At 42.9% G+C, this 288358-nt stretch overlaps 4 protein-coding genes across 6 annotated transcripts; 1 reads left to right on the forward strand and 3 right to left on the reverse strand.

Annotated features, from left to right (window-relative positions):
• Window positions 1-70985: 70985 nt before the first annotated feature.
• CASTOR2 (cytosolic arginine sensor for mTORC1 subunit 2) lies at window positions 70986-198649 on the forward strand. Its single transcript, XM_077787479.1, has 9 exons — window positions 70986-71408; window positions 132407-132477; window positions 177294-177487; window positions 178270-178402; window positions 179700-179823; window positions 180398-180508; window positions 181931-182013; window positions 184012-184106; window positions 187866-198649. The coding sequence occupies exons 1-9, from the start codon at window positions 71296-71298 to the stop codon at window positions 187929-187931; spliced, it is 990 nt and encodes a 329-aa protein (XP_077643605.1). The 5' UTR covers window positions 70986-71295; the 3' UTR covers window positions 187932-198649.
• On the reverse strand, window positions 198650-217537 carry RCC1L (RCC1 like). 3 transcript variants are annotated; one of them, XM_021541736.3, is made up of 11 exons: window positions 217253-217537; window positions 216068-216197; window positions 213499-213627; window positions 212609-212675; window positions 211457-211508; window positions 209934-210018; window positions 208723-208904; window positions 207226-207310; window positions 206037-206210; window positions 204660-204745; window positions 198650-203166 (listed from the first exon to the last, which is right to left on the reverse strand). In XM_021541736.3, exons 1-11 carry the CDS (start codon window positions 217517-217519, stop codon window positions 203089-203091), a joined length of 1335 nt encoding a protein of 444 aa, XP_021397411.2. In that variant the 5' UTR covers window positions 217520-217537; the 3' UTR covers window positions 198650-203088. The 3 variants fall into 3 exon arrangements, with proteins under 3 accessions (XP_021397411.2, XP_021397410.2, XP_021397409.2); XM_021541735.3 differs by having other exon boundaries at window positions 204648-204745; XM_021541734.3 differs by lacking the exon at window positions 198650-203166 and having other exon boundaries at window positions 203173-204745.
• A 1321-nt stretch (window positions 217538-218858) lies between these two features.
• NCF1 (neutrophil cytosolic factor 1) lies at window positions 218859-227769 on the reverse strand. Its single transcript, XM_021541728.2, has 11 exons — window positions 226917-227769; window positions 226398-226478; window positions 226007-226082; window positions 224615-224780; window positions 224427-224482; window positions 224001-224123; window positions 223519-223626; window positions 222598-222715; window positions 221884-221991; window positions 220220-220362; window positions 218859-219319 (listed from the first exon to the last, which is right to left on the reverse strand). Exons 1-11 carry the CDS (start codon window positions 226986-226988, stop codon window positions 219201-219203), a joined length of 1170 nt encoding a protein of 389 aa, XP_021397403.1. The 5' UTR covers window positions 226989-227769; the 3' UTR covers window positions 218859-219200.
• Window positions 227770-232873: 5104 nt separating this feature from the next.
• Window positions 232874-288142, reverse strand: GTF2I (general transcription factor IIi). The gene is made up of 35 exons (XM_077787638.1): window positions 288137-288142; window positions 287365-287449; window positions 285936-286058; window positions 283864-283926; window positions 282661-282765; window positions 282011-282073; window positions 280234-280419; window positions 277355-277417; window positions 275589-275693; window positions 271379-271441; window positions 270125-270229; window positions 260622-260684; window positions 258857-258961; window positions 258001-258066; window positions 256080-256263; window positions 254642-254694; window positions 252997-253080; window positions 252097-252280; window positions 251724-251782; window positions 249995-250066; window positions 249302-249491; window positions 248724-248782; window positions 247995-248078; window positions 247449-247529; window positions 245794-245859; window positions 243968-244151; window positions 243053-243105; window positions 242373-242480; window positions 241475-241558; window positions 240489-240672; window positions 239529-239557; window positions 238024-238098; window positions 236638-236676; window positions 234304-234378; window positions 232874-233393 (listed from the first exon to the last, which is right to left on the reverse strand). Exons 1-34 carry the CDS (start codon window positions 288140-288142, stop codon window positions 234320-234322), a joined length of 3132 nt encoding a protein of 1043 aa, XP_077643764.1. The 3' UTR covers window positions 232874-233393; window positions 234304-234319.
• Window positions 288143-288358: the final 216 nt, after the last annotated feature.

The following is a 288358-nucleotide window of genomic DNA, read 5'->3' on the forward strand; positions in this document are numbered from 1 at the left end:
ATTGCAACAAGTTCCAAGGCTCTTTTCCAGACTTTGTTCTTCTATAAAATAACAAAAAATATAAATTTTATGATGCAATACATTCTATTACAAAATATAAAAATATATTTTATAGTATAATATGAAGTGGGAAATTAAAGATCGTGGAACAAAAAATAAAGATTAGGTTTATTAGACTGCACTATGCAGAAAAGCAGATTAGCACAGGGAGGGAATGCAATGGAGGGAAATCCTGATCCCCCAGTACCCTGCTGTACCAGGCAGGAGGTGAGCTCAGCCCAGGTGTGCAGTTTTCAGTCCCTGTGCCACCAGCTCTGCTTTCCTCTGCAATTCCTTCCCTGTTGGAGGTGCCTCTGGGTACCACAGCAATATAAAGAATTTAGGTGAGAAACTGACGGATTTAAAGACCATTATTTCCTTTGCAAAGCATAGCAATCCATGCTAAAGTGTTCCCTGCGGGATTTATTCCTGTCTGAACACAGATTTACTCACTGTGTTCCAACTGCCCACATGACTATAGCCAATTTTATTTTTTTAGCATATTGGCACGAGCAAACTCTGAAACCTACCAAATGAAAATAATCTTCTTATGTCATAAAATAATACCCCCTTATTTTAGCAGACACTGATCTGATTATCGTCTGAGTAAAGCTAATCAGTGTAATTGCACAGTTTAAAAGTGCACACTGTGGATCCACAGATCATAGCAGACAATACTTCTCTAGATGTCAGCTGTGTTTCAGATTTGTTAAATTGAAGTTTTATGTAAAGGGTTTTTTTTTTGTTTTTTTTTTCAAAAAACCCATTGGTTTCAAATTATTCTTTCAAATTCAATTACATAAATAGAATTGGAAGAAGTTTCCTACCATTTCTTTCCAATGAGGACATTCCATTAAAAGCTAACAATTTTAAAGATGAAGCAAAGTCATTCCATGTATTGTGGTGCTCCATCAACAAAGGGCTGGATATGGAAATCTACAGTCCCACTCTATTGCCCTGACAAAGCTGATCAGCAGTTTACTTGACTATTAAACATGGACCATTATCACTTAATATGACCATTGTCATTTAATATCTTGGCATTAATATGTGAGGTTGCCAAGGGATTTTAATCACAGCAATAGCATTCAGGTTTAAAAAATTAAAAGTAACCAATGAGGTACCCAGCAGCTTTTTCTAATCAAACCAAACCATATCAGAATTTACTATTGTCACTCCTATAGAGACAAGGGTCAGTGCACATAGCCTTCTTCTTTTTATGCCCTGTAACAGACAAAATTTGATCTAAGAAAAATTTGATTTTTTTCCAGAAATTCATTGTCTATAATCTGGGAATTCCAACTTTACCCAATTGATCCAGCTCTGAGCTGAAGTATCAATGATGTTCTCTTGCATACGAGTTCAGCAGCTCTGGGTTGAAAACCACTTTGACATTCCTGGCTTGATATCCTGCCCTCAACAAATGCATTTGATGCTCATGTATTGCCTCCTGGCTGCCTGCTGCCACAGCCATCTGTCTGCATGGCACACTGCCTGTGGGCTAGGGGACGTGCCAGCTTTCCTGGGGCAGAGATGCCAGGAATAGGTGGCCTTTGATGCACAGCCAGTGCATGAATTCACTGCCACCTTGTCTTGCTGCCCCCTGACCCCCAGCTCAAGGAAGGCAAGAGTAGCCATACAAGAAGAGACAAGGAGTCCATCCAGAATTCTCTCTGATTGCAGACACAGGTCATTAACGTGTGCCTTGAAGTGAAACGAGCATCAGGAGCTGAACAATTATGAAATAACCTGCTCATCAAAAGCCTGGAAACATTTCAGCTGTAAACATGCACAAGGGCTAATCGGTAGAAAGTGCCATAAACCTTGGAGTGAACCCTGTCATCTAGAACTGAAAATGCCTCAATGCTGTTAAACATGTAAAGCAAATTAAAGCCACTCCAGTCTTAACACAGTGTCTGTGTTTAATACACAGTTGAAATTAATACCAAACTACCCTTTTCTGTGTTTTCTTATCTCTACAATGGAGACAAGCTTTAAATTCAACTATTTTATTGCCTGAATATGATTGAGAGCGATGTAAATACAACTGGTTATTTTGTACCTTAATTCCTGTGAAAGTTAAAATCCTGAAGAATGAATGCTGCGACTTAATTTTCATGCCTGTCCCTGTCTACCAGACTGTTTGCCATGGGTATCCAGCCAATTTACTGGGGAGCTCCCACAGCCTTTGGCGAGGACAGGACACTCCCCCACAATTCCCCCAGCCCATACCTTTAGGTAAGAAGCTGGGTCACTTGCAGGGGATCAGGAAGGACTGTTCACCACTTTCCACTGATGTTTAAGGAGATGGTGAGGGAAGGAGCAGTGAGGAAGAGTATAGGAATTGAAAGACTTGCCCTGGTGCCAGGTTTCATGCCTCTGCTGAAGTAGCAAGTTACCAGGTAGAGTGTGTTACCCAGTGTGTGCCCATCTGGCTTCCAGGCCAGCTGACAGCCAGGCTCTGCACTGCTGGCACAGGCAGAGCAGGGATTAAAAATTAGCCTCAAGGCTAATGGCAACCACACAGGACAGATCAAATCATGCAGCATTAAAAAGCAAAGTTGATGGAGTTCCAATACACACACGGGGTTCCTCTGAGGAGGTGAGATCGAGCCAGCACATATAAATACGACTGACCTTTTTGGCAGAGAAAAGATTTTGTAAATCCATTTGATTTCCCTAGTTACATAGCACACAAAGGTGCCAATTTTGAGATACATTTGAATGCTGAGTACAACACAACTGCTTTCCAATCCTGAATGAGGCATTACACCATATTTGGACAAAGCCCTTTTGAAAAAACACTAAAACACCACAAAAACCCCAAACATCTCATTCATATTCTGCTCAGACAGCAGAAATTACTTACCCTCTCTCTGCTCTTCCTTATGACTTAATCTTTCTCTCTCTCCATCTCTCCTCTGCTCTTCCCACCCCACACTCCTGTACAGATTTCAGATAACCAAAGATCAGTCATGCAATACAGTCACCTATATTTGTCAAGTCAGCTACATCAACAGCTGAATATGCACCAGAAAAACACTGCCCTGAGCCCAGACTTTAAAATACCAGTGAGTATAAGTTCCCTGAACTCCATGAAACTCCAAGTAGATTTACCACAAGAACAGAACAACGCTGAATTCCACCAGCTGAGCTGCGCCCCTTCTTCTGGCAAGAGGGGACAACACTTAGGTTAGAGCATTTCATGTCAAATCACAATCAATCTGGCATTTGCATTATTAGGTGTATAAGCAGACTACATGCACAAGACAAATATGTTCTTTGTGCCCCACAGCAGTTGCCATTATTTATGAATGCATCTCAGCACTTTGCTGCTTAGAACTGAGCAACACTACCTGGCACTGCTCAAATGTTTCAATAGAAAGAAACTTTCCATGATAATTTATTTGTGACAGCTACAAGAACTGTGAAAAATGTATTTGTAGTTGTAGCCCTAGTCACAAAATAGCATTTCAAGTCTTGCCACAATAGTTTACAGTTTTGGGCATGAGGCCAAGTGTAGTAACTAACACCAGGCATGTTTCCCACGCTGGAGCTCCCGCAGCATCCCTGAGGCTCTGCCTTTCATGCATTCCTCTGCAGAATCCTTTGCTACTGGCAGAAAAGGGATGTGCATGTGCCCTTACTGAGCAACTTAGCTGTTCTTTAACCGAGCAGGGGAAAGCATTGGCACAGCAGCAGCCCTCTTCACCTGCTTTTGACCAATGCATTAGCAGCCAGCAGAGGAAACACTGGGATTTTCCCAGGTAGCTAACCTGGGCTGTGAGCAGGTGAGGTTCACCTAATGTGCAGCCAGTACTAAAATGGACTCTTGGACCTGAGGATAATGAAAGCAAAGCATGGCTTTTGTCCCACAGCCTTCCTCCCAACCCTGCTCCAGGTCCCCTGAAGGGACAAAATCACTTACCTCACCCTCTGACAAACATCAGTCATGGGAGCTTCAGTGGCTTTTTATAAAGAAGTGACAAAACTCCAATGCATTCTTCCCATGCTGCCTGCACACTCTCTGGGTCAGAATATTTGTTTCATTCAGTGTATGTGTTGATCTATTTACGTAGCTTTTCTGCCAATATCTGTATTTATTCCCCATTTGGAAAACTTGATGCACATTAAGATAAATTCCCTCCATTCTTGCTATTTCTACACTGTAATTACATTACAGTTTTTATAAGTTAAAGTTTTGAAAAGCAACAATTCGCTCTATTTGCATGGGAGCAGATTACACTTGCTCAGAATTCTGTAGAATTTGCTTGTTTGCATAATTGTAAACCATTGTGGGGAAGAGGGTTACTATCACCATCATGTTTGGTTGGTTTTTAAAGGGCTTGTTTTTCTACCATGTAGCAGATATTATCTGTAGTCATCCTGCCTTGGTACTCTGAGCCTCCACCACAGATAATTATAGCAGAGACAATGAGATAAGGCTGGTTGGAAGATCACTGAGATTAGCTCTGCTGGTCAGCATGGTGTTAATAATGCCAAGGCTGTGGGTTTGATCCCTGGGTGGGCCATTCATTTAAGAGCTGGACTCGATGACCCTTGGAGGTTCCTTCCAACTCAGAGCATTCTGTAATCTCAGCTGACACATTTCTCTGCAAGCACAACAGTCTCCAGCTCTGCTCTCTATTGGTGCCCTGCTCAATTCACTTTTCTAAGTCCAAAAAAGACATTTTCCTCTAGAGCTTCTAAGTTTTCTGGAAAATTCCTCTCCCTGCCCCTCACCAAATCAAACAAAAAAAAATAAAAACCATTCACACCTTTCCTCTTTATTCCTACTCTGGGAGTAGGGATAAAGCCATATAAGAAGGAAACATCCCTACTCTGGGAGTTAATGGCATAGTCCCAGGGCATGCAGGGGCTGAGCTATGTATGCTCCTGAGTGATAATTCCACTTTCCTGCTTGCTGAACCATTCACAGTATTCCTTCCACAGGAAGGAGATGCCTTTCCCCATCACCCAGGGCACACTGATCTTTAGCTGACCATCTTTCTTTTAAATAAAAGCTTCAGAAACCTTGCCAAACATCCTCCCTTCGTGCAGCCATACCCAGACACAGAGCTTGGCAAGGTTCCCTCTGAAAAGGAAATTGTGTGCATACACATAGGAACAGAAAAACACCTCAATTCACAGTCTCAATTCACAGTAGCATAAACCCTTGAAAAAGCAACTAGTCATATTACCCAAGCTAGAAATTCAAATGGACATGAATAAAAGGAGCCCACCAAGAACAAATGCCAGAATCCTGTGTCATTTCTATGTTTTCTCATATGAAAATCAGATTCTTTCTGTCAAGTGGTGTTCTTCAGAAGGGTGTTGTACTGTGCACACAGAAACTACCAAGCCACTTTAACAAGCAGAGTTGCTGGAACAAAGTCCCATTGGTGCTGCAAATTAGGCAGAGGTAAGTGACACAGAGCTGCATGTCACAGCCTGGCATGACAGCAGGCAACTTTTTGGAGAGTAGAAGTTGCCACTACATTATTCCAAATCAGACATTAATCCAGGGTACAACAGAAGGATGAGGGGCAGAAAAAGTCCCTCAAAAGAATGCATAAAACCTCTCTGTTCAAAAAGTTTGATAAAGCAATTACTGAAGCATGAACTAAACCCACCATGTTGTAAGAAGGCCAGCAGCCACTGTAATTCAACATGAGCAATAGTTAAAAGCCATGCAAAAGCAGATGCTGTGTGCAAGGAGCTTTTATTGGATCAAGACAGGGCTCCAAACATGACACCCAACTAACAATGGAATAGCAGGAAACTAATAGGACCAGAAAGGTGTGTTTCCTCTCTTTTCCCCCACCCCAAAAAAAAAAAAAAAAAAAAACAAAAAACCAAAAAACAAAAACAAACAAACAAACAAAAAAAAAAGAGAGAGAGAGAGAGAGAGAGAGAGAAAACCTGAGAGAAAATCTGTTCCTCCTCAGAGCAGTTTGTACCAGTGCTGCAAACAGGACTGTCAAAGGGCAGCATGAGATCAGGCATTTGCTGCAGATCTGTGTTTTAAGAGACCAGAAAGGACCCCAGAGCTTTTCACTGTGGTAAAACAGAGAGCAGCAGCTCTTGTGTTATCCCTGCAATACCTGTAGGCCCATGACTGCAGCAAATTCATGCTAAAAATATCTTTACACTCAGAAGGATGTGACTTCTGTACTCTGTGCTTTTAAACACCTTTATTCTTTCTTGTACTCATTAGAAATTAGAGACAATGATTTGCACCTTCCTGGATGTAGCTAACAATATAAAAGTATAATAGAAATAAAATCTGAAGTTTCCACCTGGTATTAATGGAAGCAACCCAAGTGCCATTACTTAGCACAGTGACCTGCTCCAGCCTTTAATTCTGTTCATGTTTTACTATGATGATTTGGATTTTGCAGCTTTTTCTCCAAGGAAAATTCCTAATACGAAGAGCAGAGAGCTAGCCAAAATGAAAATTGATGGATAATACACAGAAAATGTTCATTCAAAGTGTTATCTCCAAGGACTATTTTCACTTACACACCTTATTCTTTCCTGTAGAGAATCTGGAAATTTTAACTAAACACGTCGAATCTCACTGGATACATATAGACTTGAGAATATCATTTCAGTAATCATAAAATCATTAATTTGAGAAAAACTGATATTACTACAGTTAATACTGTGCTGACATAAGTAATTGCACTTGTTAGCATAAAGCCCTGTAAGAAAGGTTACATTACTATACAAATTGCCTTTTAAAAAATAAAATTAAGCCTATATTCCTCCTTGCTATAAGAACAGCACAGGTTATTAGTGCATTTAAAATGGCTTAAAAATCAAATCAAATTTCCCAGAGTTTTAAATGGTTTCCAGCTTGACCCAGCAGTTGAGCAAGAAAGTAAAAATTTACAACTATAATCACAAGTAACTTCATTAAAACAAATTTGTGTGGCTGGAAAAACTGAGTATATAAATAAAATGTCTAGAAAATGCCATAATATAGAGGTGAAAAAATAAATTTCAGGTGCTAGCTTTCATTTTTAAACATACCTAATCTAAAACAGCATGACATTCAAGATATAAAGAAGCTTGATTTCTCCTATTCTTTCAGTAAAACAAGTTATAGAAACTGGCACAAATTTTACCAGCCTTGGTCTGAAATTATACTGCTTTGGAAAGTAAATGGTCTTCATTCTGCCACTACTTGAGTTTCTTAGTTTCATATTCTTCCTAATGTTACCTCCATTTAAAATACATTCCTCTAATAGGCTTTGTTCCAAAAATTATGGCCAAAATCTCATTAAGAATTTGGAACTAGTGTGAAGGATTAACGATGAAAATGCATTTGTTTATTCTGTGAGACAGGACACCCATTTTTGGCACACACTGACTCCTAAATTCAGTGGAAATTTTCTAATTCATATGAGAGAAGTAGAAACATGTAGCCAAACAGAAATTATCAGCTGAGTGTCTTAAACAAACAAAATCCCTTACTGTTTCTGCTATGGCCTCTCCGCAGTTGCCCATCCATTTAGTTTCTATTTTCAACCAGTCAAAAGTTGGTTTTTTGAGCTGGTTATTTTTCAATACCATGTAAACTTAATATATGCTGCCATTGAACAACAGAAATCTTTTCCAATTACTGTCTCGTTTATCTTTAGAACTCAGGGGAACTTAAAGCAGTCTAAACAGAATAAATCATTAGTATTTCATACTCTAAAGCATCTAAACAAAGCCATTCTCAGGTCAGGAAACAGGAGATACCCATAATGGGTAGGGTGGATATTCAGGAGGTTAGCAGGAATGGCCCCAAAAGTTATCAGCTCTGTGCCCTCCCAGGGGCCACATCACTGGTTGCTCTGGGGAATCAAAGTCTGTCTCATCCCAGGAAATGCTCTGTGAATTGTTCCACATAGTCATAATCTCTTCTGCATACACAGCTCCATTCTTCATCTTCCTTGGTTCTGCATCTTAGGTTCTCCTCCTTCAGGGATGCAACATTCCTCCAGGAATTCCTCCATTCTTCTCCAGGAAGAACATGGTTTAGCTCTTTTGAGGCAGGGTGAGTATTTTGTGCCCACAGACTCAAACAGAATTCTGTACAGACGAAGAAAAATCAAACTACAGAAGATATTCAGCATTTGTGATAAAAGTACTCATGCTCCATTCAGCTTAACCCATACTGGGGTGCTGGCCAGCACATAAATGGCTTTAATGTCTTTTAGTTATAAATCAAAGACTACAGTAAAGATCTTCTACTATGTTTTCAAGCCATCTGCTGAGGCTGCAGAAGTTGCAAAGAGGCAGATGAAGTAAAACAATAAAGGCTTTTAATCCAGCTGAATAACATCAGACTCAATCCCCACAGACTCTTCATATCTCGCATTTCTCATAGAAATATAAAAATCTAAACATGGATCAAGAGAGCAAAGTCGTTCTTCAAGGACTTAAAATCAGACCCTAGCTGTAAGTGATTAGGGAACAAAATGCATTTTACAGTTTTTGTAACAAGGATAGCCACACATGGCTGTGAGCAGGCCCCAAGTGTGCTCTAGCCATGCTCCAAGCTAGCTGGAAAGCATGGAACTATTAACCTAGCCCTGAGGAGCATCTGACAGCCCTTCTCTGGTGAGCATGGATTGCCAGCTCAGTTTCAGTGTGAGCATGGCCTTGCTGACTGGATGCTGCCAGCATCCAGGAATACTGCACAAATGCATTGTAACAGGGGATGCTCCTGGATGGCAAATTTCTCCTCAGCCATTCCAGTAAAACTAAACCTAAACCACACAGATGGTGTAGAAGGGAGCACGAACGGCCCACAGGTTCCAACTCTGTGGCCACACTTGTTCTCCTTGAAATCTGAACCCCTCTACCTCAGCTTATGAAGCAAAATAAAATGGCATGTTTTAGGAAAGCACAGCTCCAGACTGGGCTGCAGAGCCAGGAAAGGTCATTCCACACTTCAAAGAAAGAGCTTGGAACACATTTAGAGTCTGTAGAGCAGATAGAAATAAATGCTATTCCATTTTAACAGGGTTTTTGTTTCTATTAGCAAATCTTCTTGGCAACATTTTTCATGGGGAGTTTTACTTTCAGAAACAGATACCTGAAAGACACACAAAGGTTGCTAAGTTTAGGATATTCTTTTGTATCTACACTGCCCCTAAGGTAAGTGGTTTCCTCAGGAAAGGAATACCAGCATGGATGTCAGTGGTCCCCAAAGTGTGGACACATGGCAATGCAGTACCAGTGCCATAGTGTATTGTACTGCAGTTTAAAATCAGGCTTCTGCATTTTGGTTACAAATCTTGGGTAGTCAACAAACAGATTTTAAAAATTACACAGGATGGTACAACCCAAGAGGTTAAACTTGTCAGGGGTAGTGTAGGGCTCGCATGCAGCAGCTGAGGATGAGGGGACCACTACCACCTCTACAGACAGCAGCAAAAGGTGGGCAAAGGAAGGAAAAGAAAAAAAAACAATAGGGTTCAAAAACTTACTCCATTTTTACTCAAAAAACTGAAAGCATGAGCTTGGTTGATATATTTCTTTAACAAACAATATAAAAACAGCAATCAAAACTTCTTTCACCTAACTGCATGAGCTGCTATCCATGCTCAGTTATTTGTTTGTTCATTGGAATAAAATTCCTGTTTCTGAACCCCAATTTCTAACAGATTCATGATGTACCATGATCTTGGTATCAGGATCAAAACAGAGGTAGCCTCAGTACACACACACAAATACAGGCAAAGCATCAATAAGCCACACTTGCCACCAGCACATGGTGCAGCATGGAAATAATAAATGACACATCAAAGCACTTCCCAGCTGTAAAAGATTCTCCTTTTTAATTCATCAACTCATTCAACAGCCACTTTGTTACAGTTTATATTCAATACAAAGTAATCAGAACTCTTTTGCTGGACTAAATATGAGCTAATTTGTAGCAATTTGATCCAGAAGTCTATAATAAAGGCCTGAATATCACCTTTTCTTTTATTAGAAAGCACTTTCATGATAAAAGCAAAGTTTTTTGACTTTCAGTAATTCAACATTTGGTCCTAATGCACTTAAATGGAAAAAATACTTAGAGGTTTTGAAAAGCCTACAATAGAGAAACATCTGCTAAAATTTAGGTGCAGCTGCTTAGTGAAGAAGTCCAACTCTAGAAGAGCCAGTATTGAAAGCTCCCTCTGCAATCAATAAAAAGTCTATTTAAAAAGCCATGGAACAGGGTGAAGTATTTGTTCAGGTTCAAAGTGATTTTTTTTGTTTTGCTTTTAAAACAAAAAAAAAAAACCCTTTTGGTCATCAAAACTTGGATAAATTTCTTAATTTAGTGTCAAACAGGTGTTTTAATCAAAGGCCCAACTGGGCCAAATTCCAACCAGGCCATAACTTGTGCTCTTTCAAAGCAGACAGAATTATTTCAGTTTTAAGAATAAATATCCCCAAAATAGTCTAACTTTTGGTACGAGAGGCCTTTTTTATTTCCTGCTTAGCAACGAGTGTCATTTCAGTGATGAACACAGTCACTTTATGTTTGCCTTATTACCAGCTTTAGGCTCTTTTAAACAACTCTACACAGATTTGTGTGAAAAGCATCTTACATGGCATTACTCCATTGTTGTCCAGTTCAGGGGAAATCTGAATGGCATTTACATAAAAGCTGAATTCATGACATTTGCATAATTTTGGCCCAGGGAAGTGTGAATGTAGACTATTACAACTCTCAGCCTCAGTGAGGAAGGTAGTATCCTTCAACATTGTAGATTTAACTCTCTATTTGAAAATTAAATTAAATTAAAGGGACAGATAAATTTCATTTTTTCAGCAATAACATTAATCACTAAACATGCACCAGGCAGGTAAGATTCCTGCTGAACAGGACATAGACTTTTAAAATTAGAATGTTCCATTTGCTACTGTGCACAAGAGAAATCTGAGTCTAAAAAAAAAAACAGAAAAAGTGAAAATATGAGTCTCTACACATAAGGCTTATGTCTGCCTGCCTAATGCTATCTAGTACCTGTGAGTACAGTGCATTCAGTGCAATACCTTATATAAACTGGAGAAGAGAATTAAAGGGTTGAGTATTATAAGACACACTCTTCTGCTAATTATCCAAACCAATCACTGGAGCAAAGTCTGACTGCTGCATTTCATACACATAACATCAATATTTCTTGTACTTTTTGCATAGCTCCAAATACTTCATCAACATCATAATGTAGTAGGTTTTTTTTTTTCAATAACATGATAAAACTTATATTTCATTTCTGTTTCTGCTGGAGAGGGAACAGGCAGGATTCAAAATGTAATGCACAACCATAATGTTGGTTAACAGAACCACAAGCTACCAAAAAGATTCATGTGGGTTTTGATTCATGATAATTCTTGGGTTTGATCTATATCCTGGCTCATTGCATCACACATCACTGTGAGCTTCCCACAGTCCCATACTCACCCCAGGTGTCCCTCATTGTCCTCTCCTGGAGCACAAGCTCAAGGGACTTTTCATCACTTCTAGTACAGTCCCACATTCATGGTTATCCTCCAGGGAAATCTTTAGCAGAGAGCTAACGTTATTAAAGATAAAATATGTATTACTTTGCTGATTTTTTCAGATTAACAGCAATGGACTGAGGCAACAAGATAATTTTTATATTTTAATTAGTTGGGTCAAAAGCAAATGGCTTGTCAAAGTTAACCTTACTGCTGCACAACACATTTCTGTGAGTGCAAACACTAGCCAGAATATCCAAGTGACTTTTAAAAGACTTTTATGGATATTCCACTCTCAAAGGATCCTGGATGAGATCAATGGATGCCAATCGAGATCATTATGTATGACCTACCTTGCCCATTTCCTTCCCTTTTTGCCTTTGAGGCTCTTTTAGTGCACTGAATGTCTTTCTGGGGAATTTCATTTAATATCTTGGCAGCACACTCAATTCCTCCTGTCAGATCCTTGAGGCAGTCCTATAAATAAAGGGCAGAATGCTTTATTACTAGAGTCAGCAAAAGAATTGTGCACAGTGATGCCCTTACTCATACCATGTTATTAAAATGTGCATACAATTTCTATGGTTCAGAGGCAAAGGGGGGAAAGCAATTGCAACTTGATGGCTTGTTCTCTCTGCTCCTAGATCTGCAGGACTTAGCATTTTGAATTCTGCTACCATCTCTGCCTCCTTTACTTCTGTTCACACAGCCCCATATCTTGCTGGTCTTACATGAACACATGCTTTATTTGTGTTTAATGCTGATATGCAATTAGGATCATGTAAACCTGGCATGTCAGCTGTTAGCACGTGGCAGCCTGGTAGGTGAGACAGTGCTGCACCATGGTTGGAGCTCAGGGCTCCTAATCTACCTTTGCATTTCCAGCTGCCCAGAGCATGCCAGAGACCTGGAAGAAGTCACATAAGGTCTCCCATTCCAAGTCCACTGCAAATTCTACAGCCTGTTGCTTTGATCTAAAGTCAAACAGACAGCAGGTCGTTGCTAAATGTACTAATTTAAAAGCAGCCTACTTCAAAAAGACTTCAAAGTCCTTGCTAGTATTACAGAACAATCCAGTCAGGGATGACTTACAAAAACACATTGCAGCCAGACTCATGATTTGATCATAATGCTCATCTGTTCTGTAAGTGCTCTTCCCATGGGCTTACTTGGTAAGGAAGAATTTTACTCTTTTGAAAAAGATATTTCCAACGTGAGGAAAGCACTAAAATAGAACCCAAACCTACCATTTCATTACTCAGTAATTGAAGTCCTACAAACAATAACATCCAAGACTTATACCAGTTTAAAGAGGGCAAGGTTGCATCAGGAATTCATTTTCCCATTTTAAATTGTTATATAGTTTATTAAAAAACTTAAAACTTAGTATTGTGTAGTAACAAAGTCCAGAAAGCATTAGCAGCATCTTACTCACGTGCAGCAGCTTCAAAGCAAACACATTTACCTTAAAATTCCCCTTTCTGAGTAGCCAGAAGGTATTCATCTTCCCAGGGGGAGAAAAGCTAGAACCAAGAGTCTCCTCAACACTTCAAGATGGGACACTATATTAAGAAATTAATTTCAAAATAGTATATACTTAAGGCTTATAAAACTTCAGCAAAGCATTATGATTTTACAGTTAACTGCAAAACTGCGTTAGCAGCCTCTTCCAGGAGAGAGAGCAGGAAAGGAGTCATGCCCCACTTGAATGAGATTGTAAAGTTCCCTCGCTACACAGGAATGTGCCAGTTGTCAAATTTCATTTACTTTATAACACAGTATATATATTTTCCCCAAAATGCAGCCTTAGAATGGGCATAAATTCCATTAAGCTGCCTCCTTATGGGAACAACCAACAAAGAAATGAGCTATCCATATGTACACAAAGATAGCCAGCATGCACCACTCCCTCTCTAACACTCCAGATTCTGCTGCAAATAAACTGCACAGGCCAACTGAGTTACTCTTATCCCTACTCCCATCCCCTTGACCTCACATCCTCAACAGAATTGTTAAACTGATGCCCTTCAACAGAACTTTATGGATGAAACACAAGATTCAAGAGACAGTAAGTCCCACATTACTAACTAGAACTTTCAAGGGCTTGTGGAAGCCTATTTAACTAACTGCTGGGCTCATTTCTTGGCTCTCATTTCTCATTTCTTGCCTGTTCAGCTGCTGTTCACAGTGGCTCTCAGCCACAGAGCAGTAAGATGTTACACATGTTATTGCTGCAATACCTGATAGGTGGGGTGGGGGTTGGGAGGGAGATTTCTTTTTCAAAAAGAACATTGCAGAAGAGAGGCCTTCCAAAAGTCTTAAAAAACATCTCCTTCAAAGCTACCCTGCATTACCAGACCATCACTTCTACTTAAAAGGAAAATGAATGATCTTTCTTCTATTCACACCTGCTGCACCTCACAGGCTGAGATGACTCCAACCTACACACCTTTCACACAACAAGGCCATGAAAGACAAAATATCAGTGTGATGTCCACCTTGGGCAATTAAGCTACTAGTCAACTCATATTATAACTCCTACAAATCAAACTTTCTTCTCAAATCCAATGTTAAAATACACTTCCTTTCTTATTAAAATGCTTACATAAGGAAGAAAAAGGTTTCAAATTAAAAAATATTGCTGGTGTAGGGCTTCATCGGATGCAGAACAGTATGACTTCAGTGATCATTATTCAGTGTTTACTCAATAAAACTCATTCTGTTCAGCTCATTGACTGTCCCAATATATACCATAACAGTCAAATGCAGAATTTTTAATAGTAGCTTCCCATAAGGATTTCACTTGTACCAGAACTTCAGCAAAATACAGTAATACAGTTCAAGCAGACTTCATTTATGCACACAGGCATTTTATCACACAGACACAAAAGAAAGATTTTTTCACAGGACATCTCCTGATGGTACATAGAAACTTTCATTTATCTTGACAACAACTAAAGGTGTCTAAGGTCTCAAGAAAAAAAGGCTGTAAAATGATTTCTTTAGACTTGTCTGAAAAGACAACAAAATAATAAAATGCATCAAAATAGCATATGCATCCAAAAAAAAAGTTCAAAGGTCAGTTTACCAACACACAATGCAGTTATTAAATACAAAAGATATTTTTTTCTGATATGTACACACAGTTTTATATATATATATGGTTTTACAGTCAAGAATTAAACCAGCAGTGTGGGAAGGGGTAGGCTGACTTGCATACATACTAAGGAAAAAAGAAAACACTTTAAAATCACATACATGTGGTTTTAACCACAAACATGCAATAACATTCCTCTCTGCCTTTGGAACAGGTATCAATGTCAAACTCAGGGCTGGAATGTCATCACTGCTGGCAGGGTATTACTGCCAGGACACTCATTTATGCAGTGGTCCCACTGACACCATCAGGTGTTTTTTATGCATGATTCAAGTCTAAATGTCAAAGCAAAACAGAAGGAGCCAGCAGGAAATACACCATGGAAAACTGTAAGAAGAGAAGGATTAGCTACACAGATACCAAGAAAAATTATTTTTCCCTTGGTCTTTCAAGACGGAAGTGTAGGGGTTTTAGGAGTTCTCCTTTTGTTTGGTGGTTTTTGTTTGTTTTCTTTCTCTTAAGGAATTTTCCCTCATACATGTTAGGAGGAGCCAAGGATACTAAGGAGAGACAAAAGACGTAGTCACAGCTCAGAGGAGGAGTGCAGCTAGCTGCTCTCTCTTTACCTGGGATTTCTCATGGAGAGCAGAGATAGCAGGAGATTTTTGGACTGGGGAAACAGGATTTGGTGCAGCCCCTATCTCTCGTTTTGGCATTTGGAGGGGAGGGAGGCTGTGGTTGCTGTGGGCAGAATTCGTCACCACTGTGGGGTTCAATCCCCTGCTGCCTTTCTTCTACCCTGAGTGCAGCTCTGCTCGTAAGAGCAGCCATTGTACTTGGACCTCATCAACACCCTGCCTCACTAAAAAAGGGACTTGTCACTGGCTGTCTCGAGACCCTGGCAGGGGTCTCAGAGACCCTGGCATGAAGTCAAAAACATCTGTGGCTTCGATTTTAACCTGTGGAAAAAGCTGTCAATTTTGTATGAGGAATTACAAGTCACAAGGGTTTTAGTAGTGTGATATTTGAGCTAACACAAGGTGGAAAAGTAGAATTTTGAGTTTTTTAGAATGGGGTTCAAGGGGGTACAAGATGGAGGAATTTGGGCATGTCCTGGCCTTCTTCTCCTTTGTCTTGTCCTCCATGTCTTGCTGTGATGGTTTTCTATTGGTTTAGGATAGGCACACACTGTCCAACAAAGATGTTAGATAATGGTGCATTGTTATAAACAAACTATATGTAACTATTTATATAAAAAGTAAACACCACCCAGGAGGGCACCGCAGACTGCCATGGCTTCCTTTCTGGATGGAGCCCGGCAGGTCAGAGAAAGAATGATATAGCTAAGGAGAAATAAACAACCTTGAAAACGCAGTCGGACGCATTCCAGACTCCTTCTTTGGCTGTGTCAGGCCAGGGAAGCAAAGACTCTTTACAATCTCTTGGGGTCAGCCTGACCCTTAGGAACCCCAAGAGAAATCAACAACAAATGACTTCTCAACTAATTAAAGTTGAAAAGAAGGTATATTTATTACAGCACTGGACACATGTGGAATAGTTTCCAAAGGCATGTGTAAAAAGTCATAAAGCTCCTTCTCTCTATTTATCCAGAAGAGGTTTTACATATTCAGATGGCTTTCAGGATGGTTTCTACAATGCCTATTACATGAACATTAGTCCTTGCCTAGTATTATAATTCGCTGAATATTCATTACGATGCGCAGTTGTCCTCTTTAATTGGGTTGGTGGGCTCTGGAGAAGAAGTAAAATGTCTCCTCTATGGTAAACTCTTCACCCATGTCAAGTTGGCATGGCTCCTTGACTTGCTGGTCACAGGCCAAACCTCCTCTCATTGTTAGAACCCAGTGGTATTTATGGTTCCTGCACTCTTACAAAACTTCATATATCAACTGTAATTCCTAACCTTGTTTCAGTTATCCCCACCAAGTATCACACTATATATTCTTTTCTAACTACATTTCTAATTTAACCCCTTAATTAATTTATGCTCTTAATTAAAATATATATAGTTTTCACTATCTTAGTTGCATTCCTCGCTCAAACCCTTGACTCAGTTACACACACATATTCTAGTAAAAAACTTATTTCCTTTCCATGCCTTTGACTGAAACTCTGTAATTTCAAAGTTATAATAATTTGGAGGGAAGGAAGGTTCCTACCTTCCTTGGCAGGCACCTGCCTTTCAAACCAGCACAGGACTCAGATAGTAATGGACCATACAGATACTCTCAAAAGACTAATCATATCCCAATTTATTAGGAAATTCAATAATTGCTGCATCTGAATGAACTATAAATCCTCATTCCCTTAGACTCTAATAGCAGTCATTTTGCAAATATAAGCCCTTAACTTATCCATTCAGCCTCCTTTTATAAACAAAGCAAGAAACCATCAAAATGAAAGGCAAAGACCTAAGGAGTAAAAGGAGCAGGGATCCTGCTTTAAATTATCACTCATGTTATATATAGAACCTTTTAACAGTCAAGGTTACAGGGGAATTACAGGAAAATGAATTTAATAAGGTTATTTTGGAGAAACAAACAAGTGTTGTCTGCCTTCTTTCTGTTTTAAAACAACCCTTAAATACACATATGTGAAATTCAAGCAAATTGATTGCAGAAAATTGATTTTAAGATCTAATATAAGGCCTTTGCTTCCCATTGCACAGCTTCAGATAAATACATTCATCACATCTTCCAGATATACCCTTACAAATAAATCCAACAACACATCTTGACATTTATGCTGCATAGGGAACCAGCTAGATCTGCTTGATTCAAAATTCTCCACCTATTTCATCCTTGGTATGCAGAACACTCGAGTTTAGCAGCCCTGATTACTCTCTTCATAAATGTGAAATGGAACTGCAGAGAATCAAAGGATCAGCCCTCCAAAGACTTGTTTCTTGCACTGAGGAGCACCACAGATCCCTAAGCCATTCTCACCTGTGTCATCCATCACAGTAAAGGAGGATTTTAAGCTCATCAAATGCCTCACAGAGAAAGTCAGCATATACCAGTGGTGTTCACACAACACTCACACTAAGCTAAATGTCGTCTAAATTACCTTTTTCAGAAGGTGATTCTTACTTTTGCTGCAGGAGTGCATTTTCCTCTTTTAGAGTTCAATCATCTGAAATCTTTGTGAGTTGTCCACTTGAAAATCTTTCTACTGAAAACCAGTCAGCTATCATTCTTCTGTCTGAAATATAGCTGACATAAAATGAAGTGACAGTCCTCTCTTACGCAATGCCCCAGTGATCACAGATGTGTCCAAGATGAAGGAAGTCCAATTGTCCAATTTCAGTTTCCTCTTCTGCTTGAAGGAGAGTCAAACTTGCACCTTTTACTACTCTACCAGCCAGGAAACCTCAGAGCCTGGGAACTCACAGTCAGTCCTGGGCAGAGAATGATGCAAACTGAAGCGGGAGACAGGCAGGTGGGGGAAATAAATTCTCAATTTTCCATATGCAGGAGATTGCCCTAAAAGCTAAGCCATTAATGCAAGAATTTCACCATCATTTCACCCCTCATTTTTTTTCAGATCTGAACTGAGAGTTTTGACTGATCTTGTAGTATGCACTGCTAAGTTCAAAACATATCCCCCAAGATGTCACTAGGAAATAGAAAGGCTGCAAGCAACTTAGTGGAAGACTCATGAGGCAGAGACAAGAAGCACTGTGCTATTCTCAAGGCAGTCCAGAGCACATGCTCAGGTACAGCCTTGTGGAAACTCCCTGATGAGCACAGATGCCTGCACACTGACACCGTGGATTTTAAGGACTGCACTTTCAGGCTTAGACACCCAAATTCTACCTACATCCCAGTATCAACATCTTAAAGATTTTGGAGTTGCTTCTCCAGCATTTCTTGAGAATAGGAAAGCAAAACTCACTCTTCCAAGTCCCAATCTCATTCTTATTTTGCTTGGCAAAACTAGATATAATTGTATAATTCTGCACCCATATTATTTCCTGAGAGAAAAAAGGTTGATCAACTTCCAGCAGTTTTTGGCTGAGTTTTAGATGACCAGTTATAATTTTTATTTATATATTTATATATATATAAATTTTATATTTATATATTTATTGCTGTTCAGTAAGACTACAACAAACTTTGGACAATAATACCAGGCATGAGAATTCAACTGGTGTTCAAACAGCTGAATTTGGAAGGATGTCTTGTGGGTAAAGTGTGGCATGCAAACTTAAGTCTTTCCTAATTCTGTCTTACACTGTTTTAAAACTCAGGGAGGCCATCAGTTCCTTTTTCTCAGACCATTTCTCCAGATGATAAATGGAGATCAACATAACTCTGTTTTAGCATGCTTTGAGAACTACATAATAGAAAAATTACATTAGTACAAAAATCAACACCTCACAGTAGATGACAGTCCATCAAAGTATTGGTAAAGAATCACTGCATTTCAATTAAAAATAAAACAAAATCAGGTGATTTTCAAAGAGAGTAACCACCAGCTTGGAATCTTGTTTTCTCAGTCACAGCTTTATAACAATCATAAAATCTGTTGGTCCAACTTGTCTGTTTTCTAATTTTCAAAATGAGAACAGACTCCAGCATTTGCTCTGGGACATGCCACCCAAGAACTGATGCTGACTCCCCAGGTCCACAGCAGTACATATTACAAAGTCTGAAGCAACCCTGAGCCCTTAGACACTTTTATTTCCATAGTCGAAATACGAAAACCAAACCTACTTTACCTTACAGAAGAAAGAAGTTACTAGATGGGAAAAACACAACCCAGAAGAATGTTCTTGTTTCATAATTAGAAAGTAATATCTTAGAGAAATATGTTACAACACTGAAGGTAAGTTTTACTCTGACAGTACTCAACCATTTTAAACTAGAAATATTTTTGCTGCATTTGTATGATCCAACAGGAAGGAAACAAAATATAAACTAGAAACAACTTTGAGATTATAGTACCCATAACACTAACTGCATAATTGAATGGAAAAACTGATTTGTTTATTATAATAGTATTTCTTTCTTTGTGCCATAAATTAAGGATATTTTTTGGCAATTCTCCCTTGCTAGGAACAAATTTTTATTGATGAACCTGTTAATTTTAAGGGCTGAGCCTTTAGAGCCCGTTAGAAGAACATCATCAACACATTTTGTGTTTTAAGGCAAGGGAAAGAAACATTAAGCAATCTGCCATTCCCATTTTTCAAAGTAAATCTTTGTCTCTCTCCCACAGTTACACACCAGTACACAAAGCTGATTTCAGAAGTTATGTCTGATTTCCATGGCTCTGGAAGCAGTCACAAACCCATAGCATACGTAAAGACATTTCTGCAGCACCTCCTCATGCTGCTGAGTCTGCATGCATTTAACCTAGGACAGCAGAGGAATTTCAAGTGGGATTTCAAAGGGAAAATGTGCCTTGCTTCCCAGGCTACACATTGCTATTCATATTGCCAAAGTGCCCTGAGAACAAGACTCAGGTTGGTGTGCATATCTCTATACAAAATATTTCTTGAATATTTACCACCTAAACACATACCAGCAAAAATAGAGCTAAGGAGCTGAGAGAAACCTCCACCAGGGCTTGCTCAAGGTCTGCCAGTGCACCTGTGACAAATATAAGTGCAGCTCAGGGACACAGTTCTCTATTTCCTCTCCACTTGGACAATGTTTTTTGATACAACTTGGTATCCTTCTGAAATATAACACAGATACAGCTTTCATTTTCTTTTTTTTCATGTGTTTGTGGGGAAACAGCTTCAATGAAAAAAAAAATCTTTACCTCTGGAAGTGTATATCAATACATATCAATACTTGCATGTATTTCAGCTATCTCCTTTTAAAAACAAATGGGGAAGTGTAGTGGAAATCAAATTCTTGTCATTTGAAGGTCTGGACCAAAAAAAAAAGTGGATTTCTCCATTGTAATTTCACAATCTTTGTGTATGTAGGCAGATTTCCTGAAAACAGCAAGTATTTCTCTGCAAGTCCTTGGGTCAAAAAGGTTCAAAGAGGGATTGAAATTTATCAGATACTTTTAAAAAGCAATTTCCTAAGTATTTATAGAGCTCCTGCCTAAAAACACAAACACTCCTTTTAGTATGGCACATTATAAAAACATCTAGCTCCAGTACTTCAGTTAGTTATTGACTTAACACCAACAGAAATTTATTATCACTATTTGTTCATGACTCACATCTTTACAAAAAAAAAAAACCCAGAAACATAAATAATAGAGTTTAATGCTAATAATATAATAATTTATCCACCAATTAGTCACAGATGAAAACCAGAAGAAAAATATTCATTAGCACTTCCAGTGCCAGATTTCAACCTGAAATAAAACAGCATTCAGACACCTCAGAAATTATGTATTTTAACAGATGCCAAAATTTTTATCAGCAGCTCTAGGAAAAGGTGGCACTTCCATCCATATTATCCTTCAATGTGCCAGCCCAAACCAAGTAACACAAAAATACAACAGAGATTGCTTCCACCTCCTCCTCTTTCCCTCTTTATTGGGATCACCAGTTGTTTACACCAGATCTTTCCTCCATGTCAAGCAAATCTGCAGCATCAGGAGCCTTTTAGGCAAATTGTCTTCTACTGCACTCTTTGGGTTTTGATGCCTTGAGAGTCCCCCTAGAACAGAGGCTGGACTGTGTTAAAGGAATAAAGCAGGGATTTATTAAAAGGATTTCAAGGATACACCTTGGGCAGCACAAGAGCCTTGTACTTGTTTTGTACTTGGCTTTTCAGTCTGTGAGTACTGGGAATATATCATCTGTAAGGGAGCCTACATCCATATTTCATAAGTAATAAACAGTGAAATTAAATACAATTTTCCATACTGATACATAATAATGAACTGCTCCATTTGCAGAGCATTATTTTCAGCATACCTGAGAGAGGGTAGGAAAGAAATCAGGACCTTCATCAGCATGGTCAAAAGCCATATAAATCACTGTCTGTCCTGAAAGTCAGCTTGCATAGCATGTTCTTCAAGACATTGCTGAAACATTAGTGAGATCACCTGTGTGCTTAATGAGGCATTTTCTCATCTGGAGAAAGAGTCAGAACTGCTGAAACTACCTTACTTCCTCTGAAATCAACAAATTCCTAAGAAATGAAGAGGATTTGAGCACCTGAACACCAGGTGAGCTCTGGCTTCAGTTTCACAGTTTTGCACAGAGCTAAGATGGCAGCCTGAGCAACTGTTTCATAATAAGAGGAATCTTAAAACCTTTCTTCTTATTATTATTTTTTTTTAAAGCATATTGGGTATTTTTATCATGCAATCATTCATTTTCTGCCTGGGGACAGGAAGCAAGAAATCAGGAGCTGAACTCAATTTCCCAATCTCCAGCACAACACATATTTTCCCAGCATGTTGTGCATTTATTCTCACTGGCTCCCTAGGCCAAATGCACAGCAATTTCACCAGAAATTGGGTCAGATCCTTAATACCAAAAGTGGCCTTCTGTGAAAGGGCCACATCCCTATTGCTTAACAACATTAGGTCCTAACCCTGAGAGCCATCCTAAATCTGAGAGTCATTCTGCAAGAAAGCATATTTGCTTCTTCAGAGAAAAAGTTAAAAACACAAGAAGAAGCAGAGGAGAAGCCTCTCTCTAAATGCTCCTGGGTAAGATACAAATGTGGGAGATAGGAAATCCAAACTCACTTGCTGCTTTCACCCATCTGAAGCAGGGTTTTGCACCAGCTTTCCCAAGCATTTGAGCAAGACTGCTGACCTAGCAGCTATGGCCCTAAGCTGGACACTCTTTTTTCAATAGGGAAAAACAGATAAACCCAAAACCAAACCCTCTCACCTCCAAAGCCTTCCTTGCCCAATTTCTCATCCTAGACACTGCTTAGGTTTAAAATCACCATCACATTCTAGTAATAGTTGTGCAGCAGATATGCACTACATTCCTCCAACTGTGGCACTGCCACGTGAGTGATCCTATCAGCCTTGTAGCAGTGTACTGTCCTCTGTAACATCCATTTTCACTGCACTTCTGTCTATTGATCCATTCAAAGGCTCTATTCCTTCTATAGAAGAAAATAGCCATTTTTCTGGCTACAGAGAAGCTAGCTCATCTGGGGCACTAACAGGAAAAACTTCAAGCCACCTATTATATGCAAGTGATTTGTCTCCATAAAACAGTCCTAGTACAACAGATTGCCCCAACATTCATTTTCTCTACACTTCTTCTAATCAGTCAAGTCAGAGGATGCAAAGCACATCCAAATGTGGCAAGTAAAAACAAATGAAGGCCACATAGCAGAGGCTAAGATAAATTACATACTTACAAGAAAAATAAAGAACAAACAGCTATTTACTTCTTGTTCAATAATTGCACCTATAGTGCATTTGACTAAAAGAGGGAGCCTGCAACAACTGCCATTAACATTCCTGTAACTGCTGTTTCCCAACATAGTTTTAGCAACTTGCAGTCCTGACTCATAATCTCCTAGCTAAAGGAGACCCATAATCTTCACCTCTAGCTAAAGCAAAACTTAACCTAAATAGCACTTCAGTTCTTCCATGTGGATCCAGCTATTCCCACTCCCCCCCCATAACCAGTATTTACACTATCTTTCATAAAAAACATATAGATAAATATTTAATTGGAAAAGTTGATTAAAGAAAATAAATAGGCCAGAATATAACCTCACTGACAAGTGCTTGGATCACACATCATTACAGAATATCTCCTGATGGCCCCACAGGCACTGCTGGGCCTGGAGCCCCAGGACAGGGATGTCCCTGCTGGCTCTGACCCCCCTGGCCACTGTCTTGGTTTGGAAAGACAGGTGTATCCCCTGAAATGGAAAAATGTAAACCCCTTCCCTCCGAATTGTTATAAATTTGAAAGTAAGGAGGGCTCTCAGGCAAAAATATGGGAGCAGGAATAACAGTTCTTTATTAGGGAAGAATATAAAAAGATAAAATAAACAATGCAGTGAACCAAAACTACACTGACAGAGTCAGAGCACAACCTGACACCCTGTTGGACAGGGCGTTGGCAGCAGTCCAATTGGAATGATGGCTGCAATCCCTGGAGTGTCAGCTGTGGTTCTGTTGGAGCAGTGATCCTGTAGAAAAGGGTGTAGATTTCCTCTGAAGATACAGTGGAAGAGGTAGCTGTTCCTCTGGGAAATCCAGTGCAGGAAAAGCCATGCTGGTGTTCCAGAACATCAAGATTATATCCAGGTAGGAATGCTTGGCTCCTCCCTCTGGGCAGAGCATCTCCCAATGGGATGTTACAGTTCTTATCAGTCATGCAGTGACACTCAGTGGCCCATTATCAGCAGGTGTCTCCCAAGGGAGAATTGATTGTGGAAGAGATAGGGGAAAAAACTGCCCACTTAACAGAAGACAACTGCCATACAGATGGCAAATGGAATACATCTTGCTTTTCAGTCTGGGACAGCCACCAGCCAGGGCCCCCAGGTCCCTCTGTGTGCTGCGGCTCTCCAGCATCTCCTTCCCCAGTCTGTACACACAGCCAGGGCTGCACAGGACAGAATCCACAACTTTCCATGGCTGAACTTCATCCAGTTGGTGATTGCTCAGCCCCCTACTTCGTCAAGGTCTCTCTCTGCCTTTGAGGGAGTCAACAGCTCCTTCCAGTTTTGTATTATCTGTGAATTTACTTTGTGTCATTTCAAGTCCTGCATCCATGTCATTTATGATGATGCTGAAGAGCTCTGGACCTCAGACAGAGCCCTGAAAAACCCCACTAGTGACCAGTCCCCACCTGATGTCACCTCATCCATAAATGATTTGTAAATTATACAAATCCTAGACAGTCTTTGTAATAAAACCCATGACGAAAGCAAAACTCTCTCCTTTGGAAAGGTTCCTGAAGGCATGGAAAAAAAGTGATCAGCTCCTTGAACATCACACTTGAAGAGTCATTTTCAGTTTGCTTACATAAGATCTAAGGACTGCAAGTATTTGCAGTGTCACCACAGGGAATGGAAAGTTCACAGTGATTTCAAAAACCATCACTCAGGCAGGATGTAAGTTCCATGGCTCTGGTAAAACTTGAGTAATAAGCTCCAGGAAGATGATATGTTCAAAGGTATTAAGGTGGCAGTTTTAGGCACAGCCATTATTCACATAGATCTCTGCCACCAAGAGAAATTTATTAGAACTTTCAGTGTGATCGCAACAATATGTAAATTGGACTGCTCAAATGAGGATATATGGTGATGATGTATGGTAGGAGTCACCAACTAAAGATTGGAAGTAGGGATGAAAAAATGATGTGATTACTGTGGTCAGGCATTCTGAAGGTCTTGGTTTAACAGACTGAGCAAGATGTACTACATCAGAGAAACCCTCTAGAATACAGTTCCTCAGTAATAATAATAAAGTGACTGTCTTAAGTATTGAACTATGGAATACAATATATCAAAACCAGGTTATTATAGAAACAGAAACACAAAAAGACATGAAAAAATAGACGAGTTGTATGGTCTTGTTGACCATATCTGTTAATATAGATTCTGCAAGCAGTAAAATTTATGAAAACTATCAGATTCCTATACTAAATGGTCTATGTTTCATCTGCATTCAGGTGTGAAGAGTTCTTTCAAATAAGGAAGTGATAATACCTTTGAGGAAAAACTGGCAGACAATATTAACCAGAACTACACTAAGAGATCACTGGCCACTTTATTCTTTATTTATTATTTTAAAACACTTTATTTATTTATTTATTCTTTATTTAGTTTATTTATTCTTTTAAAACACTTTCTCCTTTAGTCTTGTATGAGGAAAAAAAAAAAAAAACAGAACTCTTTTACAAAGCAAGTCCATATTTACATTATTAAGAGTAAAGATCTACAGGGTGAGAAAGCATGTTTATTGTCCTTCAGATTTTAATGGGGATGAAATTCTCCTCTAAGGGAAAAAGCATTGCATGGACTGATCATACATTCTCCTCCAAGGGAGAAAGCCTCCAAAATTCCTTTGCTGCCCACACCAGCAGAGCATCAGAACTGAAACCTGTGAACAGGTGTTTGAATGGTCTGCCTGTGTTCCTCCTGCAGTGTTTGAATATTCAAACCTGTGAACAGGTGTTTGAATGGTCTGCCTGTGTTCCTCCTGCAGTGTTTGAATATTCAAACCTGTGAACAGGTGTTTGAATGGTCTGCCTGTGTTCCTCCTGCAGTAATTCAGTGAAGAGCTGATAACTGGAAGTGACAGTTGAGCAGTAAATAACAGGTATCTTTCTTTAAGATGAAAGGGACTGGAGAAAAGCTGGCATTGCACTTTAAACTGCTGTGTCTAAACACAGAAAGCTACTGAGTTTTGAATCACTATACCATAAAAAAAAAATCCTATGTAGCAGGAAAGTCCTCATTTCAGTCTAACTTTTTTAAGCTGGAAAATAGGGGCTCTAGCATTATATATTATAGTTATTGCATTCTTTGACCTACAACTAGCAAATTCTGAAATCTGATTTCTACTTAGCTGGCATCTAGTTCCACCCATCAATAAGAGCAGAGATTTTATTTTGGATATGTACCAGTTGTTTTGAGCAGTCTTGAAAGGCTTTACACTCATTGAAACATGAAAGAGAGGAAATAACAGTTGAACTTCATGATCTTAGTGGTCTTTTTCAACATTAATGGAATAAATATAATAAAATAAAATATATTTTACGTATAATGTAACATAACATATCATACAACATAATATAATATAATAATATGGAAGGACTCTCAGGAAAGGTGAGGCAGAACTGGGTACTGCTCAGAAAGAGAAAAAACTGCTACTTTGGGAGAAAAAACAATGTAATCAACCACAGTATCTATGGGTATTCCTACAAGATAAGACCTCCAGATGTAAATGACTACAGTTTTGCAAATGGCTTGCATCCCTGTTTTCCTGCCTCAAGGAAAAGCAACCTTTTAAGGTACGTCACACAAAGCTGACTAAAAGAAAAGAAACTGTACAATATCTACTACTGAAAACTGAAAGCAGAGTATATACCCCAGTGACTGGCATAGGTCAAAATAAATCAGTTGTAGTGGTGAATTACCAGGTCTTCTTCAGACAGACATAGAGAATTCAATCCAGACTAGGCTACTGTAAAGTTATCCCTGGATTTGGTATTTCTTAGTGATATTTGGCATAACTAACCTCAGTATGATGCAGGTTAAAAAAGTAACTTGTTCTATGCAGAGGTCCCTCTGAGGGCCATATTCACACAGCCTAAATTACACTCAAGTCCCTGTACTTTATATTTTCTAAAAGCAGACTGTGGTTTGATAACGTATTTCAGTCACATGAGTTGTCTTTTCCAGCAGTTGCTCCATCAATGGATCTGTCACCACTGACAAAACACAAGGAATTTAAGGGATTTAAAATCCATCCCTTGATAAAGCTGCATTATGAGATTTCTGAGATCATCTTTTAAACACAATGGGCAGTGACTACTACTGCACTACTGCCTATCTGCCTTTCCACAGTCTTCAAGAAATGCCTTTTTTAATGATTTCTTAGAATAACTGTCATCAAAAAGGAAGATACATAACTGCATATTCCCTTTAGAACACAATTAAGAAGAATCTGTACTCTCTTGATGCTGAGATCTCAGCAGTGAAATCTCCTATAGTATCATAGCAGGTTTATCTGTTGCATCCTAAGGCTGAATAAAGAGAAGAAAAAAAAATAATAATCAGCAGCTTCAGCTTCAATCAGCAGCATGTTCCAAGATCACAGGATCTGAAATTCAAATGATCAAGAGGCCATTAGAGACAGTATAGATTTATCAGATGTATGTTCATCCTAGTGTTATTGTGGTGGGGGACACACCAGGGGAGGGAGGAGGAAATACTGAAGTATTAATTACAAAGAAATAGAAAAAGGAAATATATTTGACCATATTCATCCTTTCACAGAATAGTTATGTGTCTCACTAAAAGCATACTTACTGTCCAATCTTTAATGTTTCATGTGGGCAAAAAATTTACCAATAAATATTCCCCACCCAGCTCTAACTTTAATGACTGTTATTTACATCAATAGTTTTGCTTATAGGATGAAAAGCTACTCCAGAGTTCTCTCCCTACAGACTAACCTTTACATGACATTCTATTCCACGTGGACTGGTCATACATTCTCCTCCAAGGGAAAATGCCTCCAAAATTCCTTTGCTGCCCATACTAGCATAGCATCAGAACTGAAAAGTGTGATCTTGCAGTACAGATTTTGCTATTTAAACTCTCCAAACCAAAAATCTATCCCTCTTCAAAGGCATTTCTAACACTTATTTCTGCAAAGACATAAAAATTACCCTTATCCATAAAGCCCTTCAACAAACACCTACATATATTTGCAAACAACTAGAAGAAAATTCTAGGGATTCCTTTAATTTCCATATGTAGGCATTGATGATCAGCATCACAAAGATTAAAAAATATACTTTTCAACTAAAATTTTCAGTCTGCAAGCTTTGGGACTGTATTGTCACAGTCACATCACATTATTTCCATCAAAACAGCTGGAGGTTTCCAGTGTAGGAAGCAATTATTATGAAAAGTGTCAATGTGTCACTTTGTGATTAACTTCACATTATAGCATTTGACAAGTAGCCAGCTCCAAGTCTCCACCAAGAAAAAGGGAAATGGAGAGAGAATACACTTGCAAGTCACAAGAGAAAATAACAGTTCATCCACTGCTATGCAAGCAGATTTTGACATTGCTGACTGATGCCACTGTTGTGATACACTTCTAGAGTTTAATTGTTTTGGTGGAAGGGTCTGTATGCATGAACAAACACAGTTTGCCTTGTCAGGCAATGCAAGGTGTCTATCTAAAACAAGATGTTCAGTAATTATATCTTCAGTGAACGGGGCAAGGAAATTAAAGGAAATTTTAGGAGGCAACAGTCACAACCCATGGCAGGGATGAGAGAAAATTTCCCACCTGTTAAATGCACAGCAAAGAAACAGAGATACCTTTCAGACCTAAAAGGCTCAGTTTAATGACAGTGCTAGGTACAAAGGACCACACACATCCCTGAAGATTCCTGGACCGGTGACTTCCCAGGATATGTCCTCACCAAGAAACAAAGGCGTGGTGATAGCCTCAGGCAGGTGTATTCTCAGTATTTTAACATCTACTACGTTAACCTGTGTCATCTGACCACCTGTGTTAGAAAACAATAAAGCAAAAGACAAGACAATAACAAGCCAACAACCTGGCTACACATTGCCTAAAGCAATCACAAGTGCCTTCCTCTACATCCTGCCCCCATTTTCTGGTTAGTAAGTGTGGGAAATGAAACCTCAGAGAGCTCCCAATGCCTCAAGCTCAGAGATAGAGATGGATACAGTGGACACCTAAGGCCTTGGAGAAGGCTTGAAACTGTAGAATAGAATAGTGAAACAGACATGAAATAAGAATAAAGATCTCATGTTTAAGCAGAAATATGTTTTAAGCAAGTAGATATGGGACTCTTTTAAGTGGACAAATATTGGAATAAATCATGTGGGACTCCATTTTATTAATGGTGGAAAAAGCCCATTCTTTATTCCCATAATTCCTTTTTATACAGTTTTACAGACCTGGTGTGTGACTCCAATTGGTCAGGAGCTTTCTTGTTAATTACTTTATTGGTCAGTAACAAGTTGTTATTCTGTATTGATTGGTCACTGAAACTCTTGGTGTGTACATGCAGGGAAAGTTTTTTGTGAGAGATAGTTTTCGTTTTTCCATCTAAGGGAAAAACAGTTTGTATAAAACTGTATAAAACCAGTTTATACAGGTGCAAGTCGTCTTTCACCCAGGAATAGATTGTTATGTTAATAAACTGCTCATACCAGGATTGCTTTCACATGGGAACTTGCAAAAGACTAGCTTGACAAGACCAGCCACTGATTCCAGGAGAGCAGGCTTGATTTTTATGAAACCTTTCTTTGTGATTTTCCTACCTTACTACAACAGACAAATACATTAAGCAAGATAGAAGATTTTAGAGTTTAACATTAGAACTTGTTGTAGAGTTGATAAAAAGTGGAAGATACAGCAATAAATTTCTGTAGAGTTCTATGACTGGATAAAAAAGATGCATTGTGGTAAATTGTGTAAAACATAGCAATTAATGATTGGTTTATGAAGATGCTAGTGAGCTTTGTGGAAGTAGCTGATTGGATAAGAAATGTATAAGAGACATTTTAACTAGAATCATAATATAATGGTTTTCTGATGCATGGCTTCTAATGTGATAACTTTGGATGTAACAACCTCATTGTCTCCCCCTCCCATGAGAGTGATTTTGCAATTAACCATCTTTTAAACTCCTCATGAGTCAACCCTGTCTTTCTGCATCCCAAACAAGTAGGCACATTCTGCTCAGGCCAGGGCACGCTGCAGTCTGGCTGCCCTTTGGAGGCACAGACAGAGCCCTGGTGCCTTTGCTCCAGAGCCTGCCCTGCATTGTCAGGGAGCCCTGGGCTCCTGCCAGAGTCAGCACACCCCAATGAACATTTATGGATGCAACAGCTTAGTCAGAGAGAGAAACAGACAACTTTCCCAGGCATCATGCTGGAGAAGTTGTGAGAAGCTCAGAGACAAGAATTAAAACAATTCTTATCTTAGTCTCTACACCTCACATTCACAAGTGTTAGTGAACACGTAGAATGTACGTGATGCTTATGGAAAGGAACTCACAAGAAGGTGTTGTTCCTAATTAACCAGTGGTGTGAGAGGTGTTGTTAAGAACCAATCATGTTCTGGGGGAAGGATGCTGTCTATTAATATCTGTAGTTTTCTAATAAAGCTCATTTTTGTGCCTACTAATCATAGGAGTCAATGTTGCTTTTCTTCAGCCTAACTCAATGGTTGACAGCTCCAAACTGCTGACTCAGACCACCCACACAGGTCCAGCTCCAAAAAACAAAGTTCTGAGGGGGGGGTCTTCTTTTCAGGAACCTGCACAAGTCAGACTGCATACCAAGAACACCATGCACAGGTAGCACAAACTGCCCCAGCAGCTTGGAGTGCCAGGATCTCCTTTTTCCATTTCACGTGGCACTAGGAGGACCATGCCATCAATTTTGAAGGTAATAATTTGTGAAAGTATTTGGAGGGGAAGCAAAAAAACAACTTCATCAAAAAGAACTTCAATACTTCTAAGCTGGAGTCAAGACAAGGAAATGATACAAAACATATGAGACCCCGAATCCTAATTTCACTTATAGCAGGCATCTCCTGTTTGTACAGTCTATTCTCCAGCTAGTCATGGTATATTAAATTAATGGAAACTCTGAGCTTTAGCATATGTTTAATAGCTACAGTGTGCTTTTTTGAGCGATGATATGACTTTCCTACTGTACAGAAAAACACACATGGATGCATTTATGTATGTCAAAAATACCCATGCAGGCTTTGATATTAATCAACAACACATATCATCCTTGGTCAAACAGTACTTTAGACTGTATTTAACAATGTAGAGGTAAGCTGGTAAAAAGTGCCCCAGTTCCTCAGAACCTAGAAGAATTCTTAAAAAAGTCAAATATAAAAACACAAAAATAAACAAAACCAAACAAAAACTCCTCACAAAACTAAACAAAAATGCAAACAAACAAACAACAACAAAAATCAGTTGCAAGGAAGATATTTTTCCACAATCAATCAGAGGCCAGATTCTTCCACATCACCCCACAACCCAGATGTCCCTCACACACAGCTGTAAAAATCTGTGGAACACAGCAGGACAAGGGGCAATTTTTCATCTGTGTTTCAGTCAAAAAACTGTCACTAACTAGACTAGGCAGGTTTGGCTAATGCCTAGTGTTAACACCCAAGACAAGAAATCCAAGTTCTAATCCTCAATATTGTGCCACCCAGAAGGATGAGGGCAACATCATTTGCACATTTGGAAGGTGCTACATATTGAAACGCATCAAGTTGTTTGCAGTGCACCAAAACAACTGCAGAAATGTAATTGCTTACTCTAAAAGCACAGGTAGAGGGAAATCACAGATGTTTTTTAACTGTGGGTTTGCATCCGAAGCAGCTATATCCCCAGTCTGTAGTGAATTAGTGTTCCCCAGTGGCAGGAATGTTGGGCAGATAGGTGTTGGATGCTCAGATTTGGGAACACCATCCCGTCTCCCTCCCATAATACATGCAGCATGTATGAAACATGAAGCAAAGCATTGTGCCAGGACACAGGACAGGCACAGAGGGCAGGGGCAGAGCAGCCGGGCAGGGAAAAGCAGTGAGGGATGATCACACAGGGCTTCTCCCGTGAGCCAAGAGTGACACCTGCGGGATCCAGGCTGGCCTCACCTCGGGGAGAAGGGAAACCCAGCCAGGAGAGCCCACACACACAGCTCCACAATGGCACACCACAGCAAAACTGTGCCGTAAAAAGAAGTCAGTGTTTGTGTAAGGAATAAAGGATAATTGAGTCCACTTCAGAGCAGTGAAGGAGACAAAAAGCAGAGATATTGAAAGGTCAAAGGCATTCACTGCAATCCTTCCCACACCTGCCCCATATGACTTTCAGGGACACTGACACCACCCTAGAAGTGAAACAGAGAATTTAGCTGCAAGGAAAATAAAACTTACTGAACTTTCATCATTGAAAATGATGTGTTTGTGGTCAAGATGGTGCCAGTCTTGAGAAAAGGTTACAAGAACTTCAATATCCATCTGTTCTGAAGACTTCTAAAAAGATCAGCAAAGAAAAATCATTTTGTGCAGTAACAGAAAATTAGCTCCATGTTGTAGTACTCCTTTTCCTTAGATCTCAACCTGTATCAGCTCTACAGTGCTACTCCTGGGGGGCTCTGTGGGCCCTGCAGTCAGCACAGGCTTTGCAGTGGTAGTGGGGTTAGTGAGCACAATGTAACCAACACTATGAACTTTCCCCTTGCCATTTTCCTACAGCACCAATCTCTAATTGATTCCATTCTCTGTGGTTTTGAAGTTGGAGACCCCAGACTGAAACTTAGGGCACAAGCATTTCCCATTCCGTTCCACCCCATCTGTGGCAAGCACATTTCTCTCCCTCTCAGGATTTTTCATAGAGGTGCACAGAGAGAAATGAAAGAGAAAACAATTTCTATTTTTGCTCCTTGTTTTTCCTATGTGGAATGTGTTTGAAGAATTGTTTTCCTGGGGTGATTGCTTGATTGGATTCTGGTGAGGATTGTTTGAGCCTGATGGCCAATCCAACCCACCTGGAGCTGTGGTCACGAGTCGTGCTAGACTTAGAGTTAGAGAAAGTAGTATGTCGTTTTAGTATCCTCCTTTTATATAGTATATTAATGTATTTTAGCATAGTTATAATAAAGAAATCATTCAGCCTTCTGAATTGAGTCAGACATCAGCATTTCTTCCCATTGGGTTCTCCTGCATTAACAATACCCATCCACTCCAGGTATCAGGGGAAAACAGGAGTTGGGGGGAAAGGGAGAGATAAAGTAACATCCAAGGAAAAAACACCTCAGCTGTGCATTCTGCTGCTTTAACTTCATCTGTTCAAAATAATAGAGCATTGCTGCCACCTTGTGCTACAGGAGATGTCTGCAATCAAGGGGGTTTTTTGGTCTATTTTAAATCATAAAACCAGAGCTGCTCCTTCCATTGGCACATTCAGCCAGAGGGTGAGCAAAGCCCCCGTGTCCCCACTTTCACCAGAGTGCCCATCCCAAAGCACTGAGCTGGCTCCCCTCCCTTGCAGTGCCTGGGGCACAGCCAGAGTCCAGAGCTCCCCAGGCAAACCTGCTGCAGACACAGCATCCCCAGGGCCAGGTGTCCCCAGCCCCCTGAACCAAAAGGCACTATGATTTTGGATCTTCCTAGATCATCACTTGTCAGTGGCACAGACTGCCCATGATTTTATTTATGGGAGGAAGCTCAGCACAAGTGCTCACAAGGTGGCATGGCTGTCATTGACCTGCTCAACCAGAGGCAAAAATCTACTCCTTCTTGACAGTCATCAGAGGGGCTAAATCTGTGTGACACATCAGTAATGGGAAGGGTGAGTCTCACAATTAAAAGACAAATATCATGTATATATGTTAAGAGAAGTTTTACAGATTTATAGTTATGTTTTACCCCCCTTGTGCTGTTATCAGGGGTGCCCTGGGTTTGGGATATTTGGGAAGGTTGGCTCGTTATCATGGCAACAGCTGACCCCAAATCAGGATGTCAGAAGTGATCCCAGCACTGGACAGGGAAGGAGGAGTCCATGGACATAAATTTGAGAGGGGCTAAAGGGTTAAAAACCTCCATTGTGTGGGTGGGAAAATCCTCTGCTCCTAGTGCTGTGATATTTTCTCTATTCAGTCTTCTGTTGCATTTTTTGATGAGGTTTTAATAAACCTTCTAAATTTTTTGGAAGTGAGTAGCAATTCTCACATTCTGGCTGAAACTTTTTTAACCTGCTAAACACCACAGCTTACATTACAAGAACTGCTGGTCTGGCAAGGTTTGTGTTTGTTTCCGTGCTCAAGCACATTTTGAATGAAGTCATATTCTTATGGAGAGATTTTTGCTACATTGGTTTCCGAGAAAGATGTTTAAAGGGAGATAAATTTTGACTAAAAATTAATTTTAAAAATATACAGGTGATTGTTCTCCCGTAGCAGTGAGTGCTAGCGTAAAAATTATACCTTTGTCCAAAAATGCAAGTATATTTTCATGTATTTAAATCTTTTTAAAGTGCTATCCCAGCGATAGAAACAAATGCAACTAGTGAACCAGACAATAAAGAAAACTTTCTCAGAGAGACAGAGACCTTTATTTCTTAACCACTCTAAAGGCCTGCAACAAGACAGTGTTCAGATTTTCTTGAGTCCAAACAGACATTGGAAAGCATATTTAAAAATCTGGCTTTATGGCTGCCCACTATGGTTCTTGCCTCAAAAAATTTTTCACTATCAGAAAAGGAAACCTGAAGGCTCCTCCACCCATTGTCACAGAAAGCTTCACAGAATTGCCCATCCCCTTATGTACAATTTGGTTTGTCTTAGCTGACCAAAAGATTGGCTATAGTCAGGTACGTTCCTTATCCAAAGAAGATTCTGGGCTGTTCTACTGCTTTTGCTTTCTTATAACTATAAAAAACACCAAACAGCCCTAAACCTAGAAACTGTTACAGAATTGTTTGATGTTTACCTCCCCTCCATTGCTCTTCCCTGTTCTGTGCTAGACATTGTCATTCAGCAAGAGTTTATGTATATTTAAAAAATCTCTACCAACCAGTAGTTAATTTACTTTGGGTTTGTTACTCCTATCTTTTTACCTGGTCTGCTAATTCACCATTATTTTTCCTATTCCTATCCACCACTCACCATCCTCCCCTCTGCTATCCTCAGTGTCATCTAAACAGTATTCAGGCAAGTGAAGTTGGGCAAAATGAATCAGGGTGTACTGACCAGGGTAATTCTCATTTTAATCCCTACTTCATCATTTGAAATTTAAAAAAAAGAAAAAGGAGGATGAAAAAAAACTCTACTCTGAATCAGTGAGAACACAAAGTAAACACCCCAGTCTCATGATGTGGCTACCCCCTATGGGGCACAAATGTGCATACCCCAGTGCAAACACATTTCCACTTCTCTGAAACAGAGTGAAAAACATAGAACTTCATTTTGCTCCAGCAAGACTGTCCCAAATGACTGAAGCACCTGAGGGCTGTTAAAATATTCCCAGACATAGAAAACTTGTAATACTTTGTTAATAAATTTAATTCCTCTCTGTTATTCCAAATTTGGTCTAGCAATAGGAAGAAGAGTTAGGGCAAGGTAAGTGCAAGGTAAATGCAGACACAGCTGTGTCTCCTCAGGACCAGGCCAGCTCTGCTGCAGGGGCAGGAAGCTTTTTGCCCTTATTTCAGTTAAAGGCACTCACCAGCTCACTGAGGAAGATCCTGCAGCTGTCTCCAGTCCAGAAGAAGTCATTCTGACAGGGCCTAGAGCCAGCCTTTGTGTCTGGAGGAAAACACAGCAGTGCTGTTCAGTCCATCCTCCAGCACACACACAAAGCATATGTGTTCTGACAGGCTCTCACCACAGGAGCCTGGCTCTCCACTGCAGCTGTCAGCACTCATTGGTTTTGTGTGGAGCCCTCCAGTTCAGTCCTGCAGGGTGAGCCAAAACCATGGCTGCAACACAGATATTGTGGAAATACCAGCAGACGGTCTGGAAAGTTAATGCTTTGCTCAGATATATCCGGGGAAGGCACAGAGGTTGAACTTCTCCAATATAGACCATGGTGCAATGTCTGAAGGAAAAAAATTATCATTTTATCCTTGACACCTGCAAAGAAGCAATGCTGACAAAATGGTGGCACCTCTGACACAGCAGTGTCCTAGCTGATACACAATTTTGCTGTGTAACAAGCTCCAGCTGACCTTTTTCATTACAGACTTAAGTTTTATGATGTAACTACATAGATCCTGCTCAGATAGATCATTCTGAGCTTAAATAAGACATTTGCCTCCTACAATGGGATAGGAGTAATGAATATTATTTTACTTCATCTAATCCTGTTTTCTAAGCAGCATGGCTACCTACAGTCTCAAAATTAACTGTGCCATGAGAGTGGTTTCATACAGCACCAGACTCCTCCTGGTTTGATGCAGATGTCAGAGATGTTGTGGTTAACATCCACCACTGATGATCTGATTAAGCCTGCCCTGAGTGGTACTGGAACACACTATGAATTAATTACCATCAAAGGGCTAAAGGGTTAAAGGTGTTTGGAATTTAAATTTGTCATGTTTATACAAATAAATCACAGATAAATGAATACATCAAAATACCTTAGTGCTTAAAATTGATTTGCATCTGTAGAAAAGAAATTAAATTCTGGATATGAACCAGTAAGCTCTGGAAGACATAATACAGATTTTCATTGCAAGAAAGGCAATTTCTCCTTTCCCATTTCCATTATTGTCACAAATTCATAAACAACTACTTGAATACAATCCTTAACTCCTATTGAGTAGTATCATGGAAGACAGGAACAAATATTTTATCAGTTGGTGTTACTGGGTACAACAGGGGAAAAATGCTCAAGTCTGCACAGCTTTTCTTTGTATGAATTGTCCCCTAAAGACATGGGTCACACTGTGATTCCTGTAACTCTAATGTACCACTCCAATCATTTCTGTCACAGAGAAATGGTGGAAAATTGTTCATCCCAAAGCATGTGGACAGTAAGATGAATAAATTGTAATGACTTATGTGATAGCAGTTGACACAGAGGTTCCAGGGCAGTCACCAGCTTCTGTCAGGCTGGGTTCCCTTGAGTTTCAGCCAGCAATGAGGAGTTAAAGCCACTCTCGGGCTGCAGGAAGGACATTTAATGTGAGGATGTAGCTTAGCCCCAGGCAGTGGAAATCTTTCTATAAGAAGCAAAGAACTGAACATAGTATTTCTCACAGAAATGCATTAAAGTACGCTGTGCTTTTATAGCAAATCTACTTCCTCACATCAAACTTGGAACTGAAAACAAAGGTTTTCTGGACCATGGTGTTGCATGCTGTAGATCAGGGAGAGGACCCACAAATACACCAGTACTTTGGGATCAGTCAATGGTCTGAAGAGTTAATGCTTTGCTCAGATATATCCAGGGAAGGCATAGTGGTTGAACCTCTCCAATATAGACCATGGCACAATATTTGAAGGAAAAAATTATCATTTTATCCTTGCCACCTGCAAAGGAGTAATGCTGACAAAGTGGCTGGCTGACAAAATGCCAGGCTGTCAGCCTCTACACAGAATAAAATACAGGAATAAAGCTGGTTGGGGCACCTGAGGAGGCTACACTTCTAACATGATTTGCTATAAAATTCAGTATTTTTCCAGCACATTCCATCTTCAGCAGATGAGCTGTCCTGGTTGCAGAGAGAAGGATGGTGCAGTTCAGCACCAGGCCAGTGTGGCCAAGTTTTTTATTCCACCACCCCCAGCACTGCTGGGAGTGTGGTTTGGGAGAAGGGGAAGTGCCCATCTTGCCTGGCTCCCTCCAGCAGAGGAGCTGCTGCCACCCAGCCCTGCAGAGCTGCTCCCTCTGCCAGCCCCTGCTCCCTTTTCTCTGCGCTGTGGCTGCAGCTGGGCTGTGCTTGTGCTGCTCACAGGGACAGCAGCAAAAGGTGTGCTCGACTGTGGGGCTGTCCAGAGGGGAATCTGCCAGCAGGGATGGACCAGCAGGGCAAACCCCACTCAGCTGAGCTCCCTGAGCCAAGCAGGAAGAAGCTCTGCCAAGCCCAGGCAAAGCAAGCCCAGGGAAGCACAGCTGAGTGGTAGAAAAGGAGCAGCAGCTACCTCCAGCACCAACCTACAGTGCACTGAAGTGGTGGAAACATCAAGACAGGCACCTGTGCAAACTGAGAACCAGCTGCCAGCCCCCTACTCTGATGGCCCAGCTTCCAAGGCCTTTGTCCTTCTATTTTTTGGGGTTTGGGCCAGGGGTGTGGGAAACATTGGCCATGGGAGCTCCCCTACCTTTGTTTCCCAGTAATCATGTGGCACAGCAGGCAGAAATGGTCCCCACATTGCCTTTGTCAGTGGAAACTATATAGGTGTGATCTATAGGATGTTTTCGTCATCTTGTATTTGTTGGCAGTGTTGAACAACTTTTTGTGGGTAAAACATCTTCCCTTTCTGTATACTTTTGCTACTATTGTTATTGTGTTGTAAATGCATGTCTTATTCCATTACCTTGAGCTTTTAGTAAATTGTTATCTCAGCCCACAGTGCCTCCTTTATTTTCTCTCCCTTGCTGGAAGGGGCAAGGGGACAGGGAGTGGCTTATTTAGAATTTAATTTCCTGCTGGTGTTAAAATTAGCACACAAGGGAACTGCTGAACTCTGAGATGCAAGAGAACCCCAAAAACCTATTCAAATGCAAATTGTTTTTAAAGCTCTGATTCCAGGCAGTCTGGGACTGGTTTAGCTCAGCTTTGATGTTAGAAGTGTGGAGGTTGTCCTGCACTGTGCACTGCAGCACTGCCTGGAAACCCCAGAGCGGGGTCTGGGCTCAGGGCAGGCATCACCAGGAACAGCTCTGCACTGGCCAGGCACAGAGAATAATGAGAGACCTTTTTAGGCAAAGGTTTTTAAGGTACTTCTAGACACCACCTTCCATCATCAGAGCAAAGAGAACCAGCTGCAGATAGGTAACAATAAGAAATTATTTACTGTACCCATTTCATATTTGGCCTAATTTAACAGCAAATATAAAAAACACAGCAGGATCATGCACTCAGGCACCACCCCTTCCGTGGGCAACTTCTTCATTTCATAACTGACTTTTGTCCCATGACCTCATTTAAACACATAGAAGCAGCCAGGAAGAGAGCTACAGTCTCAGTGCAGTCTTCCAGCCTTTCCCTGATGCTATCAAACAATCTGCTAGAAGAGGATAGAACCTGCATAAAAATAAACTACATTCCAAAAGGAGAAAAATAACTACAACACAGTCTGATTCTTGCAGGACCAGCATAATTTTGCTTCAGTCAGAGCTTAAAGGCCTCACCTCAAAAGCTACTTTCATCTTTCAGAAACTGCATTTTAAAAAAAGCCAACATAGCAGCATTGCAGCCCTTCATTCCCAACCTCTCCCAGAGATTTAAACCCTCATGGAACTTGCCAGGCAGCTCTCTCTCAGTCTTTCCACTAGGGAGATAATCCCAGCAATAGCCAAGATGGATAAAGCTGCTCCTGGACATAAACTGCAAACTGCTACTGGAGTAAAAGGACCCTGAGGGGGTGTCTGCTGTCACTACATAAATTCCTCCCATTTTTGACTCCTGTTGCAAGCACATCTCCTCACATGAAGACCCCATCCCTGACCCAACCTGCATTACTGATGGTCACACAGGTGGCATCCACAAACTAAAGCTCAAAAACTTCAATTTCTGATCTACCTTCAAGTCAGATATATACAACAGCAGAATTTCACTTAAGCTTTTCTTGTAGCTGCAGCTGAGGAGCAAAGTACAGCATTAATCTGTCGAGTCCAGACCTGCTTTCAAACACATTTTCCTTCACACTTCAGTCCATACAGCCATGGCTAATAACACTCATACATCAGCAATTTCCACTCCTCTGGGGGCAGGGAGGGAGACCACAAATTATTTGAGAGATATCCACAAAGAGTGTCTGAGAAAACCAGGTTTCTACACACAGCAAATCACTTAGGGGCCCATAAAAATTTCACACCAAGTCCCTTGAAATTGGGAGGGGAGGCTCCAAGAACCTCTACTGTCCACTGCAATATTCCAATGATAGAGAAATCTCTGATTTAAGACCTCAAAACCTCACATTATTTTACCAGCTTTGCCCCTTCAGCATGGCAATAGACAGGACTTGTCACTGTTATGGGCCTCAGTCTCTCTACTAAACTAAGGGGGGAAAAATAGCATCTTTTTTTAAAAGATCTGATATAAGATTAAGTAAATGTTATTTAAAAGGTATGTGTTGCTATCTGTTCTGCCTCTAAAGTTCACCTCTGTAAATCTCCTCAGTACAACAGATAGTTGCCTTGAATTACTCCTGTAATCAAACCCTGGAATTCAGCACATTGCCAACATATAAATAATTGTTGTGAGGTTGGTTTAGTGTTTACACACTGGAGGCAGAACACTACAATTTAGTGTAAATACTAATGTAGTTGGTGACAGTTACATGATCTATGCTTGCAAGCAATTGACACAAAATCACAGAAAACAGGATCACATAAAAACAGAGCAGGAACAAAATGCAGAAAGCATTGGTCAATGGAGCAGGGAAACCATGGCAGCATTATGACACCATTAAGGCAAAGCTTCTCAAGCAGATTTGTCCTGTCAACACAGGGGCAGAAAGAGATGGCTGCATCTAATCTCCATGTCAGCAGAAATACTTCAGTTGCTCCCAGCTGTTGGGCAGAATTTAGCAATTATATAAACCTTGCATCCTTCAAGGATGCCTTGCTAGTTCAGATCTTGAAGGATGTTGCTTCTTCAAGTAAATTTGCTAATTTATTATTAAGCACCTGTAAGATCTTGTTGAAGAACCAACAAGCCATTGTGCTAGCTTGTGTCCAAACACAGATTTTAACATTACTCCTCTTGCAGCAAGCATACAATCACTGGTTCAATAATTATATGTATATTTATCATATACAATTCTTACATGTTACATGACCTGACTTTTACATAGCTTTGCTTTAAAAGTTTTATCTGTATTTCTACTGCTTCCTGGAAGAATCTCACAGATGAGCTTTTATATATGCTTATCACTTTTAAAAATTATGGCTTCATTATAAGAAGTCTCAATTTTGGTCTGTAAAACATGACCCAAAATCAGTTAAAAATCAGCGGGAGCTTCCTATTGGGTAGTCTGAGCCTTGAAAAGCTTTTACAAGTTATCTAACCTTCATTATGCTGCTCACTAATTTCTACAACAAATGAATCCTCCTGGCACTTTCTTGTGTTTCTTCAATTTCTACCTGCCTGGAAGCTTCTTTTGCTTTTAAGTATAAAGGTAAAAATCTGGTCTGGCCTCATTCTCTCCAGAACTCAAGGAAACTGCATAGGCTATCAGCACCAATCATGACTATGTCCTTCCCCTGCCCACTGCCTTAGCTGCTGTTTCCTACAGTGCAAGCAGCTCATTCCCAGTCTTGCTCATGGTTTCAGTGCAGGAAGATCTAACTGAGCCTCTCAGGGTAAGCAGGACACAGGTCACAAGTTGCCTCAGCTATGAAGAGCACAATTCACAGGTGTCACACGCTGGGCAGAGCCCATCTACCCAAACTTCTGGGGTGTACCTGTTCACACAGGCAAACCCAGCAGGATTCCTGCAGACAGAAATATGAATCCTGAGCAAAGCTTTTAAGCTCAGTGACACTACAAGTCTCATCCTCAACCTTTAGGTTAACTTTGGCATGCTGATCAAGATCAGCAGTGGTATAGTGCCCTAACTTTCCAAGAAATACAATGCAGCTCTGCCACGCCTCCCACAGCTGCCAACAGGGCTACAAAGGTGCTTACCTGTTCTAACTACTCTCCTAAGGGAAACAAAATAGGAAAAAATTACTACTTGAAAAACAGCAAGCCTGTTATAATGCCTTCAGGGAATATTTGCTTAAATCTCACCTTTGTTCTTATCCTACAGCAGAAACAGTGCTTCAAGTTTCAAACACTTCATTCAGTATAGAAACTTGAAGCCAACCTCTTTCAAATGCACATTCGTCTGAAGGGCTTCACCTGGCCATAGCATTGTGAAACCTCGTGGGTTATGCAAAGCCCATTCTAGCTTTGGGCCAAAGGGTTTAGTGCCCAGGCAGCTTGCTGTTCATTCCAAACTGTTTCTCCAAACAGAGATGTTGCTACATACAGCTATACACACCTGTAGGTTATCAGGGTCAGCCCATATGAGTATAAGGCATTGATGTCACACCATTCTGACCATGGTGTTCCCTCTGCCTGACCCTGACCCTCAGGAAGCTATATTGATTAACATCAGGGCTTGACCTGCAAGGCTATTGCATATCTATTGTATATCTCTGATGCTGCCTAGGTAATCTTCATGTGGATCAGCTATCATTGTTTTAATTGCTAGACTGAAACACCAATCCCTAAAGCCAGACAATTGAATGTTATCTTATTTTTTTTCTGTCCCAGTACAAAATATTTGTTAGTCACTTTAACAAAATACACCTTTAAAAATACTCTCCTCCATTTCCAGGGCCATTAATTTACTTCACTGCTTTGATACTTTCTTTTTTTTCCTTCATCAATTAGCAAAGCATTCTTAGGTCCTTGTGTCCACAGACACAGAGTGGCAGTCAAGAAGCTTTAAAGTTGCACTCCTTTATTAAAAGAATTTTGCATTACATTATTTTGTTTTTGAAGTGTAAGGGATACTTGTATTAAGTTGCCATGAGTTATGTTTTGTCATCCTTAGGCAGACCAGGGCTTCTCTGTGAATAGCACTGGTGACATCAATGACATAAGTGAAATGTTGGCTACCTGGGTTAACAGTGTGGGAAATCTGACCTTAGGAATTCATTGTTCTACTCTTCATCCATATGAAGTAGTAAAATTTAAGTTCTCCTTTCCATGCATTATGTAGCCATAGAAAACAGAAAGTAGTATTTTTCAAGCCGTATACAGACTAGGAAAGAGCTTGCTGGGTCATCTCCTCTGTCATCTTCCAAAGAAGAATCATTGCTCTTTTAATCAGAAAACATGGAACATGGTCCAGGCACTGCAAATATCTTCTGCAGGTAGCCATCAGAGACAGATCTCCTCAGATGTTTGTGTCATTTCTAGTTTCGAATTCTGGTTTTCCTCAGTTTGCATTCAAATATACTATGGCAATCGCTTTGTGTTGCTTAAGATAAAAGTGTCTTGTGCTACTCTGAGCAAAGCTGAGAATCTTCTGGCAATCTGCAGGCTGGCTCCGTGAAGTAGAAGCAAGGAGACTGTGAGCAGTAGGAGTGGAGGGATTGCAGTCTGGACGTTTTACACTGTTTGACCTTCAGCTTGGGTGGTCTGACCAGTCTGCCTAACTCTCTTTTAGTGTGTGGGAGCTCTGCATTGCAGGGCTCTGCATGTGTTTATCCCTGAGATTGAGGCAGTACATTAGTGGAGCTGCATGCACAATGCTGGCTGATAATGCTCCTTCTGCTGGGGATGGAGCCAGGGACTCAAAGGGATCATGCTTGTGGACGAAGAGCACATCTGGCTGCCATATAGCCGAGCACTCCAGAGGTCTAATTCTGTCCTGATTTACTCCACATCTGGGTTGTGGCTGTAACTCTTCCAAGATGTGCCACAGGTTGGTAAATATAATTCTTTTATCAATGACTAAATTTGGACAGAACTTGGTCTTCTGTATGTGCTTGTAGATTTAATTTAATTTCAGCGATATATTTGGATTTAGGAAGCTAAGTATATGCACTTGGTCTGTGCCTAGACCTGTAACATCAGTGTTTATTGACCAGAATACACAACTATTGGAATAAGGCTGCCCAAGTCCCTTGCTTTATTTAAATCAGTGGGTTTTTTCTTAAAACATCCAGTTTCTTTGATAGAACAGTTGATATCTATGTGAGTATGTATATGAATATCTCTGTAAAGAAGAATAATAATGATAAGCTTTTGACTACATACTCATTCCCAGTGTTGAATATCAGGACTATATAGCGCTGTAGCAAGAACAGAACCAGAGTCTGGAACTTTATCTCTTTTGTAGATAGGATTTTTTGGGAAGGTTTTCTAGTATCTGTTCTTGTTTTCAGGAGTGGTGCTATCCCTTTTAGACTTTCTTGTGCATATGATAGAGTAGCAGCATAAACCATACTTCAAAAAAAAAAAAAGTTTTATTTTGATAGCTCTTGTAAGCATTTGTAAAATCCCTTTTTTTCACCTTTAGATGGCTCAGATAGGTATGGATGGTTCTGGAACTAAATTTTTAATTAATTACATATTTAATCTGTGTCATCATTAATTCTAATTTTATGTTTTATGATAACTTAAATTGTTTATTCTTTTTATGGATGCTTCTCCAAGACAAAGAAGGAAATTTATCTAGCACATACTGTAGGAGCTACAATGAAAGTTGCAAATCTATTTCTTACCATATTATGGCTGATTTCTATGTACTTCCTTAATCCATTTAGCATATTTATTATCAATAAGCTTTTGTCACATTTTGTTCTTAATGTATGAATTCACAGCTTCCATCCCACCAGTTCCTGACAGGCTAGGAAGTCAGGTGAAAACGTGATGGACTTCTTTGAGTGCTTTCAGATAGGTGCAGAGAAAGCAGAGGCTGTTGAATTTAGCAAAAATATTTTGGTAAATGTATTCTACTTGCTTATGGTATTTTGATAGAATTCCTATTTATTTTTCTTTGGTACCCACAGCGTGCATTGTGCAGTAGCTATGCAGTCAGGTAGCTTGCAGGCTCACTGCCCTTCTGTGTGTGTCCTGAATGTAAAAGAGATTCAATGGAACTGATTTAGTAAGAACGATCCAAAGGAATGAGAATACAACTTGGTGCCATATAATTCTGAGTTTATATTTAGATTATGACAATGATAAACTTTCTTACTCCTTTTCTGCCTGTAAAATTATTATTTTAATTTATACCTTTCTAACAAAAGGTTTGATCTGCTTAATTACTACACTGACAGCTGCTAACATGGATGTTGAATCACAAATTCTCTAATTGTAGTTTTCTTTAGAATTTCATAGGGATCTCAAATTTGATAAATCACCTTTTTATTTCTTTTGAGGAATATTCCGGTAAATATGCAATATTTGCTTTCTGTTTCTTGCTTTGTTTGTTTTTGTAAAATGTCATCAATTTACAAGTGTTTTGTAACTAACATCTCCACTGTAATTTCCTTCTGCTGAACAGACTCATTCCTCAAATACCAGGCTCATTAAGCTCATGAAGTAGTTTAAAATACATAGTTAGCTACTTTGAAATAATAAACACCCACTGGAAGATTCAGAGCTTTTCCATTTACCGATTCACTTTTTTCAGCGGCACTTCGCTCCTTTTGTTGGTTTTTTCCCTTTAACCTTTAAGCTTTCTGAGGCTGTGTACAGAGGACGACAATAGTGACATGCTTTATCAACTGAAGAGCACCTAATGCACCAAAGATCTTCCTCTTAAGTTCAGTAAATTGTAAGGGTACAAGTTATAGATAAGGGGCCAGATGACTGTTCAAAATGATGAAGACAGTGGGTGTAAGTTTTCTTTCTGCTACTTGGAATTCAGTTGTTTTAACTGCCCTGACGGCCGGTTCGACTCAGCACCTCTCCTCATGCGGGGTGCCAAGAAAGAAGATCTGCCCTTCTGCTGGCAGCGTGGATGGCTAAAATAGCCAAGCAAATAAATTTTATTGCGAGCCATGCTGAGATAGTAGCAGCCGCGTTTGCCCAGCTTGCTCAGTCAGTAGAGATCAGGTTCTTCATCTCAGGGTCAAGGGTTTGAGCCACTCATTGAGTGCCAAATGTAGCATGGTGGGGTTAGATGGTGTGCTGTGGTGTCCACTCAGAGTCCACCTGAGTGACCCAGCTAGACAGGCACGATGGCAGCAGAGGGCACTCCCATGGGTCCCTCAGCTTTCCGGGAGAGCCTCCGAAGGAGACACCGACAGCAATCACCAAAGGAAGGAGGCTGACTCTCCTCTGGGGTCTGTAATCCCAAAGTTTATAGGGAGCTCATATGAGCACCAGCTTCCTCCAGCGTAAACCAACAGATGAGAACCCCGGGAGGGCTTTGACAACATCTTATAAACAAGGGAGGGGAAAGGGGAGGGAATTGCCCAATGACCAATGAGGAAAACCTTGGGAGTGGCTCTCAGGAAAAGGACAGGGATACCAACTTATCAAAGAGGGTTAGAGGAGGGATCCCTGGTCCTTGCCCAATCACTCAACACCCTTGGTGGAAGCTTCTAGAGTGTTGGGATGGGACGCTGGGTGATGGACAGGCACCAGGGAGGGGACAAGGGAATGGTTCAGCACTTACGCTGAATAAAGGTGTAGACCTGAGGAGAACTGACAAGGGCAGTAGGAAGAGTGGAAAGAGGAGGTAGAGGGATAAACCTTTTGTTAAACTTAGCTATACAGAATTTGAGAATACGATAATCAAAACACAATACAACAATGGTGGCTGCTGCTACCTATATCTTATTTCCCAATAAGCATCTCCTGTGGAGAGGCTGCTTGGGTAAGCACTCAGGCAAGGCAGTCAAGTCCACACAAACCACACTGACCATGGCCAGCTCAGCAAAGAGAGGCAGAAGAACCATGTGCTCTGGACAAGGCTTTTAAAGGGGGGACTATGGGAGCAGTACCAAGGGAAGAAGGGTCTGGCCACCAGAGTTACCACAAGCAATGAGGAAAGAGGGAAAGGAGAAACCAGGAGAAGTTGAGACAGTAGGTGGCAGGAACTGGGATGGATCAGTGTTATGCAAGACTCTCTGGGGAAGTCCTTTCCATCTGCCTAGGTGGGGAGTGACTCTATGGTAATTCTCTCCGGGAGAGGACTCTGGGGAATTCTCTGAGGGGCAAAGATGCTGAGGATTCACACCAATCTCAGCCACACATCTGATATTGCCTGTGTGGGTGCTCCCCACAGCCATTAGCCACTAGCCCCTGGACCTCATGGTCTATGCCACACGGCTGCTCGTGGCACTGGGATGGCCCCTCTGGCAGCATGGCCCCGGTGGCCACGCCTGGAAAGGGCCTGGCAGTGCTTCCCACCCCTCGGAAAAAAGAGGAATTGCACACCTTTTTTTCCTTCTTAAATATGTCATCACAGAGGCATTGCTAACTTCTCTCACTGGGCCAGCCAATGTGTCCATCATCAGAGCCTTTAGGGATTGGTTCTGCTGGACATAGGAGAAGTTTCAAACAGCTTCTCTCTCAGAACCAGCCTCTGTGGCTTCCTCTGCCCCCACTAAAAGCCAGATTGTGATAAACTAACACAGAGTCTTGGAACTGAAAATTAATTTTTTAGTCTAAAATAATTTTATTATGACGGAGATCTCCTAGTTAATCTTAGTGGTTTTTTCCTGAACCCACAACCATATTTTTCTAAAATTCTTAGATTGGTCTTGCTAAATACTAATCAAGTAGTAGTACAAGACCTCTTCTGTTTTTGTTAATGCCAAACAAAATCCAATTCTAAGCTGTAGAGACTCACAGAACCACCAGTGCCTGAGCAGAGGGGCATTAGGTTTTTATCTTCTGCTCTGTACATTGCTTTAATGTCTATATAGGTGAATTGGCAAGCTTGGCAAGTGAATTTGCCATGGGAATTTCCATCTGAATTTACCTGAGGATCTCACTGATATAGAACCACAATATCCTAACAAAATCCTAACAAATGCACAGCATCTCAATTCAGCAAACAGCTTGAGTCAAACAACAATACCAGAAAACAATTTCCCCTCACCCATGAGATTATGCCTGTACTCCACCTAAAAATGGTGTTGGAGACTGCCATGGCAATCTTAATATAAAATCAGATTGGATGCAGAACAACATTCAATGGGTTTTTTTTTTTTCACTCAGGAAGGATTATGGACTAAGTTTGAATAATTTTCAGATCCCTTGAACTCTACCTTGCTTTGCCAAGAGTTTTGTTGATTCAAAAGCAAAGAGATTGTTCCATTTAATGCCTATGAAAAGTGTTCTTTCACCCAAACAGCACATTCATAGTGAAAGTTCAAATGGGTTCTTTTCAGACTAGTTTGCATGACAAACAGGGAATGGATAAAATCTGCATAGATGTTTGAAAATAATCATGAATCATGATTATTTTGTATGTAAACAAGAAAATAATGGATAATACACATAACCTTTGCATCATCAGAATCTCATTGTCAGGGTTCTAGGATGCCAGTTTGGGATTTCTTCCTGTCTACCAGGGTAATATGGCAGTAATTTACACACCCTTGAATAATTGATTTAGAAACAGAAGATACCAGCTTTCTCCATCCATTCCAACCAGCCTTGCAGCTTGAGACCACATGAAACCCATCCTGAGCATGTGGCTGTTAGACCCAGGGCAGTGGTTTTGTGCTTTGTCAAGCTCCTTTCTGCCCATGCTGGTTTGTAAGATCTGTCCTCAATTCCAAGGCTTAAGACAGGCTTAAGTGCTTAGCAAGGACATAAAAAAATACTTCTTTGATTGACAAATGTGTAAACATTGAGATAAGCTTCCAATGGAACCTTTTTTCTATGGGGAAGTATGCCTACTTTTTTTTTAATGCAAATTAACCAAAAATATTTGCATCTACAGCAAATGTTTGTGTACTCAAGGCACATGGCTAAGTAAGATTTTCTCTTCCTGCTGTTATCATGCATATGGGTAGATCTTGATCTAGACTCCACCTTTCCCCATAAAGAGAAAGTTCATTTTCTCAGGGAAACGTGTCTGTATGAAACTATTCTTTGCACACTCCTGTCTTTCTGCAGAGATTATTTTCTTAATGTTGTTTTGTCTAATTAGTCATCTGTGAGATTTTTAAATTAAACATTAAAAAAAATCTGAATTTGGTGCAAAGCTTGAGTGGCCAGCTGTTGAATAGTTTGTCTGTATTTGTTAGTTGTGCTGACCTAGAATCCATTGAGCTTGGACATACAATGTTCCTGATTAAATTAAGAACATCAATGACTGAAAGATGACTTCAGATCTTCTATAAGGAAACAGCCCTTTTAGAGTTTGTATTTGTTAGTGCATTAGCATCCCATAAAATAAATATTTTGTGTGACAGACTTTAGGATTTAAAAAAGAAAAGGAGAAAATAGTTCTTTTGAATTATTCCTATAAACTCTTCCTACCCAGGACCATTATATCCCTGTGAAGTTTTGTAGATTTTTCTTTAAAATTTCTTTACCTTTTAGAATTTAAACATGATTGACTGTGTAGGTTGACCCTGGCTGAAAGCCTGATACCAACCAAAGTCACTCTGTCACTCCCCCCAACATGGACAGGGGGAGAAAATATAACAAACATGAACTGAGGTAGGGACAGGGCGAGATCACTCATTGATCACTGTCATGGGCAAAACAGACTTGACCTGAGGAAATTAATTGAATTTAGTAGAGATCAAAATCAGAGCAGGATGATGAGAAGTAAAACAAACCTTAAAAATACCTTCCCCCACCCCTTCCTCCTTCCCAGTTTTACCTCCTCCCCCAGCAGCTCAGGGAGATGGGAATGAGAGTTATGGCCAGTTCATCACAGGTTGTTTCTGCAGCTTCTCAGGGGGCAGAGTCAGAGTCCTCCTGCTCCATGAACTTCTCCACCAGTTCTTCACCAACTACTCCAACATGGCTCTGTTGTAAAGGAGTGCATCCTTCAGGCACAGCCTGCTCCAGTCTGGGTCCCTCACAGGCTCACAAGTCCTGCCAGGAAACCTCTCTCCATGGATGCACAGACCCTGCTCCAGCACGGGCTCCCCACGGGCTCAGAGCCTCCTCCAGGCCTCTCCCTGCTCTGCTGGGGCTCCTCCAGGGCTGCAGGTGGGTCTGTGCCCCCATCCCTCCATGGATGCAGGTGGGTCTGTGCCCCCATCCCTCCATGGATGCAGGTGGGTCTGTGCCCCATCCCTCCAGGGCCTCAGGTGGGTCTGTGCCCCATCCCTTCAGGGCCTCAGGTGGGTCTGTGGCCCCATCCCTCCAGGGCTGCAGGTGGGTCTGTGCCCCATCCCTCCAGGGCCTCAGGTGGGTCTGTGCCCCATCCCTTCAGGGCCTCAGGTGGGTCTGTGCCCCCATCCCTCCAGGGCTGCAGGTGGGTCTGTGTCCCATCCCTCCAGGGCCTCAGGTGGGTCTGTGCCCCCATCCCTCCATGGCTGCAGGTGGGTCTGTGCCCCCATCCCTCCATGGATGCAGGTGGGTCTGTGTCCCCCATCCCTCCAGGGCTGCAGGGCACAGCTGCCTCTCCACGGGCTGTGCCAGGGGCTGCAGGGGAATCTCAGCTCCAGCACCTGGAGCAGCTCCTGTCCCTCCCCCTGCACTGCCCTGGGTGTGCTGTTCCTCCCACCTATTCTCACTCCTGTCCTCTCTGGCTGCAGATACAACTGCTCAATATCTTTCTCTTTTCCTTCTTAAATATGTTATCCCAGAGGTGTTACTGCTGTCACTGAGGATTTGACCTTGGCCAGGGGCAGGTCCATCTTTGAGACAGATGGCATTGGCTGTTGGACACAGGGAAACTTCCAGCAGCTTCTCACAGAAGCCACCCTGTAGCTCCCCTGCTACCCAAACCCAGCAATGCAAACCCAATACACTGACTTTCTGTGCATGTTGTTTCTGAGATTTTAGGTGGTCACACATTGAATTGTGGTTGAAGTTGCATGTGCAGATTGTGTTTTTTCAATTATCACCACTCTGGGAACCATTTTCCCTTCCTAAGTGTTGTATGAGCTCTTTTTTGACAAGTATGTTCTACAAATTAGAGAAAGGGAAGCACCATTTCATGGTTGAATATTGTTTAAAGTATATTTGTAACCTGTCCTCATTAGCTGAAAAGGTGTTGCCCTTTTTGGAGTGGGAGCTAATCAAGTCTTCTGTAGGTGTGTATTCTGGCAGGAGAACAATTTAGAAGTGAAGGTTTAGGTAAGGGTATTCCCAACTGGTACTTGATTTATTGGCCTCATACAAGCAGATGAGGACCTGGAGCTTGGCTCGGTTGAGCTGTGTCTGTACACACCCATGCTACTTTTTGCTTTCTGATGCAGCACAAGCAGCAGCTTTCCTATCATACTATTGCTGTCTGTAAGCACCTGATAAGAAGGAGGAAGCAATAGCAGATAAGAAGATGGAAGCTGACACAATTTTCAGCCTCGAGCATTTGAAAGGGCAGCTGATTCTTACACTGAAAATGGGGTGCTATTTTCTTGTAATACCCTGTTGGAGAGGGAGAGCCTTGGGAATACAATCTTTCTCTCTTTACTCTTCAGTGCAGCTCTTTGCAAAAAATACTGAAGTTAAAATCTTGAGCTTTATTTGCTGTACTTAAGCTTCAGTTTAAGAATTTAAAATAATATATTTTCATATCATTTACTAAGAGATTAGGTGGTCTGAGTATTTAGCTTGTTAAAATTTTATTTTTTTTTTTAGAATTAGAGGTTACACAGCCAAGTGGAGGGCAAACGGGCATTTTCCCAATAAAGTTTTGCTGTGCATGGCCAGGAATAGCAGATTTGGGCTATGGAACCCCATAGTCTGCTTTACTCTTGACTGTTCCTGATCACCAGAAAAAGAGTGTCAGGGCAGCCCTGGTTAAACAAGGTACAAAGCAATGGGACAGACACACAGGACATGTTCCCATGTTTTGAAAGACAAAGAGCAAAGGAAAGTCAATAAGCAATCTGTCCTCTTGCTGTTTGGCATGTTGCAGGAGAAATTGTTTATTTTCCCTCTTAATTCAGTCTGTTAAGGGATATCTAGTTAAACATGGGTGGCACTACAAGCCCCAAGGTCAGTGTAACAAAATATTTTAGTATCCCTGAGGCCCATGAACCCTTTCAGAAATGCCTGCTGATATTGTTATTTGTAAGCTTAGAAAAAAATGATTAGGTCAGCAGACATTGGCTATATAGGCTGTTCCTTTTAGTGCCAGCAGTCACTGTCAGTCTATCAATATAGGGATGATCTACTCACAGAGGTATGAGAACCTGTACTAGCTCAAGGGTAATTGCTTTCCAGGTGCCTGAAACAAACTACCAAACAACTTGTTATTCTGCATAGCATGAACACAAGAATACAAAATGTTCTTCGTGCTCCCTTCTGTTCCCTTTGTATTGCCTCCAAACCTCCAGTGGAGGAAGCAGCAGTGCAGGCACTTCTCAGCTGCCAGTGCAAGCACTACAAGCACTGCAGATGGCAAAAATAGTCTCAGGCTTCTGGAGCTATGCCTGATCTCTGAGATGGGTTCACAGGCAGTGATATGTGTGGCTGATAATTCTGGGATAGTCCCTGAATAAACCTCTTTACTCTTGTCCTGAAGAGAACATCTATCTGAGAATCTACTACCGTTTGTGTAAACCAGAACAAATTCCAGCTTTCTGTTTTAAACTAAATAAAAACAAACTGGGGACAGGCCCAGAGAATATGGTTGTGCTATTTGTGTCTAGAAGCTGAGATAGCAGTGTTCCATCACATTAGTACATTTAGGTGTGAGAACAGATCTCCTTTCCTGGGTTCCAGAGAGGAAACAGTTTCTGCCTCTTTAAAAATATGTTAATCAGTTTATTGGAGAATATGTTGCTGAAACTCTAAAGCAGTTAACTGCCTTGAAGGAGATTTCATCACCTATTTTGAGACTTTAATATGTATTTCTACGGCATGTTGGGGAAAGAATCAAAACCAAAAAGTATGCCTGAGTACCAATTAAGATGTGCTATGAATCCTCTTTGCAAAGCAGTGAGAATGCTGTAATCACATTTTAAAACAAAAAGTCAAAACTGTGATGAAGCATGAAATCTAAAATATTTTGTATTAGACACCAGAAAATATGATTTAAATTCTACTAACCATTTTGCCATATTTCCTTCACGGCACATACACCCTGATTTCTAGTGAAATATGATCCCAGTAAATCCTGTGTTTATGGAGCATTTACAGTGACCCCGAGCATCCTGGTTTTGAGGAGGTTATGTTAAGCCTTCTGGAAAATACTTGTCTTTCATGGCTACCTTCTAAAATAGCTCTTCAGTTTCTGGAGAGCGCAGTTCATCTGACAGCTTTAGGCAGGTTCTTCAATTCATGTGTTTAGCAGTCTTCAAGCACATGCTAAGTCCCTGTAAAAAATTGGGAAGGCTTTAAGAATAGTGAGCACATGCTTAAACACTCTTACAGAGGAAAGCAGATGACTGTTACTGCCACAGTTTTGGGTATCACCTCTCTTAGTTGTATCACTTCTTGGCCAGTGGCTTCTGCTAATCCTTTGGAATGGCAGGAGAGCCACTTGTGTGCAAGTCCTGAGCCACAGCTGGAAACAAAGCAGTTTGTACTGCCAGCTCAAGCCCAGGTGCTAAGAGGTGATGTGCATCTGCTCTGGGGCCAGCGAAGAGATGTCATTCCTGGCAGAGTTCAAGGACAGTGAGGACAGTCACATTGTCCCTGACCATGGGCTGAGAAATAGGGCTCACCTTGCTTCTTGATTTCTGCCTCTGGTGCCTCCTTCCTTTGATGCCTGTGGTATTGGTTTTACTGATTTTGGGAAAGCTTATCTCCTACGTGGTAAAACCTATTTGTGTAAAAGGGTCTGTAATGAAAGATGACTGCAATCATTGCAGGCTGTTACATTTGCACATTTGAAGGTTAATTCATGTACTGCACTCAGACACAGCCAAATATCCATGAGAGATGATTTTAAAAATAGACTGATTACAAAGCAAACAACTGAATAGAGATGAAACAGCAGAAGTCCACCTGATTCCAATACTACGAAATTGTCAATGACATAGGGAATCTCATGCCAACTTAACTATTCCTTTTCTTGTAGAAAGTGACAGAAACAGTCTTTGCAGCATCAGAAATAGGCTTTAACAGTGTGCTGACAACTAAAGTAGAATCCAAATAAGCTCCCTATGTTTTATCCCCCTTCATTTTTGCTTCTGGAAGGGAAACTTTTATGTCAAAGCTTCAAAAAGTAGAATATGGACAAGTCAAACAATTTCATGCATGTCTAGGATGTTGTTCCAATGCTACTTCCTTAAGGCTTGCCATCAGAAAGCAGAGGGCTGTATGTACAAAACAACATGTAGCACACCAGGGGAGGGAACAAGCTCCTTGCAAGTGCATACACACAAGTCTATATGTAGAGCATATCTGTGGAACACTGACCTTCTCGTGCCTCTGCAAAGTTCTGGCAGTACTGCTGCTGGGTTTCCTCTTTGGCTGCTGGCTGTGTCAGCTTGCAGCAGTGTGGCCTGGCTGCAACTCTGTAGTTTGTGCTCTGGGAGCTAAACACTGGTCCCAGGATTAGAACTTGGCCTTGAGAGTGCCCAGTAGATTTAGCCAGCATCATAAATACAATGCCAGAGTTCTATATTTCCATCTAAACATAGCTTTCATGAGGTTGGTGGGACATTTATTTTGTTTTTACATTTGTAGATTATATAATCTCAATGGAGGGGCTTTTAAAACCAGATATAGCATTTTCCCAGATCTTGTGTCCATCACTTACAAAAATAACATTACCTTTTGCAATCAGGTGAAAGTGGCTGCAGAGGTAGGGATGTAACCTGGCTGGCTGTGCCTGGAGCAGAGTGTTTCCCTGGGAACGTTGGCTTTGGTCAATGTTGGTTTTTTGTTGATAGGAGCATGTGTGGGATATATGCTTTCTGCAGGAAGGGAAAGGAAGGCTATTTGTTCTTCAGCTTCCCTATTAGCTGTGTTTCTTTGTGTGTGATGGTTTTACTCATATGGTCTTTTCAGCAATAGGATTCACCGCCTTGATCTTGATCTTGATCTAGATTATTGCCTTTCAGTATTTGATGAAATGAGCCTGAGGCCCCAGACAAATGGGAGGACAGGCAAAATTGGAAGCAATGGAATGAGTGATTGGTAAATGGTCTTGGATTTATTGGACTCCAGTCCTACCTTATGTTTTTGTTAACTACTTGTGAATATCCAGCAGATCTGGCTGGACTGGGAAAAAACCCACTGTGACCCTCTGCAGGCAAATGATGACATCTGTCTTGAAAGAAAGGTGTTTATGCATAAATATGAATGCAAAAAAGAGACAAAACCTGTGGTTCTTAGTCTCACAGAAGCCTTCCTCCTCTTCTATTAGAACAAGGCTGAGTGTTTGCCTTGCACAGCATCTCTGCTGATCCATCCACATCTCCACTCACACTTTTCCAAGACAGACACACATTATAGAAGTGTATGCTTGACCCACAACAATAATTTTCATTAGCAGAAAAAACCTGCATTGTTACACAGGAAAACACATGCTTTTAACTTTAGCAGGATCTTGTTAGTTTGTTGCAGAAATCACAAGCTGGTTTTCATTTAGTTTCTTGGGGTTGTTTTTGCCCAATAAAAGAGAGGAGAGAATCCGACCTGCTGCAATTTGACTGGTATTAGAAACAGTAATTTATTTTACTGTGGTTGAAGAAATTAAATAACTGATTTTCCATTGCTGCTTTACAGAAATTATAGTCTTTAAGTCCTGTCCCTTAGAAATGCTTAACATATACATTCAATAGGAGTGGGCATATAGCACTTCCTTAAGTGTATTCCTAACATGTTTTCTAAGGCAAAATACAGCAGAACATGGAAGCAACTGTATTCCTGCTGTTGTCCGTGGCTTTATGTTCCTGATCTGTTCATTTCATGAAGTCATGCATGCTTTTCTTCCCTTCTCTTTTCAATGAACAGCAGAGTGTAATCTCTAGCCCTTGTCAGTTCTGAGCTGTAGAGCTAAAAGGAACCTTGTTTATAAGGTGTCCTAGCTGTGTAAGAGGGAATGTTATCTCTTCACAGATGAATGGAAGTGATAGACATAAGGTCTGAAAGGTAACCTGGATGATATTTTACAATTTTCCAGGTCATAAGCATGGAAAATAGTATAATGCTTTATTGAATCAGTTTTAGTGGAAACTTCTCATCATGAAAATGTAATTAAGCTATTATTTTTGTGGCAGCTTAGTGCTGTAATAGTGAGCTTCTCCACTGATGAGTAGAAGCTCAAGATTCAGAATGTGCTTCCTGCTCACATGCTTGGAGGAGAGAACACAACTCCATATACAGGCACGCTCTTAGGAAAAAATTTAACTCATCAGCATGTACTGTCAGTGCTGATGCAGAACAGGATAATGTGGAAGGGGGAAAGCCACTTAATGTACTCTTCTTGTCTTCCTTGTTGAAGAGCATGCAAAAGGATATTGGAGTAACAAGTGAAAATGAAGCAACCTACTTTGTTCTGACCTGATTTGTCAAGGGCATGGATTGTTCTGATGTCATTTGGAGAGGAAAACTCTCTCTGCTTCCTTTGAGGTTTCCAGAGTGAGTCATGAAGGAGAAGCACCCAGGTGGCTCTGAGTACATACCTGTCTCCTGTTTCTAGCACTCTTCAGCACTCTTGCATAGTAATTCCAGGCTTACAGATAGTAAAAGGATTTTCCTTCTTGAGAGGTTATTAAGATGAATTAATCACAAACTTCTTATTGAAATGTCTGTGTTGTAAAATGATAATTCATTCAAATCTAACCTTTTTTCAGGAGAAGGCTTGTTCTGAGCCTATCCTATCACATTTTTTCTTTTACAATGATTTTTACAAGAAAGGTTTTGACATTGAAACATCCACTTTGAACAATTCTTTTATAATTTGTAGTATTTGAAACACATAAATGGGAGCTTAAACTAGTAAAAAAAAGACAAAATGAATAGTTGCAATGAAACAACGAAGTTTCTATTTTTGTTCTAATTTACATGGGGAAAATATTTTTGAAACATCACATTCATATAGGTTTAAAAGAGTGTTTCTCATTATACTCAAAAATAAAAGGGTTGGGGAAATACCTAGTTGAAAATAAATGAACAGAATAAAATAATAGTTAATTTCTGCTCTTTGTAGAAGGGCTTTTAATTCCTGATATCCTTGCATTAGCATATGATGTTACATTTTACCTTTCTCATGACAATGAGAGTCCCTACTCATGTTTGTCCTCACTATGTTTCTGTTCATGTATGAAATTTAAAGGCGAATTTTGCACACCTCAATCAAAATTCCATGGGAATTCCAACTTGGTAAAGATCACAGGGTCAATACTAAGGATTGCTTGCTGCTACTCTGCAGTAAATATGTTTTTGTCATCTAATTGCAGATGCAGCTTTTGCACTCAGTGGTAGACCAATAGAGCAGGAAACAGCACCTCAGTTATTTGTGATACCATAAGGCAAACTGGGGTAATAAGGAAGTCATCAGTAAACTGGGAAAGAACAGTAAAAGAAAACCTGAAATTACTACAGAAAATTATTGGTCTTTTCTTTAAATCTCTTATCATTGTTTCCACGTAGCATCCTGGTTGTTACAGAACAAGCATGAAAATCAGAGCTGCTGTAAACTCGTGCTGTCCAGTGGAGTCTGTGGAGTTGTACAGTTTCATATGCACCTGCTTTCAAAGAGGGGCTTGCACAGAAGTGACCATACCATGGAAGTGACAGTGATATTATCCTGGCTGCCTGAATTTGTTCCTCTTGCTACTGGAGCAGATAACAGCATATGTAATATACAGACTATGGGAGGCAGCCTGTGTTCTGTTTTTTCAACACTTTATCAATGCCATTCTCTCCAGACAGATTCCATATAAAGGAGAAACAAAACAAACAAACAAACAAAAACCCACAAAAACCAAACCAAAAACAAAACCCCAAAACCCCAACAAACAAACAAAAACAAACCAAACTAAACCAAACTAACAAAAAATTCCTTGTAATAATTTCTTACAGCTTACAGTAGACACTTGACTTGTTGTTCCTTTTTTCTCTTATGAGTGATAAGAAGAAAATAAAACAACACTCTAGCTTTCCAATAGTGGCCTAAACTGTTATTTCTCCTCAGTATCAAGCCATTTATGTTCACAGAATTTGAGTTCCTGGCAAGCCTGCACTGCTAGCAACACATCTTTCTCATAAAGAATATTTGCTTCTGGATTTGTCAACAACAGTGTAATAGGAATATTCTTCTTGACTACCAGATGAAGTTGTCTGTGATCAGCTAGTCAATGCATGTATTTTAATTTGTCGTGGATATTTTTGTGTATCCAAGGAAATGTTTAGACTGAAAGTTGGGAAGAAACAGATTTAAAAGGCTGTAAATCTGTGTCAAAGAGTCTAAATACAGAGATGACAAGTGTGCCAAAATCAAATTCTGAAGTCTGACTGAGTCAAGTTTTACAAGATTACATTATGGATCTTTCTCCTGCATTAGTCAAAAGCTATAACCAAAAGCCATAACTTCCTACAAAGTCTGTACATATTCAGACTGGATTATCTAAGCAATTGGAACACTTAGAATTTGCATTAAAAAGTCTTGTGAAGCAATAAAAAATAATTAAAAATCAGTGATTGGCATCAAACTGACATTCAGCATCTATATTTTAGGAAAATAATCTCTTTATGCTATTTGAGGAAATAGATTTGCTATTCCCTTTCTACATATACCTTTTTGCATCTAGGACAGTACCAAGCATGGTGTGTACACATTGCTGATGGAATCATGGTCAGCTTGTCGGTCAGAAGTGGTCATGGGGATGCTGGAAGTCACTATGCTAACAGACACTGTGACATGGGGACAATCTCTGTATTACTCTTTTGGTCACAGCAGATTTCCATTGATCTCTGCTTTAGCAAAGAGCCCCTTCCTCTCACCAAGTGGCTCTTGAATTTTTTTTGCCTTTTCTAGCACTTGAGTTTTACAGCTCAAAAACCTCATGGGAAACACCACCAGGGACCAAGTGTCTCTGCCAGCCTTTTTTTTTCTAATTGCTGAGAAGATTGGTGGCACAGCAGCATGCTCTAGCTCTTCCCAGTGCTCTCTACATGGCTAATGCATGGCTCATTGCAGCTTTCTCCCTGGGCAATTGCCTCTGGAGCAGCTTATACATCAGCAAACTCTGAAATACAAGTCATTATCACTTGTTGCTGCCACAACAGAAAATGAGGTACATAAAAATGTCAGTCACAAAATACCAATCTACAAATAAACCTTATTTTGGACCAGCAAAAGGACTTAAGGTGAGATAATGTCATGGTGTTTGAAATGGCTGTGGTTCAGCTCTTAATCCTAACTGCAGACTTGGGTCAAGGTGGCTGTGAGCTCCACAGTTTGTGGAAGCCCTCCTTTTTGTTTAGAATCTCAATTAATTTACACTCAGTTGTATTCCAGCAAGCAGTGTCTGTAAGACTTTGTCTATATACTGTTTCCATGGCTTGTGACTTCCAAAAAATCAACCAAAAACATTTTAAAATTTCATGTTCTTTGGTAGCATATATATATATATACATATACATATATATATATATATATATATATATATTCAAAAGGTAATTCTTCCATTTGTTTTTTGTCTAAGTTTGATAGGGACTTGAAGATAGACGAGGATGCTGCCTTGGAAATACAGAATCAGGGAGAGGCACAGTTGTTCTCAGACTCAGGACAGCTACAGTGAAACATGCATTATCTGCCTTGAGCAAGGCACCACAGTGCAGTACACTGAGCTCCTCAGCCCTGGGCCCCAACAGGAACAGCTCCCATGCATCCATGAGCATGGGCAAAAACACACCCAGGCTGAGCTCACTAAGAATTGCCAACCAGCTGAGCTGTGTTTTAAAAGTCCTTGGCATATACAGGGTCTGAGATCTTTCGGAAAGGATTTAAACAATGCAGTTGCTTGTGACAGCATAGAAAGATTCAAGAACCAGAAAGAACCTTTCTGTCTTCCCTCTGACTTAAAAGAAAAAAATTTCCTGCAGTTAGATTATTGGAAAGAAAATCTTACTGTAGTCACATTATTTAAAAGGAGTATCTGGTACTTTTAGGAAGACTTTTAGAGCTCTTAAACATCATCAGAAAACACTGTTTCCTTAGTCAGGAAGTCCAGCTTGCCCCTTGTTCCACTGATTTGTTGAAACAGTTCTGACAACCAAGTGTTGCATGCAAGGAGATCTAGTCTCAGGCTGGGGAGGGTAGAGAGCAATGGAGGGTCTCTCGTTTTAAGTCTTATCCTTCTAAAGACTTTAAATCTTAATCTTTCTAAATGTAGTGCTATCTCAAGGCTTACAAGGTTTTGTCCTTGTTTAGTTTTCTTGAGCCAAAATATTTATCAATCCCTAGTGCAAGTGCAATTATATAATTTGTGTTAAAACTAGAAATTGGAAGCAAAGAGCCATTTTATGAAAAGTTTGGTGATTTTGTCTTTTTGTTTGTTCTCTTCTTGAAAAAGAAGAATGAAGTGCCTAAGCCTACGTCTTGGAGAAAGAGACTGTGATAGGAACCAATTCCCTCCCATACAGCAGTAGTCCAATGGCAGGGCCAGGTTAAAATACTTCTAGATCTGGCTTTCTGCACTAAAGAGGCTGCCCTTTCTGGGTTGTGCTTGTCTGTCTGTCTGTCCATACAGTGTGTGGCTGGTGCACAAGGACCCCAGAAGGGATGCTGGATCTGCCTGGTCTTGCCAAGTAATTGCTTTGTGAACAGAGGAACATCTTCCAGCTAATATTTTATTGAAGATGACAGTTTTCCACAGAAAGCTTTGTTTTCAACAAATCAGCACTTTCCAACAGAGAAATCTTTTGCCAAAGAAATTCCCCAAGTATTTAGTTGTGGTTGTGATGGCTCCTCAGTAGGGGGAGTTCTGGTATGCTTAGTTAGAGGTTCATGCCCAAGAATTTGGAGAACAAGATAAAGTGCTTCCATGACTGTGGTTGGTTATGAGGAAGGGATAAAAACCTCTTGCACTTCAGCTCTTCCTTAGGCTTCATCATCTCCTGCTCTTCTTTCTCTTTGCACATTCCTGAGTTCAACAAATACTGTGTAGTATTTCTTCCATTATCATTTCCCCTTGGGAATTTGGGACAAATTACTCCAGTGCAGAGACCTTTCTGTTATTTAGCCTAGGCAGTGAAATATTCCTGTGACTATATTGCCTTCCCTTCAATTAATCTATTTGTTCTGCAAACATGGGAACAAATTTTGTGTTATTTCTGCCTCAGGAGTTTATCCCATTTCTAGCTCTGCCCAATAAGCACATCATAAAATCACTGCCTACTCACTCCACTTAAAGAGTAAGAAATTATTATGAGTTTTATGGGAAGAGAGGTAAAGAAGACTCTAGTTAATGTAAAAAATTGAGAAGGTTTAGTCTTCAGGTTACAAGGAGATTAGGAAGCAGGTAGCTGTCTAGAGACTCTCGGTGCAACTCTGTAAATCTTTTTTCCTTTTCTGCTTTTTGCAAGTCATGAACAGCAATGCAAAAAAAAAAAAAAAGAATTTTTTTTGCAGAGGTTTTTCTCTAGAACTACGTTTGTCCCCTAGTGAAAACAGTCCACTAGAAAAAAAAATATCAGTTGCTAATGCAGTAAATGGCTTTCATTGTCCATCCATCTGATTGCCAGATCCTCTTCTTCCCTTTCAGCCAGAGCTGATCTCCTGTTTATTTGCCAGGCCTCATGTATAGTGAGAAGCATGGGTTTTCTTCACACAGTATTTAGTGCATCTCACTTCTCCCCACCCATCCCCCTCTGCACTTTCTGCCCTCCCTCCTTGTTAGACATGATTACATGTTGTTTGGCCTCATTCCATTTAGGTTACTTTGCTGTATCATCCTGTATTTGTGTGTAGCATAACAGCTCCAAAGATCTCCTAGCTTGAACCAAATGATAGAGTAGGCAGAGTTCATTAAAATAAATAACAGCATAGTGTGAAACACAGCCTTGAAGTAATCAAAACTGAGATTTGAAAAGTGACTCTGAGTGTAAATAAGTGTGTTACATGCTGGCTGATACAGGCAGCAATGGGACCTTGAAAACAGCCAGCTTTATAAGCACTAGTCAAACATCTCAGTTCTCAAGACAAAGATATAAGTAGTTATAACAGAGGGAGAGAAAACAGTTGTAAAGGGGATATGTGTGACCATATTAAAAAATACTGTGCCTGAATTTCTCCTTTGATCCCTAAAGCTGGAATTCTTCATGTTGTTGCTGTTGGTTTTTTGTTGGGTTTTTTTTTTTTTATGGCCAGTGGCAGAGGAAAGCTTTGATTTAACCTAGCAGTGAACTGTTTCTTATAAAGCAAACATTCTACACAGATAAATGCAGTTGACTCTGCCTCCTTCCACCTGCTTCCCTGTGTGTCTTGCTGTCCCATTTCTTTAGACTGTTTTCAGTGTTTGTAAGGTTCCATTCTAAAATATTACAGTGGTTTTTTCCCCTGCTATCTAACAGACTTTGTTCTGCAATTCATCGTCAGTTCTTCAGGGCACTCAGATTATTACTACTAAAATATTGCTCTTAAAATAAAGTCTGAGTGGTTTAGAAGAATGTGAGCTTTTCTACTTGTTAGACTCTAGACTGGGTGCAGCAGGAGGGGCTACAAAAATATTCTATTCTTACATTCTGCCATGAGTTACTGTGTGAAACAGGATTCAAGGCAAGATGGTCCAGTTCTACAGCTCATTATGTTCATCTCTGCATTTGTTTCAGCAACTCCTCCCTTGCAGCATCTATGAACCTACGAATATGGTGTATTATCCAAGTAAGTATTCCTATGGCACCGTGGTGGAACACACAATATGAAGAAGTGAAAACACATTTCTAGTTCTCTGCAGAGGTATCCTGTTGATAGATACAACATTTATAGGATTCTTATATTTGCAAATTGGAACCTGAAACTATCATACATGATTCCCGAGTGTTACAGAAGCGGGTCTTGTGTAGGCAAGTATGTGTATGTTTCCTAATTATTTAGTTGTTTAAATGTATCTTTAGTATATCCTTCATTTTGGTCTTGGTCTGTGTCTACAATTAAACTTCATGAAGTGCATGAGAACAGTTGTGCATGCTGCTGTAGCTTGTTTTCAAGGGATAACAATAGGTTAAAATATTTGTGCTGGTATTACAGGCAAGAGGAGGAGAGTATTTTGAAGTACTTGCTGGAATCAAAAAGGTTGAGATATTTAAAGGAAGACCTCATGGTAGAAACTATGAGAACAACTGGGCTTTATCTAAATCACTGCAGGAGGCTCATTTGTATCAAAGCAATCATCTAAAAAATACTCTGCTGAAGAAGACAAACAGGAGGGAATGGATGTTGATAAAGTGCTGGAGGAAATGGAGGCAGTTAGACAGTCTAGGCTGCTTCCCTGTTAGCACTTCTGCCAAGAGAGATCTGAACATGCTGGCTCAGGCTTGCTGTCTTTTACAGACAAATGACCAACAGGCCCTACTTTGTCCAAGCAAAGCCACCTTGCCTAACTGTGATTCCTGCCTGCTTGCCTCAGCTTCTCCTAAAGAGGGCAGGCCATAGAGTTGATTTAAAATATCCAGTTTTGTCTTCTTTGTTGAACTTCTACCACAGGAGCTCCCTGTCAGTCCTGTGGCCAGACAAAAGCTTTGACTAGCACAGCAAATGTGTAGGAATTAGTCTCTTAGGGCAGGCTGCAATTCCAAAGCCAGCTTCAACAGCAGTAAATGCACTGCCACAGCCAAAAACTCCCTAGAGAGGAAAAAGCATGGCATTCCAGGCCCACAAAGTCAAAAGTCCACAGGATTTATCCAGAGGTTATACTGACTGACAGATTCAGGGGGTCTTCAAGTGGCAATGACAAGACCCTGTGAGCTCAGCTTGGCTACACCAGTTGTAAAAGAATTGTGGTCTAGTTAGAAGTGCACTGCCTTCTGTGCACATAAGGTTACTTTATAAATATTTGGGCAAACAAGGCCTTCTCACCATTGAGATATGGGATGCAGTTATTAAGAATGCAAGAGGCAAGGGAATTTTTCCATATAGAGGGGATTTTTCCATATGGCATTTCATGCGGAAATAAATCTTGTGAATCCCATATCCAGCAGACATAAAGAAGTCTGTCCTGTACGATCAGATCTTTCCAGTGTGTATAAACCTGTTTCTGGAAAATACTAATGGTTTACAGATTGGACTGGTCTTTAGGAGTCCCCAAGCCACTGTGTAGCCCTACCTGGTCACATAGCACATGGTGAGATATGCACTGTGTTCTTCAGTGGGAGGTACAACAAAGGCAACTGAACAAGATACTGATCTGTGCTTTCTCATGAAATCTTGTCGCCACCAGCAGATCCCTTCTTGCAGAAAATGCACTGTCCACTGCCTCCTGAGCTCTGGCCTCTCTTACAGCACGGGGTTTCTATAGAGCAGTGACAGTGTTTATTTGATTTGGTGCAAAATGGTGCAGTTAAGAGGGGAGCTGTGGATAAATTTCAAATCCTTAATTTGTGGATCATTAACTCTGCATGTAACCCTTGGGAGACGAGGTCACCTGCTTCATGGGCTGGGAGGGTGCTTTTGCAAATAAGGGTGTTTGTTCAACGCTGCTGATCCCTGCTGATCTGTTATAAAAACCATGTTAGTTATTGTATTCATATGTTATGTACAGTCATGTGATGCTTGAGGCCTGAAATACATTCAGCCAGTCAGAAGAGATAAGGCAGGCTGCAATCTGGCTTTCTTCCCTGAGGTTTGCAGAATGTATTTGCAGATGTGTTGATCTTCAGGAGGCTGGCAGTCTGGTGCTAGGAGGGGGGAAGGGAGTATTTTCTTCAACTGCTTATTTCAGTATCAGAAGTATATTAAAAGATGAGGTCATCTTTAACACCTCCTAGTAGCTGTGAAGTTGTCTTTCCCACATCCTGAGTTATGCTTTCTCAGTTTTGTATCAACAATGATTGTCAGCATTCATAAAGTAGACATGACCTTAATAATTTCATCTGGAATTGTGTAGAGATAATGAGCTGGATGGGTCTGTTTCAATACTGCTTATTGCAGCAAAAAGGTATAAGTAGCTCACCTGATCAACAAGCCAGTGAGATCAGCATCTTGGCTGGGAAACTGTCAGCTTCTATCTCGTGTGATGTTTTAGTTCAGCAACACAGGGACTACTTTTCCTCCTTCTGTTACTAATCATTTTACCTTCTAGACTTTGAATGTTTCCAGCAAAGTCAAGGTTCAACTTGCTAATGCATCTAGGTGTTAAATGAAAATGAGGGCTTCATAGGAGTGGCTGTACCCAAGTAATCTCCAAGGATGGGGACAAGCTTTGCCAGACTTTAGTTAAGAGAATGAGGGATTGAGTAAAAATACCAAGACCAGATATTTATGCTTGGCTTCTCACAGGCTAAAGTTGAGTAAATATTGCTTACCTTAGAGTACAAACCTGCCACTTTATAGTATATGAGTTTTGCCAAGGTACTTTGTGGTTAGTGAGTCTTGAATCTGGGAGTTGTTATGTCCAGCTACACATGACAGGTACATGCAATTTCATTCCTTCTATCCAGAGGCTACGTGACACTGATTAAAGTGCCAAAGCTTCCTTTCCCCAGGCCAGTACTAAGAAGTCCCATTGTTTTCTGTTCTTCTCAGGCAGTAGCTGTGAGGCATCACCAAAGCACAGAATATAGGTGGGGCAGTTGTGACATTTTGTCTTCCTTGACCAAGCTGTTTAGTTGGACAATCTCCATTTGCAAGCTGGTGTGTGAATGTTTAATGGAGCTCTCTGGTGCTGTTCAGGTAAGGGGTAATGTGGCTTTGTGCACAGGCAGAGATGCCTCTGCACATTCTTTGACTGTTCTGGCTCCCCTCAGTTCTCCCGCAGGACTTGGCCTCTCTGAGGAGCTGAAGCACAGCATAGTCTCATCTGCACCCCTGCTACCTGCTCAGCCCACTTTGTACCTCAACAGTAAAATAAAGTCTTCATTATCCTATTTGATAGTTGAATAAAATGCTTTGAAACACTGGCATATTAACTGCAATCAAGTTTTGAAAGTTCTCTGGTTGCTAGAAAGAAATTAGTCTGATAAATTGCTCTTTTTAATAAATGAGTAATTTTCCATAAGCAAGCTCAGAAACTATCATTTGGGAAACTTTCCCCCTCCCCCTTTCTACATTTTTATTTTCATTTTAATATATTACACGTGATTGTTCTTAAAGAACTGATCTTTTTGCCTTAAGAAGTATAGCAGAAGTCCCTGAAGTATAAGCAGCTTGTAAACCCATCCTGTCTGTCTGCCTCAGACAACCTTGTAGTGGTTTCAGGATCAAGCAGTGGCCTATGAATTGTACTTCCAAAATGATAATAACTGATCTTGAATCATTGCCTGCCTTTCTGTGCCTTTGTTTACGTGTTTGCCTAAAGAAGCATTACCGTTCCTGGGTCGAAAAGGCCTGTTTAACTTCAGCAAGGAGTTCCCAGATAATTATAGTTACTTAGTAACTTCCATCTCGGTGCAAACTGGTTGTGGCTGCTAAGAAATGTTGTGGCTTCCCTTTTGGTCAAAATCAGCAGCTGACCTGAAGGTACCTCCAGTTCTCAAACCTTTAAACAGAGTCTGCACTCAAAAGTACAGCTTAGGAGCTGGAACAAACTGCTGTATCCCTTATCTACTGGGTCTGACAGGGACCACAGAAATGCACACTGACCCTGGTTTCACACCAGAGCTACAGATGTGCTAAGAACTAAATATGCTCCATTTACTGAAGAAAAGCAAATGCTAGTACAAACAACTGTGACACTGGATTCATCTTGCCTTGGGCATATTTATCCAGGGTATTGCCATTACGTCATTCCCATTAGGCTTTTATTATCTACTATTCTAGGTCCTGGCAGCTGTTACAAGCTCTAGTCAGAGGTCAAGATGCTGTTGAACTTCAGATCTTTTTGAAAGAAGAGCATAATTCTACCAGCAAAATGTTAGATTTGCAGCAGTGCAATGTCATACAAATCATGAAAGATAATTTAATCTATATTATACTTATTTTTGAAAATGAGGTTTAATTGCCAAAAAGTTAGATACTGCATGTTAAGTTCCATCTGGAAAAGGCTACCATAACTTCATCTTTGATAATTAAATAGAGTAATTTTGGGCTTTTTCATTATATCAGAAAAGACTTCAAATTATTTAAGAACGATTTCCACCATCTAAATAAAATAATACTGAAATATCTGCTGTGATTTGTAGTAACTGCATAAAACATGATGGCATGATTCTCCTTTTTTTTCCCTCTGTGTGCAGTGCTGACCTTCATGAACTGTTCGTCACAGTGCGTAATTACATTCCTTTCACCTAAACTATTTCTACATATTTTCAATTTCTGTTTGCTGAAGCTGATTGTTGGTGAATGTTTCAGTGTGCAAAATGCATGCAGACACTTGGGTGGTGAACTTCTCTGTAGTTTATGAGAAATTTTGCTCTCAGACAAAATTCAGACTCAGAAGAGCAGAGTCTCTCAGAGAGCTGTTGGTGAACTGTACCTTAGTTGCCGCTGAGAGAAATGCTCAAGGCAAAAATGCAGAGCTCAAGTTTTTCATAAAATAATCCGTTCCTCCTGAGGACCTCACTCCCAGATAAACAGTGCTCCAGGGTGAGCAGGAGATGGCTCTTGCACTACTCATCAGTTAGAAGGTTGTTGTGATCATGAGCAGAAGCCAGGATATCTGAGAAGTCCCTGTTGGTCTAAGTACAGTCTCCATTTTTTTACTGGAGAAATCCCACCACCTCTGGCCTCAAGGCTTCAACCCCCAAATTCTGCTTAGTGTTATGGGCAGTATCTGACCCAGAGCACTTAGAAATCTCATCTGCTTATGACTTATGCTTGCCATCCAGGCAGGACATGACTCAGAGAGCCTGGTGAGATTTGTTTTGCTGCTATCTCCTCTGCCTGTGTTCGAGCTCCCCATTCCTGAGCTCTGCCCGCCCGGCATGTGCTGTGGACACTGCAAGCTGCGTGGGCAGGGAATGAGTTTTGGTTTTAGTAAAAATGGGCAGTTACATCATCTTGCACGACAGGTCTTTGCTCTGTGGCTGGCCTGGGCCAACTGAGTCCTCCCAAGCTGCAAAAATATGGCAAACTTGAAGCTGCAGTAATTAAAAAAATATTATAGTATGTTATGTATACTAACAACACATTCTAGGCTGCTCCCTGCGTAGAATCTCCCAGATGTACCTGGCAACAAGGGAGGGAGAGATTTGAATACTAATGTCAACTGGAGGAGTGGGGCCCTTATTAGTATTTTGGCTAATTGCCAGGTTGCCTGCTCTTTAAAAATTTGCCTGTGCTGAGCTAGACATATTTTTCATGCGTAGAAAATTTTTATTGAGTGCTGGTAGGGGTTTATATTTTCCTAATGCTTCCTACAGTCAACTGTGTGAAGGTTCACAGTAGCCATGAGGTCAGAGTTTCTACCTCAAAGAAGGCCTTCCACCTTAGGAGGCCTTCCTTGGAAAACTTTGAAAACTGTAGCAGCTGAACAGGCCCAGAAAAGACTTTGCCATTTCGGAGAGCACCAGATGTAAACTCACAAAATGAAGAAAATGAAGAAGTATTTTTTGTGTTTCTTTGGGGGGGGGGGGGAAATTTTTTTTTTTTTTTTTTTTTTTTTTTGCTTGTTTGCTTGACTATTCTTTTTTTTTTTTTTTTTTAGTAAATAGAGATGACTAACTCAGGGCCTCCTTTTCCCCTTCCCTGCAGGCAGAACAAAGTCTCTGATGAGTTGTTTGTTCAAAAGGTTCCCACTGATTTTACCTTTGAGTCTGTTCTAGCTTTCTCATTGTTTCATGTAAGCATTTTCTGTGGTAATTAGTCTGTAATAGCATAATCCCTGGTGGCCTTCCTGGAGTGTCTGGACTCTCTGGGTTGAGAAAGCTCTGCTGGGGGGCAACATATTTTTCTCTGTGTGGGAAGAGGAAGAGTTGATGTTGTGAATGGTGTCCTGACTACGATGGAAAAATCTCTTAAAAGAGGAAAGTTTTGCAGAATTTCCTATAAATGATTCAGGCTACATTTGTCTGATTTCCTCTGGAAGATCCCAGCAACCAAGATAGTGTCTGTGTATTTTGTCCCTGGCTGTTTTCTTCTGGACTCTGTGGTCTCCATTGTCCCAGAGGAGCACAGGTATCTCTGTGATTTGTAGATGAAGTTGCAGGCATTTTTTGTAGCTGGGCACAGACACATTCAGAGCTTTGAAGTGTAAGACCTTCAACTGGCAGGGAAGCAGATTAAAAATCCTCTTCAGCTTCCTAAAATGCAATGCCTAGAGTCATCTGAACTGTGAGGCCATGAAAAAAAACTCGTTTTTTAAAGGTTTCTTAAAAACAAAGTAGACATTTGATACGTTGGTTGCATTTGATATGTTGGTTGCATTTCTTCTAAATTATTTTGACAAACTATCAATATGAATGCCTTGAATTTCAAGTTTTTCCTTTTTGGATAGAGCAAAATTAAGACAGCCTTTCAGGTTTATGGCCACAGACAGAGGAAGAACAGACATGTTCAGGGCAAAAATACAGCCATCCCGTGATAATCAACAGAGCAGAAAGGGGTTGGGAATCCTAGTTTTGGAAGCCTGTCTCCAGACATGGGATTTCTGCAACATGACAGACCCTAAAAACTTAACTTACAACTGCAAAAGCTCTTCTTGCTCTGTAGGGGAGAGGAGTCACTTGGAGTATGGCTTTGCTGGCTGAGCTCTCATCTTGGGGCCTCGGACACATCCCATGACTCCGTTTCCCTGTGTAGAACAGAAAGGTCTCTCTTGATGGTCTTCATACAGCTTCTTTGAAATCTTTTGGTGAAAAGGGCCCTAGTGACTAGGTGCTGGTGGTGTGTTCTTCATACAGCTTGTTTGAAATCTTTTGGATAAAAGGGCTATAGTGACTAGGTGCTGGTGGTGTGTTCACGGCAGAATCAGTGTGATCTGAAGTCAAGGGGACCCCTGTGCACAACCTGAACCAGTTTCATTGCCTAAGCCCTGTTTTCTGAGCACCCCGAGGCTGAATTTAACTGCTGTGCTGTTTAATTTAACTGAATTTAACTGCTGTGTCAGTGGTGCAGTGCAGAGGTGCTCACACTCCCTGGGCCTGCCCAGTCCTGTGGGAATCAAGAGCTTCCCTCTGGCAGGTCTGGGACCCTGGCAGGGGTCAGGAACCCCCCTGGACAGAGCCCCCAGAGACACTGTCTGTGATCTCTGTCCATGGAAAAGAGTTTTCAATCTTACAGGATCAATTACAAGCTCTGAGGTTTGATATAAGTAATAATTAAGTGTGGCACGGGCGCAAAAGTAAAATTTTAGGATTCTTGATTAGGGGTCCAAAGGGGACAAGATGTAGGAAATTGGGTGTGCCTTGTCCTTTTTCTCCTTCTCCATGCCCTCCAGGTTTCACTGTGCTGTTGGCATTTTTCTGTTGGTTCAGGCTGGGGACACACTGTCCAACGTAGGTGACAGATATTGGCACGTTATTGTAAATCCAGCCCAGGGAGTTTCTGGTATTTAATGTTTGTAACATCCCACTGAGGGCAGAGCCCCACACGCTGCCCTGCAGGACAGAGCTGGGCAGGGCAGCAGAACATGTGAGAGATAAACAGAATAAACAACCTGGAAACCAGCACAGGCCAATTATGGCTTCTGCTTTGGCAGGGGGCTGACAGACAGAGACTTTCTACAATCTCAGAATCATCAATACCTCAGATTCCGACAAAGTCCCATTTCTGGGACTGCTTTGGAGGCCCATCCCTTCTACCTCCATGCAGCCTCCTTGTGTTTTGGAGTGGGGCAAGAATGGGGACAAACAGGACAAAAATCCCTTCCAGCTGTTCTCCCTTCCAGCATTACAACACACATTGTAATGGTTTTGTGTTCTTGACAGCGGCGATCTTACCTCTGTCACACTCATATGCAAAGTGAACGGTTTTTTCCCACATTATTTGAAATAGACAAGGATTTCCCATCTGCCACATGAAGGAATTAACAAGGCAAAGATTTGAGTATTTCCTTGCTGTTCATGAAAACTTCTAAAAGTTTGACATAAACTTCTCCTTCCTGTTAGTTTTTTGGACTCTGGAAGATTTTCCATCAAGCCGCTAGGTGCAAAGAAAAACAACCAAACCAAAACAACACCCTTAGCAGCGTTGATTCTGGCTTTAATGCTTTATTTTGTTTTAGTGACCGGTCGAGGCCGCCCCTGAGGGCGGGTGGGGTGTGGGGCCGCGCGGGCGCCCTCAGGGGCGGGGCGGCCCCGGCGGCGGCGAGGACTACAAGTCCCGGCATGCCGCGGGGCGCGGCGCATGCGCGCCGGGCCGGGCTTGAGTGGCAAGTTGTTTGTTCCAGCGAGCACCAGCTGCTCGGCACTCCGGGCTCCGCTGCTCCGCGCCCCGCCGGCCTCCCCGCCGCTCCAACTTTTGCACCCTCTGCTCCCTCACCCCCCGCTCCTGCCCCCGGAGCTGGGAAGGGACAGAGAGAAGCGAGGAGGGGAGAAAAAAAAAATTAAAAAAAAAAAAAAAAAGAAAGAAGGCACCGACAATAACAGCCCCCCCCTCCCCCTCCCCATTCAAAAACACAACATAAACCCCAGGGATAGATGAACTACAAATGAGAAAGAGGAAAAGATGGAACTGCACATCCTAGAGCACAGGCTCAGAGTGGCCAGCATAGCCAAGGAGAGCATCCAGTTGTTTACCTATGGATTAATCAAACTTGCTTTCCTGTCCTCTAAGACGAGGTAGGTGCTGGGGATGGGGCAGCGCGGGGGAGGGCGGGTGTCCTCCCTGCGAGGGGACCCGGTGTCGGGGGCGTACCCTGGGTGCTGGCAGGGCACCCTCCTGCTCCCCCAGGGGTGGAGTGGGGGCATCTGCCTTGCGAGTGAGCAGGGCAACCTCCTTGGAAAGGGGGTGGGCTGATGGGTGCTCTCCTCCTTGGGGGGAGAAAAATATCTATGTAAAGCAGGGTCCTGGGATGGAGGAATGGAGGACAGCCTCCTTGCAAGGGGACAACGTTGGGGTAGGGGTCACCCTCCTTCCTGCCGAGGGGCAGGGTGCCGGGGTGGGTGACGGCACCCTCCTTGCTGCTGCTGGGTCAGGGGGGCCGCCCTCCCCGCCAGAGGACAGGCATTTTTGGGGAGGTGAGGGGAACACCTGCCTGTTCCCTACGCACACCCCCATCCCAGGAGCGGGAGCCGGTGGCGAGGATGGCGGCTGGAGTTCGGGGTGCCCCCGTGCAGGCTCGGGGCAGCCCCCGTGCGCCTCCCGCTTGCCCGGCGGATGAATGGGAGCAGGTGGGGGCCCGGCCGCAGCCTCGGGGCGCCCGCCGGACAACAAAGGCAGCGACGGAGCCCGAGGAGCAGCACGAGTGCTGCTGGTGGGTTTTTTCCCCCTCTCTCGCTCTCCTTTTTTTTTATTGGGTTTTGGTTTGGTTTGTTGTTTTTTATCCCCCCCCTCCCCTCCCGGATTGTTGTTCCCTGCAGCACTTACAAAAAGAGCGGGTCCTCCACGCGCCGCTTGGTTTAAAAGGTGCTTTTCCAGCGCTGCCAAACTGGGGGAGGACGAGGGGCGATGCATCCTTTGCACTTTAATATTGTGGTATTGAGGCATTTGAATTGTGATAGGTTTAGGGAAAAAGAAAAACGTACTCGAAGGCACTGAAGGCACTGTTGAGAATCATATTTTTTTTATTTAGGGGGAGGAAAGAAAACACTGTGGCCAGTTTATTGGATATATATATATATATAAGGTGCTAGGCCTTTTGCACAAAACAACTTGAATTGCAATTGCAGATTCTTCTGTCTTCACTTAGTTTGTTGACTTCATGCTATTCAGAAAGAGGAATGAGAATGTAAATAACACAATTCAAACTCTTCTTGTTTTTCCTGCCTGATAATTAGTATTTCAGTTTTCTCCCCACATTCTTTCTTGTATTAAGGTGGGAAATTTTCTTTGGCACTAGGAAAATAATGAATAGATATTTAATATAAAAGCAAATTAATTTGTTTTATTTCAAACTGTAATTCTGTGCTCTCTGTTAAAATGCTTACAGATGAATGGACCCATTTGTGGTGTAATTTGATTACAGCCCTTTATCTTAAACTTCATGCCTTGAAATTTCACTCTGATTTGGCTTTCCACTAACATTGTTTGCAATGTAAACTGTATCAGCACCTTGTTTACTGCTGTCCCTGAATACTCCACAGGGCATTAAAGGGTCCTCACTCTCAAGCTTCTAGTTTTATGTGTTGTTTCATTGTAATTGAAAGTTGCTGCTGATTTTTTGAAGGTCTAGTTGCTTCCTCTCCCATGCTTAAAATGTCACTCTTACTGTCAACAATGAAGTCTTTAATCTGTCACTCTTAATGCATAGACTGGAGTTTCATGGGGCTTTTTCTGTTTGTTTGGGATTATTATTTTTTTTTTTAATATTTTTTAAACTTCAGGGACGATCATGTTGTCTTTTTGTTTCACATTACATTTCACAATTTCAATGTTAGAGAGCTGTGAAAGGGTCAGGGCAGTAAGATAACCCCTCTGGGGTTTGATACCTTGTCCAGCATTTGGATGCAGCACCTGACAGTTTTGTATTGTCTCTGATTGCTGTGTTGTCTTTTAACATAATACACCCTGAGTATCAATCTTTCCTTACCTTCCATGGAATCTCACTGATCAGGAACAACAGATGTTTGTGGAAGTATTTGTTGGCATGGGAAACTTCTCTTTATTTCCCTTTTGTTAATTTTGTTATTTTTGTAGACAGTAGAGATGCAGGGGAACCTTGTTTGTGTCATTCTTGAGACAGCACTGAAACGATTTCTCTTGAGTGCTTTTGCATGCCCTGTGGCAAACAAGGTCCCTCCTGCCCCACGGATCTTCTCTGATCAACATCATGTGTATAAGAAAGATGAGGGTCTCTGGGAGATGTAACTCTGTAGATTTACAACCTCACTGTTTCTCTTTCCTCCTCCTTTAAAAAGTAAATATGCTCAAAAGTCAACTGCTTTTTATAGGGGTGCAAGACAAATCTCCCACACACCCCATGGGCAAAGAACCCCTCAGGGGAATGAAAGAGGGAGGTGGTCCACATCCCTGCTAATCTTTTCTGAATAGATAGCAAAGACAACAGTTACTACATCACCTACATTTTCCCCAGTGAGACTTTAAACAGAGTTTAAACTCATGCTGCAAGGCTGCCAGTAAGAAATAATGATTTGTAGGACAGATGTGATCCAAAGGGGTAACAATGACATCATCATCAATATTCTTATGTTAGTCATGCAAGAAACCAGAGTTTTTACATAGCCTCCTGTGATTTGGAGGGTCTCTTTCATGTTGTCATACATCAGGGAAAAGGGCTGGAACAGTTTTTTGTTTTGTTTTTTTTTTTTTTTTTTTAATCTTGCATGTTTTTTTAAACCCCTTGGGAAGGAAAAGTAACAAATCTCCCTTTTTATCTGGCCTTTTGCCGCTCTCTCACACTCTTGCCCTTGTTCATGACACAAGTGTTTTAATTTAGCTTCTGTTACAATAGCAATATTTTCTGGTACAGAGAACAGCAGTTTTGAGGCTATTCTGATGGCCAGAAGCAAGACAGCAGCTAACATGGTGAAAAGGTGAGACAAGTAGTGAATTAAATAGTGGGCTGAACTGAGCTAGAAGAAAAATACTCTTAATTATAACTTTAAGTTAGGCATGAGATATTTTATGCACAGTTGCATTAAGAGAGGTCATCTAGGAATAAATAATAGTAGAACTGCTAAGCAGTTACACTGGGGACTGTGCTCCTGGTGTTCTGCTTTTGTCAGTGCAGGCCTACTGATTTCAGCAGGCTCTGCCAGGCACCCCAGTGGAGGAGTGATCCATGTCTTTTTTAGTGGCATGCTGAAGATTTGCATGTGTCTAATGTTTTTGCTGTTGATGTCATCACCATTCTGGTGGTTTTTTGATTGTGTTGGTTAGGGCATGGTGCTAATAGCACCAGGGTTGGGGATTCAGCCCTCATACTAGCCATGCACCTAAGAGTTGGACTCAATAATCTTTGTGAGTCCCTTCCAGCTCAGTGTCTCTGTGTCTGGCTTGAATATTCCTTGGTGCCAATGATTCTCGCCTGTTCAGAAGCTGTGCAGTGTGTTGATGCATGTAAATATAATAACTGTGTGTGGCTTCATCATTGCATTATTTTTCTTTTATATATGCCTCTGTAAGTGGTAGCTCTGTGGGGCAGAGAACTGTGCTCATCTGAAAAACTCCTGCCTTCATCTCCCTGTGTGCTGCAAAATGAGCAGCTTCCCTCACACCAAAGTGTCTCTGCTTCCTTGGTTAAACTGTCTCATGCTGCTGGGAGAGGTGCCACAAGTAACCTGCTTGAGGACTTGATACAAATACTGTTTTGCTACATTACTGTCTTGATTTTTTTTTTTTTTTCCCCTAATTTCAAAATACTTTATAACTGCATCCAACAAGGAAAAGTGCTGGATTCTGCGCCTGCCCTGGGGCAGCCCTGGCTGTGTGTACAGACTGGGGAAGGAGATGCTGGAGAGCAGCAGCACACAGAGGGACCTGGGGGTCCTGGCTGGTGGCCAGGGGGGTCAGAGCCAGCAGGGACATCCCTGTCCTGGGGCTCCAGGCCCAGCAGTGCCCCTGGGGCCATCAGGGGATTGTCCTGCTCTGCCCTGGGACGGCCTCACCTCAGAGCTGGGGCAGCTTTGGGCACCACAGTGTGAGGAGGAGATCGAGCTGCTGGAGAGAGGCCAGGGCAGGGCTTGAGGGGAAGCTGTGAGGAGCTGCTGAGGGCTCTGGCTCTGCTCAGCTGCAGAAGAGGAGGCTGAGGGGCACTCAGGGCAGTCTGCAGCTCCCTGGGGAGGGGACGAGGAGGGGCAGGCACCGATCTCTGCTTTGTGTGACAGCGATGGCACCTGAGGGAATGGCCCAAGCTGTGTCAGGGAGGTTAAGGCTGGATGTTAGAGATGGGTTCTTCTTTCCCCAGGGGGTGGCTGGGCACTGAACAGGCTCCCCAGGGCAGTGGTCACAGCACCAAGGCTGGCAGAGCTCAGGGAGTGTTTGGGCAATGCTCAGGCACATGGTGTGACTCTTAGGGATGGTCTGTGCTGGGCCAGAGGTTGGACTCAGTGATCCTTGTGGGTCTCTTCAGACTCAACATGTTCTGTGATTCCTTTTAGTGCATAGGAGTTAAACCTGAATGGAGGACAGTCTGGGATAATGCATGCATTGAGCCACCAGTGCATGCAATACATAGCAGGAACATGAGCCTAGCCTTGTCTTTGGAGAGTATATAAAAATATATGGAGAGTCCAGGAAAATAAAGTGGGATCAGGGTTATTCCAAGCATTGGGTCTATGTCATGTAGTTAGCCTGATTTCTGGGTAATGCTTTATTAGACCCCTGAACATCTGGAGTCAATGCTAACAAGTTATCTTTCCTGTCTCTTCCAGTACTAATATAAAGATTTGGTGGTAAGCAGTGAAGTGGTTGAGGGAGAAAGGTATTATTTAAATTGTAAAGCTATTAAATTATAAATAGAATAAAGTCGAGCAGTTAGTTTGCTCACAGGGCTGGGTGTTTAAATGACCTAATTGTAGGTCATGTGTCTAGCATCACTAATTTTAAAATCTCTGAGGGTTTTTTGGTGTTCTTTGGTTTGAAATGGTCATTATTTCTGAATGCTGGAAAAAATTCTGCATGTGTAAAGGATGAGACCTTAATCACCTGAAATGTTTAAATTTAGCCATTCCAAAAGTATTTGTCACTCTGGGTTCTTTCTCAAGATGCTCCAGTTTATGTATATTGATGACTTGACACAGAATTACAGACACTTTGCAAGCTTATAGGTTTGGTACCATACACAGATAGCTGTCCATGTGAATGGGATAATTCCCAGATAAGCTAGATGGGATGTAGTGATCCCACTACAGTGGGATGCTTGGAGGCAGAAGGTATTCTTAGTGTGGAGAGGTCCTTAAAAATAGTCATTCCAATAAAAATGTAGCGAGAAGTGAATTGTGATAAGATGTACAGAATAAGTTGGATTGTCTTTAGGTTTTGAGTAAAAAATAAAACTAGGTTTGTTGTCTTTAAGTTTGTGGTGGTATTTTTGGTAATTATCCATTTTGCATATTAATAATTGACACCTCTACTTATGAATTGTGTGCTATTGCTATTAATATAAGTGTTTCTCATTCCCTGACCACTTGTTTACTGTATAGGTGTCCTGAAATTGGAGATACTGTTATAAAAAGTCTATTTTGGACTTCAGAATATAATAGGACACACAAGTGCTTAAAATGTATCCATGCATCATTTGAGGACACTGAGATCAGCAGTCTGTTTCCTTTGGTATGAACTCAGACAAACACATGTTGTTTATGCCCTTATATGAGAAACAGACCGGCTTGCAACACTGGATGATTATCTGGCAAAGGCAAGTTACTCCTATCATTAAAACCTTTTTTTTTTTTTTTGTCTCTCATGGCTTCTGCCATCCTGTGCATCCTAAGAAGACCACTGAGTAAAGGCTTTTGCCTCTTATAAGATCATATCTACTCATCTAAAACATGTTGCTCATGTTTCCTTTATGTTGTGGCAAAAATTCCCAATGCCTTGAATATTTTATTTTCTGGGTGTGTGTATATGTGTGTGATATCTGAGGTGTGGGGACTTCTTTTTCAGTGTGATTTGGTGACCATCTGTTACAGAAGGAGTGAGTGCTGATGTCCAGACACCACAGGAGGCTGCAGTGATGGGAAGCCTCATGGCTAAAGCTGCCTGCCTGCCCTTCCCCAGAGCACTCTGCTGCCCTGTTTGTGTCACCATGGGCATTTATGGTGCTGAACTTGCTGGTGGATGTTCAGGATGAGTAGAATTAGTGAGAATCAGCTGAGTAGGTGGAGAGAGCAGAATTTACTTGTTTGGGCTAAGGAAGTATATAAGCTCTTTAATTGTGGGTGTCATCAGTTTGTGTTCGAGGCTGCTGGGTGTTTCAGCTGCTGCTGGGCTATGAGAGCATTGTGCAGTGTTTTAACATGTTAAACCTTGGAAGGAACAGGTTTCCTTCCTGATGGTCTCTTACTGTTTATCTACAAATGTTTTTTTCCCTTTATTTTCTGCTTCTGGCACATGACTTACCAGTGGGGCATTGCTTGATTTTCTCTTTCTTTGCCTGGCAGTTCTGTCATGCAGTCAGTCCTCAACCTACTATGTGGTCCCATCAGGCTGAGGCTGATGCCAAGTCAGAAACTGAGAGGAGTGCTTAGAAACTAAATGAGTTTCAAAAGGTGGAATGGAAGTACTAGATCAAACCTAGAGTGTAATGCTGGGCAGCATTGTGTGGTGGAGAAATGTTGATTTAGATATTGTACTTTTAAGATAAATAGATATCTGCCTATAGTTTGTCATGGGATAGTTGTTTATCCTTATTTTCCATGTTTCAGTTCATTGGGAAAGCTGTCACATAGATGCGATGCATCACCTGTGGATAAGGTACAAGATCAGTTATGTAAAAGAAACATCAATGGTGCACACTCATGTTGAGCTGAGAAATAGAAAAGTGCAAAAAATCCTCCTCTTTTGCCATGCAACTCATTAAAGATCCCCTCAGATGAATGGTTTTCTATTACTCTGAGGTGAAAGTCGGTATTTAAATTAAAAATGTGGCTTTTATCAGTTAAATAGCTCTTCCTGCAAGCTGGTACTGGTGTGCTTCAGCAGTAGAGCCAGTGCAGGTCTGTTATGGGATAGTATAAATATTGTGCATTCATCATCTAGAAGAGACAGCTGAATTGTTAATTAGCAGAATAATTTGAATCCACAGTCTACCCCTCTACTGAATTTTAACTTAAATTAATCTCTATTTGATAGCTGAATTCTTTGACAATGCCTTGGTCATTCTCTATAAACATGTCTTTCCTTTGTTTTTGTTTTTTTTTTTAATTCTATTTAGCACACCACCTCATTTATCCAACACACATTTTATTAGTCATCCTGCATGTTACAGAGTTTTAATATATTTGGATAAAGGCTCCAATTTCTCTTCTCATGAGAAACAGTTATGGGTTTGTTATTTTGTTTACTTCCAACTCAAGAGTAAACTCCAGCTCTCATCTGCTGGTAACTGAAGGCTGGTAAAGGAAGAATTAGCCAACAGGAATGTGAGGAAATATCTCCATTCATTATAGTTCAGAATCAGCAGAGTAAAGCCCCTAAGCTGCTGTTAGCATTTCAAAGTAAAAAGATCTCTTCTCCCCACCCTCAACTCAGCTGAGTTTTGTCTAGATAAGATATATTTGTTAAGAAAGAAAAAAAAACAGGCAAAAATGTTCTATTATGGCACAAAAGAAATGAAGATTGATTAAGCCAGTTCCATGACTATACAAGCCCTTGTTAGTCCCAGATGTACTACACAAAGTTTTACTGTGCTGATCATTGAAATAGAGCATCTGATTTTTGTGGTCTGATATAGAATAAGCATTATGTACTGGTTATTAATGTTTTCTTTTCACATCCAAAGAAATGCAGTGCCTAAACTTTCTCACCAACCAGAACAACCTTACTTTGGTCTGTTAAATGTGGCTTAGTAGAGATTAAACTAAAAAGCATACTTCTGATCTGTAGCCTGCTTTAGGAAGCTCCCAGCAGTAATACCAGAGGTACCAGATCTCCCAGCAGATACCAGAGCTGCTGTTTAGCACAGGGTTGGCACGTAGAAGAGAGAAGTGGCAAGTTTGCTTGGTGGCAGAAAACCATTTATTAATCCTTTGGGGAATCTCTGAGGTATGCTTTTGTGGGGATGCCTGGGTAGGCAAAGGGATTTTTTCAAAATTTTGTGGTCCAGTTATTGTTTGGTAATGTGATGGAATAAATGTTTTTAAGATACTTGTGCTACTTATTGGCCAGTAATTGTAGAGAGATGTAGGCTGTTATTGATGGTAAGCTGTCCTTGACCCAATTTTTTTCAAAACAAATTGTTTAGAAAGTAGGAACCAAATTCTCTCAGGAGTGTGAATGTATGTTTGACTGAGATGTAACTGTAAAGGAGAAGTTCATCTTCTTTTCCTGTGAAGTTTTAGTGTTCTTATTATAGAGGATACTAGAGGTGGCATAAGATCTGCCTATTTAGGAGCAAAATGCAACCTTTAAGTCTTGTGCAAAGTATTCAAATAGATGAATTTAAAAAGTTGATACCAGGGAAATTTCTGAACCTGAGAGGGGAAAATTTACATGTTTTGACATGGGTGGGACAGTTAAAAATGTATGTGTGATTCTCCCTGACTTTTTCTGTTCAGACTTTTTAAGAGAGTTACATGAAGAGAACGTGGGTAATGATATGCACTGATTTTAGCAATATCTGAATATTTATTCTAGTTCTGTGGTTAAAAGATCAGTATTCAGCCCTTTCTTATGCCATGCATGTTTTTACAGGGTGAGTTGGTGGAAGTTGATAAGTCTGAGACCTTGACTGAAATGGCCCATGTTAATCTTGTTTAACATTTGTAGTTTTTATTTCTTTTCCTAAAGTAAGACTGACTCTTTTCCCTTGATAACCTCTAAGGCACTCACTTGCAAATAAATGTAGTCTTGGCAGGAAGAAAAAAAGGTAGCTTTTAATATTGAGAAGGATATGCTCTGCATGCATCTAAGCAACTGTACACATTTACATAGATTTACTTGGTCTTTATTTTTGTGCTTTTTTGAAAATGATGGATGACTTATCATGATTAGTCTTTCAGTTGTGATCTTTTTCAAGCTGCTTTTGGGTGGAAATCAGAATTTGTAATATTGAAAGCAAACATTTTCATTTGCTCTTTTTAAACTACTACCCAGTATTATATGTATTAAGTATTTAGGGGAAAAAAAATCTCAGCTTATTTTGTATTTATAACTAAGCAGTGTAACATGACCTGTACTAAACAAATGAAGCCAGTGGTGACTTGAGACTCTGCTTGGCAGGACATCGGAGCTGGGAGGTCTCAGCCTTCCACACCTACCTCTTATTTGCAGACTGGAAGAAGAAAACAGAGTTTACTTGCCTTTTCAGTTCCTACTTTGTTTCCCAACCTGGAATTAACAAGTGATCATTTTGAACAAAACTGAGTAATTTGAAATGAGAAAAATATTCAGCCATCTTGTGGAAGATAATATGTTATCAGAATCTACTGTATTGCATAAGTGGACTGGTCACAGTGGCTTTGTCAGTGACTTCTCCTCAGCTGACTTGTTTAATTTGCTTTGGAATTTGGAGCAGCAAACATATTTTGATAAATGTTTAAATTATCTCACACCTAAGATATTGTCTCTGCAAAAATTTTTGGATTTCAGGTATATTTATATCAGATGAGCTAATGTTAAAATAAAATTATGCTCTTAATTGTTTTCATATTCAAAGTACTTAGTTGCAGAAGGGTGGTGTTAGAATTGGCCTTTCACTGCTGTGGGGATAGATTTCAGGCAATTTATGATATACTGAGATTATGTGTTTTGAGTTGCATGTTATTACCCATTTGGCATTTTTGTAAGCCAAGCAGAGTTTTGTTGTGTGCAGTTTGTTTGCATCTGCTGAGCTGGCGAGGTGTGAAACCACTCACTTGTGGCTCAGTCTCTTTGAGCTTCCTGCAGGTGAATCTAGTTAGTGAATGGTTTTCTGCTGTGAGTGGTGGGACTATGTGCTTTGCAAAATTCCATCTCGCAAATTAAGTGGTCACAAATTGACATAGATTATGTTTAAGAGATTTTTCTTCAGGTAAAATGCCAGCAATGTAGAGTGGTTATAGCATTTTTTTTTTTTCAAACAAAATCAATACTTCATTATGGAAAATAAAATGGATGAAATTACCTGCATTGCAGACAAGGTACAGATGTGCAGAACGACTGGAATCCTAAGGAACAGAGCATCATTTTTAACACAGATTTTGATTTTCAGTGATTGTTTTCTTGTCAGTCCTCCTGGCATACGGTGTAACAATATTTTGATAACTGCCAGAAGCTACTTTGCTATACCAGTTTGATGCTGGGTAAATACAGAAGAGTAAGTAAGAATTTGGTTTGACCAGAACAGGCTTTATAGTTTAATGGGGAGAAAGATGAAGGGAAGTGATAAAGGCCAGAGCTGGTCTTGTGAATGAGCATGGATGGCTCATGACTGCCTGGGAGCCTCATGTGGAACTAAGGGTTAATTTTTGTGCAGTTTCCAGTCCAAGCCTGGTACATTATCACAAACCTAGAAAATATAAAATCTTAACAGAATGGGTGAGGTCAAGAAGGATCTCTAAAGATCAGGTAGCCCAACCCCCCAGCTCAAGGAAGAGGCTGTTCAAGCAGCTTGCTCAGGATTTTGTCCATTGGGATCTTGTGCTTAAAGCCATGGATGGAGTTTTGCTCTCTGCTGTGTTAACATGTTATTGACCAAATTCACATTGTAATGCTTTGCTCCATTTGGCAATACTGTCCACACAGCATTATAATGTGGGATTGAATGTCTCATCTCAGCACGACAAAGTGGTTTTGAAACTTTAAAATGAAACTGTGCAACCTCTTGGTTATGGAGAGAACTGTAGGTGAATGAGACTGTTTACTACAATAGTTCATCGGTCCTTTGTGCTGCTTTGTGAGCATTTCAGGTGAAACTGCTTATTGCCTTTAAACTGTGAAAAACTAGCTGAAACAAAGTAGATGCCAAAAAATTCCATAGCTTAGTAAGAGCAAAGCTTGCCTTGGGAAAGGGCATGTACTTACTTCTGTGCTGGTGCAGACAACTTAATTACAGTTTGCAATGATGTTGGATAGATGCACAAGGCTAATGAGCTACTTCTACCCAAGCCCTTTACATAGGCGTTTCATTTGTGTCCTTGGCCTAAGTAAGGGAAAGTATTAGAATGACATGAAGCCCAAATGTGACTTAGTTTGACTTTAAGTGCAGTATTATGTGCTGCATGCCCTGCAGTAAGTGTTGTGCTTTGGTTATTGTGCAGTTTCTGAAATTCCACTGTAAGAGTGGTCATATGATGGAGCCTCACTGTAGGGAAGTGTTTTCTCTGTACTCCTCCTATTGGTATCAAGTTACTCCAAGCATTTCTGAGTGGTTCTTACAATTCCTGTACATACAGTCATGCTGTTGGCTTTATGCTTTCTCACATTACCCATCCCAGTGCTGTATTCCAGGGACAGCTGAGGTTTGATCCCAGGACAAGTGCTCTGTGTCTGCATATAGGGAAAGCCTCACATCTGAAGAAGGGTAAGTTTATAAGGCAAGGATTTGCATGGAATCACTGAGGTATCCCCTGGTAGCTCTTATGCTGTGACAGGCCAGAAATACTTCTTGTTTGCACAGGAGTGTGTAATCAGGCCAGAATGATTAATGTAAATGTAAATTTATGTGTTCTGTACCCATTTGAATGGCTTTGTTCATTCAGATGGTGCTTGAATTGTAATTTTAGGCAATGATTTAAATATGAAGTAGTCCTGAAACAATATAGTTGCCTATCGGCTTTTAATGATCTTGTGAAGCACTGTATTTTGAATGGACATCTCATTATAAAGGTGATAACGACCTAACTATTGTTGGCAGGAAAAAAAAAAAAAACCCAAAGTCAGAAATGCTAAATAATATGTGCATGTATAAGTTATATGCTTCATGTAAAATTTGTGTCCGAGATGTCCATGAGCATACATTTGAAATTAATTTTCTTCTATGTTTGTAGAAGCATCAAGGCTTAAAACTGGCACATAATTGGCTGTTAATCCATTTTTTATAGCCTTCTATGGCAAGTTACTGTTGTTTACCTCTTTTTGAGATTTCCTACTACCATAACCATGTGCTTTTCATAGAGATGAGTGGATGGCCACACTACATAAAATCTATCATAAAGATAGGATCTATCTTTAGATGCAGTCTCTATTGGCTGGATAACTTAGAGTGTACTTGGAGCTCATAGCAAAGCGCTTGATGAAATTCCTGTCCCTGATTCAACAGTTTCCATCTCCAGTGTTTTGGAAGTTGCTGTTAACTTGTTGTGTGTGTGTATGTTCCAAGTTCAGGAGAGGAAAAAACTCCAAAACATCAGGCCCCCTACACTTTGAAGCCACCTCATTTTGTTTATGTTTATGGTACAGACTCACAGTTGGAGTAGTGTGGCTATGGGCTGGTTAATTCACAGTTGGGGTGGAAATTACTCACTTGTTAACCTTTCTTTACTCAGGAGAATGAATGGTCAGATGATTAGATCTTGTAGGGAGAAAAACTATTTATTTATATGGGTATAAGGTGTGTGACTAGCAATGGTGTTAACCTTTCTTCAAAACTACAGGGGAGGCTTTATATGTATGTGTTACTAGTATCCCGCTTTGAATATTACATTTTCTCACTTTGTGGTTTTACAGTAATCATTTTTCCCTTTCACTTGGGCTTGAAAAAATTCAGTGACAGAACATTTCCTGGATTCAAAATAGACTGGTACTCTTACTTTTTCCTAGGCCCATTAAATCATACTCCTGTTTATATATTCCTTGCAGGATCAGCACATCAGAAAAGGACAATGACAGAATTTCATGTGTTCCCTAAATGAGCCTTACATAAAACAAAATTTAAAATTAATTAGGACTTACCTTTTAAGCACTTGTCAAATCTTCTCATTGTCAGGTTTTCTTCCCACTTAATGTTCACTGTATATCAAATCAATGTGAGGTGCATGATAATAATTTCAGAATCACCCAAGTCCCATTAAAAAAAAACAAGTGCTTGGGTACCCCAAGGCTCATTGGAAGCCAGCAGGGCTTGGACTCCAAAATAGCTCTTGCTGTTCGAGGAGGAGATGCTTAAGGGCTTTAAAAATTTTGCCTCCTGTTCATACTAGCTGGTAACATTCAGGACAGGAGTAAATTAAAAATGCACCAAAGGGAAGGAAAGGCTTAGTGTGGCTGTTCACGTGGGCAAGAGTGAAGATAGAATTCTGAGAATTACTCTAGAGGGTCAAAAATGGGGATCTCTGTTCTTCTGTCTTTTCATAGCCAGGTGGGCTGCGGGCTGGCTTCACTCCATGTCTCCAGCAGCATCTGGCCTCTGTGCTGCCTCAGCAGTGGTCCCTGCAGTCCAGCATACCCCTGGTCACAGCATGTGCTGGCTGCACCTCTGGGAGCTGGGCAGAAGCTGCTGCCTTGCTTTGCAGAGGGGGAAACTGAGGCACATAGGAAGGTGAGTGCCTTATCCATCTCACTCAGCAGGTCTGCAGTAGCGCCTTGCTCTTGTTTTCCATGTCCTGCATAGTCTTCACCACTAGGACTGCCCCTTTCTAGCAGGACTTGTTTTCAGTCCATGTGTGTATTAGCCACTTTGAAGTCCTTGTCATCCAGCTTCTGCTTTCTTTTGTATTTTTTTTTCCTGATTTTGGTGGGCTCATTAATGGAGGTGTTGTCTGTTGTCTCTCCTTGTGCCTTGAGAGAGCAATGTGAGTTGGAAGATTTCCATACGAGCTTCCAGTGGTAACAGCAGTCTTCCTTAAACTCACAAAGGAAACCACCAGGAATGTACTCATATGTATGTGTGGCTTTTAAATGCTCATAAACACACATAGATATGAACACGTGTACCATATGTCTGTAGCTGTATACATGTGTCATTCCAAAGTCAGAGTTCTCTTGAAATGGAAATTGCCTCATCTAGAAAGTAGAGGTAGCTCCTTCTGACAAATAAAACCACATGTTTTTAGGAGCTGTAATAGTTCTGCTTCAGGACAGAGAATGTCCCTCTTTCATTATCCTTCAGACAACAGCTGCCACAATGAAGCCTGAGTATGAAGAATCCATTTTTCTGTGGCTGTATCCTGGGCTCTGGGAAGACTGCAGTTCAGAACAATAGCAGAATATGGAGCTGCCAGCAGGCAGTCTGAGTGGACAAGTATAATCATGCACCACTCAGCTTTCAAGGAAATTACAGTTAGTGCACTGACTTGCTCATAATAGCGATCCATTGTTTGGCTTAATAACTTATCAGCTCTCCAGGAACCAGCTAGTGATCACTGTCATCATACACTGCTAATCATTCTGTTCTTAAATTATCCCAAGATGAACTAAGGACCCATCACATCACCTATTAACCAGCAAACTGAGTGCACTGTAATTTTTTTTTTTAAGCTAGAAGGAACAATATTGCCTATCTTTTTTCTTCTCTTGTTTTGTCATTATCTTTGTCATATGTAATTGTTCAAGTAGGTTTTTTTTTTTTAAAAAAACTTCTGGTTGAAAGGACATAGTCAAATTGTGTTGGGATATTTTTAGATAGAGAGAATTTATGTTAAATTGTGGGATTTTTTTGTGGCCATTAGTAGGGAACTGAATCTGAAACCTGCTTTTTAAGGAACATTTGTTTTTCATAAAGCATTTTTGGCAGAGGGGTGATTTTTTTTAATAGTGCTTTTCTGTAGTACCTGGATTCCTGTCAATCACTAGTAAGTGTAGCTTGGAAATGTCCCTCTTTGGTAGTGAAGAGTGATTATCCCTTTTAGACAAATGTAGAATTTAGGCACAGGAGGATAGCATTATTTACCCAGAGCCATGCAGGGAGCTGTAGAAGAACAGAAAGGAGAAGAAAGCTTGTTTGAGTCCTGATCCCAGGAGGCCTTATATCATGCTGAATGCATTCTGCCTTCTTACCAGAGGGTTATTTGTGAATTCTGAGCTGCCAGCACTGAAGGAGCTCTGGAGTACTTCTTCTGAAGGAAGAGTGGCCTTAGCTTCATCTGCAGACATTGATAGGAAGGATCCTAGAATGGTGCAAAGTACCAAACCTGTCGAGACACCTTTTTGTGGTTAGGAGTGCACAGACATGCAAGTCATGTGAGCAGATCTCCAACTTGTTCCATGCTTAGGACTGAAATGGTGAGTTTGTGAAAAGGGGAGGGGAAAAGAGATGCATGTGCCCAACTGAAATAGGCCTCCTTGCTGCTGTGAATAGTGCAGGCATCTGTGGCATAGGATCTCCTGCTCTCAGGAATTATGCAGACTGTGGGGTCAGCTGTTTTTATTGGACCAGAACAAGTACACCAGGATTTAAATGAAACCCTGAGCATTTTTGTGGTTTTCTTTAACTTTTGCTTTGTTTTCATCTCTCCTGTTTCTGTCTTGGAAAGACAATTGTATCTCTTGACCAATGATGACTAGGATTAAAATAAGGACCCTTCTACTCCAAGGTTTATTGCCTGGCACATCTGTGTCTCATGAAGTGTCATCTTTCATGTTTTGAGAAGATGCTCTCTGCCTATGACATCTCTGAACCATATGAGAAAACACACCTATTCTTGTCAATTATAGTAACAATCTAGCTCAAATTATATAGGTCTTTGTATTTTGTATTGAAAAATGTAGATCCGACCTTTGTTAATAAACAGAAATGATCAGGTTTTGTTACAAAATTATGATCTCTACAGAGATTAACCTTTGCATGTACTTCAGATACCTCACCTACTTTTGGCAGCAAGAAATGAAAAAAATGCTGAGTAGCTATGTCATGTCCCCAAGGTAAGTTCTGTAATAAGGAAATACTGAAGCTTACAGGTGTGGCTTTCTCTTTTCCATGAAAATATTTCCCACTTCTCTGGGGGTTTATCATCTTTCTTTGAAAACAATTGTTCAGGTTGCAAGTCAGTCCTGTTTTATTGGCTTTGTTTGCTGTAGGGCCAACAATTGGCATTCAGCCCAAACTCCAGGGTTGTACCAGTTCACTGTGTTTTGCACTGTACAAAGTTGAAAAGCATGCCAGACGAAAAAATAGAATTGAATTGGAAAGCCTAAAACCTCCTGTGCCAACCTGTTCTTTAATACAACACAATGGCTGTGCAATGCTTTGCTTTACTGTGTGTTTTCAAATGTCTGACTTGGTAGTTATGCCTGATCAGAGCTTTCTCTTGCAAGAAATATTTCCTTCTTTGCCCTGTCTACAGATATAAGAATGGAAATGTCAATATGATTTTTTTACAAATCTGCTTGGGATGCCCTGATAACCCAGTTCTCTGCATAGCAGAGTCAAGTTTCTCTGTGTTGATGCTGGTGAGTTAGAGCCCAGACTGAAATATTCATGTTAGAGGGAATGTTTCTGTGAAACCCTGTTCTTGCAAATTGGACATCAGTATGCTTGAGGTTTCTGGGAAAATACCCTTCTTTGCTTGGCATACCATGCATTGGGATCCTTGGATAATTCATGCTATATTAAAGCCAGGCCTTGGTTATCTGTGGTGAAATGTCTGAATGCTGAAGTCCAGTACTGAGAGTACAAAACGTCCCATTTGGACCTAGATGAGCAGACTGGAAGCAGCATGGCATTTTGTTGTTGGTTTCTCAGCCTGGGAAAATCAGCAAGTGACAGGATTACTGATGGTTCTTTCCCCACCATCACATTCCAGACTCATATGTATGGTTTCTGCTATTTAACTTTATCAAGGTTCTGCCATTCCTTTGTTCTCCTGGCTAGCTGATGCTTACACTTCTCCCATCTTTTTGCAGGTCCACCATGGTCTGAAGCCATTGTTTGTTGTGAATGTGAAGGTGCTGGTACTTAGTTTGATAGTTCCCTAAGCCTTGCTCTGTTACCTCTTCCTCTTTTATTGCTCCTCTGTGGCTGTGAGATTCTGTTCAATGCTTGTTTGTTAAAGAAAAAAAATCCATGGTGGCTCTGTGACATCATTTCAAAGAACAGCTATTCAGCAGGCTCTTGATGGAGAGGTTTAAGAAGAAATTATTTTGCTCCTTGGGCATGAAAATTCTGATTAAAAGTGTAACTGGCACAGGACCTCCTTTGCTGAGGGAGTCTGGCCAGAGAGGAGTTTTTAGTCCATTTAAGCCATGGGTCTGCACCTTCAGTAGGTTTTTTCATAGATATTTTGTTTACAGCTGCCTGTGCTGCTCAGGGGGATGCTGTGATGTCTCAGAACTGCTCTCAGGCTGCTCAGCAATACTGGACTGCCATGCTGGGAGGGTGAGGATGCAGGGCAGAAAGAGTGCAAGGAGAAAACCTGCATGCAAATTTCGGGTTTGGACTGAGTATTTTTTTTTCATTTTTTTTTCTTTTTTCTTCTTTTTTCTTTTTTTCTTTAAGGAAATATCTTCTCTAGACATCTGTTATTGAAACCCAGGTGAAGAGCTTGATTCCTTCAGTACAGGTGACAATAGGTTGACCTTTTTATACTGCCATTGTTTAGAGCAGGAGAGTCTGAACTTTGCTACTAATCAAATAATTGTGGTAAAATCATCCTGTCATTTTATCTTCACCAAATGTTTTGCCTTATTTTGGAGGCAAGGATTTGATAAAGATTAAATTATTGGATATTGACTACTTTTAGAGCCTCATTTTGTCCTTTTTTCAGGTACCTGTATGGTTGTATTACAGCTGGCAGCAATACAGGCTTAGTGTAATCTGGGCAATACTCTCAGTTGAGGAAGAAGATAACAGGAGCGTGGCCCAATAGTAGATGGTTTCTTGTAGACAGTGAGCAAGCTAAGCCCTAAAACAGGAGAAATCTTTATTCAGTTGCAAGCAGTGGCCACATTGACATTAATGTGTTTGGAAATGACAGACTTTGTACCTATCTGTTGATAGATTCTAGTGTTATTTGCTTTTTCCAGTACACTTGTGTTCAGTTCTTCAAGTAGAAGATGCTGCCCGCTGTTCACACAGCTCTAGAATGAAGCCTCAGTCAAAAATGAAGCTTATTTTACAGAAATCCAGTAAATTACTCTTTAGCTTTTCTTTGGACAGCAGTGATTTGCTTGGAAACCTTGGCGTAATTTCTGCTGTGGAGAAAGCTTGCCTATGATTTAATCTAAAAGATTCCCTTCCCCTTCCTCTCCTGCCATTTATTTACCTCAGCAGAAAATTATTACTTTGATATTGTGTGAGTTGATTCCCATGAAGGTAACGCCCTTCCCCACAGAGTGAGTGCCCTGGCACTGGAGCTTCCCAGGAAATCTGTCAGAACTGCTTCACCTTGGCCTTCATACCTTCACTATGTCTAACATTGCTATTAAACCAGTAGCAAACTTCAGTCCAGGCTTGCATACTGACAGATTTGAAGCAACAAACTGTGTAATGTTACTTTTGGTGTTTTTACCCATGTGTTTGTATGGAGCCTCCTGCTGAAGTGTTCCTGGCCTCCTCAGTCTGCAGATCATGGCTGGGAGTGTGTTTCCTGCTTGATGAATTACAGAAAATCAGTGTCAAATAGTTACATGGCACCAAGCTAGTGAATGTGAGGGCTGCATCCGAAATTGGGAAGTGTCTCTGTGGGAGACTGGCTTCAGTGGAATTATCTGATATTCCATTTAACTGGTTCATTGCTGGCTTTCTCAGAACCCCATAATATCCCTTGGTCATTTTGTTTCAAAATTACCCTGGTTTTCTTGGTTTGAGTAGTTGGTCCTTAAGTAAACTAAGTGCTTAAGGTTTTGGGGATTTTATTTGCTCATTTTCAGATTACAGTTTTGGTTCCTTCACTGGCTGTTTGTCTCTAGCTCGCTGCCTTTTGAAAGAATCTCCAGATTCTGCACTGATGGTTCCTCAATCTGTTGCCACTCATTCCTTGTCTTGTACTTGTTTCAACTTACCATAACTGTTCTGGCTCCCTCAAACCCTGCAGAGCCTTGTTAAGTCAGAGTGTGTGGGAGATGGTTTTATATATTTTTGTTGTTGAGGGAATCTCATTTTGAGTCCTTTATCTTTTATATCTCAGGCATTGGAGATACATGGTTCTTCCCAAAATGTGGTATTTTGAAGAAGTGCTCAGCTGGCTGAAGCCTTTGCTGCTGAAGCACTGAGGGTGTAGCTGAGCAGTCTTCTTGGGGCAGAGGCTGTGCAAGGAGCTGGAATGCAGGCTGAGAGTTTGCAGTATAGGTGGTAGGACTGTGGGCAAGATCAACGCCATGGGAAAACTTACTCCGAAGTCACAGTCTTGACACAGGATTGCTAAATCTGTTTCCAGAAGGTTGAACTATAGAGTGACAAAGCATTTAATATTCTCTCTTTCTCTCTCTCTCCCTCGTGTTCTTCCATGCACACAGACACACAATCATCTTTTTCATTCTTTTTTCTCTTTAGTCTGCAGAAGGCAAATTCCTGCAGCATTCCTGGCATAAGGAAGGAAGCTGATAACACTGGTGTGTAATGCTGAAGCAGGAGCTGAAGCTACAGCTGTTTAATAGTTTCCATCACAGGGCTCTTGCATTTTAGCTGAGAGAAGATTCCTGAGTGAAGCCTTGCAAGGGCACTGTGTCCTCTTGCTGCATCCAAGTCCAGTTGTGTGCTGAGTGCCCTCTTTGGGAGAAGGCAGGGGTTGTGTAGTGACTACAGCACCAGGAACCAGGATTCCTGGCTTCTATTCTTAGCTCAGCAACCAATTTGTTGTAAAGCCTTTGGCAAATCATTCAGGCCTAATCCTGCACATACAGCAGCCCCCAACAAAGTCCTTTCTGTTTTTCACTGGGGACAGAGGATCAGCTTCTTAACTTCTCCTTTTCTCGCAGTCCAGAGGACTGGTGAATTGAAAAATATGCAAGAAAGTGTGATAATTTATTCATGTTTATGAACCAGTGATGTGGGCATCACTGTGTGATGTGTGTGATCTTGCATCCATAAAGGGAGATTGACTGATTGCTGTTATCAGCTGGATCTCTGGAGCACAGGATTTTTGGCCTCTCTCATCACAATACAATTTTACATGATTATACAGGATAATGCTGGAAATGCCTCTGCACTGTCCAGATGGCAGGGTCAATGTAGCGTGGACCTTGCTCAATTGCTTTGTGTGCCAGGATAAGTGCTGCTGCTTTTCTCTCTTTACACTACTGGCACAGCTAGGAATTGAGGAATTCTACAACTGTTGATAAATTCTGTGAGATGGAAATTAATACCTGCTTTTATTGACCTTAAATTAATTTACCATCCTTTTGTAAAGGCAAATGGCAGTGCTCATTTTTCTGTGGTACTTTCGCTTCAAAATAATCTGAGCTGCAATCTGAAAATGAAATGCTGTAAAAAAAAAAATCCAGGCTAGGAGTTAATTTCAGGAGTACCTTGTAAGATAAAAGGGCATAACAAAAAGGCACTTTAATCTGCAGCCTCCTTGCCTTTACATCTGGCTGTGCTGTATTTTGTAGTATGTGTGGTTGTGGTATCTGCTGAGTGCAGCATCTTGCTCTGCTGATTTGTGTAAGGCTTTATTTGCCTGCTGCAGGGACAGAGGTGGATTAATCTATGGTGCTGTCGGCAGAAATCCGTTAGTAGGCTTTTGAGGGGAAATCAGCTTGAAGAAAACACAACTTGATTTTTGTGTCAGTTGAATTTTCAATAATATTGCAGAAAGTCTGGTCTCTTTGTAAGCTTCGTTCTGAAAACACAGAGCCTGGTAGGGGATTTTTTAGGTAAGTGATGTTTTAGTGTAGTGCTCTTGCCTGTGAAGGAATGGGGCTGTCCCAGAGCTCACAGATAATTGACGAATAGGGCTTAAAAGTAGGCATGCCTTGCTGAATAAATTATATAGTTAAAATAAGAGACAGAAGAGCAGGACTATTACCTTCTGTGCCACTTGGGCTGGGACAACATTCTCCTTTCCTCTCTCCTCAGTGAATGCAAATAATAGCCTGTCTCCCACAGAAAGTCATTTCTGGGAGCTGCAGGGACAGTGGTGTGAAGAGCACAGGTAGCCCATAGTCAGAAGCTTCCAGTTTGTTGGGAGCTACATGCCTGTGCCTTTAAATATACATATCAATTTGCTGGTGTCTCCCCAGCTTTACAGTTTTCCTATTGTCTCTGTCTGCATTTGATGCAGTAGACTGGAGCTGCCACCAGTGCTGGTGGCTTCTGGTCCTCATGGAACTTCACCCAGGGATGTACCTGCTAGTGCCCATGTCCCACCCCAGGGCTGAGCTCTCTGAGATTGATGCACTGGGGCTGGGTCTGTGCCCCCCAAATGATGATGATGATAACAACAATACCATCTATTACACTGTTTTGGGCTGTCACTGCATGGTTGTGATTTGGAGCCCTTGTTCAGCAGTCTCCTGTACTTAAAAGAGATTCTCCTCATATTGTTCTAATGCTTATCCAAATGTATTTCCTCTTCCTAAAAGTATAGGAGTCTCTTGCTTTCCTGTCTGCTCTCTCCCTCTCAGTTGCTAGAGCCCTCCTGCCTTGAAGTGGAGGGCTGTCCAAAGGAACTTTTTTGCTGCAGTTCTGCCTGAGGGCAAGACATGGGAAGTTTTGGGGTAAGTTGGCCGATTTGCTTCTCTTGGGTGGACTTGAATTAATTGTGAGCTTTCAGTTTTCATCCCACCTCCTTGGTAGAGAAGGTGACAGCCCTGTGTGCTTCTCACCACGAAAGAGCAGGAAGGCTCATCCCCAACAAAACTGGCAGGAAAGGGGCCAGGAAAAAACTTCTGCTCTGCTTCTCCAAGTACTGCACTAGACTAGCATCTCAAGATGACATCCCAGTGTTGACTAAGTTGTGCACTGGCTGCCTTTAGTACTTTATTAAAATACTGATGGAGGCTCTTTGACTCCTTTCTACACTGCTACTTTTTTTCCATTAGTTTTACTAAGGTTCCAGCCATAAAGCAATTTTTTGGTCATTTTGTGTTAATCTCCGTCTGTTGACACCTAGAGCATTGTGTGATTTAGGGCTTTGTTTTCAGCCATGATATGAAGGCTAATTACTTCCTTCTGGCATCCTCTCAGTAAGAAAGCATAGGACTTAATCTTTCAAAAAGAGAAAAGCAAGGAAAAAACTTTAAATGCCTAGAAGTGTTTGGTAAGTCCCTAGATTTGAATTTCTTCTTCATTGTGTAATGACAATAAAACATGAGGAGCTAAGTTCTAAATTCCATAGCTCTGTCTGTGTGGACACAATTTTCTATTTGGTTGCTTGTCTTCACTGGGTATAATTTTGCACTTACAATTTAACCTGTGCCTCAGGATGTTCAGTAATGAGGGGTATGGTATGGATATTTATTGTTTATATTAAAGGATGTATTTGTCTTGTTTCAGCCTTGTGACTTGCTTTGATTATCTATTATCTTCTAGATAATTAAACTGTATATTTTCTCCCTCTTTCGTCATATTCTCTCTTGCCTTAATTTGGTAAGAGAGGGAGAAACTACATCAGGAAACTTTGGAGCACTAGTAGATTTTTTCAGTGGAAAAGTGTGTGATAGTGTTTCACAGAGTTTCCAACCTAAAGGCAGGCTGCTGTGCAGTATGGGGATAAAAAGGTTATTGATCCTCATCAAGTGCCACTTTAATACAACCAATAGAACATCAGCTCTTGAGTTCACTCATGTAACAGAAGACTGACAAAGCTAAAAGGAATAATATTTCACTTCTGATTAAAGCAGTTGTTGTTAAACTTTGATATAAAATTTCTTCATGGTTTAGGCAGTAAGGATTGGAGCCCTGCATTAGAAAATGCAGTACTGCACAATGCACTGTAAATCCCAGATAGTTTGGGAATGTCTCTCTGTAACCAACAGTCTTGATGGGAAGGTATCCTTTTATAAAAACTGGCTGTTTGTTAGATGGTTGGTTTTGCTCAAAGGTCAGCATGGGATGTTCCCAACATCACCAGTTCATCAGGCTGCCTTAGGCCATGCAAAACTTCCGGCACATTAGTCACTCCATTTAAATGTTATTAGCTAGGTATATGGTTAAGTAACTTGGTAAATTGGGAGTGCAAGTTGTCAGTAGGGACTGGGGAAGTGTTCCCCAAGTCTCTCATCAGGCCATGACCCCTCTGGCAGGAGAAACGTCAGGTGATTCCTTTGAAGATGGTTATGTGGGATTCAAAGGCAATAAACCCATCAAACTTATTTTATAAGCAATTAAGCTCTGTAGAGCATCATAAAGAATAGCTTTTTGTCCCTGGGATCACCACAAAGCTGCCTCAGGCCAGTTTGTATAGTGCAGGATGTGGGAATGAAGTACTGTTTTGCTTAAATGCTCACAAATAACATAACAGAAATTCAAATGAATTTTAAATCTCTCCTACAGAGTGTGAAATTGTGGCTGTCTGAACCATTCTAAATACTTGAAATAGAGGAATTACAATTCCATAAATGTTTTAGAGAGATCTTAACTTTTTGAAAGTGCTTATGATATTCCTCAAGCCTTTTTTTGACAAGATACATAAAGAATATATTAAAAAACAATAATGCCGTGTGCCTACAAGCTTTGTACCAAGGGAGATTTTACAGCCTGCACACACCTGTGGCTATTTTTCATGCATTAAAAAAATACAAAATAAGCATTTTTCACTCAGATCAAGTATATATGTATTGTCCAAAAATTCAATTAATGATGTAGACATTAAAAAAAAAAGAGCTATTCTTATTTATGTTCCAATGTAAGCTTCTTCAACCACACAGCCATTGTGTTTATTTTGCTTTTTCTGTTCAAGTGCCTAACATACATATCCTTGGGCTTCATATGATTATTTCTGTAACCTTTAAGAAAGGATCAGTGACTGCTTTAAGAAAGGATCAGTGACTGTAAAAGAAATCAGCAGTCCTGAATTTTATTGCAAGTAGAATCACAAACAGTGTCATGACAGTCATAAGTTGGAAATGTAAAGAAAAGATACAGAAATTACTGGCTTTTAAAGCCTGATGAGTGTCGAACTGTATCTTCAGCTGAACAGTAGGATGAGATCTGACTTAGTGATTGAGCCTGTTTAGGGTTCTCAGAGACTCTCGGGCAAGGTTTTGGGTGCACAAGTGTAATTGCATAGTGTCACTTGTGTTGGAGACAGCGCTGAAGTGTGGGCTTGTGCTGAGGGATCTGTTCTGCTCTGAAGTTTATCCATGTAAAAGCTGGTTTGTACTTTTAAAAAGAAAGGTGCAATAAGAAAAAGCAGTGCAGCACAACACAGACAAGTGCTGATGGCATCTGCTCAACAGTCAGAGCCTTGCCAGATGGGGCCAGATGGAAAAAATGTGATGGAGTGGCCTGGTTGGAGTTACTTGTCCAGTGCTGCACAATGGCCAGGCACAGTCAGAGAAAACCCTGCTCAGGGACCTCTCATGGCTGGCCAGCTGTTTTAGAAGTGCTGTTACCACAACCTCTGAATAGAAATAGTTGTCAAAGGAACAGCAGCATTTCATGAAGAGTGGTTAAGCTGCAGAACACGTGCATGAGGTAGGTGTTGGCTGGACATTCCATTTTCAGCACTGACATACCCAAATAGCCAAAATCCCATGAGGCTGGGCCCTAAGAAACAGGAAGACTGGTTTTAGAAAGTAAGTTTTTCTGTGCTTAGTATCCAGGCTTTAGATTTGTCTGCAAACAAGCCTAAGCCTATTTATTTATTTCATTAGTTTTGTCTTGTGTAATCTTGTTATTTGAGATAGAGATTTGGAGAAAATATAATTGCTTTGTTAACCATGTTGCAATGAGTGATAGTTCAGAGTTATGCAGAAAGCTAAATAAGGGAGAGGTTTGCCTCAAAGCTACAGTACCTCAGAGTTCCTGATCTTTCTAGCTCTATGAAAATCACTCATTTGAATGCCATTCCATGCCTTTGCAGAAAAAAGTTCTTCCTTTTCTCAAGCTCCTTCCTATTGCTTTCTCCACTGCCCAAAAAATTTTGATTTTTGTGGTGATCCCAGGGGCTAAAAGTCCTTGGTTTTCAACATTGGATATTTAAAAAATAGGTACAGAGAGCAGTTCCCTTTTCTCAAAAATTGACAGTTGTCAACATGCCCTCTGAGGAGTCAGATCCTATGCAATGAATTGGGAGCCCTGTGACAAAGAGCTGGGCTGCTCATTTAATTACTACAGTATATAATCAACTTCCTGTTTTGAGGAGTATCTCATTGGCTTGTAAGAGATCTTTGCAGATCACTTGCACTTGTGGGGTTTTGGGGGTTCGTTAGGGGTTGTTAGTTTGTTTTTGTTTTGTTTGGTGGGGGTTTTGTGTGTCTTTCTGATTTTGGTTTTTGTTTGTTTTTGTACCACATTGAAGTGTGCTAAGGAACTTCAGGCCTGATTTGGGAGAGATGGTCCCAGCCCTAAAGTGCTTGTGCAGATCACTAAGACCTGTTCTTAGCAGTTTTGATGAGGAGACACAATGTTCGTGGAAACTGCCTTTCCAAATTACATTTATTTCCTAAAAAGTGTATTTGGAATGTTTTTATGATGTGGTGTGCTGGAATTGACTGGGATATGATTAATTTTCTTCACAGCAGCTGGTACAGGACCCTTGTTTGGATTCCTGCTGGAAACAGTGATGATAACTCAAGGATGTTTTCATTACATCTGAGCAGTGTTTGTACAGAGCCAAGGTTTTTTCTGCTTTTCACCCCACCAGTGAGGATGCTGGGGGTGCACAAGGAATTGAGGAGGACACAGGTGACCCCAGGGCCATCCCAGAGGGTATGGTGTCATGCTCAGCATACAGAGCAGGGGGAAGAAAGGAGGGATGGACATTCAGAGTGATGGCATTTGCTTTTCCAAATCACCTCTACACAAAATAGAACCCTGCTGTCCTGGGCATGCCCAAACATTTGCCTGAGATGGGAAGTGGGAATGAATTTCTTGGTTTGCTTTATTTTCTTGTCCATGTGGCTTTTGCTTTCATTATTAAACTGTCTTCATCTCAGCACACCAGTTTTGCCTTTTACCCTTCCAGTTCCCATCCCACTGTGGGGGAAGGAAGCAAGCAGCTGTATGGGGCTGAGTTGCTCTCCAGGGTTAAACCATGAAATATGGGTGGATTTTGATGAAAAAATTGTTAATCCTCAAGCTTGTTTTGAATTTTCACTTGTTAGCTTATGCAAACAGTCCAGTTCAGACAGAGGACTAAAATCATCATGTCCCTTTACATTGCTGAACTGAAATAAAAAAAAAAAAAGCTTAAAGAGCCTTTTCATGTGCAATAATTTCTTGATTGTTAGCGTCTCAAGTCAGTTAAGTCCCCAGCTCCTGACACAAGCACTTTTGACTTCTGGGTTTGTTGGAAAAGCTCCACTTTGGGTCCAGGCAGCACTGTGAGTGCAGGCAGAGACATGCACCCAGTGATTCTGGGCAGGGAAGCTCTATTCTATACTTCTGCAACTTCCCCAGGGCTGTGTTAGCTCCTGCAGCAGCACAAGTATGAAGCTGGAAAAAACTGCAGATGAACATCTAGCAGTGGTTAAATTCAACAAAACTGCAGGAAATACCCTGGCACATGAGTTTTAGCAGATTTAATTTCTTTTTTTTGTTTCCTATGAAGCGCTTCCCAGGGCGTGTTGCATACAAAGTTGTATCAGACAAATCTCTTGAGCTTTCAGCGTTTTCGTGGAACTCTGTTTTCAGCTTTCAGCAAGTTTTCTTAGTCTCTGGGGTAAGAAGTGAGGCTAACACTGGAATGTCCTTGCCCATCCTGTGGTGTGATCACTCTGCACTTGCAGCATCAGCCACCTGGCTCCATCCCAAGTGTTACTCTTGTGAGCTTATATTTGGGGATGAGGATGAGCTTTGCAAGGCCCTGAGAAGGTGAGAAGGTCCCTCAAGCATTGCTGCATCAGAAGAGGGCTGGGTGTAAGGTGCCTGCCTGCCACCTCTGCCTCCAGAAGCTCAGCTCTCTGCTGCCAAGTGATCTGCTCCAAGGGACTGCTGAGTCTGTGTGTTCAGCCTTTGCTGTGATGCCTGTGCTGTTCTGTGGCCTTGATTCTGGGGATTTGTGGAACTTGTTGGTTCTTTTATTTTTATTCACCATTTCAGATCAGAAGAGTTTTGACACCTCCAGATCTTTCACAAAAAGACAGGTTTTTACCCATAAATTAAACCAACTCTGCAAAATATTTCTCACCAAGGAATTTGGTGCCTCCTACAGTGAATCCAGTTTCTTTGATGAGGTTTTCAAAGGACTGAGATCAGTGTGAGCCCTTACTGGTCATGTCTGCAGTTAGGCAGCCTGTCCTCCCTGTCCTCTGAAAGTGGAAAACCTGGTGGGAAACTCTCTTGTTACCAAGTAGAGCTAATCATTAATTAGCAGGGGATGAAGTACACCAAACAATCTGCTATGCCAGATGGATGCTTCAATGTTAATTTATGTTCTCAAAATAACTGGACATAGGCTCTGCACCATGGCCTAAATCTTCTTTTTGTTGAATTCAGTGGTAAAAATGATGTTGGTTTTAGTGATCCAAGTGCATATTTCTTTGAGAAAAATGTATTTTGGCATCAAACTGTAACACTAGAAGTGAAATTAATAAAAGCTGTCCAGAGCAATGGCCTTTACCTCCTTACACAGGGGCACATTGGTGAGAAAATGCTTTGTTTTTATCTCCCTAGAGCATTTCTATTATATGAATGCCAAGAAATGAGTAATTTGGTTTGGTTTTGGTTTTTCTGTTTTGTTACGAGGAATAACTTCTTAGGTGTCTTCTTAAGAGAGTTGGAACTAAAGCCTAGTCTTGGAAAAGTCAAGCTGTATGTTGCTTTCTCTTTGAAAGCCTCGTGAAGGAGACCAAAAGAAAAAAGCAGTTAAGTTAAAAGAAGTCGTGAGCCACAGAGCTCACTGACAATCTGCATTCAGGCTTCAGTGGATACTGAAGGCTGTTCCTGCTGGCTGGAGGGAGAATGTGTCCCACCCTCCTTGTGTTGCAGGGAGAGCTTGCAAGTGAGAGTTTGAGGGAGCTCTGGATTCTATCAGTAGTTCATCCACATTTTGTAAAAGGCAGTGGATTTGTTCTGTCATGCTCATGCAAGGAGCCAGATATTTACTAACGGTATTATTTGTAAAGCTAGAGAAGAGACAGGCCCTGGAGGATGGAAGAAATTTGAATTTTTCTGCTTTTTCATTGAAATTCAAAATATTGATGATACATCTTACCAGTTTTTAACAAGAAGAATAAGCATTCTACAGTGACCTTTAGCTGTGTCCAGATGAATTTGATAGTTATTTACAGGCTAAATTGTATTATCAAAAAACCAATTCAAATCCCTATTAATATCCTTTAAAAATAAAGCACTATGTGGTATGCACAGTCTGACCTCACAAGCTTCAATTCTATTTTTAGGATTTAACCAAAACATTCAATTACTTCTACCTTTGTGATACTGTGAGGATTGTTTTTAATTAAATGAAGTGTTTTAACATGCTCTAATTGGTTTTTTAGCAAATGTGTCTAGCACTTGATAGAGAGGGACTGGTTCTGGAAACAAGAAAATGTTGTGTTGCCTCATTTATCTGAGAGTTGGGTAAATATTCCTTGAGGATCAGGGAGGGAGAAGTTATTGATGACTTCTGTCTTACTACAGCCATGTGCAAATCCCAGAACACTTGTGTGTGAAGTGCAGGGAGGAGATGATGTGTACAGGTCAAATGGTCTGATCCTCACTTGTGCTGTAGGAGCAGCTTATTCCCACAGTGAACAGTGCAGAAAGCAGAGGCTGAGTCTGAGCAAGGGTTGACCTTGGCTGACACAAAGTACTCATCTAGCTGCTCTATAGCTCACCTTCCCAGCTGGACAGGGGAGAGAAAATAAGGTGCAAACCAACTCATAGTTGTGATAAGGCAGTTTACTAAAGCAAAAGTTTGTACATGCACAAGCAAAGAGTAAAATCAGTTTTATTCTCTACTTTGCATCAGCAAGCACTTTCTGGCCCCTTCTGGGGAAGGAGGCCTTCAGCACACATGGTGGTAGCTTGGAAAGACAAACATCTTAAATAATGAATGCCCCCCCACTTCGTCCTCCTTTTCTTAGCTTTTGTATCTGAGCTAATGTTGTGTGGTCTGGAATATCCCTTTGGTTGATTTGGGACAGCTGGCCTGCTCGTGTCACCCCCCTGCCCCAGGATCTTGCCCAGCCACAGCCCCTTGTTGAGGGGGACTGTTGAGGAGACAGCCCTGATGCTGTGCTCAGCAGCAGCCAAAACCCTGCTGTGCCATCCACACCTGGCCACCTCCCAGTGCAGACACAGCACTGCGAGGGCTGCTGTGGGAAAATGAGCTCCATCTCAGCCAGACCTAATACAGCCAGTTCAACTCATTCTTACTCCCTGATGTACTCTCAGCCCACTTTTGAGGTTATACTGAAGCTTAAATATACATTTCCCTGAAAAAAATATGCCATAAATAACAAACTATTTCTTCAGCAAAACATCACAAAAAATTCTGTGCTTTTTAAAACAATGGATGAACTTAAGGGGTGTCAAAGCTACTGCAGAGCAGCCTGTGCTTGACTCTTGCTGCCAGGCTTGTGCAGTGTGGCATGGCCCAGGAGGGGGGCATGGGCCATAGAGTGACCGAGCTCCCTTCAAGGGATGTGTTCCAATGTAAGGGAGTCAGAGCAGAGAACAGTGCTCAGCCCTTTCCCTACCACAATACATGTGACCCAGAGTGTGGGGAAGAAACCTGGATTTTCATAGTGTGGTGTAGCTTTCAGGAGGCTTGGAAGGAGGATCCTTGGTTCTTCCAGTAGGCTTGCTGTTAGTGTAGAGGATGGAGCAATACTGTCATGGTTTAGGAATGGTATTTCCCAATTTAGTGCTCCCACTGAGACTTTCAAACCATGCTCTCAATGGATCACTCATGCCCTTCTTATTCCCTTAGATGTAATTGAGAGAAGAATTGGAGGCATGAAAGGTAAAATCACAGGTTCAAACAATTTACTGGAAACAGCAACAAGATAAGGAAATGAACAGTAACAGACACAATACTAGTGACAGAGGGTACAACAGAGGCAAATGATTCACGTGGAAAAGCCCCAACAGCAGATTCCTCTGCCACAAGACTCCCCTCCCCCTGGCCCTTGGCAATGACATGGGACGGTATAGAATAACCTCCAGAATAACCTGGAGTCCTGGCCATGCCCCCTCCTGGCTGCGGCAAAAATTGACCCTATCCTGGCCAGAACCAGGACAAACTGTCTGAAGAGAAGCTTAATCCAAGGATGTGAAGCTGTTGGAAAAAGGAGGCTACACAGCAACAGACGAAAGTGTGACAAAATCTGGGAAAATGAGACATGTTCACTTAATCTTGCAGCTGTAATGGGATTTCCTTCCCCTTCAGAGTAAGCATTAAGATTTGCAGAGAGCATGAAGGTCTGGGCCAGAGCTGAGCCATAGCTAGGCAGTTTGGTACTGAAATCAACTCCTTCAGTTATTAAAAAATTAGAGTTGGCTTTAGGTTAATCCTACCCCTCATCTCTTGCTTGCTGCAGGATTTTCCTGCTCTCCTGCTTCCTACTGGCTTTTAATCTGTCTCCCAGTCTGGTTGGTAGTAAGGTGTAGGGCTGAGATGTGACCACTGTTCTTGCATCCCATGCACCTCAACAGACTGAGAGGGAACTGCCGAAATACAGGATGAGGTTTCCAAAAGGGATGCCTTCAATTATCTGTATTACAGGCACCATTTCAGGGAAGGAGAAGAAGTTTGTGATCAAGAATTTTCTGTGGTGGCCTGCTCCTATTTTGCTTGCAAGTGGGAAATCTACCCTTATTTGACAATGCTGCATTCAAAGGCTACTGAGTATGATCCCTCTCCCTCCATATGAGCCAAAGACATTTAAGCAGCGTATATAACTAGATAGTGTCTTAAATTTATGGTTAGTAGCTCCCAAAAACTCCAAAAAAGTTGAAGGAAGCTTGTTTATGATTTGTTTTGCAGGGTAGGCTGAAGGATAGGCAAGTGTCCTGGTTTAGGGCAAATTTGGGAGGAAACTTCCAAAGGGATCCTTCTAGAAAAACAGATTCAAGCAGCCCCTCCCCCAGCTGGTTTGGAAAAATATTTCCGTGGAGAAAAGTGGAAAAAACTGTTTATTTAACAAGCAAAATATTCACAAGCATAAAAAATGAACAATATTAAACAATAAAACCTCTAGTTGTTCTGAAAAGATGGAAAATTCCGAAAGTTCTTGCTGTGGGGAGTAGCTCAGCTTGCTCAGCCTCTTATCAGTCCCTCCTGCACTGGAAAATGCCATGTCCCAGCCCCAGGTGTGAGCTCCCAGTGTTCTTCTAGATTTTCAGTCCAGAGCAGGGTTAAACAGTTCCAAGAAAAAGAAGAACCACAGTCCAGGGAACTTCACTGCCACAGCTAGCTCAAAAAAAAAAAAACTGATTAAAAAGTAAAGGAGAGCTCTGTCCTGCTGTCTGTCCATGCTGCAGACAGCACAGTCCAGGAAGAGGAATGCAGGGGAGCAAGTGCAGTTTCTGAAAACAAACTGTGTGCTTCTTGTCCCTCCCTTCCCTCTCAGAACCAGTCTTAAAGGTGCAGAACTTAATTGCCAGCATAAACAGAATAGGGGATAGAAGCATCATAAAGTCACCCTAGGACAGTGAGAGATGTTGACATTAATATTTTGAGAGGATGGTTAGAGCTGGTGTTTATAGCTACCTAGTGCCAACTTGATAAAAAATGTATAAGATTTCCAGGAGTATCAGGAAAGCCAGGGTAATGTTGGGAGAGGGAAAGGAAGCCAGCTGCTTTTTTATAGATTAATTTGCAAGAAAACTTGAGTTACTGTGCTGTTGTATTTGTTACTGGGGCCAGTGGGGTGGTGTGAAGTGTAAGCAGACAGATGCATTGCAGGTGACAGCTGGAAGTCTGACTGAGTGACATCTAGATAATATTAAGAAGTGATCCCATCCCTTTGCTGTGGTGTTATGTTATCTGTTTCCCAGACCAAGCAGTCTGTAGCAGTTATGTTTAGTGCACAGTCCTTCAAAGGAGCATGCAGCCTTCTGATCTGCTGCACTGCAGGGCCTGCAGACTGCAGGCATGGAGTCACAGAGTGGTTCATGGTGTTCCTATCAGAGTGTATTAGAGTGCAGCTTTTGGGAGTGCCCCAGTAAAAACAAATACAGTATCATTAAGTATCTATGGGTGGGGGAGTGAGAATTACATGGTTCAGTCACAACACAGGTAGGAAAAATTGCTCTCTTTATGTGTCTTCTCTGTGGCTCAGCTGGGATTTATTGTCATAACTAAATAATTTTGTACCGAAAAGTAGCCATTTTCTCCCACTGTAGCTTTAAATACTGATTTGGAGGTGGAAAGGCAGCACTGAGATGCCTGTGGCTCTGTCATGCCCATGATTTCTTTCAGCACAGGAGGCAGAGTGCCTGGCATAGTCTGGAGTGCAGCGACCCCTCTGCTCCCAGCAGCAGCCTGGGGGTGACTCCAGATTCTGCTGCTGCTCTCCACCAGCAAAAAGTGAGACACTTCCAGCATTCCCTGGGGTGGGAACTTGTACTCCTGTTTTCCCTCTTTTTAAATTTTTACTTCTACAGTAGACCATGTGGAAACAAACTTAGTGGAAACAAACCTGTGAGAGGTTGGAGGTGTCTGTGTAGCCTTCCTGGAGCGAGCAGCCGCCTTGGCACAAGGAACTTGTCTGGGCTGAATGGAGAAATGGTGGTGGCAACAGCTGGGCTTTGTCTTTGGGCTATAAACAAGGACTTGCAAGTAGATTGTAAAGGGAGGCTTGGGTTAGTCTTTGAGCCAAGCCTTGGTTTCTGCAGTTTAGTTTCAGTACTGCCACAGCTGCATCACAGACTTTAAGAGCAACAGCCCTTCTTTAGGCAATGAAAATCTTCTTGAAGCCAAGTAGTGGTATTTTTGCCTTAATTTCTCTGACTCCTTTTCCTGTCCACAAAGCAGGATAAATGTGCTTCTATCTTTACCCTTTCCTGCTGAGGCTGTCTAGGTAAGAAGTTTGCTAGTGGTACAGTCATGGCTTTGTATACATGAGGGGCACTTCTCCCAATTTGCCAGGTTGTAATCCTCCAGCCTTAGAGCCAACAGCAAGCCAAGCAGGCAGCTGCCTTCAGGACAGGGTTCTTGCAATGTTGCTGACGTCCCTGGTTGGTTATATTTATTTGTGTGTTTTCCCCTTGTTTCTAATTATGCTGATATTTACTGCTCGGCAGCTGTAGTCTGAGGAGGAGAGTGGTAAGTGCTGGCTCTGCAGCTGACACCCGCCTGGTGCCTTGGCTGAGTGTCAGCAAAGGCCTGTTGCCAGCTGGGGTAGAGCTGTGCGGCCTTGGCCTTCAGCTTCACTTGACCAAAAGCTTGTAGGTTGTTTGGAGTTACCCACTAGATAACACCCTGAAACTGCACCAAAAAAAAAAAAAAGTGGCATAGTGAAAAGCCCCCCACAAATGAATGCATGGGCAGTTCTGGGTAGGTGATACTGTCCTGACTCCTGGTCCCAAATTGCCTGTTTTGTAGTTTTCTCACATCTGTTTCTGAGGAATTCTGGATGTGCTGGTTTCATAGGAACCTGCAGGTGCCCAGTGTGAGAGAGCATCAGAAAATGGTCTTGAGAAATTTTCTTGTCCAGAATCCTTCATCCTCCATCCCCTGAGACCCAGCTCCAGTGTGATACTGGCACTAAAAAAGACCTGGACTCAGTGATGAAATTATCTTCTGGACCTTAGGCTATAAATTTCAGAAATCTTTTAAAAATTTATTACTCTTTTGATTCTGCAGTTAAGCCTGCTTTGTTTTCTAAATTAAAAAAAAAAAAAAAAAAAAAAAAAAAGAAGTGTAAAGACTGTGTTTCCACAGGTTACTTTCCCAATTCAGGAGCTCTTGAATTTACTTGATAGCTGCTTCCCATTTCCATTTGCAGTGGTGGGAGTGCAGTATCATGATTAGGAGCATTGTATTCTATGGAACAGATATGTGAGTGAAGGGGTAGGATGTCTTGAGTTGAGCTTAAATGTGGCATCTAGGATAATGTTAAACCTTTCTCTGATCTGGTCTCTGGAAGTAGGTTTTACACCTGTTTTCATGTGGGAAGATGAAAGTGATGAGGTTAAGGACCATTATCACCTGTTTGCTTCAGGGAGATGAGAAGATCTGTTGTAAAATCTGCTTGCAGACAGTGCATGTGCTGAATTGCTGAGTGCCAGGCAGCCATGGGAAGCAGGCTGCTGAAAGGCTGCACGGTGCTGCATTGTTGTTGGGGAAGGGGGTGGGAGGATGAGGTGTCTGCATTTGGAGCCCCATTTTCCCCTGGCAACAACAGACACAAATTATTTCCTGCTCTGGTGATTGCAGTGTATTTGCCAGCACAGAGCTTTGTACTGAAATCTTTGGGCTGGCATGCAGTAATTGGTCGGTTTTTAATTTCTTTCCTTTTTTAAAACGGTACTTCAAATGGTGCAGCTTTGCCATGGGGTTATTATTACATAAGCCATAGAAATGTACTTCAATAACCAGTCAAATTACTTTGTTTTTTCCAGTAGTTTAAGCTTGCCATTTTTTAAGTTGTTGAATGAATAGAATTGAAATTCATTGGGGATTTTAATTTCATCAAGCCCTCTATAGCTTCATGCTTTTGCTGTGTCTGTGTGCACTTGGGTTGCTTGTAAATGGCTCATTCACTTTCATAAAGGAATTAGCATGACTAGCTGTGTAAGGAGCCAATCCTCAATCCCTGCCCCATGCTGCTCAGCATGCCCAGGTTTATTGATATAAATATCTGCAGAAGTGGCCTCTAAGTATTTCAGTTGGTAGAAAAGTTTTATATTTGTATTAATTTTACTGCAGTCCTTTATTCTACTTTTGAACACAAACAGACTACCTGAGGTCTAGTATAGTACAGAAGGTTTTAATGACTGCTCTGGGGATGCTCCTGCCACGCTGACTGTTGCTGGGAGGTGGCTGCTGCCTTGCAGCCCTGTCAGGCTTTATGGTCAGCAAGAAACTCATTTGCTTTTTCTCGCTTCAGGAGTTTTCAGCTCTGCAGGCTTGCCTGCTGGTTCTGTAGGTGTCAGCTTGATCTGGGGTTTGCCCCCAGCTTAGTGTGGAGGGCTTAGCCAAAAAACAGTGCTTTGCAAGGCAGAGTCCTCTGCAAGCAGCACTTGGTCCCCTGCTACATCCCCCTTTCCTGCACAGCCCTGGGTTCCTCTCCATGTGTGCCACAAGACCCTGCACTGTGTCCCCCTGTCAGCCCCTGTGATTTACCTTCCTTCCTAACATGTAACTTGTGATGATGCTTTCTGGCACTCTGAAACTGAGAGGGAGGAGTCAGGGGACTTGGACTTCTTAGATGTGGCAGGCCTCCTCCACGGGGATTTCTATAACCAGCAAATCCGGGGAGGAGTTAAAGCCCTGCTTGTCTGATCTGAAGACATGAACTAGCAGGAACCTTCTCCACCAGCTCCTGCTCTGCAGAAAACGCTGCCTCGACATTACGGCCTGAACGGAGATCTGCTGGCTGTCCCCGAGTGGCTGTCCTGGATTTTGGGTGCTGGCTCTGGTGCTGTGCAGGACCTTGGGGTGCTCCCTGTGCGTGCTGCCTCGTCTGCCGCACTCACTGGCGCTCGCCGCCATCCCCATGGAAACGCAGCCACTCTTTTTTCTGTGCATGAGAGTGCCTAACCTGGATTTTCATGCTTTTGGCAGTCTTGTTCCTTAAACCAGTGACTTTAGCTGTGAAAGGTGAGCATGTGGGGAAGGACCTGGTTACAGATTGCTTTAATTCTTTCACTAATGGGCTTCAGGTACTCAGTTTTCACTCTGGTCCTTTGCAGGTGGGGAGGGCAGAAGGATGAACATGGTCAGTGGGTTCAATTCTGCTCCACAGTCTGAGCTGCAGGCTTGGGGGAAGGGTTACTGTGTTACCATGTGAGGTTTTTTGCATAAGTTGGACTCTTGAGTGATTATAACAATTATTTAGTGGTTTGGCTGAATTGGTCTTCGCTGCTTTCCTGATTGTCTGGCATCTCTGCAATTCCTCACTGGAAACGGCCAGGCTGATGGGCTGCTAGCATGGGCTGAGCCCAGCAGAACATACATGCTTCTCTGCACTGCGATCTCTCTGCCTTTTCTTTGAATTAAACTTCAGCATCTTCTGATTGTGCTCCACTTTGTTGAACCCATCCTTGCCAAGGCTCAGCCTGTTCAGTTTGCACCAGAGCTTCTGTGCTTTTTGGCAGTGTCATAGTGCCAGTCCTCCTCAGACTATTTTTCTGAGGCAGATGTGAAAGGGAGCTCACAGAGCAGAGATTGGCCTAAGATCACACAAGAAAACCTAGAATAATACTGCAGGCAGCTTTGAATTCTCAGATTTGATCTGTAAAACATGGTGAGGGAAGTCTCTTCCTTGAGTCTTGTATGGGTAAGTGTATCAAGGGCAGTTCAGAGTGTAAGGTATTTCTGTTCTGATGACCATATGAACACATTGTATTTCAGGCTTTGGGATGCTACAGATTCTCCAGATTCTTGTCACTCAAAAGATCCAACTGTTGTGTGTCTGCTGTAGCTACAATCACAGAGTAAGGTGGATTTTAGGAATGTGCTTTGTTTGAGGCTCCTGCTTTAAGCACTCTATCAACACTGTCCTCTGGGTCTGTGCAGAACAGAGAGGAAATTTTGAGGGGGGTATGCAATACCTTGAAATTTTATGCTTACTTAGTAAAGTAGGCTTGGTTTCCATGTCTGAGATGTAGGAAAAAATTGAATTAGATACTTGGAGATGATTGGGGGTGGAGGGAAGGGCTTGTTAATCAGCTTTTCCTCTGTAAAGTGAGATCTCCTTGTCAGTTACAGGGAGATCTGTTGCACTGTTTAGAATAATGCCACAGTTAAATCATGTTTATGATGAGCCCTGGGAGGCCAGGGACATGAACACAGTGAAGCTGCTCCTCTGTTCCATTCTGTGCACGGGGTTATTTGGGAATGTTGATAATCAGGGGGATCCCTGGCCACCCATGGCTGGGTTGCAGTGGCTTTGTGCTATTTGAAATCAGGAATAAAGTTCTAACTTGTTCAAATTACCACTGAGTTAGCACTGAAACAGTGAGTAGGTTGTTCTCTACAGAGGTGCTGAGCCATTGCAACTCCAGCTGCTTTCAACAGGAATTACCAGTAGCTCAGCACTTTGGAAGCTGCTGGACTTGCAAGCAGATGTAGATGACTGCCTCTCAGCAGTGAAGTTGAAAATTCTGGCCTGAATTCCTATGGCAAAAGAATATAAATAAATAGCAACAAATTAAGGAGGATGAAGAGAGGAAGAAGTTCATGATAGCCATAAATGTTATGACAAATTAACTCTTTCTTCATAGCTGTTTTGAGAGTAGCAAATCAGCCAGTGTAAACTTGCAGTGGTGTTAAATCACTCATGGTGATTTGATGCTTGGGAGGTGAGTGAGGCTGGCTGGTAGCTTGGTTTTGCATTGATCTTATTTGATGGCATTGTTCCAGCCTAGTGAATCACAAGCTCTGATTTACCCCCATGTCCCAGTTCTGGCCAGGACAGGGTTAATTTTTGCAGCAGGGAGGAGAGGGCATGGTCAGCACCTGGAGGGTCTGGCAGCAGTGCTGGGCTCTGTGTGGTGACTGAATTGCAGGTGAAGCATTCACCTCCTTTGTACCCTGTAATTAATATTGTTGCTGTTACTGTTCATTTCCTTACTTCACTATTGTTCTCAGTAAATTTTTCTTATCTTAGCCCCTGATCTTTACCTTTTGTATCTCCAATTCTTCTCTCCATCCCCCTGCTGCACTGGGGGGACTTGTGAGCAAAGCAGTGCATTGTTTGGAGTGTTTCAGTGGGAACACTAAATTGGGGAATACCATTCCTAAAATACAGCACTCCACCTCCTCAATGGCCTATTCCTCTTCTCATTTATTACAAAATTCTTCTTCTCCATATGCACAATAAAGTTACTAAGAATGTATCCTTTCTTACCTTTGTATTATCCTGCAGGAGCTGTTCTGATCGAGTTTGCAGTAGGGAACAGGGAGAGACTCCCAACTTTTGGTCCCTTGTGTCAGACAGGACTTTCCCTGTTGAATTCAACCAGAGCACAGATCTGCAGAAAACATATTGTTATCTGGGAGTGGGGCAATTCTGATCTTGCAGTGCATTGGACCTTTCTGACTGTAAAAATAATAGGGTTTTTTATCTGGATACTGCTTTGATACTGCCCTGCTGGGACTGCCATGTGTGCCAGCACAGTGTCAAATATAAGCAAGGTGGGGCTAGCAGAACACCTGGAGTTTTAGAGAGCACTGCCTGCTCCTGGCATATCTGAGGGAGAAAGTGTATAGGTGAGCACTTGATAATATAATAGATGTTGTTTTGAAGCAGCAGTGTCTTTAGAAATGCCACAATATATGCCTTATTTTCCTCTTCTTTTGAAAGCTGAGTGGTGGACAATTGGCTGTATTGGGAGATCAAGACAATGATTCTCAGTGTGGAGACGAAATCTGGCACTACACTGAGGTACAATAGAGCATTATAATTTCTATTTTAAAATGCAGTAGTTAAGTTTTAAAGCAAACTGAACATACTTGTAAATGCTTACTGCATCTACTGCCATTATCTCTTCTTCCCTTCTAGTTTGGTTTTTTGCCTATTGCTCTGCTTTTTGCACACAAGTGCATAATTCTCCCTGCAGGCTTTTTTTTTCAGCACATACAGCTGTGAGCCGGCCTGCACATCAATCTTCTCTTACCTAGGGAAATATTTCAACTCATGTAGATCTGTTCCTTCCATCAAGAGAGTCATTCTCTTCATAGACCTTCAGGTCATTTAAAAGAAAAAAATATCTTCAAGCACTTTTCCAGAATCTTCACTGTGAATTGAATACTCCCTCCAGGAATTATTTAGTAAACGATAAAAGCAGATCTGTGAACATGGAAATGCTCATGGGTGTTCAAGCACAGGAATGGGTTAATTGTTCCATGGGGACATATTACAATTTGCTCTCTCCCCTCCTTGCTCTTTCAGTAATTTTTTCTTTTTTGGTGTGATATAAGAATTAGGGCTGCTAAACCAGACTTGGTTCTAGTTGAATACAAACAAGAAGCAATTTTCTCCACATACACACAGAAATTGGCATCCTGGTTTTGATTTGTGGAGTAATGCTTCAGGACCCTTCTCCACACCTGTGAAGTCTAGCTGAGCTGCTTCATTTTAAAAGGGCTTTTTTTCTTTTTTTAAATAGCATGTGATTACATAAAAACTTAATCTGTTTTTAGATACATCAGCATCCAAGGCAGTCATTTGATAATCAGAAAACCATACAAATCTGATAGCATGGCACAACAGCAAATTGCTGTTGTTTGGTGGAAGTACAGTGGGGAGCGTTGCTTTCACTGCTGCTCCCTCAATCCTGTGCCAGCAATTTCTAAGTTGTTGGGACAGGATGGAAGCTGTCTGAACACACAAGGGAATGTGAATAAAATGCCAGCAGTCTCTGTGATTAACTGGATATCTTTGTACTTGGTTCTTGTTTAATAATACACCAAGGCTGTGCTTCTCTTGCTTTTTCTCTGCATGTTGAAATTGTCTGATGCCTAAAATATGACCCTTTATGTGTAATCTTGCTTTTGTGTTTATAACAGGAGTTAAGTTGTTGACAGTGTTTGGTCCAAACTGTGGGCTTCTGACCTATGTCTCACCTTTTATTTCTTTTTCTAGCAGCTGAGGCAATGGATATTATGTAAGTTGGTAATAATATTTGCAGCATGCCTGGAAATATCTGATAAGTGACTTAATTCTTTTGATAAAAGAATGAGGCAGAGAAAAGCAGAGCTTAGTGTAAAGTTTATTAAATGGCAGAGCACGTTTACTCTTCCCACCCCACAAATTGAAGCCAGAATCCAGCATTTGTAATCACCAGTGTCCCCGCAGCATCACTAAAAACTGATTTGTCTTTGCCACAGCAGATTGTTTTTTTCTTTCTCAGATGGACATAATGGGTTGTTTGTTCTTTCTCCTTGGACAGCTGAATAATATGTGTACAAACCCACCTACCTCTGTGCTCCAAAATCGTGGAAATCGGCAAGTTGCAGTTACCCTTTTTGACAGTACTGTAGCATGCTGTAAGTGCTAATATTCATTAATATGCACTGGCGACTGCTTGTGTTTGAACTTAAGTATTCTACAGCTTCCAGTTACATGGCAGATGAACACAAAGTTACATTTTGAGGGACAGGTATGTGAACACTTAGAGCATGTACATGAGCTCTCATATGCCCACTGTTCAGCACTTCTCTCCTTATCACTTTCCCTGTATCTTGCCTTCAGTGCACTTCATTTTATTGAACTTTAAGGATGATTGAAAACTTCATGAGAACTAAATTAAAGTCTTGAATAGATAGGTTGTCAGAAACTACTACCTGAGTTGTAGTAGTAGCAGCAGAACCAATAATGTGTTACTGCAGATGGCATGTATTTTATATTTTCTGGCTTTTCTCCACTATTTTAGTGCTTTGCCACTTCTATTGGCGATACCATCAATTACCATCTGAAAAATAAAATAAATGGCTCATTTACTGATGCTGGGTGAAAGACTTGCCTGTGAATTTGCAGTGCTTCCCCACAACTGATAAGCTCAGAGGTACCTGAGATGTTGATGTATTTTTTTTTCACTTGGATTTCTCACTGAAAAAAATGAATGGCAGACAGCAGACAGGCCAAAATACTGCATTTAATGCATGTTGAAGCCATAAGCTGCATCTAGGAATCCCAAGTCCCAGTGCTGCCATTTCCATTAGATTTCTTGCAGGTCAAGATCCAGGGTGAGCCTGGCACTGTGAATGATCATGGGCACCTACATACACACTTCTACTCCTGTGGCTGCTTTAGTTTTCACTCCAGCTTGCTTGGACATTTCATGGAAGAAATTGAACATAGTAATTTGTCTGTTCCTGTTACTTGAGAGACAAAAGCCTTTCCAGTCATAGACATAAAGCTGGGGAGAAGTGCAAGACCAAGTGCTGCATTCTTATTTTGTGAGGTGTTTTCTTAGAGTAGAGGATCTGACCTTTCCCAAGGGAACAAGGCTGCCCTTCACATTTACTCCTTGAAAACAAGAGCTCTCACACACACTAAAGCATCCTATCCTTTTCTTGACCTTTTCCCCCCTCACTAAAGTCAGAGGACTTTGTTCCAGAGAACTCAGCACCTGTATGTGCAGTTACTTTCCCATACTTGAGGTTCTGCTTTTTAAGTTTTGGACTTAATGTCAAAATCTGAGGGTGTGTAGCAAGAGATCAGTCAGGACAATATCTCCTTTTAGCCCTCAAAATCCATCTTTAGAGGACTAGTGTTGGTGAAACTGCTGTGAGATTGTATTTTTCTCTGAGGTACACAGCTTAAAAGATAAAGCTTAAGAGATAAGTGAAACCTGAAATAAATGTGCATTGTTGCGTTGGGCAGTAAAAGAGAATGCTGGCCTCTGTTGACAAAGCAGATTGGTCTTACAGCACCTGTGTGATCCAAGGGGTGAAGCACGTCCCTTACCAAGCAAAAACATTTTCTCTTTCTTCGAGGTTCCTTGTCCCTGGTGTCTCCTTTTATTGTGGTTTTTTTCTGTACAAATAAAAAGGCTTTGTATGCTGTAAGCTGTGTGAGTTCTGTCCTCTCCAAAGCCAGCAGAGTAGCAGGATAAACCAGTGAGACTGATTTGGCTGATTCCTCATGATCAACTGTACATGTAATTCCTAAAGGCTTGAGTTCACAATACTGCCCAGAAGTGGTGCAGATTCCCTTTCTTGGGAATCTGGGTTTTACTAAATGGATGACTGGATACAAAGGCTGCAAGACTAGTAACAGCAGGAAAATTCTAAATCTTGCATTAGTTTGACTGATCTTTGTAGTGGTGCAGATGTGAATTTACATAGATAGTTGTAAATACTGTTTATCTAAGACAGAAGTAAATTCTTTTCTTAGGAGGATGAGTGAAATGTTCCTTACCTGTTCTTACCTACTCTGGGGTGGAATTGGTCATGATGAACATGAGTGCTGAGGAAAAACTAACAGCGCTAAATTCAGTTATGTTAGTTTAAAAACCAAAACTGTTAGTCAGCTTCATAACTTATATTTAGCATGACCATTTAGTCCATCTTGAATATATCAGAAACCAATGAAGAGGAATGAATAAGAAACCATAGCACAAATTAGTGCAGATGACGTGTAACAAAAGCATTTGGCACCATGAGCTCATTTTGATCTCACTTGTTGTATCTTCTGCCTCCTACCAGCTTAGAGCTGGAGCTGTGCCTTAATGAGATTATCTCAACATGAATGATCTGTGGTTTACTCAGAGTTTGTCAAATGTATTTAACTTTCATGAAAGCAAGGATTGGTTAGATGAAGTTTCCCTCACCTACTGCTTCTGCTCAGTATTCACTGGGTCTAGAAATTATAACAGTTCCAATGAAGTCCCTTCTCATCTTACTGAGGAAGAGATCCCATGGTACAGTAGCACCTTGGATGGAAAGCAGAAGCTCCCTGTGCTTACAGGGTTAGACTTGGCACTCAGATGCGAAGGAGCTCAGTTCATTTTGTTTACCCACATGGGTTTTGAGAGGTAATGAAGTGCCTGACTCCTTTTCCACTTCTCTTGAAGCAGGGGATGCTTTGGTAACCTCACAGTAATCAACCCTGTCTACCTTTGAAAGTTGGGCTGCTGAATTTTAGTGTGGAAGTTGGCTGATAAGTAATAGTGGAGAAGTTCTGCCATCAGTGAGGCAGAATCAGCAGCTCTAAGTTGATTTTCCCCTTACATCAATGGCTAAGATGTACCATCCCCCAGTCTGATTTCTAGGAGGTTCTCCTCAAACCTTATTTGCTTGGTGCCTTACAGCTAATACACAGTACTGAAACCTGAAATTAGTTCAGCTATGTCAGGGCTAACAGATGGCCATTTCCTAGGAGAAGATACTGAGCATTCTGTACAGGTTTTGCAGTGTGGTGAAAATCCGGGTTAACAGAAACAGCCAGAAGTGAAGGCTGAATTATGTGAGACTCCTGAGTCATCAGCTATGGATGCAGAAGATCCTGCTACGCTTTTGTTGTGATGCTGCTAAGTAGCATTTTCAGCCCTCTGGGCAAAGACATCAAAGGAAAGTGAAGATAAAAACAGACCACTGTTGACTTTGAGAAAAATATTCTAATTATACAGGCAGATGTTGAAGTAACTAAAAACTTTAGGGCTGCTTTAGTGAAAGTTTGGTAGTCCTCAGCCTCCAAAAACTCATACCCAGGCTTGCTTTCTTTCCTACGAAATTTTAGAGCTGGCTTTGAGCGTCCCTGGTTCTTAGCAGAGGAAAGTTTTCCAGAATGAATGAGGAGCTCTGGGAGCAAAGGAAGGCCTGCTGTGACCTGCCAGGGCAGGAGGGTTGGCCAAGCCATGTCCTTTGCCAGAGATGCCCCTCAGTCATGGCAGTCTCTTTCTCACATGGACATCTGAGCTCCTGATATATGGGCTGCTGTGTTTGGGTCAGGTCTCATTCTCCTCTAGGGTGGTTCCTAACTCATGCTCTGTAAAAGCTCTCTTCCACCAGTATGGCCATTCATGTGCTCTTTCCTTAGCTGGTGACACTTGCTATTGGGTTTTCCAGCCTCCTCAGACAATTTATATAAAGTAACACCACAGCTTTATATGGGATTTCTAAACCAGACAGGATTCTGGCTCACAAAACCTGTCCAGGCTGTACTTCTCTGTTGGAAATGAACAGCCAAACTAGTAAAGCTGGTTTGCTCTTGCTTTTTCTTGTAGTGAGATTCTCTGGAATCTAGCATGATGTGAGCTCTGAGATTTCCTGTGGTTAGGACATGCCTCTTGTGGATTCTTGACAGGCTGGAGAGATGGGACGAGTCTAACAACACAAAGTTTAATAAATCCAAATGCCAAGTCTTGCACTTTGGCCGCAATAATCCCCTGCAACACTCTAGGCTGGGGACAGTGTGGCTGGACAGTGCCAGGCAGAAAGGGACCTGGGGGCACTGGCCAACAGCCGGCTGAACATGAGCCAGCAGTGTGCCCTGGTGGCCAAAAGGCCAATGGCATCTTGGCCTGGATCACGAATGGTGTGGCCAGCAGGAGCAGGGAGCTCATTCTGCCCCTGACCTTGGCACTGCTGAGGTCCCACCTCGAGTGCTGGGTCCAGCTCTGGCCCCTCAATGTGGGAAGGACGTTGAGAGGCTCGAGCGCATCCAGAGGAGTCAACGGGACTGGAGAGGGGCTGGGAACACAAACCCTGTGAGGAACGGCTGAGGGAGCTGGGGGTGCTCAGCCTGGAGAAAAGGAGACTCAGGGGTGACCTTATCACCCTCTACAGCTCCTGAAAGGTGGCTGTGGTCATGTGGGGTTGAGCTCTTCTCCCAGGCAACCACTGATAGAAGGAGAGGACACAGCCTTAAGCTACACCAGGGGAAGCTTAGGATGGACATCTGAAAAAATTCCTCACTGAAAGAGTGACTGGGTGCTGGAATTGTCTGCCCAAGGGTGGTGGAGTCACCATCCCTGGATGAGTTTAAAAAAAGACTGGACGAGGCACTCAGTGCCATGGTTTAGTTGATGAGGAGGCATTAGGTCATGGGTTGGACTTGGTGATCTCAAAGGTCTTTTCCAACCTAATTCTTCCTGTGATTCTTTGCTATCTGATAAGGTTTGTGCTCTCATTATGGCCTTTCCCCCACAGCTTTAGCAGACAGGCTTTCCTCTTTTATCTAGCACCCATTTTAGTGAACCTTACTTGAATTTAGTACCTTTGAAATCTGGAACTCTGACATTTAACAGAAATTAGGCAATAGGTCCAAAACTTACATGGAAAGAACAAGCAGCATGATGTGTTTGCATTAAAACTGCCTTCCACTTTAAAACTAGGCCCAAAATAGGGGATCTGTTAGCACTTCTCAAATCTTCCATGCCCTGTCTTCGCATGAGTGTTCATCTCTTCTCTGCTTCACTACTTGCTGGGCAATTGAATGGCAAAGAAAAAAAAAAAAAAAGCAGTATTCTCATCTTAATAATATTTTCATTTCTTCAGTAGGTCACTGCTCCTCTTCCACTCCAGGCAGCTTCAGTGACTCGTGGCTCAGCCCACCTGCCTGCAAGCAGCTCCCTGGCTCAGAGCCAGTTTGCCACTCTCAGCACTTGCCACATCACTGGAGGAACACCTTGGTCTATGACCCTGGATCATGCTTCAGCTGCTAGAGTACACTGAACAATTTCTCCAAATTCCTCCTGGGCATCCAAACCAATTGAAGTTAACCAGGGGAATATAGTTATAGGGAAGACAGAAATTAAAAATTCACATTCCCAAAACATTCCTGTCATTGTGCCAGATCAGCAGGAGACAGGAGTGCATAGACATTCCTATCACTCTTGTCTCTGCCCCATTGTGGACCAGACTCTTGACTCCACACTCACAGGGAACAGCACCTAAATCCATGGGTGAAATTGCAGCTTATGGTGCAAAATGCTCTTTGGGCAATTTGATGAGATAGGATTTGACTGCTTTGTACGTCAGAGGATCATTCTGCAATTCATGGAACTGCTTCTTCTAGCAGTGGAGCAAAAAGGCAAAGAACTTACTGGCAAACAAATGAATGCTAACTTCCCTCTCTTGAATTTATTCAGTTCTTTGAGGTACAAATGTATTCTGGATGGCCAGAGAAATCAGTCATTCTGCATTAGGAAGCCTGGTTGATGTTTTTAGCAGGCCTTTATGAAGCTCTGTGTAAGTGGTTTTAGAAACAACTTAGAGGGGAAAATAGGATGTGGTTTAACAAAGAAGCACTTAATTATGTTTTTGTGTTACTACTTAAAATTTTAATTGTAAATATATGAAAATAAGTTACTTCATCCCTCCAAAACACCCCTGGTGTGACATTCATCACTGCCATACCACTGTGACTTGTACTACACCTGAATTTTAATCATTGTATTGTTATGTTCCAGTTTGATATCTCTCTTAGTGTCACAAGATCAGATGTGTTTAGTTATGGAACAGGATCCTGCTGAGGTTTACAGGTAGTGCGTGCCCCAAGGATGTTGTGTGTGAGCTGTGTGTTGGCTCACCTTCCTCAGCAGCCTCCATCATCTGGGCAACTTCCCATCCCCACAGGGAATGTGGGGAGGAAGGAAGGGCTGTTCAGCAGAGCTGAAGCAGTAGGAGAAGCTGCATCAGAGTGGGGCCAGACAGGATTGTGTATTGAGATACTCTGCATCAACAACAATAGCAAACACTTGAGATTTGGACTAAGATGGACAATACTGGAGTCTGAGGTCTTGTCTTGTGAAAATGCATTGGAGTAACAAAGGAGACTCTCAGCTTGGCCACTGGGCACACTGTCATAGCCCAGTGGAGAAGGCTTTTTAGCTCCTAACCTTCCAGTGAGATTTGAATCTTGACACTGAGTGAAGGAGACCTTGTGCAATAACCACTGGATTTCCTAATACCTTGTCTGTTGTTCCCCCTCTTGATCTAAGAGCTGTGAAAATCAGAGGGTCATTTATGATTGTTTTCTGTTTTTTTGAGCATCTTTCACCCCCTCACTCCTTGTTCAAAACCCCCCATGTTGTTTATTCACTGATATATGCCAGCAGGAAATAAAAATGGTGACTTAGCAAATTATTTCTGCCAGAACAAAGCCTGCAGACTGTATCTCCAAACATAGCTTGACAATAAAGCCTTGGACTCAACAAAACAGAAGTTGTCTATATTGGAAAAAGAGATCCTGTCTTTCCCAGGCTGTTCTGCACTCTCTGTTCCCCCTGACAGTCAAGTCCTGTTTTCAGACAGTTTTTGTACAAATTCCTCCAGCTGCTCTCTCAAGTGCAAACAGCTCAGGCAGCAGTTGCTTGCAGAAACCTCCTGGAACTGCTGCTGGAGACTCTGTTTTCTGGAAGTGAGATCCTGCTGGAGACCTGTGCACCATGTCAGACCAAATTAGGAGTAGATCCCTAGTTATGCTTCAAAAGTCTTATTTATATTCATCCTCTCTACAGGACTGAATCTTATTATTCAGGTCATTATTTCCTTTGCCAGCTTTTCTGCTATTGCTGGATTGATCTGTGGATGAAGCTGGCAGGGTACTGTGATCCTGCTGTCCTGTGGGCCTGTGCTTTTCTCTCCTCACTGCTCTCTTTTTGCAGTGAGTGTGCAGGCAATACCTGGTGGCTTTGTTTCTGTTGTTTTGTCCTGTGAAAAAAAGCCAAATGTTTGCTTGAAAGTCTCATATATTGCTGAAGGCTGTGCCCCCTTTATACTTAGCACAGTTTAAAAATATTCTTTAACTGTTACAAACTGTTTATTCTACCAGAGAACTTATCAGAAGAGCAGTAAATGTTAAGACCTGTCTGGACTGTGTGAGGCCAGAGTGAATATCTACTTTTGTGCTCTGTTCTGTAAAGATGAGATGCAATAAAACCTGATATTGATACTGACCTTTCTTAGAAAGTGCTTTGAGGTCTTGTGAAAAGCAGCCAATAGAAGCCAGGTGGAATTGTGCCAAAGAGTTTTTTCACCAGGTCCACTCACAGCCTAGCTAAAGAATTTGTGTTCTTTAGTTCTTATTCCATTTGTTACTGTCTTAATTCAACATTTTACTTAGTGTTGTATGTTTTTCTACGGTATTCAAGTGTTTTCTGTGACATAAATATATTTTTAAGACAGAACTTTCTGAGAGTGAGACAGGGAGAGCTCACTGAGAGAAGCCCTGTGGAGAAGGACTTGGGGTGGATGAAAAGCTGGTCATGAGCCAACAATGTGCAGAGGCAGCCCAGAAAGCCAACCATATCCTAGCTGAATCAAGAAAGTGGCCAGCAGGTCAAGAATTCTCCCCTTCTCATGTGAGTACTTGGAGTGCTGGGGTATGCAGCAGACCTGGGGTATGGAGTTGTTGGAGAGGCTCCAGAGGAGGTCAGGGAGATGCTGGAGCCCCTCTGCTCTGGAGCCAGGCTGGCAGAGCTGGGGGTGCTCATCTGGAGAGGAGAAGGCTCCAGGGAGAGCTCAGAGCCACTTCCAGTGCCTAAAGTGGAATACCTCTTATAAAAAAGAAGTATTTTTTTACATGGGTAGATAGGGATAGGACAAGAGAGACTGGTTTTAAACTAAAAGAGGAAAGATTTGAAGGTATCTTCCAAGCCAAACCATTCTGTCATTCTGTGCTGCTAATCACTGATATTTGCTGGCCCTGGAGATGGGAGAATTGTACTGGGTGAGTCAGACTATGAGTTTGCACTTTGCATTGTGCCTTGCACTACCCAAAGTCCAGGACTGCATCTCACCTGAAATTTTGTCATTTCTTTTGATTGTGGTTTGTCAGAAAACAGACTTTTCACTGGAGTTTTTATGAAGCATTAAACAAAATTTAGGGTATTCACCCAGATGAATCAATAAATAAGTTTTTTTCCTATGATCATGCTTTGATAGGTTTTGAAAAAAACAATGACAGAAGGGTCTTCTACAGGCAAGGAACAGGGGCCCTGGTCTGTAGCTGTAAAGGGTGTTTCAAATCCTGACTTCAGTGGAAATGAATTGTTAACATACTTCAACTACATCCCTCAGTTCACAGGGCAGTGTTTTTCCTTAGATCTATAGATTCTTACAATTTACACAGGTCTGTTATCTGGGAATCCTATATTGGTAAAGTAATTCAGATTAAAAGTACAGAACTGAGGTGACAGAAGAATCTTTTACATTATAGGCTCAGCTCACAGAAGTTTTGCCTTGTTTTCTTTCCGGGCTGGACACTGTTGATGTTGATGTTTGAGCTCTTGGATGCCTGAGCTGGTTGCATTTTTCCAGCAGGGGAACATCCCCTTCAGAGCTTTTCATCCCAGACAGTGTGCCAGGAGCACTCAGGTGTCACAGTGCTAGAAGTATCTTATCTTCCCTTTTTTGAGTCATCTGATAATTTCAGCTTCTTTATTGATGAAAATTAAAAGCAACATCTGACAGCGCAGTTTCTGTTGTGTTCACTTGCCCCCTTGCAGGCTGGAAGGAAAAATGAAGTCAGAGCATTTCCAGCCATGGAAATGGGTGTTGGCATTGCCCAGCATTTCTCGTATTTGGTTTTGGTGGGCCTCAACATAGCTGCACACAGAGGGAGATCCAAAACCATTACTTGTTAAGTTCTCATACTTTGGAGGTGTCTTTTGATGATACAGCCTTATATTGTTCTGGGAGTATTTGTTCTTCCCCAAATGAGGAAGATTGTGTAGTTCTGTTAAGTTTTTTAATCCTAGCTGTTCATTTCACAATTTGAATTTTCTGTAAATATTTGACAGCTGTTATTTTGTTGCTTTAATTTTCTCAATCTATTTTTATACTTAGCCTGCACAGCATTTGGTGAGGACTGGGCATAAGTACATGATTACAGCCTGCTGGGCCTTCACAAGGCCTGGTCATTTTTCAATCTTTGATTGTTTCAAGATAATGTGTTTGGGGACTCTATTGGTTACTGAAGCGTCTCTTCTTCCCTTTTCTCATTCTCCCCTTCTCTATGGTAATGCAGGTAATGCAGTAAGACATAAAATTAAATGGGGATTAGAATTTCATGAGAAGTGGTATTTTAAATGCCGCTGCACTTGATTCATTTATGCTTTAAAGGAAGGAGCATAAGGCAAGGGAAAATCATGCTAGTTGAAGTATTTAAATCTGCCAGGGGCATGGCATTTCCTTTAACTTCCAAAATACCTATCCAGTCAAAGACAAGTGGAAGTAGATGTTGTCTGTTCCCTTGGGGTTTCACTTCGAAGTATCTTAGTTTCATTCTACCTCTGCTTGTGGAAATATTGTCTGAGCATTATAAATGCATTGGATTGGTTCTCATAGACTTGAAATGCCTCTTTACAACATAAACTGACCACTGCCATTTAGGTGCTTTTTCATTTGACTAAGATGACTGCTAGTACTGATTTCTGGTAGTTGGAACCATAAACTTTTACTGAAATGCTGACTTTTTTCCCTGATAAAGTTATGTCATGCCTCTATTCCACAGCAGAATTCATCTTGTGTCTTGGCTTGAAAGACAGGTGTCTGCTAAGGCGGGCAGGAGCTTCCCTTGGAATGGAGAATATGACTGGCTTTGCTCCAAATTATTATCACTTTGAAATTAAGGAGCTTTCAGGCAGAAATACAGGAAAAGGAATAAGGGTTTTTTACTAGTAGTAAAGAACTACTAGCAGTATGTGTATGTCCTGGCTTGTAAGATAAGCATGTATTCTATTTGCCATCTCTTGGAGGTGGAGTTTTCTTATCTCTTCCAAGAACAATGTCTCCCTCCGGGGAGAGATCTTCTGTTAATGGGCCATTAATGACTCACTGAATGACTGGTAAAGTTCCATCATCCCACGGTGAGATGCTCCACCCAGAGGGAGGAGCCAAGCATTCCTACCTGCATAAAATCAGCATTTTTGGGACACCAGAGCAGCCCCTTTGCTGGATTCCCAGAGGAGCAGCTTCTTCTCTGCTGGATCCCCAGAGGAAGATCAGGCCCAGCTACTCCATCCCCAGACCTTCAGAGAAAACTCCACCCTTCTACAGATCCCTGCTCCAGCAGCATTTCATCTGCCACTGCAGGAGGAGCAGCCACCATTTAACTGGACTATTCCCAACACCCTGACTCCTCAGGGTGTCAGGTTTCTGCCTCTATCACTAGTTTTGTTTGTACTAATTACATTTTTTAAAATTTTTATTTAGTTTTTTTCCGAGTAAAGAACTGTTACTCCTATTCCCCTGTCTTTGCCTGAGAGCCTTTTAATTTTGAAATTGTGGTGATTCAGAGGGAGGGGGTTTACCTTTTCCATTTCACAGGAGGAAATTTCTTGCCTTCTTTCACAGACTCCTGTCTTTTCAAACCAAGACAGTGTATAACAAGGCAAACAACAACAATGGCAGCAACAAACAAAATAAAACAAAAAAACAAAAACAGAAAAAAAAAAATCCAAAAAAAAAAACAGAAACCAAAACAAAAAAAGCAGAAAACCCAATAAAGTCTCTGCAGTCCTGGGCATGGCCAGGGCACTGCTGGTTCCCAGTGGGCAGGGCGGGTGCGGTGGGGAAAAACCCTGGAGCAGAAGTGGAGGCACAGCAGGGCTGGGCAGCAGCAGCCCAAACAGGCTCCCAAACGGCCAGGAGCGGCTCCCTGGGAGGGGAAGGGGCTTGGGGATCCCAGGGTTTCCCCGAGGCACCCCAGCAGATGGTGACAAGTCCCTTTTTTAGTGAGGCAGGGTGTTGGGAAGGTCCCAGTGCAACAGCCGCTGTACGAGCAGAGCTGCGCTGAGAACCAGAAGACAGAACCCTGCAGTGGAGGGGAGCTCTCCCCACACCAACCACAGCCTGTCTCCCCTGTGAATGCTGAAAGAACAAGAGCAGCAGCTGCCCCAGCCTCTTTTTTCCCCAGCCCAGTTCTCCCAGTATCTCTGAAGGAGAGAAACCCTCTGGTAAGAGTGCAGTCAGGTGCCCTCCTCCCCTGAGCTTGGCAACTTCATGTGTCTCTCCTAAGTACCTGGTTGTTATTGTCTCTTAGCAAGAAAAATGGGAGAAAATTTGCTAAGAGAAAGAAACTAAAGGAGAACTCTTAAACCCCAACATCTTGTTTGAAAAGATAGCTGTTTTCTGGCCACCAAGCAAACTGAACAGCCTTAGGAAACGTGTTCCTAAAGCATACTTGTGTTTTATTTGCTCTCTAGAAAGGCCTGCATTCACTGTGCTGGGTGCTGCACAGAGAGCAGAGTTCTTGTGCTCAAACTCTGAAAAGATCAAAAGCCAAATATGAAGGCACTGCAACCACTTTCATCAGCCAGCAAACATATCCCAAATGTCAGAACGTGGCCTGGGAATGGGGTAACTCCCTTAATTTCTGGAGACTTATGGAGCATTGATTTGAGGCCCTGATTTGAGCTGCTTTTGAGCTCATGTGCCATGTCTCCCAGTGGTGGTTCTGCAGGGGTCTGAGCCAGACCCAGCAAAGCTCAGTCCTGTGGAGTGACTGGTGTGTTCTTCAGAGTGAGAGAGCAACAGAAACATCTGTGGGGTGGTGCTGGCCATGACACTGATTTTGACCCAAACAGTGACCACTCTGCATTATCATTTATGACAAGCATACTTCTGCGGGAGCTTTGGCCTTTGTTTTGGGTGTTGATTTGGCAGCTGGATTTTAGGAACAATATTCCAAAAATGCAAAATTCCATCTGAGCCATGTAATGCTGACTTGCTGAATAATCTCTCATGTTTTCCTTGGGTCTGGTAGGCCTGGGAAGAAGTTTTATGCTTCTGCCTTTACTATGGACTTTTCCTTTGCAGTGTGAAGAGACCTATTTACAAAGAGTGTTTTGGAAGAGCATTGTTAAAAATAATACCATCTGACATTTTCAAGGCTGAAACTTTATGGATAGTCAGTATTGACTGACTTTAAAAACCTTAAAATTCTTAAAGTGCATTTTCCACTTTACTTATGTAGATAGGTATCTTTATCCAGAAAAAAAGAATTGGCACAAGAGGAGCTTCCTTTTACTTCATTAACAAAGGAAGCAAATGAAGCTTCCTTTTGGTGCCTCTGGGAGTTGTAGATTTGGTTAACTACGGGCTTATGGAAAGCTGGGTACAGGCACATTTACAACACTATTTTGTACATAATATGAGCTATAATGTACAGAAATATTAAACATCACTGGGCTGGTGATGTTTTTTTTATCCATCTTCAGCAGGACCCAAAATCAGAGCCCAGGAGAATAAGAACAGTCAGAGGTTGCTTTTGCTGTAAAGGTGTCCTTAGTTGTACAAAAAGCTGAAACTTCTCTCTGAACTTAAAGGAAAGTTGGTGAAACTCTGTTTTTTAATTTTTTATTCGGGTTCCTATGTCGTTAATGTGCATTAAATTTGGGGTTGACATGCAGCTTCACAGCATTCGTTCTCAGATTGATGTGGGGTGTAAGTACTTGCCAATAGAACCTCTTTGAAAATGATGAGGCCTGAAATATGCTTCTCCTGCCTCTCCATTCCTATGGAGTATGGCTTGCTGAATCTCCTCCTCCCCCTTTAATTCCCCCAGCACACATGTTCTCAATTACTGCCTGCACTGAAGCTGCAAACATTTCTTGTGCATCTAACTTCCTATACTGAGCACTGGAAATATATTTTAGCAATTTGTGGGAGAACTATTATGTCCCATGCTGGGAAAACTATGTTTATGGTTCCTGTAGGAAAACAAGTTCATTCTAGTCCACAACAGATTTTCTGTTTCTTCATCCTTCTTTTGCATCTTGGGGCAATATTGTAAGAACCTCTTACCCCCAGTGCATTGAGGATGGGTTGCTCCCATCTTAGAATAAAAAGGATATGCTCTGCAGTCTGTATTTTTCATTGCTGTCCACAAAATAATCACAGGCTTTTGGCTGATCACAATAATAGCTACTATGAACCCCAAATATATGAGTTTGGATGTACAGCAGCATTACATTTGATGAAAACTCAGTTGTATTGTGGTGTTGGTAGGATTTAAAAGTCAATATTCTGCAGCAGAGGGCAATAAAGGAGTGATAGTATAATGCCTGATTTGGAAGGGAAAAGGAAATGGGAGTTAGTCTTTTTCTCAGTGTGTGCATTGTTCTGATAGGATAATCCTTCATGATCCAGGTGGTATCATCTGTTCACAAGCCTTTGTTGTACATTGAATCATACTTTATTTTCAGCTGTAAACCTTGGGACCCACACCCACATCTGTAACGTGTTTCTCAGTTCAGATTTTGGGTTGTAGAAGAGAATTTTGTGGTTAAGGAAAATGTGGTGTTATACTCCACCTCTCTTTTGTGCTGAAAATCAGTTCAGCTCTGACAGTGATCAGGGAATATTATTACTGCTGTACAGACAAAGTTTTTAAAGCACAGTTACCTTCTGCTTAAATAAATGATGGGCTTGTTCAAATGGAAAGAATTACTTTTGCATCTCATGTGTGACTAAGTTGACTCACAATAGAGGGGCCTCTGAGAATGCTGGCAGACAGGGATAGCAGAGAAGAGGAAAAGGTGTGTCTGGATCAATCAGTTAATTGTTAGATAATAAATGAATACTCTTTGCCATTGCACACAGACTAAACCTCTTTTTCATTTACTGCTCCAACTTCCCCTTCAGAGATTTGATGACAGCATTCTCTTCCAAAGCAAAGAGCTCTTGCCATTTCAATGTAAACACTCATTGAGCCTCTGTGGAGATTTGAAAAATTGCTTTCCTGTCATTAACAATGATAAATCTGTAAACAATGTTGTTAAAGATGCTGGGGGGTGTGTGTGGGGGGGGTCATCAAACCAAGAGGAACTGATTAAAGGACTTTAAGAAGTGATGTACACTTTTACAGTTATCCTCTGAGAAGGAAATTGGTACAAGCAGCACTGTACAATGCATCAGATGTAGTTTCATGAAAATTATTTTTATAATTTTTGATGAAATTTAGGGATTTAGAGTTTTTTTCTATTCCTCTGCTGCCTGTCCTGGGGTGATGTTGCACGAACTGAGATGCTGCTGTTTCTGATATGTTGTTTAAAAAAAATGCTGGAGGTACAACAGCAATAAACATGAGCAAAGTGCCTGAGATGCTCATTTAATTCCCATTAGCACAATAAATGTGAATATGATGAGGTTTGTTTTGGTTTTATATCCCTGTGCTTCTCCACGGGGATGGTTTAGATCTGTATCAGAAATGGAAGCTGAGTCATAGGCTGGCCAGGAGGACCAGAATGGAGCAAAGCTTTTAATCTGAATTTCTGGAGCTAACAATGTAACTCTGGCAATTTTGGAGTGAGGTGTTCTTTGTTGGCAGTCTGTTGTTTTTTTTAAAGTGGATAGGAGTCTTGCCTCAGTGTCCAATCTGTAGTCCAAAACCCTTGCAATCTGTATTAGCAGACTGGAATAATTCCTGATGTAATTTATGGATTTACTTAAAAGAAAGCTTTTCTACCTGCCATGTAGGCTTGGGTCAGTAACACTGGCCATACGCTCCCCTGTGTCTCAGTTTGAAAAGACAGGATTCTGTGAAGGAAGGCAAGAGCCTCCTGTGAAATGGAAAAGGTAAACCCCCTCCCTCTGAATCACCACAATTTCAAAATTAAAAGGCTCTCAGGCAAAGGTATGGGAATGGGAATAACAGTTCTTTACTAGGAGAAAAACTAAAAAAATTTTTTAAATGTAATTAGTACAAACAAAACTAGTGATAGAGTCAGAAACCTGACACCCTGAGGAGTCAGGGTGTTGGGAATAGTCCAGTTAAATGGTGGCTGCTCCTCCTGGAGTGGCAGGTGAAATGCTGCTGGAGCAGGGATCTGGAGAAGGGTGGAGTTTTCTCTGAAGGTCTGGGGATGGAGTAGCTGGGCCTGGTCTTCCTCTGGGGATCCAGCAGGGAAGAAGCTGCTCCTCTGTGAATCCAGTGAAGGGTTGCTCTGGTGTCCCAAAAATGCTGATTTTATGCAGGTAGGAATGCTTGGCTCCTCCCTCTGGGTGGAGCATCTCACCGTGGGCTGATGGAACTTTACCAGTCATGCAGGGAGTCATTCCATGGCCCATGAACAGAAGATCTCTCCCCGGAGGGAGACATTGTTCTTGGGAGAGATAAGAAAACTGCCCAGCCTCCAACAGATGGCAAATAGAATCCATGCTGATCTTACAGGCCAGGACCCCCTGCTTGCCCAGGGCAGTGTGCCGTGGGGACTGGATCATGTAGCCCGGGGGGGTGTTGCTGCCTGCCTCAGCACTGGGACAAAGGTGCTCCCATCCCAGCAGGCACAGAGGCTGGGACAGAACCAGTTGCAGGGATCTGGCTTAGCAATGACAGCCTGTCCTGCAGCTGTCCTCACACAGCTGGCTGTAATGACTGGAGGAACGTGTTATCTAAGGTAACTTTATCATTTGGATATTTCTGTTACAGGCACCTCTCCTGTCTCTTGGGTCTGAGGGCTGTGACACTGTTCACATTTCAAGTGTCTTCATCCCCTCTCACAGTTATTTATTTGTAAATACATTTTTCTGGAGGAAAAGAAGGATGGAAAAGCTTTTAAATGCAGGGCTTATGTTCTCAGAGGAGAATGTTCTGACAGGCCTTGTGAACAGTTTTCTGTTCTCCCCCAGGTGCTCTGGGCTAAGAGGATGTGTCTTTGTCCTACCCCACTAATGGTTTTATAGTAGGTCAGTGTAGCATAGGCAGCACCTCAGCAGTGCTAAGGATGGCCGTGGCTGGTCCATGTTTAAGGCCCTTGCTATCCCTTGCTGATGGCAATGCTGTGCTGCTTTGGTTCCTGAAGAGACTCATGTCCTGCTGCAGATGATATGTGCATCTGCATTTTCTCTTGAGCTATCGTTCACCTTCTGCCTAAGCTTGCCTTAAATTCACTTTATACTAGTATTTTGAGGTTACAAGTATTTCATTTTGACATGGAGCAGCAGATGATTTTCCTACCGGTCTCCTGGCTTTGAGGAGCTGCACAGCACCATGATATAGTGTTGTGCAGCTCTGCACTGCCCTGGCAGAAGCTGCAGAAATGTCTCCTGTGGGGAAGTCCTCAGAGGCAATAGGAGGGATGATGTTGCTTCTGATCCTCTTGAAGGGACCTCCAGTTACATTTACAAGAAGTGAGCACGGGGTACTATGGCCAAAAGTAGAGGGACCCTGCCTCCAGCCAGGTGGAGGAAAGGGACCATCAGATCTACTGGACAGTGTGGATCCATGGCACATCAGAGCCACAAGCACCTAAAGCTTTAGTTGGCACTGCTGCACAGTGTCCTCCAATTCCATCAAGATACGTAGGGGAAGAATCCACCTCAATTCCTGCAGTGATAGGAGGATCCCAACAGCTGACTGTGCTGGAAGCTGAAGTGAGCCTGACTAGAAATGAATGGCAAAACCAGCCCATTGTGCCGGGCCCAGAGTCCATGTATCCTTGGCATAGATGGCCCCAGGAGAGGGTATTTCAAGAACCCAAAAGGGCATTGATGGGCTTTAGGGAGAGCTGCTGTGGAGACAGAGGAAATTGGTCTCTCAGAGGACCCTTCTGCACTAGAACTGCTGAGGGTGGAAGGGCAAGAGGTAGTGATTGCTACCACACCAGTGCCCTGACAGCAACACTGCACCAACTGGGACTGTGGGACCCCATCCATGGATGAGGAGAACTGGAGAGGCAGGGAGTGCTCAGCAGGAGTTGCCCACCCTTTAACAGTCCTCTCTGCCCTCTATGTCATTAACAGCACAGATGTCCTTTACTGCTTTCCAAATATGTCTCACAAGATGTTGCATTGAATCTTCCTCTTGTCATTATTTAAAAACTGCAAAAAGGATCACCAAGAATTAGATTATTAGCATGTGTCTTATTCTGTAATAAGCATATATATTGTCATGATACCATGCAGAGTAAAGTGTACAAATCTCTCCTCATCTTAAATGGGAACACAGCCTGAAACAAATCCCAACAAACTCTGTCTTTCATATTCACACTGATGAACTTGCTGCTGCTGCTTCTGAATTTCTATCCAGTTAAACTGCTTCTTTGCATACTTTTGTGTTACTTCCAGACTTGGCATTTGACTGCCTTGAATGGCATTTGGCCATGGTTTCCTACATGTGGGGAGACCAGCTGCCCACGTGCTTCTGGAATTAATCTTTTCCATAGGGCAAGCAGTTTTGTAACACTCCACCCTGCTGAGATAACAATTAATTAAGCAGTTTCTTTATAAATAAGGAGGTAAGACTTGTGGTCTTCCTTAAAGACCATTGTCTGTACTGAACTTCCAAATGATCCACAGCACTATTCCCAGAAACTTGTGCTCTGTGTGTGACCCAGAACAAACAGAATCACATTCATCCCAGTATTACCACTCTTGTGATCTCAGCAGACCTAGAAGAGCAAATGTCTGGAGGAGACACTTCTGGTGTGGACCTGCAAGCACAGCCAAGCACTCCACTCTCCTCCTCCCTTCTCCCATGGAGACTGGAGTACTGTTTGCAAACTGAAATGATGCTGTTGCTGCATCCCGTAGGCACTTTCATGCTCTGTGCAAGCTTGAGAATTTCTTCCATACACAGTGTAAGCTTTGCAGTTTCAAAGATCTAATCTAATAATAGACTGGTCTACATTTGTGGCATTGCCAGAAAAAGGCATATGTTGTCAGGCAGTCAAAGTCAGCAACAGTGCTTAAGTGGAAATGTGCTTAAACACTGAGAAGGCAGAAATCCAAAATAATCCTTCTAAGGTTTGGCTATTAGGAAACTAAAACTACTGTCTTCCTACATATAGGGTTTCCACATGTACTTAAGAGCAATACTGTTTGTCTGATGTCTCAAAATTATTAAGGGCATTTCTTTTCCTTTCTTGGCTTTGGTGTGATGCTGTTGGCATCAGCTTATCAAAGACTGGTTTAAGAGGAAATAGAAATTATTGAAATAACTCGAATGGAAGAGGCATGTGTAGTGTAATGTGGGAGAGAGAGATGACACCGAGTTCCTTTTTCCTATCACACAAAGTTTGTAATTCCAATTTTTCATGTTTAGATTTCCTCTGGGAAAAGAATGCATCATTGGCTTGGACTAAGTGAATGTATATTGCAAGAACTACTGGTCTTCTCTGTGCTCGGGAAAGACTTCTCTCTTAAATTCAGATGGCTCTGTGGCCCTGACCTTTTACAGAATTTAACTGACTTGGGGATTGCTCTTTGAGGTGGTATATGGAGATATGAGGTTTTGACATGAGTTCTGAGGCAGCAATTATGGGATTTCATGTGTACATATCCCTTAAATATCAGCATATTTAGATGTGTGCCCAGAAACTGGCATCTGTGACAATCATTCTTCTTCTGCTGGGGTCAGTGTGTGCACACAGACACTATTACTGTTCTAGTAAAAAATTCTTCCATAAATGCCATCACAGATCAGGAAAGGTTAGGTTTTTAATATTAATGTTTTCTCCTTTAGGACCTCTAGTTTCTCCCTACTCAGTATGCATGTGACTCAGTCAGGCAGTAGTAGCAAAGAGTTTTATTTCAGTGACTTCTCTAGGGAATTCATCCACTGTAACAAGCACTTCTGCCTCCTGGAACCCACCTGAAGCAATATCCCAGAAGTCCTTTTTGCCCGGCTTGTGTCTCATGCAGTTTAGAAGTGATGGTAAAAAAATTGAACTGTTGCTATTTCCTGCTTTTTTTGGCACTATTCCTGGAGAGAGTTGAGTTGGTAAATGTGGCTGTCACAGCAGCTATTACCAATGACACAAAATAATTAAGTTGTGGTTTCTGTTGTGGTGGGGCCACGTCTGTACTTTGTAATGATATGTCTGTGCTAGGAGGGAGTGTTATGCTTGATTGTTGTGATGGATGCTTCCAGGAAAAGGGGACAGGTCTCTAAAGGCAGGTTGTCTGATGCTTTCCATGTACACGAAATCCTGTTGGTTACATGGCAGACCACTAATTGAACTGTGTGTTGTTTCCTCTCAGTTTTCTGATGAGGTGATGAGGAGGGCAGCATCCATCTCATTTTTCTCCCTGTTGCTTTTGGAGGGGATAGCTGCTATGTTTGTTCTTTTCAGAAAGTCAAAAAATGCTGAAGCCAGGTTTTCATCTGATTTTTTATGAAGCAAATGCTTTCATTTTTTTGATGTCTTGAGCCACCAGTATGGGGGTTCCAGATTTTCAGAAGTCTTGAAGACTTTTGGACACAGATGCTCAGCGGTGCTGAGAAGCCCTGGTAGTCCCTGGTTCTTGAATCCTGCTGAACTGTGCCTCATGCAGAAATTACCCTGTGAAGATGCTGTGAAATTTGGGGGCCTGGAGAACAATCTCTCTTTTTCTAGTATTTAAATATTTTCTATAGGTTGTCTCAGATAAATTTGAGAGTATTGTAGTTTAACAGTGAAATCCTGCTCTTTGGTTCTTAGAGACACATGCTCTTCCTGCTGCACCCAATTTAGAATGAAAATTTTCTCCTGGTCTTAGGCAAGAAACACAGTCAGTCCACGTGCTCTGGCATTCTCCTGGAGGCCCAGGAGAGCTGTGGGTGTCGAGGATGCTGGTCAGCACTGTGCTGATGCTCTGCTGAAGGTGGACATGAGCTTGCAAAATGTCATGCCAACCTTCCTGCTATTGCTAGGGACCAGCTAGATAGAAGCTGGGTTTTTTTCAGTAGATGTTGATGTACATATGTTGGTGTGTCAGGGGAAAAAAAAACCTTTTCAATTATATGTGGTGTTAAGCCTTAAGGCTGAAGCTTTTTTTGTTTGTATGTCTGCAGTGGAAGAATCCCACGTCACATTTGATTTGTATCTCTTGTTAGAGGTGACATTGTGTTAAATGGTGAGCTGGGGCTGCTGCACTGCACATGGCCTGTGATGTCAGAAGATGGAGCAGAGGCCACAGGGGATCAGGCAGGGGGAAAGCTCAGCCTTGTGTCCATTGGCTTGATGGCTGCTATCACTTTCTTCACCAGGAGCACCCCAGGAGGGAGAGAGGACCAGCACAGGAATTTGGGATGCTGTCTGCTGGTGGCAAAAGCCTCTGAAGGAGCAAGAGATACTGGGGCTTGGTTGAGAGGTTAGATGTCTAACCTTGATAGGGCAAGAAACTTCAGTGGGCAAAAAGGTGCATGTGTGAACCATAGAAACACTTCTGGAGGGTTCTGGAGTGAGCAGTCAGTGAGCAAAGTTTTTTGCTCTGTGTCGGTGCAACACAGCAGGTCCTGGATGTGAAGCCTTAAGGGATACGGTAATTAATAAAAGTAACTAAGAACTAAGTAATAAAAATAATAAGAGTTTTACCAGCTTCATTGTGCATAGGCAGGCAGCAGGGAATATGGGTCACACAGTATGAGCTACCCAGAAATAAAATCCAGGTCTGTTAATACCTCAGGCCTCTCCATAAACATCGGACTGTGACTCTTTCCTTCGGCACAGCTTGGATGGGAAAGGATTTCCATTTTAGGTGGTAGACAAGGCTCTGCTCAGTGCAGGTGCTAATCATGTTCTCCTGCTGTTTGCCTTTGCCAGGTGCAAATTCTTCAGCCTCACAGAAACCCCTGAGGACTACACCATCATTGTGGATGAAGAGGGCTTCCTAGGTAAGTGTCAGCACGTGCCACTTCGGTATCCAGCATGGGGTGGATGAGGAAAACATGTCATCTCCCTGAGACTGTCAACCAGAATGTTTGTAAAACAAGTCTGTTTGTAAGTGCTGGTAGTACAGCTCTGAAAGGTGCTTTGATCACTTAAGCACACTGTGCTGCTATGCTGAGTAAGGCAATTCAGACATGGAATATGAATATATTTGGATGCTGGGAGAGGATCACACACAAGTCTTGAAGAGTAGTTTAAGCAGGTTTGAAAAAGCAAAACCCTCTGCGTACAATTGCATTAAAATGAGCTGGCCTGTGTCCCCAAACCTCCATAAGTATACATCTTGCATTTCCAGCTTCTGTCAACCTCTGTCTTTGAAAGCAGCACTTGTTTGCATCATCCCTACAGCCTGCACAATGCTGTGGAGCTGTGACTGGGCTGCTTTGGCTCATCTCTGTAAGCTCTGATTTATCCCCTTTTTCACCCAGCTCTCCCTGTACTAAGTGTGCCATCTTCACCTGGGGTGGCCGAAGGGGTCAAAGGTGGAGGTGGTCGTGTGTCACAGAAGGTGGTTGGCATGTGCTTGAGAGCTGCAGATTCTTGGCATCATGCAAGAGAATGGTTTGGATTTGTAGATGGAAATAGTTTGTAATAACCTTTGTCATGTGTGGAGGTTTTGTTTGTTACGGTGTTGTTGAGGTGAGCGAATGAGGAAGTGTTGGGCAGCTGTTATTATTATTTTTGTTCAGTTACTCTTTCTGTGTTTGGAATTCAAAGTCTAAACATTCTGAGGTCAGAGGAAATTCGTTAAAATATTAAAAAAGAGGATTTCATTCCTGAATAAGAATTGACTCTTGAGAACCTTCTTGTGACACTGTAATACTCAATGATTTTGTGATATCCAAACTACAAGGAGAAAATTTAGAACTACACCATCTTTATTTAGTACAGAATTTTATCATCAGTAACCTTGCTGAAGTTGGCCCTTTTCTGCTTCAGGAATACTCACAAACATGATAGAACAAGCCACATTTTAAACCAGTACAGTGGTACCTGAAGATTTTAGCAAATTAATCACTCGGCTGAGAATGCTGACTGGATCTTTACAGCTATATCTGTTTATAATTTGGGAGTTTTGAGGTTTGATTGTAAGTCTGTGCCATGTACTTTTGATCCCAGAAGAGATGACATAGGGTTCTGCTGTCAGTGTCTCTTGTATTTTTTTAAGGGGCATATGCACAAGAATTTTACTACTATTGGTAGTATCAGCTTTTTTGTTATCAGTGTCAGCTGAGGAAAATCAATTCTAATTTGGTTTTGCCATGACAGTAGGATGCAGAGCCTCCCTCTAACAGCTTTAAGTGAAAGCTCACTAAAGGAGGAGAAAGTTACTGGGTTATTTCCAAGGGGCATAGCACGTGGCACAGCAAGAAACCCAGAGATTCTGATTCTTAGGAGGGACTCTGTGTCACTGAAGCTGCAGGTGGGACGTGCCAGGGGGATGCTCATCTCCAGCATCGTGTCTGTGTCTGACATCCATGGCACTCGTTTCTCTGCCCAGTTGGCACGACACAGATTTTTCAACTCAGTCACTGGGGACAAGCTGAATTGCAACCACCCCTGTAGACTCTCCAGCAGCCACAGTGCTGTTCATCTCTCTGGAAATTACACTGGCTTGAAACAAAGGTGAGCTCAGGCAGTGGTGTTGCTCATCTGTACTGAGGGGCTGTTGCACTGTGCACCACTGGTTGTGCTCAGAGCAAATCCCAGGTCTGCCACAACCACTGTCCTCAAGAAGCTGTCCAGGTCACCTCTGTGAACCAGGCAGTGCTGCTGCAATTCAAAGCACCAGTCCTCTCTGGATCTTCTGTTACCTGGGCTCTGTCTGCCACCTGAGCTTGGTGCTGAAAGTCACAGTGCCCACAGTACCTTCCTGTGGCTCTGGTTTGGGCACAGAACATCCTTGTGGGAAATGAGAACCTTTCTTTTGCAGGCACCTGTATGCATTTTTGCTGCAGCAGCAATGAGAAGGTTCTGTTAGCTTCCATGTTAGCCAGGCCCTTTCTCCTGCACATCACAAATACCACTGATGGGAAAAGAGCAAGCTGAAGAAATACCAGCACTTTCATCAATCCTTGAGGTTAACACTTAAAACATACTGACATGCAGTAATTGTTCTTAACTATTTTGTCAAAAAATAATCCCTAGTCTTGTTCCACTAAGAGCAGCAAGCTGGGCTAGTAAAGCAGTTGTTCTTTCTTCTCCCCAGAAAACATCCACAGTGCAAAGCTGTATCCTGCTTAAGCATTCACTGTGCTGAAAGGGAATGGCTACAGCCTAATTCTTGGCTTTAATTCCCTGGTGGTGAGGTGGGGATTATATTTGCACAGAACCTTATTTGTTCCAGTGGCTGTTTCTTGGGTTTTGGCCTGCTAATGAGAAAGAATTTTATTCAGCAAATAACCCAGGGGCCTGTGCACAGAAAGCTCTTTTCCTGGCTGATACTGAGATGAACTAGGAGGAGAAGTTTGACCATGGGCCCTCCTGCATGAAGACAAACGTCTCAGCTAGTGGGGTGCTTGGATAACTATGTATGGTCCTGGCATTTATCCCCCTGCTGCACAGCCAGTACGTGGCAGAAAAGTGGAGTGGCTGCTGCTCTCTGAAATACAGGAATATTTGTTTAGCTGGTTTGCTTTTTTCCTCAAAGTTTGGCTGAAAGCAGGAGCTGTTTGTGCATGTGCAGATACACCGTAGCCCTGTGTTCTCTGCATAGTCTGTTCCTTTTTCAGAGAACAGCAAGGACAGACTCATTGTCTCTGGGCAGCTGCCTGAACAGAGCTTCTAGCCTGTGGTCTTGCTGGTTCCAGTAGTCTCTGTTCATCAAAAGTTTTAACTTTTACACACTGTAAGGAAACATGCCATCACACCTGGAGGTAGCCATCAGCTTGGAAACCCGGTTTATATGCACTGGGAACATCTGCATAAATGGAACCTGGGAGAGTCTGTCACCCAGGTGTCCTGAAGATGGATTATTGCAAAGCAATATATTGCTAACATTTTCAAGGTGAGATTACTGGCTTCCCCACCTTGGCACTTGGTTGGTGTCCCGTGAGTGCAATCTTTCGTGTGTGCAGTGAACTTTGAAGATATGGAAGAAGGGGAAAAGAAATCAAGTGCTAGGGTCAAGGGAGGAGTGAATCGCTGTGATTTTCAAATTGGTAAATGTGCATATTCTAGATTCAGGGAAAATTGGGGTGAGGGAAACACATCACCTTCATGTACTTTGGTCTTCTTTCTCCTAGAATGGTAAGCCCATTTCATGTAGATTATTGCAGTCAGCAATTATATTGCAGACAGACCTGAGGTCCTGGCTGATCTCTTCTGGATCAGAACCAGAGAGGAAAAGCCATTTCATTTCAGTACTGAAGCAGCAGTGAGAAACATCCTTCTGAGAGGCAGATCCACAGAGCAAGACTCTTGATCTCCTCACACTGAGGTTTATCTGCAAGATGGGCATGACAGTCCTTCCTTAAACCTTCTTTGGCTGCCTAGTATGGCTAGTAACTTCTCTAAGGCCAGAAATCCACTCATTGACACATTTTCTTGGAGGAGATTCTTAGTCTTAGCTCATACTTCACAACAAATTGTCCAGTACATTAAAAATAATGGAACTGTTTGAACTAACTCATCTAGTTATAGTGGCAGGAAAAATTTCATTCTAATAAGAAAAGGATAAAAATGAAAAAGCCATCTTGCTGGCAGTGCTTTGTTTATATAGCCATTTTCTTCAGACAGCCCTGTCTGACCTTGGATTCAGGACCATCACATACTTTAGTACCACACTGAGTTCCTATTTCAATAACACCAAAATGGTAAATTGCTTTCAGTGTCCTCTCTCTTTTCCTGTACATAAACTGGGTGAGAAAACAGCTTATAAATAAGTCCAAGCACAGAACCCACCTAGCTAGGAGCAATCTTTATTTAAAGTTACAGAGGGAAGCAAGCTAATAATTGCATCTGGTTTTCTGAATATTCCTTCAATAACTGTTTTTTATTTAATTTTTGCTTGCCCAGTGACTAGGTTTTTGTATCTGAGGCACAGTGGCATAAGTTGCTTGCTGACATTTACAGTGCTAGATTCCTCCTCTGGATGGCCAGGAGTGCCTGTGGTTGCTAGGCAGAACATGTTTTCCTCTACTAAACACTTGTACAATCAGTGTCTTCTGATCTCTGTATTGGCTAGACTATGCTTTGTGTAGAGTTTTTAGGTTTTTAAGTAATGTGGTGTTAATGACCTAAATTCAAATTAAAATGTGGGGATTTGACTATTGCCTTATTAGAAATATGTGCTCGGTTAAGGAGGCTTTTCCTGCAATGCATCTCTGCTGATACTGATCAATAAACATTTTGGGGGTCTGTGATTATGTGGGATTTCTGCCCTCTCCCAAGAGGCAGTAGGGTTTGGTGGTTAAAGCTTTTGGGGGAAGGGAGGAAAATGAGAAATGTATAATATTCCAAGGTCTGCTTTGTGTCACATGGGGAAAGGAGGAGTTCTTCTTAGAGCTTGTATGTGAGTGGGTTTGCAAATTTTGACAGCATATATTATTCCTTATGTTTGTAACCTGCCACAAAAAGTCTTTTGGTTCAGTTTCTCTGCTCACTCCTATTTAAAGAAGTACTGCATAAATAATACATATTTTTCACTGTTTCCTCCAGCAGATGGGTGTGTATTGATATCTATTTTTGTTTCACAGCCTGTGGTGAGAAAGCCAAGACTTCCCTTCCTGAACCACTTGACTGGCCATGATTTCTTCCTTTAAATTTATTACATCTTGGCTGCTTCCTAGTACTTTCCTAAGTCCAAGATAAATGAGCAGATAGATACCAGGGCTCATTTTTATCAACCCTTCTCATAAATGCAGGACCTACAAAGCTTTTCTGACTGAAACAATGGAACAATTCATTGAAATTTCAGGTTGTTCCCTAAGATCAGGATGCAACTCAACAAAAAAGTAGCAGCCCTCCTTATTTTTTTTCCACTAGAGAGCATTTGACGATCTGCTTGTTCTTCCACTGGTGCATTTCTGGTTTTTTTTGAAGGGTGGAATTAAGAGGAGAGGATGACTTGCCTTGTTTGTACTGGAGTCTCCCAGCTGTGAGGAGACACACCAGGGTGCTAAATGTGCAAGGAAGGACCAAGGCTGAACACATGCTCTAAGACCTTTTGAAGCATTTATATATTGTAAGTGCTGGTAAGACTGTGATTTCTCATCTTTCCCTACTTTTTAAGTGACTTTTATATGGAGAACTTTGTGAGAGACGGGTACGTGCTGTTGCCTCCATCAAAGGCTGAGAAGTGAAACACAAGGAAAGCTGAGAAATCAGTGGTACAAGCTGCAAAATAAGTCCCTTTTCCCATGGCTGAAAACATTCAACCATCAGTTCCCAATCTTTGCTAGCTATCAATCTACTTTACATTTAAACCATATTTTTCTTAAGTTCATGACCTGGACAAGGAAGTGGATTTCCTCCACCTTGGCATCTCATAAATGCTATGACCTCAGTCTAGAAATTGAATCTTCAATAACCCATGGAAAAAACAGTCTGTCATCATCTGCAAACAGAGAAAACATCTCTTTTGTGGTAATCATTGCAAAATTCCAGTGTGCAGCACTCCCCAGGGTTGGTCTCTGAGTAGGTTTGCCAGATGAGTGCAGGAGATGCTTCAGGTTTCCCAAGGATCAGCAGTCATTCATCAAGGTGAGAAAATTTCTGTTCCTGACAGGCTTGGAGAATCCTCTTGATCAAGTGAAATTGGAAAACCAAACAAACCTAAATCCTGTCTGTACCCAGACAGAGACTCTCAAGCAGAGGTTGCAGGTTTTGTGCCCAAAAACTTAATCAGCTTTATTTCTCCTGGTGCCAGTGATCAATCTTTCCAGCTTTCCAGGTACAAAATCTTCAGAACTAAGGATGGATCAAGAGTAACTCATAATCCCAGTGCAATATGTCTAGTTGTTTGGTTTTCAGTAGAATCAGTTTAAATCCTTCTGTCTGACTCTAGAAATGCAGATTGATGCATGTGTGTGACTGCAAACTAACAGTTCTCTTTTGAAGATAATTTGCTTGATGCTTTGAGCTAATTCTTGTGTAGTTAAGACAAAGGGGAGATGTTTTATTCTTTGCATATAGTATTAAGCTGATGGTGACACACTGGCCAATCATCACCTTCAGGCTTTTGGGCTGATACTTACAGTCATCTAGGGTTTGTGGAAGGGCTTCTCCAAGGGCAAGTAAGCCTTTCTCCAGGGAGCAGCAAGGCACAGGGAGCCAGAGCATTGTGGTGAGGTTCATAGGTCTGCTGCAGGCTTTTCTGTTTCACCTTGGACAAGTCTCTCATTGTGTCTCAGTTTCCTCATCTTAGAAACAGGGATAATCCAATTAAATCACCTCTTAGCAGGACTTGTAAAGATTAATTAGTAAACATGTGGAAATGCTTTGATAATGGTAGCAGGCAAGAGTCATTGTAAATAATAATAATTGAGGGAGTTTTTATCCCTCAGGATTCCCTTTTACAATGGGTGCACTTGCAGGCTAAGGAACAAATCAGGTCTGTAGTAGAACAGATTGGAGATTATGGTGGGAAAAAATACCCTTTATGGGAAAAGTTACATAATCTTTTAAAAATCTCATATTTTACCATTTAAGCTTGCACAGGATTAAGATTCACAACATCAAGGTTACAGTCATACAGTTAGGAATTAAGCGGCTCCTTCTTCCAGTCTTGTTTGAAATGCAATTATTTGCTCTATGCAGTGAATTCTTGTCTGAAATACTGTCTTTAAAAAAAAAAAAAATCTGCTTTGTTTGAAAATGCAGAAGGAATTGTAAATGTGAATCCAACTGCATTGGTTCTTCTTTTGATATTCTTTTATTTCTGTGGGTGTGGTTGTTGAGGGGAATGTGCTACCTGTGTCCCCTTGCTGGCAGTAACCTGAGCTGGCAGCATTGCCTTGGACTGTTGGGCTAGGTCCTCTCCACCCCTGGCTTGCAGAGTCTGTGAGCAAAGCCTTTGCCAGGAGTTTTTGAAACACAGGGAAAGTTTTGTCAGGAAGTGGGAAATGTGCTGATTTCTGCAGTTCCTGTTACTGGACTATCAGAGATAAAAATCCTCAGTTGTGCTGGGCTGTGGATCCCCTTTGCTGGTGAAGCAGGGTGAGCAGAGCTGGCCGTGGCAATGCTTTCCTGCCTGGGAGCAAAAAGCCAATTTTTGCTCCCTTCTTCATTCTCATGAGCAAATGTCAGCTTTTGGAAATTGAATCTGGTTTTAATTTTCCAGGTTTGCTCGTTATTAGTGGTGTGCTGTCCTGTGAAGAGGAAGAAAGAGAGCAGCCTGATTTCCTGAAAACTGATCAGAGCCTAACCTGGGATTGTCTTCCCAACCCAGCTCTCCAGTGAGAGTGGACATAATGATTATTTTTGGAATCTACCTTACCATGTTCCACATTTTTAGCCAAACATAATAATGATGCTTTGTTTTTGGAGTGTATTTGTACTTCCTCTCTTATGAGACCTCTGTGAGGTAAGAATTATTTTCTCCCACATATGAGGAAACTGATAAAAAGGAGACCAAATTACTTGTTTCAGGTCACACACATACTCTGTGGGACAAATCAGATTTTGCCTTAACTGGTAGCTCAAACTGACATCTACTTATCTGCACTTCAAAATCAGACTTTATTTACCACTGTATTGCTACCACCTGAATATCAGTTCTGTAAAACTGAGCAATTTTACACTGCTGTAAAACTGTCATTTCCTCATGATCCTCCAGCTCATCTGCAGTGAGTGTCATCCCTCTGTGCCCATGGCCAGGTGGGAGTTGTGTTGACACATTTTAACTGCTTTTGTTTATAGACTTGACTTTCCTGTGCAATCCCTTTTACTGCTGGGTCAGTGTCTGGCCTGACAAGAACTTTGTCTCTTTCTCTTAAACTCAGACTTTGATATTAGTCTGAGTTTTTAGTTTCTTCCAACAGCAATTACAAGTAGAAGGCTAAGAAAGGAGGCCACCAGAAACAGATTTTCCCAAGTGGGCATTTTTGTGCATTTCACAGACTGCACCAATCTCACTGGAAATACAGTTCTCCTTTTTTTTTAATTCTTAAAAATCAGTGTAAAACTATAACCAGCTTAGTTTTTAGATTGCTGACAAAGCTTCAAGTTGCAAAGGAGAAGTAATTGAAATGAGATGAAAGCAGGGATTTCTGTATAAGCATTTCCTTTTATCAGTCCTTGGTTGCTCTCTTAGTAGACTCTTGTAGTGGAGCTCTTTCCTCAGGAGGTGCTGCTGCTTTTAGTGGAGAGAAAGCAACCTTCTGATATGTGGATTTGCAAGTTCAGCATCAGCCCCTCAAGAAGGACCAGTGATTGTTATCCTGTGGCCTGATTGAAAATGATAGTTGCATGCCCTAGTTAAATGTTGAGTCCCTTGGAAAGCAGAGGGGATGCTTGTCAGAGTCAGGATTTCAGAGCTGGGCTATGTGTTTGTACAGCTTTATTTAATTCCGAGTTACCCTTGGGTTATTTAATTTCCTGACAGCTGCAAAAACAGTGTTCTCAGATAACAATGGTTTCTAATTAGGCAGTGTGCCTAAAATGGTAGAATGTTTTATTTTGACCATGACACTGATGTTTTGTATGCAGCTTGGAGATGAGAAAGTCGAGCAAGTTGGACTTGCAGCTTCCTTTGGCAGAGCTGTGTCTCTCTTGTGATCCCCAGTGAATAATGCCAAAGGCATGGCCTCTCCTCTGTCCCTGCACTTCAGACACCTCACATTGTTTTGGGCTGTGTCATCAGTAAATCTGCCTTTCACCTGGAACCACCTTCCAGAAATATGTTTTATCAGCACAGCAGGACTAACATGACTTGCATAGCTGAAGCTACAGAGCATTCCAGGGTGAAGAAAGCAGGTGAGAATTATCTGGAGCTGAGGGTTGTAGCTTCTTAGGCATTCTGTTACACTACAGGTGTAACTTTTATGGTTCATGCACTTAGTACAAAATCAGGCAGTGATAGAAATAAACACACATGTCAACTATTCTTCAAAATAATTTATTCAGTTTAGTAAGGGTGTTAGCATCAGGTTATCTTAGTTAGATCCTGACATGACTTGTGCTTGTGGAAGGTTTATGTTTTGGGCTGTACAAATTGATGATCTCTAAATTCCCTCTTGTGACAGTAAAAAGTTGGGAGTTCTGTCACCTGTTTTAATTCTTAGGCATCCCTTGAAGTCTTGAATCTAAAAGAAAATAGGTAATTTTGTTCTGCTATTTTGCTCCCTATTTCAATTCTTTTCCAGAGGTCACAGCTCTGACAATTCCCATCCCTCTTCTTACTGTTGCAGAACTTTTAAGTTCATTGTTTAAGATCTTGCTCATATAACCATGATGCAGAATTGTACCTCTGATAAATTAAATTCCTACTTAAAAGTTTTGCAACTTTAATTAGGAGTTTGCTGACCTGCAGTCAGACTTTATCCCTGCCTTTCAGCTGAGCACTATTTACATTGTGTTCTGTACCACTGACTGGGGGCTCAGGAAGGTTTCTGTTTGGATTCTCTTTAGCCATTTGCTTTTAGGTGCCTGATCCTGCTCAGATACCATAATACAATGAAAGAGAGATTACTGCATCAATTGCAGTGTAAATAACAGTGAAAAATTATTCTCTGTATGTAATAATGTGACTTTACCCACTTCTTTTGAGATGCTGGTCTCTTTGAAAGAGCTGTGGGTGTTGGCTCAGATTGGCTTGTGGCTGTGGGAGCAGTGTGTCCTCTGTCTAAAATCAGCAGGGATAGGAGATTAGCAGGAAGTTTTTATTCTTCCTTCCCCACTACAGTTTCCTACCAGTCAATAACTGAGGGATTCCTAAATTACAGGTTGAATCTGCATTACCATACTTAATAGCTGTCAATATACCAATCCACCACAGAATTGTCTAACCCCTTATGCAGCCTCTTCATTCTTTTGGTCTCCATGACATCCTCTGTCAGCACTGTGGTAATTTCAGTGGATTTCAGGTGTTGTCTTTTTGCACTGTAGCATGATGATGTCTGTGGTCTGACTCAGTTCTCCTCCCAACAGTTCTTAAGGATCTTTGAGCATCAACTTGCTGTTTCTCAAAGAACTATCCACAGTGTCTCCAAGACTCTCAGGAAAGAGGATAAACAGAGCATAACAAAACTACAGAATAACAAAGGTTGTGCCAGTTCCTCAGTTGTCTCAGTTCCTCCACTGAGAACTGACTACTTATTGTTATTTTTCTTAAATGTCCAGTGGAAGAATCTAACTTTCTAAGACAAATTCTGCCTTTTGATGAGCTGTTTCACAATATGTCTTCCCTTAAAATCCTATCTGTGATAGCTATATTACAGCTATAGTGCGCTTAACAGAAAATATCCAGTAGATTTTCTCGTGGTAAAGAATAAAATCCTGCAATAAGAACACTTTACCCCCACAAAACAAATTAAAAAGATTTGCAATGCGTTTGGGTTCATCCCTCCCTCTGTCTTTCCCCCTCCCTCTCTCTATGAATGTGCTTATGAGTTTGAGTCATATAGTATATAAATCCTAAATCCTGACTAGAATCAAAGTTAGGTGTAAGCTACAACGTGCTTCTTCAGAGCTGCAATCAGCTTCCTTCAGAGTAGCAAAAAAAATCAGGTTTATTTTCCTTCATAATCCTTGTCCAAGATTTCTGCAGACCAACTAGGCACAGTGGTAAACATGTTCCCAGTTTTGCTTGGCCATTTTGCTTTGGGGTTTGCTCTCTGGGATTTCCATCACTGCATTCTACCAAAACATTCTCATGTTTATTTTATAAGATTTACCAATCCCTCTTCAGTTCCACCTTCTCTATATATCCACATTTATTGAATTTTTACAGTTGGAAAGAACTGTATCTCCACAGTCTGCATTTATTATTTGAGTTGGTTTTGGTGTACATTAAATTGAAGAGGTTGATAAAATGTCAGAGGTGATTTCTCAAGGACTGGCAGTGTTCAGCAGCACTGGCATTGTGGCTGACAGGCCCTTGGAGGGTCCCCAGAAATCTGATTTCTTTCTCTGTGTCTTTCACATTGCTGAGCAGACTGCAAGCACTAAAGTAACTGTTAACCTCTGGAGCCCTGCTGAAGTAACTGTATCTGCGAGGTATTTATTTCACAGTTGTTTTCTTCTGCTTCCCTGGCTTGCTTAAGATGTTTATTTACTGAAAGGCTTTGGGCTGAACTTGCATACTTAGGAGTTGCCAATTTAAATATATATGTGTGTGTGTATGTGTGTGTATACATATAAAGCCTGTGTATGTTGGTTTATCTATCTATATTTGTATATATATATATATATATATTTATTTATTTATTCAAGGATAGAGAAGTTGTTCAAAAGAAATCATTTTTAGCTCTTCTTTTTCAGAAACCTGTCCTTAAACTCTAGCTTAAAACTGAAAAATATGTTGGATTTTCACTATATCTGCCAGGACCAAAACAAGTTTTTCTGTAGCTGGTGAGTTAAAAAAGCAGCTCACACGTGGGCACTGACATCCATAAGTGAGGCAAGCCCAGTGGGGCAGGGAATCCTCAGGAGCTTGATGACAGGTTGTGTCCTGACCTTTTGACTGCTATTGTTGTACTGCTGACATCCTCAGGTTTTAACTTTGGTGAATTAGGTGTTTTATTTTGTTTCTTTTATAAAGTTAGAATTGAGCTTTTGGAGAAGTGGGATGAGAATTTATCTGGATCATCATGAGGATAAACTTCTGTTGGATGCCTGTTTTTGCATTTTAGCCAGTGAACAAAAATAAAGTAGCCTCTTAAACAAGCTCCGTGCTGTTTGCAGCAGACAGCAGTGCCTGCTCTGATGGATGTTTATTTACTATGGTTTTTCATATTCTAAATAGAGCAGATAGTATTTTTTCCCCAAAATTCATTTTTAGAATTTGTATCAACAAATTCTTGACCTAGATGAGCGCTCCCAACATGCCACAATGTGCCTGGTTTTAGTGGCTTGCATGTACCTTTCTTTACAAGGAAATGTATTTATGTACCCAAGAATCAAGGACAATCCATGAAAGCTTCTCAGATTGTCTCAGATTACCACCCATTTGGATGAAAGGAAACCACAAACTGAAGCCAGTTTTCTTTCAAAAGTGCAATTTGTGTATCTCATAAAGATGAAGTTCAAAGCAACTGCAGAGTGTACTTCAGCAACTCCAAAGGAAAATGCTCTTGAGAACAGGAGGTTTAATAGCTCTTTGCAGAGTGATGGCTGCATCTTTAAGTCATTTGCACCTTCTTAATTTTAAGCATATTGAGCTGGGTTTTAGCAAGCCTCTTCTGTGCTGAACATGGCTTAAATATCCAAAAGATGAGGAGCCCTTTGTGTCCTGCCCCATAGAAGTGAGGAAGGGCTGGCCAGCTGGATGAGGCTGGCTCTTCACAGGGGAGGAGGAGGCCATGAGAGATGTCTCCTCTGTACAGGAGTCCCTTTGGGTGGCTTGGTGTCGCTTGGGTTCTGTGACAAAGGCACTGATGCTCTGTTGGCAGTGCAGAACACTGGGTTTGGAGCAGGGCTCTTCTGCACAGGACACGAGGCGTGTGCTGGGGTACTCCTTGCAGAGCACGGCAGGGTTTCAGATGGTATTTGTCACTAATGCTCAGCCCTTACCCAGCTGCTTTAAAAAGTCACTTCAGCTGAGAAGTTTCTGGAGGGAAATGTACTAGGAAAAAAGAATCCTGTTCTATAGAAATTCCTGTGCTTGAGTTCAGTAGGCTTTTGATGGACTCTTCTAGACTGGGATGCTTTTGTTGTCAGTTTTGATTAGCTGGGCTCCTGGCATAGGGTGCGGTCTGCTTCCATGTTTGAAAATGGAGAGGTGATGCTTTGAAGGCACTAAATGGAAAATTGGGTAAAGAGTTAAATACAGCTTTTCATCTGCTGCTTTATGTGGGTTTGAATTTTTCTGTTTCTTTTGTTTTTCCTGCAGTGAGTTCAAGGCAACTGGTCTCTGCTCCATGACTAGGTCTCCTAGCCTCTGCCACAGAATAAAGAATGATAGTCATGTGGTCCAGGAAGCAAAAATCTGAAAGGCTCTTGTGTATTTACCAAGTACTTTTTTTCCAAGCAGCTATTGCAGCTCAAAGGTTCTAGGTGGCAAGAAAAGTTTGAACAAAAATGCAGAAGGTTCTTAGATGGGCAGAAGGCAGAGAAGCTTAAAGTGACCAATTTCCCACTCAGAAAAGGGTTTCATTACTGACCTGTGTGTGACTAAGTTCAGTTGCTGAATAGTGCCAATAATATAATTTTTACAGTGGACAGATATGCAATAATCTATTGGTTTTCTCCCAGTTTCTTTCTTCAATTCTAACAGTTTGGCCACTCATGGATTAGAGAGTAAGACTGAATTGGCCTTTTTTCCTTTGAGGTGAGTGAAACAAGGCAGCTCCTTGTCAATATAAGTCTAATTTGACCTGATCTTCTCCAGTTGGGTGTAATAGTGGAGTAAGAGCTGGAGTCACTGATATACTTTGTGTGAGTAGTGTGACTGCTGAAAACACATCATTCTTATCAGGTTGGGAAGCACTTAATAAAGAGAAGGCACTTGTACTCAGAAATGAGAGAGTGAAATTGTGTAGAAAATTCTGTCAACTAATGGGCTGAAAAATATTTTGCAAAGGCTATTTTCTACCCTTACTTCTAATACATCTTACACTTTAATAGCCTGAACAACTGGAGAATCACACACATTAATGTCACAGTTCACTTGGGACAATTTGTTTTGCAAGATAATGAACTGTGTCAGCAAAAGTTTAACGCTTGCTCTAGGTGGGGCTGACAGTTCAGCTTTCTGGTAGCTTTGCCAGTGTTTCCCAGTAAAATGCTCATGGTCTGCCTAAATCTCTGAAATTCTGTAACCTGGGAGGAGGTTATGTCATCACTTTCTTCAAGTATTTTTAATTTTGTTTAAGGCGTTCTCAGGAATGGCTTGGAAGGAAATATTGCAAAATACTGACAATTGATTTTTTTTGAAGAGTTCTAGTTCTCTCACGCCTTGGCAGCAGAGGTGTCTTTGTGTGAGAAGGTGCCTTCACCTCATTAAAGTCACTCAGCCCGGGTGGAGGTTTGTGTACCCTAGAGTTTTTCAGGCACAGTGTCAGGAGTGCCATCCAGTCTGATGGTTTTTTTGAAGGCTGTAGTGCAGCTCACACTGGCAGAGGATGCTGTACCCCTGGTTGTGGGTGAGGCCTCAGTGGTGCAGAGATCCTTGGGGGTGTTCAGGAGCAGGGGAGGTTTCTGACCCTGCTGTTATCCTACCTCTTCAGAGGACGAAGCAGAAGGAAGGTATAAATAGTCAGTCTGAGATTGTAGGGGACAAACCTGTGAGAATGATGGACATACGGACAGGGGATAGATCCAGTCAGGGGAGACAGGCTATAGGATGTGTGGGGAAGGCAAGAAGAGACAAAAAAGAGTAAAGATGGATATAGCAACAAGGAGAATAGGAAGAGATGATGCAGTCTGAGCTGTACTAGAGGGTGACTGGGGTGGAGAGGTGGGAGGAGGGAAGAGAAGAAAGAGGAACAGGCTGGTGGGTGCTGGGTTTGTGGGTAAGCAGAAAGTAGCCACCTAGAGCACTTGCTCCTTGCACTGCCCACAGGGATGCTCAAGGCAGCAAGTACCTGCCAGACAAACAAGCAGTCTTTCATTCAGATCAGCTCAGGGCAGTGGAAAAGGCCAGCTACATTTTCAGTGCATTTCAGGTGGATGGGCTGGCTGTAAAGCAGCAGCGTGTGCAGCAGGCCATGAAGCTCTGACACAATTGCAGCTTTCAGTGCCCAAGATGGTAATTGTACTGATTTTGTTTCTGAGCATTTTGTTTAACCATTACTGAAAGTGCCTGTGGTTATTAAAAACCTCGGTGTGCCTGTGCTAATTTACCTCCTCTTGTATGTGCCTCATGAGGCATTCAGATGCATCATTGCAGGCTGCTGCTTTGAGCTCTTACAGTGCTCAGACCTCTGGCACTGGGGTGGCACCTGGCTGACTGGTGAGTGTGGCTGGGGCTGCAGACAGCCCTGTCCTTCCCACTGTGGGAAACTGGAGACTAAATAAAGCAAAAGGCAGGAATAGAAACACTGGTTTCGTGTCCCTGCCTGTGACAACCTCTGTTTGGCAGCCTCCCACCTGCAGAGCACTCAATCCTGCACCACTTTAAACATTTTCATGTGCAAAATAAATCCTCTGTTACCGTGCCAAAGTGGTTGAGTAAAGCAGGCTGCAGGATGATGATTTGTGAGTTGTTGCAAGGAGCCACCATTTTCAGCACCAGGTGCTAAATGGGTCTTTAACCTTCACTGAGGGGCTCAGTCACTTCACATGCATTAGCACTTCACTTGGTTTGCAGCGTTGTGGGATGAGCTGTTCCCACTGGGGACTGACCAGTACTGTGGAGCATGATCCCTGACTGATGATGAACGTGTTGCTTTCCAAGCATAGGTAATAGTTCCTAAATTCCAGGCTGTCAGGGGATCTGCAGTAAACTGACCCTATGGAGAAAATGTACAGGTAATGTCCAGCTATACTGAGAAGAAGGATCACCCTTTTCACCAAAGGCACATATACAGGGAAGTTATAAAAGCTTAATAAACAAATAAATTGTTTATTGATTATTAACTCAAGTGCAGATTGCTTTTATGTGTTTGAAGGACCATCTATGCCCCACTTGGGAGAGATTTGGCTGCAGCAACCCCATCTTTAGTGTTTTCTTGCTCTCTTTCATCTTTAGGATCGGTTGGGGGTTCTGGGAGTGGAGAGTCATCTCTAACTGTGTCTGGTTCAGAGGTCTAGATTTGTTTACTCTAAGGAAGAGGTCATACGAGTCCAGTACAAACACAACGGCTTTGTTCTAGGGGATGCTTCTCCTCTGTGCTTTCTTTCATACAGTGCTGTCCCATGGCTTTTCACAACAAAGTGGGGCACAGCAGAGCTGAAAAAGTTATCTATCCTTTGATTTCTAAGCCCCAAGCTTTGGAGGTCCAGTTCTAATTCTTACAAATTAAGAGATTAGTTGTGTCAAGGCAGCACTTTGGGAACAGAGCTGGGGAGGACAGCCTGAAGGCAAGAGTCTAAGCTGAAGGCATGCTGAGGTGTGAGGTTGCTGCTGGGGCTGTGTCATGATCCAGTTTTAAAGTCATTAGAAATGCCTCTGCCTGAATTAAGGTGCAAACAAGACCATATGCCAACGTCAGTAGTATTTTTATTTCATATTAAATTGAATAAAAGGTTTTATTTAGTAGTAAATACGAGAGAGAGAGGAAAAGAGAAGAAGGAAGAGAAAGAAGTAGCAGAGGTGGGGAACAGAAGGAGAGACAGAATAAAGAAGATATCACCATTCTATGGATCCCAATGATGTACCATTGATCCACTCAAGCTGGTCATCTTGGTGGTGAAGGTCCCCTGAAAAGCACAGAATCTGATGGACTGATGTATATTCAGGCCAAGTGGGAATGGCCCAGCACATCCCCCATGGCAGGGACCAGACTCTGGCAACAGACTCTGGATCTGTTGCATCATTTTGCATCACGTGCAGTCCTGTGGTGCAAACTTCAGGAATGAGTCTGGGGAGGACTTTGGGGTGTCTTTGATGGATTATGACACCCCCTCATTTGCCTCTCACTTGAATGTCCCATGGATGTGGCCTGTAGGCCTGGGTTCCACAGCTGGGCCAGTTTGTGTAAAGGAGAACGGGAGTTCAGTGCCTCTGATGAGAGGTGACACCACCCACCCTAAACCTCCCTCTTCCTTCCTCATTTCATGGGAGGCTTTATAAACCTGGCTTCTGTGGGCTCCCCAAACCCAGCCAGAGATGATTCTCAGTGCAGCTGCTGGGTTTGCCTTTCTTGTGGATGCATTCCTTTCCCTCAGCCTTGTTTGTTTTTCCCTAGACCTGAGCTGATTGAACAATAGTGTCCCCTTTATCTTATCTAGGCAGCTTAACTTACAGTCCAAAGTTCCAGCCAGCCATCTTCAAGGAGGCTTCTGTGGTTGCAGCATCTTTATACAGTTTTTTGCTGTAGTGGGCAGAACTCCTTCATAACAATGTTAAAGGCATGAAGCATTTCAGTCCCTGACAGGCTGTGTGCCTCTCTAACCATGGATTGAGCAGCTCCAAAGGAGAGGGTAAAGCTGAGGAGCAGGGTGTTAGTCTGCATCACTTAGAGCCTCCTTCTCTGGGACATCCATCATCTCTCTCAATCAGTTCTTGCAGAACTTGGATTTATTCTGAAGATGTCTGTTTTATTTCTTTACTTAAGAGCTTGTGCTGTGTTTCTGCTAAGCCCTGTCATGGGACTGGTTTTTGTCTTTGATTGCCTGCAGTGTACAGTGAAGTTCCATTTCGCACTTCTTGGATTATGTCTGCAGAAGTTAATTTAAACTATTCTGCTTTCTGCTTATCTTCTTTGCTCTCCTTTTCTTCTCCTGCTCTGAAAGCAGCCAGAATGTATTTTTGCTTATACCCATGGTCTCTCTGGATTAGATTGAAATGTAAACTCATGGAGGCAAGAAACACCTCTTGGAAACAAGTGCAGGGCCCTTTAGAGTATGGCTGTTTCTGCTCCATTTGGTGCAAGTGATCAGTAAAAACTTAGATTAAAAACTTAGGTCGTGCAAGCATTTAAAACCAAACTGCATGTTATATCAACCCACTCTCAGTTGGTGAGGCATGCTGAACATCTTGATGCTGCTTTTCTGCTTGCCTTTTTTTTTTTTTTTTTAATTTTAATAATTAGCACCTCACCTTCCTCTGCAGGGTTTTCTTTTCCCCATCTGGTACGTCCTGCAGGGTGGGCATGTAGAAGCCAAGCCCCAGTGGTGCTCCTGGCTCAAGAATTGGCCCTTCCAGCCATCCTTTAGGCTGTGCCTTGTTCTTCTTGAGGGTCTCAAGAAGCTGCAGAAGTCACTGTCAGGGAGGGAAGTGGTGACAGAACAGAGTGAGTGCTGCCTGCTCCCAGCTGAGCAGTGCTTGGTTCATGGGCTCCCACTGGGGCCAGCTCTGGCCAGCCTACTCCATCAGGGCCCCTGTCCTGGCCCCCATGCTGCAGGGCTTTTCACCTTTTAAGTGGTTACTGCTTTGGCAGAGTTTAGATGAGCACTGCTTGCCCATTTTCTTTCATACAGACTAATGTGTAAAACCTTTTAACTAGTGTTATTTTCCATTATAGAATGGTTTGTATTGGAAGGAAAAGATCATCTTGTTCCTCTGTTTCTCCCTGTTTCTAAACATTTGCATTTCTGTTGATGAGGATTTGCAGTAATGCAGATACCTCTTGATGCATTCCAGGATAAAGTAAACACTCTGTGGGAGAAGTTTTTTGCTTATAACTAATCATTTATCCCCCCTAATTTGAATGGAAAGCAATGTTTTACTTATCTTTTTAAACTGTCAGCTTAGTTCTGTGTTTGTTGCCAGTGTAAACTCTTGTCTCTGGAGCATTCTGGGCAATTTGCAAACAGAGAAGTTATTACATATTGTGCTCAGCACAAGTAGGCAGGGGCCACGAAATGTCAGTTCTCCTTACCTAGCCCAGACAGATTTTGGCATACCTGGAGTTGCAGGTGATGTTAATGCAGTCTGAGAGATGCTGCTAGCAGTTTCCATCATGGATTGTGCCATACATGTAATCAATAGGCTATTAAAGAGGCCACAGGCTCTCTGCTGCTGGGTGATTTCAGATAATGCATTAAATGCAACTGGGAATGATAGGGCTAACTACCATAGACTGGCTGTATTTTACCTGAAGATCTTTCAACTGTGGGTTTTTTTTCTCTGCATGGTGTATATTACAGATGTACACAGCTCTCATCACCAAACAGGGACAGCAGTGCACGCTGTGAGTGTAGGAAGGAGGTGGTTATACTCTGCAGATTCTGTTGTAAAAGCTAGGCAGGAATTAGGAGCAGGGCATAGTCTTTTAGATGAACTGGGATCCAGTGAGATGCTTTGCAAGATGATCTGTGGCAGACACTGGTCCCAGCCCCCAAAGCTGATATTCTGTGCCCCAAATGGAGCTCCTCTTTGCTGGAGGTTGTTTAAAAATACATGTCAGTGAAACAGAGCTGACAGGCCTCCTTGGCTGAAGGCCCATAGCTAATCACTAGAGATTTCACAGTGAAGTTTTTCAGAGTATCTGTTTGATTAATGGTTCATATTTTGTTGCTCTGAGACTTTTTATTTTATTCTTTAATACATATTACTTATATGACTTAAATATGTTTTAATTCCATCTTAAAACAGTGGAACAATCTTTACAGTGGAGTTGGCTTTTTTTTTTTTGCACAGCAGCAGCAGCAGCATGTTTGCAGAGGCTCGTGCTTGGACATGCAGCTGGTTAGTAGGATTCTTCACAAACCCGTTGTATGCACTTCCCTGGAAGTCTCTTAAAAGTAAGAAACCAAAGAGCTCAGAAACACCATGGAACTGAACCTCAGTGCATTATGCCTCAAGGCTATGAGGGATAACCCTGCTGCTCTCCCAGGAGAGAGGTTTGCTATGTCAGGCTGTCGAAAAGGTATGTGCAGAGAGGCTGGGTGGGAATGGGAATGCATGTTTGGGTCCACTGAGATGACCTTGCAAAGTCCAGCTGGTTTTTCCCTTGGCCAAAATTTGAGTATGTCAGAGTGAAACCTGCTTTTTATAAGTTCACACAGTCTGGATGCTGCTCCTTTCCTTTTAAATTAAACATCCTTTTCTTTGCCCCAGGCAGGAAGGCCCCCAGCCTTGTGTTTGCGCTGTCAGGGCTGCGGCACCGGCGCTGCAGCTGCAGCCGGCGTTGCATGAACGCTGCCCCTCCATCTGCTCAGCCGCGCATTCCTCGGGATGCCTTTCCCCCTGCTCCACATCCATGCACTGTGGGAACCCCGGCCTTACTCTGGGGTCCCATGTGGTGGTGAAATTCCTCCTCCAACCCGTGCTTCCAAAGAAAAACTGCGCAGGCTCTTGCTGTTTGGTCTCAAGGCAGTTTATTGTTGGTTATCTAAAAGATTGTCTTCTCGGGCTGTGGCTGCTTGGTCAGCAGCCTGGGCAGATGCACACACACACCCTGACATCCTCCCTGTCTGCTGTCTTCTTCTTCTCCCTCCCTGCCCAGGGCTGCTGCTATCTTTTATATGATATATTACGTATTACACATTTATAGTTTTCCCCCAATACCTGCTACCTATATTACAAAATGCTTTTCTACTCTAAACCAATCTGTGAGTGCTGACATCACCAAGAACATGGAGGTAAGGAAAAAGAAGGAGGAAAAACAGGATCAGCCCACTTTTCTCCACCTTAGAACTTCTGACCCCCATGTACAAAGTAAAAACCCCCCTGTACAATACTAAAAAAATTTCCCCCCTGTTTTGTAACTACTTTTACTATACTATCTAACCCTTTGTGACTGCTTGTTCCATCTCCAAGGTTGGTAACTCATTCCATGGCTCAAACGCAAAATCACAGCTGTTTCCAGCTGCCTGCCAGGGTCTAAAATGCTTCTGACCAAGGCCTGGAACCTCTACAAATGTCTGAGAGACATTTTTGAGTTCCCACAATGCACGAGGAAGCCGCTGCTGTCTAAGTGCAGCCCTGCTGAAGGGTTCATTAACAAGGGATTCAGCACTTGTGCCATGTTTGCCTGCAGGGCTTTGATCTTGAGAAGGGCACTCAGCAGCAGCACCACTGCTGCCATAACATGGGCCTTTATTCCAAGCACCTGGGGCTGGAGGCTCAGCAGGGAGGAGCTTTGAAATGAGCTGGGAGTTTTCCTCCTGAAAGCATGAACCTTTGTCTCAGTTAAATGTGTGCTTGCTATTTTTCAGTGCTACAAGTGATCGGTTATTGTAAAATCCATAAGTAGTTTGTATTGAGGAGAAATCTGTGAGAAATGCAAGTGGGCCTACTGCTTTTGACACTTGTTTCTCTTAGTATTTTCAGTCCTGAATGACAAATAGACTTTGTGGTTAGCATGGACTATTTGCAGAAGAAATCTCATGTATTCATGCTTCACAACTCAAAACAACTTCCCAAGCCAGCTTTTCCAGCAAATTTCCTCTTCCTAAGGTTAATGGTTGAAGATCATAATAGCTAGGTGGCAGAAGTCCACAAAACAAGGCAGTATTCTCCATGTAATAACATATCTTAGTGCATTTATTAAGTTTTTGTACGCTATTCCTTCTCCCCTGACTGCACTACTTCAGTCCAGACCTAACACTGGCACGCCAGCTAATTCATTTTCATGTCTTTGCTTCCTCTTTGTTCTGCTTTCTTGGGTTTTTGCTCACGTTCACAGGAGCAGCCCTGCTGCCTCCATACTGGGCTGCAATGGCTTTTAAAGCCAACAAGTCTCTCCCTGAGTTGACATAGCGCTCTCAAAAGCTGCATTTGTTTGTGTTTTTTCTTTCTCCACCTTCCCAGGGTTGTTTTTGTTCCTGTGTGCGACCGGTGAAGTGCACAGCACGCTGCCTTCCCATCTAGGTAGTCCAGGGTTTGGTTTATTTATAGGTCAGCAGAGTATGAGTGGCATTTCCAGGTTTAGGGAGGTGAAAAAGAGAAACAACAGAAGGGAGCAGCAAAGAAGAGATTATATGTCAGATTGTGTCTCTTGCTCTTCCTGGAATCAGCTCATTGGTTTTAGAGGACCAGCATGAGAAAGGCAGAAGTCCTGGGAGTGCTGTGTTTGTCAGGAAAACTGTGCTGGGATTACAGCAGCACAGAGGGCTCCTGCCTAAACTGGTAGGGTGACATGATACAGGAGCTGGTGGTGTGCCACTGAACTGATTTTATTTCTGCATTCAGAGGCAGTGTGCCTGCTTTGGCTCTCTTTAGGTTCAGAGATAGGAAGTGTAGGAAAGGAAATATTTCTAGCTTCTGGAAACTTTCTTCTCTTTTTCATGTAGTGCATAGTCTGGAAGCAAAACTCTTTGTTGCTCTGCCAGTATGGCTGTTAAGAAGAAAAGATAAAAATATGCCAAAGAAGATTTTAAAGGAGACCAACAGGCAATGATCTTACCAGCAGACAAAAAAAACCTTCAGTTTTTTCTCAGCATCTCTTATGTAGTGCTTCTCCCCCACTGTCTTATTTTTGTCTTCTGAACTATCACTGTGAGATAGGAAAAAAAGCAATATTGAGAAATTTAGTGTCTGCACAGAATCACAGCCTGTCCCTTTAAACTACAGAGAAGCCTTAGTGGAATTTCTATTCTGGGAATAGTTAATTCTGTTTGAGGTTGGGCAAGAGAGACGCGCTCACAGGCTTAGTAGCAATATTTTTACTCCATTTGTTTTTTCTCTTAAGGATTTGCCTGCCTCATTTGATGGAAAGTGCATTTATTGATCAATCCTTCACTAAGGAGAAGATCTTGGAGAAAAAGAGGGTGAGAGAAGGAAAGAAAAACAAACAAAAAGCCAGAAGACAGTATTTGTAGCTGTAGTGCTGTTATATAATAGCCATTATGTAATGTCTGTTGGTGCCAACTAAAAATATACTGGAAGATAACTTCCAATTCATTGAAGCATTTAACTAGCATCATCCCAGGGTTTCTGGTTCTGGATTCAGCCCCTTCTGCAGATGTTGCAAAGAGCTTACAAGTCCCCTAGGTAGCACTGCAGCTCATTCTGTCTTTTATCCTTCTTCTTGTCCACTCTTGATTTCTTTCTTACAATTGGAGTTTTAGAAATGGTAAATTCCTCTTCAGGTCACCTCTCTGCATACCCCACTGACTGTACCATTGGTCCATAGAGCCTCTCTCTTAATGCCTTGTTCAGCTAAGCTTCAAATGTCTATGGCAGACACTGGGTTTCAGGAGAAGCTGAGCGTAAAGCATAGCAGGGATTAGATTTTGCAGCAGGCATTGAAAACTTGACAGCTTCATAGGTAGTGTTTTACAGGAGGTTGTTCTGCTGTAGCTGAGCTGCAGCTAAAAGTACCTTGCCTTTTCCATCCTTAAGCCTTCCCCTGAACTGCCAGCAGGACCTGCCATTGTGCCCAAATGCTCAGTGCAGCTACAGCTGCAGAAATGGGCACCCCAGGATACCCACAGCTGGCCCTGCTGTGATGCAGACCATGGTTTGCCCTTCCTCTCTGGAGCACAGTGTCAATGTGGCTGTGCAGAACCTGGAGTACCATTCCCAGAGGCAGCCCAGCCTGAGCAGTGCTGCATGATGGAAGTGCCTTGGCCAGGGCTTGAGGGCAGTGGTAGCCTCTTTGGGGAGGGAAGTAGGCATCAGCTATGATGTGTGACAGCTGTGGTCCCCTTGACACAGGCTGCTGAAAGTGACCCAAGGAGGAGCAGCAAGGTGACCCAGACATCAGCAGCGAGCTGCATCACTGATAGGGACCCAGCAAGGTTTCTTGATTTGGACAACAGAAGTCTAAATAATGCTGCCTGAAAAATCCATGAGCAAAAAAACTCTTTATATCCAGGATTTCAGCCTGCACAGAGCCTTACAATATTGTAAATATCATGATGTGTCACAAAATTGTGTGAGTGCTTTAATTAAAGCCTCATGATAGTGCTGGGGGAGGGTAGTAGACATGTTATCACCAGGGATGAAGCTGAGCTGTGGTTGAAGCAACTTCACACAGAGGAATTCAGAAAGCAGGGTTTAGCCTCCCCTCTTGTGCTGTAATGGATGTAAAGCATTGCCATTTCTGTTCTTCATTATTGAGAAGTCATGGTACTGTTCTGTAGCTAAGCTCAAAGACTGTGCGATGGCATAAATCTGTATTCAGGTTTGTTACTGCAGTAAATATCCTGTTAATGAACAATGATCAAGGAGACTAATGGCTCCATTGCAGGCATAACAGGTGAGGAGAGAACTGTTCAAGCCCTCCAGAATCACTCTTTCAATCCCCAGATGGGATCAGCAGGGGGTTTTGTTTTTCAGAAGAGCAAAGGTTTAGTATGTCTTCAAGACTTACTTCAAGACAAGTCTTGAAACACTTGTTTAGCATGAATTTACACAAGAAGCATCTTGTGACTGAATCCACACAAGCATTATGTACATCAAGCAACACGATTTGTTCTTGAAGATGCAGAAAGTCATTAGTACCTATCATAGTTATTGTTGTTGCTATTGCTTTGTTACAGCACAGAATGAAGTGGGAGTGCATGTAATTCCTAGTTAAACTCGATTTTTCTGCAGGATGTTGACAAACTAATGAAGGGAACCAATGGTGCTTTGTGCATGCCTTGGCTATGTGTCAGCTGAAATGACAAGGGCTGTTGTGTCAAGTTTTAATAAGGGGAAAACCCTCATAAGTAGAACTAAGATTTTATCCAACAAGTATTTTTGTCTGCTCGCTTTTAACTGAAGCAGCCTACCTTCTGCCACATGAATGTGCTTCACATCCTAGCTCCTGGCCACATGCAGGAAGCCTTTCTGCTGGAGGATGCCTATGTAGGAAGGGCAGTGGGTACTGGATCCAGACATAGAAATCATATAATGTGTGATCAGAGGTTTTAACCTGGTTCTGTGTTGATGCTTGTCTCTGGTAGTTGTTGAGTGATGTGGATGCTTACTCAAAACCATAGCAAATTAGGTGAGTGATAATTGTTTAGCACTCTGGGATACAGATTAGGACTCTACAGACTCAGGCCAGCATGATTTGTTTTCTGTGGGGTAAGATACAGTGCACAGTGCTTATTCCTCTATTTGTATGAAGGCAGGGAGAGAGTCTACAAAAGCTTTTTGCTGAGGGGTGTGTGAATAGAAACTACTCTCCATTTCCTTGTGTTTTGGATCACAGGTGGCAGGCACTTGGAGAAGGAACATGTAAAAGCTGTGGAAAAAAGAGGCTCTGGATTTTACTGCTGCCTTGCTGATCCAGCCAAGCACACTTAGAGCAATACACTCACTTTAGTCCACTTCCCTTGGTGACAACAGCAGCATAATAATTGAAGACATGACCATAAATCTTTTAGTATGAGGAAAAAGCTGGATGTCTGAAACATTGAATAAGGAGCAAGATCCACTGTCCTGCACATACTTCCCTGTGGGAAATGCACTGGGGCAGCCAGCATGGAGCAGATGCTGGACCATTGGCTGTCCTTGGAAAGCTGGAAACCATTGCACTGGAGGTCCTCAGTGTGCTTTTAATGGGGCCAGTCTGGGGAGTTGGCTCTGCTGCATCATGGTTTTATATGCTTATGGACAAGAGGTATTGAGGAAAGCATTCATTACGTTCTGAATAGGCATAAATAAACCAGGGAGTACTGTATCAGTGATATTGTTGTGTGGGATTGTTATCTAAAATACTGTTTCATCTGGAAGCTCTGACCAGCTCTTTGACTGGAAATCAGCTGGGTTTGTTATTGTGCCTATGTTTAAATTGTGCTTTCCTTCAAATGTCTTTAGTCTATATCTTGCATTAAAAATACACATAATTTTATGGCCAGAAGATACTCTGGCTGTTGCTCCTGTATGGCTGTTTCACTACCTAATATGCCATAGCCATTAAATCACCCGCTGCAGTGACCTGCATATCTTTAAGCATTTAAATGACTTCTGTAAATTAAGCTTTTAGGATTAGTCATCGTAGATTTGCAGCATCATTGGTGTGTTGCCAAGGACCCCAGTTTTGTCACCATGACTACTACCACAGGGTTACTGAAAAACACAAACTGCAAGGAAGTTTGTTCACATGCCAGAATGTGAGTGATGATGTTTCACCAACCACAGCCAGAGGAGCACCTGGTTGTTTATATCCAGAACAGCTTGGAGGTAGGCCTCCAAAGGGGAGAAGATGCTGTTATCCATCCAGGGAAAATCACCATCTTATTTCTTACTTATTTCTTAAATCTTAGTTATTTCTTGTATTGTCACTTGTTTGTGTTCAATAAATAGTGTGCTTGGAGAAGACTGGGACGTGTGTGCCTGCTCTCCGAAATGCTCTTACCCTGTGGGGATTATCCCTTCCCAGGAAAGGCAATCCTTCACCATGGGGTGTGAAGCTGCAGGAGAGCTGATCCTTTGATGAAGTAATTGTAATGATCAAATCCCCTGGTACTGCCTAGTGAGATGAAGTGTCATGTTTGGGAGATTTTTTTTTTTTTTTTTTTTTTTAACCTGAGCACTGAAAAACAGAATGCCATGGTTTGTCTCCAGTGGGGAATATACAACCCAGTTCTTCTCTGCTATTGCTTCTTTAAATATCTGCCTATCTTGTGCAAGGGCAAGCTCCTGGCCCCTGTATTGATTTTCTTCAAACATCTGGGAATCAAGTCTTTAGAAATACCACCGCTGCAAACTCTTCCAGTGCCATCTCTTCCAGTTTGGTGCTCTTCCATTGTTTGAAAACACATCCCTGTAGCTCTCCTCCACCTTCTCCCACTGCATCTTCATTAATATACAACATGTATACGTGAGTTAACCTGGGAGATCTTGAAGAGAATGTGCATTTGGTAGCATGGTGTATTTTTCCCTCTAGAGTTGATATTTGTGGCTCTCTCATGTAGTTGTCTCTTGTTCCTCAGCATCACCTGATCTGTTTCGTCATGGCTCAGGCCCAAAGTTAACCTTCTGGCTGAACCTCCTGTCTCCTGCTGCATGTCCTGGACTCTCCTACTAATCCTTCAACAAAACCATACCAGAAATCATCAGTTCACTGGCATCTCTTGGAAGAAGGGTCCGAGTTTTGAAATGTCTTATACGGTCCTTGGAGGACAAAGGAAATCTAGGGAATGTTCTTGGTTCCTTACCAGCTCTGTAGGCACTTTGTCCTGCTCCAGGTAGGAGTGCTGATAAACAGGTTGCCCAACAGTGTGCTGAGTGCCAGGCAGGAGCAAAGCCCTTCTCAGAGTGTTTTTCTCATGCATGAATCTGCCTTTTCCAACTCATCCCATCCCATCCTACTCCCATCTCCTTCCACGGGAGGTCCTCACAGCTCTTGTAGCTGAGCACCTCTGTAAGGGCAGCTGCCCTGCCTGAACATGGGATCCTCCCTGTGCTGTTCCAGCTCTGGGCTGCCAGCTTGCCATCTTGGCATGAATGCCTGAGTGGGCTTTTTGTTTTTGAAAGAGATTCTTTGAATTCAAAACATAGCAAATTCCTGGCGGAGGCAGCTGATGGATTACTCTCTGCGAGTGCTCTGTGACTGGGACTTGCTCTTCTGTGATCCTTCCCTGACCTTCCAGCAGCAGTGCCAAAAACCTCTGTTGTGGGTTACAGATCAAAAATGCATAAATAGAATGAACAATTTGCTGGGGTCAGAAAGAGGACAGATGCTTCTGATGCCAACTCACATGTGTGACCTGAAGACAAAGTGTCTGTCCTAGAAGCCAGCTACTCCCTGAAAATGGGGCTGGTCAGGAGAGAGCATAGCTGTGTGCTTGTGTGTTCTCTGGAGGAGCATGCCTAGTGATGAACACAACTACATGAGATGTTTGTGTGCTAACAGACCACCACAACCCAGCTGCTTCTTCCATTTAGGAGCTTTTCCACTTCAGCCATTGTGGTTTCCTTCTTATAGTTTGGTTTTATCTCTATTTCCCACAAATAAGCTGTCGGATTCTTCACCGCTCCAGTTCCCCTGAACATAACTGCTTTTGCAGGATATTTTCACCTATGCAGTAAAGTACTTGTTCTGAGGTCTGTGTGGGTGTTGGGGTTTAGGAGTTCTCCTTTTGTTTTTTTCTCTTAAGAGAATTTTTTCCCTTTTTTTTTGTTGCTAAGAGACAATAACGACCAGGTACTTAGGAGAGACACAGTTTCCCTGGGAAGGCTGTGGCTGGCTGCCCTCTTAGCTGGAGGATTTCTCAGGGAGGTTTGTGCTGGGCTGGGTTTGTGCTGCTGCTCTGTGCTCGCCTTGTTACACACACACTCTCGAATAAGAGAACTCTTGTTTCCCATATCTCTGTCTGAAAGCCCTGTAATTTTAAAGTTATAATAATCTAGAGGAAAGGGGGTCATGTTTTCCAGTGTCAGTCCCTTTCCATATTTGTATTTACCTTGGCTGTTCTGGAGAAACAGGGGAAAAATACATTTCCACTTCAGAACCATCTTGACATAAGTGAATTTTGTGCCTGTTTCTTCCAAGACTGTTTGCACTGGTCCCAGGGTAGAAATAAAGATGTAAAATCCTGAGCTATCATAACCCTGTTTGGGTTAACTGGCTGCCTCCAAAGCACAGTGCCTGGTGTTGAAAGCATCTCATTTTTAATTACTATTAATGTTGCTATTTTGATGGCACTTAGTACTGGATTACTCAAAAGCCTGGCTGTGCCAGGAACACCAGTGTTATGTGTAGGCAATGCAGAGAGGACTCCGGTTTTGCCAAGCCTCATCCAGCTATGGAAGAAACCCTTCTGTGCCCTGTTTGCTTCATTTTCAGCTAACTCTTCTATCCTGGTTGGTTTTATCCGTGCTTTCTAGCCTGTGCTCCACCTCCATCTCTGTATCCTGACGAAGGAAGCGCTGTGATGAAATGTTAATGTTCAGATTCCAGCTGTGAGCTGCAGTGCTCACATCCTGCTGTGTAATGTTCCTTGTCGTGGGCTGCAGTGCTCGGTGGCTGGGCCAGGCTGCCTTCCCTTCCCTCCCCATGCCAGCCACTCTGCAGGCCCTGCCCCAGCTCTGGCACTGTGCTTTGGGGAGCTGTGCTGGGCACTGCTCCTGCCTTCCCCCCTCCCACCACTAAATATCTGCTCTGCTCCATCTCTCATGGTCCTTACCAGCTCCAGCATAATTCTCTCAGTCCTTACCAGGTGAGCATGATTTCAAAGTGTTTAGAGCATCACTGCCTCAAACAGTTTTGCAGTAGCTTGCCTTGGTCTCAAATTATATGTAGACATATTAATAATAATATAAAATTAAATAATAGAAAACTGTCTGGGTAGAGATGATTTTCCTCTTGGATTAATAATAGAAGCATGAAGACCTATTGGAAAGGAGCAGTAGTTGCTTTAATCCTAGCTGTATCTGATATCTGACTGTTTTGTGGGTTCATGTTTAGGAGCAGTGGAGAAAGCCCCACCTGTGCTTCCCCAGCACACGAAGAGAAGGGGATTCCTGTTTTTCCCTTTGGCTGGGTACACAAGGCCCACCTGAGCAATGTCTCTTTTCTCATGGATGTTTGGAGATGTGATTTGTGAAAAGAAGGGCTGTGAAAGAGGTTACACTGGAACCATCATCCCTGCTTCCCTCCATCCCTCCTTCTCTCAGAGCAACAGCAAGGCATGCTGCATGTATGTGAGTGCTATCTCAGCACATAGGAAAGAATGAAATCTTTCTGTTCTGAACAGTGGCAGCAATAATCAGACCAGTATCTTCAAAACATCCCAAATGACAGAGGTACGTGTGCTGCTGAAGACCATGGCTGGAGACAGCCACCCTGCCCCTGTGAGGATGCTCACTCCTCTGAAGGGAGCTGGTCCTGAGCCTGGTCACAGACCTGGACCCAGCCCTAACCAAGCTTATTTCTGCCTGAAGTCTTGAGTGGCCAGTTTGCACTTTGTGCCCTCCCACCTCACACAGAGAGGGTCTGTTTACAGAGTACTTTTGCCTTGCTCGGAGTGCTAGGTACAGCAGAAAATAGGCTTATAGCATAACTAGGGAGATAGCTTTACTTGTAGACAGAAAAAGTGTGCTCTCCTTTCCATGTTCAGGCCATATATCTATTCCCAGGATGTAGTCTCAGCCCCTCCAGCTCCCTTTGTCCCCCATTTTGCCTGGTTGCAAAAGCATCCAACAGCCAGCACTCACACTAGCTTGGGCTCAAGCAGCACCAGGCGTTCACTTTTCTATCCAGAAAAATGTATTGTTATTCCTATTTGATCTCACCCTTCCCTCACCATCTCCCTTTAAATCCCCACCCCTTGGCTTGCTGAATAATTTTAAGGTGCTAATTGCCCCGCACTGCAGCTGATCCATTGATCTGGAACACAAACAGTCTCAAGGTAATTTTCCGTCTGAGCCAGTCTGGGGCTTGCGCAAGTGCTGGTGTTTGTTTCCTTGCTTTTTAATTTCCTGCAAAGCAAAGCTTTTGTGTTGCTCTCTGTAAGATGCCAGTGGCCGCTCTCTAAGGCCGTGTGGGGCTCGAGGAAATTGAACTGACAGTGCCCGATTCTGTGTAATTGAAGTCTGTGGGTGGAAATTGATAATCCTGCTCAGTCATATTGCATCCCTCTATCCAAACTGTTAGCCTCGTCCCTGAGGTATCAGGTGGATTCTTTGCCCATCTTTAGTCCTGCATTTGGGACAGAGTGGGAGCAACTCAGACTCTTTGTTCAGTTATAAAAATACTTGTTTGGCTAGATAAATACTTGGAGGCAGTGGTTGCTGGGCTTGCACATCTCTGAAGATTCAGACATCCCTGCCTATAACAGCTGACTACAAAATCCAGCACTGGGTCATTGCTGGCCACTGGGAAATGCATCCTGCACAGCACAGAGTTAATTTTCCTGGTTATTGCTTCCAGCAGCCTCAGCAGAAGCTGTGCCTTTGCAGGGTTTGATCCGAGGGGTGGGGGTGTGGGATGATGTAATGTTGCCAGCTCCCTGCACTGGTGGGAGGAGGTGAGGTAAAAAAAAAACTCATCTGCATTCATTTCTCTCGCCAGCTTGTATGCACTGGTTTGGTTTACCTGGAAGACTTGTTTTTGTATTTTTAAATTAAATCAGTGGTTGTTTTTCTTACCCAGGGTAAGGCTGGTGTGGCAGCACTGGTGGATGAGGCTGAAGGGAGAGCAGCCCCTTGGATGCTGTCAAGGCTGCACCTGCAGGAACCCCCCAGAGTAGGGGCAGGATGAGCTTTGCAATCCCATCTCTGGAGGCAGTCTTGTCTGCAGGAGGTCTGTGCATGGAACTAGAAACGAGTAGCAGTTGTCTACCCCTGAATCATAAGGAGATTTTGAAAAATCTCCCTCTAGAAAAGCAGCCCCTTCACAGACTCATACAAGTTGCCCTTGCCTCAGACCCCTTTGGATGAAATGCTGCAGGCTGTCAGAAGGGAAGGGAAGGGCAGCTCTAAGGTGGCAGGTAACCAGGCACATGGAGTCATTGGCATTATTTGCAGTCCTTGCCTCTTTCCAGGCTGGCTGGTAGATCCTGTCCTTCTGGCAGAGCTGTTGCTTTGGCAGGAGGGGAAGGTTCCCTCCTGCAAGCATCCCTCACACCATCCTTTGAAGGGGTGCTGGCTGGGGTGACTCAGCCATTGCTCTGGGGACTTCATCTGTAGGAAAGGAGGATCTGTCTGAGTGAGTGTGTGCAGCCCTTACAGATGCACGCTTGGCTTTTCAGAAATGGCAGATTGATGACACCTCGGGAATAATTTTACATCTCCCAGCCAAGGAAAGATTTTCCCAGTTCAAACCCTACTGAATATCTCCTCTGTCCATTCACAAATTCACAGAGTGTAGGAAAAGAGTGTGGAAACTGAGCTGCTGTGAATCCTTTTCCCAGCACCACCCTAGGTCACCTGCGTGCCTGGCAGTGTCAGGGGATGGGAACACATCAGAGCTCAGCTGGAAGCTGGAAAGGGTCTTGGCTTTTTATGATGATGAGCTCAGATGACAGGAAGACAATAGGTGTAATTCTTGTGGTGGTGATGGGTTGGGTAGGCAGCACTCCCAGATTTCTCTCAGACTTGTCCATAGACATGCAAATATGTCTGCACTGTCCTGAAAGTCCCTTTTGAACTGATGTAATTATTTGGGTGTTGCTATGGATCCATTCTGTAGTCTCAGAGCAAGATGGGAACACTTGAGAAATGGACTGATGTCTGTCTTGGGACACTGCCTCTGCTCTGGCTCTGTGTGCTGAGTGAGAGTTGTGTATCCAGAACATCTCCAGGAGGGAAGTCTCCTCCACATCCTTTAACTGAAACTAGGGTAGGCAGGCATTTAGCAAAACATGATGTTTTCATGGAAAGTTAATGACTGTTAAAAATGGCATTTCTTACTCATTTCCCTGCCTGAGGCCAGCTCATGGCTCTGGACATGACCCAGGATGTTCACAGGACTGGCACTGTGGCAGAGCACAGGACTGCAGCAGCACTTCCAGGAACAATCTTGTGCACCCACCCAGGTCACAGCTTCACCTGACTTTCCTGCTTGCTGCAACCTTCATGTCAGTCCCACAGGCAGTCCAGAAGGCTTCCACAAGGCCAGGAGAAAATTGCAATAATAGCAAAACCCCTGCAAAACCCCATGCATACGCTCATTGGGTACTAAATACTTGAGCCAGGGAAGGGAAAGGAAAGGGCACATGAGTTCTCGTGGGTCTTCAGAGATTTGTACTGGGTGCCTCTGGTGGAGCAGCCTCAGCTGCAGCAGGTCTGGTAGATGTGTAGAAGAAGATGCTACTGCTTGGGTATGAGGTTAGTGCAGGACAGGCAGAGACTGTAGGTGTTGTTTCTAGCCTCTGCCTGTAGCAATGCAGCACTTGGTGGTTGTTGAGGTCAGCTCTGGGTCAACACAGGGATGCTAATTCTTTGCTTGAAGGTGGGGAAGTTGAGCTTTGGAGGAATTTATGCTGATTTTAAAGGAAATACATTGTGTTTCACATGGCTGAATATCTCTTTCCTGCAAGGGAAACTTGCATTGCAAACACATTCTTTTCCCCTTGGGAAATTCTGGCTTTTCTTTGATCCAGCTGCTGTCCAGATGAAGACCAAAGGAGTCACTTGTTTTGGGTTTAGGTTGGAGCCTAATGAAGAAAGAGGAACTGCTTGGATTTCTGCAGCCATTGCTGGTTTTCCCACTTGAGAGGGGTAGGAGAGGCATGGACACCCCTCAGCTCTGTCACAGGCACTGCTGGGGCTGGCTCTGAGCTGCCACCCTGCTGCAGACACAGGAGGCTTTGGGAAAACAGCATGAAATGGAAATACCAGCATGCAAGCAAAGCAGAGCTGCTTCCTTTAAGTACACAAGGGTGGCTGGCCAGATCACATCTCCTGAATTTTATTTTGGTTCTGTTACTGTAGCACCCAGGAGCCACAATGCTCTGTGATGCTAATATTTTACATACTTATTTAGTGCAAGAGAGAAGGACTCTGGCAACCAAATATTTAATGTGAAAGGGAAGCTCAGTTTTGGGAGAGGATGTGGTATGCCCAAGATCACCTCACAAGCTAGTGCAGAGTAAGACAGGTAAGTCAGTAGTAAGCCAAAAACCACTTATAATGAATGTTAATTAAGAAATAGTTGGTTTCTGATTGTAATAGCCTAAAGTATAACTGTATCATCTCACCCTTTACTTGAGACTGAAAACAGAATAAAAGGTTTATAAATGCCTCTCGGTTACCTCATCTCTAAGTCAAAAAAGGGCTTAATCCAACAATATCTTGTGGGGCCTCACCACCATGAGGGACTCACAGCATCCATTTGCAGCCATCACCACTGCCCCAACATTCCTGCCTGTGGATTGTCTCTGGCAGGGACAAGGCACCTGTGAAACAGTCTGCAGCTCTAGTTAAACATCAAGCTAGAATCCAGCTGGGCAAGGAATATAAAAAAGTCTGGAAGAAAGAGGAAAAAGCTGCACAGAAATGGTGCATTTATGAATGCAGCACATTTCTTGCCTCTGCTTCCTGCAGTCAGCAAGAGCAGCAGAGTATTAATCTGGCTATTGCTGCTTTTTGCTTTCACAACATGCTTCAGCAATAACATTCACTGCATTTTAGCTCTTCTCCAGAAAAGGGCTTTTCAGTTTCTTCTGCTTGCCCGTGTTCAGGCAGGAGAGAGATCCTGAACAGCTTATATTGGATAAAAGTCACTGGTTTGTCCAGTCCCAGTGGTGTGCCAGGCATATTGGATTGCTGGAACTAGCCCAAATTGATGTCTGCACCTTTAACTGAGAAACAGGGATGGGGATGAGCAGGGAACTCCAGAGGTGTAAATAGATCAGTCAGCCACATGGCGTCATCTCTGCTCTGTTCAAATATAGCTGAGGACATGCTGAGCAGAAAAAGTAATTTTAATCAGCACATGCTCCTTTGCCAGCTCTGGAACTAGCATAAATAAATTCCTACTTCTGCTGCTTTTAGCAGACTAGCTATTAAACTTTCTAGGACAGTGCCACACCTCAGGATCTACTTCATCTCATTCCTTAAAATCTATGAAGGCTGTTTGTTCATGCCAGCAGAGGTGAGGATTCTTTAGCATCTGCTGAGAGAGAATCTGTGTGTGGCAGCAGCTCTCTGGCCACAGAGAGCAGGCACAACTTTCCCAGGCATTTTCCTGGGGAAGGCTGTGAGAAGATCAGAAAAAAGAATGAGAAACAATTCTTATCTCCACTTGTTCCACCTTGTGTTGTGCATGTGTGGAATGTGTCATGGGGAATTGGTGATTTCTTAATTGGACACTGGATAGTGTTTGGATTGATTGACCAATTAAGCAAAAGCTGGATCAGGCTGGAAGGGTTACTGAGTTTCTTAATAAGTACAATATAATATAGTATGAAATGATATAATAAAACAATTGATCAGCCTTCTGCAATCATGGAGTCAATACTAATTATTACCCAAGCTGAAGGCCTGCAGCAGCACCTGTGTTCCCAGATAGGTCAAGAGAAGTAGCTCCACAGTGTCCTCCATCATCCCAGGGCATAGACATTGTGCCTGGGATGTCCTTGTGACTGTACCATTAGTGGTTAAAATACAGACTTCTCCATCTTTGAATGTGACACCTCCAGTGCTTTCATGTCAGCCTTTCCTATCTCATCCAGGTATGTGGGTAGGTGTATAACAGTGGAGCTTTACAGCAGTGTAGTCTTTCTTCCCTAATTTTTTTTATAAAGGCCTTGCTCAGGAGCTGCTGGATCATAGTGGCTGCAAAAATAGTTGTGATCTGGGGGATGGTTAAGGAAAAGCAGGTACTTTACATAAAAAGTTTCCATCTGTTTCAGAATATTCACTTGCCTCTGCAGACTGTTTACATGGACAGTGAAGCTTATACAATGTCTGCTGTAGCTGCTGAGGAGGCTGTAAATACCCAATATAAAATCCCTTGATGTGTCTAGTTAGGAGTAATTTCTCTTTGAGAACAGGGCTTGAAAAAATTACCTGAGTGACCTCAGTGCTCTTTGAAGCAGATCTTTGGGTCTACTAATTTTTATAAAATAAAGGTGGGAGGAATGTGGTTATCATTTCTCTCCAATAATGGGCTTAGAGGACTCCCTTAATATGTGACTGGTAACAGTGGTTCCCATTAAATGGACCCAGAATCACATGTGTAATTCCCTGTGTATGTAATTTGTCCTATTCACATGAATAGTTGAAAATGCAAACTGGTTATTGTACTGGGTAGAGCTTGTATTGAATTGTCGGGACAACATGAGAAAATTGCACTGGATACATTCACCTATTCTAGTGTAATCCATAAATAGCCTTTAGAGTTAATTACTCTATGAATTGAAAGAAAATCTGTAGCAGCAGACAAGGAGTAGTACAAGATAAATGTCATGCAAGAAGTGAGGGAAGATGCAGTGCTTGAAATTGCTTTGGGAACACTCCTGGGAGGTTTGGGTTTGGGGAAGGCTGCTCTGGACTGGAAACAGCTGCTCAGAGCTCACAAGCTCAGGGTGCTGGCTTTCCCCTAGAGTGCATTCTTGCTTACTTCTTCTTTGCATTTGCTTTTTTTTCCTCTTGTTTGTCTGTCTTTTATGGTTTTGATAGTGGAAATTAAGAGACCTTTGCTTTTGAAACCTACCTGATTATCCCTGGAATAGCACTAGCACAAACAGCTTCCTCCCTCAGAGACAAAGCAAAGATGCTCAGAGAGTTCAGAACAAACCTTCCCAGTCCCTCCCATTCTAACCTGCTTTTAGACATTGAGATTTTTGTGCAGGAATTTTCCATGCTGCTTTGTGTTGGCTATGTAATGCTTCATTTGTGGGATGTATATAAACCTCTGCTGAACAGGTCAGCTGGCTCTTCAGAGCAAGGTTTAGAAGAAATAGGGGGTTTGTACCCACTTTATGGGTAGGAGACTGAGGCCCAGAAACATTGAGGCCAGATATATAAAACATCAAGCTGTTACTTCCTCACTGCAGAGTGTGTGAGTTTATGAACTTAACAATGTTCTTTTGACAGTTGTGTGTGGGGGATAAAAGCTAAATAGGAAAATGAGATGACAGGTTTCACAGCTTCCCTGTTGAGGGTATTTGGAATTAAAAAAACCCTCTCAGTTTTACATGCTCTTTTAGGAGAAAGTGTCAAAAACACAGAAGCATACAGTTAGAGGTGGCAAGGTTCCCTGGCTGTGGATCCAGTCCTGCAGATATGCCCAGGCAAATGCCCAGGTGCATCAGGAGTAAATCTGAGATCCACAAAGAGCAAAAAAAGACACCAAAATAAATTAAAGTTTCAGTCTACTAATCTTTATAAAATAAAGAATGTGTTTGTCTTTCCCTCCAGCAAAGGACTTAGAGGACTCCCTTGTCTTCTGTCCCTGTTGCTGTGATCCTGGAGAAACCTGCTGTCACACTTGCTGGTAGCAGTTGTTATCTAATGAAGGTGTGGAGGTTTAAAAATCTATTGTTAATGCAGGCGAACCCAATGGGAAGAAATGCTGATGTCTGACTCAATTCAGAAGGCTGAATTATTTCTTTATTGTAACTATGCTAAAATACAGTAATATGCTATATAAAAGGAGGACACTAAAACTACATACTACTTTCTCTGACTCTAGCACAACTCGTCCAGTCCCAGGTGGGTTGGGTTGGCCATCAGCTCAAACAATCCTCACCAGAATCCAACCAAACACTCACCCCAGGTAAACAATTCTCCAAACACATTCCACATAGGAAAACAAGGAACAGAAATAGAAATTGTTTTCTCTTTCATTTCTCTCTATGCACCTCTATGAAAAATCCTGAGAGGGAAAGAAATGTGCTTGCCACAAAATCCATGCACTGGATGTCTCACTGCTGGCTCACGTGTGTGAATCTGAGCCTGAGCACACTGCAGGCAGAGATGTAGTGCTGGAGCACTGCACTCCTCATGGCTCAGGCATGTGTGCAGGGCAAATCCTGTCCCTGCCTCTGGTACAGCCTCTCTTGTTGCCCAGAGAGATGGTGGATGCCCCATCCCCGGACACATTCAAGGCTTGGTTGGATGGAGCTTGGAGCAAACTGCTCTAGCTGAAGGCATCTCTACCCATTGCAGGAGGGTTGCACTAGATGGTTTGTAAAAGTCCCTTCCCACCCAAACCATTCTCTGGTTCTCTGATCACCTCCAGTATTGTCCTCTGAGGAAGGTGACAGTGACCAAAGCATTAGCATAAATGGAAAAAATAGCAAAAGCTGCTTGGTAATGGGTGTGCTGACTTCTCCCCAGGATTATCTCAGGCTTGTTGGCATGTGAGATGATTTCAGCTGCATTGGAAATGTGGGATTTGCTTCCTCCTCCTGTGCACAAGCAATAACTTTTTAGACCTAATAATCATGTTCCCCAGCTCAAAGCTAAGTGATGAGCTTGCATGGCTTGTGCTTAGATTCCAAGTCTCTTGGTGTGGGAGGCTCTGTGGCACTCAGATCAAACTCACACCCAGAGCTTTCTGCCTGCAGCCACCTCTCTCTGCAAAGTGCCCATGGGATCTTGCTAGAACTTGTGTGGCAGCAAAAATCTTTGCTCACAGTTATTAAGTGTAAAGCTAGCAGCCTGTGTTTTGAGGCCAAAAGAGAGACTCTTTGCATCCTCTGAGAGGTCCTGATTTGCAGTGTAACATCCCCAGGATGTTTATGCTGCCCTGGTGGGCTCCTGTGGAGGAAGCACATTGCTGGATCACTGTCTTGTCCATGCAGCAGAGCAAAGCATTCTGCAGGAAGTACTTCCAGAGTAGCAAGGACCAGAACACACAGAGCTAGCCATTGGACCAGCTTTAGAGCTCTTTCTGGATTTTAGCACATTATGAAAACTGATAAATAAATATCTTTATCCTGCTTTAACCCCTTTCTCACAGCTTCCTGGAAGTGAGAAACAGAGTACTCGATTCCACAACATTAAAGGAATATTCACTTTGATTTCTCAAAAGAAACGAGATTCAGGTGTTACCTTCCACCCACTCTCCTCTCAGTATTCTGAGCTCATATGGCCTGTTTGCATAGTGCCTGATAGAATAAAAGTTTCCTGAGCAGAAATATCCAGGTCAGACGTGTGTTTTATGCAGATGTCAGGGCAAACACACCAGCTGGGTGCTGGCAGTGGGCCCTGGGCATCCCAGCTCCCTGCTGATGGCTGGGGCATGGCATGCTCTGCATGGCAGCACCCCGCAGCCTCTGCAGCTCCTGCAGCCTGGTGCTGCCAACAGAGACCTTGGAAAGATGCCTAGGCTTTGGGTCAGGCTTTACAACCTCAGATAATCCCTCACTTCCTTTGAAGATGGGATTTTAAAACTGCAGAGCAATGTGCAGAGAAGAGAACCCTTTAATGAACGTAAAGATCCTATTCAATATATATGTACATATAAACTGTGTTGCCACTTGGTGGCATTGAGCAGCAGCTCTCCCAGTTTATCATTACTTTTGCAGTTGGCAGCACTTATATTTTTAATGACTTACTATTGAGGTCCTCTTATTGCAAGAGCCTTTTTCTGTATCTTTTTAGTGCAAGCCAGACTCTCCCTGCCATTTTTGCAGAGGGAAACTATAAAAGGTGAAATAAGTACAGTGTAATGTTTCTAAAGCCAGAACACCGATCGGAAAGTCCACAATATTTTTTAATTTTATTATTTTTTAGTATTTGGAGTTAACTGTGGCTGCAAACATGAATCAAATGAGCAATTGGTTCATTCAGAGTAGCAGAAGAAACCAAGGAGCAGCACATCACTCAGAGCGCTCTGCTAGAATGTAAAAGTTCATGTACTGAGTGAAGGTAAGTGCTTAGGACGTGATCCAACATACCACACCAAAGGAGGAAACCAGCTGAGGGTCTTCATTTCTCTCCAAGCACCAGGATAAATCCATGATTTATCTGTAGTTTCACTTGGAAGCTGAGAGGTGTCTGATTGCTGTAAAGTTGGAAGAGTCCACAGAAAATGATTCACAGAGTGTCTTTGTGGGGGGAAGGGAGTTAGCAGGGTGTAGTACAGGACTCACCCAGCTATTGGTGTGGGTAGGTGAAATGCATTTCTGTTGTGCATTTTCCATTTATTTCCCCCTTAGCTGTAACATTTTAATGAGAAATATGAGCCCATTTAAACTAGGTACAGAAAATGAAAAAAAGTTCTGATGGTGTTGCCCTTTCTCAGAGCATTTTGCAGATTTTCCAGTGTTCTTTTGGAGAGGTAGTGCTCTCTCCCAGTGTTGTGCAAGGTGTTTGAAACTGAGGGGTCTTCAGGGTAGAAAATGTAGGCAGAAAGAATGTTGATTTTCTAATGGTGTGCAGACTGACACTGTCAGACTGTCTTGGTCAGGTTTGTAAACCTGGAGATCTTCCTTCCCTGCTTTCTGTGACTTCTTTGGCAGCTTGCAAAGACCCACAAGCTGGAATGTCATCATCATCCCAGCATCCTCCCAAGGATATTTTAGGAGCAGCTCACAGTATTTACAGCATTGTATAATGCTCCAGCGGCAGCAATTCAATTCTGTTTGGGATTCAGCCAATGTTTGTTGTCCTCCTTGGAAATGGTATTGATTATTGGAGCTCAGGAGCCAATTATGGCCAATATGATACTCACCACCTCACATCCCAGGGTGATGTGCTAGGGAGGCTGCTCTACTTCCACTGTGGTGTTGGAGTCAGCACATCCCTGTGGCTGCCCTGTCTGTCCCCAGACCCTGGCAGGGGGCTCAGTGACCTTGGCACAAAATCAGAAACACCTGTGGCTTCCATTTTAGCCCGTGGAAAAAACTGCTAACTTTGTATTAGGAATTACAAGCCACAAGGGTTTGAGTAGTGTGATATTTGAATTGATACAGGGTGGAAAAGTAGAATTCTGGGGCTTTTTAGAATGGGGTTCAGGGGAACAAGATGGAGGGATTTGGATGTGTCCTGACCTCCTTCTCCTTCTTCTTGCCCTCCATGTCTTGCTGTGGTGGTGACACTTTTCTATTGGTTTAAGGTAGAGACACACTCTCTAACATAAATTATAGATATTGGCACATTATTGTAAACATGGCACACGTAGTTTTTGGTATAAAATGTAAACATCACCCTGAGGGCAGACAGAATGCCATGGCTGACCTGCTAGACAGAGCTCAGCAGGTCAGATAAAGAATGTTATAGATAAGGGAAAATAAACACCCTTGAGAAGCTGACCCTATGCATTCAGACTCCTTCTTTGGCTGCACGGGCTGGGAAACGAGGACTTTTACCATCTTGGGGTCATCCCAAGACTGTGGCTGCCAGTGAGGCTCTGGACAGACTCCATGCCTTGTAAATCACCTGTGCTGGTAACAAGCAGTTACTCACATCCTAAATGTTGTTTGACATGTTGGCTGGGTTTGGTTTGCACAGAGACTGGCATTAGTTTGGTACCTATGCCAATGGAGAGCAACCCCACAGGCTTTTGGAGACCACCAGCACTTGGTATCCAGAGTTGCATTGCCAGGGAAAATCATCCTGGACTATCACAATGATCACATCTTGTTGAGGCTGGTGGTGTTCCATGCCAGAACCCATGGATGGAATGACAGCTTGAGTCTGGAAACCTGCTCTTCCAGCCTGTGGTACTTGTCATGTTGGGCAGCAAATGATGGTTATGGAGCCTGCAGACAGCTGAGCTGCTCCTGGGGCCTTCTGCTAGCAATTCTGCAAAGTCTTACACAGCAAAACCAGAAAAATCTTAAGGCTTCATCCCAATGAAAGGTCAAAATGAAAACCCTGATTATAAGAAAGCCCAAATCTGTGACCTTTTAGAGGTCTTTCTCAGCCAGAGTTGATCAGAAGTAGGAGTGACTGCACTCTGATAAACCAGTTAGAAGAGGATCTTGAGAGCCCAGCAGACAGATTTTTGTCCAATGGAAGGACAAGGGATGTGGCAGTGCTGAAGCTGTGGGGGCCTGGAACTCTGTTCTCCTATGGGGAAAGGGGTGGTGATGGTGAGTTGGTACTGGAATGTGGGCAATTCCTCATTTTGCTCTTTATTGATTACCTTATTCTGCCTGAGTCTGTGCTAATGTTACAGCTGGTGTTCTCATCTCTCTCTGGGTTTACAGCATTCAACAGCTTCCTGGGCAAAGCACCATCCCACGTCACTTATTTAATGCTATTTAGATGAATTTGTTGAGCCTTCAGCCTAGGTTTGTTTCATTAAAATTTGGGCTGTACTTTTCTATCTGGCTGCCTAGTGGAAACAAGTGTCCAAAATCGGTATTTCAATCACTTCCTATATATTTTTCCAAGTTAATTGAATCATGAGAAGCAGGTTACTTAAGCAAATGCAATGGCCCTTGTCACACTTCATAGGGCCTGTTAAACACATAAACCCAGAAATTACTAACACTTCTGAGTAATTACAAGTGCAATGAGCAAATCAGCCTTCCTTCCCCCTCAGGAAGAGCTTGATGAGGTCTTCTTGGGGCAGCTCATCCAGCACAGCTGCTGCTGGAGTGAAATGGGATAATGCCTCTGTCCACCACAAAATACTGCACCACATCACATCCCTGGCCCAAAATGTGTTTAAACTGGTATTTAATGAATTGCAATCCTTATCATCTGTGCAAAGCAGGAACATCATTACTCTGTGTACAGAGCAGGGAATGAACTGTGATCTCGCTGCCAGAAGTGAGTCAGTAGTGGCCTTGGGCACACCTGGGATGTGCCCACTGCAGGTGGGATAGTTGGTGAGAACAGGAACCTGGAACATACATAGCTCAGCAGTTGTTTTGAGCTCCAGCTTCTCTGTGCCAGGTGATGCAGAAAACGTGGATTTGGAGGGGCTTATCTGATGCAAAGGCCTGATAAGAAAATGGTATTTTGCTGCAATAATTTGCTTCAAGCACCTTGCATAGATCTCTGTGACATAACATGTTGTTGATTAATGCACAAACTTACCTCCTCTCCCTGGTGTCTACTTTTCATTCCATGTAAGCTCTGATTATTAAAAAAGAAACACTGACTTATGAAGCTAAACTCAAAATGCAGAAGCAGAACCCTCAGTGTCCCCACTGTTTGCAGTGTGTATGCTCAGTGTTGTTTCCATGCTACACACAATTGAGGTTATTGAAGAGAGCAAAATGTGTTTGTTATTCAGATCATTTTGGGTTTTCAGTGCTTGCAGTGTCTCAGGGAAGTGATGCCTGAGGATTCAGAGAGGGTGAGGTTAGGAATTCATTACACGGTGTCTGGGGCTGAACAGAAACAACTCCCAAAGGTCTCGTTGGAGGAGAAAGAAAGGATGGAGGAGCCAGGAGTGTGTGGACATGGAGACATGCAGGCACTTGCCTAAAGTGCCAGAGTGCTGACGGCAAGAGCAGCAGTGCTGGGGTCTGTGCTTTCAGACTCCTGGATGTTGGAGTCCAGCACATCCCTCTGGCTGCCCTGGCTGGCCCCAGACCCTGGCAGGGGGTTCTGAGATCTTGACACAAAGTCAAAAACATCTGTGGCTTCCATTTTAGCCCATGGAAAAACCTGCCAACTCTGTATGAGGAATTACAAGCCACAAGGGTTTGAGCAGTGTGGTAGTTGAACTAATACAGGGTGAAAAAGTAGAATTTTAGGATTTTGAAATAAAGGGTTCAGGGGGTCAAGATGGAGGGATTTGGGTGTGTCCTGGCCTTCTTCTCCTTCTTCTTGTCCTTCATGTCTTGCTGTGATGGTGACACTTTTCTGTTGGTTTAAGGTAGAGACACACTTGTCTAACATAATTGATAATATTGGCACATTATTGTAAACATAGTACACGTACGTTTTTAGTATAAAATGTAAACACCATCCTAGAGGGCAGACAGAATGCCATGGCTGACTTGCTAGACAGAGCTCAGCAGGTCAGAGAAAGAATGTTATAGATAAGGGAAAATAAACAACCTGGAGAAGCTGATCCTACACATCCTGACTCCTTCTTTGGCTGGGAAACAAGAACTTTTAGAATCTTGGGATCATCCCAACACCCAGACCCTGAGACCTGGGCTGCATCTCACCTCGGAGCTGAGTGTGTAGACCTCCCCTGGCACATCTGCTGTGTCCTTGCTGGCTGTATCTGCATCTAAGATCAGGTTCCTTACACCAAGTAGATTTAGCTGGGATTATGCATTTGTTAGTCTGGATCTGAACTGTTTGTTTCTGTAATTTGCCAAAGAAAAATCAAAAATCCAGAGAATCCTAGAGTTGTGTATGTCTTCATTCCAGAGTCTGCATCTGGTTTTCTGGGCTGTTAATACATTAAGGTTTTTTTAAAACAGTTAATAATTTGTATTAGATGGTTTAGCTGCAGATTTTGAACTATTTAACCACAACAGATTAGAAGCAAGTGGAATGGGATCATTCTTAGTGTTTTCCATTTCCAAAGTAATTTGTATTACCTTAGTATGTTCTTACTTTGTAATCCCTAGTATATGTGTTACACCATCCATCCCTTGCAGAGCTGCTTTATAGGTGGAGGCAGGAGCCCACAGATGCACAGGATGCCTGGCCTGCGTCTTCAAAGACTAGGGATAGTGCCCAGGGTGCTCTGTCAGCCTCCATCTCTAGTCCAGGAGTACAAAATTTGTATTTAGATAGAGTGGGAAAACAGAAACAAAAAAGGCCATAACAACTTGAGTAAAATGTTTGGAGAAATTGTATGATAGAGATTAAAGTCCAAGACTACTGTACTGCTTTGAAAGTGAACCATCTGGAGAATCCCCATAGAATTATCTTGAGAGAGATTTCAGGTTGGAGTTACAATTTAATAGAAAGATTGCAATAAATGCAATTATACACAGAAGACTGGCACAAAGAGTACAGCCTGACACTCTGTTGGTCAGGGTGCTCATCACAGTTTGACTGCAACAACCATCACTGTCAGATGATTGTTGCAGTCAAAAGCCATGGTCCTGTGGAAGTTCTGTTCCTCTTCTGGATCCATCCAGTGATAGTGGTGATGTTGAGATTTTATAGGCTCAGGTTCAGGCAGAAATGCTCAGTACCTCCCACAGGGGGGAGTTTCACAGTGGAATGATGTAATAATGTGAGTCAGGATATTTTGGGGAGCTCCAGCCCCTGTTCTGATGGTGCCCATTATGGCCCATTAGCAGAGATTCCCCCTTCAGGATGGGTGTGACTGTGCTGGTGCTTCCCCAAAGGGGAGTTATCACAGCTGAGTCATTGGTGTGAAGAAGAGACACTACCCTGCCTCGAAGGGTTTGCTTCTTCTGCCTTATCTAATTTAACACCCAGCTTGTAGCCTGGGGTGTCAGGTGTGGGATGGGCAGCTCCTGCAAGCGACCTGTAATGAGCAGTTTGTCAGGAATGATGTCGAGGGGAGTAGAATACACAGTTTGTTTAGACCCACACTGGCACTCTCCTTTTGTAACCACACAACCACCACTGGCTGTTTCCCCTTGGGAAGCTCAACAGAATTGTTCACTGGCATCCAAGTGAATTGCTGAGTCCCTGCAGTTCCCTGTGTTGTCCTTGATAATCTGTGTGGATGCTGCCATGGAAAGTGATGTCATCAGTACATGAAGGAGAGTCACAGTATGAACCTGTGGAGCCACATGGGAAGCCCAGGAGGTTGGAATAAGGGGACTCATCTCACTCCTTGCACTGAGGTCCGTGCTAAGCACATAATGGCACATGGTGGACCTGGCTCTCTCTGCCTCTAAATCAAACCTCTGTCCTCCCCTTCTGTCTCTGCAGAGCTTCCTTCCTCGGAACACTTGAGCGTGGCTGATGCAACATGGCTTGCCCTCAACGTGGTGTCTGGTGGGGGTGGTTTCTCCAGCTCCCAGCCCATCGGAGTGACCAAAATTGCCAAGTCAGTCATAGCACCCCTAGCTGACCAAAACATCTCAGTGTTTATGCTCTCCACCTATCAGACGGACTTCATCCTGGTAAGAGGACATGAGGGGACCAGGCAGAGTTCTTGCACCAGAGGAAAGTTCAGCTGGGCAATTCTGGGAACAAGTTGTCTGGGAGTGGCAGAAGTACCAGAGTCTGCTTTCCCCAGAGCTCTGTTCCTCTGTAGTTAGGCCCTCTGACATCTCAGGAGCTTTGGGATTAAGCATTTGTTATCACGGGTTGTCTGGTGTCTGAGTGCTGAGTCCACATAACAGTCTCTCCTGAAATGGAGATACTGGTAGCACTTCCCACCATGGCTCAGACACTGGTTTTCTGAAAGTTAGAGGAACATAGTGTCTGCTGTCAGGGTGGCTGGTGATGGCCAAGAGGCTCCAAAGATGTTTTGGTTATAGACAGCCAAACTGTCTTTCTGTCTCACACACATGTGTGTGCATGCACACAAGGCATAGCCTTATTTCCTGAGGAAACAAGACTGAAGAACAGGCAGTGCTGAGCTGTTGCAGGAATGCTGGAAAAGAAGCATTTCCCACTTAGAAATCTCCACATTCTTTTTACAGTCATGAAAGCACTCTGCTGCTTAATCCTACTGATACCCACAGTGATATCACCAAGTGTGCTTCTCTTAAGATACACCTGAATGGTAACTATCCACTGCCTCAACCAGGAGTCGTGTCCACTTTGCTGTGCACTAAAAGTGTGTGCCCTCCACTGCAGTGTTCTGTCATTTCTGGTGCATATCCAGATCATACCATAAAATAAGATATCTGGAGAATACCATAATAGCATCACCAAATAACCCTGTTGTCCCCTTCAGGTGCGTGAGCGAGACCTGCCCTTCGTGATGCACACGCTGGCTGCCGAGTTCACCATCCTCAGAGTGGTGAATGGGGAGACAGTGGCTGCCGATGACTTTGGGGTAACAAATGGATTTGTTAAACCAAAACTAGGTAAGGACCAGCACAGGCTCAGCTTGCTGGGGGTTTGGTCTCCCTGACACATGGGGTGGAAGTTCTGCCTCCTGGCTTCCTTCAACATTTGGGTGAATATTTATCATGTTGTAACATTTTAATCTTACAAGCCTCACTGAGTGTACCCAAGGATTTTAAATTTCTGAGCAATGCTAGTAATTTTGGCCTTCTAATGCTAGTTTTTCTAGAGAAGACATGCCTTTGGTAGGACAGAAGGTTAAAGTACAGTTCGTTGCAGTTACAAAAATAATGTTGTCTGTAGCCCATATTTCCATGCTTCAACATTCCAAAGGAAAATGGCTTCTCTAAAAGCTTGTTTAAGTAATGCAGTGATGCACAGAGAAGATTGTTTTTCAACTTTCACACTTCAGTGCCAGTGAGGATCAAGGCCACAATGATCCCAGGGCTGTACAGAACCTTAGGATGTTTGCAGGCTAAAGGAGCAAGTATCAAACCAAAGGGCACAATCAGGAAAAGGAAAAACTTACATACATATGCTTACCTACAGAGACATGTGTGTAATTTTTTGTCCATAACCAGACAAAGCAGGGATCAATTATTATGAAGTGCCACTCAGTTTCATCACTCAAGAGCTAACAATCACCTTGTTGAAGAAAATGAGTCTTAAAGAAAAAAAAGCATCAAGAAAGGGCACAGTGAAATACATGTTGATAATGCACTAGTGCACAGTTTGCTGTGTTGCTCTATTGGTTGCATACCCAAATGCTGTGTTGCTCTATTAGGTTGCATGCCCTAAATGCTGGCTGCTTCTCAGCCACTGGCTGCAATCTCTTAGGCAAACTGCTGCATGGCAGCTGGTTTTTAATTTTTCAAGATATTATGGCAAAATAGGTCCTCAGAAGTGAGGGAGAACTGGATGGACTGCCAGCAACCACAGCCTTCCATAGCCCTGCCTTTTAATGGTGGAAGCCTGCTTTTTTTTGCCACTTTCCAGTTTCTCTTGGCCCTCCTTTAGCTTGCCCCTCATGTCATGTGGATGCACCCAATGGCCTGAAAGCCCCTCAGAGCAGAGAGCTGGGCAGGGAATGCAGATTAACACCACTTTAGGGAGACCAGCAGAGGAGCAGATTATCCACAGGCCCCTCATTCCCTGCCTGAGAGTCAGCAAGGCTTCAGCAAGGAGGCACTGCCTTACAAATACTGTCAGCTTGCTCTGTAACCATTGCCAGGGCATGGATAACACGGCTGATGGGACAGAAACTTGCTGCAGACGTGGCTTCATAGCTCTGTGTGTGTCTGTGTGTGTCTCTTTCAGTTCAGAGGCCTGTCATTCATCCTCTTTCCAGCCCAAGTAACATGTTCTGTGTCACCAGCCTGGATCCAGATACCCTTCCCACTGTTGCTACACTCCTCATGGATGTCATGTTTTACTCCAATGGGTAGGTCCTGCAGGGAGATGGGTTTCCAGGAGAGGTGTGCCCAATGTTTGGAGGCACAGATTGCTCCTCTGGCATGCCAGGGATCTGCTGTGGCCTTGTGCTGCTCCAGCGCTCTGCACAGAGGGAGGGAGGGAGGTTTCACAGGCTCAGGAGGGTTGTCCTCACAGGTGGAAGCCAAACAGGTGTTTGAGGGTGCCCAAAGACATCTGCTGGCTTTGGAAAGCTGAGCTTTTTCTGAGTGAGGGTGAGCAGAGCCATGTGGTCAGTGTGCCAGAGCATGTACAGCTGGCTGGATTGCTGCCCCTTGGTGCCCATGGCTCCTGGCCCACAGTTTCTTGTGAGGAGACCTCGAGGCAGGGATGGAGACTTTTGTCAGTTGTGGGAACTGGATAGTTTTCCACCTGCAAAATAAAAAAAAAAAAAAAAATCAAATCAGTATAATACAACAAAACTCAGTTTCACTTCCCTAAGTCAATGTAAGAACATTTCTGGTTCCACTGGCTGTATCTGCTTTAAAACCCCTTTTTTGTGCTCTTCTAGCCACAGTTAATGTAGTTCTCTTTTGTTTCTTCAGAGTAAAAGACTCAGTGGTGGGCAACGAAGACTCGGGACACATTCGCTTTTTCTCCTTTTCTCTCATTGAGGGTTACATCTCCCTGGTCATGGATGTCCAGACACAGCAGAGGTGAGTTTTGCTCTTAGATGGTATGGTAATATGGTAACCCAGACCATAAAAAAGGGCTGTTATCAAAGGAGCAGGCAGCAGTTTAGACTCCTCCATGTTAATTATTTGGATTGTCTTGTAGGGGTGTCATGGGCCTGTACACCCTGTCACTTTACTGAGTAAAATCTGGCATTTTAGTTCCAGTGTCTAAATTTTGGACTGGTCTGTCCAAGCCCTCAGTGAAATCACAAATCAATGTGATGTAGGGTTAGCTCACTTTCAAAAGAGGAATACTGGAGCAAAGTGATTTTTGCACTTTTATTCTGTTGCTCATACAAGCTGTGCTTGTAAGAGCAAAACCTTAAAGAAAAACCTAGTGTAGGTGTTCGATGTTTTCCTTGGTTGGAAAAGGATAAAAGCCAATATCAGGGTGAGGATGTCAGTGATGCTGTCCTCCTGCTTTGCTTTTACACATGGATGGGCTTGGTTCAGAGTCTTGTTATGATGAAAATGTCCCAAGCCATCAGTGTGCAGTGGGAGCCCATGACTTGTTTGTCTAGCAGGGAAGGAGCCAGCTGGTGAGCAGTCAGCCTCTGTGTGTGTGTGTGTCTGTGCTTCTGCAGCTGTGCAGCATGGGAGGCTCTGAGGTCTGGAGGCTAGAGGGATGATTAGATCTATTAGATAGATCTAATACTCAGCAGTATTAGATTTGCTTTTGATATACAGAGCAATTTGGGTTTGGTTCTTGGGGGGGAATCCCCTGCTCCAGGGACTTGTTTTTCAAAGTAATAAATTGCCCTCCTGAAAGTTTCTTTGACCTTATTGGAGTAAACCTTTGTCTGTCTTAAGAGGAGCCAGAGGAATGGAGCTTCAGCCTGGAGGGTGAGAAATGTGGGGAGCCAAATCTTCTCTCTCACAGGCTGCCTGCTTCACTTGGCAACTCTCTTAGCCTCGAGAGAAGCTTCCCCTTACTAAGAAATAGAGACCTCTGCAGTGGTCCCAGGCACCTCCCAGGCTGGGATGGAAAAAAGCACTGGTGGTGCTCAGACACAAAACCAGTGATTACTGTTCACGTTCCTGAGAGCAGGCATGGAAACATATTCCATCCCTGGCTGTTCCCAAATGCAGCTCAAATCAAACCTTCACAGTTTCATTTGCAAAGCTGGGACACAGCCTGTTGCTTGCAAATTTTTTCCTGTGCCTCTCTGGGTACCTGTGCCCACCTCCAGGAGATGCTGATCTGCCATAGGATACCTGGAGGATCAGGCAGGTGCATCTGCCCCACCTGCCTTGAGTTTTCCCAGTTTGCCCAAGCTACTGCCCCATTATTTTTGGCTTCAAACATCTCAAGGATGCAGGAAGAGCAGATCCCCCACAGGCAGAATCTGACACACTGCTGTGTTTTAATTGCTATGTTTGGTGTTCCTTTTTTTTTTTTTACAGATTTCCTAATAATTTGTTGTTTACAAGTGCATCTGGTGAGCTCTGGAAGATGGTGCGGATTGGTGGGCAGCCTCTTGGATTTGGTGAGTAACATTTGGAGGATCAGTTGGTGTGCAGGCAGGCAGGCAGTCACCTCAGGGCCTTCAAGGAGTGTGGAAAAATCCATCTGAGGCTGATGCTTTTTAAGAGCCAGCAGCTTAACATGACTTTGTGAGCTGAGATTTTCAAATAGAAGCCTCACTCCTATTACATTTGACTCTGAATATACTCCTGGAAGTGCTCAACAGTTCAGCTATATTGCATTCCTCTGCTGGACTTTGGGTTTGGTTAAAGAGAAAATCTGGACTAAAAGGTGGCATGGGAATTCATTATAGATTGCTGAAATCAGTGGTTAAAAAGCAGTGTCATACCCCAGTGCAGTGCTTGAGTAATTCTGTGATTCTTTGCTTTTACACATGGATTCTAGTGGACTTTTTATAGATTTATGGCAGTCCAAGTGGAGGTCTTGTTCACAGACGTGTTTCACATCTAGTCCTGCACATGTTTTCTCTACTCAAAAGAATATTGGTCCTAAGTAGCACAGAGCAAATGCTTCATGTCTGCAGGAGTGTTCTTGTTATTTCTGTGTCCCCTGGAATTTTAAGGGTCTGATCTGAATGATGCAACAGAGGCCTGATCTTCAGGAAATGCAGTGGCTCCTTCCTGTGGGCTCTGAACCAATTATAAAATAAAAGCTTCAAGGACATTTTTGAAAAACATTGGGGTAAATTTGTATTTAATTGCAACTTCTACACCAGACCATCAAAAGTAGCAAGAAGGAAGTTTTCATTTTACCTTCTCTTTATACATCTTTGAGGAAAATATGTAGAAATAGCATATGTCATTGATAGCACATCAGGACATTGCCCAGGCCCCTAAATATTTGTTAATTTAAAATCAAGTTCAAATGTCAAATTTGAATCAATAAAACTCCAGGTTTCATCTGAAAACAGTGATCTGCAACAAACAAGACAGATGAGCCATTTAAATTTCATTTAAAGCTCAGAAGGCCAAGCAGATAGCCCAGATGGCTGCATCCAAAGGAGCATGGTCAGCAGGGTGAAGGAGGAATTCTGCTTTTTTTAATGTGTCTCCAGCATAAGAACATGGAACTGTTGGAGCAGGTCCAGAGGGGGCCATGAAGTCGATGGGAGGACTGGAGCACCTCCCCCATGGACGGGCTGAGAGAGCTGGGGCTGTTCAGCCTGGAGAAGAGAAGGTTGTGTGGAAACCTCCCAGCACCTCCAGGGCCTGAAGGGGCTCCAGGGAAGCCAGAGAGGGACTTTGCATCAGGAACTGGAGTGACAGGACAAGGGGGAATGGGTACCCAGTAAAAGAGGGGAAATTCAGGTCAGGTATTAGGAAGAAATTCTTCCCTGTGAGGTGGTGAGACTCTGGCACAGGTATCCCAGGGAGGCTGTGGATGTCCCAACCTGGCAGTGCTCAAAGCTAGGTTGGATGAGGCTTTGAGCAGCCTGCTCCAGTGGGAGGTGTCCCTCCCATGGCATGGGGCTTGGGATTAAAGGATCTTTAAGGTCCACTTCAGTTCTTTAACAATGACGATTCTGTGGTGAAATTGGTGTGAAATCCTGTTTCAGGGGCTATGCTGGGCTGCAGCCTAGGAACCATGTGTCCAGGCTGCCTAATGGGTCAGCATCTCCTCTTTCAGAGTTGCAGGGCCAAATGTTCAGTAACAGAGAAAAATGGATGTTAAGGATAAATGGGGCTGAGTTTTTGCTTTCTTGTTGAACATTGTTCAGCACCTTTCTTTGGACCTCTGAGTCATTCCAGTTCTGATTGTTTTGTGCCTTTAGAGAATGTGCATTTCTCTGTAGCAAAAAGAAGGTAATAACACTAAATGCTCAGTGTGTTGTTGTGGCCCAAAAGCTAGATTCTGTGAGAAAGAATATGTTTTATTACAGAGATTCCTTCTGGTTGGAGTTTGTGAAGACAAACTTCTCCATATGTGGGCATGAAACTGGTGAGCTCTGAGACTTTTGCAAGCCCCTCCAGAGCATGTTTTATTTTTTATCTCCCCACAGATGAATGTGGAATTGTCGCTCAGATTTCTGAGCCTTTGGCTGCAGCCGACATCCCAGCCTACTACATCAGTACTTTTAAGTTTGATCACGCCTTGGTGAGTATGAACACAGCTTCTTTGGAGTAGGGGAGATCTCCTGAGGAGAAAACATTATGAGAATGTCACTTCTCATCTGGATAGCTCGTTGGAGTGCCTTTGCTGCAGTGTAGCCCAGCAAACTCCTGCCTTCAGCCTCCTGGCTGTCCCTGCCCTGGCTGAGAGGCTCCTGAGCCAAGCCTGGCCCTACCCAAGGCAAAGCTGTGTTAGTGAGTGTTGTTCTCAGTCTTTAAATGCAGTGATGGACACTTCACAACCTTCTTCCACTGCATCTGCATCTTCTATTAGAAACAGCCACATTTCCATTTGCTTCCAAAAATAATTGCAGGCTCCAGGCTCTCAGGACAGTGCTGTGACAACTCACCCTTAGGGGGATGGTGCTTCCTTAGGTGCTTCCTTCCCTTAGGGTGGGTCACCACAGGTGCCTTTGTGTGTTGGGAACTTTTTGGACAGTAGCAGACCCCTGCCTTCATCTCTTGGTGTCTGCATTGTCCTAACCTTTGCTTTCTGAGACCCATCTATTAGCTCTGCTGTCCCTGCATCTTCCTGGCTTTTGAGAAACAAGCAGTAATTGCCAGCACAGCAGGAAAAGGTGATTTTGAAGGAGATAAGGTTGTTCCCATGCTTGTTCTCATGAGTGCCCATGAGCAGTTGCAGCACAGTCATCAACACGAAACTCTTGCCATCCTTGGAGAGTTCTCTCTTTCTTTTTTTTTATACTGATGGATATTTTACTTTCTAGCTCTTCCTTTGCAAAGAAGACACCCTCAAAAATGAGGGGTTTCTCTAGAAAAGGAAAATGCAATGCCTGTAGCCACAAATGGGATGGCATTTGCCTTGGAACCCATTTCCCTGATCCTGAAGGAGGGAGTCAGCTACTTTAAACTATTCTTTTTTTTTTTTCCTTAAATATGCCCTTTATTGCATTATACATCTCTTTCGATCACTTGCAAATTCACTATTCAAGTCCTGCCTTTGACCTGTAAAAGCTCTAGTGAGATCAAAGCAGGTTTGGGGGTTCTATAATTACTTTGTTTTTTCACAGTTGGTGTGAACCATTCACAGCTGATAGGTCATGTGTGTAAAGAGTAAAAGTAAATATTATTTCAGATAGTAAAGGTCAGAGTGTTATATATGTTGGTCTTATATTTTTTAATATTAACTGTGCTGATAAGATAAGCTAATAAAACACCATTTAAAAATCAATACTGTTAGCTTTGCCACACATTTCTGCCCATTGTGTGGCCCCAGGTGTGCACTTTTTGTGCAGAGCACAGGGTGCAGAGTGCTTCTACATGTCAAGCCATATCTGGAGAGCTCAGCCCTATCAGCTAAAATAGATATGTAGCTGAAAACTTACACCACACAATTGCTCTGCAGCAGCTCCACCTTCTCAGAGTGCCTCATCCTGCTGCCTACAGGCCCCACAGGTCCTGCTCCCAGCAGCTGGCAGGGTGTCAGGGGGGGCCATGCAGCTCTGCAGGTCTTCCTTACTCAAAGCAGTGTTTCAGTGTTTTTCTTTGCTTATTCCTGGGGTTTTTTTTATGTATGGTTTTAAAAGCCTTTTCACCTGGACAGTGCTGTTCTAGTTGTCCAGCCTTTGGAAGGTGCATTTTTTGCCTGACTTTGCTCTGGTTGTGCTGGCTGGGCTGGATGTTTGTTGCCTCTTAGGGTGGTTTTGTTGGCCAAGACCCTAATCTAGATTTTGTCATGTTTTCCCTAACTTTGCTACCCAGATACCTTGACTTCTAGTGACATTTCTCAAGGACTAAGTGTATGTTGAACCCTTCCTCTAAATTCTCCCTTTCTTTAATTAAGGTAGTTCTTTACCTGTTGTCAACAATTTAGAGTACTGTCTAAAAATGTGTTGTTCCCTTTGATCTGCTCTTTTTTCCTCCTGCACATCTCAAGCTGTTTTTTGTTACTTAATTTTTATTTGACCTGGGTGTAATACTCAGGTCTTCCTGCCATGCTGTAGCTGTAGATGTTTGCCCTGGTAATCAGGACTTGTGTTTGAGATGGAATCCCTTTGGGAGATGATGTTGAGATGGGAGCCCCCAGGTGTCCCCTGGGTGCTGCAGGGTCAGGCTGGAGGGAGTCTTGGTTGCCAGCTCCCTCTAGAGAGAGCAAGGAAGAAGAGTTGCCTTTCCAGGTACTCTGCTCTTGCTGCCTCATCTTCACGGGTGTCTTGCTCTCTTTCACCAGCATTTTGCTTCTGAAGAGGCTGGAGCTGTGTCTGGGATGTAATTTGGAGCTTTGCCTTCATGGTCAGTGTTTGATCTGCCTGAGCAGTGAGCACAGAGCAGCAGCTGCCCTGGGACAGGGCCCATTTCCAAGGCAGGGAGGGACAGGACTCCCCCACCGGTGGCAAACCAGGATGGGTCCTACAAATCCAAACTGTTGGCACATCTGTCCTGGAGAAAACCCTGACAAAACATTTGTGGGGTGACTGATAGAATTTCTGTGCTGTTAAGGGGGTCAGGCATTTTGCAGGGAATGAAGGAGCACTGTGTTTGCTGGAGGAGATGGGTCTGTGCAGGTCACAGCCAGCTGGCCAAAGAGGAAAAGAGTCAAACAGCTTCTTGCACTGCAGTGTTCAGTGTACTGGGAGAAATGAGGAAGGGGAGGCAGTGGAGAGTCCTGGCTCAAAGTCCTGTTCCCTATGGTGGAGGTGTCCTGGGGTTTTCCTTCTAAACCAGAAGAGTTTGCTGTATGCTTGTTTTAAGATTATTTTCTTCCTTTCCAAATGACTTCTGTTCACACATCATCAGAGTTGACTGCTGTTATTCCATCTTCCTGTTGGAAAATTGAAGATTTTTGTTGTTATTTCTCATGGGCTTTTTCCTCAGTTTTGTTAAAAGCCTCACAGAAAGACACAACCAGTTGTATTTCCACTGTCTGAGCTCTTGATAGTGTCCAGTGAATTCAGGTATTGTACTCTTGGCCTTGAATACCTTGTAGAACAGACAGTTCCTTCTTCAGTTTACTTGCTGTGAATTATATTGGCTTCTTGCAGAAACTTACAGATAATTTATCTTTCCCTCAGTCCTCTTTCAATTTTTCAAGATCTGCCAGTGTCTTGGAGTTTATGTAGAGTTCAGACACACTTTTTCTGCCAGATGTAACTTTACTTTTGATGTTCTTTTCTGCCAGTGACAGTCACTCTGAGATTTTTTTGCATCTTCTGTTACAAGAGGTTTTTCTTGCAGTAAGCATGAAAAAACACCATGAATAACACAGACTTCCATGGTTAAATCTCCTCACAAGGCTGGATGAGAAAGCACCACAAACAGACTGGTGGCTCTCTTCCTCTTTTGATGGGTGTGCTCTCCTGTCACCCACCAGGGCCTTCCCACCCACACTTACAGTCCCAAACCTGCCCTGAGAACCCCATGGAGCCCTTGGCAGCCACACAAACCCATCAGCACAGGCAGCTGGAGTGAGCTCCTGGCCTGCAAATGCTTCACCAGCAAAAAGGAAGGGAAAGGAGGGCACAGGAAGAGCAGAGAGAAAGAGAAACTCCAAAATAATTGGCTTCCCACAGCAGCAAACCCTCTGCATCCCACTTACAGCCTTTGCTCTGGGTTCCCATGGGTGAACAGGGGTGTCCTTGTCCCTGGAGCCTTTTCTCAGTGAACTTCAGGTGTAAAAAACAGCAAAGTGTCTGGCTCCGTGGGACTGGTCTGCCTTTGTCTCCTGCCTCTCTTTCCCTTGTCAACCCTTTTGCTGACCATGACCTTTCTTTTTGTTTTCTTGCAGGTACCTGAAGAAAATATAAATGGTGTGGTCAATGCACTCCAAGTCAGTCAAGCTGAAAAGCATTAGAAATCTTCTGAGCTGGTTCCAGATGCTTTTTATTATTCTAATAATAATAATAATTATTATTATTATTCTTTTTTTCTCACAGTATTTCTTGAAAAATCTGATTACAGAGAGTGACATGAAAAGAGACTGTGGAAAGTTGAGCAGAAACAGCTCCAATAAGCCTTTGTTTTAATTATTATTATTATTGTTATTATTATTATTATTATTATTATTTTATTAAATTTATGAATGAGGGGTAGGAGGAAAGGGAGTTTGTATGGTTTCCTGATGTTCAGCTCCGAGGTGAAGTGAAGCCTGGCTCAGTGTAGGAGGAGCTGCCTGGGGACACCCAGGGACACCCAGCACGGATGGCCCTGGGCACAGGCTGCTGGCTCAGAGAGCCCTGAAAAGCAGAAACCAAGTGAAATTTGGAATTAAACAGAAAAGACCTCGCATAGTTCTGCCTTGTCTCCTTGCATCAGACTGCCTGAGGACTGTCCATCATTGCCTGTGTTGAGACAGGATGCAAAGGGTTCTGTTTCTCCCGACAGAACAATTTGGTGCTGGAAAAGAGAAAAATACCCACTTGTTTGACATCTCCCCTTTTTCTTTCTCCCTGCAGTGAAAGCCTGGCTGCTCTGAGAAATCCTGGGCAGGGGGAGCTCAGCTCTGGCCAGCTCCTGGCAGGTGGTGTCACCCAGATTGTGTCTGCATTGAAACTTGGCCACTTTTGGTCAGTTTTTTCCAGTCTCTCCCTCACTGCTCCAAACATTCTCCTGCCATATCCCCTGCTCCAGGACAGTGCTGTCCCCTTATCCCACATCAGAGCCTTCCCCCAGCCCTTGTTCCTCCCCTTTTCTCCTCAGGCTTTCCCCATGCAGTGGGCACACGTGGGGAAATCAAGGGTTGCCCGGGGTCCCTGGGCTGCTGCTCTTGCCCATCCCAGGCCCCTTGGCCAAGAGCCACAGCTCGTGGCTGCCTCTGCCAGGGCCAGGAGGGTGCCTGAGTCTCGTGGGGAGCCTCCTGCAGTTTTTCATCACACAGGTGGAAATAGCAGCTGACTGGGGAAGTTAGAATGCTGCTGAAAACGCCTCAAACCTGCTAGCACCTGGTCCTGTCCCAGGAGCATGATGGGGCTTTTCCCATGGGGGAGCAGTAGGGTGTTTTCTTCTGGCTGGTACCACAGCTGAGGGCCAGCAGGAGCCTGGCATCATGGCCCATAGTGGCACAGGTGTCCAGGCTGTGCCACTGCCAGCTCTGTGGAGCACAGCAGAGACCAGTGCTGGAGAGAAGAGTTAGCCAAGGTGTGGGTGCCAGCAGTCTGCCCCAAGTGTGAGCAAGGGCTGGTGAGAGGAGAAGTTGCCTGCAGAGAACCTTGCTTTGCTGATTACCAGCCCCAGCTTATCTTGCATTTCTTAACTTCTACTTCAGGCTTGACATAAAGAATTTGCAGATCTTGCCATTTTCCTGAGGGCTTTCCAGCTGTGCTTCAGAGACAGCCTCTGGCAGGATTTTCCTGAGGCTGTGCCACATACAGCTGTGAGCCAGGGTTCTGCACTAATCTGGAGGCAGTAAGCAAACACCTGGGATCATGCCATGGGCATGGTTTTTACTGGGGTGTAGGACAAGCAAACACACACGCAGACACAGCCAGTTGATTAGTTCTGCTTTCACAGTACAGTTGGGCCAAGCAGTTGTGGTTTATGATGCTGCTGGATTCCAACTGAGTTTCAAATCTGATTTTTCGCCAGTGGGATGTTTTGTGGCATCTAGACAAAGAGTCAGAGCATCCATGGGAAAAAGCATGGATGACTTTCCTTGGTTGGCCCTACTGGAGCTGAAGCATCCCTGCTGAGGAACACTGAGGGAGACGTTCAGTGCTTTACCAGACAGGATGTTCTGCTGTCCCTTTGCATGGGTTTCCAGAATTGTCCCATGATATGTTTATATTCCCTCCAGATTTCTGGACTAAGGGTTTATTCTCGATGTGGCATCTGGATGTTTGTTTGGAAAGACACTTTGGTCTCCTGGCACAAGGCACGGGTTGCACAGTGCAGTGCTGACAGCACCTGGAGATGTTTGCTGTGGCTCTGCCCAGTGCTGGGCACTGCTGGGCTGCAGTGGGCAGCAAGGCCAGTGGCAGCTTTTCACCCAGGCATTGTCAGGGGGTGACTCCTGGGCATGGTTTGGAGGAGGGGGATGCTGAGGTGCTCTCCAGCTGCTGAGTTGCCAGCCAGGGTTTCTGTCAGCTGAGTTGAGCCTGAGTTGGTGCTGTGTGCATGGATGGTGCCACCATGCCTGAGTCATCAGGACAGGTCTTCCTTCTGCTCTGGGGTTTTGTCAGCCTTTGGGAAATGCCAGTTTTGGCATCAGAGAGTACCAAGTGTTGCTGTGCATGTGCCAGTGCTGCTTCCAAAGGACTTCAACATGGATAGGAAGGAATTAACTTGAAATAATCCACAACTTCACTGAGCCTTAAATGAAAGCAAAAAAAAAAAAAAAAAAAAACAAAACAAAAAAAAAAGGTTTAATTTTCTAATATTGCACTCAGGCTATTTTAGAGGCTGATTTTTGTAATTTATTTTTTTTTTTCCCAGTGGAATCAGCCTTATATTTGTGCAATCTGTAGAAAGCTCTGTGGTATTTCAAAACTTCCAAAGGAAGGTTGATGTCCCAACATGGGAAAGTTGGCCTGAAAAATTCATAGAATGTAAAATGCTATTGAGGCACTCTGATGCTGCCACCATCCTTGGCTTCACTTTTTTATTTCCTTTTATCTTTTTGTCCTGACATCCAGGAAAACCGTTTTGGACAACTTGATGTTTTCCTTTTAGTATCCTCTTCATATTTTTTCTGCTGGGAACTGAGATACTCCAAACATGGCCATAATTGGTGGAACCTTGTCCCTGCACCAGCCTGAAGTCAGGATCAGTGCAAGCTTGCACAGTACTGTGCATGTGAGACCTGCACTGCAGGAAGGGCTTCATTAAATATATTCATAGTAATAATAATAATACCACTATTACACCTCGGTGCTTAGTGAACCCAAAGTGGAGAGGGCTCTTAAAGCTGCTCCACAGGTCCCACTCTCTCAGCACCCAGCCTCTCTCTCCTCTCCTTGCACAAAGATTCAAACAGCAAAATGCAAAAGTGTTTCCAGCCCTGCAGAAAGGGGCAGGCAGGGGAGGAGAGCATGGCCTTCATGCATCCTCTTTCTTTCTTCAAGGCCTTTATTTTCTTAGAAGCCTCGACCTTTCCAAGTTGTGTTATTAAATAGGGTTTTGTCTTTCTCCCTCAACCCATTAGAATTTGACTACAAATTCCTTTCTACTGAGGAAGTTTGTGCATATGTATACATCTTAAGTGTCTCCATAGAAATCCACAGTGTGTCTCTATTGCACACCTATAAATACCCATGTGTGTCTGTAGGGTTGTATCTTGTACCTGGTGTGGGCACTCAAGCAATATAGGGTCAGACACATACACAGTGTATGTGTGTATACTCAGGGCACACACCCTTCTGTGTGCATCTGTGTAGTGAGTGCACACTATGTATACACGCATTTAATCACCAGTTTAATGTATACACACATTTAATCACCATCTATTTTTCATTAAAATAATGGGCAATATGAGTATTAGTCCCACTTTTGCTTTCTTGTTTAGTGAAGAGCAGCAGTGGAGTTGACCTGAAGCAAAGCTGGAGCTCCTCTGCTTGCTGGGAGCAGCACTGGATTTCCCTTCTGCTTCAGAGAAGTCTGTTCCTCTCCAGTTTGCTGCCTCAAGCACAGAGACTGTAGGAAATCCACTCCTTTTCCCCTCTGTATGTTTTAGTTGCTGCCCTAAATTGCCTCAGTCTGTAAGTAGGGCTGCTCTGTTTGCACAGTGCCTGCCCAGCCCGGGCTGGGGGTTTGCAGTGGGGCCCCAGCTCCTGCAGGCACAGAGCACTGCCTGCCTCCCCAGGCAAGGCAGGAGCTGCTCCAGGTTTCCAGCTGCAGGAAAACCTGGTCCCTGCTCCCCAGCATCTCTGCACGAGCCTGGGGCAGGTGCAGGATTTCCAGGTGGATCTGTCTGCCCCATGGCTCGTGCAGGGCTCTGGCATCTGTTGGGGAGCTGAAATCAGTGGGTTATTTTTGAATAGGTGGAAGTGGTGCAGGGTGTTTTCCTGTGAAAAGCAGAGGAGACTGCTTGAAGCCAGGCACTGGAAGTGGGTGGTCTTTGCATCTCACCCCTGGAGATTTCTGCTGACCAGGAGTGCTGTTAGGGCCCCTGTAGGGAAGCAGAATATTCTGTTTTCCTATTTCAGTTGCACTTCACCAAAGGGGAAGGGGGGGTGGGGGGTGAGGGGTGCTGCCTTGCCACTGATCTTCTGGCACTTTGAAGCTGCTGATTTTTCAGGCTGCCCCCCCAAGTACACCTTTGCACAGCTTTGTGCAGCCTTTGGTTTCTTTCCGGGCATTGTTTGGAGTTTCTGCAATGCTGTGCTATAGATGGCATGTATCAGCCTCTCACATGGGGAGGCCGTAATGGAAATACCTGGTTTTGCTGCAGCATGGAGATGGTGGCACCTGCAGTGGGGGACATAAGTATTAAGACTCACCTAATGACAATGCTATTTATAAAGCACACTAATACTGCTGCTCTGAAATTTGTTTTAAACTCCAAGTTCTCTGTTAGCATTCCCAGGGCACAGGCTGCTGGTCAGAGATGAAGCAATCCTCCTCTCTCACAAAAACCTTGTTGGTGTCAGGTCCTGCTTTGGGCTGGCACGTGACACTGAGCAGGGATTTGATTTTTAAGATGTGCCATGGAGATTTGGGTTTGGGGACTTCTAGGTTTTGCTGGGAGGTCCTGGTGGCTCCAGCCAATCAAAGGATCCAACAGAAGTGTGTCAGGTTTTATTTTTCTGAAGCATGATGTTTTGTCCTGCCAGCACTGGGAGGAACTAAGGGAGTGTGTGGCAGAGGAGCTTGTAGCGTAGCTCCCTGAGCGCCCAGTTGTTTCCCTGGTGCTCTTGGTGCTTTAAGGAATGTGCAGACCCCTGAGAGAGGCAAGGCAGGGAGCAGCTCTGCTCAGAGCTCTGCCATTGCACTGCATTTGCAGCATTTGCTGCCTTCAGGGATGAGCTCCTGACACATTCCCCCACCGGCTGCCCCACAAGTCTCACAGTGTGTCTGTGAGATGAGGGTTTAGCAGTCTGACTCTGACATCCTGTGAAGGTTGGGAAGCTGTCTGGGACATAGAAGGCTGAATTGCATGTGCTTGACCAGAGCCTGCCTCTGAGAAGCAGTTTTCTGTCTTTTCTCAGCTTTGCTGTACAAAGCTTGAATTCTTTTTTACAAAGGGGCCCCATCCCTGGTGTGAGCTGATGGCTGCAGAAGGGCCAGGGCTTCAGGCCATGCTGACCTGGAGCAGCCACGGGGTCAGCCCAGGCTCCCCTATTCCAGAAGGCACCTAGGTCTGACTTGGCATTGTCCCACACATCCATACTGTGGCCGTGCAGGGTCTGCAGAGATCCCTCTTAGTGACAGGCATGGGAGTGCTGAGTGATGCAAAAGAATTAATGTTGATTTTTAGTTGCATACATATGGAGATATCGAAGTTCTGCTTGTTGTTGTGAACACCAAAGTATTTTCCTTGTCCTTTTTGACTGAAACAGATCATCCCACCCTGCCCAGCCTCCATGCTCAGCCCAGCATCCCAGAGGATACGTTTGTCCCAGTCACACCATCCCAGCAAGGGTGGGCAGCGTGGCCCCTCTAAGCCCCCAGTACTTAGACTATCTCCTGGTACTCAGCCTCTCTGCTGGGGAAGGCTCCCAAAAATCACCCTGTGTTTTGATGTGATGATGGTATTGGGTGCTGTGGCCAGAGGGGTTCTTCCCATCCTTGTGGTTTTCCCAATCCATACACCCACACAGCTGTTCAAGAGCATCAGGTTGTTCAAACTCCTTAATTTTGAGGTCAGCAACTTGAATTGGAGTTGCTGGGTCCTGCACTGGTACATTCACTGTTCACTGAGCACAAGTGTTCCTGTCAGCACTGGATAATTGGTATTTTCTGTTAATGAAAAGGGGGAAATTCTTTGTTTGGCCTCAGGCTGAGCATTGCTGCTCATTCCTGAAAGAAGGTGTCCCCCAGCAACATTCCATTAAGGACAAGGAGTCATTTTCTGATGAGGATTTCTTCTCCCTCTGTTGCTTTGACTGTTGTGGACATTTCCAGTAAACAGATTAAGGTATCTCACTTACCTGTTCCAGTCCTGCCTGCAAACATTGGATTGGATTAAACTTTTATTATGTGCAGGAGAGTAAACCCAATAATCCTTTGCCAAATAGTATTTACACATTGTAGCATGTGCTGGGGTGTATTTACATTGGCTGAAATGTGCAAGCCTGCCTCCAGATTTCCATACCTTCTCCCCATGAGTGCATCTGTCTGTCTATCTGTGCTCTTCCATATGTCAGGGGCCAGCAAAATCCCTCAGGAATGAATCCTGGCAGCACTGAACTGGTATAGAAACCAGCAAGGCTGTGGGACCTTCCCAGGCTCCCTGGGAAGGGAAACACTTGACTGTGAAGATAATCTTGTGTTACTCTGCTGTCCTTGGCCTCCTTTGTTTAATCCGTATGAAGCACAGCTGGGCTGAACTACCAGCTCCAGTTAGCAAAGGTGAAGGAGAGAAAGGGGTTCTGCAGTGTGAGACGTGCACTGGATGCTGATCAGCAAATCCTGGCTGCAGCAGTAATAGCCTCTGCAGATGCTCTGGTGAGCACAGAGCAATGCACAGCCCCCGTTGTATGAAGGAGGAATGGATGAATTATGTGTCAAAGTACATTCTCATTTTAGGGTATGAATTTTAGGGTTCTGTACCTCTTTGGAACATGCATAACCAAGATCCTTTCTTGGTCTGTCTAGACAGCACTGGTCATTTCAGGTTCAAAGCCTGGGAATGCATTAACAAATAACCTTGTTATTGCAGATCACATGGGATAGCTTCCCCCTGCTCTGCAATTCTCTTCCAGCCATCACCTGTGCTTCTGCAAGCTCTGAGTTTGCAGAGGGCCTGGCCGCAGGGAACACAAACCCCTGGCACCTTCTCCCAGTTGAGAGTGCCCAAATTTTGTGGCCAAGGTGAAGGGAGTGGCAGAGGGGTGGCAGCCACACAGCTCCTCCCTGCCTGCCCAGCTCAGCACTGTCCCAGCTGTGTGCAGCAGGACAGTTGCAAAGCAGCTGTTTAATGCCCTGGGCTCCCTTGGGGTTTTGTTTTCATCCATTTTTAGCTTTCTGCAAATATCTGTAAATGAGCAGACATGGACAGAGATGCCCATCAGGCAGGATTGAAATTTTGAAGTGTTTGAGAGCAGAGCAGGAGCATCTCATTCCTCCTGTGTCCAGCTCTGTCCTCTGCCTGTACCATAGGAGAAATGACCAGGGGCCATGTCCCTCTCTAGGCAGACCCAGTGGTTTGACTGGGATCATCCCAACCCGAAAAGATTATGCCAAAACCAGGGCTCCTTTCATCCTTCATTTTGCAGGGCTGGCAGGTGCTTCCCTCCTTGTGTGGCTGTGGCAGACGCAGTGTCTGTTCACAGCACCTGTGGGAAGATGCCACAGGAGGCTGCAGTTTAGAGTCCCCTGCTCTGGCTGGCTTTCTGCTTCTATTTCAGCATCCTGAGGATTTAAAGCAGCTTTCTGCAGTTACAGTAATAAGCTTGAGGATTCCTACTTGCTCATTTGTTACTTGAGAAACATTTTACAGGTCCCCAGTTCCCTGGTCCTTGTGGGAATGCTGCTCAAAGCACCCACTTGCCAGGCTGGCTGCTGTGAGCATTACTGCTCCTTTGGGCCCTAGAAGAGTTCAGCCCCATTTGCCAGCTGAAAGGCTGAGGCAGCCCCAGGCTCAGGCTAGCAGGATGCTGCTCTGGGCCAGGTCACAGGGGAGAGACAGAGCTCCCTCATCCTCTGTGTCCCTGCTGCCTGCACAGAGCCATTCCCTTTAGCTGGAAGGGAATGCAAAGGGAATTTCCCTTCTGCTGAAGGAGAGCAGCAGTCTCCTCTGCAGATCTGTGGCAAAAGCAGGAGTGTTTCCCATGTGGGACATTGAAAGAAGGAGCCTGGGGTTGCTATACATAGAGTAAAAGAGAAAAAAATCTGCAGCCTTTGTTGTAGCTGTTTCTTGCAATTCTTTCTAATGCCAGCCTTGGATGGGGATGAATTTTTGAGATCACTGAAATTACCTAAGGAGCTGCTGGTGCTCTTACAGCTGTGGGACATTGCCTTTAGGCAGGACCAACTGCACAGAGAGCAGGACCTGGGCATGGGATGTTCCCCTGCAGCAGTACAGACAGACAGACAGACAGACAGGCTACTGAACCAGGCTGCTCTTGAAGAAATCCCCAAGTTTTAAGATTTCCTTCCTGGGAGCAAACCTCTGGTTTTGTGTGTTAGTTGGCTGGTGCTGATGCAGGAGGTTCAGAGTACAAAGAAGGTGGCTCTGCAGGAGGAGGAGCACCCCATTTCTCCTTCACCCATTAGGAACTGTCTGGTCCAGCTCAATGACCTCAGCCATTTTTTAGTTATATCATGGAATTAAACATGAGCCATGCCCTCGTTCTCCCCCAAACCCCACCCACCCAGATCCCTGCCAGTCCCATGTGCCAGTGCTTCCATCCTCAAGGTTTTTATTTGTTCTCCAATTGCAAACTGCTCCACTGATACCGTGGCAGATCAGCATCCCAGGGCAGTCTCTTCTAGGTTCTTCTGGTTGTGCTGGATCCAGGGCTGCCCTCTCCTCTCACCAGAATTCTCCTGGCTGCGAAAAATAATCCTACCAATCCAATGGTTGTTGATAACAGTGTGAGAACTGCATCCAAGTGCCATTAGTGCTCAGGTTAATGCCTGGAGATGCACAGGGTAGTGCCTCTTTCCAGCCCAGGACTATGGTGTCACAGCCAGGGTTGTGTCCCCTGTCCCTGCTGGCTATGGCTGGGCATTGTTATCCCTCCTGTGTGTGGGCTCCAGGCTTACTTAGGGGCTTGTGAGACAGGGAGCTGAGGAGCAGGGTGTTCATTTAGCACAGTGGCAGCCACATTTTCTGCCAGCGCATCCTCCTCCACACTGCCTCTGCAGCAGCTGGGGGTGGCAGTGACAGAGGGGGGACACTTGTCCCGCCTGCCCAAGCACCAGGACAACCATGGCTCTTGGGCAGGCAGAAGAGGAGGCTGCCAGGCAGTAACTCATAGCAGGATGCAGCTTCAGAAGCTCTGTTCCAGCCTTTGGAAGAGCCTGTCTCATTCCCTTACTGTTGCCTCCTTGCATAACCCATTCTCCCCTTGTTTCCATTACAATTAGAGGGCAGGTGATCACCTCCATTTGCTTGACACGTTCACCTGCTCCCAGCACCGAGTGATGCCAGCAGCTCCTACAGCTGCTGGGATTTGGGTTTTGATGCCCTGGGGAACACCTGCAGCCCCCCCTTGCAGTGAGGCTGGCTGTGGCTGCACAGCACAGCCCTGCCTGGCTGGCTCCTGCTGTTTTGGGCACCACGGGGCAGCCAGCCAGGGTTAGTTCTGAGGGAGAGCTGCACACAGGGAGGAGGAGCCTCGCTGTCCTCGTCGGTGCTTAGGGCAGATTTTTGGTTTGGTTCCTCCGGGCTGAGCTGCAGGGTCCCACAGGAGGGGCAGAGCCCCACTGCACTGCTCCCGTTCAGGGCTGGCTACCAGGGGCTGGCACAGAGCTACTTTATCAGTGCCTCAAGGGGCCTGAACAAGTCTGAGCATCTATCTCCTTCTCCCCTTTGCAGGGACCCCAGAGGAGCCCAGATTCCCTCCAGACACCTACTCAACACAAACCCAAATTTCTAGAACTGCCAAGAGAGCAGAGATGCTCCTGGTGCAGAAGCTGCCCAGCTTGGATCAGGATCTGTCTCTCATCCCTGGCTGCTTAGTACAGCTGTGCTGGGCAGCCCGGGGAGGAAACACAGATCTTTAGACTTTTTTATTTCATAAGTTATTCATGTATCAAGCTCTCTAAGTAAAATACCACTTTTGGCCTCAGACGAAACAGGCTGATGTGAGGCTGGGAACCACAAATGCTGGCAGCCTCTCCTCCCTGCTCACCTCTCAGAAACCCCATGCAGCCTTTCACTGGGGAGGGTGGAAAAAAAAAAGTGTATTTATTTCCTTTGAATTACCAGATCTGATGTAAACAGGCAGGGTGGGGTAATCCTGCCCATGCAGGGGCCTTTGGTACACCTCCTGCTCTGGGCTGCAGCACCTGCCCTGTGAGCAGTGCCCAGGGGCTCAGTGGGGCCAAGCCCTGCAGGTGTGGGTGGGCAGTTCCTGCAAGCTTGGGGGTACAAAGCACAGGGGAGCCTGAATGCAGCAGCTGCCTTCATCACCTCTGCACAAGGGGGATTTTACACCACCAGGCACAGGAGTGGTGCAGCAGCTTGGGATCATGCACTGGACATTGTGTGGCGTTGAGAAGTGGCTGCTTTGCTTTCCCAGCAAGTGCACACGCTGCTTTTCTTTGCTGGTCTTATGCTGAAAAGCTGAGATTTATGTACTGTATGAAAAAACAAAACAGAAAGAAAAAATCCTAATGTTCCAAAATAAATGACAGTATATTTTGTACTTTGTAAAGTAATTAAACTGAAAAAGAAAAAAAAGTGGAACTTATGCTGTCTGCTTTTGTACTGATCAAACTGATGAAAATAAAGCAGAGCTTGGCACTGTCTGCAAGATGTAACTCATTTATTTCATCTACAGCCATGTTAGGTGTCACTCACACACACACAGAGTTTAGGAAGGCCACCAGACATCCCTAAGTCTCTCTGGTGGCCAGGTCCTGTCTCTGGGTGCATTGTACCCCTAAAAATGAAACCCACCACCATCTCCATGCTCCAGCTGTTCTCTGGAAGCCACCAAACTTGCCCTATCCTCTTCTTTGAAAATAAGAGGTCAGTGAGATGCTGCTAGTGTATTTGCCAGATGCAGTTTTACCTGCTCACTGCAGAGTGCCCAGGAGTCTGGGCAGCCCCCCAGAGATGCTGGCAGGACACCCCCAGAGCCCTGCACCCCAGCAGGGGCAGGGGAACAAACTCAGCCTCCTCATGGACTATTTTAGGGCAGGCACTGTGGGTCCTGAGTCTCAGACAGCAGCGTGGTGCACAGTACCATTGTCACATGGTCTGCAAGAAAAAGCTGAATAACCTGTGTGAAGTGTGCAAGAAAAACAGTGAAATCAGACACATCATCACCCTATTACAGTTTTAACCATTTAAAGGGAAGCAGCTCATCTACATAAACTGTAGTCAAGAAAAGCATCTCCTTTTTAGTATAGTGTAATCCATTGTTTAGTCTCATGATCAAGTGTTAAAACATTCATGTAAGAAATTAACTGAGGGAGTGTTAATATGGAATACAGCCTTAATGCAGAGCACTGCCTCAGGGGTTTAAGCCAGTAAAACAAAAACCCAAATGAATAAGCACAGATACTGCCACACAACCTTAACACTGCCTGCAACTACCCACAAAAGCAAATGGCATCTTAAGGTAAATGACAGGACTGAGGACTGGTGTCCAGACCCCAAGACACTGATGCCTTCTCCTATCAGTGTTTTTCTTAGCTCACCTGCCCAGGCTCACCCCTTTGAGCAGGAGGTGCTGGGGCACTGGAGGGAGATGGGGGATATTCCAGCCCCTTGCAAAAAATGTTACAAAAATGTATTTTTATGAGTTATGATGAAGCACAGTGAAGTAATATTGTTCCAGGAGTATTCTGAATGCCTAAGGCTAATTATTAGTTCTCTGACTCATCTGTTTTCGAAGGATCCTGTAGAGAAAAGTCTGTTGTAACACAGCAAGTGCCTAAGATAATCTTTGTCTTACAGGTGTTCATGTGTTTTACTCCCAGTGGGCCCGTCTGCTGACAGATGAGACAGCTTTGCTGTGTGGGGGCTGCAGGGCAGCCCAGCAGCCGTGCTGGATTCAGCTCCCCAGCAGGGATTTGCCAGAACCCCTTGGGATGGTGGGGTGTGGAGGCCTGAGCTTGTGCAGGTACACTTGGACCTGAATCTCTCCCCCATCCTTCCTGCAGCTCCTGCAGCCCTCAGCTGCTGTGGCAACCCTGCTGGGCCACTGCAGTGCTTGGAGCTGTTCCTGCACAGGGCTCGGCACCAGGGGACCATCCCAAAGCCCTTCTGGGCTATTTTAAGCCAAACACGCCAGCACAGTGCTCATCTGAGGACAAATCACTTGTGTCATCAATGCCAAATCAAGTAGGTTATTCTAGTTCTAATTTGAGCTGCTCCCCAAGTGCCTCCTTGGCCCATACACTCCCTCACTGCAGGTATATTTAGGGTTGCTGGTATATTTTGGGCTGTCTACTTTGCCATACTTTGAAGGACAAAATGATGCAAAGTCGCTTTGCAGTTCACAATGGCAGTGACCTGAAGCTACCCCAGCACAGCCAGGCTCCTGTGTGGCCCTGATCCTGCAGGAGGAGCATAAGCCACACAGGTTGGATCTGCCCTCAACAGACAAGGGGGTGTGGCAGGGAAGAGGGCATTTTCTTTTTCTGAGCTAACACTGAGCCATCAGCAACAGCAGCTCTCAAAGAACTGTATTTTAGAAAGGAGAAAAACTGCTGCACAGCAGCAGCCAAAAGAAAGGAGTAAGAATCTGAGACAGACAACCATGTAAATACAAGGGTCAGTAGAGGAGATGAAGAAGTAGTAAAGTCAGGAGCAGAGCTGAGCCTGGGAAGAAGGGAGATGTGTGGCAAAGGCACTGTTAGACTTCTATTAAAACATACTAATTCCTCATTACCCTGCTCTATTTCATTGGCAATAATCTCTCCAGACTGAGTTTGCTGTGCCCATGATGGTAACAGGTCCCTGTTCCTGTTCCAACCCACATGTTTTCCTTCAGATTCTCTCTCCCTGTCCTGTTGATGGGGGAGGGATGACAGAGCAGGTTGGGGTCACCTGGCTAAAGTCAAAATGCTCCCCCCACACTGTAACCAAACCATGGGTAAGTGCTGGTGCTTGCTGCCCTCACTGCCACTAACCTTGCTCCCACAAGCAACATGTCTGAGAATGTCCACAACCACTGCAGTGGAGGCACAAACACCCCCATTGCATTAAGCCATACAACACTCCTACTGAGGGCTGAGGACCTCACTGGCATCTCATTAACAAAAATTTGCAATTTATTGTACAGCAAGAATGCAAGACAAGGACTCAACCCAGCTCTTCAGAAGGCCCAGCCCCAAAGTGCATTGGGAAGCAGCTGGGAATGGGAAATGGGAGCAGCTGAGAGCCCAGCACTAACCAGCCCACCTCAACAGCAACATCCATGGAGAACTGTTTGGAACACCTTTCTCACCAGTTTTTCTATGTGTTTTCCATGTTTAATAAGCCTCCTCTAGTTGAAAGGGCAAACCTACTCCCATAAGGCCAACAAGACAGGCTTGGGCACTGCAAGTCGCCCAGGTTGCATGTAGAATCAGGTGTAAATTAAAGCCAACCAAATGGGAGCTCAGAGTAGTGAAGTCTGCCAGTTTCATAGCAGCAGTTCTGCCTCCCCACCCAGCAATACCTGTTACACAGAAACTACTACTCAACAAATACTCAAGAGAGGTGTCTCTATTTCCATGTACTTTGGTTCACCTTTCCTATCTTTTATGCAAACCCTTCAGAACTTATTTAACCAAGGTAAAGTTTACACATTGAGTTTTGGTACAGAATGTCATCTAATGAAGCCAACATGGTGGCGTCCCATGGGGCCATGGATGCAATGCCTGACTACAGCACTATCAGTCCTGCAGGTGTGGAGCTGGCTCAGCTGACAGAAGTGGTTTCCCATCACATAACTGTGAACCAAAATGCTGCACTTCGAATGCAGATCCAATCAATGCATGAGCAAATCATGCTCAAGAATATTCCTATTACTACGGATAAAGATTTTATAATCACTTTATTGAAAACCTACTACCTTGGATTCCACCAAAATAGTTTGCACACTAGAAGTACCCCACACAGAGAGAAAAGGCACAACTCTGCCTGATGTTTGGACTGTTTCACAGGAGACAGTTTCCCACACCTGGGTGTGAGATTGGGTAAGTGCCTGCTACAGATACTCACAGCTACTGCATCCCATCTCTATCAACTTACTGCTAAGAAGGTACCAAGGAATGAAATTCTGCTTCTTACCCATTAAGAGTCCTTCCCCTGCTAGGCAATCCTGAAATACCCAGCTAATTGCAAATGAGAGCCATACTTCTGAAAACAGAAAGGGTGTGGGGAATAAAAAAAAAAAGGCAGTGATGTGTGATCAGCACAAGGAGACAAAGGTACCTGAGGGGCAGTGAGCACTGCTCACATCCATGCCTGAGCAGGATTTTGCAGGGTTTTGTTTCCAGCCTTCCTCAATAAGCTAGATTGGCTTCTGTCACCATCCATCTGTCCTCCTGCAGCACAGAGAGCCTGTCTTATTTAATAGTACTTACCCCTGCAAACACTCTTTGAATGTGTTCCTTTGGTGTTCAGTCTTTAGCACTAACATAGAAAGCCATCAACAGCCCAGAGACACATCACTGCCTCCAAGGGCTGTGCATCCAGTTTCTGCACAGGACAACAGCCTGGGCACAGTGCAGCTGAGGGTGGCCATGCAGGACAGCCGTGCTGGGCTTCAAGACCTAGCATGACCACTCTTCCACATAATAGTAATTAAAAACCACACAAATTTTCCCTTGAGATATAGTCTGGCTCTGCCCAATGCTGACACTCCAGAGCTAGTGACAGGAAATGTCCATGTATCAATGTTCTGTGCTGTAGATTTCATCCCATGCCAGTCTTCCTTAAGGGAGATGCTCTTCATCTTCAGGCAAAGAGGGGCTCACCAGCTTGAGGCCGGGCCTCAGATCCTCTGGGAGCTCATCACGCAGGAGCCAGAGCACTCCTTTGTGCATTTCCACACTCCTCAGGGCATGTGCTTCCTTCCTGCAGCCAGGCAGAGCATTCCACTAATGCAGGGACGATAAAGCACCCAGACACTGCTGCGGCTGTCTCTGCTCACAGTCCCTTGGTTTCATAAAGTGAGTTTTCCTTTCCAAGAAGCTTGTCACCAAGTCTCTGCACTGCCCTGGTACAGTGCTGAGACCCAGCAGCATCCTTAGGTGAAAGACCTGACCATGCTGACCATATGATCAACTCCACAGGCCACATCCACCACCTCACCGGGTACAGTCACCTGGATGAAACACAGGAGAGTGGGTTGTTTATCAAGCTCATACTTCACACCTGGCAGTTCCTATTTCTCATCCTTCCACTCAACATGTCACTAATTTCACAGGGTTTTGTACCAATGCAAGTGCCAACTAGAAAACACAGAAAGAGCAAGATTCAGCACCAAGCAGGCTTGTGCACTGAGCTGTGAAATACTCCTCTCTTTCCTTCACAGAAGCACATAAAGCTTTGGAAGGAGAAAGAAGAGCAGGCTCACCAGCAGACAGTGAGGAGATTGGAGCCTCAGCCCATCTGTTCAGCAGCAGAAGCAGCATGACTGAACAGAGCATAACCTAGACATTAGGAAGAGGATCTGCCCAAGCACCACAGGGATTTGCCCCTTCTTTCATCAGCAAGAACTGGAACAAGGCAAAGGCTCAACTCAGCCTAAGGCAGTTTGTGCTTTGATGCAAAGAGACCAGCTCCTCACTCCTGAAGCTTATTCACTTAAAACTGGCTTCAAACTTGAAGAAAGCAGAGTCTAAAAAAGCAAGTTTTTCCTCAGAGCCAAGAGAGAGGACAGCAGCTACTTCTAGGGCAGGAGGTCACAGACAAGGATCCTGGCACATTGCCACAGTAATGTCAGACAGGAGCTGGCTGTCTGAAAGAGCATAACCCCCAATGCCTACATCTGGGGAAATGAATTCAGAAATTCCACCCAGCCACAGCACTGTGATTTTAGGCAAATGTTCCAGAGCTGGTCTGGTTTTGTTCATTTTTAAACAAAGAAGAAAGCATACTACAGAAACACATTTACTGCAAGTTCAGACAGACACTCCAGGATGGTCCAACTGATTGCCTCCCTCATATCCTACTTAGCCTTCATGGAGACCAGGAGCATCTGTTAGGCTGAATGCTGAACTCCAGAACCAAAGACACTTCTACATCCGCTGAGTCTGGCTCTCAGAGGAAGCAGTAGAACTGGAAGCACTGTGAGACAGCTGAGTAAGGACCTCCTGGATAACCTGCCAGTCAGCCCACTGACCCACCACCATAGATGGGAAGGAAGCCCACCACTATGTGGACCTGTAGCCACTACGAACCAAAACGTTCACCTTATTTAGGTAATGATTTTGACAGATGACCAATACTGATGGTTTTCTTTGCAGCACATACAAATAGAAGAGCAGGTCAGAAGGGGAAGGAAGAGGCAGGAAGGGTAGCAAGCAGATGTTATGGACAGGAAGATGAAAGCTGTTCAGATGTGGTGGCACAGCACCAGATGCTGTTTCAGGATTCAAAATCATTACTGGCATAGCAGACTAAAATGTTTACTGAGTACCTCCATTCCCAGGCTCCACAAGGACCTCTGGAAAACAAAGCATTCTATATCATCTTAGCCTTCCACTCCTTTCAGAATTACTCAACAAAACTACACAGCAAGTGATAATCTTTGCCCTCAGGATAACAAAAACTAGCCAAATAATATACTCTTGGCCTTAATACCACCATCCTTACTCTCCATGGGAAATACTGGTCTTCCATTCTTCCAGTTCCCAGGCACCCTCTTAGATTCTTCCCCCACACAAACAGTTCTCCTCTGTCTACACAGGAGAAAAAAACAGAAAAGAACAGAGTCATTAAAAAGGAAGAATTCTATTTATGATGCTGTCAAATGTGGCTACAGTGTTTCTGGGAGTATACAGGGTTATACAAGCAGCATGACAGCTACCAGATTTACTTCAATGTACAATAAATGTACTTGTGTTTGGAGAAAATTATGCCTAATGAGCAGTACAAGAACCAAGTTCTGTGCATAAATCTTTGTTTCCCCTTCTTACATCAGAATTTTATTTGAAGGAAGAGTGTAGCAGCAGAAATTCCAGGGAATAATTTGTGAAGTGAATAATTTGTGCTGAAAGTTAGACAACTGCAGTTATCTGGATCAGGGATCACCAGAGCAAATCCAATAAGCAAGGCAGTGAGATCTGTCCCAAGCCATCACCTGGAGATTGCTTATTTGACTGTCTGAAAGAAGTGACCTTCTAATGACAGCTAGGGAAAGGCAAACATTTGTGTTCAACAGTTGAAGAGTTTTGAGCTTCTCAGGAAAACACACAGGTCTCAGAAGTGTTTGGATCAGCTCCACAACAGAAACAACCAAAACACAATATAATTTTTATGTATGATTAACAATTTAACCAGAACACTCTTTCTGAATACCAAGGGGAGCCCACTTACAAGCACCCTGCAACCAAACTGACAGTGTCACACATACTGTTTGTCCCAAAGGACTCAGCCCTGGCATTTTTTCCTGCTGCCAGCTGGATCTCTGAAACTGATGCCTGATGGTAAATGCCTTTCAAATTTCAAACCTTCAAAGGCTGAGAACCCACCCAGGGAGCACAGAGCACAGTATCATAACCTTTGCATATTAAATGCTTGGGTCTGCCCACCTCAGGCTGCTAACTCAATTGGCCAGGAATGCCAAGAAAATGGTATCTAGCTTCATTTAGAATCAGTTTTAGTTTGTTCATTTATCACATTAATTTTCTAAACTGCTCATTTTATACAGGAAAATGAAAAAATCTTCTGGATTTTGTGTATGAGAAAAGTTTTTTGTGTAAAGACAAATAACACTTTCTTAATTAACGCATAAATTAGCACAAACATAGGCCTGGAACCATGCTGACATCTGTAAATGTGCTGTCTGGCTCCCTGCTGCTGCATTCCAGTGTGCCTTCAATTTCAAGAAAGATGGGTACATTTTTTTGGGTGTAGGGTTTTTTTGTTTCGGGTTTGCTTTGGTTTTGGTGGGTTTTTTTGCTTTTTTTTCTCTTCTGTCAATAACACAGCAACATGACCTCTCCCATGACAGCAGGGTGAGAAACTTACTTGTAAGTGCTGCAAATTGGCTGAGTCCACAGCGAACATGAGCAACACGGGTGTCTGGATTGAAGTCTGACCAGCCAAAAAGGCTGGGTGGGATCATCTCTGGCACTGCTGTCTCTATTAGGTTTGGTCCTTTCCCAAGAATTCCATATCCCCAGACAAAAACATTTCCTTCTTCTGCATTACAATAAGAACACATTTGTAAGAAAGTCTGTGCTTGTGAAATTCATGCCACAACCAAGAGTTAATCAGAACCAAAGGGATATTCTCCTTTCTTTCAGGTCATTCTAACACTTTCTGATTATTTAAAATCTGCAAATAATGCATTCCCATCTAAATGCCTCAATCCTTTCCTAAGCTATGCAAGCAAATCAAGCCTCCTAGGCAGACCTTTCATAGGGAAATAATGCAAACACAAGAGTGAGCTGGATAAAATACTACTGACTAATGGGACAGAGGTTGAGAGTTTATTTGGTGCATGCCCAAACCAGCAACTGGATGTCACTCTGCCTGGCATTGGTGCCTGGGAAAGGCAACACTTGCACAGCATAAAAAGGAGTAAGTTTCTAAATCAGGTAGCTCTGTTCCCTTCATATTAGAAGCTCTGGTCCTCACAACACCCCTGTTATAAATATTAGCATATTCATGGAGATAATCCTTCAAGAAAGTAATACAATCCCCTCCCTCATTCCTTCATGCAGCAAGCCTCCAGCTATGCTCCCCAGACACCCACAGTCCAAAGAACAGCCACTAAGGACCTGCTGCACAGTTTCACTGTTCTCATAACTTTCTTTTTTCCATCCCAGTTCATTATTTATAAACATGTCTGATTCATATGGAGTCTGAAGGGCTCTACTTTCTCTCAAGCGTTGCCTTACTTCCTCCCTATATCCATATTCATTATAGGCCATACTCACTGTGACCAGCAAAAGAGACCAGAAGAGCAAAGAGCTGCCATGCCCCTGCTCTCCTCTGCAGAGCACTCAACAGCACACACTGCAGCAATGCTCTGCACTAGTGAAAACAACTCCTCTAGAATATTATTAAATCAGATTTCTCAGTCTCCCAGCTTTTTCCTCATAACATGCAGTATTTCCCTGTCTCCAAAAAACAAGATACTTGTTTCAAAATGTCAAAATCCACCTACTGTGTGGCCTTGCACCAAAGTGAATGATTCTAGAAGTGAACTCACCTGTTAGCACAACGTTGCCAGTCCCTCCACAGGCAGCCTCCTTTATCTTCCCAATCTTGAATGGCAAATGCCTGGGAACATTCACCTGTACACGATTGCAGAAGCGTTGTTAGAGACAAGGTAAACTGCAAAGTAGACATACATTTTAACTTGCTGTCTAGTTCTGGTTAGAGCTTACATACACTGGATTCCTGATACAACCTTTATTGCTTGAATAATAAAATGAATGCAAGTCCCAAAATTAAAAAAAAAAAACCTACAGGAAATTCATTAAGGTGAGGACAAGGTGGAAAAAGTTACCTACTAAAAAGCTTACATGCATGGCAACAAGGCTGAGAATGACTAATAACTGCTTCTTATCCCTGGCTTTTAAATTCAGACACAATGGGGACGTCAATAAGTGAGCATGTCTTCAAGTCTTCACACTGGATTAGATCACTAAAATTCAGCCTGCAGTGGCATTTTTTAACATATTAGGGAAAAAATACTTAAAATCACACTTATTTGGTACAGCCCAACACAACATACATACACAGCTTGACATATGTAAAGAGCAATCTCCCATTTCATAGCTCTGCCATTCTACACCTCGGACTGCATCTGTATTTTAGCTCAGACTCTTTATTTTTGGCAAATGTGCCATTCATCCATTTCAGATGCCACAGACCTCCTTCACACACCCAACCAGGAAAACTGCTACAGTGCATGATCATTGTCCTCAGGCCTTATGGGTCTCAGCATTTAGCTCTACATTAAGGTTACACGAGAAGAGGGACAGGAAACAAAGCTTTCTAAAATTTTGCTAAAGCTATTCTAATAAAATTGTCTGCTCTTATCCTTCTGCCACAAGTTGCTTGAGTATTGATTAATTTCTTGAGTCTATTTCCTCAAGTAGCTGTAACATGAGACCAACAGCCTAATTACCCCAGTAGTACAATGCCTAGTGTAAAGAAAGCACCTTACCAATGCCACATCTAAGTTTGCTCAAAAAATCCTTTTATCTGTGAGACACTGGAATTTCAGTTATAAATCCACTAAGGATGTCCATGAAAAATTCACCATCATACAAGTTTGACTGGAAGGAATTTCCAAGGGCCATCTGGATCAGCACTATGCTCAAAGTAGTATCACCTGAAATCCTAGATTAGCCAGCCAAAAAATTAATTCCTATCCTGAAATGAGCAAAAGCACTTGAGCTGGCTCTCAATTTGGTGCAAAGTCCATTGGCTGGAGAAAGAAAAATATGGAGTCCTTAGACTAATAAAATGGGGTGAGGTGACACAAACCTCTGCCTAAAAAAATGGGGAAACATATTGCCCCCTAAAGCTACATAAACACATCAGACAGGTTGGTTTTGTAAGCTTATGTAAAAGTAGCCTGCTAGTGGTGTTTGCATCTGCTGTCAAAAGAACTAAGAATTGGGAGAAACATGTAATTTTTAACTCCGTGCCCAGCAGCTCAACTGAAACACAAAAATACACTCTCAGGTGAACTGACCTGTGTGGTTTCTGTGACAGAAGCCAACTGCAAGTATTCTGAATTTCCCCAACCAAAGACATCTCCTTCATCTGAAACAGCCAGACAACAGTCCCCATAGGAAGAGACCTGGATAATGTTTACTCCAGCAATGTCACCATGCAGCTTAGTAGGAACACTGGTGATGTTATAGTGTCCAAGACCTGAAAGGAAAAAAAAGTAGAGATTATGAAGAATTTCTTTTCCAGACACAATTTTTTAATGCCTGCATAGGACCATTTTTGTCATGCTATAACAAAATCACCCTTTCTCTGAAACAAATCTTTCTGGTCATACTGCTTACTGTCCATCAGCTGCAACAGACAAGTAGTCACAAACACCACTGCTACTAGCCAAAGCACCTCTCTGGAGTACACAACAACTTTATACCTCACACACTCTGCAGAATCTCATATCTCTTGTCTGCATGGACCAAAGTGTTTGAAGAACAATAACCAAGCCGGGCAGATATCCCAACAGGGATGAAGTTTTACAAACTGCCTGCATCCTGTCTTCTGCAAGGAGAGCCATGAGTGATAGCACACTGCAATCAGTTAAGACAACAGCAGGGGAAATGGCAAAAGAGGCTGGGAAGCAAACACTTTACATGACAAGATGCTGCCTGGAAAAAAAAAAAACAGAATATAGATGACAGCTGGGTTACACTACATTGGCACAAAAGAATCATGGGAAGAACTCAGCTTTGGGAGCAGCAAAACAAACAGTAGGAATGATGGTGAGGAGGAAGTTCTCTGCAGCAAAAGCCACCATAAAAAGTGCCTGCCCATGGATCCCAAGCTAAAATTGCTTGCAACTGCTACCAAGCTGTTTGTCAGTTCAAAAGAACAGAACAGACCCCAAAACAAGAACCAGGAAGGCAAAGCTGCACCAAACTGAAGAGCAAAGCTGCCCATGTCACTTCCACATCCCCTCAGAAGCTTTAAACAGCAGATACACACTCCTCCAAGTGCATGCTTGGATTGCCAGGGCAGCATCCTAAAGGTCCTCAAAAATGAACTGGATTGTCTCAGTTTGGTTACACAAGAGTACTGAAAACATCTACACACAACTGGAAACATTAGCAGCCCCTTTCTGTCCACACATGCATGACAAATACACATCACAACTTCTCAATTAGGACAGCTTGCTATTTTCATCAATTCCCTCAAAAGCAAGCTGAGCTGAGTTCCTACCTGTTTGTCCATCAGCTCCCCATCCACATGCATAGACTGTACCTTTCTTGGTTCTAAACAGACTGTGGTCCTGCCCACACACCACCTGCATACAAACAAGAAGTCAGTCAGGAAAGGCTACATGCTCAGACTTGATTTAGTGAAGCATTAGTGACAGATAAATTGAGCAATGACCTCTATGCTGTCCATCAGTTCACATTTTGGCCTTTTTCTCCTGATCACATGGGAAAGGAAAGGCCAAGAACCACAAGATACAACACAGAAATCAGCAGAATTTTCTTTATGGAAAGCAATGCTGTAGTTGAATTGTTCTAAGATCCAAAATAAGGAGAGAAAGCTTGATTCAGCAGTATCACAATAAAAGCAGCAAAGAGTAAATAAGAGCTCCCCCTTCACAGGATGCTAACCACGTGATTCTTGATGCCAGCTACAAACTGCTAGGGATTCTTTGCCATGTAAGCACTCTAGGCACACAGCTGTTCTCAAATCTATATTTATGTTGAACTAGCCATCATGTCTGCCACAGGCTTGGCAGGAATCAAAGCCAAGGAAAAAGTCATTCAAAAGCAGACATTAAAAATTAAACAAAGATTAAATGGATTTAATCAACAAAGTAAGAAAGTGACTACCAACATTAAGCACATAACTGCTATTATCAAAGTACAAGCAGGTACCAAGTATTCAATCCCCCTAAAAAAATTAAAACCATGCAAAGTCCAATCAGAAGTTTTGCAAGCCTAATTCAAAACAGTTTTAGGATGAACTACAGCACAGTCTCATCAGGTGGGTGTACATGCAAGTGTTTCTGCTGCCCTGCAGTCCCTTGCTCTCCTAGGAACCTGACCTAGTGCTAATATAAGTAATGGTTTCACAGCTCATTTCTGAAAAGGCAAAGACAAAATTTAAACTCCTAAGCAATACAAAAGTGACAAAGGGGAACAAGAAATCATGACAGGAAGAGAGTAGTGGGTGGAGAGCCCAGAAGTAGACACTGCACTCTGAGTGTGGCTGAATAGAAAAGAGGAATCCTCTCCTTGACGTGCAGGTAACACTCCTCCTCATGCAGCCAAGGGTATCATTAGCCTTCTCTACAGCAAGGCACATTGCTGGGTCATGGTCAGCCTGGTGTACCCTAGGGCCTTTTCCACACAGCTGCCTCCCACACGGTCACCCCTAGCCCATGGTGGTGTCTGAAATCGTTCTTCACCAGCAATAGGACTTGGCCATTTCCACTGCTGATGAGGTTCATGTAGGCCTATTTCTGCAGCCTCTGGATGGCAGCACCACCCTCTGGTTTATCAGTAACTCCTCAGAGTTTATGTCACCTGCTGTCTGCTGAGGGAACACTCTGTGACCCAGATCACCAGTGAAAATGTAAACAGGACTGGACCCCAGACCCCTGGGGTCCCACTCTTGTTACTTGTTTCAACTCAGCTTCGAGCCAGTGACTGCCACCCTCTGAGCCTGGTTGTTCAGCTGGTTCCCAATTCATCCTCAGGACTGAGCTCTGATGATCCTCTCACCTGGACAACTCTGCTGTCAAATTCCTTCAGCTGATGAATGAGATGGCTTCCACTGGACACCAACCAACCACCAAGAAGAGAAAAGGCAACACAGAGGATTTCAGAAGACTGCAAAAAAACACAAAGGTAAACCTGCCTCTACTGAAAGCCATTTTATTACCACAAGTAGAGAAATTTGTTTGCATGTAGTTTCACTGCAAAATACCTGCACAAAGAAGGAACATCATTCTATATTCTCTTATTTAAGAAGTTTAGAACTGTCATTTTTAAATATAAACTCTTGTGACTGGGGGTAGGGGCAACCCTCAAAGTCAGTCCCTAGTCTAGAATGAGCAGACACACGACACAATACTGCAATACCCATATAAACACTACACTTAGCTAGAGATAAACCAGATATCCCAGAGCACAGTGTAGTGCTAACATCTCTGTCATTTTTTCACAGTACCAGGGATTATCAACAATCCAATGACTGACTTCCAGTATCAAGACTAACAAAAGCTACCTATTTACAGCTATTTTCTCAAACTTTACAGACCATGTGTTGTGATCACAGAGCAATTTTTGGTCCTACTAGGGAATCAGAAACTCAACATATTCCCACTATTCATTTACTCTATCATACAAAGCACTTTGAGCCTATGCTTTGGTGAGACTCACAAAAACCCAATGAAGGAAATGGGTTTTTTTGTAGAAAAAGCCCAGTGAAGGAAAAGCATCAGACTCAGAGGCAGATGCAACAGAGACTTAACAAGAAGATGCCTCTTTCATAATTAAATGGCACTTTTAACATCCTCAGGAACAGTACAGGTACTCTGAGCAGCTAAAGGGAGAAAGCCCAACTACTAACACCAATTACCTCAAGCAATTTATGAAGGCTGGGTTCTCCCACTACGCCCTAAAAGAACTGTCCCATGCTGATATTCTTTTGTCTCTTGTGAATGTTGTCAGCAGCATGCTAGTGCCCAAGCCTGGGTTCAAAGGCTGCTTGTATGACACCTGCAGCATAAAAACCTCAGTTCTCAGACTCCCTAATTTTAAATTAAATGCTTATACTACTAGACCTTTTCCACTTTCAGGTTTTTCTGCAGGGTTGTTTTCATGCAATTATGTTTCCAACAATAAGAAAGTTCCTGATCTTTGAATTCTCACCTGTAAATTTCATCTTCAACAACCTTCCGGCCACACTGTCCATAAGAATTGTTTCCCATTGTGAAAACTGAAAAACAATTATAAAACACACGAGTTTTATTACTGCGCAATACCCTGAAAGCCTCTTTTCAGGTCCTCAAAATATTTTCAGTCAGTTCTAAGTCTGAAAGGTAGAGAACAGCAATGTAAAAATAGGTATAAGCTTTTTTCAAAGGCCACTTGAATGAAAGTGACTGAATCCATTTTCACCAGCAGTATTGCTGTAGGCACAGCAGCAGTGCCTGGAGCCCGCTGTCTGTCACAGTGGGGAATTGCCAAGCTCATCCTGCCACTGTCAAAGAGACTCAGAAACAGATCAGCAATCCCACAGGAGTGGGAATCAATGAACCAACCAGCTCACTAAGAAGCTGCACTGGATCACTTGGTGCAGCACTGAAGACACTGCACCAAAGAGTTCCCAGAGATGTGGAGAGACAATTCACAAACAAGATCTTCTCGATAAACTACTAATTAATTTATTTATTTAATAAACATGTCACTCTGGGGCTTAAAGGGGAAGTAACACAGGAGTACTGGCATAGTCACCCAAATCTGTGTTCAAAAACACATCTGAGTGAAAAAATCAGGCTGCACTCAGCCAGACCTGGGGCTAGAGAAACAAAACTTGTAGTAAAAAGTCCCAACACATTTACAACTTGAGCCAAGTGAAGCTCATGGCTTTCCCTCGCAGAAGAAATCCTACAAAGGCCAACAGCTGCCTGCATCCCATATACAGTGCAAACAGCCCAGCTGGGATATAGTTCTAAAGGACAGAAGACAATTTTTTTCAAGCTTTTAGTAAAAGCATAGCCAGGTACCCATAGACATCACCAACACAAGCAACATTGTACCTCCTTCACTATCTGTCAGGACCAGGGAATGGGCTCTCCCACAGGACACTTGCAAGACTCGAGTTTGCTGTGGTTTCTCCAGTGGTAATGGAATTGGAGATGGTTCCAAGACATATTCATAGCCCTTAGCTTAAGGAAAAGAGAACAATTTTAAGTCAGTAGTTTCCACAAAGTAAATCTAACAAATATTTGCTGATCTTGTACATTCACACACTTACTTCTGCTTTGTTATAGAAGCAGATACATTTTAGAAAGCCAAGACACTAACCAAAGAGGCTGACAGAGAGAAGGAGAAGGTAAAAGCTATGGAGATTGCTGAAGTCAATCACTGCCTAAATGAAAGTCCACAATTACCAGAGGGTGAATGTTATTAAGGCTTCAGGTGGCAGAATTGTGAAACTGAGGCTTTCACCAGCATGTTCAACCACTCTGGTGAATACAGCTGCATCACTAGAGCTTAATATCACACACAAACGTTCTTTGCAACTGGGAATATTGCAAACAAGGTACAAGAGCAACAATCACAAAAAAGTAGCAGGAAAGGTGAAAAAAAATCTTAAAGAAAAGCAGATTACAGGCACTTTCAGAACTAAGGAATGCAAGAAAGACTAGCTAGGCTAGGTCCATAGTGAATAAGACATCTAACGTTTATGAAAAATGACATGCTGTACTTAAAAGAGATTTAGCAACTTGAAGAATACAGAATCAGTTACAGTCAACTGGAGCAGGGGGGAAAGAACAGCAAACCATAAATCAATACTAGGGGAAAAGTTAAAAGGAGATAAAATGCCTTGATATCAAAGTTATTGTAATTAGAGAAATTAGAGGACCCAAAGCAATATTGCATACAGGGAGCAGTACTTTACTGGCCCTTGCTGCCTTCAATAAAAATAAAAACTAAAAAAAAAAAAAACCACAAAAAAACACAGCCAAAAATAAAAAATAACAACAAAAAACCACGTAAGATTAAAAAAAAATTAAAAATCTATACAGGTCTTTCATGGTAAGACATTACTGGATGTGAGGACAGGCAGCACAACAGGCAGCTTGCCAATGGTGAGCATCTGCCATGCAATAGAGCAGGAACTTAAAGACAACTAACTCTCTGTCTAGAAACACCTGGAAGTCACCAAGCTAAATAACCTTTTCCTCTCTCTGTTCCCTCCAGCAGAAAGACACATCCTACTGGGATATGTAGTAACCATTGCTGAGGGGATTTGGAAAAAGAGACAACGAGGTGGGTAAGGAACAGGGGGTGAGTGTGAAATATGCAGTAGTTTAGATGCAACCATCTAAAAGTCAGAAGGCTGCAAATTCCCTTGGAAATGAAGTATCTACAGCAACGCAGTGCTGGAAGCACCAGGCACCAAAGTCAGCCTGTAAAACAGCAATGAGCAACACATCCCAAAGGAAAACTTGTCTGGGGGTACATTAAACATGGAGCAGTAGCAATCCCACTGATCTTCACATTTTCAACCCATCTTACCAAACACACTCGCTTACTTGACAGCCTTGAACTGCAAAACTGTTTAACCTACTAATGGATTCTCTGACAAAAATAATTTCCAGGTCAGATAATAAAAAAAAGGTAACTGCAAGACACTCCTAAGACATCAGCACATACATTAGACCCAGCAAAAGCTGAAACCTTTAAAAGCAGAAGTGAGCAGAAGCTTCTGCAGCCCCTGCATTTTACAGCTGCTGCTTGAGCACACACCTGCTGTGTGCACACACTTCCACAACCACCCAGAGCGCCCCACAAAGCAGCACCACAGCAAACCTCAACATGCTGCAATTTTCTTCTGCTTCTCCACCAAGTTTAATCTTCTGCCCATATCAGACACACCCTACCTTGACGGATTACAGTCTTATATATCAAAATGACAAAAACTGCTTCTACTGTGATTTTCCTCAACTGTTTATGACAAAATGCCTAGGCACTCGGCCATTCTATGAGGAAAGTTTGTGTTTTTCCTGTCTTCGGTGGTAGGTGGCAATGTTCTGCACAGCAATCGCCTTCTTAAAGGAGTTTGAGAGCCTGGTGTAAGACAAAATGACTGAAAACCATGTTTTTCCTTCAAAATGCAACCTGCTATTAAAATAATTTTAAACCCTACAGCTTCACAAAAGCCCCACAGACTGTATAAAAAACTCTTAACTGAGAAGGGAAGGAAAACTAAAGGGCTTTAGTTTTTAAGTGCAAAGGTAACAGAAGCGAGCAAATCATCCTGCCAAAATGATTTTATTAACTAAACTGTGCCTACTATCAAACTATAGATTCAAAGCTACAGATTAACCAGCATCACTTTGAAGAATAAACAGCTACATTCCTATCCAGATGAAACTAATTAAGTGCAGTGTACAGAACAGAGGCACGTGTTGACCAATTACAAAGCACACAAAAACACATATAAATTTCAGAGAAAGATCTGTTTAAAAAATAAAGCACAACCTGAGACAGCATCAAAGGCTCCTGATGTTTTTCACAGCTCCAAACTCATGAAGATTCCTGTACCACAGGCATACTGCAGTGTCACCCTGTAAGTCTTTAAAACACTTAAATCCTTACTTTGATCTCTTCTGCTTCTCTGAAATCCAAGCTGGGAATCCTTGTTGAGCCCCATGCCCCACACTTTGGTGATGTCTCTGGTATTAGAAGCCAGCAGTGTGAATCCATAACCACAGGCAGCAGAGGATATCTTTGAAGACAGACAAAACCCACACCTTTCAGTTAGAAGCTGTGGCTTAGAAAAGCAAGCTTCACTCCATGCTACTTGCTCATCAGCATTCATTCTTCATTAAGTTACATTCACATGCAGCCCAAATTCATGGCATGTATGGTGTCCAAAAATTACCAGTCTTCTGTGATAAGCACAGTGGTGAGAACACAGGTCCAACCATTCTGCCTTAAAAGTTTTGGTTTTGTGTGCATACACCTTTATTTCTGCATTACCTTGGCCCTATTCAACACCACAAAAAAGACCTGTCTGCTGACCTGCATCAGCAGATTTAAACACAAACAAACAAAAAACCCCAGAGATATTAAGTGAATAACATGTTTTACTCCTTTTGACAAAAGCACCCAGCATAAGAGTCACATGAGGAGCAACTGTGGTCACTTGGTGTGTTCGGCCTGGAGAAATGGAGACAGGTCAGATCCCCCTGGGGTCTGCAGCCCCGACCTTTGCTGGGGACCAGGGACAGGAGCCGAGGGCAGCTGTGCTGGGGGAGGTTTAGGCTGGATTTGAGAAGGTTCTAACCCCCGAGGGCGGCCGGGCACTGAACAGGGAAGGGCCTGGCCCCAGGGCGGGTTCGGACAATTCTCTCAGGTCTGGGGTGGGATTGCTGGGCTGTCCTGCACTGGGCCAGAGCTGCGCTCCGTCATCCTTGAGTCCCTTCCCGAATATTACAAATATTCTGTGAACGCTCTGACCTCCTCTGCACTCGAGAGCAGAGCTCGAGCGAAACACGCTGACAAAAGAGTAACATGATTTTCAACACAAGCTTCCCGTTTGCCAGGTGGGAGCCACGGGAAGAGACCCATTTTAGCTGGCAAGTACTCTTCAATGCCTCTGACAAAATTACAAATACATCTTTTGTAAACTCTACGCTGCTGCAGTTAGACAGTCCTCATCCCAAGCAATACCACTATGTCGATACAACCACTGAATCACAGCAAAGCCTTTAAACGCCGCTCTCAGCTGTGCTAAGCCCGGAGCGGGCTCGGAGGCCGGGGCAGACCCGCCGGGCGCACCTTCTCCTCCGTCTCCAGGCGGTACGGCGTGCCCTGGATGCGCCGCGGCTTCTTCCAGCCCTCGTCCGGCTTCACGAAGCTGGGGATGCCCAGGGCGCCCGAGTAGCTGAAACCCCACACGAACACACGGTCTTTGCGCTTGGCCGCCTTCCCCGCGTACTGGAACACCGGGGCGGCCTCCTCGGCCTGCCGCAGCTGGCGGGTGCCCGGCGGCACCGCCGGGGCGCAGAAGCCCCGGCAGAAGAGGCGCCGCGCCAGCCCCGCCATCAGCGCCCTCAGGCCGCCGCCATCTTGGCCGCTCCCACACGCGGCCCGCGCAGCGCCGCCCCCCGCGCATGCGCGGTGCTCTTAAAGGGACCGCGCCTCCCTCTGAGGGGAGCGCCCGCCCGCCCCGAGCCTGAGGCGCAAACTCACCCCTTGATAAATGATAAATGGGTGTGATTCCAGCTGAATAAGATCTAATTGTATCAGTAATTTGGGAGAATAATTGGAAATGTATATGGGATTAGTGTTACGAAGCAGATGGGTTTCTTCAAGAATTCATGTGGGAAGCAGGGTGCAGGAGTTGGATTCGGCCGTGGGAAAGGGAGGAAGTCAGGAGCTGACTCCCAAACCAAAACTGGCACCAACTGAAGTGAAAAGACAACTCCCAGAGCAGGATCGACCTTGAACATGAATAAAATTGGGACCATTCCGGACAGGGAGTCTAAACTAGTGTCTTATCTATGAAATAAAAAAGGTTTAATTGGAACATAGTGCTTATTTATATAACACCAAGCCCAAAGCGCATGCGCCACCTGCCAGGTTATCCACAGGACTTGTGAGGAAGACCTTTGGCCTTCCTCCAGCAAGACCCTTGTAAAGACCAGGAGACTCCATAGCAACAATGGAGCATGTGCTGTGCAGAATACTCATGTAGATTTCAATAATCGAAAATGGGAGATTTACAGGAAATATTGATGAATATGTATTAGCATACAGTATAAAAATTGTGTGTGGATTCTTTTGCCTTCTGTACGTGAAGTAGAGTGGGAAGCCCTCCGTGTACTCCAGTCGGTTTTCCTTATGCTTTATCTGAACCACTGCCAAATTTCTTTTTGTAACTACTGAATTATATTTGACTGTATTATTATTTTATACTTCAATTAAAATTGCTGCTAAATTTTAAATCTTGTGGTTTATTAAAGGACATATAGGGACCTCATTTATAACACACCTAAACCTACACCCCGACCTAGACCTGAATCTAAACACACCCCCAGACCTCAATGTGGACTTAGACCCAGCTCCAAAGATCAAAACTGAAACCCAGGTCCAAACCCAGCCCCATCCCAAACCCAGACCGAGATCACACCCAAAGCCAGCCCTGTCTGGCACAGCGATGGCAGGGCTGCCTGTGGCCGGAACCAAGTGCAGCCATCCCACCACACTCCATGTGTGAAGCAGCCCTCTCTCAACACTAAGCCCTCACTCCAGGAGGAAGCTGCTGTCCTTTCATCCCCTCAAATAAATTTCCTCACTGCCAGCATCTTTTGCAAGAGTTCCTTGCCCAATATCCACCTGGAGGAACACCTTTCCTGCCGCCATGCCCACACTGCTCCTCACAGTCTGTCAAGTGTCTCTCCTTTATTGATGAAAACCACAAAAATAATTCAAAATACAAAGAGGTATTAGAATGGCATCTAGAGATAAGGACTTGGTACTTATAAGGAGCTGGTAGAGCAGGGCTGGTCCCTCCTCAGAGTGCAATCAGGACACCTTGGGCTGGCTGTGATGGAGGATGAGGGGCACTAGGCCGGGCTGATACGGCCGCAGCCTCCCCGGCCTGTGGTGGCTGCCACAACCACCTGGATCCTTGGATCCCTGGATCCCTAGATCCAAGCCCTAGCTGCACAGGAGCTGGAGGAGATGAAGCTTTGGGTGGCTGGTGTAGGGGCTCACAGGATCCTCACAGGATCTTCCTCCACGTGCTCTCAGTGCAGCGGTTCAGGATGAGGTCTTTGCTGGGACGGGGAGGAACAGCAGGTTGAGCCTTGGGCTTGTTGTCCTCTGGTTCATTTTTCTCAACTGCAAGTAAAAAAGGTGTACAGATGGATCAGAGCTGTTCACCACACACCACCCTCATGAACATTCAGCAGCTTCCTACATCATGGCCACCAAAGCTCCTGCCTCTCCCCCTGTCCCTGCTGCATGTAGTGGTTTTCCTGTAGGTCATGGTGTCAGGACATGCCCTCCAGTGCCCACTGGGAACTGTGTTCAGGGAAAGCCTGCCTTTAGGTCTGCATGAGGTCTGCCCCTCTTTAGCTCTGGGGAGGTACTGTGTGGGGTCTAGCAGATATAAAGGGTAAACCTCAAGGACTACCTCTCTCCTTCTTCATGAAGAGACACTTTTTACAAACACTTGAACTGGTAGGACAAAAGGGAGTGGTTTCAAACTGTCAGAGGCCAGGGTTAGATTAAATATTAGGAAAAAATTCTTTTCTGTGAAGGTAGTGGGAAACAGGTTGCCCAAAGAAACTGTGGCTTCCCTTTCAAGGCTAGCTTGGATGAGGCTTGGAGCAATCCAATCAAGGGGAAGCTTTGAACTAATTGGTCTTTAAGGTCCCTTCCTACCAAAACTGAATTCTAGAATTCTATGATTCTTCATGTAACACTTCCTTCTGGGGGCTCTGCTGACAGCTAACATACATGGCAATTGCAATGGTAATGGCAGCATGGGGGAGGTTAGGTGCACGAAGGAAAGCACAGGTCCCAAATGTGGGCTGACCTCCTTCAAGGACCATATTCTGCTCTGTCTGACCTATAGCCAGGGGTGAGAAAACTCGTTGAAAGAAACACCTCCCTGCACAGACTTTCCCCATGGGAAAAGGACAGATGGGCATGGTGTGACCTCAGTGTGCCACCCTGCTCCAGCTGCCAGCACTGCTGGGGGACAAGGGTCAGGATTCCATTTCCATTGAGACTTACTGATGACATTGGCCTTGTTCTGGGAATTTCCCCTCATTTTCCGCTGGTTCTGGGTGTACTTCTTGCTGTTCCTCCTGTAGGTCTCCTGGCTGATTTGCTTCCGGCCCTGCTTGTGGATGCTCTTCACATTTCGGATGGTGGATCTGCAAGGAGTGAGAAACAAAACTTTCAGTTTTCATGCTGGCAGCTCTCACACCACACACCTCCTTTCCCCTCACTTCCTCCTCTGCTTCACCCAAACCCCAGTTTCTGCTTTTGGGTTTTGCCTGGTGGATGCCATCAGTGAGACACAATCTGCGATGTGTTCAGAGGCAGCTGGATGGGGCTTTGCAAGGAACCACTGAAGGGTGAACCCTGAGCACAAATCTGGAAAGTAATGATAGGGATTGGTGAGGAAGATTGGGTGTAAGGCTGGAAGGATAAGATGGGTATGAGGTTTGTCCAAGAAAGCCCCAGGAGTGATCTATAGCTCTTTGATGAATGAACATACAGCACCTATCCTGGCCACAAAATTGAGGTCCCTGGTGTAGGGCTTGGCATGGCTCCCTGAGGCTCCAATACAAGGGAGTGGAGTGTGGGGCATGTGTCAGTGTGCACCCGGATGTGCGGTGTTCAACCCACAGGAGAGAAACTACTGAGAGAAGTGAAAAGCTGAGCAGCCTGGGGCTGCTGCAGGGGAACCCCCAGCACTGGGGACTGTCCCCAGGCAGGCAGACAGAGGCCCCTGCTTTGTCTTCAGTACCACGGCAGGAGTGAGGTGGTTCCTGATGTCCACCCCATGGCATCGTCCTCCTGCTCTTCTCAAAGAAATGTGCTTGTCTGCCTTCAGCCCCTTCCTGGTCTGAGCACATACCCCACATCATAGCAAAGCTCTTGCCCACAACAGGTCACCACATTCACAGTGGGGCTTGGCCTGGCTGCCAGTGCCGTGGAGGCAGCAGTCACAATGGCAGGGAGACAAGCCACCGTCCTTGGAACAGGCCACTCATCTCCCCCAGGGCTACCAGCAAACATCACTGTGTTCAAATAAGTGGATCTGGACCATTTTACAGTGTCTCACACTCAATCTATGCTCCAGCAAAATTGGATTTGGAGAGATTTTATAGCAGGCCTGATGTGTCATCTTGCAGAAAAAAAGAGATAGCAGCAAATTCTGCACTTTTTAGTCATTCCCTTTGTACTGGAATTCGTGAATTATTATTGCTTTTTATCTTTTTAATCAAAATAAAATCCCTTGCATTAGCTCAAATCTTCTCATTAGATTAGGCCACTCGGCAGCTTTATTTAGCCAAATGTCTCCTTGCCTCTGAAAGATTCAGTGCACACACTTAGGAAGCAAGAAAATGGCCAATTTGAAAATTAAACAAAATTCGCCCAGAAAATAAAGTTTGCAGAAGGACAAGGAGAAATACACCTGACGGGTGGACCTGTTGGAACAAGGATCTTGGAGCCCTGCATCAGCAATGCCGGGGTGCCTGTGGTATTTGGGGAGCACAGAACTGGTGGGAGGACAGCCCTGCTTTGTCTGTGCCCTGCTTACATTTCTCCAGGCAGCTCCTCACTGACAGGGCAAGCAGGTGACACCACAACAGCCTGTCTGGTTTAATTTCATCTCCCTCAAGGAAGAGGCAGATGTTCTGCCCTTTACACAGAGCTTCTCTCACCTCCGTGGGGGAGCACCCCGGTTCCTCAGCTCACTCTTCACAGAGGTGTTCACCTCCCCAGCTTTCTGCAGGTACATGGAGGGATAATAACCTGTGGTTTCATCCTTCCTGCAGTGCAACATAAAGCAACATCACTTACAGCCATGGCTCTGCAACCACCTCCTCAGTCCAGGAGAGAGATTTGATCATCTTTGTGAGTGGTCACAGAGTCCCAGAATGGATTGGTTAGAAGGGACCTTAAAGTACCTCATTCCAACTCCCTGCCACAGGCAGGGACGCCTTCCCCTAGAATAGGTTATTCCAAGCCCCATCCAACCTGGCCTTGAACTCTTCCAACTCAGGACATTCCATAGTCATAGTTCAGGCCTGTCCCCTCCTGGTGCCATGTGGGTTACCTCTCATGTTCCTTGCAGCTGGGATGAAAGTTGAGGTTTAGCAAGGCAAAATATGCCAGAACAATTAGAGGCAAAATAACAGAGACATGTTTTCTTTCCATCTGTCTCCTTCTTGGATATTTCTGAGGCCCTCAGGAGAGGAATGTTTAGTATTTGGCAAAGAACAGACTCTGGAAAGCAGCCCTGCAAAAGGGAGTGCTGGGCAGTGGCACCAAAGATGCCGTGCCATGGCTTTCAGAGCCCTGATGTGGAGCACCATGGATGCTCCCTTCCCTCTGCCTGAGTGCTGCTGGCCTGACCTGTTTGTGGCATCTCTCACCTGATGACCCACCAGCCATCAAGAAGCTTGTGGATGACTTCAATGGTATCACCCTCCTTGAGGGTCAGCTCATCCTCTTCCACAGCAGTGTAGCTTTTCTGGACCACGTATGCTTCACCTACACATGAAATGGGGATGGGGATCATGTGCTGACACCTCAGGGATGGGGGCTCTGCCTCCCCAGCCACTGAGGAGGCACCCTACATTTTAGGCAAGACTCAGGGTGCTTCAGGTTTGGATTCAGACTTCACCCAGTTTTGTCATTGCCCATGGCTCATCCTAGCCCCTTCATCTTCTCTCCAGAAGAAAACATTTGGGTGCAAGCAGAGGAAGCACACCTATCTCTGCTTGAAAGTGTGCTCAGAATTCAAGTGATGAAGTAAGGCAGAAGGAAGTGTTGTGCTAATAGAGGCTTTTCCAGTGTTGTGAAACCCACAAAGCTGAAGCCTGTTGAGCAATTGGCACAAGTCTGCAGGATCCTTCCTCTGTTCCACATGGTAAAGCCCTGCTCTCATGGCAGGGTAATGCAGCGGGCAGGGAGCAGGGCCGGGCCCTGATAAGGACAGCACAGAGATGAAGCACTGGGAATGCCTGTGCCTGATTTGGATGCTGCACCATGCTGTTCTAGCAGAACCCAGCACCTCAGCCTTCACCCAGCCACCTCAGCATGTTCACTGGGTAAAGAGCAGCCAAAACAGAAATCTAATGCTGAGTTGGAGGTCATGGGAAGCTCCAGGGTTGACACTGATGCACCAAGCCATGAGATTTATCCCTCCTGGCACTACCTACACCAGCATCTCCCTGCCCAGTGATTCTGCTCAGTCTGAATTGCCCAGCTTTGCAGTGAGCCATCACATTGGAGAGCTGCAGCAGGCTGTGCTCTGACACACACACACACACCCTGTCACCCCAGCATTTTACCTGCATAGTTAGGCTCCTGCTCTTCAGACTCATCAGGACCATCCATTGGCTCCAGATAGGCAGCAGGTACCCAGCCTCGTTTGTTCTTCAATTGACAAAACCACCAGCCTGCAAAGAAAGCAACCATGGGCAAGAGTGTTGTGGGGAGTGGCACCAGGTCTGGCCAGGGCAGGTGCAGGTATCTCCATGTCCTGGACCAAGGGACAGTGCTGGGGCCAATCTCTGCTGACATGGTGCAACCAGAGATCTTGACCAGTTCATCCTGCTCCTGCTGGGCAGGAAGCCTCACAGGCTGAGGCATGGCAAGGGTGTTGCTCAGTTTTCTAGAACTGCCCCTCACCCTCAGCCTGCACTGCCATAACTAGCTCACATGCTGTGCTTGAACACAAGATGCAAGGGCAGTACTCACTCCTGCTGAAGTTGTGGCAGGGAGTGGGCTGGGGGCTGGCCCTCAGGGGCTCTGCAGGGGGATGGACACATACCGTTCTCACTCTTCTCCACGACATCCACCATGTCCCCAGTTTTGAGAGCCATCTCAGATGTGGAGCTCTTCTCATAGTCAGCGATGGCTCGGTACGTTTGCAGCACAATGGGGCCCGTGATGTCTGCATGAGAGAAGTGACAGATGTTCCTCCTCCAGCCCCCAACCCAGAAACACTCTATTCCAGGCTGGCCAAAAGCAGCCCCAGGACAGCCCAAAGTGCCCTCCCAGCCTCTTTCAGCCCCAAACCAGTTGGATTTTAGGACAATGACTCATTCCACACAAGGATTTGGCTTCTCCCCAGCTGCAGCTCTGGCATAGCAGCCATGTTCTTAGTGAGTGTATCTGCCATGGAATGACAACCTCTCTCCCCAGCAGACTTTGCTGCTGTTGAGGCAGCCACTTGCAGCCCTCTGAGACCTCTTACCAGTGGGGCTTTTCTTGGAATCCTTTGTCAGGAGGAAGACCTCAGGCTTCTTGATCCTAGACAGGTCAGAGCAAAGGCAGCTCAATGCCAACCAGCCCTATCCATCAGCACCCTCCCTGCAGGCTACTGCCAGCATCCAAGGCCAGGAATGCAGGATTTCCCTCCAAATAGCAGGCAGCTGGACTCACTGGCTGTCTGTGACAGGGTTCATGTCATCATGACGGACCTTGAAGAAGTTGACCACATGCAGGCACCGAGAGATCTTGTGGGGTAGGTTGACCAGTGCGTAGCAGTACTCAGCCAGTGTGCCCTGCCTGTTCTCAGTTGAGCGCTGCCCATCAAACCACTTTGGGGCTGGGGGAGAGGAAAAAGGGCTCAGAGAAAGCAGACAGAACGCCTTGTTTTTAATACTTTCCCAAGCACACTGCTCTGAATCATTAATTTTGCCCTGCAAACAAGTGGGTCTGGCCCTGAGGAGCTGCATGGCTGCATTGTGCCAATAAGGTGAAGCTTTGTGGGAGCACAGCTCCTGCAAGCCCAGAAATGATCCTGTTTCACCCTATTTCAGTTTTAGGGTAACTCCTACACGTGTGTTCAGACTAAGCCCAACTGCTGGGCCACAAATACAGCAGATGCACCAGGGCACCAAGAGGGGCTCAGGGGACCAGCCTGCAGTCAGAGGAAATATGTTTTGCCTCCCCATCCCACTGCCTATGGTATTCTTGACTCCGGAACTCTAAAATACTGCTGGCAATACCCTGAGCAGTGCTGAACCACATGATGGGAGGTGATTTTGTGTGGTCAGTGGCACGCCATGTCCCCCCAGCAGTCTGACACTTGTCTGGTCCCAGTGCTCTCAGTTCCCCAAATGGAATAAGGATGCTTTGAACAGCCCCAGCACAGTGGGAGGCAGAGTGATGGAAGAGGCCCAGCGTGGTGGCTGGTGTTAGCCCAGCTGCAGTGGAGCCCCCCAGACTGGCACCCACACTGCTGCATAGTGCAGGTCACTCTTCCTCCAGAGATGTCGACCACATCTGCAGCTCTTTTTCAGACTCCCTTTTGCTTCCTTTAAAGCAGTAAATTAAATAAAATGGGGAAGTTTTCTGACATGCACCTTGCTTGGAGACAGTCAGCTGTTTGGATCAGTTCATCCTCTGTCATTGAAGACATGTTGCATTGTTTCATCTTACACAATTTGTGTGTTGCCATACAGGCATTAAGCCAACTCCAGTGATGGTGTCACCAACAGAAGGTTCAGCTCAGCTCCACTCAGTTCAGCCTCCCCAAAGCCAGACACTTGGCACCAGCCAGGGGTCATAGGGGTCACAGCTGATTCTTCTGGACATGCCTCTGGAGTGCCTTCAGACAGGAAGGACAGGGTCTGCAGGGCAGCTGAGTGTTGGGAAGAACCACTGCCACTGCTCAGATCTTTCTGGGGTTTTGATTTCAAGCCTCATGTACAGGAAATACTGCACTACCCACTTGACTGGGAGGCAGCCAGCACAGCTCAACCCACCAGGGGATTTCCCAGCTAGCTGCAATTTCTATTCACCCCCCCAGCCACGGTGCTTGCCCCTCACCTGGCAAGTGCGGGATGATCCGGTTCTCGATGTTGATGTCCCCGGATTCAATGGGGAACATCTCCTTCAGTGCTTTCTGCAGAGCAGAGCCAGGCACAACAGTGAGGATGGCACCAGGGGAACCCCCTGTGACACCCACTCCTCTGCCCCTGGCTTGACTCCTTTCCTGGTGCTTGCCCTGCTGCCCCCAGCATGTCTGGGCTGGGTCCCTCACCTCGGCACTCTGTGCCCAGGGACACAGAGCCAATGGCTCCCACCTTCAAGGGGCAAAAGAGATCGGAGAACTGGACTCGGGAGCCTCTTTTGAGCTAGGTTTGCTTTGAGGCAGTTTCAGATGACATTCACCCTCCTTCTTCCCCACCCCAAGCCTACGTGTCCCGCGAGGACTCACATGGAACTCGTATATCTCAGTAAAGCGGCGATAGACGACCTTTTCGGAGAGGTCATTCCACTTCACCAGGAACATGTAGACCTGAGGAGCAAAGCAGAGGCTGCAGTTTTGCAGGCAAGTGGGACGCCACTCCCCATTGTGCCCACAGAGCCCTGTGGATGTTCCAGTTTCAGACAAAATTGAATGTTTTCCTTCCACCACCCCAATGCAACTAGCTCTGCCTTGCCAGTAAGTAAACTGGGCACTAGGGGAGTTGTAATGGATGGAGAGGGGACAGAAACATGCATGTGGGTGGAACACAAAGAGGAAAAAACCCTTTCCAAGACTGCAAAATACCAATGGCTTGCAAAGGAGGTGCCTGATGTCTTGTGTGTTCAGGACGGTTTAGTCTGTGGCTGCCTGCAGCTCATGTTATCAGCCATGACCCCCTTGAAATGAAGCATTTAGGCTCTCAGTCACATCTCCCTAAGGAAATTCAGTCCTCAGTCCTCACATGCCAGAACGCTGCTGAGTACTCACATAGTGCTGGCTAGGGAAAAACCTTTTCTCGTAGCCCAGCAATTCGATGTGCCGGATGAAGGCGTCCCCCATTGCTGCTCCTGCCCGCAATGCTCTGCTGCTGCTCCTGCTCCTGTTCCTGCTGCTGCTGCTTCTGCTGCTGCTCCTCCTGCTCCTGCTGCTGCTCCTGCTCCTGCTGCTGCTGCTTCTGCTGCTGCTCCTCCTGCTCCTGCTGCTGCTCCTGCTGCTCCTGCTTCTGCTCCTGCTCCTACTCCTCCTGCTCCTGCTCCTGTTCCTGCTCCTGCCTGTCTGGGCGCTCTCCCCTCCCCTCTGCCCTCGCTCAGCTCTGCCGGCTCTTAAAGCCCCGGGGAAGCGGAACTGCCGCTGCAATAGCTCCCGTAATTTTTTATTTGCTGTGGTTCGCACCGAGTCGGTGCTTCCCAGCCCAGCCCCTCCAGCGGCTCCAGGACTGGGGAGGAGCTGAGCTGGGAGGACTCGGGGATAAGCTCCGGGGACCTCTGGACTCGGAGGACAGCGAAGGGTGAGGGCCAGGCTGGCTGCCCTGATAGCCACAGGACTCCTCTGAGCGCTGCTGCTGCCCCGTGGCAGGGTACTGCAGCAGAGGGACAGGACAGGTGCCTCGGATATGGCAGCCAGAGGCGCCTTCCCCCTCTGTCAGAGCTGAACGAAGCCTGCAATGCACTCCCCGAGCCCCGGGAACGGCAGTACTGTCTGTGTGTGTGCGAGTGGCAGGTGGGGAACCTGGGGCACAGCACAGCCAGGAGGGAGCCCCTCCCCTGGCATCACCGTTTCCTTTCAGTCACTTGCTGCTTCTTCAACATCTGCCACCAAAAGGTTCCTTTGAGGAGCCCCCGAGCACCTAAGCCAGTCCCAGCCCTGCTCGCCACCTTACCTGGGCACAGGGCTGAATGGGAGGGGACCCCAGGCATAGGGAACCCCCCAAGTGGGCTGGAGACAGATCCCTGTGTCCCGCTGCGACCGCAGGAGAGTTCCCTGCTAAGCCGTTCTGGAATGCCAGGGCACCAGCTGCATTCATGTCCTCCTTCTCCATCCTCAGCCCTGAGCAGAAGGATCAGAAGGGATGTGAGAGCTGCAGGGATCAATTCCACACTACAAAGGTGTACCCAGGAGCGCTTTTGTCCCCACCAGGGCACCCTCAGTTACAGTGGGCACCAGAGGCAGGCTGTCACCCGACAGAGCCAGGCTCTGCTCTCCACAGGATCCTCGGAGGAGCCCAGCTGCAGCCAGCTGTGAACACTCAGCTCCATTCCCTCTGAAACCCAGTGTGCCCCATGCAGCCAATGTCCCCAGCTCGTCACCATGAGCTGGGTGTTAGAGCAAACCCGGCCCCACACTCAGCCAGGAGCAGAGGTGCCTCAGGCAGAGACAGCACCCCTGACCCTGGCAGGCAGCAGCCCCAGGCCAAGCAGAGCTGCCAGGGGCTCTCCTCACGACCAGCAGCAGCAAACCCTGGCACAGGATCAGCCCAATGCCCTTGTTAGCTTGTAAAGACAAAACTTGCTATGGCTGCATTAAAAACATCAGATACTAACGACAGCCCTCCCATGGAACTTGGGTGGGGTACTTGCAGCTGTGCAATACTAAATGGTCATTTACATTTGGTTTCTTATTATTTTAACAGGGGGACTTCCCGATATGCAGGGGAAGTCCCTTGCATATTACACAATCACAGATATTAAAAATAATCCATCCAGGGCTGTTTGGATTCTGCTCTGTTAGTCACCAGATAACTGCTGCTTATGCAGAGCTCCATAATTTGTCATAACAGCTAATTTCATAATTACAATTGTTTGTACTAAATTTAAGACTGCATTACAGACCGTACATTTCTGGAAAACACTTAATTCACATGTTTCTTCCTGTTTCCTCATTCTTCATCTTGTGATGTGAGAAATGAGAGGTTTTTGATGCGCTGTCCGTGAAGGATTAGTTCACAGTGCAACACCACCTCTAACTCTGTGTGATACATTACTGAGTGTTCCATCAAATATCTCATAGCTAGTATGTGTCACGCAGCAAGATTTTAGAAGAAAATTCTCAAAAGAGGAACATCCCATGTGAACAAGCCAAGTTCTGTTTGTTTTGCACAGTCTGGGTTTTGGTAGCAGGGGGGCTACAGAGGTGCCTCCTGTGAGAAGCTGCTTAAAGCTGCCAGATGTCCAGGAGAGCCAATCCCTGATGGCTCTGAAGATGGACATGCTGCTGGCCAAAGCTGGGACAACTAGAGACGGTGGTAACACCTCTGTGATAACATATTTAAGAAGAAAATCAAAACACAGTGGGGCATGCACAGTGTTTCCCAGACAGAGAAGGGAGGAGGTGAGAACATGTGAGGGAAACAACCTGGACACACCAGGGTCAGTGGGGAAGGAGGGGCAGGAGGTGCTCCAGGTGCAGGAGCTGAGATTCCTCTGCAGCCATGGTGAAGCAGCTGGGCCCCTGCAGCCCACAGGGATCCATGGGGGATGCAGATTCACCCACAGCCCCTGGGAATCCATGGGGGATGCAGAGATCCACTCGGCCCGTGGGGAGGTGCCCAGGCCGGAGCAGTAGATGCCTGGAGGAAGCTGTGATCCAGTGGAAGATTCCTGGAGGAGGCTGTGTCCAGTGGAAGATTCCTGGAGGAGGCTGTGTTCAGTGGAAGACCCAGTGGAAAGAGGGGGTCCCTGCTTCCAGGCTGGAGCAGCCTGTCCTTGGAGGATTGCACCCTGTGGAAAGAGACCCACGTCGCAGCAGCTTTGGGAGGGCTGGGTGCCCATGGGAGGGACTCCCATTGCAGCAGGTGTGGTAGGACTGCTGCTCGGGAGATGGGAACCACATTGGAGAAGTTAAAGGAGAACTGTCTCTCCCATGGGAGGGACTCCATGGTGTCACAGGGGAAGATCTTAGGTGATGAACTCACCCAAACCCCCTGTTCTGTCTCCCTGAGCTGTTGGTGGGAAGGACAGAGGGGTTGGGGGACAAAAAGGTGTTTTTAGGACTTATTCTACTTCTCATTATCCTCCTCTAATTTAGTTAGTAAAAAAAAATCACTGTATCTCTAAGCCAAGCCTGGTTTGCCTTTGGAGTGTTCTCTTCTAGGCCTTTTCTCAACTCATGAAGCCTTCATGAAATGTTCCCCTCTCCTCTGCCCAGCTGTGGCAGGAGAGGAGAAGTGAGAGACTTTTTTGGGTGCCTGGCATCCGGCCAGTGTCAAACCACAAAGTTTGTTGAGTTCATGAACTGATTCATGTTTTAGGAAACAAGGGTGGGATCTGAACACAGGATCCCATTTTGAGAGAGATGGAGAAGATCCACGTCCTCCAGACCAAGCTGGCAGCAGTGCTCTCAGCAAGGCCCCTCTGCTCTGGAGTGGGAACAGCACACACAGGACTTCAGGGAATGGCTTTCAGTCAAGGCTGTTGGAGGTTAAGAGTTTCTTAGGCGAATGGACTATCCTCTTTTTGGCACTGCTCCACCCAAAACTAGTACCAAAACCTCTCAGGATATAAGAGCAGACAGATGGAATAGATGCCACCCTAATCTTCACTCAAAATTAAATTTTTGATTTTTGGTAGTTTAAATTTCAGTTTAATTCATTCCAGAGCCAAGGAAAGCCTTATGTCACTGATAGCACAGAGCTGTTACACAATTACAGAAATGAGAGCCTGCCCCCCTCTTCCTTGGCTGTGAGCCTCTGACAGGACAGACATGAAAAGAAACAAGAAGAGATTCAAATTTTCTATGTAGAAAAATTCAACTCCCAAGAGAAAAAGACTGGCCAGCAACTGCATCACAGAGGTACTGGCTGTCAGGTGGTGGGTATGCTGTGAGAAAAGCCAGGGTGCCATATCTGAGGAATGCCCAGTTCCACCATGGACACCCTGAATGCTACCTCACTTGGATAGAAAATTCTCATTTAAGAGACAGGAGACAGTCCACTGCACAAGACCGGTTTTCAGTAAAACATGGGAATAAATACTTGTCTGCTTCTTCATCACCACAAATCTTCCCTGTTGGGACAAAAACTAGTCAGAACTCTTGTAAGTTACTGGAATTTAATTTATTCATTCATTTATTAATTTATTTATTAGTACAGCCAAGTCTTTTTAGGGCCTATCTCATGTACTACTAGTTTGAAAATGAGTGAGATTTTCATACATGGTCAACATCTTAAAGTCTGCTGTTAGGACTATAGGTAATTTCTTAATATTGAATTGATATTTGGAAGGTAAAAATATTGGTGTAATTATTTTGTCAGACTAATTTCTCTCAACTGGATATAACCCAACATGTCTGAAACCAAAAAGAGCCTTCAGCAATGAGTGCCAGCCCATCAGCATTACTGCCCACCCAGCAGCAGGCCATTCACAATGTCCACCATGTAAAGACTCCAGTCCTTTCAGCAAAACCACTGCAACCATTTCCACTTTATTTTTTTTTCAGCTCCTGCATACAAAGTTTCAGCAGAGCCACTCTGCTGTTACACACTTCACAAGGCAATAGCCTGGAATTATTTCTTTTCCCAGGCCCTTTGCTGTGATGCTGCCCTCATTTTGGGTGAGCACTAACAACTCCAGCAGCAATAGACAGCTGGGCAGGCAGCAGTGCTCCAAGTGCCTCCTAAAGAGGACTGTGACCAAAGAAGGGATGAACCCTCCTCCTTTTTCAGAAGGGAAAGTCAAGCCAGCTGAACCCTGGGGAAAGCTGCATTATGTCATTTCCTCATTCTAAACATTCAGAAGCAAATGTAAAACCTGGTCCCAAACTACTGCTGGAGGAGCTCAGGATGTCTGTTCAAGTGAGCAGCAGGTAAATGTGGTTATAAGGTGGGCAGTGCCCACATGGCTGGGTTAACAGGTAAGGTATGGCAGGTATGGGGATGGCTGTCTGCTGAGGCAGGAAGACAGCATGGCACCAGTCACCACCAGCTCCTACCTGGAGAGAAGGAAGGTAGGACCATGATGAGCTTTTTCAAAATGTCTCAGCATGGAGATAACCCTGCCCCTGCTGACATCAGCAGCACAAGGTCCCAGTGCTCAAGTGGGAGCACTTGGATCTGCATGCTGTGAAACACAAGCAGATGTCCTGTGAGGTCTCCCTCACCTCCAGAATGACAGAAATGTGCTGCACTGAATTTACCTGCTGAATCTCAGGTTGCTCCCACAGAACTGACACTGCACTCAACTGAATTTAAGGCTTCAAAAATTTTTCTTGAAGATCCAATCACCTCACCCACCCAGAGCTGGATTTCAGTCTCAACAGCATGACCGGAACTTACTTCTTTGCTGGCAGGACATAGCCATGCTGCATCATGTTCTACCTGCCTACAGAATTACTGCCAGGACTTGATTTGTTGTAGAAGACATAACTGCATGGACAGTTTTGAAAAACATCAGAAAGGTCTTTTATTTCTTCATCAGGGAACATAATTTACCATTTTTGCATAATGCAATCATCTCACATTTATGGCAGTAAATGAGAAACCTTTGCAAATAACCTGCATTTTTAGAGATTATCATATAGCCAGAACTGTACATCTCTGGTTCGTGAAATTTGAAAAAAAAATTATGTACAGGGTTTTACATGTTATGGTGCATAACCAAGACCACAGGGGGCTTCATTTAATTGTTGTACTCACAGAATATTCTGAGTTTTTGACAAAATAGAACTTAGAGCTGGTTGTAGCATGTTTCCATCACTAGTTCTAGATGAACAGAAGAGCATCCCCCACAGCCTTCAGCAGAAAAGTACTCACACAATTATTGCCTATGGTAGGACTGCAAGACCAAACCCATCATATGTAAACTGTGTGATACTCTGATACAACATGTACTTACTACTTTGAATTAACAGAACAAACTATGATGGGGTTTCATTTCAATTGGTTCCTAATCCACACACTGGAATATTGACCATTTCACAATCAATCTCATTAATGCACACTAACCATCAAGTGGATAATTTTATCTTTTATTTAGGAAAAACATATGAATTGTGATAGATATAATAGGCAAAATTAGCTCAAATTAGCTCAAATATACAGATATTATTATCCAATAAAACATTTAAAATAATAGCTGAAAATTAATGTAGAGGGTTTTTTTCTCCAAAGTAAACAAACTGAACTCTTCACAGGAATTTTTCATTACAAAAGCTAGGATGCATTCAGGTACAGTGAAATTCACCTTTACTGGAAAATGTAGACAGCCTGAGCTATGTCCCTGTTGATTTTAATCCCTGCCATCTCCCCAGCACTGCTGAATCAAATTTAATCCTTAAAATATATTCCAAAGTAAACTCAAGACATTCCAAATCTACAGTCATTATTAGATCAATTCACAGAACTGCTGAAAAAGTAGACATTTCTATATAATAGTACAAAAGGATTTGTATAGAAGATACTTCTCTTATACAGTTATATTACACAGCTCTAGACAGGCTGAGCAGGCTCTTCTCAAAACGGGAAGCTTCTGACTAGGTAAGAGAAATTAAAAAATTAAGTTAGTTTCATTGAAGCCTTGTGCCTTATTACAACTATGAGCAGTTTGTATTCCATTTTCCAGTTCTTTAGGCCTAAATTCAGCAAGCATGCAGAAGCTGAATATTACTCTCAATAAATATGAGATCAAATGTGTGCTCTAGTGGTCTCTTGTCAGACTTTAGAACAAATATTTATTTTAGTGTAAATTCAGTGGATGGCCCAAAGCATCCAAAACTCTGAACTACTGCAGCATCAAATTGTGCAGCCATTGCTCAGACAACTTTTTTGTGACCTTTAATTGACAAGTGAGGTAGTTTTTTGTATCTCACTGGCTGCAGTGCATCCCATGACATTTGGGTACTGTAAATTAGGTTTCTCATAAAAGTTTAATTTATGCAAAGAAAAGAAAGAAAACTTTTAAAGAAGGTTGGTTTGTCATCACACTTAATAGCTTTACTGAGTGTCCCAAGGTCAGACAATACTACAATCATAATGAAGAGCTTTCCTGCTCAATTACAATTTGGAAATGCATGTGCATTACCAAGAATAATAATGTTTTTTCACACAACCATGTCAGAGCTTTTAATAAACACTAATTCTCTCAGCTTTCAGTTACTCTTCTTCTGAGATATGTGATTACCATCACACATTTTAGGCCACATTCTTCTAGGACTTCCTTACAGATTTGAACACAGTGTGCTTTATATTGTATTTGGGTAAGAAAGTGCAAAATATCTGACATCTTATATGTGAGAACTGAGATACATAAAATAATTCACAATTAAGTACTGGCACCTTCTGACATTCAGTAGTATACTTCATCTCTCCTTTCCCCAGCCAAAAAAATATAAAAATATTATTCCTTGACAGGTGTTGACTTCAAGAAACACTAAATTCTTTTACCCAGTGTTGATGAGGTCTATGACGTCAGGTCTGGATCTTTCTTTATTTGAAACTTTTCTTCTGTTTCTGTATTATCTGTTAAAAAAAGTAGTCGTGCATGAAAAAAGTGGAATTTCCCCACCAATTTTATTACTGTTTTACTTAAATAAAATTTTATAAAAACATAAGAAGTATTTATTATCTTTTAAAACTAATAATCATTAATGAAAGTGTATTCACAGCAATCTGGTTGTGTGGAAATTACCATTTCCACTGCAAAGTAAAGCAGCTTAGGATCTTAGAGCACTTTAGTTCTTCATGAATGGAAATACAATTGGCATTAGTAGGACTGCTTCTCTCTCAACTAGATGCAGATTTCTGCATTATTCTATTTCAGTCTGTCCAAAACAAATTTTAACCCTACCTGATTTTTAAAATACAGTATCACACAGGAAGGCCTTATGATATGTTTAAAAAAAATCATGTTGGCTAAAGTATTCATCACCTTTTGATACAGTTTTATTCAGTGCAGGGATGCTTGGAGGTAAATCAAAGGAATCTCGTGTCTGTGTGGCACTGTCCATATGACATAGAGCCTGATTCTGTTCTTTTTACAGACAATATAACGTTGGAAGGAAATTGTTTTTTCTCTGGAGTTGTTTGGAAGGTTTGGGGTGAGAGTAATTCATCGCTACAAAACCAAGCTCTTTCACCACATGATCATTTTATACCTTCCAGTGTAGTTCTGAAGTGATTTTTGCCACTGCACGCCTTTTTACAGAAACACTTCCGTAATTACAGTGTCTGAAGCCACTTTTGGATGACAAATTCATAACTATGCTTTTCTATCTCACCCAAACCATTACACTGAAGGCCCCCAGATGATTTTCTTCCACTTGACAGTATTCAGGAACAACTGTAGTTCTTCCTGCACCATCTAGCTTCAGCAATCCCCCAGAATAAAGTTTTGGCATGATAAAGATACCTGATGTTCCAGCCTTCAAAACTGTGAGCATAAAATCTGCAGCTCAGCTCTGCTGTGACTCTTTTAACATTTGCCTTCTTTCTGTCTTGATTGCTACAACAGGGTCAGTCCAAGAAAGACTGACTTAAAACCCTTGGAGTGAACCTGTAACTCAGCTTGTAGCACTCACTCTGGCTGAGAATGTTCTCTTGGCTTAGAGTTCAATGACATGACAGGGGGAGTGAAGCAATGGAGACTGGAAAGGGAATTTCCATTGAAAAGGCTACAGAAGAACAGGAGCTCTTTTGGAGCAGTGTGAGCAGGATTAGGGAATGAACCAAAGTTGAGAGTCTCAGGATGAGAAGTGCTGATGCACAGCAGCTGCCATCCCAGGGCTCTTGGCTATGTTGCCATCAAGCTGGCACAGACACATCAGCAAACCCTTCTTGGGACCATCTGATACAAAGGCAGCACCCCAGCAAAGTACAAGAGCCCCCTGGATCACCTTGGAACCACAGCAGGGACAGCTGTGGCCATCCAGGGCCAGGCTGGGTGCAGCAAGGGCAGCATTTACAGGAGCAGAGCACACAGAGACAACAACATCCCAACTCTCAGGTCAATCCAGCATTTCTAATTCACCAAGGCCACATGCAAGAACACATGGGGGATACAAAACCTACAGCTTCCTTGATCTTACATGCATCTATATACAGAAAACACTTCAACAAAAGGGGTGTCAGGCCCTGGCAGAGGCTGCCCAGGGCAGTGGTGGAGTCTCCATGCTTGGAGACATTTAAAAACTGGGTAGATGTAGCTCTTGGAGAGATGGTTTAGTGGTGAGCTTGGCAGTACTGTGGCATCATTCTGACTTGATGCTTTCTGAAGGTTTTTCTAAACTAAATGATTCTACAATTCTATCTGAAAAGGATACAATTCAAGTGTATTCTTGGACAACAGGAAAGTTGGATGTTTTCTAGAATTTAAGTGCTAGAACAACAATACTCCAGTCCCTTGCCCCCAGTGTAGTGTATCCAAGCCAATATGGCATTCAGAGTTCCTGATGATGGCAATCACTCACTTGCATCAATTGAAACTACTGCACTGAACAACTAGATGCATCATTCAGGATATGAAGTCACTCAGAGCCTATATATAGGCATGACTCAACAACCATTAAGAATTCATAGAAGTCCTTTGTAAAATTATTTGAATAGTAAATTTTGCTGCTAAGTATTTTTCACATGATGCAGCATGTTATTACTATAAATGAAGAAATGTGCCAGGAACCAGTAAAATACCTTTTCTTGGTTTTGACTGACCTGACTTTAAAAACAGATGCAACTTTGTTCAGCATTACTTAAAAATATTTGGTTTTAACTGGAGACACTTACCTTCTATAGATACTTCTATTTGGCTTGGTTCATCTGGCTCTTAAATGAAAAAAATACAGTCAAATGAATATGAATATAGTTTCAACAAGATTAATCAGATTAGGGCAATTAGGTTTTCCTGAAAAAAGCACCTAATTTTTCTTAACCAATCTGACTCATATCTCTTTGACTGAGATAGATTTGTGTAGCTATCTATAGACTGCAACAAAATATAAAATATCCCCAAACATTTATTACAATCAACTATGTAACTCTTTATCTTCTAAGAATGGTTCACTGTGGCAGACATATCACCAAAACCCAGAACAACACAATGTGCATTTGCACAGAATACCAAATTTAGAACAGCTTAAAGAGAGTCACCACTTCTCCTAAGCTTTGTCTTTGATGGCAGGTATGTGTACTTTGGGGCAGAGTGGGAAGGTGCGTAACAGAGGACAAGAAGTATGCTTTAATTCCATGCTGAGTTTTCTACTATCTCTGCATGGATTGTAGATGAACATGTTCTGGGAAAACCATTTAACCTTTTTAACGCTGCAGATGTTAAGGACCAACAGACTACAGCCAGCTCACAAACCACCAGCAACTGATCTGCTCCCTCCCACACCTCCACATGGAAACAGAGGAACCAGCAGTTTCCTTTACAATAATTTTCATCGTACAAGTGTCCCTTACTCTTAAAATGTTTATCAGATGTTTTCTCTTAATTTCCCAGCTTCTTTGTATAATGATTTATTCAGTCAACTGCAGAAGTTTTCCCCGCACTACACCAACTTAGGATACACATTTTTAAAAGGCATATATGAACATTTAGAAGCTGAACTGGATGAAAGCAAAGTTGCCCAACCACATTTACTTTAGTTAATTCCCAGCCCAAAGCTAAGTTCTCTGTTCAGACTATAAGACAGGTGATGTGTGTGCAGTCCCAGCTGCAGTCTAGCAGGGGTTACAGAGCTTGGCAGCAGGCAGAAACTCCATCCAGACCCCACTGCCAGCTATGCAGGCAAACTTCACTTGGCTGTACATGCAGACATGCACACATTTGAACTAAGCAGACATTAATAAATGGATGCTGAATTGCCTTTACACATTGCCCCCACTAATCCTTCTTTCCAGTCACTCATCAGCTGTAAAAATCAAATCAAGGAACACAACAATGACACATCTTGAAGAAAGTAGAGGCACTTTCCACTAATGTTTAACAGCTATTGAAGTTATTTAAAGTTTAACAGTTATTAAAGTTAACAGCTATTCATTTCTCAAAATGAAATGGCTCATCATGAGCACCTCAGACCTAGGACATGACTGCTAATGATATCTGCCAATGAGATGCAGAACTCCATACCCCACCCCTCCTGCAAGGACACGTGTCACACTCTGCATCACCTGGTAGTGCTGCTGTGGTAGTGGCTGCTGCTGCTGCTGGTGATTCTGCTTCTGCTTCAGCTTCTTCTAGCAGCTCTAAGATGAGGCATAATCATTGTTTTACTTCACAATGAAAGTGGTTCACATAAACAGGTTACTAACATGAAACGTCACATGAAACTCCTCACATGAACAGGTTACTAACACTGTGACTGAGATGCAGTTCAATTTTTTTCCTGTTACAAGAAAAACATTGCCTGTCTTGCCTGCAAGCACCAAAAATTTCCTCTTAAGTTTCCACAAGTTCTTTAGATGAGAATAAAACATCATGCTTATAATGAGGCTCAGAGCCTGTCACTTGTTCACCTTGGTATCCATCAGTATAAGATCATTTTGATCACAATTAGTGGATTGATTTTGATCATCATCAGTAGAAGATCATTTTGATCATAATTAGTGTCATATTATTGGCAGATAATGCCCAACCCTCATGTGCCCCATGACCAGTCTGCTCCCCCAGTCCCAACACACATTGTTGACAACTTATGCTGAGCTGACAACAGCTCAGTGGATTCTTTAATTTCTATCTGAATTCCGTGGAAATACCATTACACATTTACTTGCCTGAAGGCTCCCCCTTGCAGAGAGACCTCTCTGCCACCTCAGAAGTGCTCCTAGGTCTGTGAGCAGGTCAGTGGGCTGCAATATCCTCTTGAGGACATACAATATCCTCTTGAGAACATCTCACACTTGCAGTGCATGAACAATATTCCAGTATTGTTACTGGAACACACTGGTGGCTGAGTGTATTTGAACAAACACTGGGTTGCTAAGGCTCCAGCTGGGTGAGGCCAGTTGTGACAGCTTATTTGGCCTCTGAATTTCTTATCGGACATTGGCTCACAAAGAACACAACACAAGGGACACTGTAGTGACAGTCTTTGTGGTTTGTTTTTTCTCCTAAATTACATCTAACAACCAGGTCACAATTATTTTAGCAACCAAAATATTATACCTTTCCCTCTCACTACCCCAAGCAATTTCATTGTGAGGGCCAAATTGGCCATGGCACTTCAGCTAACTACAGCCTGACTCTCTAAAAAGTTACAGTTTCAGCAGAATGCAGAATTTTTCACTGGAACAAGGCTGTGCAGCTATTGGAAAGCTCTTGCTTACCAACTGCCACTGTGATGGATTTAAACCTACAACATAGGACCTCTCATCTAAGTGTGTTGCTCCATCAGGATCCTAAATTTCTCTTGGACTCTGCAGCTGAAAAATCAGAGTCTTGCATTTTTGTATCAAGTCAATGCTAATCTTATGCGATTTAAATGCAAATTTATTCCCTGCCCTCAAGCTAACTGTACATATGTGTTTAGTCAGGAAATCTTAATGAGAAATACACAGGCAAGAGTTATACAGAGACCTTAACAACTTGGGGCCTCTGCCACTAAGACACGATGTAGAAAATAAATCTTAGTAGGTTACAAAAATACATTTGTCATCAGTGTCTCATAAATACTTACGATTGTTAATCACAAGTCCTGGAAATGGTCTGGAAAAAAAAAAAAAAATTACTGGTTCTAAAATGCACTGCATGGCATTTCCTCCCAATGTAACCTCCCCAGACCTTCTATAACAGAGGTCATGCTAAAAATTAAAAGAAAGGCAAGTAAAACAGAAGAAATAGTAGCTCTTAGGGACTTTGGTTCTTCCAAACTTGCATTTTGAAAAGTAACATGTATGGGAAGAGCTAAACCCTTCCCTTGGTCACTGCTACTTAGCAAGGGCTCACCTCTTCTTCAGGGTTCAATTCAAAAACACATCAAAGTCTTTCTGGTTAGAATATGTCATGATTAAGGGTTGAGAATTCAGACTCCTTAGTAAAATCTATGAAATTTCTCTCTAAAGATAAACTGAAGCTTTTAAACTCCTTTGAATTCATCTGTGATTTGAGAAGTTACAGAAATCGATCAATTTTATACTTTCAACTCCTCCTGAGAATGATTGCAAAGTTTGATCTGTTCTGCTTCAATGCATACTAATTAACATTGGGATGTGTGTGTCTGTGTATGTCTATGGAGATACACACATACAAATGAAATTCCCTTATACTATAATTGGACAATATTGTATTTTAAAATATTGAAACAAAACCAATGAGCTTTTGTTTCAAAACTTGGTATTATGACTGGGAGAGCAAGGCCCAGAAAACGATAGCACTTTTTTACATATTACGATTAGATTTAAACTCAAAAGACAGCTTGCTGTAATATGCAGTATTAGTAATATGCCTTTTGTCATACTAAATTGGACATGTCCTCCTTCATTCATGCTAGGAACATCTGGGCTTCCTTTAACCTGACATATTGTAATCCAAAAAGAGCCAACATCTTTTTAAAGATGTACTACTACAACTTCTTTTCTCTCACATTTATTCCATCTACGGGGCTGTAATCATGATCTAATTAATGGCAACTACATACCTAATGACAGTAAACTTGATAAACTCTGCTGATTCCAGAATCTTCCTCATTGAGTTGAGTTCCAGATAACTGGGTGCTTTAAATGCCACACCTGGAGGCATTCCATCCACCAACACACAGCCAGGGTTGTTAGTGATTTTTCTGTATGGAACTTTCACAGGAAAATTCATACCAGTGGCTTCACCTAAGTGGGAGAGGTTGTATTTATTTTCAAACCTACAGTATTTATGATTACAGTGAAGAAAAAGTCCTCAGATGATTAAGAAACAAAATGCTTTCTATCAGATCTGAAACTATGAAAATTCACTTGACAATAAAATTATTACAGTGTTAGAAATGAGGTTCTGGATTACACTCATGAACATTACTATGAGAGCATTAGTCACAGTTTAAACTCAGACAGTTCAGCATATGAATAACACAGGTTCTGCTCATAGAGAACAGGATATAACAGGAGATAGCTACACAAAGGAAATCAAAGCATTTCCTGCAATGCTATGAAAAGCAATTCAACACAGCACAAGTGAAGGAATTTCAGATAAGGAAACCCAGGTAAATGCTACTGCACAATGCAAAGTAAAAAGCCCAAAAGTATACACAGCAGAAGGGTTAAATTGAATTTTTAAAGTTACTCTAATCCCAAGTATTAAGAGGTCAGGATTATGAAGCCCTGAGAAGAACCATGGACTTCCAACAAAATAAATACTTCATCTGTGTTGACACAGGAAAAAGGAAAAGGGAAGGGGAACTCTGAAGCAGCAATCTAGACTCTTAGGACTTTGTTTAATACACCAAACTGTCTACATCACTTACAAAAGATTCTTTTTGGAGTCAAAGCACAACATTCACATGCAATTCTCAAATTTGTTCATTTTAACGACCATATATATAATTCACTGTGAGTGAATATTCATTCAGTAACTGCAGTATGAACAACATTAATTGCACTCACACCTATACAAAAATGGGAAGTAAGAGGCAATTACCAAATTTCTGGCTAAAAAGCTCATTTACTTGCTCTCTCAATTGTCTGGCACTTTCTGCTTTTGGCAGTGGCTCACTTTCATCATCTGGAAGAAATTGTTAGAATAGCATGAGAACTAAGCACAAATTTCCCCTCTTGAAGCTTGTTTATCCCTGCATGTTTACTCAAAGCAGGTATACCCAAAAGCTTCTAAACAGGCACTGTCAATTCCTCATTTTAGTAGTAACACCAAATTGTAGAAATACATACAAATAGATGGTTGCTAAGAAATTACAGAATCCTAGAATGGTTGATTTGGAAGAGACCTTGAAGATCATCTAGTTCCAAACCCCTGCCACGGGCAGGGACACATTCTACTAGACCAAGTTGCTCCAAGCCCCACTTAACCTGGCCCTGAACGCTTCCAGGAATGAATCTAGAAATGTCTAGAGATGATTTTGTAAAGTAATTTAAACCAATAAATTGTATTTTACTTTCTTATGGAACATAGAAAGGTATGTAAAGGTAAAAGCAAAGTGATCATTCAGTAGATTGCCATAGCATGCAACAAAAAAAGCAGTAATTGGTATTAAGACAAAGCAGTTCAGCCTGCATGGTCATTCAATTCAGTTCAACTGCCGACATCTGGAAGTTGCCAAGAACGGCAAATCAATACTTAAATTATTGCATCATAAAAATGTGGATGCTTCTTCAGGTGGTTGGACTAAGAAAATTCTAGAGATGTCACTGATGAGTGTTAGATAATATTTAACATCTCAGCAAAACCAAAAGGTATCTTATGTTCTTTCTTGACTGTACTTCAGCAAACCAGCTTGACTGTAGGAAAACATCAAACTAAGCAGATACCACGAGGAATATAAGCACAAGTATTATGATACCAAACCAGCCAGTATACACACCTTTTATGGTTACTTTAACAATGTTTAGGTCTCCAACACTTGTAGCTGTTTTCACTGAGTTTTTTGTGGTCCTTGCTACATTGGCTTTACTGGGGGAATTATTTTTTCCTAGGAGGATTAATTTAGAAAACATTTATAGAGAGCTCAAAATCTTCAGTCTCATCTATAAAGAAAATATTGCAAAACAACAAATATTGGCAAAGTTTTCAAAGAGGACCTAGTTTCAGCTTCAAAATGGGAGCTTCTCTTCCATGACCTACCTACCTGACACAATTTTCTACTGGCTATCCTGTCTCTGGTGCATGTGTCATTTAGATGATCTACATACTAGGAGTAAATAATTTATCTCTAGACCTGAATAAATCATGTGAATCCTACATTACTGGCTACATTTTGATAGCATGTAGTAAAGAATACATTAGAGGCACAATTATTTGTGAATAACTTAAAAAAATTAATACTCCCTTTTTAGAGCTATATTTAATCTGTAACTAGTAAGTGCTTACCCCATCTTAAAAATAAACAAGCCAACAAACAAAGCAACTGCAATTTAATAGATCTTTCAGGAATAAACAGAATAAATCTTCCAGGAATTTATTAACACCATGCTGCTCTTATAATTAATATTCAACCCTTGAAATAAACTGTTATCTGGAAAGCTAAGCAGTTATAAAACTCACCTTGGGGGCTTTTATCAGAACTTTCTTTGATAGCTGCCTCAAGCATCTCAGGCCTGCAAACAGATTGAACATTTTACATACAATAATAAAATTGTAGCATCAACATTAAAGAAAATCCCATTTTCTAAAAATGGTAACTAAGTGATACTCTCTCAGCCAAAGAGACAGTCAAGAAAGCAATCACTGAGAGGCTCCATAACTTCCCAGAATCGCAGAAATCTTAGATTGGTTTGGGTTGGAAGGAACCTAAAACCCATCCAGTTTCTTGCTCCTGCCGTGGGCAGGGACACCTTCTACTACATCAGGCTGCTCAAAACCCCATCTAACCTGGCCTTGGACACTTCCAGGGATGGGGCAGCCACAGCTGCTCTGGGCCTCACCACCCTCCCAGTGAAATTCCTTCCAAACATCTAATTTTACCATGCTCTCTGTCAGTTTAAAGCCATTCACCCTTGTTCTATCACTACCTGTCCTTGTAACTTCTCTTGCCACTGTTTCTGCACTGGCACAGGAATATCTAAGCCTGTTCTAGGCGAAAGAAAGAAAATTCTTACAGCTCTCATTAAAATAATCTCCACTCCTCAGCTCTCAATACACAAACCAGCAAGCTTTATGAGCAGCCCATAAGTGCTCCCTGCAGTAGGAACTAAACCAGTGATGTGATAATTGTGATGGATTAAGAAATATGGACTTGTTTTTCCTCTCAAAACAAAGTCTAAGAGTCTCTCAGAACAAAGATATTATTGTATCTTGTTCCACTGGCACAAGAGCTTTCCAACCATTTCCTCAAGTACTAAAAATACAACAGTGTGTATTTTATAGAGTAATTTAGCAACTTGGCAACACAATTTCATTTTTGGGTCTACATTTCAATTCTCATTAGAACAGATTATTAAAGACATATGGGAGCCTTACTTTTTAATAATAAATTTTATTTTGGGTTTACTTCTCAGGATCTTCTCTAGTCTTGGAATCCCAAAAGTTGTAGGCTGGCGGAAGGGCACCCCCTCAGGAAGCCCTTCCACGTAGAAATCCTCTGGGTAGGAATCAAACAGTGCATATGGCACCTTCACTGGCCCTCCGTGTCCCAGTGCCTCCCCTGAAATGCAACACAGCAAATAAGGTACCAGTTAGGCAACTGAAGTGTACAGAAATAGAATATTCCTGGCAAAAATGCAATAGATTAGTTGGCACATATATACTTGATTAGGTAGAACCAGCAGGCTTTGCTTTTTATGGTGACAGCTATGAGTCTGCAGAAGAAAATTAACAGTTTCAAACTTAACTCATTCTGTTGCAGTAAATCTCACTGTAATTTGCTGAAAATTAGTAATTTCCATCCAGCTCATGCCACTGGCTTGGTTTGCATGCATGACTATCCTATATGTATGCCACTTTTGTCTTAGGTTGGAAATGCAGGATGTGGCTGGGTGTGTTTTCTATTGCCATCTGTCAGAGCTGGGGCAGTTCTCTACTGCTCATGGGGCAGTTTTCTTTATCTCTCCCACAGCCAATCCTCCCTCCAGGAGATGTCTACTGTTCATGGGCTATTAATTATTAATTATCTTCTGTTCATGGCCACTGAGTGTCCCTGCATGGCTGAGAAAATTCCATCATCCATGGGGAGATGCTCTGCCCAGGGGAGGAGCCCAGCATTCCTACCTGGATCCAATCTGACCTGGGAACAGCACAGCAGCCTTTGCCCCCTGCATTCCCAGAGGAGCAGCTTCCTTCCCCCTGCATTCCCAGAGGAGCAGCTTCCTTCCCCTGCATTCCCAGAGGAGCAGCTTCCTTCCCCCTGCATTCCCAGGGGAGCAGCTTCCTTCCCCCTGCATTCCCAGAGGAGCCCAGGCCCATCTCCCCCAGCCCTGGAGCTCCAAGGAAAACTCCCCCCTTGTGCAGGATCCTGCTCCAGCAGAAGCACAGCTGGCACTGCAGGAGGGCTGAGCCACCCTGGGATGGGGCTGAGCCACCTCCCTGACACACAGGGGGACAGGGCATGTTCTGAGTCTGGAAGTGTTGTTTTGTATTACTGCATTTTTATTTTTCCTAATAAAGAACTGTTATTCCTAATCCCATATTTTTGCCTGAGAGACCTTTAATTTCAATATTATAGTAATTCAGAGGGAGGGGATTTATGTTTTCCATTTCAAGGGAGGCTCCTGCCTTCCTTAGAAGGCACCTGTCTTTTCAGGACACACTGCTGCAGGCAATGCATTCTGCCTCTTTCTCTTCTGGAGAACAGCAGCACCAAGGACAGGTGAGAGAAGTGCTCTTGTTCAAAAACCCACACTCAAAAGTATAAGGAGAAGCCATTACTTCCAAAAGTCACTAGTTTTCAAACAGCCTGCACTAGAAGAAGTGCTGGAATATAATGGAGCACATTTCTCTAGATACCACCCAACCTGTTTTGAATCATGCAGAGTCATACAAAGTCCCATTTATAAGCAGAGTAATGAAAGCTCAAAATGATGTGCCAGTATGTGAAATCATTCTGTCTGTGGATCACTAAAAAAAATTGTAATCCTACTACAACTTCTCCATTTTCAAACCCAAGTAAAATAAGAAATAGAAATGTGACACTGGATTGCAAGCACATGGGAATGAACTCAGATGGGAAACTGTAAGGTACACGAGGATTGCAGGACCTCTGGAATAAACATATGAACACCTCTCATACATCCACCTAACTGCATGTTCATAAGAAAGGCATTTCAGTAAGAAAGAATCAATAAACATACCACACTTTTCATTGAAAAGATTTTCAACTTTCTGCTTTAAGTCCGTGATTCTGGCATTCCACAAGTCTGCCAGGAAGAAAGTGGAAGAATTAGAACAACACGCACACAATGAATCAATCTTTGAATAACATTTTAACAAATATTTAATAACTTATTATGCTTGATAACCAATTTACTATGGCAGTAAAAATGTGCAAAATGGCTTTCATTCTGCAAAACTATATCCACATCAATCCTCATTTTCCTGCAGCTCTGAGAGATATTGCCACTAAATAAATCAAAAGTGATTAAAAGCAAAATTAATCCAAGCATATTCCAAAGTTACTACCAGACAGCAGAAAATTTACTATCGGAGAGCAGAAAATTTACTCATCTGAACCAGCATCCAAAATAGTGGCAGAAAGTTCTTCATATCTTCAATGACACAACTCTGAAACACATTCTTCTCTCCTGAGAACTTTAATCTCTAGCACAGTTCCTACTTTAGTGGTGAGATTAAATGTCCATTTAATTTAACAATTTTTTTCTCTGACAGCCATCAGAGCAATAACTAAACCAGTTTACTTGTGGCTGCACTAAGTGGGCCATGGCTGGTCTACAAAACTAAAACCTCACTCTAAAGTTTAAAAAAGTTGCAGATAAAAAAAAAACCACCTAGGTCTAACAGCAACAGGAAAGTCCAAGAAAACTGTATGCAACTCTGATTATGAATACCACCCATGCCAAGTCAGTATCCCATTCATGCTTTATTGACTTGGTAGGAGTAAATAATTCCTTTCTTATAGGTTTTTTGACCATACAGCTAAAAAGATAGCATAGGGGACAAAAAAGATAAAGCAAATAACAGCAACTTCCTACACAAACATAAGCAAATAAACTCAGAATGTAAGTATGCTGAATAAAAGGTTCACTGAGACATAGAACTATGTACAGTTACTTTGAACACAGTCACTCATCTTGCTTGACAATGAAAAAATTTTCTGGACTGCAAATTGACCCTGCTTTTAATACTGAGATTTCTGTTGCAGAGCACTGCACTAACAGGCCTGGGCCTCCATGGCCAAAAAGCTCTGGCCTACATTCATAAACACAACTACTAGACTTTCAGTCATGTCCAGCTTTTCCTTCACTGATTTTCCAGAACTAGAGAGGTCAATCATGGCAATCAAGCATAATCAGCTCTGACAGGTCATGGCTTGCTAATGTCAGTTCAAATTCTTCCTGGTCCCTACAGCCCACCTAGGCACCTCTGCACAGGAATGTCAATATTTCAAATCTGTGGAGAGCTTATGAAATTTATTCACATTTCAGCTGGGTGTATGCACTCGGTGGTACTTTGCACCAGAAAAGTCCTTCAAGGGTCTGCAGCACTGTGCAGTAACACACCAGCAAAAATCTAAAACTGGCTCTGCACCTGAATCAATAATATCTAATGGATCTGGGCTGCATTTGTACAGCACACTCCACATATAATCCAGGATTTCTCTACTGCAGATTATTCCACATAATGAAGAACTGAATTAACACAGAAGTGAGGACTTCAGTCATTCTCTAACTGTACATCAGAACACGAACTCAAAATATCTGATATGTAATCCAGGTGTTCCATACCAACATTAAAGGAATGCATCCATGCTAATTCCCCCAACACTTACCAAAAGAAAACTCTTTTCCTTGTTGCTTAGAATTTGGATTGGAGTCACTGGCATCAGAATTACTTTGTTCTTTCTGAGGACCTATGAAGAGACATTACATATATAATGCAGAGAGCAGAAACAAGAAGAACAATGCATCAAACTTGATTACCATAGAAATCTTCAATTCTGAATCAAGAGTAGAACGAAAAAAAAAAAAAAAAAACCTTTAGGAATTCTAGAGTTGTATTTAAGCATTTAATGCTACTGACCACATCTGTGCTCTTTCTGCTCAGGACTACATCAGTTCCCACATCTCTGCTTGGAATAATGAGCCAAGCAAGCTGCCAAACTACAGCATTTTACCTAAGCATCATCTACACAGTATCCAGTTTGTTTCAGAAATTAAAAAGAAAGGTATTTTTACATTGAAGTGCAGCTGGAGCCTTCAATAGTTGGCTATGTGAGGTGTATGTTACTTATGAACTATGAAAGCTTAGAAAAACAGAAAATATAGAAGACTATAATAAAAGAACATCAGAAGAATATTTATTTCTTCTTCCTTACTGTCTTCAATAGTAACTTCAATCTCTGGGACACTTGAATTTTCTGAAGAACTTCGTGACCTTCTGGGACTCTCTGGACTAATTCCTGGAAAACAAAAGAACACAAGGTGTAAAGCATAAATTTTGCACACCTAACAAAAGAACAGCTGAATTCTGAGAATTCTAACAGACTGAACTAAGTAGAGTCTGCATAGTAAAACCTGAACAATAAAGTGATGCTCACAATCTTGAGAAGTAGGTTTAGTGCTCTTGAAAAAGATACACTTAAGATTTTCCACTAATTCAGAACAAAAGACTATTTTTTCTAAGTGTGAAGGAGAGTTTTGGTACTTTTTATTATCTAAAACCCCCAAAATTACTAACATCTGAATTTTCTACAAAAGATTCTTTTATTCCCTTCTTATAAAACACCACTATTATTTACAGCAGTTCACAGCTCTTAGCTAAAAACATTTGAAGCCATTAAAAGTGAGAAAAAACTTGTCAAAATTGAGTAAATTCCATTTTCAGTACTAGAATAGCCAAGTAAAAAAGCAGATATATTTATGGTTTGAGTGTCTTTCTCAAATAATAGCAGATTCAGAGATTACTATGCTAGATCATCTGAAATAATGACTTTTATTTACAACACCTGTATTTTTCAACCAGGAAAGATATCTCAGTCTGCTGGGAAGCAGAAGAAACAAAGTATTTACAAATGGATGGCAGCAAATAATATTTAATTGTTTACCTTTCTTCTTTAGTTTACTAGCCAGTCTTAGAGGCAAATGGGACATGATAAGCTCCGGCCTAGAAGTTGAGCAGAACAAATCCAATCAATTGCAAGACAAGTCACACAGGAAAAAGCTACCAATTTCTTGGAATTCAATTGAGTTCCAATTCACATAACATCAGCCCTCTGTGAGGAAATTCTGTTAGAAGCATGGATGACTCTCCATCTACTATAACAACAAAAAATTAGAAAATATAAAGCTGTATTTTCTATTCTGCAATTTTCTTCTGGGTTTATTTCAAGCAAAGAAAAATACAGAAAATAAAAAAAAAAAAAAAAAAAGGAGCACAGCTTCCAGGTACAAGACCATTTTCCCCCCTCAATTCTTGATGCATGAAACACACAACATCTCAACATCTACAGAAATTGAATGAGAAGTGTATGTCCTTGTATGAGATAAAACATATGTGCAAAATATTCTTTGTGTTTCATGGAAGCAGAGTTTAGGTACCATTTAAAGCCTAGAGTTGCTGAGAATGAAGTCAAACAACTTCAAAATTAGAGGTAAAAATAAAATAACTAGATCACAAACTTACTTCTTAATAACAAATTTGATTTTGCTACTCCCACGGATGATTCTTTCAAGGCGTGGAATTCCAAACCATGTGGGACTCCTGAAGGGGACTCCTTCTGGCAAGCCTTCAACGACCAAGGACTCAGGGTTTGATTCAAACACAGAATAGGGAACTTTCACTGACTCTGAAACTGAAAGCCCCAGAGCTTTGGCTGCAAATGAAGATTAAATGATATATTACAAACTTAAATGGGTGGAATTTTATCTCAAGTGATTTTCAGAATCTTGTCTTACAGAAGCTCTGCTACTCAAAGCTAACAAGCCCCCTGGAAAAAAATAGAAATATTCAAATATATTTGGACAAATTCCTTATTATTTTCTGTGGAGTAACCACAAATGGGAACTTGGCCCATCTTGTTACAGATAATATCTAATATAGGCCTTCAGTGCCTAATGTTTTATTTTGAGAACTTTCTTTTCATCCAAAAGCTTTTGTGCAATCATCTTGTCACACACCTGGAAAAATTATGGCCTAGGATGCTGTTATAAAAACATTTATGTCAGTTATAGGAAGGAGTAAGTAAAACATAGGTAAGAGGATTTCCGTATCTGTCCTAGTATACTTCTGATGCTTAAGTACATACTGTAACATGTAAACAGAGAAGCTTTAAAATGCAGCAGCATTACAGAACAGTTCATTTAGCATTTAACTTACCAAACTTCTTACTAAATATATCTTCTACTTGCTTTCTTAGCTTTGTGATCTTGGAATTCCAATCTTCTCTCGCTGAAAATCAGAAATAGGTGTCAGAGAATCACCCAGCTCTAGATACAGAGGTACATTTGAGCATACTTCTTTCAACATAAGAACATGAAAATCAATAATACAAATACATCTGATTAGACAGGGACACACAATGAGTAATGATTATTAATAGCAGCTTAAATGATACACGTAATTTCCTCTACATAATGAAAAATCTATTTAAATGTAGTTATGAATTTCAAACACTGACCCTAGCAGAACAACTTGTTCTTCAGAGCCCTCAGATGCAGGAAGAAACTATTTTAGTGGTTCTTACAAAACTGGAATTAATTAAGCTAGAACATGAGGATTTAAAGAATGCTTTGCTAAACATTTTGATTAGTATTTAAAAACCATCTTCAGTTCTATTCTCTATTGTAAATAAAAGCCAATTATAGGAGTGCTAGCCAGCACAGACAATTTAGAACTCAGACAGAGAAGAAAGAAAATGATGTCCAATAAAAAGCACCTTTTTTTTCTAACAAACAGCACTGTAGGGGTTTTGCATGGCCTGGTTTTTGGTAGCAGGGGGGTTACAGGGGTGGCTTCTGTGAGAAGCTGCCAGAAGCTTCTTCCATGCCTTGGTGGCTCCAAAGATGGACGAGCCACTGATCAAGGCTGGGCCAATTAGAAATGGTGGTAATGCCTCTGTGATAGAAGATTTAAGAACAAAAAAGTGGCACAGTGGTAGCTGCTGCCAGAGAAAAGCAGGGTGAGAACATGTGAGAAGAACAACTGTGCAGACACCAAGATCAGTGGAGAACAAGGGAGAGGAACTGCTCCAGGTACTGAGGCCAAGATTCCCCTGCAGCCCCTGGCGCAGCCCATGGAGAGGCAGCTGTGCCCTGCAGCCCTGGAGGGATGGGGGCACAGACCCACGTGCAGCCCTGGAGGAGCCCCAGCAGAGAAGGTGCATGCTGCCTTTTCTTGCTCCACAAGAAAAACAGCCTTTTCTATTTAACTACCCTCTTACTGAATATGAGTTTTTTCCTAAAATAAAAAAAAAAAAAAATCCACAATACATTGTGATGATGTAAGGTGACTACCGCTTGCAGGATTTTTAAATCATATCAAATCATATCCCTTCTTTTTATTTTTTTCCTCCAGCAAGCTAAAAACATAGGAAGCCCTAAATATTGCCTTGTGTTCTTACTACATGCAGATTCAGCCTCCTAAAAAACCCAATGAGATCTGGATTGCACGTTCCTGTAGTAAGAAAGCACCAAGACACCTCAAAGAATTCAGATATATATCCCAAACTGATTCTTCTCCCTGTTAAAGGCTTTCAAGAAGTCCTTACAATTTCTTACCAACAGAGACCTGCAAGAGCTCAGGGTCACCAGTGAAATCCCAAGGGATACCAGACCTTTGATTCAGGCCAGGACAGTAACTCCAGCTCTCTGGGGCTCTGAAGGTGACCCAGCTTAGTTATTCAAAGGCAGCTTGGACTGCATCAGGATTTCACAATCCAGGAAGCCATCCACATTCACAGTGATCAGTTTATTCCTTCCAACCCTCATGAAGAGCATGTCAGCACACTCATCAAACATGGGTTACTTATTGAAAAATACTGCATTCATCTAGATGCATTTCCCCATCAAATCCTTCCATTCCCACTTGGAGACAGCACCTGTCTTACCTGTAGGGTTTGACCTGGGCTGAATAACTTCATTTGAAGAATGATTTAGCAGCTCTGGCCTGCAAACAGGACACAAATAATCCGCTTATTCTTGTTATAAATTAAATACCACTACCCATTATGACATGAATTGAAGAGTTTGAATTTTTCCATTATGTTTTTCACACATGTCAACATGCTAATAGATATGCAAAACATATTCTGAAATATTTGTCTGGATTGCAAATGCCCACTTTATGATGCAGAATATTCAATTTGCCTGTTTGACAACTAGAGTCCAAATGCTTAATGACTTAATGAAACCAAGTGCTTGATTATACAGAGAGTGTTTGTTTGGACTCTTTTTTATAAAAAGCTCCATATTTAGACTTACCTTCTGATCACAAATTTTATTCTGTCGCCCATTTGAATTATTTGTTCAAGGCAAGGGATTCCATACCGGGAGGGACTCTTAAATGAGATGTTGTCTGGCAGCCCTTCAACATAGAGGTCGGTCGGATGAGCTTCAAATTTCTTGTATGGAACAGCTTTGGGCTCATTGCTGCCCAAAGCCTTGCCTGGTGGAACAAAATACATTCAGTAACTGGACAGATTGGCCAATCATTAAAAGCTAGCTGGTACCAATTCCTCAGGCTGTAGCCTAATTTAAATTCATGTACAATTTAAAAACAATTGTGTTCTTAAAATGTGGAACAATGCAGGACATCTAAATCCAACAAAACACAAGTCTCTGCACATAAAAAATGTAAAAAATTTGCCATATTGTATGATGCTGCTGTTGGGCAGTCACAATACCAGACTGGACTGCTTACTGGGGCATAATACATTCGTTTTATCCAAAGTTGGCAATCTGTTATAGAGTATCATGAAAAAGTTTATTCTAGGTCTTACAAAGTTGACTGTTTTTTCATATTGGACAGAACATAAAAATTAACCCAAAAATGTTGTAATACTAATTATGATGATATTGCAGTGGATGTAAGTAAACTGATGTTTTATTCACCACCAAAGGGAAAAACCCAAACAGGAAGGAATCAAGAACAATCAGAAGAGCTGTATATGTAAGACCTAAAATTCTTTTTAAACTATGAATTTGCCTTGTATAAGCAGTAAACTACAACATTCTTTTTCACTGAACTTCCAGAATTTTAAATACTTGGAAAAACAATCTGAACAAAGGTCTCATTCACACAGACGTTCAAAGGAAGGAATGAAAGCAACCTTCAAGAAATATAAAGCCATTCAGAAAAGAAGATAATAATACTCTACTTACCATACAATTTACAGAAAAGTTGATCTACTGTCATTCTCAGTTTGGTGACTCTGGAATGCCAGTCCTCTTTCACTGTATATGAGACTGACACAGAACAAAACCAACATTCCTTAATTATATTAGTTACATTTTCAGTTGTTCAGTTTATACAATGCATAATCATCCTGCATTTTCAGGTAACACATAAATGCTTTGTGCAAGAAGTATGGATTCAATGTGAAACTAGAAAAAAAAATCATAAAATAATGATAGAATATTAAAACTGACAGAACTCCACTGAACCAGTGACATCACTCTTGCTACAAAATACACACAGTGTATTGGCCTGAAGAACTGCAATACTTTCATCATCCATCTCCAAACTGCAGATTCCACTCGGAGTTTTTCAATAGTTTCATTTCCTGAAGAATGTATTGATAGTCAGTGCAGAATCAGGTATGTGTATGGCATGAAAAATTTCTTTTAAAGGATTAAAGCATATATAATACAAATCCCTTTTTGCTCCTGAATATGCATGTCTTTGTGACCAACAAGTGAAGCTTCCCAGTCTCAGAGAAGCCATTGGCCAGCTGCCACAACATGGGTTTAGTCAGAGTGCAAAAGCAATGACTTGTGTTCCATACTTGCACCAGACTGGGCTATCAGCATAAGCACCAGCTGACATTTCTCCAGCCATTCCTGAGATCCAGCTGCTCTGTCCTGCAGCCAGTATCCATCTTCTCAGTGTCTCAGGACTGAGGCCATTCTACAAAACCCTCCTGGACCAGCTTGCTTCCCACAGAAATGCAAATGAAAATCAACTTTTCCTCTGCCAGCCAAAATACAAGTTCCATGCTCATCCCATTCCTTTCCTGCTGGGGACACAAGCTATCAGGGCCTATGGACAGAGCAGGAGTTGGACATGGAGCCACAAGGAGCTGAAAGAGCAGGGGCTCCATAGCTCTGTCGCCTGAGATGGCAGCAGACACAGGGAGCAGCAGAGGAGATAACAAGTTACTGGGAAAGGGGGAATCCAAACAGGAAGAAAACTGCAGGAAAGGAGGCTCAGACAGCTCCTGTCTCCTGCGTTCTCTGAGATGTTATTGACAGCTCCCAGGGATGCTCTCTTCTCTTATTAGAGACAATGCAGAGGTCACACGTATCTCTATCAAGTGATAGCAAGTGATGACAAGCCATATAAGCAACTGTTCAGAACCCTGTGCCATAGAAATTGGTTAACACTGGTTTTCTTAGCTACAGGGGTTTTATGAGTTGAGCAATGTACTTGTTTTGCCTTCATAATCAATACAACTGTATCAAAAATTATTAAAACAACAGAAAAAAGGCTAATTTTAAAAGCCACATAAGAGTCTAGTTAAAACTCTGTTACTAGCCTACCTACTATTTTTGTAGTTAAATTTTGTGCTTGAAGGTACAGTAGATTATTAAGACTCAATACACTAAGTTAACTTGTACTTCAGGAAAAGCTTCCTGCACATACGTTAAATAGACATCTTTATGGTATGCCTGCTTTATTTAATTTAGATCCTTAATATTCACTTTAATACAGTCTTTGATATACTTTTTACAACAGAAGACTATGAGTATATGGGACAAATAGGAATATCACACTGTGCTTGTACCACTCACACATTTGTAAACCTACCTGTTGAAACTGTATTGGCCTCTGGAGCCTCTGTCGAATTCAGAAGTTCAGGCCTGAAAGATTTAAGGTGCATGTTTCACCAGTGACAGCAAACAGCTGAGAAACTAGCCTCCAGCTACAGCCTCAAGTTACTACTTACTGAAGGATCAAAACCAAAACACCTCCCAGGGGACATCATGATCCCCACCACTAAATTCGAAGTAACACTGAAGTATTCTATGAGCTGACTGGAACCCTACTGACAAAACATTTTTCATGCCCAATACCCATATCTGATGACTATGGGTATCTACCCATTTCATGGTGACAAACAGCTTCCGTTAAACTTACCTCTGAGTTGTGAGATACACTTAATCAGAAATAAAGATAAAAATTCAAAATTTAATCTCTAAAAGAGTAAAGTTTCCAAAATATATCTAATTTTATCCACAGTTGAACAAACAAAAAATTAAACAATTTGGTGTTTCTCATACAGCCAAACTAGATTTTCAGCTGCTCTGGTTACATATTTAAAAATCAATGAACACCAAAAATTCATTTCTGTAGACAACTAAGAGATATTTGACAAAAGTGAATGCCAGCATTGCATAAATAATTAGGTCTATGTATGGTATCTGATTTTAAATGAGACACAAGGTAGACCTACACTTCTTCCTTTTCTAGTTATTTGCAATAATTAGGATGATAGAAACTTACCATGTTCCTCTCAAATGTAAGCAACTAGCACCCCTGGTAAAGGCAGCATGCAAAGAGGCAGGGGCTGCCACTACCCCCAGTTCTGAGCCTGACCATTGCAATCAGCAGATTCCTATCCATTCCAAAAACTCTTGGACTAGGCCCACCACTGAACACAGGAAGACATCAGCTGTTACTCACTGAAGCTTCATTTAAACTTCAATCAGTCTCCCTCTGAGATCTCCTTCATGTACACTACCTGATCCACCTCCAGACACACCAAGGACACCTGAACCACAGGAACCAGCAGCTATGTGCTGTCCTCAAGCTTACCCTGGGAAATGCTTTATACAAATACAGCCATAGATACCTTGATACAACATTCCAGCAAATTTTTAAAAAAAGCATAAACTGAAATTAGGCCAGGAATCTCAAATAGGATCAAACATCCTAAAATCAATGGCTTTCAACATGTATTGAAGTTGCAGAGAGCTGACCAGTACAAACTGGTACTGGTCTGCCCCTGGCAAGAAGTCCATAATTTTGAAGAGATCTGTCCAGAGATCTCTCCACCACCACTCTGAGTGGTCCACTGGTCTGATAATCTAAATAAATCAAAGTGAACATAACTAAAAACTACTCCTTAGTACCATAAATTTATATGCCAGTAGAAACCAGTTTGGAATTCCGCGAAGAAAAATGAAGCAAAGTGGAATCAGCAGAAAACAATGAGTGATGTAGAGACAAAAATGTAACTGCTTACTTTTTAATGACAAACTGGATCCGGTCCTTTGCCAGCAGTATCCTCTCCAGCCGGGGAATGCCGTACGTGGCTGGGCGCCGGAAGGGAATCCCATCTGGCAGCCCTTCCACGTATAAATCTTCTGGGTGTGAAAGGAAGTTTGTGTATGGAATAGACACTGGGCCCTTTGCTTTTATAGCTTCAGCTTTAATGAAAAAGGAGAATACAAACATTAGGCTAGCTTGTGGCTCTACTCAATTACCTGCTTGATATCACTCTGATGAACATTATAATTAACATACAGGCAATAACCCCTCAGCACATTTAAACATTCAAGCATTCATGTTGTGAGGAACTTTATTTAATAGCAAAATCACTTTGATTCACAGTAAACAAGCTGCAGGCCTGCAAACATATGCAGATTATCCTCTTACCACTTCATGTAAACATTTAATAACAGTGACCGCACCTGTTAGAGTGAAGATTCTCACCATTTCGGTTTTGCTTAATAGAGCATTTTGAAAGATGAAGTTACTTAGATTTTATAATAAACCAAGCATGTTTCAGTTCAGTATCTCTGTTACTATTTGTTACTCCTATTGGCTTACAAGTCATTAATGCCTTGGAGCAGGGGCAGACATCCCTGCTTTTCAGTGAATTCCTAAAGTTTCTGTGTATTTTAGAAATCCAAATAACCACTAATGAAATAAAAAATACACTTCTAACACTGTTGAAAAAAGCATGACCCTCCTAATGAAATCTTTGAAACAAATGAAAAGCAAGTAACTAGCAACTTGGGAAGGGGGGGCATACCCCACCATTCCAGATTTCCCATTGTTGCCATGGACTTCCAGACATTTAGCAATTTTGTATTTAATGATTATTTACTCTTACTTTTTGCCCATTGCTGTTATTTTTTCACTTACACCTACTTAAGTTTAGTATTGCTGGAAAAGGATTGGTTAATAACATAATGGGATGCAATTCATTCCATGGTGTCTACCTCTTAAATTGTGTTAAACCAACTTAATTTTCTTCAACCAACTTTGCTATGTGCAAACATCAAAATCAAAATTAAAGCAATTCACTAAGACTACCTCTTAAATTTTGTTAAACCAACTTAATTTTCTTCAACCAATTTTGCTATATGCAAACATCAAAATCAAAATTAAAGCAATTCACTAAGAATTATGCCCCTTTCTAGAGAAATTAAAATACAGTCAATCAGATTCTGAGCTGTACTACCTTGGTGCAAGTTGTTTTCAGTGGGCTGTTTAAATGTCAGATAGTCACATCCCAAACATGTAGTAACTAGAAATCAAAAGGTCTATACTGAAAGTACTTCCACTTTTCATGGCAGAGGCACATCAGCATTTATTTTTACATCTTTGCTGATGCTGTTGTACTTTGTGATATGTGGACACAAAACATATCTAGGTGCAGCATTTGGAGACAAATTCCAAAGTCTAATACATATGCTGCTTTTTCTTTCCAAGACCAATTAGGATATATAATTTTGCTTCACTGTAAAACAATCATCATCAGAAATGAGCAACCAGTGAGTGGCAGCCTCTCTTCAGTGTCACTCTAAAGATTCTTTCGAAGTCTCAGTGTAATTGCAGAGGAAAGGACAGCTCTCTCAAATGTGGGTGCCCAAGATACATGAGGATGCAGGTGCTCCAGGAGACTGAGCACAACTAAAAAATAAATTCAAGTTTCACACTTTGGTGCCAAACACAGATATCCTATTTTGAAATTACTCTGCTCATCAAAAAAAACTACTTTACTCAATTTCATGTCTTCTAACAGTATTTAGCCCTTTGGTGCTGTCAGCTCTGGTGTGTTCCTGAAGCCAAGAACAAGATGCATGCCAAAGAGCAGTCTGTAACTTGCTGTGACAAAGGACTACAGGCAATGGCTTGGAAAGGTGTGTGACACAAACCATATTTCTTTTCAAACAGCTCTTCAACTTCGGTTCTCAAGTCTGTAATTCGCGAATTCCATCGGTCTGCAAAGAAAACAGGAGGCCATGTCAGACTACAAACAAAGCGGAGAACATCTTGTAAAATCTGTGTTACCACTAAATGAAATATGAACTGTGGACATTTACTTGCAAACAAGTGCCTGCTGAGTACAGTACAGACTACAGTTTAAAATGTATGGATGCATTATAAAAAAAAAAACCAGAAAAGCACAGAATAAAATGTTAAAGATTACTTCTGAAAGATGTATATTAAATGAAGTTCAAAGAAACACAACAAAAACTAGGTTAAAGTAACTTCCAAAAATTATTTCTCTCTTTGATGGCTCAGTCATCAGCTCTTCCTGAGTCCAGGGATAAAGGCAGTTTATAGGTACTGTTGATAGTCATCTAGATTTGAGTGTTGAAAAGCTTGATAAAGCTTATACAAAGTAGATGAAGCTGTTTTGGTAGAAATCTGTACAACTACATGGATCCAGAAGCATCTACCATACTCTACTTTAATCCATTAGTTCTCCAAGTCCTGGTATTGCAAAATACTCACAGAAATCCTAGTTCTGAAAGAAAATATAACTGTAAAAAGTAAGTTTATCCAAATCCAAACCTGTGCGTCCAATTACATTGTCATGTCAAATAACAAAATACAATAGCGGAAGCCTACAATGCTGATTATACTGCTGCAATTCACCTACACATAACCCAGGGCTCTTCATTGAAGGCTTGCACTAACATGTCTCACTCCTACAGTACAAAATGACCCAAAACCTTTTCATAAAACAAAGCAGTGAAATAAAATAATCTCGAATTTTAATCTTACCAAAATTGAACTGTGTTCCTTTGCTTCTCCCACTATCGCCTGAGCTGTTAGCTGACTTGGGGCTCCTCTGTCTCCTCTCATGGGGTAAATAGTCATCATCATTATCTTAAACAGACAAAAAGAAAATCACAGGGTTTTGGTACAGGAAACTTGTCTGCAGCACTGGAACTGCTTTGAATTTCAAAACTAAACCAGAAATAAGCAACTCTGCTTAGCAGGGCAACACATTTTGCAATAAATTACTTACATGAGTAACTTCAGAAAGCTCCGGATTTTACCTGTGAAGGAACAACTTGTTCCTTCAAAAGGGCTTGTGCAAAGCACAAGACAGAAAAAAAAAAAAAAAAAACCTGCTTCTAGACTTTCTAAAAACAACATTGGCTTCTGCAACAGGAATGGGCATCACATGATGGGAAAACGACCATGCACAAGAGAAAGCAATTACAGAATAAATTGTGCAGATAGGGACTACCTTTGTTATCTAACTGGAAGTAATATTCTATAGTAGAGCTCAAAAGACAGTACCTATGTTTTGTCTTGAAGAGCTCAAATGTTCTAAAACCACATTTAAACCTGTGTAAAATCAATGTGTGCTAAAGAATTACATCAAACTGGTCAACTCTGACTTAAACATACACAAGTGGAGAGGCAGGAGAATAGCAAAATTAGCAAAGTGTCACAGAGCTGCTATTAAGCCTGTCAATTCCCAATCCATCCTCATCTTCCTTAACCTAACGACCTTTATAGACTGCCCAATTAAAAATACCTCCAAACTCAGAGAGAACAAATGGTTAGACCAGACAAAGAAAACTAATTTCACACTCAGAAAAGCATGTACCCATGCCACCAAGCAAGAATACCTATGTATACTTAGCAAGAAGACTATCATATATTGACAAATATTGTACCTATACAGTTCACTTACACTCTTTCACAGAAAACCTCCACAGTGCACTTTTACTTTTGTGCTGAAGGTCTTTAAGTCATTAAGCAGAACTTAATGACTCTTCTCATATACATTATTCTGTTGAGTAACATTGGAGTTATTACCATGTTGCATTCTAATATGGTGAATGTAAAGCAAAAAGTGCCCACTTTCTCCCAAATGCCCTGCCTACTTTCTAAATTGCTGATTGGCTGCTCCTAATCGAATTCCACAAGCAAGCACTGAATAAGCCAATCTCAGCAGTGTTTTAAAGCACTTACAGGACACCCATTCACAAATACAAGAAACACAGCTCACCTCCTACCAACATCCTAGCATGAGGACAGCAGGGACACTGCTCTGCAGCTTTAGAGCCATTTCAATGACAAAGGGACCTGGTCAGTGCAAAGGTTTGGGTCTCAGAGTTACCAATATTAGACAGACACCTTGAGGCTCCAATTGCCACCTGCAACTCTGCCTTTGTGTTCTGGTACCATTCTGCCCAGAAGCATTTGTTAACTACAAATGTTACATATAACTACAGCATGTTTATAAAGCAATGTGCTCTCCAGAAAGAAGGAATCTTGTAACATTTTGTCCGTTCAATGACTATTTTTCATTACCAGCACTCGAAGAAGTCACAAAAGATACAAATTGCTGTCAGGCATCATTTCAAAAGCAGCCCAGCAAGTCCAATATGCTTCAGCATATTGTGGTTTCCTAATACATTTGTACCAGTTTTGTTTACCAAGCAGTACACAATCCAAACTACACTCAACTAAATACAATTTAGATAGGAAAAAAAGCAGCCAACTGAAATCACAGATGTGGGGTACTGACCTTCACTAGAGAGCTCAGCCTCAGAAACCTCACTTGCTTCTGAGGAGTCATGCTGAGAAGAATCTGAAAGAGAAAGATAGAACTGTGTGGTGGCGTGGTAGTTTCACAAGGGTTTATAAGGGTTTTGGTGATTAAGTTAGAAATTAATTGTTAGATAGGTTATGTTGGTATGTTCCATGTGTCCCCTATTCCTCCCTAGAATGGTCTTTCCCTATCTGCTGGCCACAAAAGTTTTCCTGCCACAGGGTTGTCAATCTCCCTCAGTATCTAGAAATATCCCTGTCAGTCCATGTGGTACTGCCCTCTTTACCTGTCAATCCCTGAAACCACCCCCATTTTCTTCTAGAAAGTTCAATGTCAATCATCCCTGTTCTTGTCAGTATTGGTCCCTGGAAGCCTTTCCCCTCCCTAAATTCTCCTCATTGGCCCCCTGCAGTGATGTAATCCTTTCCTGTTGGCTGTTCTGTGTTCATCCCCCTCACGCCCACACCCTTTATAACCCCCTGTCAGACCCCAGGTTGTTGGACATCTGTCACTGTCCCGGTTTGGGAGAATAAAAGCTCTGCAGACCTCATACAGGTGTCCGCTCCCTATTCCTTTGCTTTGGATCATCGTGGCTTTGCCGTGCCTTCGTCACCCACGCCGAGGCAATCACTGCCACCCAGCGCTCTGAGACAGGAGCTGGGGGCAGCCACACTCGTGGCTCCCTCCGGTCACCTGAAGGGGATAAGCTAGCCGGCGTAGACAATCCCTGTGACGGAGCAAGCGAGAGCCACAGGTGGCGCGCCAACGTGCGGCTTTTCCAGAGCGTGGACACCGTCGAGGAACGTCGGACTCCACGTGAGCTAGCCTCACGAAAAGACTGTTGCCTTTGGGCATCGGCCCAGGGATTTTACAGTTTGGCAGCACCATCGCCCCTGTGTGAGCACGCCGATTTTTGTCCGGTGGTGCTCCCAGGGGAAGGAAGCACAATCCTTCCAGCACCAGGGAGGACGCCTCCGGATCCAAGGACCCCTACTGCAGCTTTCTTTCTAGGCGTCGGCGGTTTTTGGTGAGTCTCCTTGGTACCGGGGGGGGGCTCCTTAGGTTGGCAGCTGCGCTCCCGAGGTTAGGGGACACGTTGTGCACAGCGTGAGCAGACTGCCGCCGCTGGCGTTCTAGACCCTTTCTATTTTTTACGTTTTACATTTCCTGCAGTAGGTGGGTGGAATTTTAGGTTGTGTGGGCAGAATGGGTGTTAGGCTGTCCACACAACAAAGGGAGATTTATGTCCAGGTTGCGGGACTCCTGAGGGAGGGATGTTCGTTGAGGGAGGGAATTAGAAGTGTTTCAAAAAATTTAGTTAAAAAATTTGTCAGATGGATATTCTTTCGTTTTCCCACTGTTTCTGTCGAGAGCGTTAGAGATCGGGAATTTTGGAGAAATGTTGGTTTACTATTAACTGACGGCGCCAGGAGGGGTGACCCCTCAGTCAAAGATGGGTATATGAAGCTGTTTGTGTTCATTTGGGATGTCGTTAAGGATAACAGTGCGGTGAAAAATCCATCTGCAAAGTCCCCAGTTCTCCCTAGGTCTGTTTCCCTACCGCATTCTCCGATTCCCGCTTCCCCTAGACTGGAGATACAGGGGGGAGCTGACCGCCAGCAACAGGCGCAGGGAGCAGAATGTTTGCAGCAGCCACAGAGCTGCCGCCTTCTCCCTGGCTCCCCCAGGTCCCTCCGGTACCCTTGCTCTGGCAGTGCTGGCCACACTGTCGGAGATCCTGTCCCTGCCCTTTCTCCTAGTCCCTCTTACCGAGTTGCGAGTCCTAAATGTTTGCCAAGAGTTTTTGTTCCCCCAAATCCTTTCCTCGACTCTCCTACTCCCTATGTTAGTCCCTTTGGAGAAGCACCACAAAATGGCGCTGTAGAAACGCCCTCTCTAACATCACAAAATGGCTGTCGCCTCGTGGCGGGTGCTTCTCCTCCCCAGAATCCATTTTTACCCCTTCCTCCCTACCCCTCCCTTCCTATTCCGGACCCCTCCTCTTCCTTTGCGGCGGCCAGTCAGGCCCCTCCCACAATTTCTCATGCTGCTCCACCCTCAGCACCACCCCTTGAGGCCACGTCATCTACGCCCACCCCTTTTCCCAGAACACCATCAGTACCACCCTCGAGCCACGTCACCTCGAGTCAGGGCTCCGCCCTCCAGGACCCTGCCCTCCAGCTTCCTGTTTCCCACGCCCTCACTTCCGGTTCCCACGATAACGTGGGGGCTAGGAGTAATGGGCCTAAAAGGCAGAAAGCTGATGATAACAACGAGTTTCCGTTCCTGGCCCCAGTCACGTATAATGGAAGAGGGCAACACCCAAGATGGGAGCCCCTCTCGTACGATTGCATCAAGGATCTCTGCAAAACTAAGCGAGAATTTGGATCCAAAAGTGAATTTTTCCGGAGCATTTTAAAGGCAACGTTCAATTCAAATATCATGGTCCCTGCAGATTTAAGGCGTTTATTCAGTTGCCTGCTCCCATCCTCTGAATATAAAATGTGGGAAAGAACCTGGAAGAGATTAGCAGGTGACCTCCTTCCAGAAATTTTGCAGAGCCCCGAGTATGCAACCGACATAGAACAAAATCCTATTACCTTAGACCACCTTGTTGGTGAGGGTGATTGGAGCCAAGCACAGAAACAAGCAGCAGGAATCCCGAGGCCAGTATTAGATCTCTCCAAAGATGCTGCTGAGCGGGCCTTTCTCAGCATGCCATCCAAGGAACCTGCTATTTCTTACATTTCTCTTAAGCAATCTGTTACAGAGCCCTTTACTGATTTTGTGGACCGAGTAAAAGAAGTTGTAGAAAAAAGGGTGGAAGGTCAAGAAGCACAGGATCAACTAATCCGAGAGATTGTTACTACCAATGCAAATGAGGCGTGCCGACGAGTCATCTTGGCACTTCCAGCATCGCCTCCGCCAGCGCTAGAACAACTGATTGAGGAGTGCACACGAAAAGCCATTTTATTCGCAGAAGATCTAGCAAAAAAATCGCGAGACAAAGTAGTAGCTTCGACGGCATTACCTCCAGAACCTACACCACCAAAGCCGCGTAGATGCTTCCATTGTCAACAGGAAGGACATTTTATAGCTCAATGTCCCTTCATTGGAAGGGCACCGCCTCAACGGGGGAACACAGGGGAGGAGAAATCTGACAAACAGCATCAAAAAAACTAAAGGGGGAGCGCGGACCTACCCCGCGTGAGGACACAAATGGGGCAGGTCACGGTAATCAGGACATCACTGCTAGGGCTGCAATCCATTCCATCATTCCAAGTATCAGCAGCCAAGTTTATACAGACAGCACTGTAGAACCTTACCTGCTTAAAATAACGAAATCTGTATATCTCTCCAATCAGGATTGGCACTACATCGTTGCATCGCCAGAGCTTCTACCCCGCATTACCAACTGTGAGACTCAGAGGGCCAAGGATCTTCTAAACTGCAAGTACCTTGTCATTGGGGACACCAAACACACCCCGCTTGAGGTGGAAATTCCTCCAGCAATCCTTACATCGGATCCTAAGACTTTCTACCTCATGGCGCGCTGTGTCCACCCCCCCCTCTTCCTGCCGGAGGGACAGGTCATTGCACAGGCCATTCCAGTGCCTCAGTTTTTGTGCGATGACCTAGACCTCTCAATTTTTTACACTGAAATTCTGGGAGAGGAGAAGCCCCTCGTATGGTGTGGCCTTAAGAACGAGGGGCATTCCATCCAACTTCAGGGGATGATGGACACGGGAGCAGATGTGACGGTCATTCCACCACACAAGTGGCCGTCACAATGGGAGTTGCAGGACGTGGATAGCGCAGTCCTAGGCGTAGGGGGCACGCAATTGGCAAGGCAGTCAAAGAGCATAGTACAAATTAAGGGGCCGAATGGGCAATTAGCCTCTGTACGCCCATTCGTGTTAAATTCTAAGTTTACTCTCTGGGGGAGAGATGCCATGTCCCAGTGGGGGGCCAAATTGGAACTGCCGGCCCCTCAGGATTTTTAGGAGCGGCCACTGAAGAGCGCCTCACCCAGAAACTTAATTGGCTAACAGATTCACCTGTCTGGGTAGAGCAGTGGCCGCTGAGTAAGAAAAAATTAAAGGCGCTCAATCACATCGTGGAGGAGGAACTGGCCAAAGGCCACATTGTCGAGACTAATAGCCCTTGGAATTCTCCAGTCTTCATTATCAAGAAGCCGGGGAAAGACAAGTGGCGCCTCCTTCACGATCTGAGAAAAATCAATAATGTCATCGAGGACATGGGGTCTCTCCAGCCAGGGATGCCATCCCCATCTATGCTCCCCCAAAATTGGAAATTGGCAATTTTAGACATAAAAGATTGTTTCTTCCATATTCCCTTACACCCAGCTGACGCGCCACGTTTTGCTTTCTCGGTGCCTTCCATCAACCGAGAAGCTCCCATGAAGCGCTACCACTGGCGAGTTCTCCCGCAAGGGATGAAGAACAGCCCTACCATCTGCCAGTGGTATGTCGCCAAAGTTCTGTCCTCGGTGCGCGCCAAGTGGGAAAATTGTATCATATACCACTACATGGATGATGTCCTTGTTTGTGCCCGCAGTGACAACGTACTTGCAGAAGCACTGGAGGACACTATCACAGCCTTGTCGGTGGCCGGATTTGAGCTTCAAAAAGAAAAGGTACAACGGCTGCCGCCTTGGAAGTATCTGGGCCTAGAAATCAGTAAGAGAACCATAACACCTCAAAAAATTATCATTAGTGATAACCCAAACACCTTACGTGACCTCCACCAGCTCTGTGGGTCCTTGAACTGGATCAGGCCCTGGCTGGGGCTCACCACGGGGGACCTGTCCCCTCTCTTCAACTTATTGAAGGGGAGGGAAGACCTAGATTCCCCGAGGGCGCTGACCCAGGAGGCCAGGACCGCATTAGAGAAAGTTCAGTCCACCATAGTGGGCAGACAAGCCCATCGCTGTCGTGAAGACCTCACATTCAGATTTATTGTTCTAGGAAAACTGCCACACCTTCACGGGCTCATTTTTCAATGGGACAAAGACCAACGGGACCCTCTCTTGATAATAGAGTGGGTGTTCCTTGGTCACCAAATGTCCAAGAGCATTACAACTCCGCAGGAGCTGATGGCTCAGCTGATTATGCGGGCCAGGGCTCGCCTGAGAGTGTTGGCGGGGTGTGATTTTACGTGCATACACCTTCCCATTAAAACATCGACGGGGAAATTAACTAAGGAAACCCTTGAGCATTTGCTTCATACCAATGAATGTTTACAATTCGCTCTGGACAGTTACACCGGACAAATTCTAATTAATCATCCAGGACACAAATTATTTGAAACACAATTCGACCTAATTCCAAAAAGCATTCAAAGCGAAAAGCCCCTAGAGGGACTGACAATTTTCACAGACGCGTCCGGAGGATCGCACAAGTCAGTAATGACTTGGAAAGACCCTCAAACTCAGCAGTGGGAAGCCGATGTTAAGGTTGTGGAGGGCTCTCCACAAGTTGCTGAGTTGGACGCAGTCGTCAGGGCCTTCGAAAAATTCCCAGAACCCATCAACATTGTTACTGATTCAGCATATGTTGCAGGTGTGGTGTCCAGGGCTGAGCATGCAGTGCTCAAGGAAGTCTCAAACCCTGTGATCTTCGGCTTGCTCTCGAAATTAATTTACCTAGTTTCCCACCGAGAGCAACCCTTTTTCGTGATGCACGTGAGATCGCACACCGACCTCCCTGGCTTCATTGCTGAGGGCAATCGCAAGGCGGATGCTCTGGCCGCCCCTTTACAGCTGGCTGGTCGGCCCAACATCGTCGAACAGGCCAAGCTGAGCCATCAGTTGTTCCACCAAAATGCTCCGGGTCTGGTCCGCCAATTCCACCTGCGGCGAGACCAGGCCAGAGCAATTGTGGCCAATTGCCCCAACTGCCAGGAGTCCTCACTTCCAACGGTGGTTTCCGGAGTGAACCCTAGGGGACTCCGCAGTTGTGAAGTGTGGCAGACTGACATAACACATGTAAAAGAGTTTGGAAGGTACCAGCATGTACATGTGTCAGTGGACACTTTCTCTGGTGCAGTCTTCGCCTCAGCCCACAGAGGGCAGAAAACTGCGTATGCCAAGAACCATCTTATGCAGGCATTTGCAGTCTTGGGGGTCCCTAATACCATTAAGACCGACAACGGCCCTACTTATACTTCTAAGGCGTTCAGTGAGTTTTTACAAGAGTGGGGAATTCAACATCGGACAGGGATTGCATACTCCCCCACCGGCCAAGCTGTGGTAGAGAGAACACATCAGACTTTGAAGAAAGTCCTCCAGCGCCAGCGGGGAGATACCAAGATGCTATCACCACAACTTAGGCTCTGCAAGGCCCTCTTTACCATCAATTTCCTCAATTGTTCCTTCGACAGGCCAGATCCACCAATCCTAAGACATTTTGGGAGAAGTGATCACCTGAGGCCAGAAGAACGGCCTCCGGTGCTGGTAAGGGATCCAGACTCTGGAGAAATCCAGGGTCCGTTCCAACTGGTCACATGGGGACGTGGATACGCCTGCGTGTCCACGCCCTCAGGTGTCAAATGGGTCCCCAAAAAATGGGTCAAACCATACACATCAACACAACAAGAAAAACAGATACAGAGTGATTCCCCCAACACGATGGAAGACCCCACCGATGATAGTGTTGCATCCAACCGAAGGCGCCGCAAGGGGGGAAGAGTTCCCTAACCTTTTTTCAGCCTTCCCAGATGGTCAGCAGGCGAAATTATTTTCTTATGCATTAATGTGTTATGTTTCTCTTCTCTCCCCTCAGGCAACAATTATGTTACCCTTCGGACTTTTGGTCTTTCTTTGGCTCTACCCTCTGACTCTATTCCAGTCCTCGGACGCGTGGGTCGTTCCACAACCCCGGAAGAATGTATGGGTAACCTTAGCCCATGCCCTCAAACAAGATCATATTTGTCTCTCTTCGTCCGCAGCAGAGAATCCCATGTCCACCTGCCTGGTGGGGATTCCATTTAAGTTGGAGGAGTATCCCACCTCGCTGCGCACCATCCAAAATCAGATTAACAATGAAAACCCTCCGAATAAATGGGTTGAGATCTTTAGGTATTGGGGAGTCGTCAATACTGCCAAAACGCCCATTACCAATCCCTTACAACTCTGGAGGAAGTGGGTGTACGATCTTCCCTATACGGAAGAGTATGCGGAGCCTCAAGAATTTGAACTATTAGGTTCTGCAAAAGCAATGTACTGCATACACTTTGAATATGAGCCCAGCTCTCGTAGGGACTTATATGAAGATGTAAAACAACATAAGATCGAATTTCAAGCAAAACAATGGTGCCAGTTTGTTATTAAGATGGGGGCTCCTTCAACTGATGACTCATATGCACGAAAATTGGAAAAGGGAATGTTCCTAATCTGCGGAGATAGGGCATATCCTGAAATCCCCTCTCGTCTCCTCGGAGGTCCCTGCACTCTGGGGCGTCTTTCCCTGGCTTCTCCCAACATGACCCAAATTCCAATTCGGCATGCCAAAAGGGTAACTAAAATTTCGAAACGGAGTGCAAGCCAATTCGACGAACATTGTGACGCCGAGATTTATCATTGGGCCAAATCTAAAAGGATTGCTGTCTCCGTGTTTTTGCCGTGGGTGGCAGCAGCCAAAGCATTGAGTGAATTGGGCAATTTAGAGTGTTGGGTTACGAAGCAGGCAAATTTGACATCGACAGCCTTAAGTAACCTCCTAGAAGACGAAGAAATAACCCGGAAGGCTACCCTGCAAAATCGGGCAGCCATTGATTTTCTACTGCTGGCTCATGGGCATGGGTGCCAAGATTTTGAGGGGTTGTGCTGCTTTAATTTGTCATCTAAGAGCCAAAGCGTCCACGCATCCATCAAGGAGATGAAGAGCTTAATTGGGACAGTACAACAAGAAAATGAAGACTGGTTTAGAGACATGTTTAAAAACTGGAATTTATCAGGGTGGATGATTTCCATTATCAAGGACATTGCCTACCTTATTATAATAATTTTCTTAGTCTCCCTATCATTTGGAATCCTTAAACGCGTCATCACCTCCGCCACGACCTCGACTAGAACTAAAACTCCAAAAATTGTAGTCGCCGCCGCAGTCTCCACAGAAGAAGAATGGTGGGAGGGAGACCGGCAGGCGGGAACAGAAGTTTAAACCTACCTCCAGCGTCCCCTCAAATTTAAAAAATAAAAAAGGGGGAGATGTGGTGGCGTGGTAGTTTCACAAGGGTTTATAAGGGTTTTGGTGATTAAGTTAGAAATTAATTGTTAGATAGGTTATGTTGGTATGTTCCATGTGTCCCCTATTCCTCCCTAGAATGGTCTTTCCCTATCTGCTGGCCACAAAAGTTTTCCTGCCACAGGGTTGTCAATCTCCCTCAGTATCTAGAAATATCCCTGTCAGTCCATGTGGTACTGCCCTCTTTACCTGTCAATCCCTGAAACCACCCCCATTTTCTTCTAGAAAGTTCAATGTCAATCATCCCTGTTCTTGTCAGTATTGGTCCCTGGAAGCCTTTCCCCTCCCTAAATTCTCCTCATTGGCCCCCTGCAGTGATGTAATCCTTTCCTGTTGGCTGTTCTGTGTTCATCCCCCTCACGCCCACACCCTTTATAACCCCCTGTCAGACCCCAGGTTGTTGGACATCTGTCACTGTCCCGGTTTGGGAGAATAAAAGCTCTGCAGACCTCATACAGGTGTCCGCTCCCTATTCCTTTGCTTTGGATCATCGTGGCTTTGCCGTGCCTTCGTCACCCACGCCGAGGCAATCACTGCCACCCAGCGCTCTGAGACAGGAGCTGGGGGCAGCCACACTCGTGGCTCCCTCCGGTCACCTGAAGGGGATAAGCTAGCCGGCGTAGACAATCCCTGTGACGGAGCAAGCGAGAGCCACAGAACTGCTCCATGATTGACATGGACAGCATTTTCAAACAAACCTTACCCTGCAAAGTAAAACCTTACAAAGGGAAAACTATTATCAGAACTCTGAGGGCCGCTTTCTAAAACATCAAGTGAAAAACATATTCCTGAGTGCACAGAACCTTATACACGTAGACAGATGAATGAGTCCCTAAACCAAACCAAACCAAACCAAACCACAGAATAATGGAGAGGTACACAAATAATCCGAGGTGAAGCATCTTTAACTAGACTAAACTGAAGCACATTGATGCGTTTTTGTGGAGAACCAAACAGAAGAGATCAGGAAAGGACACAACCAAAAGATTCCAATTTCCTGTGCCTCTAATTTCGTCGTCACGTCAAATAACAAAAACCAACAGTGGTAATCTATGATGATGATTATACTGCTGCAATTCATCTATGCAGAGAGTCCAGAGCTCTTAAATGAAGGCTTGCACTAGCATGATTCATACCTGCAGCACGAAATTAGAGAAAATCATCTCATAAAACAAAGCAGAGTGACAAAATCATCTTGAACTTTGATCTTACCAGAATTGAACTCTTCTGCTTTTCTACTCTGACTATTGGACTCTTCATTAACCAACTGGGTGCTCCTCCGTCTCTTGTTACGGTATGCATATGGCTGGTCAGTATCTAAAAGCAATCAAAGAGAAATAACTTGGGCTTTAGTCCAGGGAATTAATGTACAGCACTCTAATTGCCTTGAATTTAAAAAAATCTAACAAGAATCAGGAATTGTGTCTATGAGGGCATAAAATTTTGCAACCATTAAATTACATAAGTAACTTCAGAAAGCTCCTGATCTTACGTGCAAAGGAATAACTTGTTCCTTCAAGAGGGCCTGAGCAAAGCACATGACAGTAAAAAACAAAACTGCTTCTGGACTTCCTAAAGAAAACAACATTTTCTTCTGAAACAGGACTGGGCATCGCATGATGGGAAAACGACCATGCACCAGCAAAAGGAATTACAGAATAAATTGTGCAGATAGGGACTACCTTTGTTATCTAACTGGAAGCAATATCATTCCATAGTAGGTCTCAAAAGACAGTACATAGGTTTTTTCTTGAAGACCTCAAATGTTCTAAACTCACTTCCAAAGCAGTATAAAACCAATTAAATTCATCAAACAGGTAAACTTAACTTAAACACACACAAGTGTACACACAGGAGAACAGCAGACCAAGCAATGCGTCAGCGAGCTGATGAGCTCACCTCCTACCAACATCCTAGCATGAGGACAGCAGGGACACTGCTCTGCAGCTTTAGAGCCATTTCAATGACAAAGGGAACTGGTCAGTGCAAAGGTTTGGGTCTCAGAGTTACCAATATCAGACAGACACCATGGGGCTCCAATTACCACCTGCAACTCTGCCTTTGCGTTCTAGTACCTTTCTGCCCAGCAGCATTTATTAACTACAAATGCTACATATCAATACAGCATGTTTATAAAGCAATGTGCTGTCCAGAAAGAAGGAATCTTATAACATTTTGTCCATTCAATTACTATTTTTCATTAATAACAGTAGAAGAAGTCACAAATGATACAAATTGCTGTCAGGCATAATTTCAAAACCAGCCCACCATGTCCAATATGCATCAGCATACTGTGGTTTTCTAATACATGTCCACCAGGTTTGTTTCCAAATGCACAATCCAAACTACACTCAAGAGCAATACACAATTCTCTTCATTCAGAGCCAAGCAATGCACCCTTTGGAAAGCACTTCATGGACAGAAAACTCCCCAAAAAACCTGAAATTAAGGACCCATAGTACTGACCTTCAAGGGTGACCTCAACCTCAGGATTCTCATTTGTTTCTGACATGTCATGCCGGGAGGTATCTGAAAGAAAATAAACAGGACTGCTCAATGATGGACAGGGTTAAGATTTTCAACCAAACACTCCATGCCCCTGCATCTAAACCACCTTTGTCAAAGAAAACCCTTGCATTCACAGCATGCAACAAAAATAACTAAACAGATTTTACCATGAGCCTTTGACAATTCCAGACAAAGGCAAGGAAGGGAAGATTACACTTGCTAAACTGCACATACTACACTGCAGAGTTCCTGCTATGACTGAAGGGAATTCCATCATCTTGGCTTTCTAGGGTTGATACAATCATAAGTATTTTCTCCTCTCTTACCCACGATTACTCAAAATATAAACAAAGGCTACCTGTCCACACAGATTCAGTGTTTTTTTACCAGCTCTACACACTTATGGTTGCTGTGCCATCAGGAGTTCCACAATAGGCTTCAAGGCCAACAGTCAAACAGGGGAGGGAAATTCATCATCACAATGCTTTTGTTGGGGCAGAGTGCACCAACAAGACAAGCAGGATTAGCCTATCAACACTCAGGGTGAGAAAGAGCAATTTATACTTAACTGCACTACAGTTTAACAAAGGGAAGCTAATTGTACCAGGAACTCTATCCAAATTAAGCAGCAGTGCATGAAGGAACAGATTTTAGCTATTCTGGCAGAGTAAAGCTGCACTTGTGCATTTCAAAGTGTATCTTCTTTCACATCTCTGTAAGCTGGAGTATGGTATCACTTTGGGAGCAAGTCTGAAGGAATCTTTCTTTCAAAGATTTCTCTTCACATGATGTGTGTGGTGTAGAGCAGAAATCCAGCTCTATCTACTGGGACACCTCAACTGCAGTACATTTGAACTATGTCAAATACATCATCTAGTTCATGGAAATCAATATCAACTTTTGGTCTAATTTCAAGGCAGTGCTGGGCACAAAACTAGCAAATGGTAAGTACTACAAAAGAAAGAATTAGGAGTTGTTTTACTAGACATGAACAGAAAATACAGTCATAAAAAAGCCGGTCACATCAACTGATCGTTTAGAAAAATTTTGAAATAATTAAGTAAGATTATAGCAATTTAAAATATACCGCTTTTTTTCAACATCTAAGAATAGCCATGACACTGGAAGATGTTCTATCTAGTCTAGCAACAAATCCCTGACAAACACTCACAGTTAAGAGACTTGTGCAAAAAACTCCTAGCAGATAGCAGCCAAGTTCTGGAAGAAAACTCCCAGATGGGACATTTCTCATTAAGACACATTAAACCAACAGCGTTAAGCACTGAGGTAATATTGTTTAACAACATATCATCATCATTAGTTCTCCTCTAATCTTGAGTAAACACACACAGCTCCTATCTAAAAAGCCTTCTTCACAGTTCTAAAGTCTGTCATTCACAAGCTCTGGCTACAGTTTCTCAAACATGATTTTGCTCCTTTCAAAACAATTTCTTCTGACACACATAACCTCAACTTTCTGATTGTTGAATTCCAATCACGCCGTGCTACCCACTCATCCAATCTCATTAAGACCACACCAGAATCCTTCATCAGCTACAGCAAACCTCGGGGATTCCAGGCACTCCATAGTTTTGTCACTTCCCTTTTCACCATCTTGCCAAGGTTACCAGAGGGGAAAAACAGTGAAAACCCCCAGGGACATAAAATAAACCAAATCTAAAGGTGTTCTTTTAGGGAAACCATCACTCATGTAAATCTCTATCACTGCCTGTAGCTTACAGACAAAATTCTGGAAGAGCCTTAAAAGCCTCTTCTCTGTATTTCTTTACTAATACACAGATTAATCCCAAGACTACAAATTTCAAACACTGCCACTGATTCACCTGTCTCACTCTTTTTTGTGGGGATTGGCAACAAATAATTTCATTTTTCAGAACCCAGACAAGGCTTGGTTCTGAAAATAGGCATACTCTGCATGCCTATTTAAACCATAAATGAAATTTAAATTTGATTGTTACCTGCAGTTTTCAGCCACTGCCTCTAGATATAAATACCAGCCTTTATGAACAAAAGATTTCTTCTATTTTGTTGTATATAGGTAAAACCTTACAAAGGGAAAACTTCGCAAAATCATGCCTCCTACTTTGGCTAAGCAGAAAAGGACTAAGGGAAAGTGACTCAGCTGAATTCGAGACAGAAAACATGTTATGCAAACATGTTGTGTTCACATCATGCTGTAAGATGGTTGGTTGAATTATGATTCTTATGATTTAAAAGGATGTAATGAATAACCAGCTATCTGCTTTAAAAGGCCAGGTTTTTACAATAAAGTGGCTCAGCTGTGCACCTGCCTGGGGGCCCTGCATCACTTTAGACCCTGGTCTCACACTATCCAGTAAAACCACCTGCAACTTTCCACACTTCTCTTGCAGAAAATTGTGAAAACTAACCGATCTCAGAAAAAGCTGTGTTACAAAGCTTTACTTTGACTCCAAGAGACACACTCGGCATCTGAAGCTATAAAATTCTAGTCAAAACCAAGGCACAGTCAGAATCTCCATCACTTCATATCACACTTCCCCTTCCGCACACTCCCTCTTCACAATCACATATAAAGCACATGGCATTTGGACATGGAACTTGTTGCTATAGACAAGCAGAGGTGTTAGGGCATAGGTTGGACTTGATGATCTTAGAGGTCACTTCCAACCTCATTATTCTGTGATCCTGTGATTTTGCTGAGGAAAACAAACTACCTACATTTCTCTCCTCCAATGAGTTCAATTAATCGTGCAGTGCAGCCTGCACAAGCAACGAACTTCATTCTCCTTAATCAAGATAATTGCTGCTGAATGTCATGTAATGGTACCCTTAACTATGCTGATACCTACCTTCCAAGCAAAACTAATGGCATTTGAAAGAAGGAGAACTGCTGACAGCAAAACCTGCCTTGCAAAGCACACAACTCTGGCTGAAGAGCCACGTGTTCAGAGCAAAGCCACTGGCACAATGATGAGCTACAGCAACAATGCAGTGATCCCTGGATGCAGGGAAGAAATGATGATGTCTGCCTCCATATCAGAAGGCTGAAGGACAGCTTTATTAAAATATACTATATTGCATTCATATACTATTTAAAGAGGTACTATACTATTATACATACTTACTTCTTACTTCCCTGTCTAACTAACAAACCCGTGACTCTCTGCTGAGAGCCTGAGACACAGCTGGATCTGATTGATCACTGAACCCAAACAACCTTCACCAGCATCCAACCCTGCAATCACTTCAGGTAAACCATCTCCATACCACATCTCACATGGGAAAAACAAAGGAGCAGGAATAAAGATTGTTTTCTCTTCGCTCTGTGCTTCTCCTGAGAGACAGAATTATGTCTCTCCGTCCAGAGAATGTGAATGTCACAATGTGCTTTCCACATCCTGCCAAACCACCAAACCTTGGGTGCTTGTCACAAATACCCTTCATGACTTAAAATAATGAAGACTACCATCACAATTTGCTTATACCAAGCCCCAGAGTGGTGTGATTTGGGAGATTAAAAGCAAAACAAAAGTCAGAAAAGCCAACATGGTGGAAATATGAAAAGAGGATTTTTGGAGAAGATGTACAATTTCAATTAGGGGACATCTTTCCAAATATTTTTATGAAAAAAATTCCAGTGATGGCAATTTGTAAGCAAAAATACACATCTATACTGCTATAACTTTATTTCCAAATCCCTTCCTTCACTGCTATCAGAACTCTGGGGGCTGCTTTCTAAACCATCAAGTGAAAAACATATTCCTGAGTGCACAGAACCTTCTAAAATTAGACAGATTAATGGGACCCTAAACAAAACCAAACCACAGAATAATGGAGAGGTACACAAATAATCCGAGGTGAAGCATCTTTAACCAGACTAAATTGAAGCACATTTATGCATTTCTGTGGAGAACCCAATAGAAGGGATCAGGAAAGGACACAACCAAATGATCTCAATTTCCTGTGCCTCTAACTTCATCTCACGTCAAATAACAAAAAACAAGAGAGGTAGTCTATGATGATGATTATACTGCTGCAATTCATCTACGTAGAGAATCCGCTGAAGGCTTGCACTAACATTATTCATACCTGCAGCATGACATTACAGAAAATCTTCTCATAAAACAAAGCAAAGTGACAAAATCATCTTGAACTTTGATCTTACCAAAATGGAACTCTTCTGCATTTTTCCTCTGACTATTGGCCTCTTCATTAACCAACTGGGTGCTCCTCCGTCTCATGCTACTGTACACGTAGGTATGGTCAGTATCTAAAAGAAAACAAAGAGAAATAACTTGGGTTTCTGTCCAGGGAATTAATGTACAGCACGGGAACTGCCTTGAATTTAAAAAATCTAACAAGAATCAGGAATTGTGTTTATGAGGGCATAAAATTTTGCAACCATTAAATTACATAAGTAACTTCAGAAACTTCCTGATCTTACCTCTGAAGGAACAACTTGTTCCTTCAAGAGGGCCTGAGCAAAGCACAAGACAGTAAAAAACAAAACTTCTTTTGGACTTCCTAAGGAAAACAACATTGGCTTCTGAAACAGGATTGGGCACCGCATGATGGGAAAACGACCATGCACCAGCAAAAGGAATTACAGAATAAATTGTGCAGATAGGGACTACCTTTGTTATCTAACTGGAAGTAATATCATTCCATAGTAGAACTCAAAAGACCGTACCTATGTTTTCTCTTGAAGAGCTCAAATGTTCTAAAACCAAATTTAAACCAGTGTAAAAGCAAAAAAATTCATCAAACTGGTTAACTCTGCCTTAAACACACGCAAGTGGAAAGGCAGAAGAACAGAAAAACTAGCAATGTCTCAGAGAGCTGCTACTCATCCTGTCACTTCCAAACCCATGTCTCCCTTCCTTGAGCTAATGAGCTTTTTAGACTGCCAATTAACAATACCTACAAAGCCAGAGAGAAGAAATGGTTAGAGCAGACAAAGAAAACTAATTTCACATGCAGAAAAACATGCACCCATGTCACCGAGGGCATGGTTTACTTAGCAAGGATAATATCACATCTTGACAAATCTTGTACCTATACAGTTCTGTCACAGAAAACCTTTGCAGAGCACTTTTACTTTTGAGGTAAAGGTCATTAAGCAGAACTTACTGACTCTTCTCATACAAATTATTCTGTTGAGGTAATATTGGAATTATTTCCATGCTGCATTGTAATACAGTGAAAGTAATGCCAGAAGTGTTCACCCTGTCCAATATGCCCTGTCTACTTTCGAAATTGCTGATTGGCTACTCCTAATCAAATTCAACAAGCAAGCACTGCAAAAGCCAATCTCAGCAGTGTTTTAAAGCACTTACAGGACACCCATTCACAAATACAAGAAACACAGCTCACCTCCTACCAACATCCTAGCATGAGGACAGCAGGGACACTGCTCTGCAGCTTTAGAGCCATTTCAATGACAGAGGGACCTGGTCAGTGCAAAGGTTTGGATCTCAGAGTTACCAATATCACACAGACACCTTGAGGCTCCAATTACCACCTGAAACACTGCCTTTGTGTTCTGCCCAGAAGCATTTGTTAACAACTACAAATGATACATATAACTACAGGTGTTTATAAAGCAATGTGCTGTCCAGAAAGAAGGAATCTTATAACATTTTGTCCATTCAATTACTATTTTTCATTAATAACAGTAGAAGAAGTCACAAATGATACAAATTGCTGTCAGGCATAATTTCAAAACCAGCCCACCATGTCCAATATGCATCAGCATACTGTGGTTTTCTAATACATGTCCACCAGGTTTGTTTCCAAATGCACAATCCAAACTACACTCAAGAGCAATACACAATTCTCTTCATTCAGAGCCAAGCAATGCACCCTTTGGAAAGCACTTCATGGACAGAAAACTCCCCAAAAAACCTGAAATTAAGGACCCATAGTACTGACCTTCAAGGGTGACCTCAACCTCAGGATTCTCATTTGTTTCTGACATGTCATGCCGGGAGGTATCTGAAAGAAAATAAACAGGACTGCTCAATGATGGACAGGGTTAAGATTTTCAACCAAACACTCCATGCCCCTGCATCTAAACCACCTTTGTCAAAGAAAACCCTTGCATTCACAGCATGCAACAAAAATAACTAAACAGATTTTACCATGAGCCTTTGACAATTCCAGACAAAGGCAAGGAAGGGAAGATTACACTTGCTAAACTGCACATACTACACTGCAGAGTTCCTGCTATGACTGAAGGGAATTCCATCATCTTGGCTTTCTAGGGTTGATACAATCATAAGTATTTTCTCCTCTCTTACCCACGATTACTCAAAATATAAACAAAGGCTGCCTGTCCACACAGATTCAGTGTTTTTTTACCAGCTCTACACACTTATGGTTGCTGTGCCATCAGGAGTTCCACAATAGGCTTCAAGGCCAACAGTCAAACAGGGGAGGGAAATTCATCATCACAATGCTTTTGTTGGGGCAGAGTGCACCAACAAGACAAGCAGGATTAGCCTATCAACACTCAGGGTGAGAAAGAGCAATTTATACTTAACTGCACTACAGTTTAACAAAGGGAAGCTAATTGTACCAGGAACTCTATCCAAATTAAGCAGCAGTGCATGAAGGAACAGATTTTAGCTATTCTGGCAGAGTAAAGCTGCACTTGTGCATTTTGAAGAGTATCTTCTTTCACATCTCTGTAAGCTGGAGTATGGTATCACTTTGGGAGCAAGCCTGAAGGAATCTTTCTTTCAAAGATTTCTCTTCACATGATGTGTGTGGTGTAGAGCAGAAATCCAGCTCTATCTACTGGGACACCTCAACTGCAGTACATTTGAACTATGTCAAATACATCATCCAGTTCATGGAAATCAATATCATCTTTTGGTCTAATTTCAAGGCAGTGCTGGACACAAAACTAGCAAATGGTAAGTACAAAAGAAAGAATTAGGAGTTGTTTTACTAGACATGAACATAAAGTATAGTTACAAAAAAGCCTGTTACATCAACTGATCACTTAGAAAAATTTTGAAAGAATTAAATAAGATTGAAAATATTAAAAATATACAGCATTTTTGGAAATTTAAGAATAGCCACAAAACTTGAAGACGGTACAACTAGTCTAACACTAGATTATCACTCATAATTAAGGGACTTATGCAAAATACTCCTAGCAGACATCAGCCAAGTTCTGGAAGAAAACTCCCAGATGGGACATTTCTCATTAAGACACATTAAACCAACAGCGTTAAGCACTGAGGTAATATTGTTTAACAACATATCATCATCATTAGGTCTCTTATCGTCTTGGATGAACACACATCTCCTATGTAAGGCTTACTCACTCATCTAAATTCTGTCATTCACAAGCTCTGGCTACAGTTTCTCAAACATGATTTTGCTACCTTCAAAACAATTTCTTCTGACACACATAACCCCAACTTTCTGATTGCTGAATTCCAATCACACCGTGCTGCCCACTCATCCAATCTCATTAAGACCACACCAGAATCCTTCATCAGCTACAGCAAACCTGGGGGATTCCAGGCACTCCATAGTTTTGTCACTTCCCTTTTCACCATCTTGCCAAGGTTACCAGAGGGGAAAAACAGTGAAAACCCCCAGGGACATATAACAAAATAAACCAAATCTATAGGTTTTCTTTGATGGAAACAATCACTTGTGCAAATCTGCATTACTGGCTGTAGCCTTGAGACCAACTTCTGGAAGAGCCAGGTCTGCCTGGCTATAACTCCTTCGGATTTTTACGCTCTTAATCCAGCTACTTTTCTGTTAGGTCCACATTTGTCTGTCTGAAGCACCTCACTATCACGTTGGGGTCACCAGATGTCGGAATCGAGATGGCCGTAACACACAGAGTAACACCATACAATTCCACAAGGCTTTAAGCATCAGTCCTTTCTTGTTCCACAATACGTTTTATACCTTTTTATCTCACATGCATTACACCCGTGTGCCATCTGTATCCTTTTATGACTGGTACACCTTGGCACTCCTTCCCTCAGTGCTTTCAATACTGCTCACCTGCTTTTAAAAGCTGCAGCCCACTGGGGTTGAGGCTTGGCTGCAGCCCCACTCCCAATTACCATAAACTGTGTAACTACACAGAATGGTGAGATTTGGGAGATTAAAAGCAAAAAAAACCCCAAATATCAAAAAAGCTGGCCTGGGGGAAATATGAAAAGACAAAGGCTGGAGAGGATGTGAAATTTCAATTAGGCTACATATTTAAACATATTTCTGTGAAAAAATATCCAAGTGTGTTAATTTATCCTCACAAAGAACACTTCACATCTCAAATGCTGTAACTGTATTTCCACACCTGCTTCTCCATTGCCATCAGAACTCTAGTAGCTGTCTTTAAAAATATCAACTAAAAAACATATTCCTGACTGCACAGAACATTATAAAAGCAGACAGATAAGCCAAATCATACCAAAGCAAACCACAGAATAAAAGAGAGGTGCAGAATCACAAAAAATACCAGGTAAAGCATCTTTAACCAGCCTAAACTGAAGAGCATGGATACATTTATATGGAGAACCCAACAGAAGAAATGATGAAAGAACACAAACAGAAAATCCCAACTTGTGGTGCATCTAAGTCGTCATGTCCAATAAGAAAATACAACAGTGGTAGCCTATGATGATTATTATATGGCAGCAATTCCCCTACAAAGAACCCAGGGCTCTTAAGTGAAGGTTTGCAATATCTTGTCTCACTCATGCAGCAGAAAATTACCTTAAACATTTTCATAAAACAAAAAAAAGAGATAAAATTATCTAGAAATTTTATTGTACCAGAGATGAATTCCTCTTCTTTTCTACTCTCAATATCTGCAGATTCATTTGCCAAATTGTTGCTCTTCAGTCGCTTGTCAGGTGGTAGGTAGTTATCATCATCATCTTTAAGAAACAATAAAAAACCCCCTGTTTTTTTGTCCATGGAACTTGCATGCAGAACAGGAACCGCCTTGAATTTTGAAACTAAAACAGAAATAAGGAATTGTGCTTATGAGGGCAACGAATTTTGCTAAAAATTACTTACATGGCTAATTTCAGAAAACTCCTAATCTTACCTGTGAAGGAACAACTTGTTCCTTCAAAAGGGCCTGAGCAAAGCACAAGAAAGCAAAAAACAAAACTGCTTCTGGACTTCCTAAGGAAAACAACATTGGCTTCTGAAACAGGACTGGGCATCGCATGATGGGAAAACGACCATGCACCAGCAAAAGGAATCACAGAATAAATTGTGCAGATAGGGACTACCTTTGTTATCTAACTGGAAGTAATATCACTCCATAGTAGATCTCAAAGAAAGAAACTATGCTTTTTCTTTAAGAGCTCAAATGTTCTAAGCCCAATGTAAAACCAATGGGTGACAACGGAATTAATCAAACTGGTCAACTCTGCCTTAAACACACACAAGTGGATAGACAGGAGAACAGAAAAACTAGCAATGTGTCAGAGAGATGCTACTCAGCCTGTCACTTCCAAACCCACCTTGATCTTCCTTGAGCTAATGAGCTTTTTAGACTGCCCAATTAACAATACCTCCAACTCAAACAGAACAAATGGTTAGAGCAAAGAAAACTAATTTCACATGCAGAAAAACATGTACCCACGTTACCAAGGATATAGTTTGCTTAGCAAGAATAATATCACATATTGACAAATCTTGTACCAATACAATTCTCTTGTACTCTGTCACAGAAAACCTTCACAGAGCACTTTTACTTTTGGGGTGAAGGCCTTCACATGAAAACAAAACTTAATGACTCATCTAATATAAATTATACTGTTGAGGTAAAATTGGAGTTATTTCCATGTTGCATTCTAATATGGTGAATGTAAAGCAAAAAGTGCCCACCCTGTCCAATATGCCCTGTCTACTTTTGAAATTGCTGATTGGCTGTTCCTAATCGAATTCCACAAGCAAGCACTGAAAAAGCCAATCTCAGCAGTATTTTAAAGCACTTACAGGACACCCATTCACAAATACAAGAAACACAGCTCACCTCCTACCAACATCCTAGCATGAGGACAGCAGGGACACTGCTCTGCAGCTTTAGAGCCATTTCAATGACAAAGGGACCTGGTCAGTGCAAAGGTTTGGGTCTCAGAGTTACCAATATTAGACAGACACCTTGAGGCTCCAATTGCCACCTGCAACTCTGCCTTTCTGTCGTGGTACCATTCTGCCCAGAAGCATTTGTTAACAACTACAAATGATACATATAACTACAGGTGTTTATAAAGCAATGTGTTCTCCAGAATGAAGAAATACTACACTATCCTCTGGGTTCAATAAATATTTTACATTAACAGCACTTGAAAACTATGCAAAAGTCTCAGGCACCATTTCAAAACCAGGCCACCAAGCCCAATATGCTTCAGTATATTGCAGTTTCCTAATACATCTCAACCAGCTTTGTTTACCAAGCAGTGCACAATCCAAACTACACTTAACACCAGCACACATTTTCTTCATTCATTGCCAAGTATTGCAGGCTTTGGAAAACAGAATTCAGATAGAAAAATGCCCGACCAACTAAAATCAGTGACATGGGGAACTGACCTTCGACAGTGACCTCAACCTCAGGATTCTCACTTATTTCTAACATGTCATGCCGGGAGGTATCTGAAAGAAAATAGACAGGATTGCACAATGATGGACATGGATAAGATTTGCAACCAAACACTCCATGCACCTGCATCTAAACCAAGACTCTCAAGAAAGCCTGCTGCACGCACAGCATGCAAGAGAAATAGAAGCAAAGATATGCTACTATTAGCCTTTGAGCAATTCCAGACAAAGAGATTAAGATTACACTTGCTAAAGTGCACATGCTATACTGTAGAGTTGCTGTGATGACTGAAGAGAATTCCATCTTGGTGTCTTTGTAGAATTAATACAATCATAAGTATTTTCCCCTCTCTTACCCAGGATTACTAAAAACATAAATAAAGGCTGCCTGTACCCAAGGATTAAGGGTTTTTTTTTACCATCGTTACATACTCATGGTTGACATGACATCAAGAGTTCCACAACAGGCTGCAGAGGTAGCCTATGATGACAATTGTACTGCTGCAATTCAACTAAAAAGAGCTCAGGACTCTTAAATGAATGCTTGCAATAACTTGTCTCACTCCTGCAGCACAAAATAACCCAAAACACTTTCAAAAAACAAAGGAAGGAGATAAAATATTGTAGAATTTCGATCTTACCGCAATTGAACTCTTCTGCATTTCTTCTCTCAGCACTAGCATTGTCATTTGCCGAATCGGTGGTCCTCTGTCTCTTGTCAGAGGGCATGTAGTAATCCTCATCAGCTTTAAGAAACAATTAAAAAAAAAATCCTTTTTTTTATCCAAGAAATTCGAGTGCAGCACTGGAACTGCCTTGAATTTCAAAACTAAAACAGAATTAAGGAACTCTGCTTAGCAGGGCAACACATTTTGCAATAAATTACTTACATAAATAACTCCATAAAGCGCCTGATCTTACCTGTGAAGGAACAACTTGTTCCTTCAAAAGGGCCTGTGCAAAGCACAAGAAAGCAAAAAACAAAACTGCTTCTGGGCTTCCTAAGGAAAACATTGGCTTCTGAAACAGGACTGGGCATCACATGATGGGAAAATGACCACACACCAGCAAAAGGAATCACAGAATAAATGGTGCAGATAGGGACTACCTTTGTTATCTAACTGGAAGCAATATCATTCCATTGTAGATCTAAAAAGACAGTACCTATGTTTTATCTTGAAGGACTCAGATTTTCTAAACCCATTTTCAAACCAGTGTAAAGCCAACGGGTACTAAAGAACTACATCAAACTGGTCAACTCTGCCTTAAACACACACAAGTGGACAGGCAGGAGAACAGCAGGGACACTGTTTTGCAGCTTTAGAGCCATTTCAATGACAAAGGGAGCTAGCTGGTCAGTGCAAAGGTTTGGGTCTCAGAGTTACCAATATTAGACAGACACCTTGAGGCTCCAATTGCCACCTTCAACTTTGCCTTTCTGTTGTGGTACCATTCTGCCCAGAAGCATTTGTTAGCTACAAATGTTACATAAAACTACAGCGTGTTTATAAAGCAATGTGTTCTCATGAAGGATGGAATATTACAACATCTTCTTGGTTCAATGACTATTTTACACTGAAAACACTTTAAAATTATGCAGAAGATACAAATTGCTGTCAGGCATCATTTTAAAATCAGCCCAACAAATCCAATATGCATCACTATATTGTGGTTTCCTAATATGTCTCTACCAGGTTCATTTACCAAGCAGTGCATAATCCAAAACACAGTCAACACCAGCACATAACTATCTTCATTCAGATCTAAGTTATGCAATTAGTGGAAAATACATTGTTGATAGAAAAATGCCTCACCAATTGAAAGCAATGACCTGGGGAACTGACCTTCAACAGTGACCTCAACCTCAGGATTCTCACTTATTTCTGATATGTCATGCCGGGAGGAATCTGAAAGAGAAAGACAGGTTTGCTCAATGATGGACATGGACAAGATTTCCAATCAAGCACTCCATGCCCTGGCATCTAAATTAACACTGTCACAGAAACCCCTTGCATTCACAGCCAGCAACAGTTCAGAAGCAAAGATACGTTACCATGAGCCTTTGAGCAATTCCGGACAAAGGCAAGGAAATGGAGATTACACTTAAACTGCACATGCTACACTGCAGAGTTGCGGCTATATTGAAGGGAATTCCATCGTGTTGGCTTTCTAGGGTTAATACAATTATAAGACACCCTCCCTCTGTAACCCAGTATTACTGAAAATATAAACGAAGGCTGTCTTTCTCCACAAATAATGTATGTTTTTACCATCTCTACAAATTCATGGCTACTGTGCTATGATGACTTCCACAAGAGGCTGCAAGGCCAACAATCAAAAAGGGGTGGGAAATTCATGATGACAATGCTTTTGTTGGGGCAGCAAGCATCACCAAGATAAGTAGGATTAGCCAATCAACTCTCAGTGTGAAAAAGAGCAATTTATACTTAACTGCACTACAGTTAAACAAAGTACTTGTAACAGAAACTCTGTCAAAACATCATTCTCCGTAACCTACAGAATCGCTGATGATTTTAAGGAATGGTACCCTTAACTATGGTGATACCTACCTTCCAAGAAAAACTAATGGCATTTGAAGGAAGAACATTGCTGCCAGCAAAACCTGCCTTGCAAAGCACACAACTCACGCTGAAGAGCCACGTGTTCAGAGCAAAGCCACTGGCACAATGATGAGCTACAGCAACAATGCAGCGATCCCTGGATGCAGGGAAGAAATGATGATGTCTGCCTCCAGATCAGAAGGCTGAAGGACAGCTTTATTAAAACTATACTATATTGCATTCATATACTATTTAAAGAGGTACTATACTATTATACATACTTCCTTCTTACTTCCCTGTCTAACTAACAAACCCGTGACTCTCTGCTGAAAGCCTGAGACACAGCTGGATCTGATTGATCACTGAACCCAAACAACCTTCACCAGCATCCAACCCTGCAATCACTGCAGGTAAACAATCTCCATACCACATCTCACATGGGAAAAACAAAGGAGCAGGGATAAAGATTGTTTTCTCTTCACTCTGTGCATCTCCTGAGAGACAGAATTATGTCTCTCTGTCCAGAGAATGTGAATGTCACAATGTGCTTTCCACATCCTGCCAAACCACCAAACCTTGGGTGCTTGTCACAAATGCCCTTCATGACTTAAAATAATAAAATAATGAAGACTACCATCACAATTTGCTTATACAAAGCCCCAGAGTGGTGTGATTTGGGAGATTAAAAGCAAAACAAAACAAAAGTCAGAAAAGCCAACATGGTGGAAATATGAAAAGAGTATATTTGGAGAAGATGTACCATTTCAATAGGTGACATCTTTCCAAATATTTATATAAAAAAATATCCAATGATATTTTTATACTTCTGAAAAACGCTTCACATCTCAAATGCTCTGACTGTATTTCCACATCTTTTCCTTAACTGCAATCAGAATGCAGGTTGTTGCCCTCAAAAATATCAAGTAAGAAAACATATTCCTGAGTGCACAGAACCTTTTAAAAGCAGACTGAGTAACGTGTCCATGAGCCAAATAAAACACAGAATAAAGGAGAGGTACAGGACCACAAAAAATAACAGGTGAAGCATCTTTAAGCAGACTAAATTGAAGTGCATGGATGCCTTTCTATAGAGAACCCAATAGAAGGGATCAGGAAAGAACACAACAAAAAGATTTTAACACCCTCTGCATCTAGTTCCATCGTCAAGTCAAATAACAAAATAGAACAGTGGGAGCCTATGGTGATAATTATACTGCTAAAATTCACCTACAAAGAGCCCAGGGCCCTTAAATGAAGGTTTGCACTAACATGTCTCACTCCCGCAGCAAGAACTTTCCGACAACTTTTCCTAAAACAAAGCATGGAGATAAAATTATCTTGACGTTTCATCTTACCAGACTTGACATATTTTGCTTTTCTTCTCCTGTTATTGGCAACTTCCTTAGTTGACCGGGTATTCCTTGTTCTCCTTCTCTTTCTCTTGCTAGAGGGCAGGTACTCATCATCATCATCATCATCTAACAGAAACAATTAAAAAAACAAAAAAGGTGTTTTGCCCATGGAAGTCATGTGCAGCACTGCAACTGCCTCGAATTTCAAAACTAAAACAGAATTAAGGAACTCTGCTTAGCAGGGCAACACATTTTGCAATAAAATACTTCAGAAAGCTCCGGTCCTTACCTGTGAAGGAACAACTTGTTCCTTCAAGAGACCCTGTGCAAAGCACAAGACAGCAAAAAACAAAACTGTGTCTGGACTTCCTAAGGAAAACAACATTGGCTTCTGAAACAGGACTGGGAAACTCATGATGGGAAAACGACCATGCACCAACAAAAAGAATCACAGAATAAATGGTGCAGATAGGGACTACCTTTGTTATCTAACTGGAAGCAATATCATTCCATAGTAAACCTCAAAAAACAGTACCTGTGTTTTGTCTTGAAGAGCTCAAATGTTCTAAAACCACTTCCAAAGCAGTGTAAAACCAATGGGTGACAATAGAATTTATCAAACTGGTCAACCCTGCCTTTAACACACACAAGTGGATAGACAGGAGAACAGCAAAACTAGCAATGTGTCAGAGAGCTGCTACTAGGCCTGTCACTTCCAAACCCACCCCTACCTTCCCTAAGGTAATGAGCTTTTTAGACTGCCAATTAACAATAGCTCCAACTCAAAGAAAACTAATTTCACATGCAGAAAAACATGCACCCATGTCACCAAGGGTATGGTTTACATAGCAAGAATATCACATATTGACAAATCTTGTATCTATACAGTTCTGTTATACTCTGTCACAGAAAACCTTTGCAGAGCACTTTTACTTTTGGGGTAATGACCTCACATGCAAGCAGAACTTAATGACAATTCTCATATAAACTTTTCTGTTGAAGTCATGTTGGAGTTATTTCCATGCTGCATTGTAAAATGGTGAAAGTAATGCCAGAAGTGTCCACTTTCTCCCAGTGCCCTGCCTACTTTCTAAATTGCTGATTGGGTGCTCCTCATCTCATTTCACAAGCAAGCACTGAAAAAGCCAATCTCAGCAGTGTTTTAAAGCACTTACAGGACACCCATTCACAAATACAAGAAACACAGCTCACCTCCCACCAACATCCAACCATGTACATCATAGACATCGCTTAGCAGCTTAAGAGACATTTATATATATGAAAGGGAGGTGGTCACTGCAAAGGTTTGGATCTCATAGTTACCACCGGCACAAAATTCTCTTCATTCAGTGCCAAGTATTGCAGCCTTTTAAAAACACATCTTGGATAGAAAAATGCCAAAAAATCAAAATCAATGACCTGTGCAACTGACCTTGACTAGTGATTTCAGCCTCAGAATCTTCACTTGCTTCTGATGAGTCATGCTGGGAGGAATCTGAAAAGGAAGAACAGGACTGCTGAATGATTGACAATATTTTCAACCAAACAATCTATGCCCCTGCATCTAAACTACCTTTGTCAAAGAAGACTCTTGCATTCAAAGGAAGCAACAAAAATAGAAGCAAAGATATGCTCCCATGAGCCTTGTCCAGACAAAGGCCAGGAGATGAAGATTACACTTGTTAAACTGCACATGCTACACTGCAGAGTTGCTGCTATGACTGAAGGGAATTCCATCATCTTGGCTTTCTAGGGTTAATACAATCATAATATTTTCTCCTCTCTTATCCAGGATTACTCAAAATATAAGCAAAGGCTGCCTGTCCACACAGATAATGTATGTTTTTTACCATCTCTACAAAAACATGGTTACTTGTGGGAACTCAAAATGTGTCTCAGACATTTTTTGAGGTTCCAAGCCTTGGTCAGAAACATTTTGGACCCTAGCAAGCAGCTGAAAAACAGCTGTGATTTTGAGTTTGAGCCATGGAATGAATTACCAACTTTAGAAGTAGAACAAGCAGTCACAAAGGGTTAGATAATATACTAAAAGTAATTACAAAGTAAAGGGAAAATATTTTTAGTATTATACAGGGGAGTTTTAGCACATGTACAGGGGGGTTTTTACTTTGTACATGGAGGTCAGAAGTTCTAAAATGGAGGAAAGTGGGCTGATCCTGTTCTTCCTCCTTCTTTTTCCTTACCTCCATGTTCTTAGTGATGTTAGCTCTCACAGATTAATTTAGAGTAGAAAAGCACTTTGTAATATAGGTAGTAAGTATTGGGGGAAAACTATAAACATGTAATATATCATATAAAAGATAGCAGCAGCCCTGGGCAGGGAGAGAGAAGAAGAAAGCAGCAGACAGGGAGGATGTCAGGGTGTGTGTGTGCCTCTACCCAAACCGCTGACCAAACAGCCCCAG

The sequence above is a fragment of the Lonchura striata genome, chromosome 20 (assembly GCF_046129695.1).
Source record: "Lonchura striata isolate bLonStr1 chromosome 20, bLonStr1.mat, whole genome shotgun sequence".
Lineage (NCBI taxonomy): Eukaryota > Metazoa > Chordata > Aves > Passeriformes > Estrildidae > Lonchura > Lonchura striata.

Bases quoted from the DNA above. Each gene is read 5' to 3' on its own strand.
- GTF2I (XM_077787638.1), bottom strand. The intron at 256,264-258,000 runs GTTTGTGTCACA...TTTTCATTAAAG, and splicing joins GCTGTTTGAAAAGAAATATG to CTGAAGCTATAAAAGCAAAG. The intron at 245,860-247,448 runs GTAAGTGTTGGG...TCTTCCTGGCAG, and splicing joins AGGAAAAGAGTTTTCTTTTG to ACTTGTGGAATGCCAGAATC.
- NCF1 (XM_021541728.2), bottom strand. From the start codon at position 226,988: ATGGGGGACGCCTTCATCCGGCACATCGAATTGCTGGGCTACGAGAAA. The intron at 223,627-224,000 runs GTATGTGTCCAT...CTTTCTTTGCAG, and splicing joins CGTGGAGAAGAGTGAGAACG to GCTGGTGGTTTTGTCAATTG. The intron at 221,992-222,597 runs GTGAGAGATGCC...GTTGCACTGCAG, and splicing joins GATGGCTGGTGGGTCATCAG to GAAGGATGAAACCACAGGTT.
- CASTOR2 (XM_077787479.1), top strand. From the start codon at position 71,296: ATGGAACTGCACATCCTAGAGCACAGGCTCAGAGTGGCCAGCATAGCC. The intron at 71,409-132,406 runs GTAGGTGCTGGG...TGCCTTTGCCAG, and splicing joins TTCCTGTCCTCTAAGACGAG to GTGCAAATTCTTCAGCCTCA. The intron at 184,107-187,865 runs GTGAGTATGAAC...GTTTTCTTGCAG, and splicing joins TTAAGTTTGATCACGCCTTG to GTACCTGAAGAAAATATAAA.
- RCC1L (XM_021541734.3), bottom strand. From the start codon at position 217,519: ATGGCGGGGCTGGCGCGGCGCCTCTTCTGCCGGGGCTTCTGCGCCCCG. The intron at 213,628-216,067 runs GTAAGGATTTAA...CTTTTCCTTAAG, and splicing joins GAGAAGCAGAAGAGATCAAA to CTAAGGGCTATGAATATGTC. The intron at 207,311-208,722 runs GTCAGTTCACCT...AATCGTGTACAG, and splicing joins CTGTCACAGAAACCACACAG to GTGAATGTTCCCAGGCATTT.